This window comes from Leucopleurus acutus (assembly GCF_964270905.1).
Source record: "Leucopleurus acutus genome assembly, chromosome: 13".
In the NCBI taxonomy this organism is placed as follows: domain Eukaryota; kingdom Metazoa; phylum Chordata; class Mammalia; order Artiodactyla; family Delphinidae; genus Leucopleurus; species Leucopleurus acutus.
This window is the reverse complement of record NC_139155.1, coordinates 64,574,439-64,831,826: the sequence shown is the minus strand read 5'-3', so window position 1 is coordinate 64,831,826 and position 257,388 is coordinate 64,574,439. Positions and strand designations below refer to the sequence as shown.

General features: G+C 49.5%; 8 protein-coding genes and 2 pseudogenes across 11 annotated transcripts in view; 7 read left to right on the top strand and 3 right to left on the bottom strand.

Moving 5' to 3' along the window:
- Positions 1-361, top strand: part of PRAME (PRAME nuclear receptor transcriptional regulator) — a gene marked incomplete at both ends in the record, with an annotated part of 1,107 nt that extends 746 nt beyond the window's left edge. Inside the window, one exon of the mRNA XM_082853733.1 lies at positions 4-361. Coding sequence (XP_082709859.1) covers positions 4-361 — 358 coding nt within the window. The remainder of the gene's footprint in view (positions 1-3) is intronic.
- Positions 362-28,860: 28,499 nt separating this feature from the next.
- On the top strand, positions 28,861-46,839 carry TOP3B (DNA topoisomerase III beta). The gene is made up of 18 exons (XM_082852632.1): positions 28,861-28,915; positions 32,942-33,119; positions 34,174-34,305; positions 35,352-35,458; positions 35,999-36,073; positions 37,194-37,390; positions 37,777-37,933; positions 38,665-38,778; positions 40,175-40,265; positions 40,969-41,123; positions 41,228-41,333; positions 42,003-42,149; positions 42,231-42,404; positions 43,828-43,956; positions 44,355-44,504; positions 44,853-44,953; positions 45,457-45,658; positions 46,306-46,839. The coding sequence occupies exons 2-18, from the start codon at positions 33,050-33,052 to the stop codon at positions 46,782-46,784; spliced, it is 2,586 nt and encodes an 861-aa protein (XP_082708758.1). The 5' UTR covers positions 28,861-28,915; positions 32,942-33,049; the 3' UTR covers positions 46,785-46,839.
- A 7,415-nt stretch (positions 46,840-54,254) lies between these two features.
- On the top strand, positions 54,255-69,811 carry PPM1F (protein phosphatase, Mg2+/Mn2+ dependent 1F). The gene is made up of 7 exons (XM_082853558.1): positions 54,255-54,460; positions 59,474-59,595; positions 62,870-63,072; positions 63,596-63,784; positions 65,810-65,953; positions 67,902-67,995; positions 69,168-69,811. Exons 1-7 carry the CDS (start codon positions 54,264-54,266, stop codon positions 69,473-69,475), a joined length of 1,257 nt encoding a protein of 418 aa, XP_082709684.1. The 5' UTR covers positions 54,255-54,263; the 3' UTR covers positions 69,476-69,811.
- Positions 69,812-92,037: 22,226 nt separating this feature from the next.
- On the top strand, positions 92,038-187,725 carry MAPK1 (mitogen-activated protein kinase 1). Of its 2 annotated transcripts, none has more exons than XM_082852835.1 (9): positions 92,038-92,321; positions 145,909-146,091; positions 147,822-148,011; positions 160,397-160,513; positions 166,829-166,943; positions 167,211-167,342; positions 177,539-177,648; positions 179,456-179,581; positions 184,049-187,725. In XM_082852835.1, the coding sequence occupies exons 1-8, from the start codon at positions 92,206-92,208 to the stop codon at positions 179,570-179,572; spliced, it is 1,080 nt and encodes a 359-aa protein (XP_082708961.1). In that variant the 5' UTR covers positions 92,038-92,205; the 3' UTR covers positions 179,573-179,581; positions 184,049-187,725. The 2 variants fall into 2 exon arrangements, with proteins under 2 accessions (XP_082708961.1, XP_082708962.1); XM_082852836.1 differs by lacking the exon at positions 184,049-187,725 and adding an exon at positions 181,213-181,488.
- Positions 96,172-97,266, top strand: LOC309970871 (large ribosomal subunit protein eL39-like; annotated as a pseudogene). Its single transcript has one exon. The product of its transcript is annotated as a large ribosomal subunit protein eL39-like (transcript).
- LOC309970210 (small ribosomal subunit protein eS27-like) lies at positions 129,424-129,671 on the bottom strand (annotated as a pseudogene). The gene has a single exon. The product of its transcript is annotated as a small ribosomal subunit protein eS27-like (transcript).
- Positions 152,623-153,818, top strand: LOC309970551 (non-histone chromosomal protein HMG-14-like). The gene has a single exon (XM_082852991.1). It carries the CDS (start codon positions 152,701-152,703, stop codon positions 153,004-153,006), a length of 306 nt encoding a protein of 101 aa, XP_082709117.1. The 5' UTR covers positions 152,623-152,700; the 3' UTR covers positions 153,007-153,818.
- A 26,206-nt stretch (positions 187,726-213,931) lies between the features above and the next one.
- On the top strand, positions 213,932-216,742 carry YPEL1 (yippee like 1; the record flags this gene model as incomplete). Its single annotated transcript, XM_082852790.1, has 4 exons — positions 213,932-214,048; positions 215,349-215,392; positions 215,744-215,852; positions 216,552-216,742. 4 exons carry the CDS (start codon positions 213,932-213,934, stop codon positions 216,639-216,641), a joined length of 360 nt encoding a protein of 119 aa, XP_082708916.1. The 3' UTR covers positions 216,642-216,742.
- A 3,624-nt stretch (positions 216,743-220,366) lies between these two features.
- PPIL2 (peptidylprolyl isomerase like 2) lies at positions 220,367-243,339 on the bottom strand. Its single transcript, XM_082852533.1, has 20 exons — positions 243,288-243,339; positions 241,481-241,530; positions 239,837-239,882; positions 238,056-238,118; positions 237,104-237,155; positions 234,455-234,506; positions 231,140-231,231; positions 230,499-230,588; positions 229,599-229,674; positions 228,740-228,900; positions 227,667-227,742; positions 227,117-227,223; positions 226,871-226,960; positions 226,636-226,669; positions 225,983-226,100; positions 221,793-221,849; positions 221,119-221,191; positions 220,948-221,010; positions 220,720-220,859; positions 220,367-220,557 (listed from the first exon to the last, which is right to left on the bottom strand). The coding sequence occupies exons 1-20, from the start codon at positions 243,317-243,319 to the stop codon at positions 220,461-220,463; spliced, it is 1,569 nt and encodes a 522-aa protein (XP_082708659.1). The 5' UTR covers positions 243,320-243,339; the 3' UTR covers positions 220,367-220,460.
- A 1,584-nt stretch (positions 243,340-244,923) lies between these two features.
- LOC309970971 (uncharacterized protein) lies at positions 244,924-250,919 on the bottom strand (the record flags this gene model as incomplete). The annotated part of the gene is given in 6 exon segments (XM_082853732.1): positions 244,924-245,098; positions 247,849-248,126; positions 248,839-249,035; positions 250,413-250,445; positions 250,448-250,535; positions 250,698-250,919. Coding segments are annotated over 6 exon segments (993 nt in total).
- Between the last annotated feature and the right edge of the window lie 6,469 nt (positions 250,920-257,388).

The window sequence follows — 257,388 nt, the reverse complement described above, 5'->3', positions numbered from 1 at the left end:
CCCCTCGTACATACTGCAGAGAGTCAAGAAGAGCCATGGCTGTCTGCGCCTCTGCTGCCAGACACTTGTCATTAACCAGGTGCCATTCCGCAGCCTCGTGGAGATCCTGGGGATGCTGGAGCTGGAGGCCATCCAAGAGGTGAGGCTCCATCACAGGAGCAGGTTCTGCCTCCAGTCAGACCTAATCTGGTTTTTCACCCAGGTCGGGCAGATGAGCAACCTGGGCAACCTCATCATGAGCCCCATCCCCTGGGAGTTCCCTGCTTATGGCTTCTCCCTGCTCAGCCCGCTGGGCCACCTCCCGAAGCTCCACCTCATCTTTGGTTGTCTCTCAGACCAGCTACAGAAGATGCCCAGGTGAGTGCGTGGAGAGTCCCTCTGAAGGTACAAAGGTCACGGTCCCTGGACACTTACTCCTCTGAGTGTTTCTGTCAGAGCAGAGGCAAGCCTGGACTTCCCCTTCCACAAGTTCCTGCAGAGGCACCGATGGACAGACTCCAAGGCCAGTGTCCTGGGCCAGCTAGTGGCTGTTGGCTGTTGTAGAAGAGAAAGATATATGTCTGAAATTGGCATCTCTCCACTCATTCATTTGTTCATTCATTCATTCAAGCACTTGGTCCATGACATACATAGACCTAAGAATGGATATAAAACCCTGAGAAGAATCCCACTACTGGGCATATACCCTGAGAAAACCATAATTCAAAAAGAGTCATGTACCACAATGTTCATTGAAGCTCTATTTACAATAGCCAGGACATGGAACCAACCTAAGTGTCCATCGACAGATGAATGGATAAAGAAGATGTGGTGCATATATACAATGGAATATTACTCAGCCATAAAAAGACCTGAAATTGAGTTATTTGTAGTGAGGTAGATGGACCTAGAGTCTGTCATATAGAGTGAAGTAAGTCAGAAAGAGAAAAATAATTACCGTATGCTAACATATATATCTGGAATCTAAAAAAAAAAAAATTGGTTCTGAAGAACCTAGGGACAGGACAGGAATATAAACTATGAACTTTCTCACTTTTTATATGTTAATATTAACATATATACATGTATATGTATATATATATGAACTTTAAGTAGAATTGAATTGTGACTCAAGACTTAATTCTTTAAGGCTTAAATCACCATTTTTGGGTCTAAAAATAAAGTTAAACTTTTGTTTTGACAAGTCAAAAAAAAAACCCTGAGAAGGGTCACACAGGTGCTCATGTTCCAGGAACTTATAGGAGCTTTCACAGAGAAGGGTGAATAAGGGTGTGAAGTTGTGCGGGTGGTATGTGAGGGAGATAGGTGCTCCCACGCCTTCTAAGCCCAGCTGATTTGGTCAGTGATGCCTCAGTTATGTCTCACAGACCTTTCTGCGGCATTCCCTGGAACAGGGAGCTGTCCTGGGACCTGGTCTTTGAGTGAAAAGAAACACGGGGAACTACCTTCCCAAACCTTACACCCAGTAGAAACCTAGCCCTTACCATGGAAGGAGCCATTTCTGAATTTCATTAATTCCTACAACAACTCATGCAGCATGAGTGATGCTTGTGTTTACACAGTTTGTTAGGAAGCCTGAGGCTAAGAGGTCAGTGTGCCCGACACCACGCTCTAAACATGGAAGAGGTCCTGATGGGAATGGTGAAATGATTGTCTCTGAGCTCTGTTCTTCACCAGTGCAGAAGACTGGCGCTCAACACTGGCATCTAGACTGAGGTAGGGGCAGTGCAGATTTCTCAGGCCAGATTTCTGGAGAGAGCTGGGGCTCATTCATGAAATCAACAGGCACTGGTCAAAAATCTATACTGTGCAAGTGTTCTAATGCTGAGGATAAAAAGACAACCTCTCCCAGCACTTGTCCCTCTGGTCTGTTTACCAAATTTCCCTTTCATTTGCTTCACTGTCCGCACTTCGAACAACAAGCAATGGGGTGAGTTTCTTAAAATAGTCGTTTATAAAGTGGGATCATTGAAATGATAATCAAGGAATAGAGAAGTAAGGTGCTCCACACAGAGTTTTCATTCGCTTGTTTGTTTAACAAATAGTGACGTCCTGCTTGGTACAAAAACTTGTCTCACTGGGGCATACAAAGGTAAACATTCATGATGTCTGCTTTCAAAGAACTTAACTTTGAAAGAGGGATGGGGACCACGAAACAAGTTAACAAACCAATCAGAAAGCTGATTTCAAAGGACTCCATGAGAACAACAGAATACCAATATGATGGGAGTTACTGGAGTTGGAGGTGGGTGGCTGTGAGGTAATAGGAAATATATATAGTCATCCCTCAGTATCTGATGAGAACTGGTTCCAGGACCCCCCCAGCTCAAATACCAAACTCCGTGGATGCTCAAGTCCTTTATGTAAAATGGCAGAGTATTTGCATATAACCTCTGCACATCCTCCTGTATACTTTAAATCATCTCTAGATTACTGATAATAATGTAAATGCCATGTAAATAGTTGTTATACTGTATTTAGGGAATAACGACAAGAAAAGTCTGTACATGTTCAGTATAGAGGCAGCCATCCAATGGTTGCATTTGTTGGCAACAACGTAACATTTTCTTTGTTTCAACACTTACAGATTGCTTTCATTTAATGACCTGAAAGAGAAATACATGGATTAAAACGCAGAATATTTAAAATACAAGAACATGTAGAAAATAAACAAGAAATGTAAATTCATTCTTTCTCTCACCCACGGTGTTAACACTCACCAAAACCCTGGTTCTTCTCTCTTGATATCCTTCATATGATGATGATGATGATGATGATGATGATGGTACGACTACCTGACGACTATTATATGATGATGATCCTCAGATGATGGTGATGATAATGACCCTCAGATGATGAGGAGGGAGGAGGAGGATGACAACGGTGATGATTGATATATGGTGCCTACAGTGCCCATGTGGTGAGGCAATGAAATGTGTGGCACTGTAGGTAAGCAGTGAGGATGTCTCACCACTAACTTGGACCTTTTCACAGGACATCAGAGGATCATCTATGTCAGAAGAACCAGATTTCAATTGCAGACATTGATGCTCCGGTGGAGGTTCAATAATACTAATATCAGGATCTGTGGAGTCTGAGGGCTGAGGATCTTCAAGCAAAGGTGGAGGCTTCACAATTGCAGATGCTTTAGTTAGAAGCATTGTTATAGGAAGTTGTTAATTCTTTTTCTTTGCATCATCAAACAAATCTTGCAGTGGTTATAGGCATGTTGCTATCCCTTGAAAGACACGGAGACTTCATTCCATCAAGGGACACTGCTCGAGGATCATATTCACTTGTGCCCGTTGGAAAAACTGCAGCAGATTTTTCAAGTGTCCAAGGTGATGGCTCTGCCTCCTCTAATCTTCTGCATCATCATCATCTATATGGGATTTTAGCAGATCTTCGCGTTCCTTGTTGGTAAGGGTTTCTCTGTGCTCTTCCACATGTTCCTCAACATTGTCCTTGGTCGTGTCAGAGAAGCCTCCCCTACCAACTTCCCTTGCACCATTCAAGGTATGCTTGACTTCTGTTTCAGTAATGGGGAATCCCCTGAGATGGTTGACTTACCTTTCTCCATCATGGATCGCAACATGCATTGGCTGTCTTAGCCTTCAAGACGTCTGCAGCCTCTGCAGTAAGCACAGTTGTGGAGCTCTTCCATAAATCCATGATGCTGCAGGACGTCCTTGGTGGTCCAGTGGGTAAGACTCTGCTCCCAATGCAGGGGGCCTGGGTACAATCCCTGGTCGGGGAACTAGATCCTGCATGCATGCTGCAACTAAGAAGCCCGCGTGCCACAAGGGAGATCCCATGTGCCGCAACTAAGACCCGGCGCAGCCTAAATAAATAAATACTAAAATAAAAAATCCATGGTGCTGCAGTCCGAGTTTGCGTCAAGGGCAGCACAAATGCTGCCAGACGTGAGGTGGGTGTAAGTCACCTTAATGCGCTTGACGAGGCCTTGATCAAGTGGCTGCAGCAGTGACAGTGTTACGAGTTGAGAATGTCACTTCTGCGTTCTCTTCGGTGAAGCAGAGAGATTAGGGATGACAAGGGGAGCATCGTCAATCATGAGGAGGACCTTGTAGGGCAGCCTCTTCTCTTCTAGGTATTTCTTCACTTCAGGAATGAAGCACTGGTGGAACCATTCCAAGAATAGGATGGCCATCACCCAAGCCTTCTTGTGTTGCCAAAACACAGGCATGCGATTTTTGTTTTTGTTCTTAAGGGCCTGGGGATTGTTTGCTCAGTAGATGAGGTCTGGCTTGATCATGTGACCTGCTGCCTTGCCACACAGCACCAGAGTAAGGCAGTCTTTCCAGACCTTGAACCACGGGGCTGCTCGGCACTCTTATGGCTGTAGGTATGCTTGGACATCTTCTTCCAGAACAAGCCCATTTCATCAAAACTGAAGACTTGCTCTGGGAGGTAACCTTTCTCTTCTACAAGTTTCTGGAGTTCTGGGAAGGATGAGGCCACCTCATGAGGCTGTAGCACTTTAGACAGCCAGCTAGCCAGCTAGCCAGCTAGCCACCCTTACTAGCTTCAGAATCCATCCTCTCACTCTGCCCAGGCCCCTCACAGCAGCACTCAAGGAGGCTGAGTGCTTTTCCATGCATCGTTTTGCCATCAACAGGGACATGCTTCTGTGACATGACTTCTAGCTACACACTTAATGCTTTCTCAGTCCTTGCAAGCACTTTATCACGAACCAGTGAGACTGTTTTTGCTATTGTAGAGGCAGCACTAACACTTCCATGGATTTCAGCTTCCTCCTGCTTTACCATGAGAACGCTCGGTTTGTTCCTACTGACTTCACAGCCCACTTTGACAAGTGCTTGACATGCCACTTTTCAAAAGATCTAAGATTTTCATTTTCTCTTTGAGACATGGCACTTTACTCTCCCCCTTAACCTTTTTTTTTTTTTTTTTTGCGGTACGCGGGCCTCTCACTGTTGTGGTCTCTCCCATTGCAAAGCACAGGCTCCGGACACGCAAGCTCAGCGGCTATGGCTCACGGGCCCAGCCGCTCTGCGGCATGTGGGATCTTCCTGGACCAGGGCACGAACCTGTGTCCCCTGCATCGGCAGGCGGACTCTCAACCACTGCGCCACCAGGGAAGCCCTCCCCCCTTAACCTTTGAGGGATTGCTGTGGCCAGTTAATTGCTCTTTAGAAGCCTTTTTTTTTCTTTTTTCCCACAGAAACAAAGGGTGCACACAGCACAGGTAGTGAACAAATCAGACAGTGAGGTGAACAACTCTCAGAAAAGGAGAGACTGAGGATCTATGAAACGGTGGGAGGCTACAGCAGGCTGTGCCTAACGTCTCTTCATTTGTGTGGATTCAGCATAGTGCTCAGTGCACAAATTCAAGTTTGTCTTTTTGGAACTTTCTGGAACTTTTTCCCCGGATATTTTCAATCCAAGGTTGATTGAATCCACGGATGCAGAACCCACAGATACGGAGGGCCAACTTTATTGGTCTCTGCCCCCAGTTCCTGGCATAGAACTCCTAAAACCCTTGTAATTTCCTACATGGTAAGAACCCAACGAGCATCCCTTGTTCTAATGAGGCAGCTCTAGGTGACTCCTAGACGGAGGCTGATCACCAGAAAGTCCAAGCCATGACTGGAAGCTTGGAATTTTCAGCCCCACCCTTCATCCTCCAGAGAGGGGAGAGGGGCTAGAAACAGAGTTAATAATTGATTATGCCAACATAAGGAAGCCTCCGTAATATCCCAATAGTAGAAGGTTCGGAGAGCTTCCGGGCGAACACATCCATATACTGGGTGGGTGAGGCGCCCCAACTCCACGAGGACAGAAGTTCTCGCGCTCGGCACCCTCCCAGACCTCGCCTGTGTATCTCTTCATCTGGCTGTTTATCTGTGTTCTTTTATCATATCCTTCAGTGAACTGGTACATGTAAGTAAGTGTTTCCCTGAGTTTTGTAAGCTGCTTTAGCAAATAAATCAAACCTGAGGAGGGGGCGTGTGGGAACCTCTGGTTTGTAGCCAAATGAGACAAGTTGTGGGTAACCTGGACACCCACTACTTGCTATTGGCATTTGAAGTAGCATGGGGGTAGTCTCTTGAGGGATCGAGCCCCAACCTGTGGGATCTGACACTCCCCACGTAGACAGTGTTAGAATTGAATTAACTTGTATGTCACCCAGCTGGTGTCAGAAACTTGCTTCTCCATGTGGGGAAAAATCCCCACACATCTAGTGACCAGAAGTGTCAAAAGTGAAGTGTTTTGTGTGAGTAGTAAAGGAGACACAGGACAAAGACTGACAGTACTGTTTTTTTTCCTTTACAGTGGCCACTCTAGTCAAGGGGGAAAGGAGATGGTCAGGAAATCAAGGGTTCTCTGTGAACGTTACCAATGACTGACAGGTGAGTGTTGAGAAGCAGCCAGACATAAGGAGAGGCCTCCCAGGCAGAGAAATGAGACATACAGTGAAGAGGAATGAGGGAGACGGAGGTGAAGGATGTGTCAAACCCTTTGGTGGTGAAAATGGAGAATCATTTTGCATGGAGTGGCCCTTTGCATAGAGTTACCTGGAGGAAAAGCACCTGGGATAGAACAAAGGTGATTAAGATAAAGGGCAAGGTAATTAAGTAGAATTGTTCTAATTACTTTTTTATGTTGTTGTTGTTGTTTGGCTTCCGCCCTGTGGCTTGTGGGATCTTAGTTCCCTAACCAGGGATCAAACCCGTGCCCCCTGCAGTGGAAGCTCGGAGTCCTAACCACTGGACTGCCATTGAAGTTCTGCTAATTACTATTTAAAATTGAAGTATAGTTGATTTACAATGTTACGTTAGTTTTGTTCTAATTATTTTTGCTTCATAATAAATTCTGATACCTAAATGCCTGTCTCTTTCCCAGCCTGCCTCCTATCCTGCACTACTTCCCGAGAACTACCTTTGCTGTTCTGGACCCATTACACTCACTTCCATTATATCTAATAATCTGTAGATACTCTTGTGTTTTCTCTATCATCTATAATAACAGCAGTTTTATTTACTCATTTCTAATCCTATGTCTATTAATTTTCATTCCTTATCACCCAGGCTAGGATCTCTAGTACAGTGTTGACTACAGCAGTTAAGAATGGGTGTCCTTGTCTCGTTCCTGATCTTGTAAGATATGCCTCCAACATATGCGCATTTAGACTGATGCCTCTTTATTCAGGATGATGTTTCAGTTTGTCCCACATCTACTGTTTTGTTTTGTTTTTTCCTAGATAGTCTCTAAATGTTTAGTAGAATTCCCCTATGAAACTATCTGGACTTAGTGCTTCCTGCAGGATAGCTCCTGATAACTTTCTCTATTCCTTCTATAGAAATTAGTCTAAGTGTACATGCCAATTTTCAACTGCACAGAGGGTCTGTACACCTAACCCCCACGTTGTTCAAGGGTTACCTGTATTAACCTACTGCTTTCTGGCCCAGTAAGTAGTCGGCATTTGCTGCCCTATTGGTATATAATTCAGGACTAAGGAGGTCAGTTTCTTACATCAGGAGCCCATGGGTGGCTTATGGCCATCATAGGTGGTCCAGAAACTCCAGGAGGCATGAGAGGAAGTTGCCAAAGCCTCTACAGTGAAGGAGTCTCTGAAAGCTCTAATAGGATTGCCTGTTGATTTCAATTTAGAGGGTTCTAGAGCCTTTTTTTGGAGGGGTCCCCATTCAGTGTAGGCTGATTGCAGGCAACAGCATCAGTCCCAAAAGGACTAAGAGATCTTGTACCTGTGTGAACATTGTGGATGCTAAGAAGGTCAACAGCTGTTTCTTGACATGTCAGGGAAGGAGCAGCCCTCAGTTTGCCAAATAATCTTCAGGATTTTAACTGAGGTGGTGCGGCTTTGCATTATGTGTGGGACAGTGACCCATCCTCCTCCTGTGAGCCCTTTTGTGTCATGTCTCCTTAATGAGTGTGTCAAATGAATCTCCCTAGAGGAGGATATCATCAATATAGTGTCATACCTGTGCTTCTGGAGAAAGTTCTGCCAGAACATCCTGTAGCCAATGACCCAGAAGCCATGGCTCAGGATGCAGGCGGGTGTGGCTAGTTGTTGGCAGGGATGTGGAGAGAGAGGGTAGACACATGGTCACTGGGCTCGGCTAGGCTGCATCTGCTCTAGGGTCTGAGCTGGAGGGGCTCACTCATGCTGGGGTGCAGCCCCCAGGTCTCTGAGGACTGTCCCTACCCACACGGCAAGAGAGAAGCAAAGGAGGTTGAGCAGGCTGTGGGGCTGGGCTACCCAGGGCCTTTCTTCCCCTTCACTGACCCACGCAGGAGGGGCTGCTCCTATAAACTTGTCCCCGCCCAGCGCCTTCTCCAGCCCCTCCCTGAGCACTGCTTCAGGCCTAAGCTGAGGGCCTGTGGGGAGGGCTGTGTATGCCATTAATTATTTAAGAAAAATTTTAAGAGCACAAATAAATGACCACTTATGACACCATTACCAAGGAAATTCTGTGCTTCAGTGGATTTTCTTCCATTCATTTTCCTGAACCCATTATGTACCACTAATTGTAAATTATTTCTCGAACATAAAAATAACATGGTCTCCTATAGGGCAAAGGAATGGGTGAAGACCAGAGGAGACCCTATCAGCTCCAGTTAGCTAAGCGGGGGGTGTGAAAACACCAGAAAAACCACCGTCAGTTACTCCCCATTCCAATAAATAGTTATCCAGGTCTGATGGTCACCTTTCGCTTCTCAGGAGAAGCAACATTATGGGGAGATTCTCAGATGTAACTACGCAGCTGTGTGGGTTGGGAGGTAGAAGGATAGGAAAGCAGCTTCCCCGAGATCAGCCTCCACATTCTCAACTCAGCACAAGCCAGGCTGAAGGCAGCTGCCCTGTTCTGTACCCGAATACACCTGGTTCCGAGTGTGGATTGGGCATAGTTTGTCTGAAGGCAATGAAACTCCAGCAGTTCCCTACCTCTTCTGTCCTCTAACGGGCAAGCTAGTGACAGTGTTGAACTTTAACTGAGTGTGTGCTCCCAGAAAACAGCCATGGTTAGGAAATCCTTTTGTTTTCTGAAAACCTGTGTTCTAGGAAACAGCTTACCTCAAAGAATTACCCTTCTCCATATGACTATGATAAGACTCACTGTCCACTCTCTCATGACTCCCTTGTTTACCTGTTCCAAGGCCCTAATCCAATATGACTAGTGTCTTTATAAAAAGAGGAGATTAGGACACAGAGGAAAGCCATGTGAGGACACAGTAAGAAGTTGGCCACCTAAAGCCAAAAGAGATGTCTCAGAAGTAACAAACGCTGATCTTAGACTTCTAGCCTCCAGAACCGTGAGAAAACAAATTTCTGTTTTTTGAGCCACCTAGTCTGTAGTATTTTGTATTATGTATGGCAGCCCTAGAAAGCTAATGCAAACGCCTTCAAAAAAATGAATGAATCAACTAGAGAATTTAAATTCATGCCAGGCAAGTTTTACTGAGTACAGCTTTCTGATTCTCCAATACTCAGTTTAGCAAAGTTGTATAATTCAAATGATCACATGCTTACAAAAATGTGAAAGATTAAAAGATGCAAAATATGAATAATCATAATGACTAGGACTTATTGTGGTCTTACCGCACACCAGGCATTATGGTAGAGCTCTCCGTGAAATTTTTGTTTACTCCTCCTAACAACTTCATGATCAACGTACTACTACTGCACCCATTTTATAAATGAGAGTAGGTAATTTAGTCAGATAACTTAGGGAGTGAGTTTTCAACCCAGGCCACCTGACTTCATGCAGAACCCCCACTCATAGCCACTGTGTTTCTTTGTCATTCTTGGGAAATCTCAGTTGTTTAGCTCGCGCTGCCAATACCTGAAGCAAGTCAAGGGAAAGTTTCCCTCACAAAGCAAGAGCATATATCCCTTTCCCTCTTTCTCCAGTGCAGCATTAGGAATTAGGAATTTAAGTTCTCAAAACCACTGCTGAATGAGGCTGAATTGGCAATAAACAACTTTAGGATGTGTTGTGGTCTGAACACGGGTTGGAAAAGAATTTCCAGACACGAGGCAGAACGTAAAGAAGATAGGATTTATTAGAGGTAAGGGTCACTGCCAGAACAGCAGGCCTACTTCCTAGTAGTCTGGGAGAGTCGAGCCTGAACATGTGCTATTGATCAGTTTTTATAGCCAGAAAACAAAGGAATGGTCCGAGGTGAAAATTTCGTTTACTGATTTGTTGAGGCACATATACCTTCCTTCTATAGGGTGGAAGTGGGACAGGGCAGATTCCTTTCCTTGTTTGGGACAGGTCCTGTTGCCCAGGTAGGCGTCGCCCAGATGGGCTCAGGAATTTCATAACCATCATGGTGGGGGGAGGGTAATTGATTAAGAGTCCGGTAGGGGGTGTAACACTGAAACTTTTTCAGGCAGGGTCATCCTTTGCCCTTGAAGCACCATTGTCCTTGGAGCACCACAGGATGGTCTTTTATCCAGGTGCCACCAGGCTCCTCCCTAGGGGAACTCCCTAAAGCTCAATCAACCACTTAAAGTAGAGCATGCGTTCGTGCCACATCTTGTGTGGAGCTAGGTGTCACTTTACCTGGTATCCTATGGAAAGCTGGCCTCTGTTACCATATGGGGTAGCTGTCATTTGCCAATTCCATATTGTCCATATCCTAAGGTTATTAATCTAACTCAAACTGTTTATTCCAAAACCTCATCCATTTAACCAGAATTGTACACAAAACATAAAACATCTGGGCTGATCTGCTTTACTTCTTTTTTTTTTTTAATATGTATTTATTTATTTTTGTTTTTGGCTGCATCCGGTCTTAGTTGCAGCACATAGGCTACTCTTGGTTGCAGTGCACAGGCTTCTCATGACGGTGGCTTCTCTTTTTGTGGAGCACAGGCTCTAGGTGCGTGGGCTTCAGTAGTTGTGGCACGTAGGCTCAGTAGTTGTGGTTCGCAGGCTCTAGGGCGCAGGCTCAGTAGTTGTGGCACGCGGGCTTAGTTGCTCTGCGGCATGTGGGATCTTCCTGATAGGGACAGAGTAAAGGAACAAAGTAGGTGATTAAATCCCACTAGCGATTGTGAGTAGAAAAAATATGGAAGACCCCTGTAAGTTAATGATTACTCAAGAAAGCAGGTTTACTTAACGAAGGTTTACAAAGCAAAGCAGGCTTGCCTAGCAACAAAACCATGCAACAGAAGCACAAGACATGCCCCCAAACAATAAAACAATGGTGGCATGAGACCCACATCCTGCCTAGTGAGCTCAGTAAGTCAATGATCCATAGGCATGCTCTCTCCACACATAAAAAACAATTTATGGAAAGGTGCTCATTGTACAGAGATCTGAAATAAATTTTACAGTCCTGGCTTGACCATGTAGGGACAAAAAAACTCCCCTGCCGAACCTGGAGGAGTAGCTGATGATGGAAGCATGACGTCTTCTCAAGAATGAAGAAGAAAGTGGTCGTTCAGCCCCCACACTTTTCCTTTGATTATAAAACCATAACCCTCTAAGTTCTCGGGGTACGGCACCCTCTCACCTGCCCACTTGTAAACCTCACAAGCGTCCTATTCTAGTAAACCACTTCTTATCTATCACTTTGCGTCTTGCTGGATTCTTTCTGCCCTCAGACATAAAGGACTGGCTCTTCAGAGCCCCCCGAAACCACACCTATCTGTTTCATTCCCGGACCAGGGATCAAACCCGTGTCCCCTGCACTGGCAGGCGGATTCTTAAACACTGCACTACCAGGGAAATCCTGTGGGTGTATCTTGTACAAATACAAAGACAGAAATATAAATCTTGAGCTGTGGAGGAAAGCCTGGGCTGGGTAAGCTTCTTGGAAATCCTCAGGTCATGGAAGGTCATGGAAACTGTTTCTGCCTTTCTGGGTGCTGAAACTGTGCTTTGATTTTTCCTTTGTTTCTTTTTTTTCTTTTTATCATTCACATTTTTTAAAAATAGATCTTTATTAGAGTATAATTGCTTCACAATACCATGTTAGTTTCTGTTGCACAACAGAGCAAATCAGCCATATGCATACACATGTCCCCGTATCGCCTCCCTCTTGAGCCTTCCTCCCATACTCCCTCTCCCACCCCTCTAGGTCATCGCAAAGCACCGAGCTGATCTCCCTGTGCTATGCTGCTACTTCCCACCAGCCAACTGTTTTACATTCGGTAGTGTATATGTGTCGATGCTACTCTCACTTTGCCCCAACTTTGCCCTCCCACCCCATGTCATCAAGTCCATTCTTTATGTCTATCTCTTTATTCTTGCCCTGCAACTAGGTTCATCAGTACCTTTTTTTTTTTTTTTAGATTCCATATATATGCATTAGCATACGGTATTTGTTTTTCTCTTTCTGACTTGCTTCACTCTACGACAGACTCTATGTCCATCCACCTCATTACAAATAACTGAATTTTGTTTCTTTTTATGGCTGAGTAATATTCCACTGTATATATGCACCACAACTTCTTTATCCATTCATCTGTTGATGGACATTTAGGTTGGTTCTGTGTCCTGGCTATTGTAAATAGTGCTGCAGTGAACATTGTGGTGCATGTCTCTTTTTGAATTACGGTTTTCTCAGGCCCAGTAGTGGGATTGCTGGGTAATATGGTAGTTCTATTTTTAGTTTTTTAAAGAACCTCCATACTGTTTTCCATAGGGGTTGTATCAATTTACATTCCCACCAACAGTGCAGGAGGGTTCCCTTTTCACCACACCCTTTCCAGCATTTATTGTTTCTAAGTTTTTTGATAATGGCCATTCTGACCGGCGTGAGGTGATACATCATTGTAGTTTTGATTTGCATTTCTCTAATAATTAGTGATGTTGAGTATCATTTCATGTGCCTCTTGGCCACCTGTATGTCTTTCTTGGGAAAATGTCTAAGTCTTCTGCCCATTTTTTAACTGGATTGTTTGTTTGGTTTTTATTTATTTATGCTTTAAACATCTTTATTGGAGTATAATTGCTTTACAATGGTGTGCTAGTTTCTGCTTTATAACAAAGTGAATCAGTTATACATATACATATATCCCCATATCTCTTCCCTCTTGCATCTCCCTCCCTCCCACCCTCCCTATCCCAACCCTCTAGGTGGTCACAAAGCACCAAGCTGATCTCCCTGTGCTATGCGGCTACTTCCCACTAGCTATCTATTTTACGTTTAGTAGTATATATATGTCCATGCCACTCTCTCACTTTGTCCCAGCTTACCCTCCCCCTCCCCATATCCTCAAGTCCATTCTCTAGTAAGTCTGCATCTTTATTCCCATCTTGCCCCTAGGTTCTTCATGACCTTTTTTTTTTTTTAGATTCCATATATATGTGTTAGCATACGGTACTTGTTTTTCTCTTTCTGACTTACTTCACTCTGTATGACAGTCTCTAGGTCCATCCACCTCACTACAAATAACTCAGTTTCATTCCTTTTTATGGCTGAGTAATATTCCATTGTATATATGTGCCACATCTTCTTTATCCATTCATCTGTTGATGGACACTTTGGTTGCTTCCATGTCCAGGCTATTGTAAATAGAGCTTCAATGAACATTTTGGTACATGACTCATTTTGAATTATGGCTTTCTCAGGGTGTATGCCCAGTGGGGGATTGCTGGGTCGTATGGTAGTTCTATTTTTAGTGTTTTTGGGGTTTTTTTGTTGTTGTTTTTTTTTTGCGGTACGCGGACCTCTCACTGTTGTGGCCTCTCCCGTTGTGGAGCACGGGCTCCAGACGCGCAGGCTCAGCGGCCATGGCTCACGGGCCTAGCCACTCCATGGCATGTGAGATCTTGTGGTACTGGGGCACGAACCCGTGTCCCCTGCATCAGCAGGCAGACTCTCAACCACTGCGCCACCAGGGAAGCCCCTATTTTTAGTTTTTTAAGGAACGTCCATAGTGTTTTCCATAGTGGCTGTATCGGTTTACATTCCCACCAACAGTGCAAAAGGGTTCCCTTTTCTCCACACCCTCTCCAGCATTTATTGTTTGTAGATTTTTTTATGATGGCCATTCTGACTGGTGTGAGATGATATCTCATTGTAGTTTTGATTTGCATTTCTCTAATGATTAATGATGTTGAGCATTCTTTCATGTGTCTGTTGGCAATCTATATATCTTTGGAGAAATGTCTATTTAGGTCTTCTGCCCATTTTTGGATTGGGTTGTTTGTTTTTTTAATGTTGAGCTGCTTGTAAATTTTGGAGATTAATGCTTTGTCAGTTGCTTCATTTGCAAATATTTTCTCCCATTCTGAGGGTTGTCTTTTCGTCCTGTTTATGGTTTCCTTTGCTGTGCAAAAGCTTTTAATTTTCATTAGGTCCCATTTGTTTATTTTTGTTTTTATTTCCATTTCTCTAGGAGGTGGGTCAAAAAGGATCTTGGTGTGATTTATGTCATAGAGTGTTCTGCCTATGTTTTCCTCTAAGAGTTTGATGGTGTCTAGCCTTACATTTAGGTCTTTAATCCATTTTGAGTTTATTTTTGTGTATGGTGTTAGGGAGTGTTCTAATTTCATTCTTTTGCATGTAGCTGTCCAGTTTTCCCATCACCACTTATTGAAGAGGCTGCCTTTTCTCCACTGCATATTCTTGCCTCCTTTATCAAAGATAAGGTGACCATATGTGTGTGGGTTTATCTCTGGGCTTTCTATCCTGTTCCATTGATCTATATTTCTGTTTCTGTGCCAGTACCATACTGTCTTGATTACTGTAGCTTTGTAGTATAGTCTGAAGTCAGGGAGCCTGATTCCTCCAGCTCCGTTTTTCTTTCTCAAGATTGCTTTGGCTATTCGGGGTCTTTTGTGTTTTCATACAAATTGTGAAATTTTTTGTTCTAGTTCTGTGAAAAATGCCTGTGGTAGTTTGATAGGGATTGCATTGAATCTGTAGATTGCTTTGGGTAGTAGAGTCATTTTCACAATGTTGATTCTTCCAATCCAAGAACATGGTATATCTCTCCATCTATTTATATCATCTTTAATTTCTTTCATCAGTATCTTATAATTTTCTGCATACAGGTCTTTTGTCTCCTTAGGTAGGTTTATTCCTAGATATTTTATTCTTTTTGTTGCAATGGTAAATGGGAGTGTTTTCTTAATTTCTCTTTCAGATTTTTCATCTTTAGTGTATAGGAATGCAAGAGATTTCTGTGCATTAATTTTGTATCCTGCTACTTTACCAAACTCATTGATTAGCTCTAGTAGTTTTCTGGTAGCATCTTTAGGGTTCTCTATGTGTAGTATCATGTCATCTGCAAACAGTGACAGCTTTACTTCTTCTTTTCCAATTTGGATTCCTTTTATTTCTTTTTCTTCTCTGATTGCTGTGGCTAAAACTTCCAAAACTATGTTGAATATTAGTGATGAGAGTGGGCAACTTTGTCTTTTTCCTGATCTTAGTGGAAATGGTTTCAGTTTTTCACCATTGAGGACGACGTTGGCTGTGGGTTTGTCATATATGGCCTTTATTATGTTGAGGAAAGTTCCCTCTATGCCTACATTCTGGAGGGTTTTTATTATAAATCGGTGTTGAATTTTGTTGAAAGCTTTCTCTGCATCTATTGAGATGATCGTAATCATATGGTTTTTGTTCTTCAGTTTGTTAATATGGTGTATCACATTGATTGATTTGCGTATATTGAAGAATCCTTGCATTCCTGGGATAAGCCCCACTTGATCATAGTGTATGATCCTTTTAATGTGCTGTTGGATTCTGTTTGCTAGTATTTTGTTGAGGATTTTTGCATCTATGTTCATCAGTGATATTGGCCTGTAGTTTTCTTTCTTTGTGACATCTTTGTCTGGTTTTGGTATCAGAGTGATGGTGACCTTGTAGAATGAGTTTGGGAGTGTTCCTCCCTCTGCTATATTTTGGAAGAGTTTGAAAAGGATAGGTGTTAGCTCTTCTCTAAATGTTTGATAGAATTTGCCTGTGAAGCCATCTGATCCTGGGCTTTTGTTTGTTGGAAGATTTTTAATCACAGTTTCAATTTCAGTCCTTATGATTGGTCTGTTCATAGTTCTATTTCTTCCTGGTTCAGTCTCAGAATGTTGTGCATTTCTAAGAATTTGTCTGTTTCTTCCAGGTTGTCCATTTTATTGGCATACAGTTGCTTGTAGTAATCTCTCATGATCTTTTGTATTTCTGCAGTGTCAGTTGCTATTTCTCCTTTTTCATTTCTAATTCTATTGATTTGAGTATTCTCCCTTTTTTTCTTGATAAGTCTGGCTAATGGTTTATCAACTTTGTTTATCTTCTCAAAGAACCAGCTTTTAGTTTTATTGATCTTTGCTATCGTTTCCTTCGTTTCTTTTTCATTTATTTCTGATCTGATTTTTATAATTTCTTTCCTTCTGCTAACTTTGGGGGTTTTTTTGTTCTTCTTTCTCTAATTGATTTAAGTGTAAGGTTAGGTTGTTTATTTGAGATGTTTCTTGTTTCTTAAGGTAGGATTGTATTGCTATAAACTTCCGTCTTAGAACTGCTTTTGCTGCATCCCATAGGTTTTGAGTCATCGTGTTTTCATTGTCATTTGTTTCTAGGTATTTTTTGATTTCCTCTTTAATTTCTTCAGTGATCTCTTGGTTATTAAGTAGTGTGTTGTTTAGCCTCCATGTGTTTGTATTTCTTACAGATTTTTTCCTGTAATTGATAGCCAGTCTCATAGCATTGTGGCTGGAAAAGATACTTGAAACGATTTCAATTTTTTTAAATTTACCAAGGCTTGACTTGTGACCCAATATATGATCTATCATGGAGAATGTTCCACGAGCACTTGAGAAGAATGTGTATTCTGTTGTTTTTGGATGGAATGTCCTATAAATATCAATTAAGTCCATCTTGTTTAATGTATCATTTAAAGCTTGTGTTTCCTTATTTATTTTCATTTTGGATGATCTGTCCATTGGTGAAAGTGGGATGTTAAAGCCCCCTACTATGATTGTGTTACTGTCGATTTCCCCTTTTATGGCTGTTAGTATTTGCCTTATGTTTTGAGGTGCTCCTATGTTGGGTGCATAAATACTTACAATTGTTATATCTTCTTCTTGGATTGATCCCTTGATCATTATGTAGAGTCCTTCTTTGTCTCTTGTAATAGCCTTTGTTTTAAAGTCTACTTTGTCTGATATGAGAATTGCTACTCCAGCTTTCTTTTGATTTCCATTTGCATGGAATATCTTTTTCCATCCCCTCACTTTCAGTCTGTATGTGTCCCTAGGTCTGAAGTGGATCTCGTAGACAGCATATGTACGGGTCTTGTTTTTGTATCTATTCAGACAATCTATGTCTTTTGGTTCGAGCATTTAATCCATTTACATTTAAGGTAATTATCGATATGTATGTTCCTATTACCATTTTCTTAATTGTTTTGGGTTTATTATTGTAGGTCTTTTCCTTCTCTTGTGTTTCCTGCCTAGGGAAGTTCCTTTAGCATTTGTTGTAAAGCTGGTTTGGTGGTGCTGAATTCTCTTAGCTTTTGCTTGTCTGTAAAGGTTTTAATTTCTCCATCAAATCTGAGTGAGATCCTTGCTGTGTAGAGTAATCTTGGTTGTAGGTTTTTCTCCTTCATCACTTTAAATAAGTCCTGCCACTCCCTTCTGGCTTGCAGAGTTTCTGCTGAAAGATCAGCTGTTAACCTTATGGGGATTCCCTTATGTGTTATTTGTTGTTTTTCCCTTGCTTCTTTTAATATTTGTTCTTTGTATGTAATTTTTGATAGCTTGATTAATATGTGTCCTGGCATGTTTCTCCTTGGATTTATCCTGTATGGGACTCTGTATGCTTCCTGGACTTAATTAACTGTTTCCTTTCACATATTAGGGAAGTTTTCAACTATAATCTCTTCAAATATTTTCTCAGTCCCTTTCTTTTTCTCTTCTTCTTCTGGGACCCCTATAATTCGAATGTTGGTGCATTTAATGTTGTCCCAGAGGTCTCTGAGACTGTCCTCAACTCTCTTCATTCTTTTTTCTTTATTCTGCTCTGCAGTAGTTATTTCCACTATTTTATCTTCCAGGTCACTTATCTGTTCTTCTGCCTCAGTTATTCTGCTATTGATCCCTTCTATAGAATTTTTAATTTCATTTATTGTGTTGTTCATCACTGTTTGTTTGCTCTTTAGTTCTTCTAGGTCCTTATTAAACGTTTCTTGTATTTTCTCCATTCTATTTCCAAGATTTTGGATCATCTTTACTATCATCATTCTGAATTCTTTTTCAGGTAGACTGCCTATTTCCTCTTCATTTGTTAGGTCTGGTGGGGTTTTGCCTTGCTCCTTCATCTGCTGTGTATTTCTCTGTCTTCTCATTTTGCTTTACTTACTGTGTTTGGGGTCTCCTTTTCACAGGCTGCAGGTTTGTAGTTCCCGTTGTTTTTGGTGTCTGTCCCCAGTGGCTAAGGTTGGTTCAGTGGGTTCTGTAGGCCTCCTGGTGGAGGGGACTAGTGCCTGTGTTCTGGAGGATGAGGCTGGATCTTGTCTTTCTGGTGGGCAGGTCCACGTCTGGTGGTGTGTTTTGGGGTGTCTGTGGCCTTATTATGATTTTAGGCAGCCTCTGTGCTAATGGATGGGGTTTTGTTCCTGTACTGCTAGTTGTTTGGCATAGGGTGTCCAGCACTGTAGCTTGCTGGTCGTTGAGTAGAGCTGGGTCTTGGCACTGAGAAGGAGATCTCTGGGAGATTTTCGCCGTTTGATATTACATGGAGCTGGGAGGTCTCTTGTGGACCAGTGTCCAGAACTTGGCTCTCCCACCTCAGTGGCACAGCCCTGACGCCTGGCTGGAGCAACAAGAGCCTGTCCTCCACATGGCTCAGAATAAAAGGGAGGAAAAAAAGAAAGAAAGAAAGAAGAAGATAAAATAAAATATAATATAATATAATAAAGTAAAATAAAATAAAGTTATTAAAATAAAAAATAATTATTAAGAAAAAAAATTTTTAAGTTAAAAAAAAATAGGACAGACAGAACCCTAGGACAAATGGTAAAAGCACAGACAAAATCACACACAGAAGCATACACATACGCACTCACAAAAAGAGAAAAAGGGAAAAAAATATATATATATCTCGTTGCTCCCAAAGTCCACCTCCTCAATTTGGGATGATTCGTTGTCTATTCAGGTATTCCACAGATGCAGGTACATCAAGTTGATTGTGGAGATTTAATCCGCTGCTCCTGAGGCTGCTGGGAGAGATTTCCCTTTCTCTTCTTTGTTCGCAGAGCTCCGTGGGTTCAGCTTTGGATTTGGACCCGCCTCTGCGTGTACATCGCCTGAGGGCGTCTGTTCTTCGCTCGGACAGGACGGGGTTAAAGGAGCAGCTGATTCGGGGGCTCTGGCTCGCTCAGGCCGTGGGGGAGGGAGGGGTCGGGATGCGGGCGAGCCTGCGGTGGCAGAGGCCCGCGTGGTGTTGCACCAGGCTGAGGCGCGCCGTGCGTTCTCCTGAGGAAGTTGTCCCTGGATCACGGGACTCTGGCAGTGGCAGGCTGCACAGGCTCCTGGGAGGAGAGGTGTGGATCGTGACCTGTGCTTGCACACAGGCTTCTTGGTGGCTGCAGTAGCAGCCTTAGCGTCTCATGCCTGTCTCTGGGGTCCGCGCTGATAGCCGCGGCTTGCTCCCATCTCTGGAGCTCCTTTAAGCAGCGCTCTGAATCCCCTCTCCTCGCGCACCAGGAAACAAAGAGGCAAGAAAAAGCCTCTTGCCTCTTCGGCAGCTCCAGACTTTTTCCCGGACTCCCTCCAGGCTAGCTGTGGCGCACTAGCCCCCTTCAGGCTGTGTTCACACAGCCAACCCCAGTCCTCTCCCTGCGATCCAACCAAAGCCGGAGCCTCAGCTCCCAGCCCCCACCCGCCCCGGCAGGTGAGCAGACAAGCCTCTCGGGCTGGTGAGTGCTGGTAGGCACCGATCCTCTGTGCCAGAATCTCTCCGCTTTGCCCTACGCACCCCTGTGGCTGCGCTCTCCTCCGCTCCAAAGCTTCCCCCCTTCACCACCCGCAGTCTCCGCCTGAGAAGGGGTTTCCTAGTGTGTGGAAAACTTTCCTCCTTCACAGCTCCCTCCCACTGGTGCAGGTCCCGTCCCTATTCTTTTGTCTTTGTTTTTTCTTTTGCCCTACCCAGGTACGTGGGGAGTTTCTTGCCTTTTGGGAGGTCTGAGGTCTTCTGCCAGCGTTCAGTAGGTGTTCTGTAGGAGTTGTTCCACATGTAGATGTATTTCTGATGTATTTGTGGGGGTGAGGGTGATCTCCGTGTCTTACTCTTCTGCCATCTTGAAGCTCTCTGGTTTTTTTTTGATATTGAGCTCCATGAGCTGTTTATATATTTTGGAGATTAATCCTTTGTTTATTGTTTCACTTGCAAATATTTGCTCCCATTCTGAAGGCTGTCTTTTTGTCTTGTTTATGGTTTCCTTTGCAAAAGCTTTTAATTAAGTCCCATTTGTTCATTTTTGCTTTTATTTCTCTTACTCTAGGAGGTGGGTCAAAAAGATCTTGCTGCAGTTTCTGTCAAAGAGTGTTTTTCCTATGTTTTCCTCTAAAAGTTTTATAGTATCTGGTCTTACATTTAAGTCTTTAATCCATTTGGAGTTTATTTTTGTGTTTGGTGTTATGTAGTGTCCTAATTTCATTCTTTTACATGTAGCTTTTTGTTTTCCCAGCACCACTTATTGAAGAGGCTGTCTTTTCTCCATTGTATGTTCCTGCCTCCTTTGTCATAAATTAGGTGCCCATATGTGAGTGGGTTTATCTCTGGGCATTCTATCCTGTACCATTGATCTATGTTTCTGTTTTTGTGCCAGTACCGTACTGTCTTGATTGCTGTAGCTTTGTGGTATACTTTGAAGTTGGGGAGCCTGATTCCTCCGACTCCATTTTTGTTTCTCAAGATTGCTTTGGCTATTCGGGGTCTTTTGTGTTTCCATACAAATTGAAAGATTTTTTGTTCTAATTCTATGAAGAATGCCATTGGTAGTTTGATAGGGATTGCATTGAATCTGTAGATTGCTTTGGGTAGTATAGTCATTTCACAATATTGATTCTTCCAATCCAAGAACATGGTATATTTCTCCATCTGTTTATGTCATCTTTGATTTCTTTCATCAGTGTTTTATAATTTTATGAGTACAAGTCTTTCGCCTCCTTAAGCAGGTTTATTCCTGGGTATTTTATTCTTTTTGTTGTAATGGTAAATGGGAGTGTTTTCTTAATTTCTCTTTCTGATTTTTTGTTGTTGGTGTATAGGAATGCCAGAGATTTCTGTGCATTAATTTTGTATCCTGCAACCTTACCAAATTCATTGATTAGTTCTAGGAGTTTTCTGGTGGCATCTTTAGGATTTTCTACATACAGTGTCATGTCATCAGCAAACATTTACTTCCTCCCAATTTGTATTCCTTTTATTTCTTTTTCTTCTCTGATTGCTGTGGCTAGGACTTCCAAAACTATGTTGAATAAGAGTGGCGAGGGCTTCCCTGGTGGCGCAGTGGTTGAGAGTCTGCCTGCTGATGCAGGGGACACGGGTTCGTGCCCCGGTCCAGGAGGATCCCACGTGCCGCGGAGTGGCTGGGCCCATGAGCCATGGCTGCTGAGCCTGCGCGTCCGGAGCCTGTGCTCTGAAATGGGAGAGGCCACACAGTGAGAGGCCCGCGTACCACAAAAAAAAAAAAAAGTGGCGAGAGTGGACATCCTTGTCTTGTTCCTGATATTAGTGGAAATGCTTTCAGTTTTTCACCATTGAGTATGATGCTTGCTGTGGGTTTGTCATATATGGCCTTTATTATGTTGAGGTAGGTTCCTTCCATGCCCATTTTCTGGAGAGTTTTTATCATAAGTGGGTATTGAATTTTGTCAAAAGCTTTTTCTGCATCTATTGAGATGATCATATGGTTTTTATTCCTTAATTGTTAATGTGGCGTATCACATTGATTGATTTGCATATGTTGAAGAATCCTTGCATCCCTGGGATAAATCCAGTTGATCATGGTATATGATCCTTTTAATGTGCTTTTGGATTCTGTTTGCTAGTATTTTGTTCAGGATTTTTGCATCTATGTTCATCAGTGATATTGGTCTATAATTTTCTTTTTTTGTGGTATCTTTTTCTGGTTTTGGTATCAGGGTGATGGTGGCTTCATAGCATGAATTTGGGAGTGTTTCTCTCTCTGCAATTTTTTGGAAGAATTTGAGAAGGATCAGTGTTAGCTCTTCTCTAAATGTTTTGTATAATTCGCCTGTGATGCCATCTGGTCCTGGACTTTTGTTTGTTGGAAGATTTTTAATTACAGTTTCAATTTCATTACTTGTGATAGGTCTGTTTATATTTTTTAATTCTTCCTGGTTCAGTCTTGGAAAATTGTACCTTTCCAAGAATTCATCCCTTTCTTCGTGGTTGTCCATTTTATTGGCACACATTTGTTTGTAGTAGTCTCTTATAATCCTTTGTATTTCTGCAGTGTCAGTTGTGATTTCTCCTTTTTCATTTCTAATTCTATTGATTTGCGTCCTCTCCCTTTTTTTCTTGATGAGTCTGGCTAAGTGTTTATCAATTTTGTTTATCTTCTCAAAGAACCAGCTTTTAGATTTATTGATCTTTGCTATTGTTTTCTTCGTTTCTATTTCATTTACTTCTGCTCTGATCTTTATGATTTCTTTCCTTCTACTGACTTTGGGTTTTCTTTGTTCTTCTTTCTCTAGTTGTTTTAAGTGTAGGGTTAGATTGTTTATTTGAGATTTTTCTTGTTTCTTGAGGTGAGACTGAATTGCTATAAACTTACCTATTAGAAATGCTTTTGCTGCATCCCATAGTTTATGGGTCATCATGTTTTCATTGTCATTTTTTTGTATGTATTTTTTAAGTTCTTCTTTGATTTCTTCAGTGATCTCTTGGTTATTTAGTAGCACACTGTTTAGCCTTCATTTATTTGTGTTCTTTACAGTTTTTTTTCCTGTAATTGATTTCCAGTCTCATAGCATTGTGGTCAGAAAAGAAGCTTGATACAATTTCAATTTTCTTAAGTTTTCCAAGGCTTGATTTGTGACCCAAGATGTGATCTATCCTGGAGAATGTTCCGTGAGCACTTGAAGAAGTGTATTCTGCCATTTTGGGGTGGAATGTTCTACAAATATCCATTAGATCTATCTGGTCTATTGAGTCATTTAAAGCTTGTGTTTCCTTATTTATTTTCTGTTTGGATGATCTGTCCATTGGTGTAAGTGGGGTGTTAAAGTCCCCTACTATTATTGTGTTACTGTCGATTTCTCCTTTCATGGTTGTTAGCATTTGCCTATGTATTGAGGTGTCCCTATGTTGCGTGCATAAACATTTATAATTGTTATATCTTCTTCTTGGATTGATCCTTTGATCATTATGTAGTGTCCCTCATCTCTCTTAACAGTCTTTATTTTAAAGTCTATTTTATCTGATATGAATATTGCTACTCCAACTTTCTTTTGGTTTCCATTTGCATGTAATATCTTTTTCCATCCCTTCACTTTCAGTCTGTATGTGTCCCTAGGTCTGAAGTGGGTCTCTTGTAGACAGCATATATATGGGTCTTGTTTTTGTATCCATTCAGCCAGTCTGTGTCTTTTGGCTGGGGCATTTAATCCATTTACATTCAAGGTTATTATCAATATGTATGTTCCTATTACCATTTTCTTTATTGTTTTGGGTTTGTTTTTGTGGGTCTTCTTCTCTTGTGTTTCCTGCTTAGAGAAGTTCCTTTAGCATTTGTTGTAAAGCTGGTTTGGTGGTGCTGAACTCTCTTAGCTTTTGTTTGTCTGAAAAGCTTTTGATTTCTCCATCGAATGTGAATGGGATCCTTGCTGGGTAGAGTAATCTTGGTTGTAGATTTTTCTCTTTCATCACTTTAAGTATATCCTGCCACTCCCTTCTGGCCTGCAGAGTTTCCACTGAAAAATCAGCTGATAACCTTATGGGGATTCCTTTGTATGTTAATTTTTGTTTTTCCCTTGCTGCTTTTAATATTTTTTCTTTGAATTTAATTTTTGTTAGTTTGATTACTATGTGTCTTGGTGTGTTTTTCCTAGGGTTCATCCTGTATGGGACTCTCTGTGCTTCCTAGACTTGGGTGACTATTTCCTTTCCCATGTTTGGGAAGTTTTCAGCTATAATCTCTTCAAATATTTTTTCAGACCATTTCTTTTTCTCTTCTTCTTCTGGGACCCCTATAATTCGAATGTTGGTGCGTTTAGTGTTATACCAGAGGTCTCTGAGATTGTCTTCAATTCTTTTCATTCTCTTTTCTTTATTCTGCTCCTCGGCAGTCATTTCCACCATTTTGTTTTCCAGCTCACTTATTTGTTCTTCTGCCTCAGTTATTCTGTTATTGATTCCTTCTAGTGTATTTTTCAGTTCAGTTATTGTGTTGTTCATCTCTGTTTGTTTGTTCTTTAGTTCTTCTAGATCTTTGTTATTTCTTGTATTTTCTCAATCTGTGCTTCCATTCTATTTCCGAGATTCTAGATCATCTTTACTATCATTACTCTGAATTCTTTTTCAGGTAGATTGCCTATTTCCTCTTCATTTATTTGGTCTTGTAGGTTTTTACCTTGCTCCTTCATCTGTGACATATTTTTTTGCCATATCTTTTTCTTTTTTTTTTTAATGAGTGATATTGTGTTCCTGCTTTACTGGTTGTTTGGCCTGATGCTTCCAACACTGGAGTTTGTAGGCTATTGGGTAGAGCTGGGTCTTGGTGCTGAGAGGAGGACCTCCATGAGACCTCACTCCAGTTAATAGTCCCTGGGGTCCGGGGTTCTCTGTTAGTCCAGTGGTTTGGACTTGGGGCTCCCACCACAGGAGCTTTGGCCTGACCCCCGGCTCGGGAACCAAGATCCCAAAAGCCGCATGGGGTGGCAACAAAACAAAACAAAACAAAACAAAGTAAAAAATAAAATAAGACTAGGAAACTAACAGATATGTTAAAAAGAACGTAAAAATAAAAATAGAGGTGAATCAACAACTGGAAGGTACATCAGTACCACAATAGTAAAAAAGAGGAGGAGGGAAAAGGAAAAAAAAAAAAGAAAGGGGGGGCGGAAAGGCCTTGGCTGTGGAGGGCGGGGCCTAAGCAAGGGCGAGGTTTGGGCGGTTGGCAGAGCCAATGCTCAGGACCCACAGGGCTGGAAAAGGCCCTGGGAGCTGTGGGGGGTGGGGCTTAGGCTCAAGGAACAGAAGGGGCCCAGGCGTGCCCCCCAACCCTGGTCTCAGAGGGCAGAGGACCTCACCTGGGAGCCCAGCAGGCTTCCTGGACTCCAGTGGGAGGGACAAATGCCCTCCTCTACTCTCCTGCTCCTCTGGTCTGGGGTCTGGGAGGGCCCCTCCTGCCTGCCTCTCCTGATCTCCCTGGCCTCAGGGGTGCTGATCCTGCCTGGCCTTCACTTTTCCTCCCCCCTCAGCCCCCCTACATCCTACTGGTTCACTCTGGGGTTCTTCCCGTCTCCTTGGGCGTCAGAGTCCCCCACCAGCAGCTGGCAGGTGCCCTAGTTGTGGGGAGACGCTAACTCCGCATCTTCCCACACTGCCATCCTGACTCTGCCTTCCCTTTATTTCTGATAAAATAATTTGTCTCTCTGTTCTTTTGGGTGTGGAATCCGTGTCCTCCCTCCCCCACCCCCTGCATCATCAGGGAGCCTGAGATATTGGCAGACAAGAAACCTGGGGGCTGGTTGATCAGGCCCCAGGGACAGCCCCACCAGGCCCCTGCTGCCCCAGGGCATGGGCCTGGATTCTACCACTGCTCTGCCCCAGGCCCATGCCACCCCATAGAATAACACCCACTGACATCCTCAGAAGGAAATGGACAGTTGGGTTGGAAATGGGAAACGATGGAGAACAACCCAGTCCAGGGGAGGGTGAGACTTAAAGGAATAACATTAATAAATTTACGCCCATAAAATTGACCACAAAGATGAAATAGACAAATTCCTTGGAAATCAGTTTCCCAAAAGAAACAGAAGAATACATAGTAAATCTAAAATGTCCTATATCTGCTAAAGAAACAATGTCTGGGACTTTCCTGGTGTCACAGTGGTTAAGAATTTGCCTGCCAATACAGGGGACATGGGTTCCAGCCCTGGTCTGGGAAGATCCCATATGCTGCGGCACAACTAAGCTCATGGGCCACAATTACTGAGCCTGGGCTCTAGAGCCTGCTAGCCACAACTACTGAGCCCGTGTACCACAACTACTGAAGCCTGAGCACCTAGAGCCTGTGCTCCACAACAAGAGAAGTCACCGCAATGAGAAGCCCATGCATCACAACAAAGATTAGCCCCCGCCGGCCGCAACTAGGGAAAGCACGCATGCAGCAACGAAGACTCAATGCAGCCAAAAATAAGTAAGTAAATAAATAAATGAAAAATATTTTTTAAAAAAAGAAACAGAATCTCTAAATTTTTCAGTTTTCCCCCCAAGAAAGCCCCATGTCTAGATGGCTTCCCTATGAATTTCCCTAAGCATTTAAAGCCCTAGCACTAGCCCTACTGAGGCCCCACTGCTCGAGGTGAGCAGCCCGGCTCACCTGCTCCCCCCAGTGAAGAGGGGAGGTCCTCTCTGTGCAGATCAGCTCCCCTCCTTAGCGCCGGGCCCACCCTCCCTGCGTTCTGTCAAGATGGCCCCGCGAAGGGTGGCCTGGGCAGGCACTGGAAGGCAGCGCTGGGCCCCTGGGGCACTGAGCACCTGGAGGCAGGAGTTGGTGCCCCTGTGCAACGGCCTCTGCATCTCTCAGGGACGTGCCCACAGCGCCCCCTTATGCTTACGAAAAGGTATTACATGGCAAATTCAACCCTTAACAGGAGCGTTTAGGAGAGAGTACCTGTTAGAAATGTTCCTTGTTGGAGAGATAAACTAGGAGTTTGGGATTAACATATATACACTACTATATATAAAATAGATAAATGACAAGGACCTACTGCATAGCACAGGGAACTATATTCAGTATCTTGTAATAACCTAAAATGGAAAAGAATCTGAAAACGAATATATATAGGTCCAGCCAAACTGACTTCCAAGTATAAAAGTCACAGTGGTTTATGGTATATCAATATGCCATAGTTAGCCACAAAGGCAGACATGCACGTGGAGCTGACATAAGTAAGATCTGAGTACAAGAAACAGGAAAATGCCTTCTGGGATTCAGCTGCCTAGTTTTGAAACTTGGCTCTGTCATTTACACCTGTGTGACCTGTTTCCTCATAAAATCAAGATAATAACAATATCTCGTCCCTAATGTTGCAATGAGAATCAAATGCGTTAAAAATAGAGATGTGCCTAGAACAGAGTAAGCATGGGGTGGTGTTGACTTTTCTTTTTTTTTTTTTACCGCGCTGTGATCCTAGTTCCCCCACCAGGGATCAAACCTGCGCTGCCCACGTTGGAAGCACAGAGTCTTAACTACTGGACTGCCAGGGAAGTCCTGGTGTAGACTATTAACAGAACTATGAAGATCATGGTCCAGCCTGTGCCCAATCAGAGAGAATAGAGACCCAGGAGCTCTCAGCCATATCATCCACCAAACCCAGCACCCATGCATAAGTAAGGAGGGTCTAAGGGTCCCTCTGACTCTGAGTCATTTGTCCACGTAAATGTCACCCGGACAGCCTGACGGCAGCTCCCTGGGAGGTCTGTGGGGAAGACTCAGCTGCAGGGCTGCCCAGGCACAGAGCACAGGCCAGCTGCAGTTTCTCAGCGCTGATGGAGACCCTCAGGCTTCCAGAGCCGACCACTCAGCCGACCACTCGGCCCTAGCACGCGGGGGCCACACAGCCCCCTGTGGGTCCAGGCCTCAAGTCCTTCCCCCTGCTCTGCAGAATGAACCCCTGCGCTGGGTTAAATGATGGAGCTCTGGTTTTGCCTCTCTGCCAGCTGGTGGCACCCGGGATCCAACATTAGCCCTGGACTCCTTAAGTGGGGGCTGTGTGGAGACAGACTGTAAGGTGGCAGGGTGGGGGCCAGGAGAGAGATGGATCAGGATGATGGCAGCCAAGGCAGGGATGATTGATAGGATCTCAAATATATTTTGAACATAGTGATAGATAACGGGTGAGAAAAAGAGAGGAATCCAGGATGCCTGCAGGCACTGGGCTTGAGCAACCAGGACGATGGAGTTGCCATTTTGGAGATGGAGAACCTGCCAAGGAATGGGTTTGCACCAGGAGTTCTTTTTTGAAAGTGAAATCTCACTGTGACTCAATTTTTTGGCATTTCTCAATCTTAATTTGACTGTAGAATTTTCCTTTTTCCAGACTGTAAGGGCTAGTCTTCCAATAAAGGCAAGTTGGGGGAAATGTCTAAGGTAGCAAAGGAATTGTGTGCACGGTATTATTTAAAAGATATTAAAATAAAGCCACGAAAATTATTTTTAACCTTCCATAAACCTATTGCTGTAACACAAAAAATTACTTTTATTTTCCAATTCATCTTCCAGATATGTTTTACATAGTTCATTCACTCATTCCACAAATGTTTATAGCATTGAAAGAAGCCTGCTATACACGCATCTGTAGTTTTTAGTTTTTAGTTTAATTATTAGCAGTATATATGTTTTCAGGCTTAACATCCAGTTTTCATCTTTGTAGGTAATTATTATTGCCTCCCCGCGGCGAGGAAGAACGGGGTGGAGGGCTTGGGGACCCCGGCCAGGGTGGGGTTTGGGGACCTCTGCGGACCCAGGCCGGGAGGGCTCGGGTGGGGTTTGGGGACCCGTGTGGACCCCGCGTGCTAGGGCCGACTGGAGGACGTGCCCCGGAACGCGCGAGGCTCGGAACCTGTGGACGCGGGCGTGCGGCGCCGGAGGGCAGAGGGGGACGCCGTCCGCAGACGGACCCGGAAGCAGGTCGCCTCCGGCCGCCGGGAGCAGGAGGCGGAGCGGAGCGGAACGGAACCCGGGACGCGGGTGAGCGACGAACGGCGAGCAGCGGGCGGAGGGCGGCTCGGGTTGTGGGCCGAGCCCCGCCGCTGGGAGCTGGTCCCCGCCGGGCTCTGCATTCTCGGCGCCTCCTACCGGGCCAGTGGGTTCGGGGAGTGACCGGAGGGAGCAGGCGCTGCGGCTGGAGCCCCTCCGCGCCGAGTCCCCCGCAGCCCCCCAAGGCGGGGTCCGCGTCGCAGGCGGGGACAGAGGCCGCGCCGCGTCGGGCAGGGTCGGGGTCCAGGCGTCGCCCGCCGCCCCCCGCCCGGTCCGGTCTGGAGGGCGCCGGGCTGTGTTTCTCTGAGTAGTTGGTGTAGACGCGGGGGGTGGGGTGCAGAGGGCACTTTTGTGGACAAATTAGCTGGAATCCTGGGAAGTATTTTCTCACAGTGGCCTCGTCTTCCTTCTTTGTCGCTCAGCCTGTGAGAGCAGGACGTGAGAAAGTCACCCCAACGCGGGCTTAGTGACCAGCGAGCCATAGAGTCCCTAGAGACTTGCCAAAGATCACTGGCACTAGTCTGTATTGTTCTGAACCTCAGTCTACTCATAGTTTAAAAAGTTACAGCATAGGCTTCGTAGGGTTGCTAGAAAGATTAAACAAAGTAGCGTTTACAGCTGTAGCGTGCCTGCAAGAGAGGAGCTTAAGAAAGGGTTCTTTCCCTGACTCCATATAGGTGTTTGCTAAAGTCACTAAGGTGGGAAATCCTAGGCCTGTAAATGCCGTGCGGACCACTGCTAGGCCTCCACTCCCAAGCTGAATCCACCTGTGCATAAGACACTGACATGGAAGGACTTTATCCACTGTGTCTCCCAAGGACACATACCATTGTGGTATTGCTGGTGAGTTGACAGGCTAACCTCTACTCTCCTTGACTTTCAGTCCTCTTAATTACAGCCCTAATTTGGGGTGTTTGCTGTCAACATCCTCTTAGCACTTGCTAATCTCCCTTTTTGAAATAAGGGGACAAACTTCAGGCTCAGAGCTTTGGCAGGCAACAAGATCAAACTTGACAGACCATGTAGGTTACTGGAAAGAATCTAGTTCTGGTTATTGATTATAGGCTTTCAGCTCCTAAGAGGCTATGAAATTTCCCTTTTTTATATATTTAAGCTTTTTCTTCAAGGCAGAAACTTAAGTGAATAATAATGTTGGTAAGGCAGAGGTATTAAGATGATGTATAAATGAAGTTTGCAAGCCACTGCTCTCAGCTTCTGTTCTCATTGGCTTCCATTTTGAAATTGGAGATGTGCCTTAATGGAAAAATAGGGAGGCCCCAAGATTATCACAGGCAGTTAATCAGTTAAGACTGCCAAAATCTTTTAAAAGGTGGAACCTGGTGCAGTTTAAAAAGAAAAAAGAAAAAAAAAAAAACGTACCTGGCTGGAAGTAAGGAAGCATGAGTTTCAGCCCCAACTTGGTAAATTTCCCAGCTTACCTTTGGCAAATCGCTTTCTCTGGGTCTTAGTTTGTTCTCTCTTGTGATGGTTGTACTGGATCATCACCAAGACTCCTTCCCCCAGGATTCCATGATTCCATGATTCCATGATTCCATATCCTTAAAGAAAGTGATTTTTTCCCCCTAATAAAGCAGTGGTACTCAGGAGGTTACAAAGTACTCATGCAGTAGTGGAGTATAAACTGTTAAACCAGAAGCCCTGTTTCTTTAGAGCCAGAGCTGCTGGAGACAGGCCACATATCAACTGTGGAATAGCAACTACACAGTGACAGGTGGACAGGTGCTCTGAAATTGGGACTGATGCTGATGTGACTTTTGTGACTGTCCAATTGTATCCCTTGTCCTGGATAAATGAGGTAATCCCTTTGAAGATGCTAGGGCAAAATGTTTGTCTCTAAAGGGATCTTTACAGAAGAATATGTTAATTATTTACTGGAAGAGTATTTAGGATCCTTAGGTATGAAGGGGAGTAGTGAAGATGTAAAACTTCCAGAAACACCATGGAAAAAAGAACACTGAGGGGCTTCCCTGGTGGCGCAGTGGTTAGGAATCCACCTGCCAATGCAGGGGATACCGGTTCGAGCCCTGGTCCAGGAAGTTCCCACATGCCATGGAGCAACTAAGCCCAAGCGCCGCAACTACTGAGCCTGCGCTCTAGAGCCCGCGAGCCACAACTGCTGATGCCCGCGCACCTAGAGTCCATGCTCCATGACAGAAGCCACCGCAGTGAGAAGCCCACGCACCGCAACAAAGAGTAGCCCCCACTCACTGCAACTAGAGAAAGCCTGCACGCAGCAACGAAGACCCAACGCAGCCAAAAATAAATTTTTTTAAAAAAAGAAAAAAGAACATTGGATAGGTGAAATGTTTGCAATACTCTCACAGATTTAAAGTCGGTTTTTCAATTTTAGACATCAAAGAAAGTATTTTTATTATTCACTTTGCAGTTAAAATTGCTCTTTTATTTATTCAGTCAGTATTTGCTCATCGTCTGTTACTTGTCATTAGAGTAACAGCCCTGTCCTCTTGGAGTTTACGTACGTTCTAGGAACTGTGAGACGAAAAAATAAATGCGTAGCCGGAGAGGCTCTCGGGTATAGTGGTCGGTGCTGTAGGGAAGCAAAGCAGGGCTGCCGCCCCCCCCAGGATGCTCACAGAGGCTGGACAGGATGAGGACTGCGCATGTGTGTTTAAGTCCTGCCGCTTGATCTCTGGTCTTCCCGACCCTACAATTCCTGCCGTGGGGCAGCACAGCACCTCCACCGAGGGCACTGGCAGGACAATTACACCATAATTGCTGGCTGCTCTTGTGACGCAGAAGTGAGAAAACCTAAGGGAACGTTTTAGGATAAGTCCTTCCTACTTTGGAAGGGATGAGAAACTCCCTTTGCTGCCAGTTCCCTTCTGGCCTCTGGCTTCTGTGGGTGAGGGAAGGGGAGTCCCTGGGCCGCCTTGAAACTCTGCCCCTGGACACTGCACAGCTCATGCCTGCCCTGTGCCACCCCTGCTCTGCCCCTCGTGGCACAGGGCGACACACTGAGCGTGCAGTGGGTGCTCTGTAAATCATGTGGGATCCCTGAGCTCGTCCCTGGATGTGGGGCTGCTATGGCCACACGCTCGTAGTTTTGAGAGATGTCATCAAGTCGCTCCGGTCAAATTCCACCAGCCACATCCGGGTCTGCCTGCCCCCCAGCCCCATCACCTGCGGCCCTTGCTGGTGACATAAGTACAGGCCTGTTCTAGCTGTACTTTGCTTTGGGGAATGTTTTGGACATCAGGTCATACCGTAAAGGGCTAATTTCCTCATTTTCTAAACGACTCCTAAAATAAGACAGCAACCCTCTTGGAAAAAATGGGTACAACTATGAATAAACAGCTCACAGAAAAGGATCCATCCTGTCTTTCCCTAAAAGAGGGAGAATCCTTTAAAGAAGAGTTAGTGCCTGAGCCGGGCCTTTGACAGTAGAGCTGCCTTCCCCAGGATCCGTGGAACATTCCAGGCAAACAGATGTATTTTTTTCTTTAGAGGACAATGTCCAATTTAACCAGCCAGACCCTGGCCTGCAAAGTGAGAGGTGGGGCAGGGCAAGTGGGGAGGTAGGTCAGGGCCTTTTGCGAAGGGTCTCTCGAGCTCTGCTGGGGGCTGGATCTCCTGGCCAGTGGGTCTCAGCCCGGTCGGGAGTCAGGAGGACATGGGTGCCCAGCCTGGGCATCTGCATTGGGTAAAGTGCCCAGGGCACCCTCATGCTCAGCCCAGGTGAGGATGCCGTCTCAGCCCTGGGGGTACACGACGGCTCCTCGGGAGGGGGGCCAGGCCCAAAGGCCCCCAGGGCTTCCTAGCGTGGATCCGGGGACAAAATCAGCCTGGGGTCATGGGGCCACCTCATCTTTTCAAGCAAAGCCGTGGTCCCGATCCGGTTCAGTTGCCCTAGGCAGTTGTCTGTCAGGTGCCTTCAGGTTTCCCTGAGTTTCTTTTTCTTGCCTTGGGTTTGTTTTGTTCTTTAAAGTGAGAGGTTCCACTGGAAGCATCGTTGTTTTCTGCATGTCTTTTCTCTAGGAGTTGGCATGGCAGCAGCGTGACGCTGCCCTAGGTCAGTGTGTGAGCTGTTTCACTGCCATTTCCCTGAGAGCAGAGTGAGGCAGGGTGCTGGCAGCCTGAGACAAGATGAAGACGGTGCTCATGGTGGCTGAGAAGCCGTCCTTGGCCCAGTCCATCGCCAGAATCCTCTCTCGAGGTAGGAGGGCAACCCCGGCGCGCTCAACGGCTTTGATCTGTGAGCGTGGGCGTTCCTGCTCTGCAGGTCAATCCTTTCTTCTTCCTAAGCAACCCCAGCCCCCTGGAGTCAAGTCTGTTCAGGACAGCAGGTGTGGATGAAGCCCTCGGTCACTTAGTCACTTAGTCCCTGTGGGGTGGGATTACTGCCATGCTGAGCGTGAGCCGGGGCTCCCACAAGGTGCAGGCGCAGCTGGCAGCACATGGCAGGCAGGCCACTGGACGAGTGCTGTGCCAGGCAGGGTGGTCGGTCACGAGCAGCAGAAACAAGCCCTGCTAACTTGAGCAGAAAGAGTCCACTGGAAGGACCCCACCCGGCCTAGTCTGCTGAGGCCATGCCGTGGGCATCAGCACCACCGCCCTGTGGACGCCCCGCTGCAGCTGCACCCACGCCCCTCACGCCACTTGATGGTGCCATGAGGCTGAGCCGTGCCCCTGAGACCGCAGGGCACTGGGAAATAGAACACCTGCCCTTGCCTCACCCTAGCCCCTGGGTGGTTGGTGGGTGCTGGGGACCCAGAGATGGCAGGCGTCCACCTTGACCTCCCCTCAGTCCAGCGGCTGAAGGAAGAGGAGACCCCAGGGCAGCAGGCTGAGAAGTCATCTGAAGGGGAGGGGAGACCCCAGAAGTGCCCGGTCCCCAGAGGCCAAGAAAGTTCAGGGAAAGGGCCATTGTTTGGGAGTGGAGAGGTCACCCTGAAGTTCGATAGTTAGGGGGTCTTTCGGGAACCTCTGAGTAGGGTTTAAAAGGGGCAGAAACCAGATTCAGGAGTGAATACAGAAATGCAGAGAACGACCCAAGAGTGTCTGCTCTTGAGCGTCCAGAGGGGGCGCTCTCGGCCCCCACACACAGCCAGCTCTGCGTGTTTCCCCTGAGAGCCACTAGATCTCTCAGCACCCGGTGACTGCTGCTGCCTGAGGAATGTTGTCACTGACCACTGTGGGGAGGGGACCCCGGCCCTCCAAGAGGCAGCGTCAGGGCCCCGGGTCCCCGCATGGCTGTGCTTCTCCTGCAGGGAGCATGTCCTCACGCAAAGGGCTGAACGGGACATGCTCAGTGCACGAGTACACCGGGACCTTCACTGGCCAGCTGGTCCGCTTCAAGATGACGTCCGTCTGTGGTCATGTGATGACCCTGGACTTCCTGGGTGAGCCCCTGCCCCCCTGCCCACCTTCCATTGCACTGAGGAGCCCTGCCTGGTGCTGCCCAGGGTCCAGTTGGAGCCCAGGGCAGGCTCCGGGCAGAGAGGTTTGTCCAGAACCCATGAGTCCTGAGGCCAGCAGACTGGAGAGCTGACTTGGGGTCCCTGTCCCAGTGGTGCCCCTTGGTCACTGTGTGCCCTGCACCTTCCTGTGCAGAGTGGAGGCAGTGGTCCCCACCTGAGCAGGGACCTGGCCCGTGTAGGCATTCCACAGAGGGCTGCTGCCCCTCCAAGTATGACCTTTGTCCCACAGTCAGTCAGTGGTGATTGGAAGGCCAGCATCAGTGACCCAGTGGGGCTGGGTGCAGGGTCGCAGTTGATGTGGGTCCGACCTAGGCTCTGACCCTCGCTGCACCGGAGCTGGGCCTCCGTGCACTTCTGCTTCTTGTGTGTGAAGGGTCTGAGATCAGTGCCGTCACCTCCCAGGACTGTTTGAGGCCCCAGTGGGGCGGGAGGTGCAGCACTGAGCGCGGGCCGCTCACAGCAGAGCCTCGGCAGTTCTTGCTCCCCTTGCAGCAGGGCATTCGGACCCTGAAGTCAGGGAGCTGGGGCTTGAACTTGGCTGTGTCTGACCAGCAAGGCCTAGAAGGAAGCCTACAGGCTGGGCGTGTGAGGCCGAACGCCAAGTAGAGAAGTGTGGGGGATGTGCTGGATGGGGGGCCTGAGGACACTGAGGCCCCCCGGGATCCGCTGAGCACCTATCGGGGGCCGGCAAAGTGCTGGGCGGGGAGAGGGTACAGAAACCTGCTGGAGGAGGAGACAGGGCATGAGTGGCAGTGAGACCACCAGGAGCGGTGCCCCCAGCCACAGAGAACATCCGGGAGCAGCTCCCACGCGCGGCTCAAGTGTGTTGTCGGCTCACAGCTCAGGCGAAGGGAGGCCCTGCTCTGGGCAAAGGGTTCTCCGAGCCTCCCCCTCCCCACCCTCCTCCTGGGGTCCAAGTCCCAGGAAGCGTGAAGTGTGATTCGGACGTCCAATGCCTGTGTTTGTAGGAAAGTACAACAAGTGGGACAAGGTGGACCCCGCCGAGCTGTTCAGCCAGGCCCCAACGGAGAAGAAGGAGGCCAACCCCAAGCTGAACATGGTGAAGTTCCTGCAGGTGCGTCCTGAGCGTGAGGGAGCACCCTCAGCCCGCCCCCCCACCCCCGCCAGGTGCCCTTAGGCCCACTCCTCCCCCACAGTCAGCCTGGGCTCCCTGGCACCCGGGGCAACATCCTGCTTTTAAAATAGTTTGGTGGTGGTGATTTCCTAATTTTAAAACAAATGCATACATGTGATGAAAATTAGAAAATACAAGTAAGTAAAAAAAAAAATTAATTATAATCTCACTATCCAAGACAACTACTGTTAATACTTAGTTATTTCATTTTAGCTTTTTTTTAAATGCAGTTTTGGAGGTTAAGATCACGTGGCATTTATAACTTTTTTGTCCAAAAAACAGCAGTTCTGAACTAAATTCTTTGCTGAGAGGCTAAGCCAGCCTGACTGTAGCCAGCTCCTTGGCTCAGCCTGGGCCCTGCCCCGGGCTCCAGGGCTCAGGGTGATCGGGGGCCGGGCTCTGCTCCGCCAGCCGGGCGGGGGCACCATTGGCAGGCACTGGGGGCCGAGGCAGGTGTGATTCCCCATGTGCTGTGCTCAGGTGGAGGGCAAAGGCTGTGACTACATCGTACTGTGGCTGGACTGCGACAAGGAGGGAGAGAACATCTGCTTCGAGGTGAGGGGGCTGGGGGTGCATACATCGGCCTTCCCGCCGCTGTCATGCCACTCCTGGCACTGATGCTGCCAGGGTAACCATGGCACTGGCTTAAATTCTGGTGATTCTGTAGATATTTTAAGATGCATGGGCTCTGCCCAGGGGAGGGAGTGTCCCTTTGCCTGAAGGGCACATTGTGAGGAAGCTGCGGCAGGATTTCCTAGATGGAGGACTGCCTGGAGGAGAGGGTGGGTTCTGAGCATCGCACCCTCCCAGCGCCATGCAGGGACCTTCAGCCAGTGCTGCTTGACACCCTTTCACATACCTCCTTCTCCCCCCGCCCCCCAAGCTGTGCCCTCCCGCCTCCCGTCTCCGCCAGCCCCCAGGCGCCCCCCCTCAGACTGGAATCAGGTGGCAGCTCCCAGGCCTGCCTCCCGCAGGAGCCCCTCAGGCTGGAACACCCCAGCTCTCACCTGGGACCTGGCACCTCAGGAAACTGTTCCCAGACACCCCTCTCCCGACGCCTCCCCTGCAGGGCTGCTTCTCCCCAGGGACCTTTGCGTCTGGGGTGGAGAATGTTGGCAGCTCACAGGCTTTCTCCCCTCAGAAACGGAGCCACTCCCTCCCCATAAGGAAGCTGCATGGCCAGGCTCCAGCGGCGACTCCCCTCCCGCTGCACGGCCTTCACTAACTCTTAGTGAGTCTGGGCTCCAGGCCCCCCAGGTCCCCCACCCTGCTCTAGTCCTGAGATGCACCAGCCCCCACTCCTATCCACTGCGTTTTCTTCTTCTTTTCCCTTCTCTGTCTTTCCTCCAGTCTCTGGAAAGTCTCCCAAATCCCCTCGGCCCTCCCAGCACTCCCTCCTCTAGAAGGTGGGAAAGTGGGTGGATCGGGGTGGACTTGGAGGCTGGGGTCCCTTGTGTCCCCTGCAGTAGTGCCTCCTAGTTTGGGTGTGGAAACCACTGTAGGAAGAGAGGGGGCGGCAGTAGGAAGGGGGTTTGAACACAGCAGTGGACAGAAGGAAAGGAAGCGCATGGCAGGAGGCCCGTGGAGACTGAGGCTCCAGGAGGAGGGGGCAGTGGAGGGGGCCTGGCACCCAGGTGAGGTGAGGTGTGGGCGTTACAGCCGGCCGCCTCCCCAGGTCCTGGATGCGGTGCTGCCTGTCATGAATCAGGCCCACAGTGGCGAGAAGACAGTGTTCCGGGCCCGGTTCAGCTCCATCACAGACACAGACATCTGCACTGCCATGGTCCGCCTGGGTGAGCCCGACCACAACGAGGCACTCTCAGTGGATGCGCGGCAGGAGCTGGACCTGCGCATCGGCTGCGCCTTCACCAGGTGCTGCCCGCCCCCTGGCCAGGCCACTGCCTCGCCTGGCTCCCGGCCTCCCCACAGGCCTGGTCGGCGACAGGAGATTGTCAGCATTTTTAAATCCCCAAGAAAACTGTCTCTTTAGCTGACGCAGACCACAGAGGTCCCCTCTCGACAAGCAGGGTGGGCAGGTCTTGAGGGGGTGGAGGGGCACGGAATAAAATAGGGCTTCCGGCCAGGGTGAACAGAGCCTCTGCTCTTCCCTTTCCATCTTTTGAGCAGGGAGCAGTTGCCTTGGTCTCCTCCCATACCCGCCAGCCAGCCTCCTGCCCGACTCCCACGGGCAGCTAACGATGGTATTTGAGTGAATGTGTGACCAAAATGTCCTCCTCTCCCCCCAACCCCCTTTATAGGTTTCAGACTAAATACTTCCAGGGGAAATACGGCAACCTAGACAGCTCGCTCATCTCCTTCGGGCCATGCCAGACCCCCACGCTGGGCTTCTGTGTGGAGAGACATGATAAAATCCAGTCCTTCAAACCGGAGACCTACTGGGTGCTGCAGGCCAAGGTTCACTTCCTTTTCCTGTTCATGCTGGGTCTTTCCGGGTTTGGGTATGGATTCTGAGAGCCTCCATCATCATTGTCATAGTCCCCAGGCCAAGGGCACAGCTGTGGGTGGCTGTCCCACCAGGAAGTGGTTGCAGGTGCCCAGGGAAGGGCCCCCAGCCTTCGTGGAGGCCGCAGGACAAGGCCAGGCCTGGACGCTCTGGCAGCTCAGGGTGAGGTCACCCGCCAGGCCCACAGTTGGGGTGGTCAGGTCCAAGGACTGGACTGAGGGCCACGAGCTGCTGACTTTCGAGCTTCTAAGAAGTCTTGGAACCCCTGCTCCAAGTAAAAAGGAAGGTTTTTGTAAGATTTAGAGCATAATACAGAGCTGCTTCAGTCAACACAGGGCTGGGGTCTCCTAGGTGGGGCCACATCTAGTGCCACCGGGGCTTAGGGGATGAGAGGTGGGGGCCCCGGCGCTCCCTAAGGACACCTCAGCCTCGGCTTGGGGCTCCCCTCGTGAGGCCGTCTGGCTAATCTCAGCAAGGAGGCCTCGTGTCAGAGCAGCCTCCACTTGGGGAGGGGCTGGGCCTCAACCTGCACACCTGCGGCTGTTCACCTGAACAGGTACAGCCGAGAGACTTCAGAGGCAGGGCCCAGGCGAGGACCAGCTCTGTCTGCCCCGATTCTCCCTGCTGGCACTGGCTCACCTGGATGCTTTCTCTCCCGGGCTCTCCTGTTCCCCTCCTGCAGGTGGATGCCGATAAGGACCGATCCCTCCTTTTGGACTGGGACCGAGTGCGTGTGTTCGACCGGGAGATCGCACAGATGTTCCTGAACATGACCAAGCTGGAGAAGGAGGCCCAGGTGGGCTGCTCCACCCACATCAGTCCCATCTGCCTTGGGGGGGCCTCAGAAGACTCTGCTGACCTAGGCTTATATCTTTCTCTGCCTTTCTGGAACACAGACACTTTTTAGACAGAAGAATGGTTACTCACGACACGCTCCCACTAAGAAACTCCTTCCCAGGCCGTAGCTGCCGTGCACCACGTGCCTGCTCTGAGCCCTCCATGTGCCCTGTGGGCATTACCTCCTTTGGGAGCATTCCACCCATATGTCCCTTTTCTGTGACACCTCAGGCTAGCAACTAGAGGCCCCTACGCACATCAAGAACCCGCCCAGGTCCCACAGCCAGCACGGGCGTCTCTGGGTCATCAGCTTTCGTGGCCTTCACGTGCTACGTTTCTTACTCAGGTTTTCACGAATTGGAAAGCATGGGCTGCGTGGCTGTTAGGAAGAGGTTGATGCCACCTGGCAACTGGCTGGCCGCATGGGTGGGGGCATGTCTGCGGCTGTGGCAGCTTATGCCTTGCAGTCATGACGGCCCCCGTGTCACTGAGGCTCGCCTGGCCTCCTTCAGCCGCCTTCTCTCGTCCTTCCTGAACCTTCCTGGGCATCCCCTTGCTGAGGGCAGTTGACTCAGGCCCCAGAGCTTCACCTAAAGCTGCCCCGTGCTTCTGCCCGCAGTGGCCACCCCGTCTGAGTGCCCCCTCCCCCTGCCCGGGATCCAAGCTGCCCCTGCTGCACAGACACCACTTGGCCTCAGTGTTAGCCCCACATCTGTCCGGAATTCAGGGGGCACGGCCCTGGCCAGGTCCACGTGAGGTTGGCAGGGGTGAGGGGTGGCGGTTGAGAGGTTTGGATTGTTTTTGCCACAGACAAAGTGGTCACTCTTCTGACAGCTGCTCAGCCCAGAGGCTGACGGTTGGTTACTCACCACCGTTTTCCTTAAAGTGCATGGTATTCACCAAGTTCCAAAGTGGTTACCTACTTTTAGAAGTTAGGAGATTTCACATAAAAAATCCCAATTTCCAGCTTCTCCTGTCAAATTGGCAGGTGTAGCAACACTAGTGGGTGTAGTGAGGGGTAAACAGCTGCCCCTGTGACAAGCCCTCACCCCACGGCCCCCTGGGCCCCCCGCCAGCCCCGCAGCCTGGCAGACGCTGGCTCCTGTTGGGTTTCAAATATGCAGCCCTTTCTCCTGACTCTTCCCCCTTTTCTCCAGGTTTTCTGTTTCCCTGGAAAAGAATTTTCTTTCATTTTTCCTTCCTGGGCCTGAACAAATGTTCATTCAAGTCCTGAGTCCGCTGTGAAGAGAACTGGAGAAGCTGGGAGGGTAAAAGAGTCTAGACCCTTGGCCACATGTCCTGAGTCTGTCATGGCGTCTCCCTGCACCCATGCGTGAATCTATTCTGTCCCCCAGGTGGAGGCCATGAGCAGGAAGGAGAAGGCCAAGCAGAGGCCACTGGCCCTGAACACCGTGGAGATGCTGCGTGTGGCCAGCTCTTCCCTGGGTGAGTGTGGACGTTGCCTCAAAGCCCCCAGGAGACTTCTTGAGGCAGGCACGTGGCGTCTTGACAGTAGCGATTGTGATGATGGCTGCTACCTGAGGGGGACAGCTGCAGTGGCATCCCTGGTGCAGGGAGAGAGGCCAGGTGTGGGCGGGGCACTCGACAGGTGTGACAGCTGTGACATGGCCCTGAGCCTCGTTTCTACCATAGCGAGAAGGTTGTGCTAGAAGGTTGGTCTGGAGCTGGCAGCCTCCAGGCATTGGTGGCCCCTCTGCAGCCTCAGGAAACCGTGGGCACCATCCTCTCAGGGCAGCACCTCCAGGGATGCTCGAGGGGCAGCGATGACATGGAGTGACCGCTCGCTGAGGCCAGCTTCTGCAGGTTGGGGAGGAGCAGGAGCATGAACCCCATCAGTGCCCTGCAGCGCTGTGAGCGCGGATGCGCCTGGGGGCTCAGGACGGAGGGCGCATGTGGACCATAGGGCATGGGTGTGACCCCAGGCCGAGTAGGACACAGGCGCTCTGAAGGCCACGTTCAGCAGTATGGCTGCCAGCGTCTCGAGGATGACCCCTGCTGTCCCTGCCCTGGTGGGGGAGCTTGGCCTTGGATCAGGCCGTGTGGCCCCCACCTCCCAGGAGCCTGGGCACCTGGCCCAGGGGTGCCTGCTCTCCTGGCGTCCGGGCTGCTGAGCCTGCATGTCCGGCAGGGATGGGCCCACAGCACGCCATGCAGACAGCAGAGCGGCTCTACACGCAGGGCTACATCAGCTACCCGCGCACCGAGACCACCCACTACCCCGAGAGCTTCGACCTGAAGGGGCCTCTGCGGCAACAGGCCAACCACCCCTACTGGGCTGACATGGTGAGGCCAGGACCCCACGGGCCAGGCCAGGATGGGCAGCCACTCCTTCCGTGTGGGTTGGCAGCCTTGCTCAGCTCATGCCTTGCTCCGGGCTTTCCTCTCAGGTGAAGCGGTTGTTAGCGGAAGGTATCAACCGCCCACGGAAAGGCCACGATGCTGGCGACCATCCCCCCATTACCCCCATGAAGTCTGCCACGGAGGCTGAATTAGGTATGGGGGCTCCCCTCAGAAGTTTGCGCATGCACGAACACACGCGTGCACGTGCGTGCGCTTCAAGCTTCCCAGGAGGGCCGGGTGAGGAGCTTTGGCTACATGGCACCTTTGGACGGGGTCAGGCCCCATCAGCAGTGTGGGCCCCCACTGGCCCCGGCTGCAGTGAAGGGGCCACCTGAAGGTTGTGCTCTGTCGCCATGGATGGGACAGGAGTGAAGTGGTGGCGGCAGGTGTGTGATGTGCGGGCAGGCGCTGGAGCAGGCCAGGCAGGAGACCACAGATGGAGTGGGATGAGACCGGGGCAGGGTGACAGGCTCAACCATGGAGTGTCCTTACTTCCCACCCTCGAGGCCCTGCTGGTGGCCTGCGTGCTGGGAGAAGGCAGGAGAGGGAGACAAGAGCCCCTGTGCGCAGCCCCAGTCTGAAGCGATGGTGGCAGGTCACTTATGGGGTAGGTTGGGCCCTGAAGCGCAGTCCCATCCAGAAGCAGAGCCTGAAAGAGCCACCGAGGCCTGGAGATGCTTGCAGTCCTTCTTGTGTGTCCCCTCCCCCTTGGAGGGCTTAGAGCAGGCCAGCCCTGGCGCCCACACCCTGCTGCTGCTGGAGCACGAGTGCTGGGGCTGCTTGGAGCCAGAGCCCGGCACTGAGCAGCCGCGCCTTTTGCAGGCGGCGAGGCCTGGCGGCTGTACGAGTACATCACCAGGCACTTCATCGCCACAGTCAGCCATGACTGCAAGTACCTGCAGAGCACCATCTCCTTCCGGATCGGGCCTGAGCACTTCACCTGCACAGGCAAGACCGTCATCTCCCCAGGTAGGTGGAGCCAGGCGGGTGCCTCTCCCACCTCTGCGGCCATGGCCACCGGCCCTGAGTGTTGGCGCCCGGTCTCCACAGGTTTCACAGAGATCATGCCTTGGCAGAGTGTGCCCCTGGAGGAGAGCCTGCCCACCTGCCAGAGGGGCGACACCTTCGCCGTGGCTGAGGTCAAGATGCTGGAGAAGCAGACGAGCCCCCCTGACTACCTGACGGAGGCTGAGCTCATCACGCTCATGGAGAAGCACGGCATCGGTGCGTCTGGGCCCAGGGCTCCCATCCCAGGGCTGGGGCCCAGTGTGGCCAGCTGAGCCTGCAGGGTGGCCACGGGCAGGCCCTCGCCAGGGCCTCCACCTCAGGACCTGGCCTTGCCTATAAAGGCCAACACGCACCCTTACAGGTACTAACTACCACCCCCAGAGCTGAGTGTTGGCCCAGGTTGCCAGTGACTCACCCACAGGGAGGACACAAAACTCAGAACAAATTCACAAGGCGACAGGAAAGCCAAGTTCCCACGGCACTGCTTCCCTGCGAGGGGAGTGGACATGCCCCACCCGGGGAGCTTTGAGCTCAAAAGTGGGGTCGCTGATGCACATGTCTCACGGGCGAGGGTCTCTCCCAGTCCCCAGGCCCAGGGCTGTGGCCTGAGGCCTCACACCCCGGGGGATGGCCTTGTGCCAGTGCCGCCTCCCCAGGTGGTGCTTGCTCCGAGGGGCTCTGCCTGTTCCCTGATGGGCTGCCCAGCTCACCGGGCCCCTCACGGTTGACAGGCTCTGGAGGGCTGTAGGACAACCAGGCCACGGTATCTGGACTCTGTTCCATCACTAACAGTCTCGCGGGTGCCTTGCCAGGGAGCCTCTTACCTGTGCCTGGGGTCCTGGTGACAGTGGTGGCCTTACCAGGAGAGCTGGGCTGCTGCTTCCAGGGGCCTGGGTGCCTGCAGTGGGTCCTGGTGGTCCTCAGCCTGCTGCGGGTGTGGGCGCCGCTCACCCAGCACCCTCTGCCGCTTCTCGTTGACGGGACGTCCGTGGCTTCTCGTGGCCACACACTAGACAGTGTCACGGACCTCCTGACAGCGGTTAAGGGCGGCCCTGTTGACCAGGGGCCTCGGGGCTGTGGCCCGAGTGCAGGAGGTGCCGCGGGAGTGTACGGTGCAGCACTGCAGAGCCACATGGGGCTCAGAGCCTGGCCCACCTCATCCCGCCAGCCATGGACCTCGGGGAGCAGTAAAGGCAGCATCTGGCAGTGCCAGACAACCTAGATGTCTTTGGGGCAGGTGCACCCTGCAGCTGGGAGCCTGCCCTGGGGGCTGATCACGAGGGACCGGGAGCCAGCAAGTGGGCAAACCCGGGCAGGTTTTGGAGGGACAATTTGTCAGGGAGGCTCCTCTGCATTTGGGGGGCTGGGACCTTGGTTCTGGAAAGGTGTGGGTGCCACAGGGTCAAGACAGGGAGAGGCCAAGGAGGGCACGTTTCCAGATGTGAGGGGCAGACCAAGCTCTGTGACTTTGGTGGAGTTCCTTAGTCTCTCTGAGCTGGGAACATCGACGCTGGGTTCACAGGACAGCCCAGAAAAGGCCTGTGGTGTGGTGCCCAGGGGCAGGGCTGAGAACCGGGGGCCACAAGGCAGGCGGGGGTGAAGGGGGAGCCAAGTCTGACAGGGCCCTGCTGTGTCTCAGGGACGGATGCCAGCATCCCCGTACACATCAACAACATCTGCCAGCGTAACTACGTGGTCGTGGAGAGTGGGCGCCGACTCAAGCCCACCAACCTTGGTATTGTACTGGTGCACGGCTATTACAAGATTGGTGAGTCCAGCTGCCAGGCGCCTCCCCTCACAGACCCGGCCCTGCAGTGAGCCCGCAACTCCCACCACAAGGAGGCCGCTCCGGCCACTCCTAGGACCTGCCGTAGCAGGGCTGATGGACACGTGGGTGTGTGTCAGGGTCCAAAAGGGGGGACGTGGGCTCTTCCCTGCAGACTGGGCCCTGGGGTCCTTGCTGCAGTGCCGTCTGTCTGTCCTGAGGAGTCCTGAGGGGCCCATGGGAGATGGAGTACAGACCCCACCCAAGCAGCTTCATCCTGTCACGCTGTCCTGGAGACGGGGTGTCCTGGCCACTCTACACGGGATGCCGGGGGAGATCACAGGTGGGGGCAGCCCTGGCCCCGTGGCATGAGGGCTCACAGTGCGTCCCCTACTCCGCAGATGCGGAGCTAGTGCTCCCCACCATTCGCAGTGCAGTAGAGAAGCAGCTGAACCTGATCGCCCAGGGTAAAGCCGACTACCGCCAGGTCCTGGGCCACACCCTGGACGTCTTCAAGAGGAAGTTCCACTACTTCGTGGACTCCATTGCGGGTGAGGCCCGCCTCTCCCCTGCTCGCCGGCCAGAGGACCCTGGTCAGGGCTGCCGCCTCCAGCAGCGATACCAGCTCCCAGATCCAGGCTCTGGGCTCCAGGCCATTGTCGGGATTACAGAGCGAGTGCAGTGACAGCACATGCAGCACACTCGGCTCGTGTGACAAACAGGGCTGCCGCTTGCCGCGCAGTTACTGACGCAAAGACCCCCACCCTCAGGGGTGGCCGTATTTACCCTCAGACTCTTGGCCCCGTGCGGTAGCTCCCTCAAGCCTGCCCGGTATACCGGCTGTCGTGGAGGTGGGCACCCCGGGGTCGGGGTGTGAGTCCCGCCCTGCTCACTTTCAGGCATGGATGAGCTGATGGAGGTGTCCTTCTCGCCCCTGGCGGCCACCGGCAAGCCCCTTTCCCGCTGTGGGAAGTGCCACCGGTTCATGAAGTACATCCAGGTAGGGGGGGAGGGGCCGGGACACACGGGGCAGGTGTGCACAGATGGGCGGTCTTGCCACCCCGCGGGCCTTGCTCCAGCTGCTTTCACACGGAGTGACGTGGGGGGCCTGGGCAGCTTTGCCAACAAACCCCCACCGCTGCCCCCAGCAGCACGTAAGCCATTAGGCCACTGAAACACGCACTGTCCATGTTCTCTTGACAACATGTTCCTTGCTGTCACGGATACTTGCTGTGCAGGGATTTTAGCACCTTTGTGTACGTGTGGAGCAAGTGTTCTGAGATTCAGTGACCAGGGATCCTTGCCTGAGAGGTCCTGGTGATACTCCATGCTATGTGCTACCTACACGTTATGCGTTAGCATCACGCACTGTGTTACGTTATAGGTGTTACACGTTATGTTTTACATGTTCCGTAGCCTATGTCTCGGGGAGAATGAGGGTGGGCAGGAGGGTCAGCAGCCCCAGCAAACCTGTGACCACCCCCCCCCCCGACTTTGCCACAGGCCAAGCCAAGCCGCCTGCACTGCTCCCACTGCGATGAGACCTACACCCTCCCCCAGAATGGCACCATCAAGCTCTACAAGGAGCTCCGGTGCCCGCTGGACGACTTCGAGCTGGTTCTGTGGTCATCAGGCTCGCGGGGCAAGAGCTACCCGCTGTGCCCATATTGCTCCAACCACCCACCCTTCCGAGACATGAAGAAAGGTGAGCTGTTCCCTCCCTAGCCAGCTCGCCTGTCCCCCGGGCGCCTGTGGTCCCTCCTTAGCACCAGCCCTGCTCATGCCACACTGGACTCTGAAGGGACCCCGCGCCTACCATTCCTGAGTTCCCTGCACAGGGCCCCAAGGACCCAGGTGTGCTCGGGCACTGCTCAGGGCCCAGCCGGCCAGTCTGCCGCTTTCTGCCTAGTCGCGATTGGATGGTTGACCGTAGTCAGATCACTTGTGATCTGGGCAGTGGGCGTGCTCCTGGGCTGGGGGGAGTGAGAGGATGCAGTGGGAGGGGGCTGCCCCCAGCAAGGGGTGAGCCCTCAGTCACCACCTTTCTCAGGGAGACCCATCCCTGCCCTCCAGCAGCTTACAGGGCAGCAGATGGCCCCACCTGGGCCACGGGGAGCAAAGTAAAGGGGGGGTGGACTTGGCTGGAGGCCGTCCGGAAGCTGTCTGGAAACCTCAGAGTAGGGGGACGTCAAAGGTCAAGGAGGTCTCAGAGAAGTAGAGCCCAGGGCCGGCATGCACAGGGCGAGAGGAGTGCAATCTGCTGGGATGAGGGTTGGGGTGGAGGTCCCGAGGGTGGGTGGGCGGGCAGGTGGGTGTGCATAATGGTACACCCCCCCGCACCCCCCCCCCCAGGCACAGGCTGCAACGAGTGCACACACCCCACCTGCCAGCACTCACTGAGCATGCTGGGCATTGGCCAGTGCGTGGAGTGCGAGAGCGGTGTGCTGGTGCTCGACCCCACCTCAGGCCCCAAGTGGCGGGTGGCCTGCAACAGGTGCAATGTGGTGGCGCACTGCTTCGAGAATGCCCACCGCGTGCGTGTGTCTGCCGACACCTGCGGCACCTGCGAGGCCGCACTGCTGGACGTCGACTTCAACAAGGCCAGGTCCCCACTGCCGGGTGACGGCACGCAGCACACGGGCTGCGTCTTCTGCGACCCTGTCTTCCAGGAGCTGGTGGAGCTGAAGCACGCAGCCTCCTGCCACCCCATGCACCGCGGGCCTGGGAGGAGGCAGGGCCGGGGCCGGGGCCGGGGCCGGAGGCCAGCGGGGAAGCCAGGCACCAGGAGACCCAAGGACAAGATGTCGGCCCTGGCCGCCTACTTCGTGTGACGGCCCTGCCCAGGCTCTGCATGGCGTCCTCTGGGTTACAGAAATCATTAAACACATTGTCTTCTCCAGAACGAGCAGCTTGCGGGACCTTGCCTGCTGTCAGAGGGTTGTGCCCGTCCCCCATTGGCCCTCCGGCCCCGTCCGCTCGCCTGTCCCTCATCCTGCACACGCCCCCTTAGTGTCCGCTCTGCCCGCATCCTGCAGGGAGGCCACCACACACGGAACGGGGAGCAGACCCAGTCCGAGACTCCTGTCACGTTCTAGTGCATGTGAGACACGGCACAGTAACTGTGTGCATGCCTTGGGGGTAGCCCAGGTGCCTGGAAGGCAGGAAGCCACCAGCTGCCCACCACCAGCTGTTCTAGGTGGGAGGAGGCGGCTGGGAGAAGCTTCCCTGGATGTTGGCCCTCACTCCCACCCACTGCCCCGGGCCAGACCCCTGCTCCCCACTTGGCGTCTGGGAGCGGGTCTGAGCGTGGGGCCTACACCCTCAGGGCCCATTCCCATTTCAGTTCTCAAACACCCGTCCTTTCAAACAGAGGCAGGCAGCAGTTTACATGAGGGAATCGCCCACGTGCCAGGTGGAGAAAGTACCCCACAAGCCACACCGCCCTGCGGGCCGCCTGCCACCTGCCCCCTTCCCAAGCCTGCTCTACCCGAGGGGCACTTACATCAGGCCTCCACACTTTGGGATTTCACCCCCTGCCCAGGCTCCACCGCAAGAAGAGGCTCCATGAAACACCTCTCGGAGCCTGTGCAAGGGGCAGTCAGAACCATGCTGCCCACACACGGACCACTACCTCAGTTGTAGATTTACCCTAGAGGCTGGAACTCAGGGGCTGGGTGGGCTGGGTGTTGTGGGGAGGCTCCTTTCCCAAGGGCAGGAGCGGAGCTGGGAGCTGAGGCGGAATGGAATGTAGTGGGGAGGGATTGACGGAAGCCACAGGGCACGAGTTGGCTCACCGGCATGTCCTTGGCCCAGCACCCGCCAATAGGAGGCAAACTCCTGGCCAAGCGGCAGTGTCTCGCTTCCCCGTCATCTCCCAGCACCAGCCTTGAATGGAATCAGTGCTCCGAGGAGTCTAGTGTGGGCCCTGCTGAGGAAGCCCATGGGTGTGTCAGCATTCATGGGCTTTGCAATGTGGAGTCCTGTCCCAGGACTGCCTCACCCACACTGTGGTTCTCAGACTTCACCCTTTACTCATTCTGATGCAAGTGGTCCTGGGCACACAGAAACCCTGAGGCGGGGTCGCACAACAGCACTAGGAGATAGGTTGGTTGCTATTGTCCCCGTTTTTCTGGTAAAGAAACGGCACAGGGCATCTAAGGAACATGTTCAAGGTCACAGGTCCTAAGAAGTAGCCACGGGCCTTGCTGGGGTCACCATGGTGATGGACAGGTTATAGGGTCTAGGAAGGTGTGAGGAGGAGAATGGGATGAGCAGCACCCGCTCCACCCTGCTTCCTCTGCCCAGGCACCCCCTACCTTCCACACCCACCCCCTCCCCAGACGGTGTCCTTTCATATCTGCCAACTGCTTGTTCTCCAGACCCTCCTGTTAGTGAACCTTAGTTCCTGGGATGGACAAAAGCCATGTGTGGGCCTGGAGGTCAGGTGGGCAGGGCCCCAGTGGGGCTTCTGAGAGCTCTTCCTCCATTAAAAGTTTAAATTATGCTTTACAATTGCATTGATATAAAGATGAATATATTAATATTATATACTAAGACATTTTCTTTGATCTAAAAGTTCATTTATCTTTTCTGGCATTAAAACATTTTCTGGGAATTCCCTAGCGGTCCAGTGGTTAGGACTCTGTGCCTCCACTGCAGGGGGCATGGATTTGATCCCTGATTGGGGGACTAAGATCTCACAAGCCACGTGGTGCAGCCAAAAACTATATTTTTTTTCCCTGGGCTTCTAAGGTGGCAGAAAAATGACCCCCAAAGATGTCCAGGTCCTTGTCCCTGGAACTGTGCTGTTAGATGACGTGGTGGAGGGGAGTCAGGGCTGCAGGTGGGATTAAGGTTGCTCATCTGACTTTAAAACAGATTATCCTGGGTCATCTGGGTGGCCCAAGGTCATCACAAGGGTCTTTTCGGTTCTGGCTTTGAAGGTGGGAGGGGCCATGAGCCAAGGGGCGGGGCAGTTAGAAGCTGAAAAAGGAGGGAGAACCTTCTCCCCTAGAGCTCCCAGAAAGGAAGGCACCCTAATGACCCTTGAACTAGCCCATTGAGACCTTACTGGCTTCTGATCTTCAGACCTGTAGATATTAAATGTGTGTGTTTGTGGCCATTGGAAGCTAACCGTCCCTAAAAGTGTCGTGGGCCCTGGGCAGTGTGGGCTCGCATCCCTGTTCTGCTGCTAACCGTCTGTTGACTGCGCAAGTTGCTTAATTTCTGGGCACCGCCCCATCTACACAGCCACCACAGGTAGAGACCTGATGCAATGGCCGGGATGCAGGCCGCAGGTGCGCTCGCCCTGAGGGTGGGGCCGCCGGCGCGCGCAGCGGGCCGCCAGGAGGCAGCAGAGGCCGGCCCCCTCCCGCCTGGGCCCGACTGCGCCTGCGCGGCGTCCGCGGTGGCCGGACGGGAAGTGGGCGGGGTCGGCTGGGAGCGGCTAGAGGGCGCCGGGCGGCCGAGTGGCAGGTGAGGACCGTGGGGACCCGGGGTGCAGCGGGGCGCGGGCGGGGTGCTGACGCGCCCGGGGAGGCTCCGGCGGCGGCGCCAGGGGTGCAGGGGCGGGTTGGGGAGATGGGGGGGCCGAGATGGGGAACCGCGAGGGCCTGGGAGCCGAGTGGGGGCTGAAGAGCAGGGGCAGCAGCCGGGACCCGGGGAGCCCGGGGCGGGCTTCGGGGCTGCGCGCCCAGGGTGCAGCGGTGGGGGTTGGGCCCGCGGGGGTGTGGCCGAGCCGGGGGGCCGAGGGCCGTGAAGGAGGATGGGGTGCTGAGGGTTGACGTGCCCCCAATGCTTGGGTTTTCTCCTTCCCCTCCGCCCGCATGGGAGCATCTGGCCGGGCCCCTGCCCAGACCCCTACCCCAGAAGCCCCCGCACCTTTGCCGGACTGCAGCTCTGCCCCAGCACCTCCACCCCTGGCCTGCCCCCACCCGGCCCTCCCCCAAGCGTATTTAAGGTGTTTTAGTTAAAGCCAGTGCTTGGGCTACAGCAGCTTTAGCGAGACGCGTATGAGATTGAACCTCCGGTAGGGAGGCCATAGCTCCAGCAGTGCAGCTGTGTGACTTCAGGCAAGCCCCTTAGCCTCTCTGTGCAACAGGGAGATATGGCAGCTGATTGTAGGGATTTTAGTGCAGGGCTTAACATAGTGGGGCCTAGTCAATGGTGATGGACGCCTCCCCGCAGCCTTCCACTCAGCTGGACACATGTCTTGAGTGACATGTCCTGAGTGACACATCCTAATGACATTCCCTGGCGCGAGTTCTGTGGGTGAGCTGTGCTCCCACCATGGGAGATAGAACATGAAGCTCACTGCTGGCTTTTGTGCCACATCCGGCCTATTGTCACAGTTCACTCTTCCTCCTGCAACTGAGCTGGAAATGACAAAGGCGTGGGAAGACCCCACCTGATTCCGGCTTTGCCATTTCCTGCTTGTGTGGCCTCAGGTTGCTGACCTTCCCTGAGTCTGTTCCTTCATTGCAACCTGGCTGAGTCCAACAGCGTGTACTCAGCATAGTTGTGAGAGGTAAACAGGATGCAGGCCACTCTGCAAACCTCCACATGTTCATTCCTAGAATTCCTTTGTGATATGGCCTGAAGCCAGCCCTGTCCTTAGGACCTGTTCGCTGCCCACCACCTTTAGTAGAGTGTCTTAACTTCCTCTTTCAAGGGGCCAGGCCTCAGGCTGCACCTCCCAGCCCACACCATCCGCTGCGGGGTGTTGGGAGGAGGCCGACACCTTCCCCCTGCCCACATGTGCCAGCAGCCGTGCACAAAGGGGCCTTGCACGGAGGGCCGTGGTACAGCCGAGAGACCGGGTGTGGGAGTACAGTTTATGATCTTGTGAGAAGTCAAGCCTGTAAAAAGTGACATTTGCATGACAATGTGAACGTGCTTAATGCAGCAGAACTGTACACTTAAAAGGGTAGAATGATAAATTGTATGTTATGTATAGTTTACCATAAGTGTTTTAAAAAGAAAAAAATACATATGTGGGAAAATATCTGGAAGGGTTTCTGCCATACTCTTCCCAGTGTTTGTTTATGAACGAAGGAATAAGGCTCTCTACTTGCAGAAAAATGTTTGCTGAAAAATGTTTGCAGAAAAACGTTTAACTGTGAATACTTTTGTAACAGTGATGCAGTTTCCCTTCCTAAAGATTGCTGTTTCTCTCTTCACTCCTGTTCTGAAATCAAACAGGACTTGACAAGTATCTTGTCCATACTGCCGAGAAAAACACAGTTGTACAAACACACGTTGGTTAAGCTTAGAAGTCAAAACGGTTAAACTGGAGGATAATAAATATTTTAAACGGAAAAAAAAGAAAAATGGGCTTTTACAAGTCAGATGCAAGCAGAAGTGCTATAGAGCCGTGAAGACGGCTGTGCCCCAGCCATGGGGATTTCAGCAGAGGCAGGGCCGGGGATTTCAGCAGAGGCAGGGCGGGAGCTCTCAGGGCTGCACCTGGGCGATGGGCGCAGAAATGAAAGAGGGGCCTGGGAGCGGCCAGCCCCAGGGTCGGCGGCCCATGAGGGGTGGGCGGGGTTCTGTCCAGTTAGCAGCCAGCCGGGCTCCGCAGTCCCACCTTGGCCTGACTGGGACCCTGGCTGGGTAACTTGGCCCTTTCGCTGATGCCTCGCCTGAAAGGTGAGGGTAATAACACGCGGTATGGGGGGGGGGGGTGCAAGAAGAGGTGGCAGCAGAAGTGCGCTCAGAGGGTGGCGGCCCTGCAGTCCCCTGGCGGGTATTAGCTGCAGCACCGTTATTCCTGCTGATGAGCAGTGCAGAGGGGCTTCGTTCCAGGAGCTGGAGGACCTGGCCTCAGGCCACATTTGGCCAGACCGGTGGAGCAGGTGGCAGTGGGGGCTGGCGGCCCAGTGTCCCTCCCACGCCCCCCCTCCAGGTCCTCATTCAGGAGTCTCCCCCCCACCCCCGCCCCAGCCTGTCACCAGCTCCCTGGTCAGGACCCCCACACCAGGCCCAGCCCCGCCGCATCCCCCCATCTCACTGCCTGCCTGCTGGCCTCCATCCTTCTTGACCGGCTCCTCAGTTGGTCCTGGGAGAGCTCAGGGCTATGGTCCTGCCCTTGCCCCTCCTGACCCTCCCAGGGCTGCCTCTGGGCCCCTTTGGGCAGGAATTTCTCCCACCCGCTGTCATCTCGGCCCCAGGCTCATATCAGCTGGGGTAGGTCACAGATCCAGGAACTGGTTGAGAAGAAGATGGCAAGGAAGGAAGTTACTCTTGTCCCTTACCCCAGTGTCCCGGCTCATTTCCTGGCCCTTTGTTCTGCCAGGCTATGCGAAAACGAGCCTGGTAGGTCCTGGTGATGCCCACCTGTCTAGCAAAGGCAGGGCTGGGCCAGGCCATGAGAGTAGCAGCCCTCACCCCTCAGGTACACAGTCATGCCTGGGCATGGGGCGGTGGGCACAGGGGCACAGCGGAGACGAGGCCTTGGTGCTGCAGAGGGGAGGGGCTCCCAACCCACAGAGAAACAGATTCGGGGGACTGGGGTCCAGGCCCAAGGAACAGCATCCCAAGGCTGGGAGGCAAGAAGGAGGCCCCTGCATCCCCCCAAAAACCCACCACCATCAGCGAGGTTGAAGGTGAAGGGCCTGAATTCGGTGCTTTGCTTTCGGCTGTGGGCCCTCCCATGCGCCCTGGGAGGTCAGTGAGCACCATTTGACCCTAATCACGTATCTAATGAGCGTGCTTTGGGCCACCAGCAATTTCAGGGCCTCGTATTTGTTTGGACTCAGAATTGCAGGGGAGCTGGGGCCAGTGTTGCCTGGGGCAGCTCTGCGTCACTCACATTTCTCTCCTCTATGCAACAGGCCAGAGCATTTCACAGGCAGAAGAGGCAGCTTGGCCTCTTTCCCTGCCGAAGGGTGTCTGAGCTTCCTGGGAAGTTCACGCCACCTTCCTGTTGTTTATCGTTGGCTCAGGCCCGCCTGGCTGCCTCCTCCCTGCCTTACCACCCCCACAGCGCCCGGCCCAGCCCCCCATCTCACAGTCTCGGACCCGTGTGTTTATAACGCAGTGTCTAGCTTGCTCTCACCTGATTGTTCTTTATCTTACGTCCTTCATTTGTTTCCCTGTTTGTTTTTTGCGGCCTGGAGCTGTGTTGTGTCACTCACTTGTGAGCAGACAGGAGGGATGGCCATGAGTGGGAGCCTGTCCCCAGAACCTTCCATCACAAGCGCCCCAGTTTCTGTGTTATTCATGTGTGTCTACTTCAAGAAATTAACTTCCAATTCTCCTCGCTGACAGATGAGAGAGGTTTTGTGTTTGTTTCTTTCTTTCTTTGGCCGTGCCACGTGGCTTGTGGGATCTTAGTTCCCCGACCAGGGGTCGAACCCAGGCCCCAGCAGTGAAAGCGCCGACTCCTAACCACTGGACCTCCAGGGAATTCCCTGTTTCTTAATTCTTCACCCTTTGCCGTCCAGACCCTCCACTGATGACACATCTTACTTCCCCTTCCCCCTCACCCCCATGCCTGCTTGTCTGCTGTGTCCTGTCTCTGTTCTTCCAGGAGACTTGTGCTGAGTTAGGAGCTCTGATCCTCAGTGGGCAGTGAGCCCCCTGTATCCCCCATCCTCCAGCCCATTTGAAGCCCAGGACGGTCGGGGTGTTTGTGGACATGGACAAACCTTTTAAGCCTCAGGAGGCCTGGGACTCCTCCTGAGAGGACTTAATAAGGCTTGACCATGTCCCAAAGGCCCTGACTCTCCTGGGTTAACCCTCTGCTTCCCTCCTGCCCACACGCCCTCTGTACGATGGCCCTGCCACCGTGCCGTCAGGTAGCCCTGCCCCGCTCTGGGCATGACTTCCAGGCTCCCAGGCCCAGTGGCATCACCTCCTCACCTTCCTGCTGCCCAGGTCCAGGGTCAGATGGAACCCCTGCTCTGGCCGTGTCCACCTGCCTCCATGGCCTGGCCCTGGGTCCCTCTCCTGCCTGCCTCTGGCCACACCGGCCGTCCTCTGCCAGGAACATGCCTTCCTCCTCCTTCAGGACATCCCTCTGCCCCGGGCTCTGTCTCCTGAAGCCACTTCTCTGGGCTCCCCCAGGTCCCCTCTCAGGGTTGTCCCTCCCACGTGGGCCCCGGAACTGTGTGTGAGGCCCGGGGCCCCGCCTTTCTGCCTGGAGCCCCGAACTTGGTGCGGCGCCTGCCCCTCAATGCTTCAAGGGGAACAAAGAAAGTGAGGCACTCAGCACTGTAGGGCGCCAATCGACTGTATTCTTGCCAACCCTCACGTCTCTCCCCAGAATGAAGACCAGTGACCCAGCAGCAGCCCCCCAGGATGCTCTGGGCATGGCCTCGGGAACCCCACAGCAGAACAGCCAGAAGGCAGAGGAGACCCCCAGCTTCCTGGACGAGCTCCTCCGCGACTTCCCAGCCCCGCTGGGCCCAGAGAGCCCTTTGCCATGGAAGATCCCAGGGACGATGCTGAGCCAGGAGGAGGTGGAAGGCGAGCTGGCTGAGCTGGCCATGGGCTTCCTGAGCAGCAGGTGAGCGGTGTGGGTGCCGGGACAGGGGCCCAGGATGGAAGGGGGAGGGGAGCACAGGGCACGACCCTCACCCTGGCTGCCTTCACCCCCTGCCTTCCGCTCCTGCTGACTACATTCTGCGCAGAACTCCCCTGCCAGCCCCGTGGGTTTCCCAGGGCTGCCACCGCCAAGCACCACAGACCACGCAGCTTAGAGCAACAGAAGTGCCCCGTCTCATTGTCCTGGGGGCCGGAAGTCAGGGCCGCTCCAGGCCTTCCTCTTAGCTTCTGGTGTCACCTGGTCCTGAATGTGCCCTGACCTGTAGACACATCACCCCAGACTGGCTGTTGTTGTCACCAGGCGTCCTCCTTGTCTGTCTGTGTCTCTCGTCTTCTTGTAAGGACACCAGTCCTGTTGGATTAGGGGCCCTGCTCCTGTGTGACCTCATCTTATACCTGCCAAGACCCTAATCCCAAACAAGGTCACGTCCTGAGCCACTGGATTAGGACTTCAGCGGACCTTTCCGGGGGACACAGTTCAACCCCTGATGGATGCTAGCAGTAGGTCCCATTTCTATCCTGTCTCGCAGTCAGGGAGGCAGAGGCTAAGAGACTGGCCTGAGGCCTGGCTGTCCCCTGGCCACCAAGACCTGAGAGGTGGTGGCACTGTCCCCGTTTCACAGGCCGTGAAGACAAGGTTCAGAGAGGGACACAACCAGCTTGGCAGGTGTCGGGGGAGACGTGCGCCACCGGCAGCCACAAGGGAGGCTCATGGGTGAGGGCTGGTGGGTCACTCGTCCCCTGTGAACCTCATCCCTCCCCAGGGGCCGCACCCACCAGTGCTAGTCACTGGGTTACCCCTTGTGCTGGGACACGCCCCAGCCTCTGCGGTGGCGTTCCGTGTCCCCAAGTGCTCTTTCTTCGTGGCAGGTCAGCCCCACCCTCTCGCACCCCTGGGGCACCTGCTTGGTGGGACCCGAGGCCCCATAACAGTCAGAGATAGGAACGTAAAGGCTACGGGCCCACTCCAGGGCCACGTCCATGGAGCTCGGGGGAAATGCCAGTGACCTGTCCCTCGGTGTGGTGTGTGCAGAGGGCGATGCGGGCTGCTTTGTTTTGCTTTGGGAAAATATTTCAGAGGCAGGTGCCGTAAAGCAGATCAGTGGAGCCAAGCGGGCCTGGGGCCTGACGAGGCCACATTGGCGGTCTGGGTGCTGGATGTGGGAGAGATGAGGGGCTGGGAGTGCAGAGGAGGGAGGGCCTGGCACCCACCAGGCACCACAGTGGCACTTGGGGGACAGAAGGAACATTGAGGGGCCCTGAATCCCCAGCAGCCACTGGGCAGGGCTGGTGCCCCTGCCAGGCATGAGGAGGGCGAGAGGACCTTCTTGCGGGCAGGTCCTTGGGGGGTGAGTTTAGTTATGGGGGAGGGCGGGTGCCTCAAGTTTCCGCCTCAAGTGGGGGGGAACTCTCAAGGTGGAGCGGGGCCCCTCAAGGCCGAGCAGCGGGCGAGGCTGGGGGAGTGGGGAGAGCGCCAGGCCCTGAGCACAGGGGGTGAATGAGCTCCCGTTAATTAGCAGATGACATAGCAGGCCTGAGACCATTGGTGATCGGTGAGAGGCCAGGGTTCACAGCCCCAGAGCCTGAGGCTGGCAGGGGTGATGCAGGTGGGCTCCCATGGCCCCTATAGGCCCCCCATGAATCCACCTTGAAGGATTTTTTTTTTCTTTTGGTTCCGCCACACGGCTTGCGGGATCTTAGCTCCCTGACCAGGAATCGAACCTGGGCCCTTGGCAGTGCAAGCGCAGTCTTAACTAGCCAGGGAATTCCCAAACTTGAAGGAATTTTAAAGTCTCATATTTTCCAGCCATTTTAATGGATTTATTTTTGTCCTTCCCTAGTATTTCTTTACTGTGTAGACACAGATGTCACACGTGTCACACGTCTACACACGTCTGGCGGTCGGGGCCCCTACCCGCATGTCCCAGCAGCTCGTGTGCAGGCTCTTGGCTATCCAGGCCCGAGTGTGTTGGTCCGCGGGGTTTTTCAGGTTGTAAATAGGATCCTGCGTGAGACTGTCCAGGAGTTAGATCACGAGGTCGGGACTGCGGTGATTTACCTCCAGTCCTCCCCTTGTGGTCAGCGGTCACCTCTCAGGTCCCTAAGTGGTGCGTCCCTGACACTGTGGCCACTGATGTGCGTTTTCATTTCTGCTTCTAGACTGGTGCCTCCTTGGAAACCCCGAGGTGGCCAGATAAGAGCGGTTCTTTTTTCTTGGGTACCTGGTCCTGGTCTCCGAGGCATCGCTGTCATCTTTAGGGGCCTCGGGGCACCAGGCAGGACCCCTAGATGAGACGGGAGGGCGGCCAGGAAGCCAGGCTGGGGCCCACATCCAGGCATTGTCCTCTCCCCATGGCCGGAAGCTGCCTCACTGCCCCCAGCGCCGGGAGCAGAGGTGCACTTCTCCCCGCCCTGAAAAAGGAAAGCCCAGAGGCTGGCAGGAAATCCCCACACAGCAGAGGAACACACTTCTCATGCCTTGGCTGGTTGTTTTTCTTTTTTTTTTTTTAATTAATTAATTTATTTTTATTTTTGACTGTTTTGGGTCTTCGTTGCTGCGCGCGGGCTTTCTCTAGTTCCGGCAAGCAGGGGCTACTCTTTGTTGTGGTGCTGGGGCTTCTCATTGTGGTAGCTTCTCTTGTTGCGGAGCATGGGCTCTAGGCACATGGGCTTCAGTAGTTGTGGCACGTGGGCTCAGTAGTTGTGACTCGCAGGCTCTAGAGCACAGGCTCAGTAGTTGTGGCGCACGGGCTTAGTTGCTCTGCGGCATGTGGGATCTTCCCAGGCCAGGGCTCGAACCTGTGTACCCTGCATTGGCAGGTGGATTCTTAACCACTGTGCCACCAGGGAAGTCCATGGCTGGTTGTTTTTTAAAGGCAGGTCCAGAGGCTGCTCCCCTGAGTCACTATCTCATTTTAAAAAATGACAAATTCATCCCAGGAGATCCCTAAGGCCATCTGTAGACACACACCGGGACGCCCAGAGGGATGTGCCCACCCACCTGGCCCAGACTTCGGGGACAGTTCAGGATGCAGGATGAGTCCTAGAGGCTGCAGGGACAGCTGGGGGATGGAGCCACCCCTTATACTCGGGGAGCCAGGGGGCTCTGTGGCTGGAGCGGGCCCCCGAGGCTGGGGGCTAGGCGGGCAGGCCCTGGGGCCTGTGGAAAGAATTTCCTATAGTGCTTCCCACTGGCCTCGGTCTCTCCACCCCCCGACCTCCCGGAGCTGCCTAGTGTCCCTCTTGTCCCGTACTGGAGGCTTCCCATCCCCCTTGTTTGCTTTCCCGCTCCTGCCTGCACTGACCCTCAGCTCTGCTCTGCGCAGCCTGTCTGACCTTGGTAGCAGCCAGCGAGGTCTTGCTTCCCAGACTCGGCCCCAGGTGGCACCCCTGGGGTCACCCCACTTCTCCAGCTGCTCCGGCTGCTCTCTGCCCCACCCCTTTCATCCACCCAGACCACGTGCCCACTGGCCACAGGCCTCTTGACCTCACTGGAACCTGAGACTCACTGTGGACCCGCCCCGTCCCCTGCCCAATGCCTGCTCTGTCCCCTCCCATCCACTGCCAGGCCCACCCTCCAAGATGAGGCCAGGAAGTCTAAAAAAGCCCAATTGCAAGACGGGAATAAAGACGCAGACCTACTAGAGAATGGACTTGAGGACACGGGGAGAGGGAAGGCTAAGCTGGGACAAAGTGAGAGACTGGCATGGACATATATACACTACCAAATGTAAAATAGATAGCTAGTGGGAAGCAGCCGCATAGCACAGGGAGATCAGCTCGGTGCTTTGTGACCACCTAGAGGGGTGGGATAGGGAGGGTGGGAGGGAGGGAGACGCAAGAGGGAAGAGATGGGGATATACGTATATGTATAGCTGATTCACTTTGTTATAAAGCAGAAGCTGACACACCATTGTAAAGCAATTATACTCCAATAAAGATGTTAAAAAAATTGCAGTGTATGCAAAGTGCAATAAAGCAAAGCACAATAATCAAAGTGCAAAAAAAATTATATAAAATTTAAAAATAAAATAAAAATTAAAAAGCCCAATTGGATTATATCATGTCTCTCTTAAAGCCACACCAAGGTCATGCTGCCTCCCCAGGTTCCCCTTCACCAGCTGTCCCAACAGCCTGCCTTGCCCAGGGACACCCTGGGCTGCACACAGCCTGATCTTCCAGACACTGCCCATGGGTCCCACGCTCCCTGGATTCCTTTCCTGGGGCGTACGTGACAAAGCGCCACGGGCTGGGCAGCTTAAACAACAGAACCGTATTGTCTCAGGATTCTGGAGGCTGGAGGTCCCAGAGCAGGATGTCGGCTGGGCTGGTCCCTCTGGCGGTTGCTGGCAGTCCTCGGCTATAGGCTCAGCTCACCAGTCTTCACCTTCACAGAGCATCTCCCTGTGGGTCTCTGTCTGAATTTCCCCTTTCGATAAGGACACCAGCATTACTGCATTAGGGGCCCAGCCTACTCCAGTGGGACCTCATTTTAACTCATTGTATCTGCAGCGACCCCATTTCCAAGTAAGGTCACATTCTGAAGCACTGGGGGTTAGAACTGTAACATACACATTTTGGGAGACACAGTTCAACTTATAGGACTCCCCAACCCCCAAGGGTCCCCAGCTGGTACTGGGGACCAGGAGCTGGTATAAGGCTGGACGTCGGGCAGTTTGGCCTGGCCACTGTGACCAGCAGAGAGGCAGCTCGTACGTCTGTGACTCCCCCTCCCCACCAGCCCCAGTGAGGGCCCCATAAATGGTACTGCGTGGATGGCCGTCCAGCTGCACGAGGACCAGAAGCCGACCTGCCTGTCGTGGGTGCACGTGGAGTGTGAGCGGTCACCGCTACCTCTGGAAGGGCCTCCGGGAGCAGAAAGGGGCTGGGGGTCTCTGCCTGGAGTGTGGGGCAGGCTCTGGGGTGCTGGCTCCTGCTGAGGAGCCAGCCCCTCACTCCGGGTTTGTGCCCCCAGGAGCGCTCCGCCACCACTTGCTGCCTGCCTGGCCCACGAGGCAGTTGCCCAGCTGCTGCAGACGGACCTTTCTGAGTTCAGGAAGTTGCCGGAGCAGGAGGAAGAGGAGGCCCCTGTGACCCGTGAGTCTCCCTCTTGGGGCCCTGGGCTTATTGGGCAACACTCTCCAGCCAGATGGGGGCCAGGCTGCAGGGGAGTGTCAGGGCTCACCTGGCCCCCCTTTTCTTTCCCGTTTTTCTGGCGGACAGGGAGGTTGTGGGCAGCGCCGGGCTCGTGTGCTTACGACAGGGTGTCAGAGACCAGTCGCAGGGAGAGACCTCCCCAGCATGGAGCCAGCGGGGTGAGCGCCAGGAGACAAACAGCCCTGTCCCGGGTCACACAGGAGGAGCCCGAGGTGCCAATGGGCCCCACCCACACTCTCTTCCACTTCAGCGGGTGACAAGTGGGTGTTGATGCGAGAGCTGGTCCCGGGGTCCAGTGGTAGAAAACCCAGAGCTCGGGCCGTGTCTCAGCTGATCCAGGTTGGGACCCTTGTCAGGTGGAGACTTGAGGGTCCCTGAGAGCCTGGGGAGGCGCCACAGAGGCCTGCGTCCTGTTCCTGGGACAGCAGTCAGCGGCCAAAGGAGCCCAGGATGGGAATGAGCCTCGGATCAGGCAGGGCCCTTGTTTTGCAGGCCTTTCTGTCCCTTTCTTAGTAGTTCCTTCCAACTGTATTCCACCCAAAAGTCGGTTCACGTTGGACCAGAACTGCAGAGAGCAAGAGCCTGTGGGCCAGGCCCTGGCAGAGTGTTGTGTGAGCCCCGCCTGAGCAGGGTCTCAGTTCCTCCACACCTGCTGGAGAAGGTGCGGGGCTGTGGGCCAGTCGGGATGCAGAGAAGCAGGGTGGGTCCTGGGGTCCAGCCCTGGGGTGGGCAGGGGGGTGCGGGGCAGTTGGAGCCTCAGCAGATTTCCCCTCCTTTGCCATTTCCTATTGGACAGTGTTGCTTTATTATTGTTTGTTTTTTAATTGAGACATAATTGACTTGTAACTGTAACTTAAGTGCACAATGTGTCGATTCGGTCCTTTTATGCATTGCAGGTGGTTACCTGACACCTCCACCACTCACATAATTACTATCCAGCTATGTCCCTTTAAACTCGGCATTAATGCCACATGGAGGGCAGAGCCAGGAGGGGGGGGACACACGTGACCTCGCCCCCCACCCTGTTCTCTGGCTCCCCGCCCGGCTGCGTTCCAGCCCAGCCCAGCTCCGAATTCCTGCCCTGAGGCTGTGCGGGTGATAGACCGCCTTTGTCCTGTGCAGAGCCTGCTGCCCGCGCGGCCCACAAAGGGGCGCCCCGCCAGCTCCGCCCACGTCCAGCGGGAAGTCAGCGCCACCTGCTGGCGGGAAGGAACTGCGCAGCTGACACCCTAGAGCCAGGCCTGGGGGCCCTGCGGGCTGGGGAAGGGGAAGGACATCTCGGCCGGCCCTGCCCTCCAAGCAGGCCTGGGCCCGCCGCCCTTAACAGCTCACCCCTGTCATGGGAGTAGAACACAGTCAAATCAGTCTATCGAAGCCATTCTTGCAAAACTGGCATCACTCGAGTGTTACAATAATCACTGCGCTGGGACTTCCCTTGTGGTCCAGTGGTAAAGAATCTGCCTTCCAATGTAGGGGACGCAGGTTCGATCCCTGGTCGGGGAACTAAGATCCCACATGCCGCGGGGCAACTAAGCCCGTGCGCCACAACTACTGAGTTCATGCGCCTCAGTGAGAGAGCCCGCGTGCCACAAACTACAGAACCCACACGCCCTGGAGCCCATGCACCACAACTAGAGAGAAAACCTACACACCACAACTAGAGAGAAGCCTGCGCACCACAACAGAAGACCCTGCATGCCGCAACTAAGACCCAACACAGATAAAAATTAATTAATTTTTTTAAAAAAGAATCAACTCCTGAGGGCGGAGGTATGACTGAGACCTCTGTGTGGCCGGGCAGGTGGAGCCTCCAGCCGCCCCGTCCTGCCCCAGCAAGCAGTTCCCTTGAGCGGCCTCGGCCTCGGGAGTCTGTGGGCCAAGGTCCTCCTTCCTGCCCTCAAGGGGAGGGGATTAGGCCCCATTCTCGAATGGAGAAGTAGCAAAGCATTTATGGACGAATTTTAAAACCAGCTCCTGGTTGTAGTGGAATATGGGAAAAGCACAAAAAAGTGTCTTTAAGGAAAAGCCTCAGCCGCGGAGCCAGCCCTGCGGATGCCCACTGCTGACCTTATGGGGTTTATGCCTTTCTCGCCTCTTCTGGGCCCAAGCGGGTCGAAGGCTTTTCACGTTCTCATGATCAAACCATGTGTGTAATTTCCTCTCTTTCTTTTTTTTTCACATTTTTTCTTAATATCATTTTTTTTTAATGTCGTGACATGAGCATCTCATATGCTTGCAAAGTCTATTTCTGTTTCACCCTTTAACTTTTTAAAATTAAACTCAGGTAACAATAGCCTCGCGTGCGGTTGTGAGAAATAACAGTGAGGGACCCCCTGCATCTTTATCCTGTTTCCCTCAATGGTAACATCTCGAAAACTAGTGAAATATCACGACTAGGATCATGACGTAATCTCATCCCACAAGGATGTCGTGTTACCTTTATGGCTACCGTAATATGCCCTCCCCACCCTAACCCCTGACAGCCACCCATCTCTATAATCTTGTCGTTTCAAGTACGCATATAAATGGAATCACATGGGATTGGCTTTTTTCACTGAGTGTGGTTCCCTGAGATTTGCCCAGGTCTCTGTGTGTCAGTAGCTCTTTCCTTCCTTCCTGTGAGCACTGTTCGGGGTGCGACGTTTGGGAGTTTATCGTTCACCTGTTAAAGGGTGTCTAGGCTGATTCCAGCTTTTAGCTGTTGCAGATAACACTTCTGGGACCACCGGGCACATGTCTCATGTGAACTAGGCTCCATTTCTCTGGGATTTGAGCCCCAGGGTGCAATTGCTGGGCCGAATGGCAGTTACTTGTTTAGTTGCGAAAAATAGCAGCTTAATTAGTCGCCGGGAGAACAGACCATAATTTACTCTGTTGTTGGATGTATATTATTTCTAATTAATGCACAATTATAAATGATTCTGTACTTGTTCTTAAATTATCTTTGCATATCCAGCTCTTTCCTTGGGGTGGGCTCCCGTGAGGGGCGTGGCCTCGCCATGTTGAGGTGGGGAGGTGCTCCTTGTGTGTGTTGCCAAACCAGACACTTCTCATGCTGATGACACAGGCTGTTTGCGCGGTTTCTTAGGCTGCTGTGCTCAGGAGGCCCTGGGCGGCGACGGGCTACAGGGGCCACGGGAAGGGGGTGGAGAGTGGGGAGCCCCCGAGGGCCTGCGGTGGCGCTTCCCTAACAGCCCCCTTTCCTACGCCTCAGTGCTGGATGCTGCGGGCCTGGCGCGGAGCCTCTTTGACCGGCTCTGGGAAGTGTGCAGCCAGTGGCAGAAGCAGGTGCCCGTGGCTGCCCGGGTCCCGCAGCGGCAGTGGCTGGTCTCTGTGCACGCCATCCGCAACGCCCGCCGCAGGATGGAGGACCGGCACGTGTGCCTCCCTGCCTTCAACCTGCTCTTTGGCCTATCGGTGAGTGCTCTGCCTGGGCAGGGAGGGCCGGGCGGGAAGTGGGAGGTTGCAAGGGCGGGGGAGGACCCTGGGTACCGAGCAGGGCTGCCGGCTGGAGCCGAGACAGGAGGGATGGCCACGGCTTCCGTCAGGGGGCCAGGTCCCAGCACTCCTGGGCCTGGGCAGCCCCCAGCCCCTGGCTTTCCCGGCTGAGGGGCTAAGGAACGGGAGGCCCCAGCACCACATGCACTTGGACCCCTGCTTGCTGAGCCTGCTCTCCCCACCCACTGGGAGCCACCTGGCGCCTCTCCCCTCATCCCATGCTCCCCCCAGCTGGGCCCAGAGCAGAAGTTGAGGCTCCCGAGGGTCATCCTCTCCCAGACCCCCCAACGTAGCCTGTCTAGTGGTGGAAACCGTGCTGTCCCGCCACACCCTGTCCCAGAAGTGCCCATCTCCACCCTCAGACCAGAGTCTCTGGCTAGGTTGAAGCCTCAATCAGGCCCAGGGCTGTCAGGACTGTGACCCCCACCACGCTCCCCACCAGGACTCTGTGGACCGTGCCTACTTTGCCGTGTTCGATGGTCACGGAGGGGTGGACGCCGCGAGGTACGCATCTGTGCACGTGCACGCTGTCGCTGCCCACCGACCAGAGCTGCCCACTGACCCCGCGGGGGCCCTGCAAGCAGCCTTCCGCTGCACCGATGAGATGTTCCTTTGGAAAGCCAGGCGAGAGGTGAGAACCATGGTGGGGCCAGAGGGGCGGCCAGGCCTCACAGAGGGAAGGAAGCCGAAGTGGCTGGTGCTGGCAGAAGGCCCTTGCTCAGCCCTGCTGGCAGTCGTGTCCTTTCACTTGTGCCTGGAAGGGGGCTTGAATAGAAGCAGTGTGAGGCTGCCCCCACTCCAGCAGAGGGTGTGAGGGCCTCACAGGGAAGGGCAGCTTGTCTTAAAATGCACTCAGGATTTCCTCCTAATCAGGTACAGTGGGATGACAGATGCAGAGGCATCTGCCTTGTGGTTCCCAAGAGGAGACGCCACCCCACGCAGGGCCACGTGGGGAGCACCAGGGTCAGCCAGGAGGCCGAGAGAGAGGAAAGCGTGGCCCCAAGGCTTCAAGGTGACCTCCGTAGGCAGGCACGTCACAAGCTGAGGACCAGATAGTTTGAATAAGCCTGACAGGCTCTGGGCTACGGGGTGGTCCCCAGCCATCCAGGCCAGGGAGCTGTTGGCCTGGCAAGGGACCCTGGCTGAGGACATGGGCTCAGACCACCTGGCTTGTGCAGAAAAGGCACAGTCCCTGGGGAGACATTTGCTTTCTTTAGGAATTAGCCCTGGGAGGGGTACTTTCTTCAGGATTCAGAAGGCCCTTGATTTGTCTAAACATCGTAAAGTACAGAAAACAAAACACAGCACTGATACAGGCAGACCTCAGATCTTGCAGGTTTGGTTCCAGACCACCTCTGTAACATGCATATTGGGATAAAACGAGTCACATGAATGTTTTGGTTTCCCAGTGCAGATAAAAGCTATGTTTACACTGTACCCTCATCTATAAGCGTGCAGCAGAATTACGTCTAAAACAACACAGGTACCATAAAGAACACCTTATTGCTAAAAAGTGTTAGCCATCATCTGAGCCTTCGAGTTGTGATCTTTTTGCAGTAGGAACATCAAAGATGACTGATCACAGATCACCATGACAGAGAATAATAATAATGAAAAAGTTTGAAATATCGCAGGAGTTACCAAAATGTGGCACAGAGACAGGAAGTGAGCAAATGCTGTTGGAAAAATGGTGACAATAAACTTGCTCGAGGCAGGGTTGCCACAAACCTTCAATTTGTGAAAAACGCACCATTGGCGAAGGGCAATAACGGGAAGCAGCAACACGTGGTCCACCTGAGGCTCCCCACCCCCCAAACACCTCCCCCCGGGCAGGTCTCCCTAGGCTGCTGGTGTCGGCAGTTACCGCTATGGGGCGTTTGTTTCTGAAAGAAGAAAGGACGCATCCGGTCCCTCTGTGACCTTACTGCCCACTGAACCTCACCTTGGAACCTCGGGGGTCCTCCTAGCAGGGTGGATACTAAGATCGTGTCCCTTTCTGAGATCGAGAAACAGGCCCAGAGAGCTCAGTCCTGGCCCCGTCGACAAGGCTGAGGAGGAGACGTGGTGGGGGCAGGAGGCACTGTCATCAGATGCTCTGAGCACAGACCTCACCAGAATCAGCAAGGCTGGATTTGAATCTAAACAGAAAACCTTCCAGGTCTAAGACTGTGAGGTGGGAGCCCCGCCGGGGGCTCAGGGCTGCTGCTCTAGTCAAGAAAGGAGTCTCTTAAGCAGAGCTGTTTAGTTTAGGCTCTGTTATTAAAAACACCTTTGCCGATACATAATTAACATGTAAGAGACTCCACTTGTCCAAAGAGTACCATCTGGTGGGTTTTGGCATGTCTATGCCCGTGTGCCCCTCACCATGGTAACAGAGGTACTCATCACCCCCAAAGTTTCTTCTATCTTTGGTCATCCCCGCCCCTGCCCCCCAGCTCCCCAGACACCCACCTGTCTGCTTTCTGACACCGTGAAATGGCAGAGTCTGCTCTGCTGACTTGATGTAAATGCCCCTTTCCTGCTGCCTGGTCCCTGCGTGCATTGGTCTGTTCCTGTTTCCCGCTGAGCCCTGTTCCGGGGTTGGTGTCTGGCCAGCGTGGGGCGTGTGCCTGTGGCGGCCTCGCCGTCCTCACCCACGTGCACCCTCTCCCTGCAGCGGCTGCAGAGCGGCACTACAGGGGTGTGCGCGCTCATCGCCGGGAACACCCTGCACGTGGCCTGGCTCGGGGACTCCCAGGTGGTCCTGGTGCAGCAGGGGCAGGTGGTGAAGCTGATGGAGCCACACAGACCTGAGCGGCAGGTAAGGGGCCCCCGGGCAGGCAGGTGATCAGGGGGACTAGGACGTAAAGGGGCCCTGGACCATCTTCCCAGGAAACTCCTGGTGCTCCTCCAGGGGAGGGCTCCCTGCCTGACTCAAGTGGCTGGGGGTCCCGGGACGTAAAGCTTGGGGCTTTAGCTGCCAGGAATCCTGCGCGAGCCCTTCCTGTCACAGCAACATGGAGCCCAGAGCTGCGGGGGAGAGCTGGTCCCTCTGCCCAGCAGACGGCGCAGTAAGTGGAGTTAATGGGCAGGGTCCTCTCCTGCACACAGGTGGGGAGTGGTCAGCCACCTGGGCTGTGGGGGAGGAGGGCTTCAGGGAGGAGGTGACGCTGAGTCGGAGCTGGAAGGGACCAGACTTGGGGCTGAGAGCTGCAGGGCATGGACAAGCTGTTGGGAGATGCGGAAATGAGAGGGAAGGAGGCAGAGCCGGATGCCAAGGCAGGTGTGGGCCCGGTAGGCCAGGCCTGGGGTCCAGGAGAGAGCAAGTTAAGCCAGGACCGGCCGCTGAGGCACTCAACGGCTGCTGCTCCTGGGGCAGGAGGCACTTTGGAAGGAATCTGGTGGCTTCTGGAATGATCGGACCAGCGGAGGGCAAGCTGAGGCCTGGGTCACAAAGATGCCACTGTAGTCGCCAGCCAGCTGTGGGGAGGAACTGCCTGTCAAGTCAGGAGGGAGAAGAGGGAGGCCAGGCTTTGGGATGGGGAGCCAGAGAGGCCTCGGGCCTCTGAGAGGGTGGTGATGCCTTTGGTCTGAGGGCCGGGGAACTCGGGGTGGGATGTTCCCTGGGAGTGCGGGGGCTGTTGGGACACCCCGTGAAGACTGGAGGGGCTGGGGATATGGGCCCGGGGGCCACGCGTGGAGCTGCAGGGTCTGCAGTGGGGAGGGTGTGGCAGGAGGTTGAGCGAGTCCCATCAGAGATAGGGGGGAAGCAGGAGAGCGCAGCCCTGTGGCAGCGAGCATAGGAGGAACGGCCACCTGCCTGGGCGCACACAGGTGAGCCACTCAGCCCCTCAGCCCTGGGCGAGTGGGCAGGAGGTGGGGCCGGTGAGAGGAAGCAGTGGGCAGGGAGCCTTGGTGAGCCAAGCTGCTGGGAACCCACCCACGGGCCACCAGCTCTGGGCTTGCCCTTGGGGAGGCTGTTTCGGGCAGGTGGGAAGGATGAGGTGAGAGGGCAGCCGAGGCGGTGGGTGTCCCAGGAGACAAGAGGTGAAGATAGGGGTGCCCCGGGCCCCAGGATGCCCCAGCCTTGTACCAGGTGAGGTAACAGAGGTGGGAGCCACAGGGGAGGGCATGGGGCAATGGGGTTTTGCTCCAGCACAGACGCTGTGTTACCGCCCTTCAGGCAGCAGGCTCACATCTGGGAAACCTCTCCTTCAGGGGAGTTTATAGGACCGAAACGGCTTTTAGGACTCATGGCTAGACTAGGCCTCTGTGCTGTCCTCTTAACGCCTGGAGCACCGTCGTCCTTTGTGGAGCCGGACAGCGCCTGGATGGGGGTAGGGGTGGGGTGAGAAGGACAAGAATGCAGGGGCACAGGGCTCGTCCAGGGCCTGGCTCAGGTTTCATCTAGCTCTGCAGAGTGGCCGCAGGTACACATGCTTGGTCCATTGAGGGAGGCACAGCATCCCCACCTGGACCCCGGGGCTCTGGCTCTTCCTGCTGCCGTGAGCATTTCCTGGACCCCAAAAGGCTGCTCGGGGACTGGCCGTCCGTCTTCATTGGCACCATCACCTGCTTAGCCATTCCTGCATCTTTGGGATGATTTAGGTTGTTCATCATTTCTCACTGCCTCACTAAGGCTTCCCTTGGGCGTTGTTCAGAGCCGCGGCTCCCAGTGCTGCCTTGGAACCAGCTGGTCTCCCCTTGGGCAGCGCGGGCACGCCATCGGCACACGCGGCCTACCCGGCCCACCCTGGCTGTCTCCGCAGGACGAGAAGGACCGCATCGAGGCACTGGGTGGCTTCGTGTCCCACATGGACTGCTGGAGGGTCAACGGGACCCTGGCTGTCTCCAGAGCCATCGGTAAGGAGGTGAGGGGTTTGGGAGGGGGCCCCAGGGCCTGGGAATGTGCTCACCGGGTGGTCTGGGAATGCAGCCTCACCTGCTCATCAGTCAGATTGCAAAAGGCTTCTGGTGAATCCAGAGCACTGGTGTAGCCACCTTGGAAACTTGCATCCTGCACAGATAATTGCAGCTTGTTTTGTTCATTAAAACAGTTTCTCAGAAAGATCTAGGAGGAAACCCTTGGCAGTTACTGTATGTGCTAAAGGTAATTTTTAATAGACAGTCTATAAATGAGGCTCACCCTCCCCTACCCACCTTTCACGCTGATGATTCTTTTTTCTACCTTAAAAAAAAAGTGAGAAAAACGGCACCCCTCCCCCCCCCCCCCCCCCCCCCCGTCTTCTCCTGTGGCTGCCAGGCCTTGGTCTGGGGCTCAGACCTCCCTCCAGGGCTGAGAAATCGCTCCCTTCCTGCTCCCCCACCACACCCTGAGACGTGGCCCTGGCCCCTCCAAGCCTCCTGAAACGTTTGTGCTTCTTGACACACACGGTGCCTTCCTTACAGCTGGACCCCAGGAGGCGGCCCACATGGAGGCCAGGAGGGGGGGCAGGCTCCTTCCAAGGGGACCGGGACTGGAGAGGGGACCACTGGGCAGCTCCATGTCAGGGAGCAACGTGTCTGGCTCGTGCCCTGGGGAGAAGTGAATGTCAGGCCACAGCGGGGGAGGACCAGCGGGAAGCCCTCAGGGGAGGCCTGAGCAGGAGAGAAGCCCGGGGCAGGATCCGGCGGAGGCTGTGCCCTGTTCTCTCCTGCGATAGGGGATGGGAGAGGGTGCATGGGAGGCAGAGCCAGCATCCCGACTCGGCCTAGGTGCCCGTTGGGTGCGCAGGGAGCCGCAGGGGCTGGAGAGGGCCAGGGCCACACCCGGACAGCATCCTCGGCCTGTGTCCCCTCTGAAGTGAGACAGCTCTTGTAGGCAGCTGCCCTTGGCCCTGCTGGGTTCTGACTCTGCCCGCAGGGACACAGGGCAAGTCTGTCGCATCGCCCTGCTCTGTTCCTTTGGGGCACTTGGCACCCTGCGAAGCTACCTTTTCACCCTGTGTTGGAGGCGGGGTGGCTACAGGCAGGCCGGGGCCTGGGGAGGGGACAGCTGCAGGGGCATGGCCCTCACGATTCTCTCCCGCGCCCAGGGGACGTCTTCCAGAAGCCCTACGTGTCTGGGGAGGCGGACACGGCCTCGCGGGCGCTGACGGGCTCCGAGGACTACCTGCTGCTGGCCTGCGATGGCTTCTTCGACGTGGTCCCCCACCAGGAGGTGGCCGGCCTCGTGCGGAGCCACCTGGTTGGGCAGCAGGGCAGTGGGCTGCGCGTGGCTGAGGAGCTGGTGGCTGCCGCCCGGGAGCGGGGCTCCCACGACAACATCACGGTCATGGTGGTCTTCCTCCGGGAACCCCGAGACCTGCTGGAGCCAGAGACCGATGCTGTGCCGAGAAGCTAGGAGGTCCGGGCCCCCCGTCCCCGTGATCCTCCCCCGCGGATGCCTTAGGACACGGCAGGAGGTGGGCAGGTGACGCCACTCACGGCCTCTGGCCCTGCTTGCATCACCCCATCCTGGTGGCTGCCAGGGGCATCGCCTGCTCACAGCAGACGGGGTGACAGTGGGATGGCAGGATGTCCAAAGGAAGTCCAGGAAGGAGACCTCACGGAGGAGAAGGGGCCCAGGAAGTGGACAGGCTCTGGGCCCCATCGGGCAGGGGTGGGACCAGAGGCTAAGGCGGCGGCCACAGCCAAACCAAAGACACTGGGCATGCTTGCAGGGTAGCAGGACTCTGTGTGTGGGACCTTCGGGCAGAACCGGGAGCCACAGACATTTTCCAGTGCCTGGGTGTCCAGCAAAGTTTTCCCATCCACCCCTCACTGCCCGTCACTGGGAGGACTTGTATGGACCAATGTTCCTGTCTGGTCCTGGTGCCCAGCAGGTCCTGGCCGAGCCAAGTGGCTTCCCAAGTGGGGAGGGTGGCCTCATGGGGAAGGGGGAGGCGCCAGGGGTCTGATCTGCGGTGCCCACTAGTGACCTCCCTGGTTCCCGCTCGCCCCTCATGCACCAGGGAGGGAACACTCAGACAAAGACACGTGTGTCTTGTTTGTGGTTTTTTTTTTTTCCAGGGAAAAGTCTAATTCAGAAGCAGTATTTCAGGTTTTGTCCTTGTTCTGTCAGTGCCAATAGGACCCGTTGTGTCATATAACTTAAGCAGAGCTCAGCACTTATTTTATTCCTTAGAAAACTTAAGAATTGCTTTTTTTTTTGAGAAACTTCTTTTGCAGTATTACTGGATTTTTTCCCCCCTAGATCAGGATTGAAACACACTTTTCCAGGTGGTGTAAATAAGCCATTCAAGTGCCTTAAACAGCTCTAGGCAAGGCTGGAACTGCCGGGCCTGTGACGGGTTCTGATAGCACGTTTCAGTTTTTTCAAAAGCAGGATTTGTTTTTTCAGAATGGTATAATTCTGGCCAGAATTCTTCCCGGAAGAGTTCTTTCTGCCTTTGTGATGCGCCGAGGCTGGGCCTTGGGGCTCCAGAGTCGGGGTGACTGTGGCCCTGCCTCTCACATCTCTTGACTGGACCCCAGGCTGAGGGACTGAGCTCCGCCAGTGGGCAGGTCCTTGCTGCTGTTTGGAATGTTCCAGAGGTCTTGTGTGTTGGTAGTTGAATTGGTTTCAACAGGAAACACACCGAAGGGGCTCTGCAAGGCCGAGGCAGCCTGAGGGTCTCCGGCTGTGTTTGGAGGCAGGGGGGATGCCACGGGGAGTCTGTCCTGCTCTGCCTGTGGGTGGCGGCCTCTGCTGCCTTGCTTTGGCCGCAGCCCACCTGCCTGCTGGCTCCCATTGAGTGGGTGTAGGGTTGGAAGTGCAGGGCAGGGCAGGGGCTCCAGGCAGAGGTCGGGGCCCAGGGAGAGGGGTACTTGGTGGGAGGACCTGGGCTCCCTGTGGTGGGCAGGCTGCCACAGGCAGAGGCTGGCAGGTCTGGGAAGGGCAGTGGGTGGCTTAGCTGAGGCTTTAGAGGATGTCACTGAGGGGGCTTGGTGCCGGGTCCCTGAGGCTGCAGGGTCCCATGGAGGCGGTCAGAGTCCACCTGCAGTAGGAGGGCCCAGGAAACGCTGTGCAGGGCGCACCGTGATCCCGGCTGCACTGAGGGAGCCTCTGCCCCCCTCACCCAGGGAAGGGAGGGCGGTGAGAGCCCCTCCTAAGGCCAGTCCCCAGGAAGCAGCGGGACGCCACCTGCAGGCTCAGCGTCGTCCCCTCCTTCCCAGCAGGGATGAAGCGGCTGAGACCACGTGCTCAGGGGCTCCTGGTAGAAAGCAACTTTAGCATGGTCACAATTCAGAGAGCAGCTTTGGTGGCCCAGTGAGCAGGTGTTGCTCTGTCTAACCTGAATGCCCCACCTTCTGGGAGCCAGAGGCCCCCTCGTTGGCCCCTCCCAGGACAGGGATCAGCCAGCCCTCAGGTTGGGGTGGGGGCCCGAGGGAGCCCTGCCTCGTGCAACACCTGGGCACTGAGCCATCCTCCCCTCTGGACTGGGCACTTTCAACCTCTGCGAGTCCTGGCCCACTTCCTCTTCAGGTCACAGTCCCAAGAGGGCCACTAGCCAGGGACACTGATCTGGAAACCTCCGTTGCCTCCTCAAGCCTCAGCTTTGTCACTCGGTCATTATCTTTGTGCGTCCCTGGGCCTCAGTGTCCCCTCTGTACTGAGTCTGTTGCACTGAGTCTGTGCAGCCGCCACTGGAATTCTGGAGGTGCTGGGCAAACTGGGGCGTCTTGGGGCGATGCTGCCAGGGCTAAGGGCCCCTCCCCCCACCAGCAGGGAGGGGTGATTAAGTATTATTAGTATCTATTCTTAACAGTAAGTGGGCTGGGGAAGAATCAAGCTACTGATGCCAGCGCCTTCCTTATATGGAAAACAAAAGCCAGAGCTATTGAGCCCTGCCTTCACAGGTGGGGCGGCTCCCAGGCAGCAGGGGTGGGGGAGGCCCAGGAGACAGGCCAGCGCCAGTGCTGAAATCCCAGGGGGAAACACGGCCTCCCTGACCCAGCCCACCCTCAGCATCCAGGACTAGGAACTGGTGTGTTTCAAGGGGGAAGAGCAACCGGGGGCAGGCCTCACAGGAGAAGCACAGGCTGTCTGTCTGGGGTCCTGGGTCACCTTCTAGTGACCCCTGTCCTCCTTGGGCCATCATGCGGCCCCACCATTGCCCCTTCCCCTGCAGCTAGAGTTCCACCGTGGACTCAGGTGTCCTGGCCACGTCTGCAGTATTCAGAGGGTGGGGGTATAGCTGCGCTGCTCCTGGGCCTGGCCCCAGCCCGAGCCAAATGGAGACCAAGTGGGCCTTTGCAGAATGAGCACTTGGGTTTGATTCTGGCGGCAGCCCCAAGCGGGCAGTCCCGGAGGCCTGCACTCTTCCCCAAGGCTCCACAGCTTTGCTAAATGCACCTGCAGCCTTGCCGAGGGTTTATCCATGCGCATCTTGGTGCGCTTCCTGGAAGTGGTGTTCTGTGCGAGGAGGTCTTGTTCCTAGACAGGGTGGCTGTTTCCCCATCCAAGGGACAAGTCCCAGGGGCCTCTGTGCTCGTGTCAATAAACCACAAGCTCTGAATCCCACCCCCGAGTCCCGAGTCTTGCCTTCTTCTCTGACCTCCTCGCTCCTGGTCCCTGGCGACCAGGGTGTGTTTGGAAGCTGCTGGGGGGTCATCTGCCAATCTTGCAAAGTGAGCAGGTGATTCGGGAGAGTGCTGCTGGCCTGCAGCCCCTCTAGCCCACCAGCCAGCCTGGTTCCCGTCCCTGGGAGCCTGCCAGCACTAGCAGCAGGAAAGCTGTTCACTGCGAGCCTCTTCCAGGGGTGACAAGAGGGGGGTCAGGGGACTTCCCTGGTGGTCCAGTGGTTAAGAATCCACCTTCCAACGCAGGGGACGTGGGTTCAATCCCTGGTTGGGAAAATAAGACCCCACGTGCCGTGGGGCAACTAAGCCTACGCACTGTAGAGCCCGCGTACCACAACTAGAGAGAAGCCCGCGTGCTGCAACTAAGACCTGACGCAGCCAAAAATAAATACTTCTTTTTAGAAAAGTGGCGGGGGGGGGGGTCTGGCCCCTGGGGAGCCTGCAGGAGTCCTCAGTGGCCCAGGGACTCTGAGGATGGAGACCCTCCCCATCACACTCAGACAGGAGGTCCCATGTGCTCTGGCCGAGCTCAGATCTCAAGGGAACGTGGGAAACATCAAAAATGCCTGCACGCGGGGACTGCTGAGCCACGGTGCCGAAATGCTGCCTGAACTCCCCAAGACAGGGGCAGGAGGTGGTGCTGGTGCTTTCAGGGGAGTTGGGCCAGCCAGCCAGGATGGCTTTGACACTGCCACCTCCAGCCCTGGCCCCGTGCTGAGCCTTTGTCCCCTGCTCGCTCGCCTGCGCCTGCGCGCCCCCTCCCGCCTACCGCCTTCCATGTTGCTCCCAAATCACCCCTGAGGGCTTTCAGTGCCCCTCTGGCCCCAGGTGGCTTGGAGCAGTGGTCTCCCACCCTCCGGCCACGCAGCAAGGGAGGCAGCTTTATCTAGCTCCAGCCTGCCACCACGGGAGGCTGGGGCTCCCAACCAGGCCCTGGGCCCCCCCAGCCCCACCTACTCACCCGTCGCTCTCCCCCTGCCTGCCCCCTCTGCCTCCTCCAAAGCTCCCAGCAGAATCTGCCCGGCAGAACCTCATTCTTAAGTGTGTGCTGTCTTGATTGTTCCCTAATGAGCTGCCCACGTGCTGCAGGCAGATAGTGGCACCCCCCACACTCACGGTCACACAGCTTGGAGCCTGCGGGGGGGGCTGAGTGGCCCCTGGGGCAGCTGGGCCTTATTCACCTGCTGGACCTGGACCAGGACCAGGCCAGCGTGATGGCAGCTGGGAGTGGGGGCTGCAGCAGGGGACAGACCTGCACCCAGAGGCCAAGTCCGGCACAGACAGCCGAGGGCACAGGGTATGCCTTGGTGGGGCTGGGGGTGGGAGGGGACTGGGTCTCGTGCCCACCAGGTGGGCGTTCTAGCCTGGGGGAGCCACCGACAGCCAGCAGAGCCGGGGAGACAGGCAGGAAGCCAGCTGGGAGGGCTGATGACTAGCCGGCCCCCCAGTTCCCTTCAGAGTGTCCCGGGGCTCCTAGCTGCCCACCCTGGTTCTGGACCAGTCAAGGACAGACCCTCCACCGGCCCCACCCAGGAAGCTGCACTTCATCCTGGGTCTGCTTCTGGGGACTTGAGCCTGGACATCTGGGCGCCCAAGGCCAAGGGGTGTGTGCAGCCTCCTCAGAGCAGCCTCCTCACTCCAGCCCCGGCAGAGGGTACCCCCAGGTGGTCTGAGACCACCTCCTCAGACCACTGTCTCCACCACTCCTTATGGCTGTGGCTGGGGAGACCACCTCCTCCTCCTCCCTTTTCTCCCCCTCGCCTCCCCCTCCTTTCTTAAATTATAAAAGTAATATGACTACGGACAAAACCTGGAAAAGAGAAGAGGAAAAACAAGATTTGATTTTGGGTGTGGAACAAAATAGCCAAGTTAACTGTTTAGAAACAAAACAAAACAAAAGCCTCGGGCTTCCCTGGTGGCGCAGTGGTTGAGAGTCCGCCTGCCGATGCAGGGGACACGGGTTCGTGCCCCGGTCTGGGAAGATCCCACGTGCCGCGGAGTCTGCGTGTTTGGAGCCTGTGCTCCACAATGGGAGAGGCCACAACAGTGAGAGGCCCGCGTACCGCAAAAAAAACACAAAAAAACAAAAGCCTCTAGAAGTGAAAGACATGTTTTTGCCTAGAAAGAAACAATATAAAGTTGCTGAAGATGAAAAAGATTAAATATAAGAGCCATAGGGACTTCCCTGGTGGCGAAGTGGTTAAGAATCCGCCTGCCAATGCAGGGGACACGGGTTTGAGCCCTGGTCCGGGAAGATCCCACATGTCATGGAGCAACTAAGCCCATGCGCCACAGCTACTGAGCCTGCACTCTCGAGCCTGCAAGCCACAATACTGAGCCCACGCGCCGCAGCTACTGAAGCCCATGCGCCTAGAGCCCATGCTCTGCAACAAGAGAAACCACTGCAATGAGAAGCCCATGCACTGCAACAAAGAGTAGCCCAGCTTGCCACAACTAGAGAAAGCCCGCGCACAGCAACGTAGATCCAACGTAGCCAAAAATAAATACATAAAAATAAAAGAGCCATAAATTTGAGCCTGAACTGCATGTACATGTTTCATTGGCAAAAACGGGCAGCAACTTGGTCCATTTAAGGCCTGTTGGTGTCGTCATGTTCTGCGTGAATTCAGGCCTCACAGATGAAGCTGGTTCTCAGCAGCTGCCTTTCCCGTCCAGCCTGGGTGGCCTCGCCAGGAGCCGTCCCTTGTCACGACTGCCTCTCCCAGCTTGGGCAGTTCTTCCATCAGGTGTTTGACATAAACACCAAGAAGCAATGTCATAGATCGGATGTAACTGATAATAATCAGTTACATCGTGCATCTCCCGACACATTAGTTCGTCTTGCTTGTCTTTTCTGAAAATGGGACTGTGCTGGCTGCATTCTTCTCCATGCCTTGTCACTCAGCGTCCTGTTTCTCAGATTCATCCATGTGGTGTGAGTTTCTGGCTTTTTGCAGAAACGGAGCTGCTGTGCACATTCTCAACTAGTGTCCTAGTGCCCATATGCCAGGAGTGTCATGTGGACACTTCTGACCCAACATTTCCGAAACCCACTGCCCTTCCCCCCAGCTCCACCTCGGTTCAGGGATTGTGTCACCATCCTCCACACTGGTCCCCAGAACCTGAGAGTGGCCTCTGCCCACCCTCATCTCCAGGTGCTTCCTAGCCCCCTGAAGGAGGTCCATTGGACCTATTGTCCACATGGGGACACTGCTGAGAGCAAACGAGTGACTATTAATGACAGTTGGGACAACAGCAAACAACAGAATGTCTGATCACTGTGCATGGGAGGCGTGGACAGTGACTAGTGGGTGACCAGGGTCCTCACTGCCACTGTAGCCAGATATGGAACATAGCCTAGAGCTCCACCAGTTGTAGTCATTCACAGAGTGGACTCTTGGTGTTTGAAAATACTGTTCCCAAATAATTTTAGTAAGATGAAATAGGGGGGCAAAAAGGAAATCTAAATAATTAGAAAAATGTAAAGATTAGGGCAAAAACTTAGGTGATGTTAAATGGCAAAAGCAAAATACAAAGTGTATTGAAAGCATGTATCTGATCACCTACGTAAATGGACAAATGTACAAGGAGACATATCCAGTCTCCACACAGAGGAAAGGCTGACAGGACTCACACTATGATTGCAATCGTGATTACCTACCTCTAGGTAGTCAGATTTCTATTTTGGCTTTTATGTTACTATTTTTGTAATATTTTCCAAATGTTTGATAAGTATGTTTTACTTTTAAAATCAAAGCGGTCGGGGGGAGCTTTAACGCTATTTAAAGAGACAGAAACGGTTCATTCCTTCACAATTGCTTGCTGGTCTAGACTTGGGGTGGAGAACAGGACGCAGGCCCCGCCTGGGCAGGCTCTGCTGTGGGCAGGGGCCCGAGGACCAAGCAGGTGGGCGAATGCCAGGAGGCCTGGCTATTTGGCGACACCTCCCCATCTGAGGAGGCAGGCTCAGGGAGCTCTGGAGACGGGGCAGTGGGATAGTCGTGAGCTCGGGAACAAGGGCCTGGTGGCCAGTGACATTCTGAGTGCGCCTGGAGGCTGCTAGGCCATGTAATTGGCACTGAGCCTGTGGCTAAGACCTGAGACAGACACACAAACTCACGCGTGGGTCAGAGCAAGGGGTAGGGGCCATGGTAGAAGCGCTTAACCACATGCAAAGAGAAAAGGGAAGAACAGCATTCAGGGTGGAAGGAAGAGTAAGCCTGCGGCCAGCCCGGGGAGGAAGAGTTTGCTGCCCCTGTGTTCTCTTGTGGTTTAGACACTACGTCTCCAGCAGCCCCCCTCAACAGGGCCTATGCACCTGTGCCTCTGATGCCCTGGTAGCTCCTCGGCCTCCTCCTACCAGCGCCACGACACTCAGAGAACACCAGGCCCCACTGCAGAGAAGCCTGGGGCAGTCCACTAGGGATTCCAAGATTGGGCAGTGCTAATCTGTGGTCCTAGAAGCCAAAACGGCTGGTTGCCTCTAGGTGGAGGATTGGCCGGAAAGGGGCCCCAGGAGAGGTTCTAGGTGATGGAAATAGTCTCCATTTTTATTTGGGTCTTGGTGACACAGATGAACACTTTTGTCCAAATTCAATAGACCATGTACTTAAGATCAGGACAGTTTGCTGTATGTAAATTACACCTGGATACAAAATAAAAAGGCTCAGGCCAGACTCTGGGTAACCCAGGCAGCGTGCTTGGGGGAGTCATGGAAGGTGGGAGGGAAGGCCTACCGGGGGAGGTGCCAGGCAGCAGGGCTATGGACGGAGCTCCAAGACGGCCACACGAGCAGGTGGACAGTGACAGTCAAAAGGCCAGTGGCCCAGGGTGCCGCGGTGGTTAGACCATGGCCATGCTGAGGGACGACCACTGGGCCCAGAGAGCCAGCCACAAGGGAACCTGGGTGAACCCTCCAGGAGTTGGGGAGAGTCAGCACTTACTGTGCACCTACTGTGTGCCAGACCCTGGGCTGGAGAGGCGCGGCTCACTGAGTTACGCTGCGGCCCTGAAGGTCACTTGATCCCTGAGCAGAGGAGGAGCCCGAGGCTTAGGGCTGCAGCTGGCGTGAGGCAGAGCCCAGGCCGCCTTCTTCCAGAGTCAGAACTGAGCTTCCCACCTCTGGTCGCACGGGCTGTGGCTGGGACCCTACGGGACAGAGAGCTGCCTGGCTGCCCGCGGGGCTGGGTGAGAACAGAGTCAGCCTGTTAGAAACCAGAACTGTGTGCGCCGGCAATTAGTCCTAAGCATGCTGTGCTGAAGTCTCAGGTCTCAAGAACTTTTAGAAGGGCAAACACAGGTGGAAAAGGTGGAGCACGTGGGGCCTGGGGTGGTGGGTGAGGGCCAGGGGCCTGGGATGCCGCACTGGGGTTTGTCTCGTGTCCTTCGTCAATGACAAGCCCCCTATAGTCTCTGCAACTGCATTCGCGTTGTGAAGAGCCCTCCGCGGTGGGCGGTGCTGCCTGGAAGGGGGCGTGACCGCTTCGCCCACTGGCCAAGGGACACAAGTGTTTGCCCCGCGTGTGCATGGAGGCTCCCGCGGCAGGGGAATCTGAGCTCCGCTCTGCACGCAGGGAGCCAGCGAATAAACCCTCTTCTTCCCCCTCCAGGCTCCTGCCAGCCTCCCCTTGCCAAGCCCGGTCCAAAGCTGCCAGCGGATGCAGCGCGGGGTTTTGAGGCAGCCGGTGGCTGGGAAGGGCATCATCACACATGACTGTCACCTTTGAAAACGGGATCTGGAGGTAAAAGGCTAAGTTATGGTACATTTTTATAATGGATTCCGATGTGTCTGGTTAGAAGATTGTGGTAGATTTATTAGGAAAAAAGCAATGAAAATATATAAAACTATCCCATTCGAATGTTTATTTATTTAACATTTTTAATTATGTAAATATGCAAGTATGTTCTTAAAAGCACAGGAAAGAAGGGCAGGTACCTCTTGGAGGTGGAGTGGAGGGGCTTCTCTGCTCTGGCCCTCATGCCTTATTTTACAGGCTTTGCATGGTTTGAACTCGCAAAAATGAGCATGAATTTTTATTTTTATTTTTTCCACCTGCGGGGCATGTGGCATCTTAGTTACCTGGACCATGGATCGAACCCATGCCCCTTGCAGTGGAGGCATGGAGTCTTAACCACTAGACGGCCAGGGAAGTCTGAAATATTTTTATAATTTAAAAAATTCATGGGCTTCCCTGGTGGCGCAGTGGTTGAGAGTCCACCTGCCGATGCAGGGGACACGGGTTCGTGACCTGGTCCGGGAAGATCCCACATGCTGCGGAGCGGCTGGGCCCGTGAGCCATGGCCGCTGAGCCTGCGCGTCTGGAGACTATGCTCCATGACAGGAGAGGCCACAACAGTGAGAGGCCCGCATACCACACACACACACACACACACACACACACACACACACATTCATAAAATTGAAACGAAAGAAACCGTTTTGGAAGCCAGGAGTGAAGGGGCTGAGGAAGAAGCTGAGGCAGGGATAGTTGGGAGGGCTACTTGCCACAGAGAAGCAGGGCAGGCAGTGGGGAGGGAGTGGAGGGCTGGATTGCAAAGTGTTCAAGACCCTCCTGCTCCATTTTCCTCTCCTGCCTTTCCTCCCCTTGGAGGTGGCAGCATGACTGGAAGCCAAGGAGGCAGCTGGCGTGGTCGGAAAATCAGTTACGTGCAAGGGGATTGAGCAAATGTATGGGTGCCAGGTTTTTCTCACTGTTGAGAAGAGAATTGCAAATATGGAAAGGGGGGAGGCTGGAAAGAGCCCTGAGCAATTGGAGATGTCAGTGTGAAATATATATGTTTATGTACATATTTATATGTATATGTATATATTCACACACACACACACACACACACACACACGTGCGTATATTTTTTTCCCTAGCTCTCTCCAGTGAGAGCACCTAGAAACAATGTCATCCCATTAGCAACAAGCACACCAGACACCCAGATCTTGGTTTCTAAACACCATCCTACACCAAAAAGAATTAGGGCTCCTTGAAGAAATGGCTGATTCCAGGGCTGGGCCGCCTGGAAAGTAACAAAGTTCAAAGAATGATGGTGACATGTCACAGGATATAGGGGTCAACTGGAGGAGCTCCTACTGACCAAATCTGGGGCAACTGGAAATCAAAATAAAATAAAATAACTAAATTACACAGGAATCCATGAGTCCATTTTGAAAAGGAAAAAGAAAAGCTCTTCCTTACAGTACAAAGCCAACTAATGGAATTCCTAGCTGTGCCGTAAGGCAAGAAAAAGATGTAAAAATAATACAGATCAGAAAGAAAGAAAGAAACTGTTTCTCTTTGCAGATGATGTGATTATCTATGTAGAAAGTTCCCGAAAATCTATCCTCCTAAAAACCCTGTTAAAACTAACCAGTTAGTTTAGCAAGGTTGCAGGATACAAGTTCAATACAGGAAAATCAATAACGTTTCTACTGATTTTGGAAACAGAAACTTTTTTTAAAAACTACCGTCTAGGGACTTCCCTGGCAGGCCAGTGCTTAAGACTCTGCACTTCCACTGCACGGGGTGCAGGTTCCATCCCTGGTCCAGGAACTAAGATCCCGCATGACGAGCAGTTCGGCAAAAAAAAACAAACAAAAACAAAACAAAAAGGTAAGAGCAAAAATTTTTTTTAAGTAAAAATAAAAATTAATAAAACTACTGGGCTTCCCTGGTGGCGCAGTGGTTGAGAGTCCGCCTGCCGATGCAGGGGACACGGGTTCGTGCCCTGGTCCGGGAAGATCCCACATGCCGCAGAGCGGCTGGGACCGTGAGCCATGGCCGCTGAGCCTGCGTGTCCAGAGCCTGTGCTCCGCAGCGGGAGAGGCCACAACAGTGAGAGGCCCGCGTACTGCAAAAAAAAACAAACAAAAAACCCCACTACCATTTACAATAGCTCCAAAACACATGAAATACTTGCTATAAATCTAACAAAATATGAACAGGAACTCTATGCTGAAAACTACAAAATTCTGATGAAATAAATCAGAGAAGATCTAAATACATAGAGAGACAGGCTACGCGCATGGTTTGGAATAGTCAAAATAGTAGAGATGCCAATTCTCCCCAAACTGATCTACAACTTCAATGTTATTACAATAAAAATTCCAGTGGCCGAATTTTTTAAATAGATATAGACAAGCTGACTGTAAAATTTACATGGGAAGTCAAAGGAACTAAAACCATTCAAACAATTTAGAAAAATATGAATAAAGTTGGAGAACTCACAGAACCTGATTTAAGACTTACTCTATAGTTGCAGTAATCAAGACAGTCTGGTACTGCCACAAGGGTAGACAGATCAATGGAACTGGAAAAAATCCAGAAATCAGCTTTCACAAATGTAGCTAACTGATTTTTTGGTGATAAAATATACCTAACATAAAATTTGCCACTCTAACCATTTTTTTTTAATAAATTTATTTATTTGTGGCTGCATTGGGTCTTCGTTGCAGTGTGCGGGCTTCTCATTGCTGTGGCTTCTCTTGTTGCAGAGCACAGGCTCTAGGCACGCGGTCTTCAGTAGTTGTGGCTCGCGGGCTCTACAGCTCAGGCTCAGTAGTTGTGGTGCACGGGCTTAGTTGTTCCAAGGCATGTGGGATCTTCCCGGACCAGGGCTCGAGCCCATGTCCCCTGCATTGGCAGGCAGATTCTCAACCACTGCGCCACCAGGGAAGCCCTATTTATTTCTTATTATTTTTGGGCACGTAGCTTGTGGGATTTTAGTTCCCTGTTCAGGGATCAAACCCGAGCCCTGGCAGTGAAAGCACTGAGTCCTAACCACTGGACCGCCAGGGAATTCCCTTGAGCATCTTTTAATGTGCTTATTTGCCATTTGTGTATCTTCTTTGGAGAAATGTCTATTCAAGTCCTTTTCTCCTTTTTTAATTGGGTTGTCTTTTTGTTGTTGAGTTGTAGGAGTTTTTTATTTTTAATTGAAGTATAATTGACATACATTACATTAGTTTCAGGAGTACTACATAAAGATTCAATATTTGTATTCATTGCAAATTGATCACCATGATAAATCTTAACATCCGTCACCATACCCACTTACAGTTTTTTTTTCTCGTGATGAGAACTTTTAAGATTTACGCTCTTAGCAAGTTCAAATATGCAATACAGTATTATTAACTATAATCACCATACTGTACATTACATCCCCATGACTTATTTATTTTATAACTGGATGTTTGTACATTTAAAAACATCTAGAATGAATTTTTATTTTTTTCTTCCAACTTTATTGAGATATAATTGACATACAGCACTGTGTAAGTTTAAGGTGTACATCGTAATGATCTGACTTACACACATCATGGAATGATTGTCACAGTAATGTTAGTGAACATCCATCATCTCATATAGATACAAAATTAAAGAAATAGAAAAAATTTTTTCCTTGTAATGAGAACTCTTAGGATTTACTCTCTTATCAACTTTCATATATAACATGCAACAGTGTTAATCCTATTTATTATGTTGTACATTACACCCCAGTACTTATTCATCCTATAACTGGAAGTTTGTACCTTTTGACTGCCTTCATCCAATTCCCCTCCCCTCCCCCCACCTCTTGTAACCACAAATCTGATCTTTTTTTCTATGAGTTTGTTTGAAGTGTAATTGACCTACAACACTATGTTAATTCCTGGTTCACAACGTATAGATCCTATATTTCCATACATTTAAAAATGATCACCTCGGGGCTTCCCTGGTGGCGCAGTGGTTGGAGGTCCGCCTGCTGATGCTTTTTTTTTTTTTTTTTTTGCGGTACGCGGGCCTCTCTCACTGTCGTGGCCTCTCCTGTTGCGGAGCACAGGCTCCGGACACGCAGGCTCAGCGGCCATGGCTCACGGGCCCAGCCGCTCCGCGGCATGTGGGATCTTCCCAGACCGGGGCACAAACCCGTGTCCCCTGCATCGGCAGGCGGACTCTCAACCACTGCACCACCAGGGAAGCCCGCAACTGATTTTTGTGTGTCGATTTTATATCCTGTAACTTTATTCAATTCGTTTATTAGTTCTAACAGTATTTTGTATAATCTTTAGGGTCTTGTACATACAAAATCATGTCGTGTGCAAACATAGGTAATTTTACCTTCCTTTTCAATTCAGATGACTTTTATTTCTTTTTCTTGCCTAATTTCTCTGGCTAGAACTTCTAATAATATGTTGAGTAGAAGTGTTGAAAGCACACATCTTGGTATTGTTCTTGATTTTAGAGACAGAGCTCTTCTTTTTCAATGTAGACATTTACAGCTATAAATTTCCCTCTGAGCACTGTTTTCACTGAACATCTTAAATGTTGGTATATTGTGTTTTCATTTTCATTCATCTCAAGGTATTGTCTTACTCCCTTTGTGATTTATTCTTTGACCCATTGGTTGCTTAAGAGTATATGTTGTTGAATTTTCACATATTTGTGAGTTCTTCAGCTTTCCTTCTGTTATCCATTTCTAGTTTCAATCCATCATGATTGAAAAGAATATTCTGAATGATTTCAACCTTTTAAAATTTATTAAGACTTGTTTGGCAGCCTAACATATGATCTGTGCAGGAGAATGTTCCATGAGCACTTGAGAATAATGTGTATTCTGCTGCTGTTGTGTGGTGTTCTGTTTATGTCAGGTCTAACTGGTTTATAATGTTGTTCAAGTTCTCTATTTCCTTATTGTTCTTCAATCTGGTTGTCCTATCCATTATTGAATGTGGGTATTGAAGTATCCAGCTATTATTGTGGTACTGTCCATTTCTCCCTTCAGTTCTGTCCATCTTGATTTATTTAATCTTTTGTCAATATATAATGACCTTCTTTGTCTCTTGTAATCTTTTTTTAAATTTATTTTTATTTATTTATTATTTTTGGCAGCGTTGGGTCTTCGTTGCAGTGTGCGGGCTTTCTCTAGTTGCAGTGAGCAGGGGCTACTCTTCATTGTGGTGCGTGGGCTTCTCATTGCGGTAGCTTCTCTTGTTGCGGAGCACGGGCTCTAGGCATGCGGGCTTCAGTAGTTGTGGCTTGCAGGCTCTAGAGTGCAGGCTCAGTAGTTGTGGCACACGGGCTTAGTTGCTCCATGGCATGTGGGATCTTCCCGGACCAGGGCTCAAACCCATGTCCTCTGCATTGGCAGGCGGATTCATAACCACTCCGCCACCAGGGAAGCCCTCGTGTCATCTTTTTTAATTGAAATTCTGTTTGTCTGACAATAATATAGTGACCTCAGCTCTTTTGTTTATTATTTGCAAAGAATACCTTTTTCCATTCTTTTATCAATACTCTCAAGCTCTTTGTGTTTTTATATCTAATGTGAACCTCTGGTAGACCTCATAAAGATAAGGTCCTGTATTTTTATCCATTCTGCCAGTCTCTGTCTTTTAATATGAGAGTTTAGTCCATTTATTTTATTATTTTTTTTTTTTTGGCCGTGTCACACTGCTTAGTTCCCCACCCAGGGATTGAACCTGGGCCCTCAGCAGTGAAATCTCTGAGTCCTATCCAGTGGACCACCAGGGAATTCCCTAATGTAATTAGTAGTAAAGAAGGATTTATTTTATTTATCAATTTTAGACAATATTTATTTCTTATTCTGGCAGTGAGGAATTAGCTCTTCTGTGATACTGTAACCCCCACTTTTCTCCTTTCATCCTCACAATATATTTTTCCACTGTGTATAGTTAAATCAATAGTTAGTGTTTACATTATTGACCAAGTGAGTAAACTTTGTTCACTCAAGCTGTAAATTATTATTACATTTTCTTTTTCTTACAAGTTTATTTTATCTGGAGTTAATAATTATTTCTTTCTTCAATTTTTTTAGTTTTCTAAGTACCTAGAGCTGTTCTCTTCCAAAGGTTCCAAACACATAGCAATAATTTTTCCAAATATTCAACCCATAACTGATCAATTCCATCTTTTTCTTGGAGACGTAATCCCACAGACCTCTGTCTTTCTGCTCCACTTTGGACTGGTTGCTCACTAAACCTGGTACACAAATGTTGTCCTGGAACTTCCTTTTGCCAGTCAAGAAAGATTATTTTTGTCATTTAGCTATTTGTTTTCTGTGTGTCTTTTGTGTTTTTTGTTCTTCAATCTCCCCATTACTGCCTCTTTTTTAAAAAATTTAGTTGATTTTTTTGGTAGCATACCACTTTAACTCCCTTCCCCTTTCCTTTTCTGTATATTTTTATTTTCTTAGTAATTACCTTGGGAATCACAATTAACATCTTAAATTTATAACAATTATAAAATAAATATAACACATAAACAATTTCAATTAAGTAACAATTTTAAAAAAAATTATTGGACTTCCCTGGTGGCCCAATGGTCAAGACTCTGTGCTTCCACTGCAGGGGGCATGGGTTCATGCCCTGATTGGGGAACTTCCACATACCGTGCAGCACGGCCAGAAAGAAAGAAAAAATATTTTTAAATTATAATATAAAACACTGTGAATTATACTAACTTATTTTCAATATTAAATTATATTACATCTCCATCCTTCCTCTTCTGGCCTCCATGATTTATGAGGAGAAATCAGCTATTCATCTTATCGAGAATCTCTTGTACATACTGAGTCACTTCTCTCTGGCTGATTAAAACAATTTTTTTTGTCTTTGGGTTTCCACAATTTGAACATAATGGATCTCCTCTGGATAATGACTAGACGGGGTGGGCATGTGACCCAGTCTGCCATGAGGCAGGAAGCGAGGCTGCTGTGTGTGTGGTTGTCTCCTCACTCCTAAGAAGGGGACTCACCAGGGGAGACCATCCTTTCTGCCTTTGAATAGTGTGGCGCCATGTATAGTCTGGAACTGCTGCAGCCACCTCCCTACCTGCCTGAGCATGATGCCAATGCACAGAATAGGCTACAAGGGCAGAGAAGGGGAGCAGAAGCTGTACTTGTGGGATTCTTGTTAGATGAGAAAGAGTCCATACTGTTTATACCAGTTTGGTTTGGCAGGACCACCACTTCGTGCCTAGGATGTAGCAATTAAGGAGGCGCTTGCTGTCAGATGCTGATGCTGCACTGTGTGACCCCGAAAGTGAGTGTTTCCTTAAATGTTTCACCCTAAGTGTCTCACTCATCTCTTCCTGGTCCTGACCCTATGTGATTCAAAGTTTTCTGAACCTACAGCTGAAAGGTTCTAACTGACAAGCAGAGGACACTGAAATGTAAGGAATGGACAGGTAAGAGGAACTCAGAAAAGGAGATGAATAACAGCTGCTCTGTTTGGGCCAGCGTGCTGTTATATCATAATGGTGCCAGCGGCCAGCCCAGCCTTCAGCCTAATACTAAAATTGCCCTCCAAATTTTCAGTCGTAGCCATCTTATTGTCATGATTTTCTACAGTATGTTACTGCATCTGACCTGAACCATATATGCTTCTTTGAATTTATTAAAATGTTTTATGGTCCAGTGTAGGATACTTTTTATATTTTATGTAGGTGTAGAACTCAGTATGTGTTTTTATGCCTTATTATTCTGCTGTTCAACTCATCTTTATTCTTATTTTTGTTTATTTTATACATCACAGTCTGATAGTGGTGTATAATATATTTTACTATAACTGTGTTTCTATTAGTTGTATTGTATTTCTAAAGACCGTTTCCTGGTTTGTGTTGCTGTATAATTTGGTGCATTTGGTTTCACAATGACTTTTTATTCTGTGTATTTTTTGCACATCTTTTCTAACAACATTACATATTCAGAGTTTGTCCTTTGATCTGATCTGAGATTTTCATATTTTTATATAGGAATTTTAGCTATTTATGTGTTTCTTATTTATTTACATTTCCCTTATTTGCTACACTTAGTTTCACTTTCCATCGTCTAATTTTCTTGTATTTTGATGTTTTTTAATGATTCCTTGCCATTTCTTTTTTATTTACCACGTGAAGAAAGTGTCTAGCATACTTCTGGTTACATACTCTTGATTTTTGCTGTATGAATTACCTTCTTCCTTTTATCTCTTGTAATAATTTACAAGGTAGACATACAGCTTTTTACACTGAAAAAATATCTGAAATTATATATATATTTTTTGATGTGGACCATTTTTAAAGTCTTTATTGAATTTGTTACAGTATTGCTTCTGTTTTATGTTTTGGTTTTTTGGCCGTGAGGCATATGGGATCTTAGCTCCTCGACCAGGGATCGAACCCGCACCCCCTGCCTTGGAAGGTGAAGTCTTAACCACTGGACCGGCAGGGAAGTTCTATAATTTTTTTAAAATAACCTTTTTCCTAATTTTATGTAAAACAAAGACTTAGTACCTTGCTCTTTCTACCCTCTTTCTTCCTGTCTGATTGCATTAGTCTGAGGTTAAAACCCCCTATTTTATTTTATTTTAATTTTTATTTTATTTATTTTTTTTCTTTTGCGGTACGCAGGCCTCTCACTGCTGTGGCCTCTCCCGTTGCGGAGCACGGGCTCTGGACGCACAGGCTCAGCGGCCATGGCTCACGGGCCCAGTCACTCCGCGGCATGTGGGATCTTCCCGGACCGGGGCACGAACCCGCGCCCCCTGCATCGGCAGGCGGACTCTCAACCACTGCACCACCAGGGAAGCCCAAACCCCCTATTTTAAAAAATCGCTCTTTCTCAGTTTTTTTCCTTTTGCATTTTTTTGTTTCTATAGCAACAACAATTATTTCAACTTATCAGCATCGGTCTCTACTGAGTGTTTTTATTCAGTTATCGCTCTATCTTTAGCTAGTTTCAAGGCTCATTGCCAGTTCTTTTCTCTTGTTTCATCATTCATGAGTTTCTGATTCATGTCCCGGTGATTTATTGTATGACTCTGAGCAATTTTTGCAAAAAAGGGAGTTAGTTGGGTCGTGTATTAGTCACAAACTCTTGTGGTTTCAAGTGACAGAATCCAAATTCAAATTGATTTCAGTTAAAAAAAAAAGAGAATACATTGTCTCATGAACCTGTAAAGTCCAGGCTCAACTGAATACAGCCTCGAACTCTGTCATCAGAAAACTGTCTCCATCTCTGGACCCTGCTTTCCCCATCTCAGCTTCATTCTCCGAGGGCAGTTCTCACATGGTGGCATGTCTGGCCCCAGACTCGTACTCCCTGCCCTGGCACCCAGGCAGAAGGAGAGCACTCCTTTCCCAATTGTTTCTGCAGAAGTCTGGGCTGAGGGATTTCCCTGGCGGTCCAGTGGGTAAGACTCCATGCTCCCAATGCAGGGGGCCCGGGTTTGATCCCTAATCAGGGAACTGGATCCTGCATGCCGCAACTAAGAGCCTGCATGCTGCAACTAAGAGTCAGCATGCCACAACTAAAGTTCCCGCACATGGCAGCAAAGATCCCGCCTGCCACAACTAAGACCCGGCGCAGTCAAATAAATAAATATATATTTTTAAAAGTCTGGGCTGGGCTTCCCTGGTGGCGCAGTGGTTAAGAATCCGCCTGCCAGTGCAGGGGACATGGGTTCGAGTCCTGATCCGGGAAGATCCCACATGCCGCGGAACAACTAAGCCCGTGAGCCACAACTACTGAGCCTGTGCTCTAGAGCCCGTGAGCCACAACTACTGAGCCCGCATGTTGCAACTACTGAAGCCCATGAGCCCGTGCTCCGCAACAAGAGGAGCCACCACAATGAGAAGCCTGTGCACCGCAATGCAGAGCACCCCCAGCTTGCTGCAACTAGAGAAAGCCTGCGTGCAGCAACAGAGACCCAACACAGCCATAAATAAATAAATAAATAAATAAATAAATAAATAAAAGTCTGGGCTGAGTGTCAATGGCCTGGATCAGGTCTCATACCTATCCTTTAAACCAACGTCTACGACTCTGATTGTGGAGCCCTGGATCACATTCTTACTCTTGACTTGGGGGTGGGGCCAGCCCTGCAAACCACATAAGGGTGTAAAAGGGACAGTTCACCAAAAAAAAAACCGGATTGTTGCTACCAGAAGGAGAAGGGGTCAATGCTGGGTAGGCAAAAAATAACAGATATCCATTGTTTTCTAAGATTCTAGATCTGTGAACTGTCACCACTCTAGAGAGACAATAAGGAAGACATCCAGGTGGCCAGCTGGCCATCTAAGCAGGGTCTTAGGCTTAGATAGTGGTTTAGCATGGTCTCACAGTGTTCCAGTGCCTCGTTCTCAGGTTCTCAGGTCTGTGCTTCTGGAAATCTGTTGTTGTCAGTCTAGCTAGATGATTGTCCCCTATGGGCCTGTCTCACGCCAGCCTGACTCAGCAGAGACAGATGTATATCTAAATCCCATCTTAGAGGGAACAGTAATTGCCAAAGGACCTAAACAGGGCTGTCTCCTGGTCATGTGGTTTTCCCTGTCAAAACATGTGGTTTTCCCTGTCAAAAACCACAAATGAAGCCAAACTCTAATCATAAGGTAGCTTAGTGACCACAGAACCAATCGAGAAGTTCTCTGGAGAAAGGTTATTGGCCAGATGCATCATGCCATGATAATATGGTGACTTTAAATGTCCATAAACACTGGAAGAATGAAAAGAGGACATATTACAAGGCTGAAAGGTAGGAAAGAACTGAGAGCTGCCTGGTCTGGCTGGAGCACAGGGGAGGGCAGGTGAGGACGGCAGGTAATGTTGTGTGTCAATTATACCTCAACTTAAAAAAAGCGAATAAAACAGTGCTTTTCAAAGTTTAATATCCATATGAACCACTGGGGAATCTTATTAAAATACAGACCCTGAATCAGTGGTCTGGGGCGGGGCCTGAGATGCTGCCTTCCAAACAAATCCCCACATGATGCTGATGCTGCTGGTCTGGAGACCACACTTTGAGCAGCAACAATTTCCAAAATATTAAGAAATAGAATTTATAGGTGTTTGTGATGGGTTGGATGGGAAGAGGGGTTGGGAGCAAGGAAAAATGCATTGTTAAGGACCATCCCCAAACTTCCAGCTTGAGTATCTGGGTGGTGATGCAATCCACGAGTACAAGACGAGGAACAGGTTTGCGTGGGGTCGATAATAATGAGATAACATTTATTGGGTATATATTATGTGCCAGGTTCTTTACATATGCTGTCTTATTTATTCTGTACAATAGGGAGGTAGGTGCTATTATGATTTCCTTTTTTTTTTTTTGCTGTACGCGGGCCTCTCACTGTTGTGGCCTCTCCCGTTGCAGAGCACAGGCTCCAGATGCGCAGGCTCAGCGGCCATGGCTCACGGGCCCAGCCGCTCCATGGCATGGCATCTTCCCGGACCGGGGCACGAACCCATGTCCCCTGCATTGGCAGGCGGGCTCTCAACCACTGCGCCACCAGGGAAGCCCCCCTATTGTGATCTTTAAGAGTGAGGAAACTGAGGCCAAGGTCATACAGGTAGTAAGTGGAAGAGCCAAGATTCATACTCTTTCTGGTAGTCTGAGGGCAGAACTCCTGCAGTTAACCATTGGCAGTTTGGAAATGTGAAGTTGAAGCCCCTGTAGGATGTCACAAGATGTCCGGGTGGACAAGCTGACCACATATTCTGACAGTTAAAGACCTGGGAGGAAGTGAGGCATCAGTGGGAATTAAACCATGTAAGAACGGCGACAACCTACCCTCTCAGAGTGCTGCCAATCTTGTTCCATTTTCCTTTGGCATTTAATTATTACAGAGGAGGACTCTGAAGAAAACCACCTTTTAGCTTCTTAAATAAATAATCTTTCTTTTTTTTTTTCTGATTGGATACTGTGTTCTTTATCCCTGAAATTTAAGAACTTTTCCAGGTTATGTCTTGAAGTTGGTTTCTGCTTATTAATTTTTCTGGATTCAGAGAACTCACTCAATTTTCCACTTCTACCTCAGATCTTTTTAGACCTAAGGCAAGTTTTCCTTTACTATAATTTAAGTTATTGTCTCTAATTGATTTGCTCTGTCTTCTTTGGGGGGTGCCTATAGTTTGACTCTCCGTGGTATTCTCCTGTACATTTTTTTCTCTCTTAAAGAATTTCATCGCTGACTTTTTCTTCTATACTGCTGATTTGCTCTTCTACATTGTTAAGTCTGCTTTTTAGTGCTCCAACCATTGCTTTTACTTTGGCTATCATGATTTTAATTTCATGGAACTCTCCATTTATCTTGGCCTGTTCTTTAAAAGATGCAATGTCCTCTTTTAGTTGAGAGTAAGAATTAGGTGTTTTCTGGAACTGGGCTCTGCTTCATGGACTAAATACATTGCAAAGGAGTAATTTTTGGCTCTAGCACTTTATTTTTCTCATATGCCACATATTTCTTTCCCCAGAGGGTTAAATTTTTTTTTTTTTCCTTATTCACCTTTGATATTGTCTAGTTGATCTTTGTTGTTGATGCCTGGACGTCCAGGCTTACAAGATCACAATGTTGGACAATCAGGATGCAGGGTTCCCCACCCTTACTCCCCATCCAGAGATGGCCCGGGTGTCGGTTCAGAAGCAGTGGTTAGATCATCTTCTGTCTCATTGTTAGCTATTCTTGGCATTCACTTGCTTCAAGATTCCGACTTTTATTTTTCAACCTCTGGTGTCTGTGACTATTTCTGAGGCTCAGGGTGTTTGTCTCATATTCTCTAGATCTTGATGCTTTGGACTTCAGTGTTTCTATCTTTGCGTTTCTATTTCAGTATGTCCTATGTCTGAGACGCTGTCCATCTATACCAATCTGAGTCTCAGTCTCTGAATCTCAATGTTTTTCTCAGTGTCTCAGCCCCGTACTCCCGAACCCCTTACTGATCTTTATATTTCATCATAGCACTTATCACAACTCGAGTCTCCCTCCCTCCCTTCCTCGCGACCCATCCATCCATCGATCCACATCTCCTTCTGCTGGAATGTAACTCGTGGCAGAGTGGACGCACAGGATCAGGGTAACTTGTTGAACGAGCCTCTGTCTGATCAGCGGGTCCCGTCCTGGCCTCTCGTCTCGGCCTCCACCTCTAGGTTTCACACTTTCTCAGGATGCAAATGTCTTTCTCGGTCTCGGTCACCCTTCCAGTTTCTGTCCGTGTGTAGAGGCCTCTAAGTCCGTGTGGGCCGCGGACTCGCACAGGCATGGCCAGGGCGCGCGGCAAGGTATGGTGGAGGTTCCTTTCCTAGGCCCCGCAGGCCCACTGGCTCAGCCTCCGCATCCCCTGCGCCTAGGGGTCCGCCTCCCACGAGCGCACGTGACCGCGTCCCGCAGAGGCGCCGCAGTGCCCCGCCCCGAGCGCGCGGCTTCCGCCGGCCGCGCAGCCCCGCCCCCGTGCGCGGGGACCCAATCCGCGCGCACGTCTCCCGGCCCCTCCCGACGCCCTCATCGGCGCGCGCCCCTCCCTCCGCCTGCCGGCCCGCCCGTCAGTCAGTCAGGCAGGCAGTCGGTCCGAGCGGCTGGCTGCTCCTCGGCTCTCTCGAGCGGCGGCCTCCCTCTTCCCTCCCGGCCAGCGGCGGCGGCGGCTGCAGCGGCGGCGGCGCGGTCCCCCGGGAGGCGCGGCGTGGGCCGAGCGGCGGCCGCGGAGCGTCGAGCCCAGCGCGGCGGCTGCGGCGGCCCGGCAGCCAACATGGCGGCGGCGGCGGCGGGCGCGGGCCCCGAGATGGTCCGCGGGCAGGTGTTCGACGTGGGGCCGCGCTACACGAACCTCTCTTACATCGGCGAGGGCGCCTACGGCATGGTGTGGTGAGTGTCCGCGCCCCGCAGCTCGGCCGCCCCCGCCTGGGCCTGGCGGACGCAGCCGCGGTCTCGCCCGGGCTTCGGCCCGGCCCCGGCCCCCGACCTCGGCCTCCACCTGGGCTGCGCCGTCGTCCGCGAGCTGGGGGCCTCGGGCTGGGCCGGGCCGTCGGGCCTGGGCGTTGCTCCTCGCTGGGCCCGAGGGGCGGAGGCTGGGGCCGGGACCCCGGGACCGGCAGCGAGGCGCCCCCGCCCCCAGTGTGCGCACAGCGCGGCCTCGAATTCCTTCGGATGCTCGTCGCGGCGTGTGTGCACAGCTCCGAAATAATCATATGATTTTCCTCCCCTCGCCTGCGTTTTCCGCGAACGGCTTTCGTTAAGTGCCTTCCGTGGTGCCAGGCGGGCTCTCTCCTACGCAGGCTTTCTAAAAGGCGTTAGTGGCACCAGTGTTCGTTGTGGAATATTTCAATCTTGAAGTCTTCAAAGGGTTTTTAATACCGTACTGCTAGCGTTTCAGGAAGGATAAGCCAGTATTGCTTTTTTGGTTTATTAAGGAGTCATTTGGAGTTGGGCCTAATTTGACTTGTTTTTCTCTTGCCCCGCGTGGGCTCTCTTACCAGCATAAAGGCATCCAGACGTTTTAGCACAATTACTGTGAACTTTCCCTGTTAATGCTTTAGTGGTCAGTATGTGTGTAGCTCTAATGGAGTTCTTGCAGAATCACATTCAGGCTCTCGTCTCGATCCAGCTCACCGAAACGTTTGTGGAATCGGGGTGACAGTCTTGTTTTTCATTAGAACCACCTAGCTGTCGTGTTTTGTGCTGGTGAAGACCTGTGCAAGTGTAGACTCCCTTACACCGAAATTTTCTCGTGAGTGTGTCTTTTCTGTTGAACGAAGGAAGCGAACTAATATTTATTGAACACTTCGTGGCAGGTACTGTGCTAGGTCCATTATCTCATTTGAACAAACAGCTGGAGGGAGGGGAACGCGGTGATGTCTTTCAGATGAGAAAGTATTTCGAGGTGAAACCAGTTCCTAAGGTCATACAACTAAAGAGGCATACTTGAGATTGTGGACTGAGATCCTGTTTCAGTTGCTGCAGCTCTTTTCATTACACCCCACTTTCCTTAAATAGTGTTATTAATCATATTAGAATTTTAGGATGTTTTACTCTTAGCATTTCTATTTCAGAAATGTATTCAAATTTGAATGATCATCATTTTAGAAATACCATAGAGGGCATGTTTTGCCAAGTGTTAGTTAAAATTATTTTTTAAAAAAAGACTTTAATTGAATCTTGAATATTTTCATACTCTTAGGAGCAAAATGTTTCACAGTGCACAACTGTGAAAATTAACATGAACTCAGAGGCTTAGGAGCCAAAAGAGAAATTAAATTAGGTCAGACCTAAAAGAAATAAGGTCCTAGAATGTAACGGAGAGAAAGAACTGCCCGCAGCATCACTTCTGTTGCACCTGCTGGTAAGTATCCCAGTAAACATGTCTCTTTATGAGAGGTTCAGAATTGCCCATCACGTCTTTCAGTCCTTTAAAATATGTACTAAAAAAAACTAGTTTTATGACATTTCAGTTGAAAGTTTTTTTTATTTCTTTTTAATCTGAAGCTGATTTAGATAATTTTCTGGTAATTTTCTGTCACTGCTGTAGGCTTATTTGACCTTCTCAGTCTCTGTCAGGTGAAATATCAAGTCCTCTTACTATGATGTTCTTTTCTTAAGTAAGATCCAAGTACAAATATTATTGGAATTAGAATCTGGGTCCAAATTATAGCTTTTTATCTTCAGGTTGATGATATTTATTTAATATAAGAATTTAATCTACGTCGTATGCTATTAGCATTTAGTAAATGTTGGTTAACAATGCTGAGTTTATGGAGGATTTCTTGATTGAAATGTTAATATTTGAATAGTGACATTTTTAAAAAATTAATGCTTCCAGAAGGATTTAAGGATTTTCAGGAAAAGAGGTTTTTCTTTTTTAATTTCCTGAATCAATTCATTAGGAATTTGCCTTTTTCTTGCAGAGTCCTTTCCTAATCATCAAGTGGAGGATATAAAGATGAAAAGTGGAGTTTGAATTGGGTCTTTAGGAGTGAGTGTGATTTTGATAGAAAGATAATAGGTGAAAGTGACAGTTTGAGCTGTGGAATCTAATCCTGGAAAAGTATTTAGGTGACAAACTTGTAGAGGACTCTAAAGGCAAAACTGAATTTGTTTGTATATTTGTGCAGTGGAGATGCATGAATGTTTTTGAGAAGAGGCAGGCACATGGTCAGTTTTGGAATTTGGTGGGAGGATAGACCAACACTGGTGGAAATGACAGGAAAAAGAACAGGTGGGGAATCACCTAGGCTGTTGTAACCTTCTAGAGGTGAAGTAATATAGTGGGCATGGAAAATAGCAGATGGAGATGAGAGCCCTTATAAAGATAGAATCAGTAACAGGGGCTCTTGTCAGAAGAGTGATGGACTTCTAATCATGGCAAGTGTGGGATGAAGCAGAGGATGATGAGTGAGGTCTTAATGGGTAAGAGGTGAGAGAGGTGGGATTTGGATTTGAGAGGGAGTTCCAGGCTTGATGATATGGCATGGACATGGCTGTTAATTCCAAGGCTTCTAGCGTGGGAGCCTGGGAGGATGGTGGTGCTGTTATGAGAGAAGGAATACCATATAGGCAGAGGAGGTTTGCTGAGGAGAAATAGTGAGTTCTGGTTTGGACTTGTTAAGTTTGTGATGCCTTTAGGCCATTTAAGCTATATCCAGAAGGCATCTTGAAAATAAGAGGGAAGTAAAATCTGGAGATGAAAATTTGTGTAAGTGATAGTCTTGGGTGGAGGAGCACAGATTCTTTTTTTTTAATTAATTAATTTTTGGCTGTGTTGGGTCTTCGTTGCTGCGTGCAGGCTTTCTGTAGTTGCAGCGAGCTGGGGCTACTGTTCGTTGCGGTGCACGGGCTTCTCATTGCAGTGGCTTCTCTTGTTGCGGAGCACGGGCTCTAGGCACACTGGCTTGAGTAGTTGCGGTGCATGGGCTTAGTTGCTCTGTGGCATGTGGGATCTTCCCAGACCAGGGTTCAAACCCGTGTCCCCTGCGTTGGCAGGCGGATTCTTAACCACTGTGCCACCAGGGAAGTCCAGAGGACAGATTCGTATTTGAGGTCATTGGTTAGGTGAAATTGCATGCATATGTTCTGTATGTTTACCTTTTTAGTGAAACAATCCACAGCATTCATTAGATTTTCAAAGGGTCCATTATCCCAGAAAGGTTAAGAACCAGTGAGACAGAAGAGAAAGACCAAAGAGGTAGCTCTGGCAAACAAGTGCTTTTAATAGATGAGCAGAGGAAGAGGAAGCTCTGGACTGGTGAGATGTATAAGAATCAGGAAAAAAAAAATAGTATGAAAGAGGAGAAATTGAAGCTCTTTGCTTGGTCATCTAATTAAGGTAAGTATTTTGGATAAGTTCAGTTTGAAACACTTTCTAAAATGTGACTGAGAGGTCGTGGGGTCATCTCCATAGAGACACTAATTGAAGCCTTGAGAGTGGACAAGATGAGAAAAATGTGAGAGCTGAGCCAAAGGAATGCCTGACTTTAGGTGTCAATAGAGGGCAAGTTACAGAAGAGGACAGAGGAAATGTGGTCGGAGACCAGAGAACCAGAGTTCACACTATCAAAGGAGCCAAGGGAGGTCGTGGTCATTAGGGATTGGTTTAAATACTGTAGAGAGCACCGTGCAGCTGGAAGAGCAGCTGTTAGATTTGTTAACTTTCAACTCTTCTAACAGATGGGCTCTCTTCTCTTCTCTGCCATTCTGTGTGTGGTTGAGTTTGCTCCTCACCATGCCTTCTCACAAGACTTCAGGATCAAGCGATTCTTGGTCAAGAAACAAAAGCAGAATCATCCCATTCACCAGTGGATTCCAGTGAAAACTGGTAATAAAATCAGATACAGCTCCAAGAGAAGACATTGGAGAAGAACCAAGCTGGGTCTATAAGGAGCCTTGCATATGAGGTGGCACACATATTTATGCTGCATCTTAACCATGTCACTCTGAGAACATCACTACTGTCTGAACAGCTGGATGTGTTTTATTGCGAAAATGATTTTTCTCTTTGTGTGTTTGTGCACTAGTGCTTTGGCTCAGTAATAAATATGTGAGACCTTAAAAAAAAACAAAAAACCAGATGGTTCCTACTAAAATTTCATTGTGATCACATTCCTGATGGTATAATATCCTGTCCTGTGAAGTTTTTTTGTCGTTATGGCAGACTAATAGAACTTTTGTTACGTTTTGTTTTTTAAACATACATACATTAATTAATTAACATACATTAATTAATCCTCACACTGTCAAGGTGGTTACTTTAAGTAAGTGGGAATTTGAGACACAGAAGGGTTAACTTGCCCATGGACACCCAGCTCGCAAGTGATAGAGTATCCTAATCTGGTTCCTGAGTGATACTCAACCAAAGACCAAGTTGAGAAAATACATGTTTTCAGTAACAGAAAATATCTGTTGTCTGCTTTTTGCTTGTATCATGTTTTGTTTTTTTTTTAATTAAAAAAATTTTTTTAAGTTTATTTTTTGGCTGCCTTGGGTCTTCGTTGCTGCACGCGGGGGCTACTCTTTGTTGCAGTGTGCGGGCTTCTGATTACAGTGGCTTCTCTTGTTGCGGAGCACGGGCCCTAGGCGCGTGGGCTTCAGTAGTTGTGGCTCACGGGCTTTCTAGAGTGCATACTCAGTAGTTGTGGAGCACGGGCTTAGTTGCTCTGCAGCATGTGGGATCTTCCTGGACTAGGGCTCGAACCCATGTCCACTGCATTGACAGGCGGATTCTTAACCACTGTGCCACCAGGGAAGCCCTGTGTCACGTTTCAGCTTTTTTTTTGTTGTTTTTTTTTTACATTTTAGCCTTTTAAAAAACCTTTCAGGGCTTCCCTGGTGGCACAGTGGTTGAGAGTCTGCCTGCCGATGCAGGGGACACGGGTTCATGCCCCGGTCCGGGAGGATCCCACATGCCACGGAGCGGCTGGGCCCGTGAGCCATGGCCGATGGGCCTGCGCGTCTGGAGCCTGTGCTCTGCAATGGGAGAGGCCACAGCAGTGAGAGACCCACGTACCGCCAAAAAACCAAAAACCTTTCATACGAGGTTATTCACTCAGAAAACTTTAACTGAGCACTTGTTATATGCTAGGATGCACATGGTCCCAGCCTTTTAGTACCCCTTAGTCCAGATAGTGGAATGGAGTTGGGCAGTAATGCAAAGAATGTACCAGTGTCATACAGAAGGGACGTGTGCAGTATTGTGAGGAAAAAAGAAGGCCTGAGTGACGGGGCTGTCTTTGTATGGCTTCACAAATTTTTGAGCTGGATGTTGATATGTGACTGGAAGTTTGCCTTGAGAAGTGCATTCTAGTTAGAGGAAGACATACATGCAAAGGCACAGAAGTATGAAAACAGCACATCAGGTCAGGAAAACCAGGAGTTGTTTGGGAAGCTAGGGGTATGGGTTGAGTGCCTTCGGAAGAAAGCTGGAGTTGAGACAGTTGGGATGGGCCTGGCCAGATTCTGAAGGACATTGTTTACTGAGTTTAGACTTGATTTTTTAGGTGAAAGTCATTAGAGGATGCCCTTTTTCTGCCAGTTCCTCATCACATTTTGTGTTCCCTTCCTTGTCTCTCTTATGCTCTCTACCTGCTTGTGCTTATTTTCTCTTCTTTCTTCTTATCTAGGGGTATTCAGTGGGTGTGATTTTTACCCCCTCTCCAGTGGCATTTTGAAATGTATGTGGGTTAGGTTTTGTGTTTTGGTTGTTAAATTGATTGGGGAGTGTTATTGGCCTTCGGTGTGTGTATGGTCAAGGCAGATGTGCTGAACAACCTGCAGCTCACGGTGTAGTCCTGCACTGGAGGACCACCCTGCTAAGAGGCCAGCAGTATTTCCCTCCAACCCATCCCCAAGAAACACTGGGCCCTGTTCAAGTCCTGTCTTCCTCTAAGGTTCATCTCCTCTGTAAACTTGTGCTTATTACTCTCTGCTGTAGTGCTCCCTCCTGCCCTCCCTGGAACTCTGCTGGGGGTATTTGTACCACCTGTTTGAAAGGCAGGGCCAGCAGTAGTATATATCATCTATAAAGGCTCGAGACCTGGAAATGCATCTGGATTCAGATTCATAGTTTTGCTTGTTAACTGTTAATTTAACTTTTAATAAAAATGTCTCTTCTATGCTTTTTGGAGCTCAAAGATGTGAGGAGACCAGCTTAGATGAGCAGCAGAATATCCAGAGTTTCTGAACGGTTTTGAGTGCAGGTAAAACTCAAACAAAATTAAATTTATATTAATAACAGCCTGGTGGTTAGCTCTAAATGATAGGCCATTCCCATGAATTTAATGGGAATGCTCTCAATTCTCAAGTATTTATAAAAAGAGTCTCATGAAAAGCATCCAAGTTGAGTTTTCCCAGGAATCATCTATAATTTATTCCTCATCTCACATTAACATATCTACTAAGTAAAAAACAACTGATTCCCCAACAAACATCTAGAGCTACCTCACCATCATGCATCCAGCCTGTTCCACCTGCCCACCTGCCTAACCCTGAAATGCTTTTTCTCCCCGTTTGCTTCTCTTGGGGCTCCCATACATTGGAAAGTCAACAGGATAGACATTCTCCAAGATTTCTCTCAGATGCTGAGTCTTAGGGCAGGCTCTGGGTTCTGAACCCATCCACAGCTAGTAGGAGCTGGGAAGTGGAGTGTATGTATGGGTGGGGTCTGCATGGGATATGCCATGACCAACTGACTAACATTAGTTGATCTTGAGCAACTTTCTCTCCCTTTTTTTAAATTAATTAATTTATGGCTTCGTTGGGTCTTTGTTGCTGCACGCAAGCTTTCTCTAGTTGTGGTGAGTGGGGGCTACTCTTTGTTGTGGTGTGTGGGCTTCTCATTGTGGTGGCTTCTCTTGTTGCGGAGCACGGGCTCTAGGAGCACAGTCTTCAGTAGTTGTGGTGCGCAGGCTCAGTAGTTGTGGCTCGTGGTCTCTAGAGTGCAGGCATAGTAGTTGTGACGCAAAGGCTTAGTTGCTCCGCGATATGTGGGATCTTCCTGGACCAGGGATCCAACCTGTGTCCCTTGCATTGGCAGGTGGATTCTTTTTTTCTTTTTTCTTTTTTTTTTGCGGTATGCAGGCGTCTCACTGCTGTGGCCTCTCCCATTGCAGAGCACAGGCTCTGGACGCACAGGCTCAGTGGCCATGGCTCACGGGCCCAGCCGCTCCACGGCATGTGGGATCTTCCTGGACCGGGGCACAAACCCGTGTCCTCTGCATTGGCAGGCGGACTCTCAACCACTGCGCCACCAGGGAAGCCCCTGGCAGGTGGATTCTTAACCACTGCACCACCAGGGAAGTCTCCTCTCCCATTCTTTGATTTAACAGAGCATCTCCTGTGCCTACCCTGGTCCATGTTCCTGCCCTCCCTCAGGAATGTTGCAGTGCATTGTTGGAGACAGACTGATAAGGAAATAAATTACTGTGTCGTGTGGTAAAAACACTGTTCTGAGATCATTCTGGACAGAGCAGCTAACTCCACTTGGGCTTCCCAGTTACTAATTAAATCAACAAATAGTGTATGTGTACACCAGGCACGCACTGGTTGTTTCACTACATTGGTAAACGAAACATCTAGCCCTCATGGTCTATGGGTGCCTGGCTGAATGGGAGTGGCTTGAAGAGAGGATTAGAAAGGTTTGGTCAGGCCTTGGCTTTAGGTTCCTTCTAAGGAGTTTCCTTTTGGGAATTCCCTGGCAGTCCAGTGGTTAGGACTCCACGCTTCCATTATAGGGGACATGGGTTCGATCCCTGGTCAGGGAACTAAGATCCCACAACCCGCATGGTGTGGCCTAAATAGATAAATAAATAGTTTCCTTTTACTTCTTTTTTTTTATAGTACTTATCATAGACATGTCTAAGATACTTTTTTCAGTTTATTGATAAATCATTTAAGCCCAGAATTAAAGCCTTGAGGAAAATTATTTTCTGTACTATAAAGTTAAAGAACTTTCTAATACTGTTGTTCCAGAGTAATAGTTTACCTCAAGTGATTAGGTTATTCACGTGTGTTTGGCTAAGAGAGAGTTTTTAACTGAGTGGCTGGAAGGAATGTTCTTTGTTTTTCTTTTTTTAAAAATAAATTTATTTATTTTTGGCTGCATTGGGTCTTCATTGCTCCACGTGGGCTTTCTCTAGTTGTGGTGAACTGGGGCTACTCTTTGTTGTGGTGCGTTGGCTTCTCGTTGCGGTGGCTTCTCTTGTTGCGGAGCACGGGCTCTTGGCACGCGGGCTTCAGTAGTTGTGGCACGTGGGCTCAGTAGTTATTGCTCGCGGGCTCTAGGGCACAGGCTCAGTAGCTGTGGCGCATGGGCTTAGTTGCTCTGTGGCATGTGGGATCTTACTGGACCAGGTCTCGAACCCGTGTCCCCTGCATTGGCAGACGGATTCTTAACCACTGCGCCACCAGCGAAGTCCTTAGACCAAATGTTAATGTTGCCACATTGTCATTGGGAATATTGGGAACACTGTCATTGGGGAATGTATAGTGAAAAATGTAGAGTTTCAGAGATAGGGAAATTCTTAAATAGAACTGATTAAAAGTAATTCTGGGGAAAAAGTAAGTACAGTCTTATTTATAGAACAAATAGTTTTAGCTGCATAGCTAAGGAAAATAAGCAAAACCATTACATTTCTCCAATTAATACCTAAATTGCCACTGATCACAGGTTAGGCTTGCTAAGTAGAGAGTAAAACCTACAGAATGTACCTTGGTCACAAGGATTTATCTTGAGTCAGTAGCTAAGTTCAGGGTACTGTTACTTATTGCTTCAGTAGATATGTAAAAATGTTTAGTTTGGGGCTTATTTGAGATTTCCTTCCATTTTCAGTGTATCAGTGCTGAACCCATCCTCAAACTTGTATTTCCCTCATTACATCATCTTTCTGTTTCATGGTTGAAACAGATACCTTTTTTTTTTTTTAAAGGATCAATATAGTCCTTTCCCATGAGTTAATTTTTACCTCAGGACTATATAGACATATAAAAATATTTGATGTTATGTTTCAGACCAGTGAGAAACCATTTGATAGGAATGCTAAGTAATCCATTATCTATTACCATTTCCAGGTATGTTCATTGAGCCATTCTACCTGTTGTGTGTTTTGCTGTTTTCAAGCATCCTTTCAGGACAACTCTGATCCCTTAATTCAAGTGATGGTAAAAGTGGTATTCCTTAAGAGTGTTGTAAATTATTTCTTTCGTCCAAAGAGCTGGAAAGAAAAGACTTTTTTTTTTTTTTTTTGCGGTATGCGGGCCTCTCACTGTTGTGGCCTCTCCCGTTGCAGAGCTCCGGACACGCAGGCTCAGCAGCCATGGCTCTCGGGCCTAGCTGCTCCACGGCATGTGGGATCTTCCCGGACCAGGGCACGAACCCGTGTCCCCTGCATTGGCAGGCGGACTCTCAACCACTGCGCCACCAGGGAAGCCCGAAAAGACATTTTTGATTCTTTGTCCACTCTGACATAACTGTTGGAAAGAGCCATTTGTTTCCTGCCACAGAGAAAGTATAAGACAGAAATTAGTCATAAGAGGGCTAAAGTTTTATAGAAACTTTAGGAATGCTTCTGGATACCCCAGCAGGCAGAATGTAGCATTCAAGAACTGGTAGATGTTTATCTAGCATCCTAGAATGTAGTGCTTAACTATAAAAATGTAAATTGGAAAATATTTTGGCCTTATGTGGTTTTTGGCTTTAGCAGGAAAGCCTCTAGTGTTTCCCTATTAAGATGCTGGCATTAGGCTGAGGTGTATTTTATTTATTATATTTACAGAAATATCCATCACTTCTATTTTGGTTTTTTTTAACATAAATAAGTGAATTTTCTCAAATGTCTTTTCTGCCTTAATGGAGGTGATCATATGGTTTTTCTCTCTTTAGCATTGAGGATCATACTAATGGATTTCCTTATATTGAATCTTCCTTGCGTTCTTAGAGTAAATCCTAGTTGGTTATGTTGTATTTTTCTTTTCAATTTTATTTTATTTATATTTTATACAGCAGGTTCTTATTAGTTGTATATTTTATACATATTAGTGTATATATGTCAATTCCAGTCTCCCAATTCATCCCACAACCACCACCACCCCCTCACCACTTTCCCCCTTGGTGTCTATATGTTTGCTCTCTACATCTGTGTCTCTGTTTCTGCCCTACAAACTGGTTCATCTGTACCATTTTTCTAGGTTCCACATGTGTGCGTTAATATACGATATTTGTTTTTCTCTTTCTGACTTACTTAACTCTGTATGACAGTCTCTAGATCCATCCACATCACTACAAATGACCCAATTTCGTCCCTTTTTATGGCTGAGTAATATTCCATTGCGTGTATATGCCACATCTTCTTTATCCATTCATCTGTCGATGGGCATTTAAGTTGTTTCCATCACATGGCTCTTGTAAATAGTGCTGCAATGAACATTGGGGTGCATGTTTTTGAATTAAGGTTTTTTTGAATTATGGTTTTCTCTGGGTATATGCCCAATAGTGGGATTGCTGGGTCATATAGTAATTCTATTTTTAGTTTTTTAAGGAACCTCCATACTGTTCTCCATAGTGGCTATATGAATTTACATTCCCACCAGCAGTGCTAGAGGGTTCCCTTTTTTCCATACCCTCTCCAGCATTTGTTGCTTGTAGATTTTCTGATGATGCCTATTCTAACTGGTGTGAGGTGATACACTTCATTGTAGTTTTGATTTGCATTTCACTAATCAGTGATGTTGAGCAGCTTTTCATGTGCTTCTTGGCCATCTGTATGTCTTCTTTGGAGAAATGTCTATTTAGGTCTTCTGCCTTTTTTTTTTTTTTTTTTTTTTTGCGGTACGCGGGCCTCTCACTGTTGTGGCCTCTCTGGTTGCGGAGCACAGGCTCCGGACACGCAGGCTCAGTGGCCATGGCTCACGGGCCCAGCCGCTCCACGGCATGTGGGATCCTCCCAGACCGGGGCACAAACCCGTGTCCCCTGCATCGGCAGGCGGACTCTCAACCACTGCACCACCAGGGAAGCCCCCTTCTGCCTATTTTGTGATTGGGTTGTTTGTTTTTTTAATATTGAGCTCCATGAACTGTTTATATATTTTGTAGATTAATCCTTTGTCCATTGATTGCTTGCAAATATTACCTCCCATTCTGAGCGTTGTCTTTTCGTCTTGTTTGTAGTTTCCTTTGCTTTGCAAAAGCTTTTAAGTTTCATTAGGTCCCATTTGTTTATTTTGGGTTTTATTTCCATCACTGTAGGAGGTGGATCGAAAACGATCTTGCTGCTGTGATTTATGTGAAAGAGTGTTTTTCCTATGTTTTCCCCTAAGAGTTTTATAGTGTCCGGTCTTAAATTTAGGTCTCTAATCCATTTTGAGTTTATTTTTGTGTATGGTGTTAGGGAGTGTTCTAATTTCATTCTTTTACATGTAGCTCTCCAGTTTTCCCTGCACCACTTATTGAAGAGACTGTCTTTTCTCCATTGCATATTCTTGCCTCCTTTGTCATAGATTAGTTGACCAGAGGTGTGTGGGTTTATCTCTGGGCTTTCTATCCTGTTCTATTGATCCATATTTCTGTTTTTGTCCAGTACCACACTGTCTTGATTACTGTAGCTTTGTAATATAGTCTGAAGTCAGGGTCCTCCAGGTCCGTTTTTTCCCCTCAAGACTGCTTTGGCTATTGGGGGTCTTTTGTGTTTGCCATACAAATTTTAAAGGCTTTCAGTTCTGTAAAAAATGCCACTGGTAATTTGATCAGGATTGCACTGAATCTGTAGAGTGCTTTGAGTAGTATAGTCATCTTCACAATATTGATTCTTCCAATCCAAGAACATGGTATATGTCTCTATCTGTTTGTCATCTTTGATTTCTTTCAACAGTGTTTTATAGTTTTCTGAGTACAGGTCTTTTATTTCCGTGGGTAGGTTTATTCCTAGGTATTTTATTTGGTTTGTTGCAATGGTGAATGCAATTGTTTCCTTAATTTCTCTTTCTGATCTTTTGTTGTTAGTGTATAGGAATGCAAGAGATTTGTGTGCATTAGTTTTGTATTCGCCAACTTTACCAAATTCATTGATTAGCTCTAGTAGTTTTCTGGTGGCATCTTTAGGATCTTACGATGCTTTGTATTTGTGCAGTATCCGTTATAACTTCTCCTTTTTCATTTCTGATTTTATTGATTTGAGTCCTCTCTCTCTCTTTCTTGATGAGTCTGGCTAATGGTTTATTAATTTTGTTTATCTTCTCAAAGAACCAGCTTTTAGTTTTATTGATCTTTGCTATTGTTTTCTTCGTTTCTGTTCCATTTATTTCTGCTCTGATCATTATGATTTCTTTCCTTCTACTAATTTTGGGTTTTGTTTGTTCTCCTTTCTCTAATTCCTTTAGGTGTAAGGTTAGATTATTTTTTTGAGATTTTTCTTGTTTCTTGAGGTAGACTTGTATTGCTGTAAATCTCCCTCTTAGAACTGCTTTTTCTGCATCCCATAGGTTTTGGATCGTTGTGTTTTCATTGTCATTTGTCTCTAGGTATTTTTTGATTTCCTCTTTGATTTCTTCAGTGATCTCTTGGTTATTTAGTAATGTATTGTTTAGCCTCCATGTGTTTGAGTTTTTTACCTTTTTTACCCTGTAATTGATTTCTAACCTTCCAGCATTGTGGTCGGAAAAGATGCTTGTTATGATTTCAGTTTTCTTAAATTTACCGCGGCCTGATTTGTGATCCAAGATATGATCTATCCTGGAGAATGTTCTGTGTGCACTTGAGAAGAAAATGTAATCTGTTTTTGGATGGAATGTCCTATAAATATCAATTAAATCTATCTGGTCTGTTGTGTCATTTGAAGCTTGTGTTTCCGTATTAATTTTCTGTCTGGATGATCTGTCCATTGGTGTAAGTGAGGTGTTAAAGTCCTGCATTATTATTGTGTTACTGTCGATTTTCTGTTTTATAGCTCTTAGCAGTTGCCTTATGTATTGAGGTGTTTCTGTGTTGGGTGCATATATATTTATAATTGTTATATCTTCTTGGATTGACCCCTTGATCATTATGTCGTGTCCCTCCTTGTGTCTTGTAACGTTCTTTATTTTAAAGTCTGTTTTATCTGATAATGAGTATTGCTACTCCAGATTTCTTTTGATTTCCATTTGCATGGAATATCTTTTTCCATCCCCTCACTTTCAGTCTGTATGTGTCCCTAGGTCTGAAGTGGGTCTCTTGTAGACAGCATATATATGGGTCTTGTTTTTGTATCCATTCAGCGAGCCTGTGTCTTTTGGCTAGAACATTTAATCCATTCTCGTTTAAGTTAATTATTGATTTGTATGTTCCTAATACCATTTTCTTAATTGTTATGGGTTTGTTTTTGTAGGGCCTTTTCTTCTCTTGTGTTTCCCACTTAGAGAAGTTCCTTTAGCTTTCGTTGTAGAGCTGGTTTGGTGGTGCTGAATTCTCTTAGCTTTTGCTTGTCTGTAAAGCTTTTGATTTCTCCATCGAATGTGAATGAGATCCTTGCTGGGTAGAGTAATCTTGGTTGTAGGTTCTTCCCTTTCATCACTTTAAGTATATCATGCCACTCCCTTCTGGCTTGTAGAATTTCTGCTGAGAAATCAGCTGTTAACCTATGGAAGTTCCCTTGTATGTTATTTGTAATTTTTCCCTTGTTGTTTTCAATGATTTTTCTTTGTCTTTAATTTTTGTCAGTTTGACTACTATGTGTCTCAGCGTGATTCACCTTGGGTTTATCCCGCCTGGGACTCTCTGCGCTTCTTGGACTTGGGTGGCTATTTCCTTTCCCATGTTAGGGAAGTTTTCGACTATAATCTCTTCAGATATTTTCTTGGATCCTTTCTCTCTCTCTTCTCCTTCTGGGACCCCTATATTGCGAATGTTGTTCTGTTTACTGTTGTCCCAGAGGTCTCTTAAGGTGTCTTCATTTCTTTTCATTCGTTTTTTTCTTTATTCTGTTATTCTGTCTTCCAGGGCACTTATCTGTTCTTCTGCCTCAGTTATTCTGCTGTTGATTTCTTCTAGTGGTATTTTTCACTTCAGTTATTGTATTGTTCATCTCTGTTTGTTCTTTAATTTTTCTAGGTGTTTGTTCTTTAATTCTTCTAGGTCTTTGTTAAACGTGTCTTGCAACTTCTTGATCTTTGCTTCCATTCTTTTTCCAAGGTACTGGATCATCTTCACTATCATTATTCTGAATTCTTTTTCTGGAAGGTTGCCTGTCTCCACTTCATTAAGTTGTTTTTCTGAGGTTTTATCTTGTTCCTTCATATGGTACAAAGTCCTCTGCCTTTTCATTTTGTCTGTCTTTCTGTGAATGTGGTTTTCCTTCCACAGGCTGCAGGATTGTAGTTCTTCTTGCTTCTGGGGTCTGCCGTCTGGTGGATGAGGCTATCTAAGAGGCTTGTGCAAGCTTCCTGATGGGAGGGACTGGTGGTGGGTAGAGCTGGGTGTTGCTCTGGTGGGCAGAGCTCAGTAAAACTTTAATCCACTTGTCTGCTGATGGGTGGGGCTGGGTTCCCTCCCTGTTGGTTGTTTGGCCTGAGGCGACCCAGCACTGGAGCCTAATGGCTCTTCGGTGGGGCTAATGGCGACTCTGGGAGGGCTCACACCAAGGAGCACTTCCCAGAACTTCTGCTGCCAGTGTCCTTGTCCCCACGGTGAGCCACAGCCGTCCCCCGCCTCTGCAGGAGACCCTCCAACACTAGCAGGTAGGTCTGGTTCAGTCTCCTATGGTGTCACTGCTTCCCCTGGGTCCCGAAGCACACACTACTTTGTGTGTGCACTCCAAGAGTGGAGTCTCTGTTTCCCCCAGTCCTGTCAAAGTCCTGCAATCAAATCCCACTAGCCTTCAAAGTCTGATTCTCTAGGAATTCCGCCTCCCATTGACGGACCCGCAGGTTGGGAAGCCCGGACATGTGGCTCAGAACCTTCACTCCAGTGGGTGGACTTCTGTGGTATAAGTGTTCTCCAGTTTGTGAGTCACCCACCCAGCAGTTACAGGATTTGATTTTATTGTGATTGCGCACCTCTTACTGTCTCATTGCGGCTTCTCCTTTGTCTCTGGATATGGGGTATCTTTTTTGGTGAATTCCAATGTCTTCCTGTCAACGACTGTCCCGCAGCTAGTTGTGATTCTGGTGCTCGCAAGAGAGAGTGAGTGCACAGCCTTCTACTCCAACATTTTGAACCAATCCTGTATTCTTTTTTATATGTGCTGTTTAAAGAATAAGTTAAATATACGTAATCATTGCGCAAATTTGAAAATAGAACACTGTCAGGACCTTAGAAATGTCTTATCAAATCCCCTTCTAGAGTTGACCACTATCCTTAATTTTGGTGATAATTGTTCTTTTCTGCCTCTCCCCCTTTTTATTTTTTACTTATTAAGATTTTTTTTTAATTTTTTACTTTTATTGAAGTATAATATACATACAGAAATGTGCGCATATCATAAGATTACAGGTTGATAAATTTTCACAAACTAAGCACACCCATATAACTAACCAGTGTTCAGATAAACAGAACCCCAGCGCCTCAGAAGCTCCGCTTGGACTCCTTCCAGTTGCCATTCTCCAGGGGGAAGCTCTATCCTGATGTGTAACAGCATGGATTCATTTTGTTTTGTACTTCCCATGAATGGAGTCGTATAATATGTTTGTTCTCATTGGTAGCTGGCTTCTTTTATTCAGCATCATGTTTGTGTGGTTGTGGATTATTCATTCTCATTGCAGTATTGGTATTCCATGGTGTGACTATACCATAATTTATTTATCTGTCCTACTGTGAATATGCATTTGGGTTGTTTCCAGTTTTTGGGCATTATTATTAGCGCTACTATGACCATTTTAGTGCATGTGTTTTAGTGAACATGTGTGCAAATTTCTGTTGGGTGTATACCTAGGAGCAGAGTGGCTGCATCACAGGGTATGCATACATTCTACGTTAGTGGATGTTGCCAAGACATTTTCTGAAGTGGTTAAATTGTGTTCATGCCCACTATCTGTGTATTAGAGTTCAGACTGCTCCGTATTCTGATCAACACATCATATTTTCTATCTTAGTTTTAGCCATTCTGGGGGGGCATGAAGTGGTATTTGTTGTGGGTTGGGTGTTGTTTGCATTTTCCTGATTATTTTAGCTCTGTTTTATATTAGCCTTTTGGCTATCTTGTGAAGTGTTCAGGTTGTTTGCAATTCTTTTCTAATGAGATTTTGGCCTTTTATTAAATAATAGGAGTTCTTTCTAGATACTGGACATGAGTCTTTTTTTAGGTTTATGTGTTGCAAATACCTTCTCCACTTTGGGAGTTACCTTTTCATGCTCTTAAGGGAGTCTCTTTGATTCTGTGTCACAGATTTCAGTTCTCTGGTGAACGTCATCATTTTCTCAACTGCTTTCTGCTGGCTACACTGGCAGGGTTCAGAAGGGCTGTTGGTGGGAGGAAGCTCCAGGGAAGCAGTAAGGAGCAGGCCTCTGGCCTGTATTGTGCCTGCATTGTGTCTGGTGCAGTTGTGCATGTTGTGAGATCACAGTTGGGAAGGTTAGAGGAGGTCTTTTCCCTTAGCTCAAGGGAAGGAAAGTAAGGGCACTAGAAGAACAGACATCACTGGAGAAACCATGGCAGACTGAGGGTATGTGACAGGTTTTTTTGCCAGGTGGCCTTAGCTTCTGAGTCAAGTAGGAGGTTAGGTCGGACATCTGCCAAGAGTGCATTGCCTGGAGGATCGAAGGCTTGGAAAGCATGGCGAAAGTTTGGGACAGCTCTCGTGTGCTTGAAAGTCAACCAGAGATGAAGCAAAGGACTGACCCAACTCCTTGAGAGTGAGGACTCTGTTCACTGCTGTCACCACAGTACCTAGTACACACATTGCACGTAGTAGGTGCTCAGAAAATATTTGTCAAATCAGCCAGGTGGAATAGTACCAGTGATGGTATACTGAGGTTGAGCTAGCTAGCTGAGGCTGCTAGCTCTGTGCTGTCCTCACATTTCCATTTACTTCCCTATATTATTTGAATACCTCAATGAAAGAAGAAATAAAGTTCCTCGTGCCCCTTAGGCCTCTTTAAGAGCAGCAGGAACATATCTCTTTTATCAATTAGAAACTGCATTTAAAAATCTCATCTCTGGCACTAATAGCTGGGTGATTGACAGCATGTCATTTAACCTGTCAGAGTCTCATTTCACTCTTTGGTGAAACGGGGATCATGCCTTTTGGGTGCTGAAATGACTACATCAACTAAACCACTGTAATCCTGATCCATCTCAATATGGGTTTAGAAGATAAAGCATTGAAATGAATGACTTGGGTGCAGGCTGAACACTTATGTAAGTAGGTAACTTGTGGAGCTTGTTTTGGGGTTTTAAAATTATTTTTTAATTGCAGTAAAATGCATGACAGAATTTACCATCTTAACCATTTTTGAGTGTACAGTTCAGTAAAGTATATTCACTTTGCTGTATAACAGATCTGTAGAACTTTTTTATCTTGCAAAACTGAAACTACCCATTAACAGCTGTTCATTCTCCCCTCTCCTCAGCCCCTTTCAACAACCATTCTGCCTTCTCTGTGAATTTGACTACTCTAAGTACCTCATATAAGTGAGCATTAATGTCCTCAAGGTTCATTCGTATTGTTGCAAATGGCACGATTTTCTTTGTTATCCATTCATCCATTAATGAACAATTGAGTGGCTTTCACCTCTTGGCTGTTGTGAATAATGCTGCTATGAATGTAGATGTACAAATATCTCTAACACTCTGCTTTCAATTCTTTGGCTATATACCCAGAAGTGGAATGGTAATTCTGTACTTAATTTTTGGGAGAACTACCGTACTTTTTTTTTTTTTTTAATTATTTATTTTTTGGCTGCACCAGGTTTTAGTTGTGGCATGTGGACTTCTTAGTTGTGGTGTGTAAACTCTTAATTGTAGCATGCATGCAAGATCTAGTTCCCCGAACAGGGATCAAACCTGGGTCCCCTGCATTGGGAGCATGGAGTCTTACCCACTGGACCAGCAGGGAAGTGTCCCCTACCATATTGTTGTTTTTTTGGGGGGGGGGCTGCATTGGGTCTTTGTTGCTGCATGTGGGCTTCCTCTAGTTGTGGAGAGCGGGGGCTACTCTTCGTTGTGGTGCGCGTGCTTCTTATTGAGGTGGCTTCCATTGTTGTGGAGCATGGGCTCTAGGTGCACAGGCTTCAGTAGTTGTGGTGCACAGGCTTAGTTGCTCCATGGCATGTGGAATCTTCCCGGGCCAGGGCTCGAACCTGTGTCCCCTGCATTGGCAGGTGGATTCTTAACCACTGAGCCACCAGGGAAGCCCTACCATTACTGTTTTTTAAAGCAGCTGTACCATTTTACATTCCCACCAACAGTGCACAGGGGTTCCAGTTTCTCCACATCCTCACCAGTACTGCTTTTCTGTTTTTTGATAGTTACCATCCTAATGTGTGTGAGGTGGAGAGTTTGTTTTGATGGGTCCTGTGCTCTGTGTGTTTGGTGTGCTGTCTGTCAGCACTAAATATTTGGAAGCTAAAGTGGGAGTGACTCTCAGCAAATATTGTGTTAAGCACTTGCTGGGATAAAAATATGAATAAAACACAACCCTTACCTCAGAGGAGCCTTTAGTAAATACAGTAGGGCGCTTACAACTTAGAAGTCTGTGTGTATATACACGTGTGTATGTATTTTCTCTTTGTTCCTAGACAATTATAGAAGTACTTCTTAAATCACATGGTCGTCTAGTATCACCATTGTTAATGAATTAATGATGCCAAACATTGAAAGTTAAAGAACATTTATTTATTTATAAATTTTGTTTATTTATTTATTTATGGCTGTGCTTGGTCTTCATTGCTGCACGCGGGCTTTCTCTAGTTGCAGCGAGCAGGGACTAGTCTTCATTGCAGTGTGCGGGCTTCTCCTTGCACTGGCTTCTCTTGTTGTGGAGCACGGGCTCTAGGCGCATGGGCTCAGTAGTTGTGGCTCACGGGCTTAGTTGCTCTGTGGCATGTGGGATCTTCCTGGACCAGGGCTTGAACCCATGTTCCCTGCATTGGCTGGCGGATTCTTAACCATTGGACCACCAGGGAAGTCCCTTATTTTATTTTGTTGCCACACTGCGCAGCTTCTGGGATCTTAGTTCCCCAACCAGGGATTGAACCCAGGCCCTCTGCAGTGAAAGTACAGAGTCCCAACTACTGGACCACCAGGGAATTCCCTATTTATTTATTTTTTAAATTGAAGTTTAGTTGATTTACAATGTTTGTTAGTTTCAGGTGTAGAAGAACACTTTATTTTTATTTCGTAGGTTTTCAGTGGAATTTTATAAGTCTTCAAGATGAGTTTTCCAATTAGACTAGACTTCATAAGTACTCTGATACCCATAATCCCGCAGGTGACTTTAGGAGACTCCTCCGTTTTCCTCAGCCCTGGGATGGGGCCTCCAGCGTCTGTCTGTTAGTTGTACTTATCTCAGGTGGCCTCCAAGATGAGGCTTACGGCCTCCCTGAGGGGAGAAGTTGGGCATTGCCCTCAAGTTCTCCATTATCCCTTAATGGAGCCAAGTGAGAGTCCCCAAAGGATAGTGTGTGCTGAGAAGGTGGGGAGAGCCCAGCCTGCTTCACCTGTGGGGAGTGGCCGGGGGGGCGGCAGGGATGAGAGGTACTTTCTCCGTTAAGTGGTCTCAGAATTTTCTGCATAGAAAGCATTCTTCTTTGTTCCTGGAGTTAGTATGAATTGTATTTTTTTTTAATGGTTTTAATGCATATGATGAAACTACCTAATTGCTTTTATGGTGGTCGAGTTTTTTATGAGAGGCCTTAGTTGAAGAAAAGCACTAATTATGGGTTATTATTCCTAATAGCAGTAATAAATAGTACTTTATCTTTAAAAATATTTCATTGAAATATACATTTAGCCAGGTACACAAATCTTTAATTGTTCAGCCCAGTGAGTTTTCACAGACTGAACACACCTGGGTAATTAGTACCCAGATCAAGAAGCAGAAGTGATAGGCATTCCAGAAGCCTGCTGTGTTCTTCCTTTTAGTCACTACCCACCCCTCACCCACCAGAATAGCCATTATCCTGACTTCTAACATGTTTGCCTGGCTTTGTATTTTATATAAATGGAATCATAAAGTATGTATTCTTTTGTGTGTGGTTTGTTTCACTCAACAGTTGTGAGAATCATATTGTGTGTATTTGTGGTTTAAAATTACTTTTTAAAGTATCCTACTTAACAACCTAGGAAAGGACTTTACCCATGGCTTTGCCATGCTCTTGATGCTCCAGTTCTGGAAGGAAGATGTTTTTAGGTGGTCTTCACATTCTCTTCATTCCTTTTCTAGACCAAATGACACCTACAGAGTTTTCTGTAATCTTGTTTTTCCTCATTTCATTTGTTGTAGTACTAATCTATTGCTGTGTAATAAATGCCCTACAACTTCGTGACTTAAAACATCAATAAACATTTGTTTTCTCACACTTTCTGTGAGTTAGGAATTGAGTGGGCCTAGCTGGGCAGTTCTGGCTCAGGGCCTCATGAGGTTGCAGCCAAGATTTCAGCTGGGTCTGGGGTATCTATCTGCTTCCTAGCTCACCCAGCTGACACACTGGCGCTGGTTGGTTGTGGTGGGGAGATGGGGGGTTAGGGCTCAAGTTTCTCCCAGTGGAGCCCTCTGCATAGGCTGCTTGAGTATCCTCACTACATCGTGGCTGGCTGTGCTCTTCCCAGAGAGCACCTTTTTATGACCTAGCCTCAGAAGACATACAGCATCACTTCCACCCCATTTTACTTGTAAAGCAAGTCACTAAGTCTGGCCTATATTCCAGGGGGAGGAGAATTAGGCTTTTGGAGGTTAGGGAAGTCATCTGCTATATAGACTCATCTAGTGGAACTGTAGCTAACACAGCTATATTTGGCTTTTAAACTCTCTAAAATAGAATAGAGGTTTTAATGAGATAGTTGGAAACTTAATGTCCCCTACCTTGAGTGGATACCACGTAAGCTGATCGCTATAGTGTAAGGTGGAGCTCAATGTTAAGTGTTACTATCTTCTGTAACCATTTTACTGCAGTGTCCATTTCACATAAATATCACCTGTTCTTAAAAATGTGCTAATAATTCTTAGGGTTTTGACTCTTTACTGTATGAATTTATACAACTAAGCTTTAAAACTATAATACTTTTTTGTATAAAATACATAACATTTTAATACATTCTGACTAGATCTCCAAGGCTCAGCAGAGGTATAAAATGACACAGTTCAAGTAAATTATCAGGTATATCAGAAGTACAAATTTAAGGGGCTTAGTTGAAATATAGTGATCCTCAGAGGGCTGCTTGGTGACCCCTGTGCTCTGCCTCTGACAGGAGAGCTCTGCCTTGCCCTTTGCTGCAGCAAGTTCTCTGCAACTTCTGCCTCTCTTGTCTCATCTCCAAATAACGGTCTGTACCCCCTCACACTGGCAACCCCTGAGTTCTTACTTCAGCAGAGCCAAGAAGGGAGGGGCCACGACCACTGGAATTGGTTCTAAGGGTTGGAACTCATCCCTCGGTCAGATATGTACAGGTCCACAGTCCACTTATGAGTGGGATTAGTGCTGTTTATAAAAGAGACCCCACAGAGCTTCCTGGTCCCTTCTACCATGTGAGGGTACAGTGGGAACTCTGCAAACCAGGAAGAGGACCCTCACCCAACCATGCTGGCACTCTGTTCTCAGACTTACAGCCTCCAGAACTGTGAGAAATAAATTTCTGTAGTTTATAAGCTACCCAGTCTGTGTCTTTTTGGTTTTTTTAGCAGCCCAAATGTAAGACAATCCCTGTGTTTTCTTTAAAGAATTTTATAGTTTTACCTCTCACATTTAGGTCTTTGATCCATTTAGAGTTACTTTTTGTATATGGTATGGGGTAAGGGTCCAACTTCATACTTTTGCATGTGGCTATCCAGTTGTCCCAGTGTCATTTGTTTTTTTTTGTTTGTTTTTCGCGGTACGCGGGCCTCTCACCGCTGTGGCCTCTCCCGTTGCGGAGCACAGGCTCCGGACGCGCAGGCCCAGCGGCCATGGCTCATGGGCCCAGCCGCTCCACGGCATGTGGGATCCTCCCACACCGGGGCACGAACCCGTGTCCCCTGCATCGGGAGGCGGACTCTCAACCACTGCGCCACCAGGGAAGCCCCAGTGTCATTTGTTGAAAAGACTGTCCTTTCCCCACTAAGTGGTCTTGGCACCCTTGTGGAGTATCAGTTTACCATAGACAAATGAGTTTATTTCCAGACTCTCCTCCATTCTGTTTGTTTATCCTTGTGCCAGTACTACACTGTCTTGATTACTTTCTTGATTACTTGCTTTGCAATAAGTTTTTTTTTTTTTTTTTTGTGGTACGCTGGCCTCTCACTGTTGTGGCCTCTCCCGTTGTGGAGCACAGGCTCCGGACGCGCAGGCTCGGCGGCCATGGCTCACAGGCCCAGCCGCTCCGCGGCATGTGGGATCCTCCCGGACCAGGGCACGAACCCGTGTCCCCTGTATCGGCAGGAGGACTCTCAACCATTGCGCCTCCAGGGAAGCCTTGCAATTAGTTTTTAAATTGGGCAGTGTGAGTCCTGTCACTTTGTCCTTCTTTTACAAGATTATTTTGGTTATTCTGGTTCCCTTGAGTTTCCATATGAATTTTAGGATCAGCTTGTTAACTTCTACAAAGAAAAGGCTGGTATTGTGATAGAGATAGTGTTGAATCTTTAGATCAACTTTGGGTATACTGCCATCTTAACAATATTTTGTCTCCTGATCCATGAACATGGGATGTTTTTCCATCTATTTAATTCTTTCAGCAAAGTTTTATAGTTTTAAGAGCATAAGTTTTACCTCTCTTTTGTTAGGTTTATTCCTAAGTATTTTGTTTTGATGGTATTGTGAATGGAAGTGTTTTCTTGATTTCATTTTTGTTTTTTAAAAATAGATTTATTTATGTATTTATTTTTGGCTGCATTGGGTCTTCGTTGCTGTGTGCAGGATTTCTCTAGTTGCAGTGAGCGGGGGCTGCTCTTCGTTGCGGTGCGCGGGCTTCTCATTGCGGTGGCCTCTCGTTGCAGAACATGGGCTCTAGGCGCGAGGGCTTCAGTAGTTGTGGTGCTCGGTCTCACTAGTCGTGGCTCGCGGGCTCTAGAGTGCAGGCTAACTGGTTGTGGCGTATGGGCTTAGTTGCTCCACGGCATGTGGGATCTTCCCAGACCAGGGCTCGAACCCATGTCCCCTGCATTGGCAGGCGGATTCTTAGCCACTGTGCCACGAGGGAAGTCCTTTTCACTATTTTTAAATGATGCAGCTGTACACATTTTAGCACAAACAGGACCCCACCCCCACCCCCTCTGAGTAACTTTCTTAGAACCTATTCCCCGAAAATGATTGACCAGGTCAAAGATAGGACTTCTGCAGATTGCTCTCCAGAAATAGCATTTGAATTTGTGCTGTCCCTGTTAATCTTCCCCCCCCCCCCCCACCCAGGCACCTGTCCCTGTTAATCTTTAAAAGTCCCTCTTTGCTCTGTGTCCCCCACCCCAGCCCCGGTTCCCTCTTGCTGTGACAACATGGTATTATTCTTTTATTTATATGTAATTGAATAGAAATGAGATAAACCTTTTAGGTGCCTTGTTTTTGGTTATTTGTGAGGCCAAACTTTTTTCTAAGTTTTACTCACTTATCTGATGTTTGAACTGTATTCAAGTTATGGAACCGTTTATGCACTAGAAGCTAAGCATTAATGTTCTGAAAGCCTTTAAATTTTTTTCTGAAAGCTTTAAAAATATTTGTATAATCAAATTCATCAACTAATTGTTTGCTGTGTTCTTTTATTGCTTCAGAATTGGTGAAATACATGAAGGCCTTTAACCGTTAGTCTTTTAAGCTGTGTGGAAATAATTGCAGAGAAGAATGCTGCATTTATATGCTTTATGTATTTTATTCCATATTAAGAGTATAATTTTAGCAGTATTAGACACCTTGTCTAATTTCACATGAGTTTTCATATTAAACTTAGAGGTGTTTACCTGTGTCTTTCTGGAATCTGTTTGTTCCATTGGTCTAGTTTATTATTTTTAACCATAACCTGGTATTATAAGGCTTTTTACTCTTGTTTTGCCCAGATGTCTGCTCTTTAACTTCTTAGCAGGGCTTCTACCTTGAATCCTTGTCAGTTTTCATACTCTGGTGGAGTGGGTTGGCCAAGATAAAACGTATATATCATCAGGATGCCTTTTCTCTCCCTCTTCCCCACTCCCAGAACTCAGAGCCAGTTTTTCTCCTTGCTCTTGTGCCTGGTCTTGGTTGCTGGTAGCTCTCCAGAGTGAAGAGATTTTTCAGGTTGAACTCTGGGCCACGCTGTGCGGCTCTCGGGATAGGGATTGAACCCAGGCCCTAGTCAGTGAAAGCGCCCCCCTGGACCGCCAGGGAATTCGTTGAACTCTTTAAGTGTTAGCCCCTGATATACCGATCTGAAAAAAGAATTTTTTCTTTTTTTAATGAGACCATACTTTTTTTTGAGGGGCGGTGATATCTAATTCCAGAACGTTTTTATCACCCCAAAAGGAAACCCTGCACCTAGCAGTCACTCCCCATATTTTCCCCAGTAATCAGCCCCTGTGCAGAAAGCCTCCTGCCAATGTGGAGCTGGGGGAAGGGGTGCCCTTTTACATTCCGGCTTCTTTTCACATGCATTTTACATTTTACTATTTTGTTAAGTTGTCAAGATTTACTTTTCAGAGTCATTAGTTGCTATTTGGCATTGGCTCTGTAAAATGAACTTGGCGAATAACGACCTTCACTTATTTTACTTCTCATAGTTGGGCCTGGGTGTGCATCATTTTCTCATCTCTTTCTGCATTCTGAGATCTTCGTTTTTCCTCCTTTTGCCACTGGTTATTCTTCCTTTTTGAGCCTCTTCCTCTTGGATTTAACCCTGATTGGTAGGCACACTATTCTTTTATTCTTGCCAATGATATCTTTTTTGTTTTTAATTCAAAAAATATTATTTGATTATTTTCTCTCTGATTTTTATTTATTTATTTTCTAATTTTATTGTCTCTCTGATCTTAAACAGTTAATCTTAACTCTTTTTGTGGGCCTCTGTTATTGTAGCTTAATTCTTTTATTTTTATTTTTTGACCGTGCTGTGCGGCTTGCAGGGTCTTAGTTCCCTGATCAGGGATCAAATCTGTGCCCCCTGCAGTGGAAGCACAGAGTCCTAACCCCTGGACCGCCAGGAAAGTCCCTAATTCTTTTTTTTTTTTTTTTTTTGTGGTACGCGGGCCTCTCACTGCTGTGGCCTTTCCCGTTGCAGAGCACAGGCTCCGGACGCGCAGGCTCACGGGCCCAGCCACTCCGCGGCATGTGGGATCTTCCCAGACCGGGGCACGAACCCGTGTCCCCTGCATCGGCAGGCGGACTCTCAACCACTGCACCACCAGGGAAGCAAGCCCCTTAATTCTTTTTTAATCTGTTTTCCAGCTCTGATGGTATCATCTGCACTCTCTTCTGTCTATTTAACTGATTTCTGTTATTGTTACCTTATAAATTATTATTTTTTAATTTACATTCTGCTTGACTTATTCTTTTTTTTTTTTAAATCCTGATTCTGCTATTTGCAGAATTCTTTTTTTATTTTAAATTCTTTTGTAATATGTCACGGTTCTGCAGAATATATTCTGGTCTGTTTTTATTTAGCATTCCCCTTGTGTGTAACACTTTAAATGTGTTTATGAGTCCCATTCTGTCTTTATCTCCATTCTTAGAGATGACTCTGCTAAGCCTGCTCCTTTTCTCCTGGACCTTTATTGTTTGTGCTTAGTGGCCACTCCTGCTCCTGGTTGCCCTTTAAAATTTGCTTGCTGTGTTCCTTCAATTGAGTCTTATCTTTGTTCTTTGTTTATAACATGTTTATTTTGTTGAGTTTTGAAGGAGGCGGCATTCTGTACCACTTCTCACTTAGTGCTTCCCAAAGTTCTGTTGTGTAAGACTTTCTGGGCACATTTTTACATAATGGAAAGAACACAGAATTCAGAGGAAGGACCAAGTGTTAATCCTAGCCCTCGCATTGGGTAGCTTTGGCTAAGATATTTAGACTATATGGTAGGACTTAATTCTTTTAAAGTTTTATGTAGTTGTTGTGTTCTTAAAAATGAGCATAATTTTTATATCTAATGGGAATATAAGGAAAATTAAAATAATACAGTGTACAGTGATGAACTGAAAATTGATATAATTAGTAACTGATTTATTTTAAAATGATAATGAAATAATTAAAACATGAGATTGTTGGGCTTCCCTGGTGGTGCAGTGGTTAAGAGTCTGCCTGCCGATGCAGAGGACACGGGTTCGTGCCCCGGTCTGGGAGGATCCCACATGCCGCGGAGCAGCTGGGCCCGTGAGCCATGGCCGCTGAGCCTGTGCATCCGGAGCCTGTGCTCTGCAACGGGAGAGGCCACAACAGTGAGAGGCCCGCATACCGCCAAAAAAAAAAAAAAAAAAAAAAGAGATTGTTGGGCTGGAACTCTGATAAAATTGTTGTCATGTAGGTGGCAGTGGTATTGTTTGCATTTGTATTGAATTTATGAAGTGAGTTCGCAGATACTTATTCTTCCAAATAAGCCTGTATATGAGAGATAAGTATTCTTTCCATTTTATGGGGGAGATATTGAGGTTCAGCAAGGTTAAGAGAATTGCCCATGGTTACAAGCACAGAGTTGTGACAGTGCAAGAACTTGAATTCAGATTCAGGACTTCCAAGACCCGGGCTTTTGTAACTTGACCCAAAATAAAACTTGACTAGTTTTAAGGTTGTTTCTTCAGATACTTGACAGTCTGTCACATGGGTAGATTTTTCGGAGTACAGGCCCTAGTTTCAGCAGTTGTCCTGGAGATCAGCTGTCACTCTGAGTGTGCAGAGGATCAGTGTTGGGAGTTACCTGGGGGCAGCCACTGTCTCTGGCAGTGTTCCTCTCTGTATGGATCTTTGATTGTGTCTGGCAACAGATATATTTATTGGTCGAGGGCAAAAGTGAAGAGATAATATGGGGAGAAAAGAAAAGAAACTGATTTCAGAAATAAGATTTCCACAGTAACTTGAGCAATGAAACATTTGAGAAATTCTTGGTTGTGCTGACCAGGATCCTACGGAATTCTTGTCGGTCTCTGTTGTAGTTTCTTAGGACAGGGCGGAAAGTAAGCTCATCACACGAGATGAATTGTGCCAAAGCACAGCAGTAGAGGGCTGCCGCTCGCTCAGGCAAAACAGCGCCGTCTGTCTTGCTGTGGTAACTTTTATTAAAGCATTATCTAGATTTACACTTTAAGACTTGTTTTCTTAACATTTCAGAAGTGCCAAAGCAGCATCCTATGTTTTTATTAATTATACGAGCAGTAATTGGCTTTCGTGAGCACCTGCCGTGCTTCCTCCTTGAGCGCAAGAACAGCACAAAGTTCCCACCATTATTTTGATTATACTGAAGTAGCACAAGGACATTTCCTTGTGTTCCCACCACTCTGATTATACTGAGGACATCTCATGGATCAGTGCCCAAAGCACTCAGTGCTTCTTTTGCAGGCCCCCGGTTTGCCGGGGCGGGGAGGGGGCGGCGCTCGAAGCATTCAGACCTGTTCACAACTCTGGCTTATTCGCATGCCCCCGGTTTGCCGGGGTGGGGGGGGGGGCTCAAAGCAATCAGGACTGTTTGCAGTTCTGGCTTATTCGCCAGCCCCCAGTTTGCTGGGGGTGGGCTCATGGGTCACGTCTCCTTTCCATGTCCTCAGTTATCCCACTACAGTCTCTGAAGTCTTTGGGGATCCTTTGTGTACACTCTCAGATTATTGAAACACAGGGACTCAGGCCAGGACCTGAGGGAAGGAGGACTCAATTGAGGAATTGGGAAATTATCAAGAATCATGGCAGTGGCTCCATCATTCTCTCTTTTCACATTCTTCTCATTCTCTGTTCTCTTTTTAAAATCTTTGTTACACACATGCACACACAAATATACATATATGCATATAATTTTAACAAAAGGATGTAATTTTTTAACTTTTTATTTTGAGATAATTTTAGACTTAGAAAAAAGGTGCATAAATAGTCCAGAGAGTTCCCATGTAACCACCTTTTCCTAATGTGAACATGGTGTATGTCTGTAGGAATGTCATCAAAACCAAGAAATTAAAACTGGTACAATACTAGATGCAGACCTTATTCACAGTTCCCATTTTCCCCCAATGTCATTTTTTCTTCCAGGTTCTCATTTTGCATTTAATTGTTGTGTCTCCTTAGTCTCTTCCAACTGTGACATTTCTTCAGCCTTCCTCTGTCTTTCATAACCGTGACACTTTTAATGAGTACTGGATTGTTGTTTTTGTAAATTTATTTATTGTATTTATTTATTTTTGGCTGTGTTGGGTCTTTGTTGCTGTGCGCGGGCTTTCTCTAGTTGTGGTGAGTGGGAGCTACTCTTGGTCGCGGTGTGCGGGCTTCTCATTGCGGTGGCTTCTCTTGTTGCAGAGTATGGGCTCTAGGCGTGTGGGCTTCAGTAGTTATGGCACGCAGACCTCAGTAGTTGTGGCGCTCAGGCTTAGTTGCTCCACGGCATGTAGGATCTTCCCGGACCAAGGCTTGAACCTGTGTCCCCTGCATTGGCAGGTGGATTCTTAACCACTGCATCACCAGGGAAGCCCTGGACTGTTATTTTTGTAGGCTGTCCCTCAGTTTGTGTTTATCTGATGGTTTTTCATGAATGGAATGAGATTATGCAGTTTTAACAGAAGTGATGTGCCTTTCTTGATACATCACATCAGAGAGTTGGTGTTGTGGAGATATTTTATCCTTAGGGATGTTAACTTTAATCACCTGGTTAAGATGGGGTCCATCTATTTACCCCTTTGTAATTAATAAATATCTTAGAGGATGTACTTTGAGACTAAGCAGATGCCCTGTTTCTTCTCAGATTTCTACTCACTAGATTAAGCATCCATCCATGAACCTTTTTCTGAAAAAATTATTGTGGTATTTACCTAATGACAGTTTTTCTATTTTCCTCATTCCATCTGATTGGAGTGCCTCTGTGAGAAAGAGCTGTTCCTTCTCCCCACTGATTTATTCACTTACTTATTTGTGTCAGTATGAACTCATGGGTATTTGTTCTATTCTGTAGGTTTGTAATCCAGCATTGTCATTTTTTATTTCAAATTGTTGCAACTTCGACCTTTGTTTGCTCCTTCAGAGTGACTGCTTTCAACAAACCCCACCCTTGTTTGAGTACCTTTTAAGGGCAAAGTGTGCTCGTTGCTACTGGGGTGTAGTTGCTTCTAAGTCTTCTCAGTGAACAGAGCTGGGAAAATAGATGTGTGTACACCAACCCACACATACACACATCTGTATTTCTCTGTCTGTGTATATGTTAAAAACTATGAGTTCATACTGATGTCCCTGATTCCAATCCAACACCATGTGGTTTATTTTAGCCTTTCCTCTTGCTTGTATTCTTTCCCCAGCCTGGCTCTCATTATCTTCCATTTTGTTTGCTTATTTGTTCAGTCCCATTCTATTTATACATAAAGTAGATGCAGAATTGCTAACCCATATCCTTGTGAGAAACATGTTCACTAATTAGATTACAGGATTTGTGTTCAGCCCTTTCCTGCTTTAGCTTTACAGCATCCAGTTAAAATACTGTTTTCTAAAGTTGCTTAGGCTGGTTTCTAGTTCCTCATGCCCTTCAGTGTGGTTATGTCATTCATTTGTAATACAGTTAGGTTCATTTGTTACTGTTGGTGTTCCATTTGGGGTTCTTCCCGTATCCTCATTATTGTTTCTTTAGTTTTTTGAATATGTGATATGACTGTGACTCTCGGAGTAAGAGCTACACACAAGGTATACTCAAGGAACAGTCCCTCCCTTCTCATCCCTACCACCCTGTTCCTATCCTCCCCTTCACCACTTTCCCACTCATCCCCTGTATACAGCCGATCTCTTTAGTTCTGGGTTTATCCTTTCTATATTTCTGCTATACAGATAAGCAGATACATTTATGTTTTTTTATAACCCTTCTTTCTTATATGAAGGGTAGCATAGTATAAATCTCTTTTATACTTTGCTTTTTTACTTAATATTGTATCTTGGAACCACTCCGTGTTAGTTTGTAGATCTTTTTCATTCCTTTTTTACAGCTGCATAGTACTCCACCATGTGAGCGTATCATAGTTCATTCAGCCTTTCTCCAGTGTATGGGTATTTAGGTTGCTGCTAGTATTTTGCGGTTACAAATAATGTTGAGGTGAATTACCTTGTGCTTATGTATTTTCATATCACTGGAGATGTATGTTTAGGGTAGAATCCTAGGAGCGGGATTGCTGAATCAAAAGATAGGTGCAGATGTTTGATTTTGGTAAGGACTGTCCTACCAACCTGTCCAGAAGGGTTTATAACCTGTCTTCCCACCAGCAGTGTTTGAGAGTTAATTGCGTATATTTTATGATGCATACATATGAATGATTATCAGATTTTGTTCAGGGTCTTCCTTTCCTTATCTACTTCCTCTTCTATCATGATGGGTTGGGGAAAGAAAAAAACTCCAACTGTAGAAGGTTTTTTATTGGAAAGAAGTAAAATTAGTTTTCCAGCTCTGACTGGAGATTTTTTTACTGGTATTTTAGAGTTATAATTGTATGTTACAGTTTTCTACTTTACCTAGTTTAGCATCTGTTGTGTAACATCTCACTGTCTGCTTAGTTGTGTGGGCAGTTCTTTTCAGTTTAGATAATAATGCTGTTTGCTTCCAGTTTAAACACTTTTCCGTCTTCCATAGGTCTGGGCGGGTGTTAATATTTCTGACATTGGGGCAGTTCGTGAGAAACTTGCATTTCTTGACTGACCTAAAGTTTCCATGATGGGGATGATCATCCGAGCCTTTCTTTCTCTGACTTGACTCATTGGGGTACAGTTTACAAAGGTGAGCAAGGGTGGCCTTACGAAGTAGATCATCCTCTTTCGGACTGTAGCTCCCTTTCCTCCTGCTCCTTCTCCCCTGTACCCCCACTTGAGATCCTCACCTTTATGGTTTCCTAATCTCCTAGTCCCGTCTGGCCTGGGTCTGGATCTGTCTGCTAACCTCTCCTCTCTTCTCTTGACGACTCCACTCCCATTTTACGAGAACCCAACTGTTTATTTTGTCTGATCTTGCAGGCTGATGGTATATGCTAAAGAAAATTACTGAATTGTCACGATCGACACTACTAAAAATCTCTGGATTCTCATTCCTGCTGGTCTCCAGCATATCTTGTTACTTGTCCCCATTCAGACCCTGATCTCACCTCCCTCCCCTCATGTTTGGTTTGCCTTTTCATCTCCTGCCTTCAGGTCTGCTCTCCCACACCTCATTTACAGGACATATTTGCCTCTTGTTTCAGAGGAGACAGGTTTTAGGTTTTGGCTTATCCTGATGAAGAAGATCTAAATAGCCAGAACCTTCAAAATGGATAGGCTCCCTTGGGAAGCAGAATGCTTTCTGTATCGTGGTCAGTACGATGATTTTTGTTTTTGTCCTCATTGTCTGCCATCCTCAGCTTCTTTACAGTTGCCCCGTCAGAATCATGAGCCAAACCTTGGTTCATCACCAGCAAAAGGGCATAGCCAGTGGAGGACTACTGACCCTCGCATGGTGTAGTGGCTGAGAAACAGGGGTTTTGGAGGTCAGCACGCCTGGGATTAAATCCCAGTTCTGTTGGCTGCTGGTTGTGTAATCAGAGACAAGTTACTTGACTCCTCCCTTCTGCCATAGTTTCTTCACCTGTAAAGTAGGGGCTGTGCTTTACCGCCATAGGGTTATGGTGAAGACAGCAAGTAAAGGTTTTTCTGAAGCTCTCAGCACTGTGCTGAGGGCTCAGTAAGCGGTGGTCATTATGGTTACTGAGGTCCTCTCTCAGTGTCTCACTCAACTTCAGGGCCAGAGGTGCGCAGAGCTGCCTGGGCGGCTACCCGGAATGCATAGCACTGGAGGAGACTCGATGCTCTTAGTCTTGGTTCAATACGTCTGGCTGTTCTCAGAGCTCACCGCGAGCCAGCCCGACCTGGACCGTCCTAGAATTCTTGGCCAGTGAAGGCAGAAGAGAATATCTGAGGAGGAAGGAAATGTAGGGGGATGATCCACAAGTGAGTAGTAGCCCATCTGCTTCATCAGGGTCTCTCTCATGACAAGTTCAGAGCATAGGTGAACTCCAAAGTTCATTTCTAAAGAGTACTGCTTGGATTAGAGTACTGATTGGATCTGTTGCAGAGTACTAACTCTGACTTTGTGCTACTCTAGTGTGCTTCAAATAACAGAGTTTATGGTTGTGGGGTTTTAGGATGATGATAGTCACGGTACTAAATTCTGATGGGGTATCTTAGATCTAGTAATAGAGACGCATTTTTCCTATTAATCGGAGAGAAATGTTTTTCATACTTTTTCCTTTAATAATTTGTGTACTTGAGCCCACCAAAAATTTGTAGAACCTTTACTGAGTATAAGTCACTACAAGTCTTCATCTTTCTATGGCTATATCTATGCATATATATGTATGTATGTACATTCAGTCATATAATTGGGTGTGGGTTTTTTTCCAGTCTCTTGTATACATATAAAAAATTTTTAAAGAAGTTTTGCACTTATGTTTGGAAGAAGCCTGAACACAGAATAATGGTATCTTCTTTTTGTAACTTGGCCAACACTGTCAGGGCAGACATACAGGGCATAGCCAAGCTAGGACTAAAACTCAGATCTCCTGATTTGAAGTCTAGTTTTTTTTTTCTGATGTTACTTTCTTTTTATGGTTTCATTGGATAAATTAATAAAAAATAATAAAGTAATTAAAAATGACTTCCACTTTTTTGGGGATGGTCTAATATCTTTCAGGCTTTTCATCTGCTGTTTTTGCAATCTTCATAACCCCATAGGCTTTCTTCATTTTTGAGTCAAGCAAATGGTTGCTCAGAGGTGTTGGGTAGTTCAGTGATGTCTCAGCTAGTAAGGGAATGGTCCAGAATTGGAACTCACCTGACTCTTTGGCCCCTGTTCTATTACTGAAGAGATTTAAAAATGCATATGTAGACAACCAAATTTGTTCAAGCTTTGGGCTGTATGGAGCACCTTTCCAAGAGAGGGTGCACATGTGTTCATGACATCAGATTTTAAGTTGCAATATCTGAAGTATTATTGGAGCACTCAGTCTTAAAATAATGTAAAATTATGATGGTTTTACAGCTAAAATGACTTTAGCTTTTATTTGCTCACTGAATGGTTCGCACACTCTAAAGAAACCTTTGCACTGGCTTTCTTGGTTAGTAAATTATGAGAGAATCAGGCTAAAGGAACGAATACGTTTTCTTTTAAAGCAGTCATTTGTATTATGTACCTACTTACTTTTGGAACATTAATTTGGATCAGTCTAACTTAGCATCTGAAGACAAGTTAATTTTTATCTGTGAAACAAAGTACTGTGGTTTTGTGTTCAGATAATTAAAGTGCACCGAAATGGGTAGCTTAGAGAACAGCTTAATAGCTTTCTCTAAAAATAACCCATTAACAGTTGATAGCATTTTAGTTGCTTAACAACGTGTACAGTATGTGGTGCTAATGCATGAGGAGATAGCTCCTTCATTAGACAAACTTTATTATCCACAAATATTATTGAGCCTCTGCTATGAAATGACTGTAATGACAGGGGGCTGGGGAGGATGGGGAGAAAGCCTGAACGTACCAGAAATGTTATATTTACGCCAAAGCCTCAGAAATGACTGTGGAAGCCTGGGCATTTATTCTAATGATGTTGCCATTGCTCAAAACCTGTTTGTAACACTTCCTATGAAATTGTCCTCAGTATGAGCATATGAACCATGAGAGAAAATCAGCCCCACAGTTTTGTAGCACAGCTCAATTTTTAAAAATCACCTTTTGAGGTATAATTTTTTTCTTTTTCTTTGCGCTACACGGGCCTCTCACTGTTGTGGCCTCTCCCTTTGTGGAGCACAGGCTCCGGACGCGCAGGCTCAGCGGCCATGGCTCATGGGCCCAGCCGCTCCGCGGCATGTGGGATCTTCCCGGATCGGGGCACGAACCTACGTCCCCTGCATCTGCAGGCAGACTCTCAACCACTGCGCCACCAGGGAAGCCCTGAGGTATAATTTATATACAACAAAATGGACCTTTTCTTTGTGCAAAGTTCAGTTGAGTCTTGGCAAATATATACCCTGTGTAACCGCCACCACAGTGGAGATATGGAACATTACATAACCCCAGGAAGAAGTACCCTTGTGCCGTTTGCTGTCAGTCTTCAGCTCAGGCAACCATGGATCAGTTTTCTATCACTGTAGATCAGCCTCAGCTTACCTAGCGTTTCAGATAAATGGAATTTAGAAGTCTTCGCTCTTTTTTGCCTGGCTTTTTCACTTAGCATAGGGTTTTCCAGGTTCATCCTTGTTGTCGCATGTAGTCATTTCCCTTTTGTTGCTCAGTGCTCTTCCATTGCACGGTGACACACAGTTTGTTTACTCTTTCCTTGTTGATGACTATTTGGGTTGTTCCAAGTTCGTGACTGTTATGAATAAAGCTCCTACAAACATCTGTATACAAGTCTCTATGGATGTATATTTTCTTTATTTTTTAATTGAAGTAATTTGACATACAATATTTTATTAGTTTCATGTGTACCACATAGTGGTTTGACATTTGTATACATTGTGAAATGATCACCACAATAAGCACAGTTACCATCTGTCACCATACAAAGTCAATACAGTATCATTGACTGTATTCCCTATGTTGTACGTTGCATCCCCGTGACTTAATTATTTTATACCTGTAAGTTTGTACCTCTTGACCCCCTTTACCTGTTTCCCCCCACTCCCTACCCCCTACCCCTCTGGCAGCCACCTGGGTTTTGTTTTGTTTGTTTTGTTTTTTAGATTCCATGTATAAGTGACATCATGTGGTATTTGTCTTTCTCTGTCTTGACTTATTTCACTTAGTGTAATGCCCTCAAGGTCCGTCCATGTTGTGGCAGATTTCTTTCATTTTTACAGCTGACTGGTATTCCATTGTACACGTATACTACGTCTTCTTTATCCATTCATCCATTAGTGGACACCTAGGTTGTGTCCGTATCTTGGCTATTGTCATAGACATATATTTTCATTTCTCTTGAGTAAATAATTAGGAGTGGAACTGCTGGGTTGTATGGTGAGTGTGCATTTAATTTTTCAGAAACCACCAAGCCTTTTCATAGTGATTGTACCATTTTGTAGTTCCACCTGCAGGGTATGAGAGTTCTAGCTTTTCTACAACCTCATCAGCACTTGGTATGGTCATTCTTTTTCATTTTAGCCATTCTAATGGGTATGTTATGTGGTTTTAATTTACATTTCCCTTATGACATCATTCATCTTTATGTGTGTGTATTGTCACACAAAAAGTGTCTGTTCTTTTGCCTATTTAAAATTTTGGGTTGTTTGTCTTATTTTGAAGTTGTAAGTTCTTTATATACTCTAAATACAAGTCCTACATGTTGCAAATTTTTTCTCCCATATGCACAGCTCATTTTTGACCTTGACAGTATTATCTGGCCTGTTCACCCACCTTGCTCACTAGATCCCAGTCAGCACCTTTCCTTTTCAATCTCAGTAACTCCTCCTGTCTCCACTGTCGTCATCTTGTACATTCCAGAGGCTTTACCACTGCCCTTAGAGGTGTGCTGCTTTTTCTTTTTGTGAGTATTTTACTGAGTTGAGAGTGCTGCTGGTTCACAGTGCCCTTGAGTCTGGGACGCCGAATGTTCTGCAGTGGGCGGCATGATTTCGTACAATGAACTGACTGGCTTAAAATGCCAGTTATGTGCTTGTTGCTTAGTCCAAGCCACTACCATCTCTTACTGGTGCTATTGCAATGTTTCAAATGGTTTCTTTTTTCACTCTTTCCTTTTTACAATTTATTCTTCATATCACAGCTGGAGAGAGCATTTACAAATATAAATTGGGTACTTTTAGTCCTTCCTTAAAGTGGAAGTGCACTTAAGATGAGTCTTAAACCCTTAGCACAACTTCCAGGTCACAGCCTCATCCTGAGCCATGTGCTCTTGGCTTGGTATGTGCCCGCCACCAGTAGCCTTCTTTGGGGTCCACAGATTCACCTGCCTAACCTCTCTCTGTTCAGTAGAACACTTGCCTTCTCAGCTACCCGTCACCTGGCTAATTCCAGCCTGTCCTTCAGGTCTCTGTTTTAAATGCCACTTCCTTAGAGAGGAAGAGCCTTCCCTGAGCCCCTAATTTAAACCAAGTTCTCTAGTTATCCATGATGATGTTAATTATAGCATTTGCATTTTTTCTTAGTATCTATCATAATTTATCTATTTTTAATATATGTCTCCTTACCCCACCCCCCCTTTTCTTCCTTTGGCCTTGCCACGCATCTTGTGGGATCTTAGTTCCCTGACGAGGAATTGAACCTGTGCCCCCTGCTGCACTAGACCACCAGGGAAGTCCCCTAATACATGTCTCTTTATATTTCCCCCATGTTGTATAAAGTTTATGAGAGTAAGGAATTTTCTGTTTTCGCTGTAGTATCTATAGCACTTAACAATGTAGACGATTAATGAATACCTGATAAAATTGATTTTAACATTTGAATGGTTTTAAGTTTATTCATCGTGCCTCCTTCAAGATCCCAACTGACATTTTTTCTCTTGAGTACAAACTTCTATGTACTAGTTTTCTGTCTCTGCCATTTGCACTGAATCTGTAAATTGCCCTGATAATAAGAGTTCTTAATCTTTTTTGTGTCATGGATCTTTTAGGTAGTCAGTGAAACCTGTGGCTCCTTCTCAGATTAGTGGGTTGTTTTTTGGTTTGGTTTGGTTTTTTTAATCCAAAATATGTTTATTGGGATCGTTTCCCATTCATCTTGATTCAGGGTGCTTTTAGTGCTGCTTCCAACTAAAGGAGCATCCTTCTGTAAGCCTTGCTTTTTCCTCCTGTAGGCTGGCAGAGGACATTAGAGCAGCCAACACACAAAACTACTGTTTGTGCCTGGCTAGAGATGGTGGTGGTTTTATAGCATCCTGGGCATTTCACATCCATGAAGTAGGAGGTGGGGCTCTGCAGCAGGTGCTTCTTGTTGTGTGTCCTGTTCTGGCGAGGGATGCAGGAGATCCTTTGTGAGAGGCATGTTCTCCTGAGGAGGTCCTCACTGCCAGATCAGATTAGTGGTCTTAAATGAATAGAATAAATTATGTAAGGTTACCAAGGAAATCGGTTATGTTGAAGTACTGGTTTTTTTTAATATTAAGAAAATACATCTTTAATGTGTGTGCTTCTTTATTAATGCCTTAAATAGCAAGATCAAGCAGCAGATGTGACAACTACTGTAATTTCAAAGTAGTGAGACATACAAATATTTCGAGAATTACAACTGTAGGCTTTTTACTGGTCTTAATAGTTCTCTGTTTAGCCTCCTTCAGTCTCTGGAAATACCTGTATTTCTGATAGTGTCACTCCCGTGGCTGGAGAATTCTTTCTGTTATCAGAATAAAGTACAGATTTGGGAATTGTCTTTACTAAAGGAATTTAGAGCCTGAACCAAGATGGCGGAGTAGAAGGACGTGCTCTCACTCCCTCTTGTCAGAACACCAGAATCACAACTAGCTGCGGGACAGTCATCGACAGGAAGACACTGGAACTCACCAAAAAAGATACCCCGCATCGAAAGACAAAGAAGAAGCCACGGTGAGACGGTAGGAGGGGCACAATCACAGTAAAATCAAATCCCATAACTGCTGGGTCGGTGACTCACAGACCAGAGAACACTTATACCACAGAAGTCCACCCACTGGAGTGAGGGTTCTGAGCCCCACGTCAGGCTTCCCAACCTGGGGATCTGGCAACGGGAGGAGGAATTCCTAGAGAATCAGACTTTGAAGGCTAGGGGGATTTGATTGCAGGACTTCGACAGGACTGGGGGAAACAGAGACTCCACTCTTGGAGGGCACACACAAAGTAGTGTGTGCATTGGGACCCAGGGGAAGGAGTGACCCAAGGGAAGACTGAACCAGACCTACCTGCTAGTGTTGGAGGGTCTCCTGCAGAGGTGGGGGGTGGCTGTGGCTCACTGTGGGGACAAGGACACTGACAGCAGAAGTTCTGGGAAGCACTTCTTGGCGTGAGCCCTCTCAGAGTCAGCCATTAGCCCCACCAACGAGGCCAGGTAGGCTCCAGTGTTGGGTTCCCTCAGGCCAAACAACCAACAGGGAGGGAACCCAGCCCCAACCAACCAGTCAGTCAAGCAGATTAAAGTTTTACTGAGCTCTGCCTACCAGAGCAACAGTCAGCTCTACCCACCACCAGTCCCTCCCATCAGGAAACTTGCACAAGCCTCTTAGATAGCCTCATCCACCAGAAGGCAGACAGCAGAAGCAAGAAGAACTACAATCCTGCAGCCTGTAGAACAAAAACCACATTCACAGAAAGATAGACAAGATGAAATGGCAGGGGATGATGTACCAGATGAAGGAACAAGATAAAACCCCAGAAAAACAACTAAATAAAGTGGAGACAGGCAACCTTCCAGAAAAATAATTCAGAATAACGATAGTGAAGATGATCCAGGACCTGGGAAAAAGAATGGAGGCAAAGATTGAGAAGATGCAAGAAATGTTTAACAAAGACCTAGAAGAATTAAAGAACAAACAAACAGAGATGAACAATACAATAACTGAAATGAAAACTACACTAGAAGGAATCAATAGCAGAACAACTGAGGCGGAAGAACAGATAAGTGACCTGGAAGACAGAATGGTGGAATTCACTGCTGCGGAACAGGATAGAGAAAAAAGAATGAAAAGAAATGAAGACACAGCCTAAGAGACCTCTGGGACAACATTAAACACAACAACATTCGCATTATGGGATCCCAGAAAGAGAAGAGAGAGAGAAAGGACCAGAGAAAATATTTGAGGAGATTATAGTCGAAAACTTCCCTAACATGGGAAAGGAAGTAGCCACCCAAGTCCAGGAAGCGCAGAGAGTCCCATACAGGATAAACCCAAGGAGAAACACGCCGAGACACATGGTAATCAAATTGGCAAAAATTAAAGACAAAGAAAAATTATTGAAAGCAGCAAGGGAAAAACGACAAATAACATACAAGGGAACGCCCATAAGATTAACAGCTGATTTCTCAGCAGAAACTCTACAAGCCAGAAGGGAGTGGCATGATAACTTAAAGTGATGAAAGGGAAGAACCTACAACCAAGATTACTCTACCCAGCAAGGATCTCATTCACATTTGATGGAGAAATCAAAAGCTTTACAGACAAGCAAAAGCTAAGAGAACTCAGCACCACCAAACCAGCTCTACAACGAAAGCTAAAGGAACTTCTCTAAGTGGGAAACACAAGAGAAGAAAAGGCCCTACAAAACCAAACCCAAAACAATTAAGAAAATGGTCATAGGAACATACATATCGATAATTACCTTAAACATGAATGGATTAAATGCTGCAACCAAAAGACACAGGCTTGCTGAATGGATACAAAAACAAGACCCATCTATATGCTGTCTACAAGAGACCCACTTCAGACCTAGGGACACATAGAGACTGAAAGTGAGGGGGTGGAAAAAGGTATTCCATGCAAATGGAAATCAAAAGAAATCTGTAGTAGCAATACTCAATATCAGATAAAATACACTTTAAAATAAAGAATGGTACAAGAGACAAGGAGGGACACTACATAATGATCAAGGGGTCAATCCAAGAAGATATAACAATTACAAATATATGTTTACCTAACATAGGAGGACCTCAGTACATAAAGCAACTACTAACAGCTATAAAAGGAAATCAACAGTAACACAATTAATAGTGGGGGACTTTAACACGTCACTTACACCAATGGACAGATCATCCAGACACAAAAGAAATAAGGAAACACAAGCTTTAATTTAAATGACACAAGAGACCAGATAGATTTAATTGATAATTATAAGACATTCCATCCCAAAACAGTAGATTACACTTTCTTCTCAAGTGCGCACAGAACATTCTCCGGGATAGATCACATCTTGGTCACAAATCAAGCCTCAGTAAATTTAAGAAAATTGAAATCGTATCAAGCATCTTTTCTGACCACAACACTATGAGATTAGAAATGAATTACAGGGGAAAAAACATAAAAAACACAAACACATGGAGGCTAAACAATACGTTACTAAATAACCAAGAGATCACTGAAGAAATCAAAGAGGAAATCAAAAAATACCTAGAAGTCTTCCCTGGTGGCGCAGTGGTTGAGAGTCCGCCTGACGATGCAGGGAACGCGGGTTCGTGCCCTGGTCTGGGAGGATCCCACGTGCCGCGGAGCGGCTGAACACGTGGGCCATGGCCGCTGAGCCTGCGCATCCAGAGCCTGTGCTCCGCAACAGGAGGGGCCACAGCGGTGAGAGGCCTGCGTACCGCAAAAGAAAACAACGAAAAACAAAAAAACCTAGAGACAAATGACAATGAAAACACAATGATCCAAAACGTATGGGATGTGGCAAAAGCAGTCATAAGAGGGAAGTTTATAGCTATACAAGCCTACCTCAATAAACAAGAAAAATCTCAAATAAACAATCTAACCTTACACCTAAAGGAACTAGAGAAAGAAGAACAAACAAAACCCAAAGTTAGCAGAAGGAAAGAAATCATAAAGATCAGAGAAGAAATAAATAGAAACAAAGAAAACAATAGCAAAGATCAATAAAACTAAAAGCTGGTCCTTTGAGAAGATAAAATTGATAAACCATTAGCCAGACTCATCAAGAAAAAGAGGGAGAGGACTCAAATCAATAAAATTAGAAATGAAAAAGGAGAAGTTACAACGGACACCGCAGAAATACAAAGCATCCTAAGAGACTACTACAAGCAACTCTATGCCAATAAAATGGACAACCTGGAAGAAATGGACAAATTCTTAGAAAGGTATAACCTTCCAAGACTGAACCAGGAAGAAATAGAAAATATGAACAGACCAATCACAAGTAATGAAATTGAAACCGTGATTAAAAATCTTCCAACAGGGGCTTCCCTGGTGGCGCAGTGGTTGAGAGTCTGCCTGCCAATGCAGGGGACACGGGTTCGTGCCCCAGTCCGGGAAGATCCCACATGCCGTGCAGCGGCTGGGCCCGTGAGCCATGGCCGCTGAGCCTGTGCGTCCGGAGCCTGTGCTCCACAACGGGAGAGGCCACAACGGTGAGAGGCCCGCGTACCACCAAAAAAAAAAAAAAAAAAAAAAAAATCTTCCAACAAATGAAAGTCCAGGACCAGATGGCTCCACAGGTGAATTCTATCAAACGTTTAGAGAAGAGCTAACCCATCCTTCTCAAACTCTTCCAAAACACTGCAGAGGAAGGAACACTCCCAAACTCATTCTATGAAGACACCATCACCCTGATAACCAAAACCAGACAAAGATACTACAAAAAAAGAAAATTACAGACCAATATCACTGATGAATATAGATGCAAAAATCCTCAACAAAATACTAGCAAACAGAATCCAACAGCACATTAAAAGGATCGTACACCATGATCAAGTGGGATTTATCCCAGGGATGCAAGGATTCTTCAGTATATGCAAATCAATCAATGTGATACACTACATGAACAAATTGAAGAAGAAAAACCATATAATCATCCCAATAGATGCAGAAAAAACTTCTGACAAAATTCAACACCAATTTATGCTAAAAAACCCTCCAGAAAGTGGGCATAGAGGGAACCTACCTCAACATAATAAAGGCCATATACGACAAACCCACAGCAAACATCATTCTCAGTGGTGAAAAACTGAAAGCATTTCCTCTAAGATCAGGAATGAGACAAGGATATCCACTCTCATCACTATTATTCAACATAGTTCTGGAAGTCCTAGCCATGGCAATCAGAGAAGAAAAATAAAAGGAATACAAATTGGAAAAGAAGAAGTAAAACTGTCGCTGTTTGCAGATGACATGATACTACGCATAGAGAATCCTAAAGATGCCACCAGAAAACTACTAGAGCTAATCAATGAATTTGGTAAAGTTGCAGGATACAAAATTAATGCACAGAAATCTCTTGTATTCCTATATACGAATGATGAAATATCTGAAAGAGAAATTAAGGAGACACTCCCAGTTACCATTGCAAAAAAAAGAATAAAATACTTAGGAATAAACCTACCTAGGGAGACAAAAGACCTGTGTGCAGAAAACTATAAGACACTGATGAAAGAAATTAAAGATGATACCAACAGATGGAGAGATATACCATGTTCTTGGGTTGGAAGAATCAATATTGTGAAGATGACTATACTACCCAAAGCTATCTACAGTCAATGCAATCCCTGTCAAATTACCCATGGCATTTTTTACGGAACTAGAACAAAAAATCTTAAAATTTGTATGGCGACACAAAAGACCTCGAATAGCCAAAACAGTCTTGAGGGAAAAAAACGGAGCTGGAGGAATCAGAGTCCCTGACTTCAGACTATACTACAAAGCTGCAGTCATCAAGACAATATGGTACTGGTACAAAAACAGAAACACAGATCAATGGAACAAGATAGAAAGCCTAGAAATACACCCATGCACCTCTGGTCAACTAATCTATGACAAAGGAGGCAAGGATATACAATGGAGAAAAGACAGTCTCTTCAATAAGTGGTGCTGGCAAAACATGTAAAAAAATGAAATCAGAACACTTCCTAACGCCATACACAAAAATAAACTCAAAATGGATTTGAGACCTAAATGTAAGACAGGACACTGTAAAACTCTTGGAGGAAAACATAGAAAGAACACTCTTTGACATAAATCACAGCAAGATCTTTTTTGATCCACCTCCTAGAGTAATGGAAATAAAAACAAAAATAAACAAATGGGACCTAATGAAACTTCAGAGTTTTTTGCACGGCAAAGGAAACCATAAACAAGATGAAAAGACAACCCTCAGAATGGGAGAAAATATTTGCAAATGAATCAATGGACAGAGGATTAATCTCCAAAATATATAAACAGCTCATGCAGCTCAATATTAAGAAAACAAACAGCCCAATCCAAAAATGGGCAGAAGACCTAAATAGACATTTCTCCAAAGAAAACATACAGATGGCCAAGAAGCACATGAAAAGCTGCTCAGCGTCACTAATTATTAGAGAAATGCAAATCAAAACTACAATGAGGGATCACCTCACACCAGTTAGAATGGGCATCATCAGAAAATCTACAAACAACAAATGCTGGAGAGGAGGTGGAGAAAAGGGAACCCTCCTGCACTGTTGGTGGGAATGTAAATTGATACAGCCACTATGGAGAACAGTATGGAGGTTCCTTAAAAAACTAAAAATAGAATTACCATATGATCCAGCAATCCCACTACTGGGCATATACCCAGAGAAAACCATAATTCAAAAAGACACATGCACCCCAATGTTCATTGCAGCACTATTTACAATAGCCAGGTCATGGAAGCAACCTAAATGCCCATCGACAGACGAATGGATAAAGAAGATGTGGTACATATATACAGTGGAATATTACTCAGCTATAAAAAGGAACGAAGTTGGGTCATTTGTTGAGACGTGGATGGATCTAGAGACTGTCATACAGAGTGAAGTAAGTCAGAAGGAGAAAAACAAATATCGTATATTAACGCGTATATGTGGAATCTAGAAAAATGGTACAGGTGAACCGGTTTGCAGAGCAGAAATTGAGACACAGACGTAGAGAACAAACGTATGGACACCAAGGGGGGAAAGCTGCGGGGGTGGGGGTGGTGAGATGAATTGGGCGATTGGGATTGACATGTATACACTGATGTGTTTTATAAAATTGGTGACTAATAACCTGCTGTATAAAAAAATAAATAAAATTTTAAAATTAAAAAAAAAAAGAATAAAGTACAGGTTTCTCAGCTTTCTTTGTGTGATGTTACCTTTTGCTTTTCGCCCAGATGAGCTCTAAACTCCAGCTGTACTGGACAACTTCGCACTTGTACCCAGCCTTCCATGCTTTAGTTCCTGTGGCTACTTCCTTCTGCAAGCCTTTCCTCATAGACTGCCTATTAAACCCTGCTGTGCTTTTTAACCCACCTTAAATAAATACCACCTTCTGAAAGAGGTTCACAGATATTAACATAGAGCAATGTCTGACACATAGTAAACACTCAATAAGTTGTAGATATTATTAAATAAGAATTGTTCATAAGATTTCTTTTTATTATCACCACCCAACTGTAAGTATCTTGAGTAATGTCCATATAAGAAACAAGACAGCACAATATATCAGTAATTGTGAGTAAACATGATGTAAAGTGAAAATATGCCTCATATGTAATATACATCAAAAATAAAAGTCTTGACCTGGGGGAAACAAGACTTGAAAGTGCTGCATCAACCCTGTTAACTGTTGTTGCTGTTTGCACTGTAGTAAGTATGACTTTGAGAGGAGGAGGTGTGATCAGGAGTCGAGGGTGTGAAGAATTGGCAGTACAAGCCAGCCCTGTGGGTGGCTCCTCACACCCCACAGCCTTGGAGTGTGTGTGAGAATGCAGTAGCCGAATTGGAAGTGGGCACCACCAGCACTGGAGAGTAGTGACCATGCTGAGCACCCTGCCATCAGGGCCATGGACAGACCCAGATATACCTAGAAAAAAAGCAGGAAAGTTCAGGATGACGGGAGAAGGTCCATTTTATGAGACACGATCAGAGAACTTCTAACAGTGAAAGGAACTATACCACAAAAGTAAAGCTATTCAAATGAATAAAGTCTTAGGAATAAAGGGTCTTTCCTAAACTCTAATAACGAAATAACTAGAAATCCTGAAATTTTGGAATAATGCTTTTTTAAAGAATAAAGGGTACAGCTTTCATGGAGCAATTTGGAGCAGGCCTTTTTTTTCCTTCACATGCAAGACTGCTGTCATTCCAGCTGGCAAACGTAGTAGATTTGAAATGACTCCTCTGTTTCTCAGAGTCCATAATATATCAGATTATTTCTGTATGTCCAAGTGGGAATCCGAAAATAATTCTTTTATAATCTCAGAGCTTAATACCATAGGTATCTGAATGCAGCTTCTCTCAGCTAATACTTGGGCATCAGCATAAGTTTTCACTCTGTTGTAATGACAGTCTCAGCTACTAAGTGGTGCCTGTTGCTAAGTTGGAAACCAGTGTAGAGAGAGCACTTGTATGTTTCTTTTTTCCTTGACATTTAGCACTTCTCTAGAAATATTTACTTTCCCTCGGATTTTGTACATGTGAAGTTGTTAGACTCCAATTAAATGTATGTTAATCTCCTTGACCTTGTCCCACAGCTCGCTGGTGCTCTCTTTCCCCCGATGTCTCCATTGCATTACATTTTGGCTAGATTCTACTGCTGTGTCTTCTAGGTCACCAGGTTTTTCTTCAGTGTATAATCTCTTGCTAATTTCAACCATTGTATTTTTTTCATCTCTAGAAGTTCATTTTGAGTCTTTCTTATACCTTCCACTTCTCTCTTTATATTGTGCTCTACGTTCACGAACATATGGAGTATATTTATACCAGTACACATGATTGTCTACTAATTCTATCATCTCTACTTCCTAGGTATGTTTTTTTATTGGCTTTTCTCTTCATTATAGATTGTATTTTCCTGCTTTTTTGTTTTGTGGCTGTTGTTTTTACTGATTTACAGTATTTCAGATGTACAGCAAAGTGATTCATTATATTCAGTATTTATGTTTTTTTCAGATTCTTTTCCATTATAGGTTATTGCAAGGTATTGAATAGTTCCTGGGGATTTTTTATTTTTGGGGGGGGGGTTTGGATGTTGATTGGATGCAAGACACTGGATTTTACATTGAGTGCTAGGGCTTTTTTTGGTATTTCTTTAAATACTTTGGGACTTTTTTTCTGGGATGCAGTTAATTTACTTGGAACACTTTGATCCCTTGAAAACTCTCTTTTAAGCATTTTAGCTCTCTTTTAAGCATTTAGTCCAGAATAGCCTTTAGTCAAAGGCTAATTTAGCCCCAGTACTGAGTCAACACCTTTCTGAGGACTCAGTTTTTTGTCCTGGTGTGAGGAGGTCTTTACTGGAAAAGTGGTAGAAGAGGAACTGTTCCCAGCCTTGTTCCACATGGATTAGTCCCATCTGCTCCTCTCTGGTGGCTCCTTCCCCAGCCTTGGAATTTGATTATGCACAAGCTCTGATCATTATCAGCTGGACACTCAGAGGGAACCCTCTGTGGATCTCCCCAACCTTCTCTGAAGTTCTCCTCTCCTGTACTCAGCCGCAGAAATTCTGAGTTGGACTCTCCAGATCTTGAATTCTGTCTCAACTCAGGGAGACTACCAGGCTCCATTTGGGTTTCCCTTCTGTTTACTGAAACCTGGAAACTCCAGGCAGTAAGCTGGGGCAGTCACAGGACTCAGCTTGCTGGCCTGTGTTGCCTGTTGCTGGGTGTCAGAAAACTGTTATTTCATAAATACTGTCTGGTTTTTTAAGTTAAGAAGCAAAAGCCTGTGAAGGTATTTAGAACTTTAGGAACTCATTTAAAAACTCAAGTTATTTCCTTCAAGCTGCCTTATCTTATATTACCCACCCCTCACTGGTTATTTTTTTCTCCCAACAGAATAGACAGAAATAGTAAGACAAAATACAATTTAAATTACGTTTTAAATCGCTCATGGTCCCATCATCCTAGCTTGTTCTGTATATTGCCTCTTCTAGATAAATATTTCTAAGCTGCAGTCTGTTGGTTTATTTTGAATCTCACCTTTAGTTAATACGATCTTCATACTTAGTTTAATGGCTGCATAGTGAGCTGTTATATAAATATTCCATAATGTATTAATCCTTATGTTTGGCAATACAGGTTTTGTTCTTTTAGGTAGTTTTGCAGTAAATACCTTCAAATATCATCCCTATTCTTAAGGATGCTCAAAGGGAGAAAGGCAGGTGGGATGATGTTCTATTTATTTCAATCTGCAATGAGATTTAGCCTATATTGGGTATTTAGTAAATGTTTGTCAAATGATTGAGGTGAAACATAACTTAAAGTTCAGTTAGGTAAAGTTTTCAGTTACCTTTTTAGGAATATTTTTGTTCCATTGGGCATTCATTTTTATTTTTATGGGGGGTTAAAGTAGATAATTATGAAATGTTTATGTTTCCTTCTACTTATTAAATTAAGCCCATATTTTCTACATGTTAATTATAATTATGTCATCAATTTTGTAGGTATAATTTAGTGGAAGACCTTCAGATAAACTTTTATGTTGGAATAATTTTAGGTTTACAGAAAAGTTGCCAGGATAGTGCAGAGGGTTCCCGTAAGCCCCCACCCAGTTTCTGTTTCCCTTGATATTAACATCTTACATTACTGTATGCGCTTATCAAAACTGAGAAACCAGCATTGGTATAAAGAAATTTCAGACTTTATTTGGAATTTGCTTTTCCACTGATTTCCTTTTTCTGTTCCAGGATCCAATCCAGGATACTACATGCATTTAGTTGTTATGTCTGCCTGTCTCTCTGTGACTGTTTTCTCACTTTTCTTTTCATGACTTAAAGAGTACTCGTCAAGTATTTTGTAGAATATCCCTCAACTTGGGTTTGTCTGATGTTCTTCTCACTATTAGCCTGGGGTTACAGGTTTGGGAAAAGAATATCACAGAGATGAGCTGCTTTTCTCGCCTCATCCTATCAGGGAGTCACAGTGTCCACATGACGTCACTGGTAGTGGTAACTGATCGCCTGGTGGAGGTGGTATCTGTCAGGCTTCTCCACTGTAAAGTTACTGTCCTTCCCTCTTCACATTCTGTTCTTTTGTTTTTGTTTTTGTTTCTTGCGGTACGCAGGCCTCTCACTGTTGTGGCCTCTCCCGTTGCGGAGCACAGGCTCCAGACACGCAGGCTCAGCGGCCATGGCTCACGGGCCCAGCCACTCCGCGGCATGTGGGATCTTCCTGGACCAGGGCACGAACCCGTGTCCCCTGCATCGGCAGGTGGACTCTCAACCACTGCGCCACCAGGGAAGCCCACATTCTGTTCTTTTGAAGCAAGTCTCTAAGTTCAGCCTGCCCGCAAGGTGTGGGGGCTGGGAGAGATTGAGTCCCACCTCCTGGAGGGGAGAGGATCTACACATATTACTCTAAGTTCTTCTGTTAGGAGGATTTGTCTCTTCTCCACTGTTTGTTTCTCCCCTGTGAATTTGGTTACAGCTGCTAGAAAGAAGACATAAGTGATTTAGAACGTATAGTTCTGCCATTGAGGAATATAGCCTAATTGAATGGAGAGCATTTGAACAGGACCAAGCTAGGAAACATGAGGTTTATGAAGTAGGCACTACTTCTTGAGTTGCCTGTGGCCACTTTCTCCAAAGCTGTGGCTCCACCATCGTTCCAAGTTGGCTAAGACGGCTCCTGCCTGGTGCACTCCCCTCCCCATTCCATTCCTTCAATAAACTACTACCTGAGGGAACTTCATAAAAATATCGCCATGCTTAAAATCCCTGCCTAACATCTTTTGGTGCCTCCCAGGGTAAAATTGTAGATATTTAAGCATGGCCTGGTTCCTGCTTATGCCTCCAGCTTCAACCCCATCCGTGTCCCCTTGGGTCCCACTCTCTTGCCACAGGTTCCCGCAGGCCTCTGTAGCTTTGCATGCACCTCTGCTTTGCCTGAAGTGTGTGCTGCCTTCTCACACCTGCCTAGTTTTGGGGAGTCTTCTTTTCACCCCACCTGGTCCGCCAGCCTTTGACCCACCCACTGCTTTCATAACAGCCTGTGCCTTTTGGTTGTTCCCTTGGATTTGCCAGTCATTCTCCTCCTCGCCTTCTTTAAAAGTAGTCACCTGTGCTGCTTCCACTCCTGTCCCCACTCCCCTCCACTTACTGCCACCCAGGGTACCACACATCAGCTGATTGCAGATTCATTGAATGCTTTCCAATTGTTGTGAAGCATTCCTGTTTGGAACTCTTTATAATCTTGGCTTCTGAAACACCAGTCTCTCCTGGTGCTTATAGGTGCTTCCTCACTCTCTAGCTGGTTCCTCCTCCTCTGTCTGCTCCTGAGTTCTGTCATCAGACCTGTTTTCTCCACTTATCTCTCCTCAGTAGTTCAACCCTCTGTGGCTTCCATTAAAAATTCCCATATCTTACTCCTAACCTTGTTCTCTCTCTTTAATGCTGCTAGAAGCGCAGAGCCATCCGAATCACCTGCAAGCCTCCTCAGATCTTTAAATCAGGAAGTACAAGACTGTCATTGTCTTCCCCTACCCCCATCTTCATTTTGTGCCTCCCAAACCCAGGCCTGACCCTCATGTTTTGTTTGCAAGACCTGGGTCAGGAATACAAATGGAGCATCACATACCATATAAATCAAACTAAGAAACAAGAAATGTATTCTCCCCCACCCCCACCCCCGAGACATAAAATTTCTTAAAAACCTGGAAGATCAGGTTCAAATTGAAAAATCTTGGGCTTTTTAGAGTTGGGTGTCAGCAGTTCGAGGAGAGCAGGCCTCCAGCATAGCCCTCTTCTCTTCCCAGCCAGTGCTGTGCCCCCCCAACCCCCATGAGCTGGAGCTTGTGGACCCCCAGCCCAACAGTTCACGCACCGTGTATACCCTGCAGATAGCTCCCCTTGGCCACCGCTTGTGGTACACACCCTGGAGGAGCATTCTGCTCGCTGCCTTGGGATTCTGGGGCTCCTGATGGCACATTCCCCGGACCCAATAATCACCACTGGGTGAGGAGGTGCCTGGTTGGGTGAGGACCAGCTGTCCCCGTAGATGGCTTGATTCTTTTCGTCTCCACATGTTGCCTCTCGCCTTCTCTGTGCCCTTGCTCCTCTTTCGAAAGCCTGCTCATCTTTCAGGGTATGGTTTCTCCAGGCCTCATCTTCTTTTAATCCTCTCTTTGTTGCCCTTATTTGGACTTAATCTACCCAGCTTCTCCTTGGGTTTCAGAAGTGCTTTACTGTGATAAAAGCAGTGCATGCTGTCTGTTCCTGTCTCCTTCCCTCACTAAATTGCCAGTTTTTTAAGAGCAGGATCGCTGATTGGCTTTGCCCCCAGTACTAACACGAAGTCTCAGAAGTGGGAAGTACTTGACAAGTGTGGCTTGAATCCACCGCAGCTCTGGCGTCACCCTCCTGTTGTTGTGGTAACCCTGTCAAAACAGGAAATGAGGTTAGTTTAGCATGACTTGTTCATAATTGACTCATGCTGGTTCCCTTTTCTTCCCTAAGTGATCACAAAACATCTGTTAAATAATCTACTCCAGAATTTTGTGGGCTTCTACTTCCACATTAACTGGTCAAATATAGTTCTGGAATCTCTGTTCCCACCCACCCTGGCCCTGGAATTCACCATGCATTTGGAGAGCCCTGGCTCCTTTTTTAAATTGCTCTCTTAAGAATTGCTTGATGAACAATATACCAGTGTACAGTTTAAGTTTTGACATATTATACACCCATTAAGCTATCAAAACAATTAGATAATGAACATTCATCGCCTCCAAAAGTTATCTAGCTTCCATTTCCATTTGTGTAATCCCTCCCGCCCAGCAGCCCCAGGTAAACCCTTCTGACGTGCTTTGTGTCCTCATAGACTAGTTTGCATTTTATATAAGTAGAGGTACTTTTCTTTTGGTCTGGCTTCACTCAGCATAATTATTTTGAGATTCATCTGTGTTGTATATATCAACAGTTTGTTTCCTTTTATTGCTGAATAGTAGGAATCTACCGTTTTAAGAATTGAATGTGCTCACCTATGGGCTTGACCTCCCATTCCCCACCATTTATGTATCTCAGGATAGAATTCATCTGGGACTTGAAGCTGCATTTATGTAAAATGATTGGGTGCTCTCAATAGCTTGAGCTCCTCAAGGGCACAGTAATAGTATAATCTTTGTATCCTGTTAATATAACCAAATGGCTGGATAAAAGTTCCCTCCTTTACTTAGGGGTGTGTGTGTGTGTCTGTGTGTGTGTCTGTCTGTCTGCACCTCTCTCTCTGTTTTATTTATTTATTTACTTTAAATTTATTATTTATTTTTGGTTGCATTGGGTCTTTGTTGCTGTGCGCAGGCTTTCTCTAGTTTCAGTGAGTGGGGGCTACTCTTCGTTGTGGTGCGTGGGCTTCTCATTGCAGTGGCTTCACTTGTTGTGGAGCACGGGCTCTAGGTGCGCGGGCTTCAGTAGTTGTGGCACGCAGGCTCAGTAGTTGTGACTTGTGGGCTCTAGAGCGCAGGCTCAGTAGTTGTGGTGCACGGGCTTAGTTGCTCCGCAGCATGTGAGATCTTCCAGGACCAGGGCTCAAACCCGTGTCCCCTGCATTGGCAGGCGGGTTCTTAACCACTGCGCCACCAGGGACACCCTCTCTCTGTTTTAAATAACATACCCAGTTCCAATTTCATCACTGAGTGTCAGTCGGTACTGTTGGAGGGGCACATTGACCATAAGCCCCTCTCCCTAAGCAGTCTTATTCTCAAAGGCAAGTTTATGCCCGTGTTTGTTTGACTACCATGCTTCAGTAAAACTGGATATTTATTTATTTATTTTTAATTTTTAAATATTTATTTATTTATTTTTGGCTGCGTTGGGTCTTGTTGCTGCGTGCGGGCCTTCTCTAGTTGCGGCAAGCGGGGGCTAGTCTTCTGTTGCAGCGCGCCGGCTTCTCATTGCGGTGGCTTCTCTTGTTGCGGAGCATGGGCTCTAGGCGTGTGGGCTTCAGGAGTTACGGCATGGGGACTTAGTAGCTGTGGCTCATGGGCTCTAGAGCGCAGGGTCAGTAGTTGTGGTGCACGGGCTTAGTTGCTCCACGGCATGTGGGATCTTCCTGGACCAGGGCTTGAACCCGTTTCCCCTGCATTGGCAGGCGGATTCTTAACCACTGCGCCACCAGGGAAGCCCTGGTTATTTATAATGTTGAGTGTAAACCAGTATTTTATAACTATTTTAACCTGTGTTCTCTTTTGTTGAACTCAGGCTCTAAAATCTGAATTACCAAAAAAGTTTTGATTTCTAATAGTATTTACTCCCAGTGTTGAATAAGCTTGGTTGAACGACATATCCCTTTGCCTGTCTACCTAAAAATCAGTGGTTTGGGCCTTCTTGCAGCAAACCAATGCAAAATAAGATTTGAGTAGCTATTCTTTTATTTAAGGAAATAGACGTCATTTCAAAGTGTTGGGGTACCCGAGTGCAATGTATAAATGGTGTGAGAAAACTGAAGCTGAGTGAGACAAGGTCCCTCCTACAGCATAGTTTTGTGGTAGAGTCAGACAGATGCATCAGTAATTCTCAGTATAAGTAGACTGATAGATATCATTGTAGAAGCACAAACTTGAGAATAAACTTATTTTACTGTTTCCTGTTTCTAGCACTTACCCAGAGGAGACCAGAAGTAATGTCTTACTGCCCGTCCGTGTTCTTTCATTGCTTCGGTCAGTGGACCAGATGTTGATACTTGTTAATATGAAAAGCTCTTACAGAAAAGATTCAATAGAATATTGTTCATAAAGATAGTAGTAATATTCAAGATTCAAATTCATCATAAAATTGAAGATAAAATTATTATTGCTTCTGCTTGGAATTCTATTAAGTCAGACCTTCAGGACAACTTGGAAAGAACTGGGCCCTATGTTATGGCTGTGAAGGTATTTTTTGAACAATACTTTTTAGGTTTTGTTATAAGACTACCCAAACATCTTGATTAAATTTCTTGTGGAGGGGGGAGGAAGAAATAGTCATGTCATTTTGCACGTAAGACAAAGTTGTTGCAAGCAATCAATGCATCCTCCTGCCCCACCTTTTAATTGAAGTATAGTTGACTTACAATATTAGTTTCAGATATACGGCATAGTGATTTAGTATTTTTACAGATTATGCTCCATTAGGAGTTATTACAAGATAATGGCTGTAAGTCCCTGTGCTATGCAGTATATCCTTATTGCTCTCTTGGGTGCATTTTTGTTCGAGTTGAAGATGTGGTTGATGGTCAATTTATTGTTTCTGCTGAGTCAGTGGAATCTAATCCAACAGTAGGAAGTTGTTTTGGAGGCAGAAATGATTGCTCTCACCAGAATGCAGTTGCTGTTAAAAACAGTGGGAAAATGGCTTATGTGTGTCATACGCCCATGTTCCTGGATCTATGAAAATGGGCATCTGTACAGTTCCCAGGGCCAGGCCCTCTGTTAGTTTTGAGATTCTGTGTGTGCTGCGTTTTGCCAGCCGCATCCTCCCTAGTTTAAGGCCTTTGTGGATTATACACATGCTTCCTTCACGTGTATGAAACAAGTATTTGCCCAGAGTGCTAAACATTTAATACTTTACCGCCTTGTTCTGAGAACTGTTTTTAACGCCATCTCCCCTCCTCCCCTCCTTTTTTATTTATTTTTTTAGCTCTGCTTATGATAATGTCAACAAAGTTCGAGTAGCTATCAAGAAAATCAGCCCTTTTGAGCACCAGACCTACTGCCAGAGAACCCTGAGGGAGATAAAAATCTTACTGCGCTTCAGACATGAGAACATCATTGGAATCAATGATATTATTCGAGCACCAACCATCGAGCAGATGAAAGATGTGTATCCTTTTCAGGCAGCTGCTCCACTGCTCCGTCACCTGGTTGAGTAATGTAACTGGACGTGTCTGCACTTATAGGGGTGGAGGAAAAGTAATAAAGCACATTTAAGGGGAAACTGTACTTTGCTTGTCATTTACTGTAATACTGGCATCATTTACATTTTTTCTCTGATTCATTTTTTCATTTGTCAGTAACTGATTTTAGTATCTTTTTGGCAAATCCAATATTTTCTGTCAGTTTCAGTAAAGATTTCCTTTAAGTGTATAGTGGAAAATTTTGGAGAACACCTTTTCCAGTCACGTGTTTGCCACTCAAGGTATGGTTTGTTATGATGGTGAAAAGGAAAGAGCAGTCGACTGTGGAAGAGGGTGCCCTGTACAGCACCTGGTCAGGTCCAGACTGTCCTGATCTTAGCGCCATTTCACATCTGGGTCCAGTTTTCTCATTTTTAAAACTGGCGTGCTCGCCCTCATGATCTACAAGGCTGGCTCAGCTCTGAAGTTGTGTGATTAACTATGACAAACATTTAGAAATCTGGACTAAGCAGGTAAAGGCTTGGGTAAAGGAGGCTGCCTGGGTAAAGACTGTGTTTGAAAGGTACAAGTGTGAAGTGTGCTGAGGAGGACCTGATGGGAGAAGGTTCCGGTTCTGGCCGCAGCAATGTTCCCACCAGTTTGCCCACTTTGCATTCTGCCCCTCCAGGGAGAGGCAGCTCACTATCTCCAGGCAGCCTTTCCATTTTTATTTTATTTTTATTTTTATTTTTATTTTTTAGCCTTTCCATTTTTAGACAGCTCTGTCACTAAGTTCTGATGATATTTTAAGTGAAATGCCTCCTCCTGCCATCTGTTGTCCTGCTTTACCTTTTGCCTTGAAAATCACATCTCTGTCAGATGACAAGTTTTCCAGTCCTGTTTCCTTCAAATTCTGTACCATGTCTCATCTAGCATGAATCTGTAGATGTGTAATATTTACACAGAAATGAATAAAAGAAATGCAAAAACACTAATGAAATAATATCGTGGTGAAGTTAAAACCTAGCCGCTTTTATAATTTATTTTCTGTGGGAATGAATGAAGTTAGCCATAACTAAAGTTTTATATGCTGAGATACACGGATAGGCAGGAAAACAAGAGGAGCTCAACCAGAACAGGCCCCTTCCTAGCACAACTTCCAACAGTCTTACATACTTATTTATACTCTTAACCTTAATTGAAGAGTGAAGCAAATAGACTGAGGGTTGAGTTTAGGAGCAAATGTGTTCTAGGCCTGTGTTTCCAAAAGTTCTATGGTTGATTTTTGTCGAGAAGGAGGGGGACAAGAAGGGAGGTAAAAGAACAGTGACGTTTTGAGTTGTTGCTAGGCCAGAGAGGAGGGAGTGCCTGGTGTTGGCCCCCACCCTCCCCCAGCCCTTTCCAACAACCCCAGAGGGCATCTGTTGATGGTGGACAGCTTGGAGACCAGGACTCATCCACACCACCTGCGTCAGGTCTCCGCTAGCGCATCACTGCGCATATCAGGCAGGCGTGGTGCCTGCTGTCTCACAGGACCTAAGAAGGAGTTCACGACTTTCCGATTCCTTCTGTTGAGGTGTACCAAGTTTTCCTCAGGTTCTCATTTCCCTCCCGAGCCTCATGATGTAATAATGGACCCTTTGGCTTCGTTTTGTTTTCAGTGCTTTGCTAAGTGTGACCAGCTATTTTGGTGTGTTACCTTAACCTTTCCAAACAGATATATAGTACAGGACCTCATGGAAACAGATCTCTACAAGCTCTTGAAGACGCAACACCTCAGCAACGACCATATCTGCTATTTTCTTTACCAGATCCTCAGAGGGTTAAAATATATCCATTCAGCTAACGTGCTGCACCGTGACCTCAAACCTTCCAACCTGCTGCTCAACACCACCTGCGATCTCAAGGTCAGCTTGGTTATTTACTCTTAGGGTGATATCTGTTGAAAAACTCATGTTACTGGGGCATGTTTATATTTATTGTTATTCAGATTTTAAATTACACCAGAAATACATGAAAACATTTATGGCAAAAAAAAATGCAAGGAAAGGGTGCTAGTTCTATTTTTCTTCTCCATCCCATTGCTCCTCCTTCTCCAGAGGTAACCACTATAACAAATTGGTGTATTTTCATCCAGAGTTTTTTCTATGCTCTTACATACACATGTACTTTTTAACTTATATATGTAAATAGGATTATGTGTACATTAAAAGATCTATTTCATTGGTCACCTTTTTCTTCGATAAATTTTATACAGTAAACAGAAAACAGCAGAAAAGTTGACCTTAATGATTTCGATTCCTAAATAATGCATTCCCAATAAATAGGAAAACCCTAGATCCTTTATAGTCCTTAGAGTTCTCTTAAAAATGGACAGCATTGGGCTTCCCTGGTGGCGCAGTGGTCGAGAGTCCACCTGCCAATACAGGGGACACGGATTCGTGCCCCAGTCCGGGAAGATCCCACATGCCGCAGAGTGGCTAGGCCCATGAGCCATGGCCGCTGAGCCTGCACGTCCGGAGCCTGTGCTCCGCAATGGGAGAGGCCACAACAGTGAGAGGCCCTCGTACTGCAAAAAAAAAAAAAAAAAAAAAGGCAGCATTTATATATATTTCTATTTTAATACGTGGCAGAGCTAAATAAGGAGGGAGGTCTACAGCTGTCTCCGGTATGATGAAGGGAATGTGGATTCAGTCTAGTAAAAATGCATGTGAATTTAAGACCTAGATGAATGAAATGACATCCCATGTTCATGGATTGGAAGGCTTAATATTGTTAAGATGGCAGTACTTCCCAGTTTGATCTACAGGTTTAATGCAGTCCGTATCAGAGTCCCAGGTGGCTTTTTTTGCAGAAATGGGCAGGCTGATCCTGAAATGCATATAGAAATTCAAGAGACCCAGAATAGCCAAAACAATCTTATGAAAGAGCAAAGTTAGAGGACTCACACTTCCTGATTTTAAAACTTATTACAAAACTATAGTAATCAAGACATTGTGATACTGGCTAGGAGTAGGCATATAGCTCACTGGAGTAGAATTGAGTCAATAAATAAACCCGTATGTTTATGTTTTTTCATTCATTCATTTATTTATTTTCAGCTGCATTTGGTCTTTTTTTTTTTTCCCAATATGCGGGCCTCTCACCATTGTGGCCTCTCCCGTTGCGGAGCACAGGCTCCGGGCACGCAGGCTCAGCGGCCATGGCTCAAGGGCCCAGCCGCTCCGCGGCATGTGGGATCTTCCCGGACCGGGGCACGAACCCATGTCCCCTGCATCGGCAGGCGGACTCTCAACCACTGTGCCACGAGGGAAGCCCTGCGTTTGGTCTTTGTTGCTGCGTACAGGCTTTCTGTAGTTGTGGCAAGTGGGAGCTGCTCTTCATTGCGGTGCACAGGCTTCTCATTGCAGTGGCTTGTCTTGTTGCGGAGCACAGGCTCTAGGTGCACGGGCTTCAGTAGTTGTGGCATGCGTGCTCCGTAGTTGTGGCTTGAGGGCTCTAGAGCACAGGCTGAGTAGTTGTAGCACACAGGCTTAGTTGCTTCGCAGCATGTGGGATCTTCCCAGACCAGGGCTCAAACTTGTGTCCTCTGCATTGGCAGGCGGATTCTTAACCACTGCGCCACCAGGGAAGCCCCAACCCATATGTTTATGATCAACTGATTTTTGACAAGAGTGCCAGGATCATTCACTGGGGAAAGAATAGTCTTCACCAAATGGTGCTGGGACAATTGGATAACCACATGCAAAAAAAAATGAGTTTGGGCCCCTCCCTGCCTGTACTATGTACAAAAATTAACTCAAAATGGATTAGAGATCTAAGTTTAAAGGCTGAAACTAGAATGCACTTAAAAAACACAGGAGTAGGGGCTTCCCTGGTGGCGCAGTGGTTGGGGGTCCGCCTGCCGATGCAGGGGATGTGGGTTCGTTCCCCGGTCCGGGAGGACCCCACGTGCTGCGGAGCGGCTGGGCCTGTGGGCCATGGCCGCTGGGCCTGCGCATCCGGAGCCTGTGCTCCACGGCAGGAGATGCCACAGCGGTGAGAGGCCCGCGTACCGCAAAAAAAACCACAAAAAACACAGGAGTAAATTCTTGCAAACTTGTGTTAGGCAGACTTCTTAGACATGACACCAAAAACACAAGCAACAACATTTTTTTTTTATAATGGATTTCAGGGAGTTCCCTGGTGGCCTAGTGGTTAGGACTCAGTGCTTTCACTGCTGTGGCCTGAGTTCAATCCCTGGTCGGGAACTGAGATCCTGTAAGCTGCGTGGCGTGGCGTGGCGTGGCATAGCCAAAAAAAAAAAAATTTCATCAAGATGAGAAGCATGCACTACAAAGTAAATCATCAAGAGAGTGAAAAGACAACCCCCAGAATGAGAGAAAATATTTGTAAATCATATATGTGATAAGAGATTTATAACTAGAATATATGAAAAACTCTTACAGCTTAACAACTAAAAGATAAATGGCACAATTTAAAAGTGGGCAAAGAATCTGAAAAGACCAAGGATCTAAAGAAGGTATACAAACAACCAATAAGTACATGAAAAGATGCTTGACATCATTAGTCAGTGGGGAAATGCAAATCAAAACCACAGTGAGATACCACTTCACACACACTACGATGATATAATCAGATGATAAGTGTCAGCAAGAATTCGGCCCCAGGGCTTCCCTGGTGGCGCAGTGGTTGAGAGTCCGCCTGCCAATGCAGGGGACGCGGGTTCGTGCCCCGGTCTGGGAAGATCCCACATGCCGCGGAGCGGCTGGGCCCGTGAGCCATGGCCGCTGAGCCTGCACGTCCGGAGCCTGTGCTCCGCAACGGGAGAGAACACAACAGTGAGAGGCCCGCGTACAGAAAAAAAAAAAAAAAAAAAAAAAGAATTCGGCCCCAGGTGTATACCTGAGTGGAATGAAAACATGCATCCGCACACAGACAGATATAGAAGTATTCATAGTGGCGTAATAGCCCAAAGGCGGAAATAATTCAGATGTCCAAATGACGATGGATAAATAGAATGTGGTGGATCCATACAGTGTAATAAAAAGGAATGAAGTACTGATATGTGCTACAATATGGATGCATCTTTTATTTTTAAAGGATTTTAATGAGTTATTTATGTTTTATTTTTGGCTGCATTGGGTCTTCATTGCTGCATGTGGGCTTTCTCTAGTTGCGGCTAGTGGGGGCGACTCTTTGTTGTGGTGCGCGGGCTTCTCATTGTGGTGGCTTCTCTTGTTGTGGAGCACGCATGGGCTCTAGGCACACAGGCTTCAGTAGTTGTGGCACATGGGCTTAGTCGTTGTGGCTCGTGGGCTCTACAGCGCAGGCTCAGTAGTTGTGGCACACGGGCTTAGTAGCTCCACGGCATGTGGGATCTTCCCGGACCAAGGCTCGAACCCATTTTCCCTGCATTGGCAGGTGGATTCTTAACAACTGTGCCAACAGGGAAGCCCAATGTGGATGCATCTTGCAGACATTATTAAGTATGTGAGGGAAAGAAACCAGTCATAAAAGATCACGTATTGTAGAATAGATGTGTCTGTAGAGATGGAAGGTAGATGAGCAGTTGCTGTGGACTGGTGGGATTGGAGAGGCATTGGGAGAGACTGCTGATGGGCACAAGGTTTCTTTTTGAGGTTATAAAAATGTTCTAAACTTGGATAGTGGTATTGGTCATATAGCTCTGTGATATAATACCAAAAACCATTGAACTGCACACTTTAAACGGGAGAATTGTGTAGTATGTGAATTATATCTCAATAAATTTGTTTGAAAAGTACATATAGATGAATAGCAGTGATCATTTTGTGGACCTCACTTCCACAGACGTTCCTATGGGAAGCTGTGTAAGGTATACCTGGCAAGGGAGGTGAGTGTCTGTCCCTGCAGTCTGAAAACTGATAGGTCCGGGGTCTGATAAGCAATAGATGATTGCAGTACTGTCTGCTGTAACACACACAAAGGAGAGAGGTGAGTTGGTTCTGGCCAAGCTGTGAGGCATCAGGAAGGAAGATTGTCGTGCTGTCCCTCTCAGCATGTCAGGCTTGCAGTGGGCGAGTGGCTGTGTTGGGAGCAGGCAGAAGGAACAACAGAAATATAGTAAGAATAAGAAGTAAGGGACGAGTGCACCAACACTGAGGCCTGCGCTGTGTGGCTGCAGCTTTGGTGATCACTGAAGTGTTGATCATGAAGAGCCTTCTGGAACTATCTAAAAAGGCAGTGGGTCCTGTCATCAGGCAGTCATCTTATCCGCTGTCGTTGGGTGTTTAAAGCAGGATGGCAGATGTCCTGTGAGACGTTGTGGAGGACAGCTTCCTGCATCAGATATGACTCGGTTGGACTCTGTCACCTCTTAGGATCCTTCTGAGTTAAATTCATGTACTTCCTACATAGGGTGTAGCCAGATCCCTGTGCATGGATCTGTGCAAATGAGAGCCAGGTTGGCAAACAAGGAATGGCCGTACTTTGTCGGCTCTTAGTGATTTTCTTGAAAAATTACAGTGAAGAGCGGCCAGGCAGCCCAGCTTCGTGAAGGCGCTCGGCGCGCCGCGGCCCCCAGGCACCCGGCACGCGCCCGCCCCACCACCACTATGCCCAAGAGGAAGGTCACCTCCGCCGAGGGGGCGGCGAAGGAGGAGCCCAAGAGGAGATCGGCGAGGTTGTCAGCTAAACTGGCTCCTGCAAAAGTGGAAACGAAGCCAAAAAAGGCGGCAGGAAAGGATAAATCTTCTGACAAAAAAGTGCAAAGTAAAGGGAAAAGGGGAGCGAAGGGAAAACAGCCTGAAGTGGCTAACCAAGAGACTAAAGAAGACTTACCTGCAGAAAATGGAGAAACTAAAAATGAGGAGAGCCCAGCTTCTGATGAAGCAGGAGAGAAAGAAGCCAAGTCTGATTAATATCACACACCTGGTCCTATCAGTGGTCCGTTTCCCTTCTTGTACAATCCAGAGGAATATTTTTATCAACTATTCTGTAAATGCAAGTTTTTTAGTAGCTCTAGAAACATTTTTAAAAAGGAAGGAATCCCACCTCATCCCATTTTTTAAGTGTAAATGCTTTTTTTTCAGAGGTGAGATCATTTGCTGGTTGTTTATTTTTTGGTACAACCAGAAAATAGTGGGATATTAAATATGGGAGGCTTTGATTGTCTTGGGTGTCAGCTTAACATTCCACAGATGGAGGGTAGCTTTTATATCCTATAATACAAAGCATACTAAATGGCAGTTTGGAGTCAGTTGTCCATTTAATGTCTTAAACACTTTAAATTACTTCTCTTCCCACATTGTTTTTGGTAGAATTGTTTCCTAAAGCAAACCACTCACCCCTTGATCTTGGCTCTCCTGGGCAGAATTTTGTGCACTCTGTAACATCTTTGGTCATGGTAGTCCAGTTCTTCTAGTAACTGTTAATGTGCTGTGACGATTGACAATTTGAGTATGTAGTGTATATGTCATTAAATTGTGAATTAGTGGGACTTACGATGTAACAGCATATCAATATTTGAAGATATTGGTACTTGATATCCTTTGAAGGAAAATTTGCCCCCAAATTTTAAGCTGGAAAGTCACTGGAATAACTGTTCAGAAAAGAATCACAACTACATGCTCTTTTAGGTTTTTGGTACATATGTTGAGAATTGTGTACAAATTGAAATGTCTGTGTACTGATCCTCAAAACAGCCAATAAAATCTCAATTATGAAAGAATTTCTTGAAGCACATGAAAAAAAATTACAGTGAATATTTTTATGTCTCCTAGTGCTTTTTTTTCTTTCTGTTTCTTATCACAGTCCTTTTATGGCAGATTGCTTTTGTTTGTTTTTGGAGAGCCATTGTTAATATTTTAAGTATGTAATATTTCTGGGAAAAGATGACTTCTACTTTGACTTGAAAATGCTCGTCCTTAAGAAGAAGCACAGAACTAGACTACTTTGTCTGTTGTCTCTTCACTGTTTGTGGACTTGTCTTTACCTCGGGCCATTTTATTCACTGCTCACCAAAATGGACACCCACACTGATATATATGTCTTGTTGGCCGTCTGCACAATCCAGGCATTGTTTTCAAAACGCAATTTTAACACACACTCAGAAACACAATAGGATGTTTTAGATATTTACAGCAGTGAAATTCACCCACATTTCAAAATGTCCATGTGGGGTGTACATCATCCACATGGGCATGAATATTCAGGAGAGACTCTTATTCCAGAGATGAGTGTGGTATGTCACCGAGTCACCAATTTGCCGTGGGAGCGTGTCCAACAGCCAGGGCACGTGCACATGGGAGGGTGGAGCTCTGGACTCACTGAATGCCCATCACATCCTCAGACCTTGCGGTGACCGTGATGCTGTCCCACGAGCCCTGTACCTAGAAAGTTTGTGACCAGTGGCCTTACTGACTTGTTATTTGGTCCTTTTTGAATTTTCAAGTAGGTAATGATGTCACATTTTCCATTAGCTTCTGTGTTACTAAGTATTTTCTAGTCTTGAGCCCTCAGGATATCAACTCTTCTCAGTGTCTTAGACCTTTAGTTTTTGGCTCTATAAACATGCTTTGTACTTGTTACCTGAAGCCCAGAGACCCAGCAGACACCAGCCTCTCAGGGCCCTCCTGAGACCCTCTCCTTGTAGGCTTCCTCTTTATTTCTGAGGGCCGCAGAAAAGCAAGGGCTGTAGACCCTATTTCGAGATTCTGCTCACATATTTTTAATGAAACTGCCAGGGGAGTGTGGTCTCCAGCAGTCCGTGTCCTCGCTGTTTGCGTACTGAGCCCCCAGCAGCCCCAGGAGGAGTTCCAGGCTGCTAGGCTCACAGCACATGTGGTTCTGGGTGTGCATGGGAAGGAGGACTTTGAAAGGTACAAAATGAAACGTCTTTGGGGCTGGCTTTTGTTTTATGAGAATTTGAATTTGCTCAACCCAAAAAGTAGCCAAGTAGGAGTGATAGGTCATTTTATATTTCTTGTACTGTATCCTGGTTGTCTACCTTCCTTCTTATGGAATTGTAATGAATTTTATTACTTTTTTATTTTGAAGCCTTGACAGTTTTTTGGTTAATGCTGTATTAACTTTCAGTGTTGTAGTGTTAAAGGAACTTTAAAGAATCCCATGAGCTTTCCATTGATGACCATGAGTGGAGTTGTGAAATCTTTTTTTTTTTTTAATATTTATTTATTTGGCTGCGCCAGGTCTTAGTTGCAGCACACGAGATCTTTGTCGTGTGCAGGATCTTTAGTTGCAGCATGTGGGATCTAGTTCCTGGACCAGGGATCGAACCCAGGCCCCCTGCATTGGGTGCGTGGAGTCTTAGGCACTGGACCACCAGGGGATTCCCAAGTTGTGCAATCTTGTAGAGGTCTAAACCCTACATCACCCTCTTTATTTTTTAAATTATAATCAAAAATTTTGAGAACCTGCTGGTTCTGTGCCTTATACTAGGAGTGGAGGATACAAGTAATGAAACACGATCCTCCTTATACTAGCTCACTATTCTGAAAATTGGTAACTAAAGGGAAAAAAGGATTAAACATTTTCCCTGTTTTTCTAGTGAGATCTGGGCATCAGGGTAAGAAAATAGCCCCAGTTGATGAATGATGGCTCTTCCTTAAAATAAATGCCAGCTAATAAATGCACAAGGAATAATAAAATTAGAGAAGTCGCCATTTTGCAGCCTCCAGTGACGTAATTGATTTGTGCCATATAATCCCTGGACCCTCTGCTCAGACTCCAGTCCCCTGGGTGGGCTGCCACCACCTCCCCATGTGGACTCCCTGTTCACCTCACACCTAGACCGTGTCCTGATCTGAAGCCCTCTCTCAAGCCCACCGGGCTGCTGCGGTTCCTCCCAGCCCACAGTGACCCTCAGGCCACAGGACCCCTTCTGATGGCTTCCAGACAGGAGGAGCGACTGCCGCTTTAGTTCTTGTTTAAAGAAGGAGCTGTACTGCAGCGTTCCGCATGGAGAAGGAATGCTGCTAATTCTAAAACTTGGGCTTCCCTGGTGGCACAGTGGTTGAGAGTCTGCCTGCTGATGCAGGGGACATGAGTTCGTGCCCCGGTCTGGGAAGATCCCACATGCCGCGGAACGGCTGGGCCCGTGAGCTGTGGCCACTGAGCCTGCGCATCTGGAGCCTGTGCTCCGCAACGGGAGAGGCCACCACAGTGAGAGGCCCGTGTACCGCAAAAAATAAAATAACTCGAAAACTTTTCCTTCTTCATCTTGCCACTCTGAACAATGGCAGGTTTTTTTTAAACATTATTAAGTATTAATGTAAGATTTTACATTAATGGTAATGCTGTACCCTGGTTTTTACTTTTAAGAGATAATCAGTAGTTCAGATACTGTGAGAAGTGGTTAGTACTAGAGTCTCTTGCCAGTTAATCCACCTGAGTTGCTATGCTTTCTATAAACATTTGAAATAAGGCATTTATTCACCTGATGTTGAGAGCCCACTCCACTTAGGGATAAAAAGTTAGTTGAGTATTGCCTTTTTCTAGGGACTTATATTCCAGCTGTGGGGATGGGCATATATCCAGCTAACTGTCATGGATTGTGGGTATGTGCTTACATATAATACATGTCAAGCAAAGTATTACCAGAGTTCAGAAAAGTGAGCTGTTCGTGGGATTGGTGTTGGTTCCTGGGAAACCTCTCACAAGAGGTCACTTTCATGCTGGTATTTAGGGTCAGGCAATGGTGAGCATCAGGTCCTCAACTGAGAGGGCATCACGGAGTCAGGAAGGGCATGGAACTGTTGGTAGGAGCAGATGTGGCACAGAGATAGATGGTGGTGGGAGACACCCGAGCAGACAGTGTGTGGAGGGTCTTTGCTTAAAGAATTTGGGCTTTATTTACTAGGCAGAGGGGATTGGTTAAAAGATTTTTGAGCCAGAAAGGTGATCTATGTTTCAGAAATAACACTCAGGCAGGAATTTCAAGGAGGAATCAGATTGCAGTCAGGTAAAGTGAGTCTCCCTAATTCCAGACAGACTAAGGCCCTTTCAGTTGAGATGTTGGAGGGGCAGCCAGTTGAAGAGCCACTTGGGGAGGTTTCAGCTGTGGGGCCACCCTTCCCTCACACACCCCCAGGCAGTTGCTCTGGTTTCCCAAGGTCTTCCTGTGGCTGGCATCTCTTCAGTGTTCCAGTGTCACTGCACGTGGGTCCTCCTCAGAGAGGGCTGCTCCGTCTTAATACGCACGCTGTCCGGCACCACTGTGTTAGCTGTGTCTTGCTCTATAACAATCACCTCAAAATGTAGTGGCCTTCCAAAGAAGAAGAAATTGAGGATAAAAAGACCAAGTGAAGGCAGAACACAGAGGGTTTTTTGGGCGGTGAAACTATTTCTGTATGACAGTGTACTGGTGGATACATGTCATTACACACTTGTCAAAACTCATAGAATGTACAACACCACGAGTGAACCTGAAGGTAAACTGTGGACTTCAGGTGATAATGATGTGTCAGTGTAGGTTCCTCGACTGTAACAGACGTCCCGCTCTGGTGCAGGATGTTGATAGTAGGGGAGGCTCTGCCTGGCGGGGGAGGCAGGTGTACATGGGGAACTCTTTGTACTTTCTGCTGAATACTGCTGTGAACCCAAAATGGCCCTAGAAAAAGAAAATCTGTTATTAAAAAAAAAAAACGTAGTGGGCTTAAATAACAAGAATCATGTTTGAGCTCATAGTTTCTGCAGGTGAGGAGTTCAGTCAGGGTGCAGTGGTGGGCAGTGACTGGTCTCTGCTCCAGCCTCTGGGCCTCAGCTAGAAGATATGTGGGTGGAGCCTCAAGTCATCTCCCACAGGGCCTGGCGGTTGATGCCAAGGAACGGCCACGTGTAGCCCACGTGGCCTGGTGTCCTCACAACGTGGGCAGAGGGTTCCAAGTACCCCAGTGGAGAGAGCCAGGTAGAAGCCACATTGCATTTTATGATTTTGCCTCGGAAGTCTCACAGCATCACTTCCACTATATTCTGTTGGTTTAGGCAGTTACAAAGGTTTGGCCAGATTCAAGAGAAGGGAAGATAGATCCTGCCCTCTTGATAAAAATTCAGCCAAAGATCTTGAAACAGGAGCGTGGGTAAGGGTTGTATTGATGATCCTCTTTAGAAAAATCCAGTCTGCCACAGCTGTGTTTAAAGTTGCTCACACCACTTATCCTGTCTTTGTAGATGTTTAAGAATCTCATCAAGCCTCCCAAAGTGCGGCTTCTGTTACTTTGTCCACGCTCCCAGAGGTGTGTGGAGACGTCAGCCTCGGTACTTGGCCTCACTGAGCTGGGAATTTCCTGTATGCTGTTTTTTTTTTAATCTGGGATTTGTTTTGTGGTTCCACTGACCCACAAAAAGCTGTGGATGAAGTCTGGACCCATCCACGCTGTGTGGGGCTGAGTGTAGTAGAGGGCAGTGAAAGATCTGGGAATCCTGGTTAGGGGCTTGCGGTGCATTTACTCTGCTGCTGAGATGCAGTATTTCTCCTCTGAGCACCTGACTCAGAATATGGCTTCAAGTGTCCATTTACATGCAGAAGGCAGACCAAGTGCTGAGCTTTGATTGAACTTGAATCAGAGGATGAGGTGTTAGCCCTGAAAAAAGAGAAACTGTGGGCTGTATTGAAAGTTGAAGCCACAGGGAATTGACGTGAATTGGTTGTAGTCCAGCGTGGCAAATGGTGACTTCTGGATGGCTTAGAGGACCCACCTTTGCATGTAAGGAGAAATCGCTCCTCTCTTGCTTCCTGAGCTGGAATCACGCCTGCAGGGATTGTACTGCTAGTGAACTGAGTATTCCTGCAGTTTGTTTCATGGGACTTGGTAGAATAGGCTCTAAGGAAACAAATAGGGTGCAGGTATGTCGAAAGCCTCAAGATCAGTCAAGCTAAGGTTAGAGCTTACCACGGTCCCCCTGTAAAACTTATGGCCCTCCATCAGCCCGATCCTCTGACGGGCCCGGGACTGTCGAGGGTGCGACGGCATCAGCAAGCTGGCCGGCTCGAGAGGTGAGGCTGGTGCTGGGGGGCACGGGGTGGTGATGAAGGCCAAGAGGGGACTGTCAGCTGCAAGAGGGTCCAGACAGCCTCACCATGCAGCTCTGTTAGGGTGCGCTTAGAGCGTAGCCTGTGGAAGAGCAACTGGGGAAGCAAATGTGGCATTGGCTCCTTTTGAAGATGCAGTGACAGTATGTCAAAAGACAGAAATTGGGCAACACAGATACGTCACTTCTCTTGAATGCTGCGGTCGAAGCAAGCAGCAGGGCCTGTGGGGTCAGAGGTGCCACATGGGGATGCCAGTGTCCAAGGCTAGAGGGAGACACTGGTGAAGTGGATGGGAGCATTCAGAATCTTTCTGAATTGTCGAGAACTTCAACTATGGGATATCTGAGCAGAGGTTGATGTCCATTTACGTCTCATGAGTATCTCTGAGGTGTGTCCCTTCCTCCTTATCCTATTTTTATGGCCTGAGCTCAGACCCTTTTCACTTCTTAGGTGAATTAAAGCAATAAGCCCCCAAAGTGATCTCTGTCTTCCAGGCTGCCTTCTGCTAGACTCTGGCCTGTCTTTGTTAACATCTCTCTCTCTTTCTCAGGTTAGTTCCCCAGGAGCTAGGAATTAAAATATCCTGCAATTGTACGAGATTAAATATGTTATAGTTACTTTCCTTATACATTGGAGCTGGAGTAGCACCAAAGCATTGAATGGTGAAAGGCCAGCAAGTACTTTTGTGAGTCAGGAGAAATTAGAAGCTGGGTGTTTGTTTTTTTAAAAAAGATTCATCTTCAATATGTGAAATATCTTTTAAAGGTTTGGGAGTGGGTTTGGCTACGTGGAGGGGGAAGGAGGTAGGAAGAGCAAGTGGAGGACCAGCAGGAGGTCAGGTCTGCGGGGAGAGGAGCTGATCCCATGGTGATCACCCCCAAGCGTCAGCAGCAGAGGTCTGGTCTCCTAGTCTCTAGTGGGTAGCCTTATTTTCTGAGCAGAACAGTTTTTGTCAAGTGGCCTAAGCAAGGTTGCTGTGGGATAAGCAGATAATGAGAGGTGAGGATACTATCCTCTGAAGATGTGTTCTGTTCAAGGCTCCTCCAGCCTGTTCCTGTCTGATGCGCGGCAGCTGCCTTTCAGATTGTGGTGAGGATTAGGTAAGAGTGAGTGTGTAGAATTCCAAGAAGCATCTGCCACATAGGAATGGTAGCAGTTACTTGTCATCATTACTGCTGTTGTCTTTTTTGTGTTTATGATGTTTTGATGTTAAATTGGCTAGAATCTCTAAGAACGTGTCCTGTTATTTTCTCTCTTAGATCTGTGACTTTGGCTTGGCCCGTGTTGCAGATCCGGACCATGATCACACAGGGTTCCTGACGGAGTACGTTGCCACACGTTGGTACAGGGCTCCGGAAATTATGTTGAATTCCAAGGTAAGGACCAAGTTTGCATAAAAAGAAAACCAAGAGGCAAAAGAACTTTGGACGTGAGTTGCAGTAAGCCTCCCACTCAGTAAGTCTCTTTCAGCCTGGGTTGAGGCCTAGCCTGTCTGGTCAGAACCAAGGTATGTCTTTGTCTCCCATTCAACACTGAACTTCTGGGCCCTTGGCTGGGGTAGTGCTGATGTGTTACAGAGTTGGAGGGCCCGCCTCCCTAGTCACTGGTACAATGAATGTTCTGTGTCCCACCCCCTGGTCAGCTCTCCTGCAGTCCTACCTGGGGCAGCTTTCACTCCTGTGGCTGCCACTGCCAGGGTCAGGCTGGCACTGTGTCAGAGATGAGCTCTGTATACGGTGTGTGTTTCTGTGAATGTGGACCAGAGCTTTTCTGTAAAGGTCAGACGTACCTGATAATGAAGAATGCCTCTTTAGCAAAATTATAGTATAATTGGAAGAAAACATTGGTGTGGAAAAAATTGGAGCTGCTATAATTCTTTCAAAATTATGTGATGGTCCTGCTTCCAAATGGTAGTCCCTGCATCTGGATCAAAAGCACACTTCTAACAAGGTCTTTGTCTGGGTCATAAGGAATGATTGAAAAACTTATAAAAGCAAGAGAAAGTGAAGTACAACATCCTTGTTAGGTATATGAGCAACAGTGGCAAACAGTGAGGGCTGCTGTGGGGATTCAGTTCTGTTTTTTATTTGTTTTATCTTTTGGGCATGCCACACGGCATATGGAATGTTAGTTCCCTGACCAGGGGTCAAACCCGTGCCCCCTGCATTGACAGCACAGAGTCTTAACCACTGGACCACCAGGGAGGTCCTGGAGTTTCAGTATTTTTAATATATCATTTGAAAATAGTATTTGAATAAGGTGTCACATTTGAGAAGTTAAGTGCACCTGACATCTAATATCTAATCCTGTATCTCATATCTCAAGACAGATTCTTGATCTCAGTTCTATCTTCCATAATGTAACATTAATATACATGAAGAAAAGCTATAAAAATAGGGACTTCCCTGGTGGCTCAGTGGTTAAGACTCCACACTCCCAATGCAGGGGGCCTGGGTTTGATCCCTGGTCCAGGAACTAGATCCCTCATGCATGCCGCAACTAAGAGTTTGCATGCCACAACTAAGGAGCAGGCAAGCCACAACTAAGGAGCAGGCAAGTCCCAACTAAGGAGCCCGCCTGCCTCAACTAAGACCCAGTGCAACCAAAAAAAAAAAAAAGAAAGAAAGAAAACTATAAACACAAACTTTGGACCCCGTGTTCAGGTGTAGGAACCAGAAATCATCCTGAGAGGCTTCTTGGGAATGAAAAGAACAGGTGTAATTAGCCCATAGGCTGCATTCTCTTCCTCCATCCTTTACGAGTCAAAGGGCTTGGGATGTAGGTTGCTTTTGTGAGGAAACGGAATTTGTTTAAAGCAGTTAGTTATTCTTGATATCATACCTGTGTTTAGTTTAGCTATGGAAATAAAATTTCATTAAAATAAATTCCGTTGTAAAGAAGGATTTGGTGTAACAGATGTTTCAAAGGAGAAAATGTTGTGTTGATTCTCTCATAATTCTGTACAACAATCCCACACAACGGGTTCTTGCTGTGGATAGATGGGCCACGTGACAGCCTGTCCACGCCAGAGGTGCCCATGTGTGCAGCAGTGCCTGCCACCTAGAAGGAAAGCTGTCCTTTGCGTCCTGGGGCCTTGTGGTCTTACAGCATCCGTCCCCATTTGAGCCGCTCCCCTGTCTTCACTTCTTGGCCACCCTCCAGGGGGAAGTAGCCAGGAGGGTGGCCTCTGTTTTTGCAGAGTTAACTATAGTCAAAACTGAGTTTGAATCCTTTTTTTATTTATAGCACCTCTAGCCTGAGAATGTTACTTCTAGCAATGTATTCAGGATTTTCTTTTTTATTGATTTAGAACATTTTCACACCCACAGAAGAGAGTCCAGTGAACACCCATATTCCCCTTACAGCACCAGCTGTTGACATCCTCTGCCTCCCTCTCTCTCCCGTCTCTTCTCTCTCTTCCCTTGTGTCAAACCCTCTGACACTTCACCAACATAAACCAGCACTGCACACCTCGACTGATGCTAGGAGTTCACTAATACTCCCGAAAAGGTGGTGTGCTTCCCCACAGCCGCGGTACCATGCGAGTGCCTGTGACGGCCGGCACTCATTCAGTGCCATCCCAGTTGTGTGTGTCTCCCCCATCTGGGACAGTCCTCCTGCCTTCCTGGCTTCTCCATGACACAGAATACTTGGCAGAGCACAGAGGTGGTGTTGTGCCCAGCGGGTCTCTTTCTGAATTCTTGGGACTGGCTCCTCCTGATTAGGTTTAGGTCACACTTTTCGGGCACAAACCCCACAGAGTCTTGGAAGCCATGTGTGTGGCCCCTCTGTTTCCTGGCAGCCTCTCCCCCAGGGGTGCGCCCTTGAGGACCATTGTCTCCATTGCAAAAGGTGATTTTCTAAATTGATTGTTTCTTTTACATCGATGAGTTGGCATTCATCTGTGAAGAAGAGGTTTCCCCCTTTTCTCTTTCTCTTCCTCTGACCCCTGTCTTTGTTTTGAAAACATGATTGTGGACTCATGGTGGCTGTGGGGGTTTTTTGTTTGTTTGCTGTCCATTATCTTTTTTTTTAATATACTCATTTTCCCAGCTTTGGCCAGCTAGAGCGCTCTGTGTGTGTGTATTTGTAACATTTCGTTTTGATAGAATTTTCAATTCGCAGAAACATTGCAAGAAAAGAAAAGGCAGGGGTTCTCAAACATTCCGTTCTCAAGACTCCTTCAGTGCCTGAATGTCTAAAAATTTATCCAAGACCCCAAGCAGGTTTTGTTTATGTGGGTTTTATTTATCAATATTTACTATATAGAAATTAAAACTGAAACTTTTCTTTTTTTTTGACTGCGTTGGGTCTGTTGCAGGCTTTCTTTAGTGGCGATCAGGGGCTACTCTTCATTGTGGTGCACGGGATTCTCATTGCAGTGGCTTCTCTTGTTGTGGAGAACAGGCTCTAGGGCACATGGGCTCAGTAGTTGCAGCTTCCCAGACCAGGGCTCGAACCCATGTACCCTGCATTGGCAGGCGGATTCTTAACTGCTGAGCCACCAGTTTGGAGCCCCCAAACTGAAACTTTTTAAAGTATTTATTAATTTTTAAATTTATTTTAAAATAAATGTTAAAAAGTTAGATAGTTCTCATTTTAAAAATGTTTATTTTCCACAACAAAAACATTTTAGTGAGAAGAGTGGTGTTCTCATCTTTGCAAATCTGTTCAGCGTCTGGCTTGATTTGAACACTGCTGGATTCTCACCTGGTTCTGCATTCAGTCTGTCAAATATGTTGTTTTGGTGAAGTTAGCAAAGAGTTAGTGAAGAGTCTTCGCTCGAAGCTCGGAAAGAGAGCGTTAGTAGTCTTTTCAGCTACTCTTGGCTCATCATTGATACCACACCAAAACCCAGCAGAGGAAAGGCTAATTGCCACGTGAAATCTGAAACCATGGCATCCATTGCTCTTCCTGACACCGACACCCATGTGTAATTCTGTAACACTGAGCGTTAGGGAAGCACGGTTCACTGTTGTCACATTTCACGTATAATATCCTGTAATGTCATGTAACCTCTAGAAAAATCTCCTGTACACATGTGAGAGAATGAGTGAAGAGGAAAACAGAATCACAGTCGTATTATAGCAGAGGGAAGCCGCCTCACAGAGCTGATGGCTGGAACTGTCCACCCTTCACCTCAGATGCACACTCACCAGCTCTTTATGTTTTGTCCCATTTGCTTTTTCATTCTCTCTCTGTGTGCCTGTTTTTGTGAGTCATTTGAGAATGGATTATAGATGTGCACCTTTAGCACTAAGCATTTCACCGTGTGTGTCCTTAGAACAGTAGTTCGAATGTTCCCTGAGGACATTTGGTTGTGTTTAGAGACATTTTTGGTTCTCACAACTAGTAGGGGAGGTGCTGCCGGCATCGAGCAGTGAGAGGCCAGAGCAGTGGTGAGCACCCTGAGGTGCGCAAGCTGGCCCTCCAGCAAAGACTTGTCCAGCCCAGAGCGGCAGCAGTGGAGGTGAGAAAGAAGGGTGTTCTCTCCCATGACCATAGTACAGTAATCAAAAGTGGGAAAATTAACAGTGATCCAATAGTAATGCCCTGTTTATATTCAGATTTTGGATATTGTCCCAATAATAACCTTTATAGCTTTTCTCAATATGTGTGCAAGGCTCACACGTTGCATTGTTGCTTTAGTCGCCTTTAATCTGAAATAGTTCCTCAGCCTTTCTTGACCTTGATGTTTTTGAAGGGTGCGGGTCAGCTACTTGTAGCACGTGCCTCAGTTTTGTGTCATGCATTTGGGGCGTGAATACCACAGAAAGAGTGTTTTCTTCTCAGCGCATCATCTGTCACATCAGGAGGCACACCTGGTTTGTGTCAGTATCGGTGAAGTTCATGTTGATCTTTTGGTTAAGATGGCGTCCTCCAGGTCTCCACCATCATTATGGTTATAGTTACTGTTAACTATAGTAATAGTAATTACCACGTTGGACTTCCCTGGTGGCGCAGTGGTTAAGAATCCGCCTGCCAATGCAGGGGATACAGCTTTGAGCCCTGGTCTGGGAAGATCCCACATGCCGCGGAGCAACTAAGCCTGTGCGCCACAACCACTGAGCCTGCACTCTAGAGTCCGTGTGCCTAGAGCCTGTGCTCCGCAACAAAAGAAGCCATTGCAATGAGAAACCCGCACATGGCAACAAAGAGTAGCCCCCACTCGCTGCAACTAGAGAAAGCCTGCATGCAGCAACAAACACCCAACGCAGCCATAAATAAATGAATGAATGAATGAATCTACTAGGAAATTGTGGGAAGATACTCTAAATCTCTGTAATTTATTGATGAGAATTGTTTTGAAATTCAACCCATTTTATCAGAGCTGTAGATCTGATCATTAATTCTTTGATTTTCAAAAAATACTTTGCTGTGTTTCCATAAACTTTAATATTTGGATAAATTTTTTTCCCTCTAGCTTTTCTCCACATTTCTTCTTCTATTTATCACTATGCCTAAGCATTCTCCATAAAACTCAACTTATATAGTAACATCTTTTTTTTTTTACTGTTGTATGATAATTCTTCCATGTCTTTTCACTGAACTCCTTTAAAAGAAAAAATATACCTGAAAAATCAATAGAAAAAGGAGATAAGCAATAGGGATCAGTGAGACATGATGGAGCCAGCACGTGCTTCTTTTCGGCAGAGATCATGGGTAATTGTTGTGTTTTGTTTTTAATGATTTTCAAAATGGATAAAGATATTCTGGAAATGTAGCAATGCCCCCCCACCTTTATAATTAATTTATTTGTTTTTTATTTTTATTTTTTGGCTGCTTTGGGCCTTCTTTGCTGCGCGCGGGCTTTCTGTAGTTGCAGCAAGTGGGGGCTACTCTTTGTTGCGGTGCACAGGCTTCTCATTGTGGTGGCTTCTCTTGTTGCGGAGCATGGGCTCTAGGCGCCCGGGCTTCAGTAGTTGTGGCTTGCGGGCTCTAGAGTGCAGGCTCAGTAGTTGTGGCACACGGGCTTAGTTGATCTGTGGCATGTGGGATCTTCCCGGACCAGGGCTCAAACACGTGTCCCCTGCATTGGCAGGCGGATTCTTAACCACTGCACCACCAGGGAAGTCCAGGTTTCCAAAATGAGTAAGTGGGCCACAAATGTCCTAAAGCAATCAGTGGTGGTTTCTATTTTTTTCTTTTTCCAGCTTCAGCTTACAAGGATTCTGATTCTTTCTCTCAAATCATTTGAAAAAAAGAAATGAAGTAGGGCTTCCCTGGTGGCGCAGTGGTTGAGAGTCCGCCTGCCGATGCAGGGGACACGGGTTCATGCCCCGGTCCGGGAAGATCCCACATGCCGCGGAGCGGCTGGGCCCGTGAGCCATGGCCGCTGAGCCTGCACGTCCGGAGCCTGCGCTCCACAACGGGAGAGGCCACAACAGTGAGAGGCCCGCGTACCGCAAAAAAAAAAAAAAAAAAAAAAAAGATATGAAGTATACTGCAGAAATTCTAACTTAACAAGTTAATCAACTTTGAAGAGAGAAATAAAATCAAGCAATCTGGGTTGTTTAGTGTCTTATAAGAAAGTCAAATGATATTTGTCTCTCCATGGTCCCTTATTTCTGAATTATAGAGCCAGAGGAGAAGCTGACACTCCAGCAGCCCTGTGCCTGTCATGCAGAAAGGTCTCGTTGTGTCATGGAACAGCAGAGGTCATTCTCCATCTTTTCTCCTTTCCACTGCAGGGCTACACCAAGTCCATTGATATTTGGTCTGTAGGCTGCATCCTGGCAGAGATGCTCTCCAACAGGCCCATCTTCCCGGGGAAGCATTACCTCGACCAACTGAACCACATTCTGGGTAAGGTTCGTGAGCATTCTGGGGACCCACTGTGTACATCAGAGTACCCTCAGGAAATTAAGAAGAGTTCCAGCAACTCTTCAACCTGTGATGGACGTGAGCTTTTTTTAAATCTTCCTTGATTTAAAACATTAAGGACTTTGTAAAAAGCATTGGGAGGTAGTGAGAAGACATTGAATGTCAGTGCCCATTCTGCCCCACTGCTGATGGTATGCAGTTGGTTTACCTTGGTCTTGATAATTAACAGCTGATTATTTTATCTGATAGGTATTCTTGGATCCCCATCCCAGGAAGACCTGAACTGTATAATAAATTTAAAAGCTAGGAACTATTTGCTTTCTCTTCCGCACAAAAATAAGGTGCCATGGAACAGGCTGTTCCCAAATGCTGACTCCAAAGGTAAATGTGATTTCATTGATTATTTTTCTTAGGCTTAGCTTTTATTTGTTTCTTTGTCTTATTCATTAAAGCAGTAGGTCACTAGTCTGTGGCTGTTGGATAATGCCTTATTTGGTGCTCACTCTTCATTGCTTTCTTCCCTCTTATTTAGGAGCGGTAGCCATAGGGTAAGGGAGTCTGGAGGTGACTGTTTAGTTTTCCACGTTTTAGTTTCTTTGCTACTTTTTAACTTTGATTAAGTTCAATTTTTTTAAGGTCATCTTGTCATTTGATCATTTTGAAAGTCAGGTTTATCACAGAATAATTCACATAGAGTAAAATTCACCCTTTTTAGTTGTGCAAGTCTTTGAATTTTAACAAACGTATGCAGTCCTGTAACTTCACCACAGTCAAGTTTTGGAGCATTCCCATTGTCCCGAAAAGTTGCTTTGTGCCCCTTCGTAGTCAGTTCCCTCGCCTAGTCCCTGGCAATCAACATCTGATCTGGTTCCTGTCCCTATGGCTTTACCTTTTCCAGAATGTCATAGAATTGCAATTATGTAATATGTAGCCTTTTATGTCTGGATTCTTCCACTCAGCAGAATGCATTTCAGATTTAGATTTATCTGTACTGGTGCCTATGGCAGTCTCCTCAACAAATGATGCTGGAACAATTAGACATTTGTGTGCAAAAAATAAGTAACATGGACCTAAATAGAAGGAGTAAAGCTATTAAGCTTTGAGAAAAAACCAGGATAGAATCTTCATGGCCTTAGGTTGGGTGAAGATATCTTAGATATGTTCCAAGAGCATGTTCCATAACAGAGAAAGGTCATACATTCGATTTTAGTCTTTGATATCTTTTTTGTTTTGTTTTTTTTTGTTTGTTTGTTTGTTTTGCGGTACGCGGGCCTCTCACTGCTGTGGCCTCTCCCGTTGCGGAGCACAGGCTCCGGACGTGCAGGCCCAGTGGCCATGGCTCACGGGCCCAGCCGCTCTACGGCATGTGGGATCTTCCCGGACCGGGGCACGAACCCGTGTCCCCTGCGTCAGCAGGCGGACTCTCAACCACTGTGCCACCAGGGAAGCCCCTTTATAAAATTTATTTTATTTTATTTTTTGCAGTATGCGGGCCTCTCACTGTTGTGGCCTCTCCCGTTGCAGAGCGCAGGCCCAGCGGCCATGGCTCACGGGCCCAGCCGCTCCGCGGCATGTGGGATCTTCCCGGACCCGGGCACGAACCCATGTCCCCTGCATTGGCAGGCGGACTCTCAACCACTGCGCCACCAGGGAAGCCCCAGTCTTTGATATCTTATAAGTTAATTTTGTTTAATAATTATATTATCCTTCATTCCTGCTTAACATGTACCTGTTAAATATATTAGGCAGCTATTTTTTTTACCTTTATGCTGTCATAAAAGTGTCGTAGGCAGAATAATGACCCCATGCCCAAAGATGTCTGTGTCCTAATTCCCGGAAACTGAATCCATGTTAGGTTACATGACAGAGAGGAGTAAGATTACTCATCAGCTAACTTTAAGGTGGGGAGATTAGCATGGGTTGTCCAGGTGAGCCTGTTGTCATCACAGGAGTCCTTAGAGTGGAAGGAAGAGGTCAGAGGAGGGAACCCAAGAACAGCTTGCTGACATGTTGGTGCAGTGATATTACAATATTTACATCCAGTCTGCTGTTGACTGAATTTTAGCTTTTTCTAATATGTGTGTATGCATATGTATGTGTGTGTGTGTACATATGTGTGTATTTTTTAATGTTAACAACGATTTACTTAGATGTTAAATTTGTTTTATTTGTTGGCCTGAGGCAAGTTTCAGAAACACTTGGTTTAAAATTGAATTTCTTTTGGATATAAGAGGAACTGTCTTTTAAACTCTCTGATATAAAGGGAGTGTATGATTATGGTAGACAGTTTGGACGTATAGAAAAAATAAGTCAGAGAATAAGAAATAGTCTTAATTATCAGAATCCCAAAATAACCTTTAATGTTTGCTCTACCAAAGTGTGCACAGCTTCTACCTATTTAGTTATAGTTATATAATGTATTCTAGTTGCAGAATTTTCAAAATTAGAATTTCCCATGCCTTGCACATGTTACTGATTAGATTGGCTTGTGTGCTGTATCGTCCATCCCAAGCATGTTACCTAGATCTGATTTCCTGAGTTGCCTTTTTTAAGAGGTGTGTACATAACAAAACTGTATAATTAAGACCTTACAAGAAACAGAACTCCTGTTTGTTTCCTCATTCTTTTCTCTAATTAGTCATAATTTGCATCAAATTATTTGAGGGTTTTTTTAGCTTATTTTCCTTAGGTTAAGGTCATGAACTTTGAGATTGGTTCATTCAGGTAATAATTAACCCCACTAAAATCCAGTTAAATTTGAATTGTAGGTATTGGGTGAATATAATGAAAAAGCGGGGAAGAACTATACATAGAATCAAGTGGAAAGATGGAGTTTAGTGCTGAAATGGGCATAAAATATCATGTGTCCAGAGCACAGGCTTTACAGCCAGACCTCCCTGGTTCAGTCCACAGCCCAGCTGCTTACCAGCTGAGCATCCTTTGGACAAACTACTTAACCTCTCTGGGCCTCTGTTTTCCCATTTATAAAATATTAGTACCTGCATCACAGGGTTGTGTGAATGTCTATACTACTGGTTTTGGTAGGACTAGGTTCTGAGATCTCAAGACAAAGTTTTTCATTTATATATCTTGGGTCCTTTCTATGTCTCTGTAATAAAGAATGGGTACATAACGTTCCCTTGTGGGTGGCCTGTAGTGTCTTTCACAACCTCATGTTGGACATTGACATTCACATCAGTTATCTGTTGCTGTGCAACAAACCCCTCCACAACCCCGGGCCTTCAGATCACCCCATATGATGCTGCACACCTGAAACTTAGAAACAGTTCAGTCAAACCAAACCAAACCAAAACTAGGTTAATGTGGCACCTTGTGAAATAAGATATAGAAGAGGATCTTACTAAAATTGACCCTTATTACCAAAAATTTTAAAAACCCGACCAGCACATATTTGTTCCAAAGCCCACGGGGCTTGGTGCAGCTGGGCGGGTCTGCTCGGCTCGCCTCATGCTGCATGGCCTAAGGGTGCCTCACAGCACCTAGCACCCCGTTGGCTCTCGTCCTGCAGTGAACCAGACTGGGTTTCTCATGCTGGCAACAGCATTCCAAAAGAACCAGAGCAGGAGCTGCAAGGTCTCTCCTGGCTGGGTCTCAGAAATGGACATTTCTGCCACAGTCCGAGCACATCACAAGGTCAGGCCCGACTCAAGAGGGGGAGAAATGAATCCACCCCTTCATGGGAGGAGCTGCAAAGAAATGGGGGCCATATTTATATGCCACCAGGTTGCTTCTAGTTTCTTAGTACAGCATTGGTAAATGTATTCATTTAATAAATAGATGGGTGTCTGTTCTAAGGCCCTGGACATAGAACAGCAATAAGACAGATTTAAGAACCTGCATGCAGGTAGCTAATAGTCTAGATTTGCATGAAAATAACAGGAAGAAATGAATGGAAGTCCTCGGGGATCTCAAGAAATTAAAACTTTCAAGCTGAAACACTGGCGCTTTCAAGTCTGGCCAATAGTATTGGGTTGGCCAAAATGTTTGTTCACATTTTTCCATAAGATCTTATGGGAAAACCCAAGTGAACTCAAATAGTTCACAGAAAAGGAAATGTAAATGTCTCTTAAATATAGGAAAAGGGACTCATTGTTATTTATTATATGAGATATGAACATTGAAAGGTCAGTAATTCCATTTTTTTCCCACTCATCACAGTAGCAAGAATCACAGAGTTTGATAACCCACTGTGTGGTCAAGGCAGGGGATCTTCTCAGAGGCAGCTGGTGGAGTGTGAATCTGTGGAGTCTCTCTGAAAGGCAGCTTGGCAATTCTGTCACATGTCTTTTGTTCCAGCAATTCTGGGTATTGCACTTTTGGGTTTGCCAACCAAATGGGGGGGAAGTGACATTTTAATTTGTTTTTCTTTAATTAAGAGTGAGGTTGAATATTTTTTCACATGTTTGTTGGAAATTTCTGACTGCTGAGTCCCTTGAACCAGTAGTAGTGTAGATTTTTCTTCAAAGGAATCTAGCTTAGGATTCTCTCCAGAATTACTCCTGTGAGGGGGAAGAAATGATTATTCTTCAGCAGATGGTACTGGGCTAGTTGAATAGCTGTTTGGAAGAAAACCAATTTAAATCACTATTCACACATCAAAGTGAATTCTAAAACAATTGATGATCAAATACTTTTAAAAAAATCATACTATTAAAAACTAGCGATATTTAGAGCATTCAGTATTTTTCTGATCTCTGCGTGGGGGAAGAATATCTTCCTAAGCTTTAAAAACAAACCAAGGTGGCGCAGTGGATAAGAATCTGCCTGCCCAGTGCAGGGGACGCGGGTTCAATCCCTGGTCCGGGAAGATCCCACATGCCGCGGAGCAATTAAGCCTGTGTGCTACAACTACTGAGGCTGCACTCTAGAACCTGCATGCTGCAACTACTGAAGCCCAGGCACCTAGAACCCGTGTTCCGCAGCAAGAGAAGCCACCGCAAGGAGAAGCCTGTGCACCGCAATGAAGAGTAACCCCACACTCGCCACAACTAGAGAAAGCCTGTGCGCGGCAACGAAGACCCAACGCAACCAAAAATCAATTAATTAATTAAAAAAAAAAAGACAAACATAAATGAAAGGTAGTAGATTTAAAAGTTTAAAATTTAAACTAGATTAGACCAGGTGTGGACAAATAGGTATAATTTGTTCTAGATTGAATAACATCTAAGGAATCCCTGTCCTGTTTTGTTGATGGCCACACACATGGTGGTTAGGTCCTGTGCTCTGCAATTGGCCTCCTGAGTGCAGACTTGTGACCTCACTTTTTCACATTTTCCTCATCTCAAAATTGGGGCAAGTTTTACCTACCTCATAGGATAATTGGGAAGGTTGAGAGCTAAGAATATTAGGCAGGGTTAAGAGCAGTAGTTCTTAATGTTAGACTTCTCGTTAATGTTATTAGTGTTTAAAGAGCAGAGAGAACTCTAAGACATCAGTGGATAAAATACATGAGCAAAGGACAAGAACACACAACTTCCACGAAGAGGTACTGAGCCGAGGGTCACTGTGGGAGGAGCCAGTCGGGAGTTAGCAGTTGCGAGTTTAGTCTGGGCCGTGTTAAATTGTTAGAAACGGCTTCCCTGGTGGCACAGTGGTTAAGAATCTGCCTGCCAATGCAGGAGACACGAGTTCGAGCCCTGCTCTGGGAAGATCCCACATGCCGCGGAGCAGCTACGCCTGTGCGTCAAAACTACTGAGCCTATGCTCTAGAGCCTGCGAGCCACAACTACTGAGCCTGCATGCCACAACTACTGAAGCCCACAGGCCTAGAGCCTGTGCTCCACAACAAGAGAAGCCACCACAGTGAGAAGCCCACACGGAACAATGAAGACCCAACGCAGCCAAGAATAAATAAATAAATTCTTAAAAAAATTGTTAGAAACAACCTCAGCGCTAACTGTTCATTGTTCATGGATCAGAGTCAACTGATACATCTACTCAAAGGAATATTATATCAAGTCCCTAAAAGTGATTTTTACAAAGTTTTTGTAGCATGGGAAAATACTAATGAGCAGTGTTGACTGAGGAGATAACACAGCCTTTGTTATGTATAATATGATCTCAACTGTGTGAAAGAAGATGCACAGGGAAATTCTACAAAACGTGTCCAGAGATGAGCAGTGGTTCCCACTGAGCAATGGGGCTGTGGGCGTGGGGTGAGTCGTCACAGACTGGAGGGTCGGCTCTTTGAGGCCTTCTCTGTCCACTTCATGAGAACCCACTGGGACTGGCCTTGGCCTGAAGAAGGACTTCACCGGCTCTCGGAACCGTCAGGCCCAGCCGGGCTTTGATTCCAGGCGTAGCTCCTTTGACCACAATCTGGACTTTGTCATTCAGCGTTGCCTTCCTCTGTTCCATCTTTCTTGTTAACCAGCCTCTTTTCTCATGGTGACATGATGGCCACCAGCATCTCCAGGCTCAACGCTGACCTGTTTCCTGATAGTTTTAGCCCAAGTGTGGGGCTGACACTCACTGCCTCTGTGTCCACACCCTTGACAGTCACTGTGGCCAAGAGAACCTGGTGAATGTGGCCGAGCTCCCACGGGCAATCCTGAGAGCTCCCCCATGGCAAGTGCAGCTCCGTGTGGTTAGAGGGCAGGTGCGCAAAGCCAGCAGACGGCTGTCAGCGCGTAAAGAAAGATGAGGAATTCTGTTCTCTTGGTCCCACTTTTGTTTTTCGTTTTTTAGTTTTTGGGGGTTTTTTTTGGCCATGCCATGCAGCATGCGGGATTTTAGTTCCCCGACCAGGGGTCAAACTGGTATCTCCTGCAGTGGAAGAGCGGAGTATTAACCACTGGACTGCCAGGGAATTCCCCTATTTTTTGAAATTTTAAAAAATGCCGTTTTTGTGAGAAGTCTGTGTCCATTTCCCAGATAACCTGGTATTTGAAAAGCCTCCAGACTTTATTACTGCTTCTGTAAATGCATATACATATGTATGTTCTCAATGGGATAAGCTGTATTCTATTTCATTACCTACAGAGAGTCTCTGTATACAGAGAGTGAGAGTCCTGAGCTGACAGTAGATTTAGGAGTTTTTTAGCAGATGGCATTTGAAATCCTGGAAGAGGCTGGGGAGGTGAAGAGTGAGATGTGTAAGGAACTGGACAAGAATCTTCGCTGGGCAGTGCGGGAGGGATGAGGATTCTCGCAACCTGTAGAGGAGATGGACACAGATAATGCCTTGTGAGAATGTGGCCGAGTTCAGCACCTCCACATGGCATAGAGGCCTCCAGTTCAGGTCATGGGTGACCACATAAGAGGAGTGGGAACATGGAGACAGAAAGGACTGGGCCAGGTGAGGGCAGCAGGGAGGATCGGCTTTGGGTGGGGAGAGGGTCTCCTCTTTGAACAGAAGGATGCATGTGGATCTGGTGGAGGAATGCCCAGGAAGGTCACCCCTGGGGATCTTGATTTTCTCAGAAAGTTGTGCTGAGAGGAATGAGGGCCGGTGGGCAGGAAGGGCATGATCCACCCATGTGAGTAGAGAAGGACTGACCAGGGCTTTCCCCGAGCTCTTGGGGACCATGATAAGATTAAAGATCTTGAGTTTTTGTGGCTCAGCAGTTCTTGGTAGTATGCTCCTTAGACCTCTAAGGTCCCCAAGATCCTTCCAGGGGGTTGGTGAGGTGAAAACTCCTTTCATGATGACACTGAGGCATCCTGCACCCTGTCCCTTGTGCTGCCATCTGTGCTCAGTGCAGGGCGAGGCGGCAGTGCCAGCCTCCCAGCTAAAACCAGGGCAGCTGCGTGTGAGGTGCCTTTGGTGAAGCAGCACAGAGAAGTCGCTTTGTTGTGTCCTGTCCTTTGTGCCAGTCTTTTTAGTGCTCCATGTGACAGCGCGGGATAAGTGCACGCAGAACACATCTGCCACGTACTGAGTGCAGTGGTTTCCTCAAAGGATGGTGCTGTGCAGTTGTTTGAATTGTGAGTTGAATTCGCTGCTTTTTAATAATTGATCCTCAGTAGTTTTCAAGAGTAGGGCTCTGAGATCAGAAAGTTTGAGAAGCACTGTTGCGGTGGCACAGTCTGCACAGGTGGGCTTTTTCTCTGCCTCTGCTCAGAAATTCGAGCTGAGGATGGAAGTGACAGATGGCAACCTTAATCTGGGATCAGAGTGTTGCTGGGTAGGTGAGATGGCCCCAAAGCAGTGCTGCCAGCCAGGTGACCCGCCCCAGGACCTGGAAGGAGAAGTGACTGATGAGCCGGAAGGGTGGGGTCATGTTGCTGCACACCCGCTGGAGTTAGAGGGGAGGTGTGGGCTCATGGCCGCCACCAGGGAGAGTCAGGATCGTGGTCAGATGTCATCCTGGCCTTGAAGGGGCTTCAGTCTTTCAGGGGAAATAAAATCTGCATCCTATGCACAGCCAGTGTGATTCATACGTCGGAGTGGTGCCAGTGGGATGCTGAGCACGTGGGAGGAGGGAGGCCGGGCTCTCTGACTGTGGGAGCAGCACCTGCCAGCTGCTTCCCATCTCCTTCCCATCTCCCCCCCTCCCCTCCTATAGCTGCAAGCAGTGCAGAAATAGCGCTGCAGTCAAAAGAGGCTGGAGAGCCAGTCAGTTTTCAAGTAGCAAAAAAAAAATTTTAAAAGCTCTTTTCTTTTGAAAGTGTTGCCTAGGATTGAACTTGAAGGAACTGAAAGGTCTGTTTTAGGAGTGTGTCAGCTGCAGAGCATCCAGTTGCCTTGGAGTGCATCCCTCCTTAATATCAACAAGACTTGGAATTTAAAAATAATGCTGTTAGACTCTTGACTGTGTCTGGGCCCTCGGCTTCTCCTGACATGGATGGAGGTTATCTGATCTCAAGGCATTCCTTGGGGAAATGTCTGTGAGCTCTAGGGGAGGGGGGCGGGAGCGGGAATTGAGGTCGGTTTTAGTATCTGTGTTAGGTATGGTAGGGCTCTGAGGCCCAGCAGGTGTGTTCGCCCATCTACCAGTTTGAAAATGTACTATTTGTAGAAATTCATTATGTGGGCTTTAAAAAAAAACGTACTGTTTTTCACACTTCACTTTATGGACATGAAAAAAGTCCTTTGTTGTGTGGAATTTCTTATGTCCATCACACAGTGTACCACATCGATGATCTCCTGATTGAAGGTGAGTAGGGGTGGTGTGCAGGGATGTGCACGTGGGGGCCACAACTTCGGGCAGTGGGGCACTCCACCCACTCGCTCTCTCCTGGCAACTTCCTGGCCAGCCGCCAGCTGCTCTCCATCGGGGAGCACATTTCCTAGTGACTACAGTGATTTTCCATCACCGTTCTTTATCCTAGAGCTTAGAGTCGGGTGCTCATTTGCAGATGGACGAGGTTGATAACCTAATAAGAAACTATCACCGTGAGTAACAAGGCTTCATTAAGTAGATGCCAGTGCTTTTGTTTTTGTTAGTGTCAATACATTTTCTAAAAATGTGTGTTCTTAATAATTACCTGGTAGTTTTTTTTTGCGGTACGCGGACCTCTCACTGTTGCGGCCTCTCCCGTTGCGGAGCACAGGCTCCGGACACGCAGGCTCAGCGGCCATGGCTCACGGGCCCAGCCGCTCCGCGGCATGTGGGATCCTCCCAGAGCGGGGCACGAACCCGTGTCCCCTGCATTGGCAGGCAGACTCTCAACCACTGCACCACCACGGAAGCCCTACCTAGTAGTTTTTAGATTTATTTCTTGGAGCCCTTGGATTTCTCAGGGGTGTCTCAGGGCCGTGAGCACCACTGGTCTGAGCATTGTTAAATAAAAGGAGATAGTTTTAAAAGAAGCCCTCTTTGTTACCTCTTTACCAGAACAGTGATGTCTTCTCTAGCATGTATTCTCCCTCATTGAAACCTACTTCTGACACTAAATACAGGAAGTATTTTGTCACATGACCCTTAACCCTGGTCCCAGCCAGTATCAGCCGTGCCCCTTGGCTGTCCTCACGGCCTGAGGTGGTGCCTAGATACTCTGCAGAGGCCCCAGGGCAGGCTGCTCATTGGCCACCGCCTCCGGCTTGTTCCTGTTGGCCCTGCACTTGCTGCCTTGCTGCATTGTCGACATGAAAGAGGTGGTCAGGGCTGAACTGCCGGCCAGGTCGAGAGAATACTTGTAGTTTGGGGCCTTGGAGAAAGACGCCAGGCTGCAGAGCAGGCCAGGGGGCCTGTGCTTTACACATGACTCTCAGCCAGGACCTGGAAGGAGGAGGCTGAAACCACATGGGAGGCAGTGACCATTGCAGAAGTGACTTTGGAGTTGACTTAAGAGCAGTACATACATAAAACCTCTGCTTTTGACCCTGCGAGCAGAGCCGTGATTTAGGACAAGGCCAGGTTTTGGGGGCAGACTTGGGCTTGAATCCTGGCCACTATGTGGAGCCTTTGCTGAGCATATCACCTTCCTGAGTCTGGGTCTCTACTAACAGGTGCTCAGACTCAAGCTCAGAGATGGAACAGGCACCCCTGGGTGGTGGGGGCTCCTTTAGCTCGGTTGTCTTGTGGGTCAGTGGACTTAAACAGGAAGACGAGAGAGTATTTCATTGACTTTCTCTTTGGCTTCTCACCTCTTCAAAACCTTTCTCTTTGTAGCTCTGGATTTACTGGACAAGATGTTGACGTTCAACCCTCATAAGAGGATTGAGGTGGAACAGGCTCTGGCCCACCCGTACCTGGAGCAGTACTATGACCCAAGTGACGAGGTGAGAGCCTGCACCCGCCCGGCTGAGTGGCCCTACCATCATGTGCCTGAGACTAGTGCTGTCCCCATAGCCTGAAACCCCTTCCTTTAGGTCCCCTGCACCGGGTGGGGCCGGGGAAATGGAAGGGGAGGGGAGCACAGGCAGGAAAGGGATCCCAGGACTGTGGTCATGGCCTGTGGCAGGAAGAGACATGGAACTGCAGGGCCCACCCTGAGGGTGGAGGGGAGGAGGGGACAGGTCAGCCAGGACAGTCCCCCCAGAGCTTGGTGACTTCGTGTCTGCCTCCATGTGTGCCTCCCTAGAGACACGAGAGCCTGTCGTGATGAGGAATGCTGGTCGCAGAGGTGCGTGTGCGAGTCTCCAGTGCACACTGGGCATGCAGGTGAAGGTGCTGCATGTTGGGCATCTTCTGTCCAAAAGTCCCCATTCCTTGGCTCTTTGGTTCCTCTGGGGACTCACTTTTAACTTTGTTCTCTGGAGGATAATGAAGGAAAGTGCAGTAGGAACCAGAAATGTGGATCTTTCTAGTTGAGGTTCAAATGCATAGACAGTAAGCCTTCACACTCCTGTTTTTTAAAAAGGGAGAACCAAGAGGAATGTGTTAAAGGGGAAATGGAAGAGGAAAGGAAGAACTAACTACAAAAGTGAAAAGCAGTTACATGAAAAAAAGAAAGAGGAAATCAAACATATATCAGTCAGCTTCCCCTTACACAGCCTTTCCCGGAAACAGTTGACGCGACCTCCGTGGTACATAACAGAGGAGCAGCTGAAAACATGGGACCTGGGGCTCTTACTGCCCTGTGAGCTGGCGGTTTCCTAAGCCCCACGTCCTACTTTCAGGCTGGGGTGGTACCCCACACCCAAAGGGGGCCAGGCGGATTAGAAGGGTGGCATGTGTAGGGTCCCGTACGTCGAGCCCTCCTTCAGGGAGAGGAGCTGCTTGTTTTTCTCTTTTCCCCCTTTCAAGAGGCCAGGGCCTAGCGCAGAGTTTGGGGTGCACGTTTCCTTCTCCTTAATACATGGTGTGAGGGTGACATGGATAAGGTCTGGGATGCCTGGTAACAGCTGTATCGTCATCAGGTTCTGTAACATTGCATTCGTTTGGAAGGGGGTGCTTACAAATCAAAATATTAACTGACTACATCTTTTGTCGTTGAGTATGCATGGAGGTTTTTTGATATGAATAGACAGTATTAGATTTCTGGTTATTTATAGAGAAAGTATACTAAAGAAAAGCAAAAACTTGCAGAAAAATACAAGAAAGATCACTTTGTAGTCTTGTTATGCGGTTATCATTATTAAAATTTTGGAGTGTTTCCTTCTCAGTCTTATATTTCTATATCTAAATTTTAAAAATAGAGTTCATTCTGTTTAACACAAATATGGGCATTTTGCCATGATTTTCACCTTCCTTGCGGCTTCACTTTTTAATGGCTCCATATTACTTCTTCATATAAAGATACCGTAATGTATGTAATCAAATGCATTTATTCAAGTATTAAGGGTCTTGATTGTATACACATACTACCACCAGCAGCAGCCCTCCTATCACAGCAGATTCCTGTGGCTGCCATGTGCATGCAGTGCCTGAAGACATTGGAGAATCATGTGGGGACGCTCCCTCTCACTGGCTCAGGGCTCTCGGGAGGTGCACTTCCGTGACTGGGGTGCAGCACAGGGCTGCTCATAACAGGTGCCAGTCCTGCCATCTCAGTTCCAAAGCCTGAGCTATGGTCTTTCTGTGGAGCAGTGAATGACTGCCTCAGCCGCAACCACTTTTGTCTAAACGTTCTATTTTCTTTTCAAGCCCATCGCCGAAGCACCATTCAAGTTTGACATGGAATTGGATGACTTGCCCAAGGAAAAGCTCAAAGAACTCATTTTTGAAGAGACCGCTAGATTCCAGCCAGGATACAGATCTTAAATTTCTCAGGTACCTGGAGCTTTAACCATATAGTAAATCCTAGCAGAGGAGACAGGTAAAAAGTGTTCAAAAAGAGGAAACACAGATCTCAATTTTAGAGAATATACGGAACGGGAGAGAGAGTGGGGCTTGTTGTGTTAGAACTCTGTAGAAATGAGCAGTGAGATAAAGAATTATGACCAAGGGTTGAGGCACCTGCTGGGGAAATGCTTTGGACAGACCAGCCCGGGGCAGCTGGATGGCCTGGCAGTGGGGTCTGCAGACAGGTGACCGAGGGGGATCCAGGCAGGGTTATGAAGTGGGGGATTCTGCAGCAGTGGGCATTGGGGATTCTCAGCTGGATCTTACGTCCATTCTCTCCTGCCTGGGCCTTTTTATTTATTTTCACATACTGGGGTCAGGCTGAGGGTTGGTCTGAGATTGCCTGTGTTGGGCAGCGTCCAGGCTTGAGATCAGAAGCTGCTTGAGCTATTTCACACAGAGGGTGTGTGATCAGTCAGGAGGCTGTGGAAGGGCTGGAGAGCAAGAGCGGGGCGGTGGGGCTTCCTGCAGACGGGGGTCTGCAGGGGCTGAGGGGAAGCGATGTGAGCCAGCATCTGTCTGGTCAGCAGGCCCGGAGGGTGCTGGGCCCCTGCCAGAACTGCAGCTGTTAGAGCATCACCATTGCTGAGGAGGGTCAGGAGCCCGACTGCCACTGACCCAGGGACCTCAGGGGCCTGAGTCACCACCACCCTCCAGTACCTCTGAAACCCAGGACCACCCCTCCCGAAGAGCCATGTGTCACTAGAGGCAGAAGAAGGAAGGCTTTTCCTCTCAGTGCCTGCCACTGGCAGTCCCACCAGAAGCAGCTGCCAAGGACAGGCAGCGGTGCTAAGGCAGGGTCCCAGCCCCGGAGCTCAGATCAGGGGATAGGGAAGGGCGGAAGGGGGGCTACAAGCAGATGTGATCAGCCCACCTACTCACAGAGCCACCAGGGCTGGACCAGGGCAGAGGAGAGGGTGGGAGAGGAGCTTCCAGACCTGGGGCTCAGACTGGGGTGTGGTCGGGAGAAGCAGTGACTGCAGGGGAGTGAGGGGAGCAGAGCCTAAAAGACCCCGATTCCCTAACCAAGCAAGGGAGGGGAACTGGCAGGCCCTTGCTGGGACACACTGGAGGCCAGACTCCAAGCCCGAGCACATGTGCCCCTAGCAGCCAACCTTCAGGAAGTGTCTGAGCAGGAAGGGGAGATGCCGCAGGGGACAGGGAGGCCAGTCCAGTGGGGTTGGAAGCGTTCATCCGTCCACACTTCACATGAGGACAATCTCTTGAAGAATTTGTTGCACACAAGGCACTGTGCGGTCATTCACCGACAGAAGGAAAGCGGCCCCTGGGACCCAGCCGTTTTCACCCCTTCCTGGCCTCTCTGCCTGCATTCACAGTGGGGGGGATTGTCTCTGCCAGGGGCCTGCTCTTCCGTCCCCGTGTCCATGCCAGGTCAGCCTGGCTGCGTTGGGTGAATAAGCTTTTGGCTGGCTCTTTACAAATTAGGCCACTGACCCCTGGCCTGGAAGGTCGAGCTGAGCAACTTTCTGTATGGTCCCTTCCATGGGTTGCTTTCCTGTGTGTTCATGGCCCCTGATTTCCCTGCCTTCTGGTTTCAGGGCATACATGCTGTGTGCTCACCCCAGTGAGCAGAACAGACAGGACTGAACGTGGCCCCCGAGGAGCACGTGGCCTGAGAGGGGAGAAAGACACAGACCATCATGCACATCTTTGGTGTAGAACATCTGGGGCTGATGGAGCTATCAGTTTGTCATTGTTCATTTAATCCCTGTCACGTACTTCTTAGTGCCGGGTAGGCGGGTAGGAGGGAACGGATGGGTAAGACCCAGGCTTTGCTTTCTAGCAGCCTGATGGCAGGACCCGGGGAGTCAGGCCCAGCATTGTGGTGCTGCACCAGGGGAGGGTTCGACCCCAAAGATGAAGAGCGCCGGGAGGGGGCGCCCCACTGGTGGGGAGGGGCCCGCCTCTCCTCACAGGTGGTCTCAGGTCCTGAAGTGTCAGGGCATCTGACACTGGGCAGTCTGGGTGGCGGGACCTCAGCAGGGACTTGTGGAGTGGCTGGTCAGGCAGCAGGCACAGGGGAACGTGACAGTGACCAGGGTCCTGGGCCGCAGGACAAGGCTGCTGACTGGATGCCTACTGGAGGCCATTAGCACACGGGGACCAAGCCCACCCGGGGCCCACCCCAGCTCTGAGTATCCAGGGTTGGGGCCTGTCACCAGTGGAGGCGGTGGCAGGGGGGTTGCTCTGTGTTTAGTTCACTTCCTCCAGGCACACAGAAGGCACAGAATGTGCTTGTAGCCTGATTTTTTTCCCAAACGTTTTTTAAATGACAATTTTTACCTATTCTGAGAAGTTGAGGGTTTTACAGTAGACACCCATATTCCCATCACCCCGATCCTATGATTAACGTTTTATTATACTTTCTTTGCCTTTTCACGTATCTGTCCATGCATTCCTCCATCTGCCCATCAATCCATCTTGTTTTTTTCTGTGCATTTCAAAGGAAATTTCCAACATCTAGACTGACTTATAATTTAGTCATCTAGGATAGAAGAGTGAGTGCAGAGGAGGGTGGGTTGGGGGCGTTGTTAAGCTCTGGGCCAGGTTCTTTCACAGACATTGCCTTTTGATGATCACAGCAGCGTTTTCTGAAGTCAGCACACAGCCCAGGTCTACGATTGACGAAACTGAAGGAGTGTGTTTAAGCATTTTGCTCAAGATTATACATCGGTGGCAAAACTAGGCAGAGAGTCCAGGTCCTTTAGACTCAGAAATCTTTTTTCACCTAGATTTGCTCCCCAAGGAGGTGGAGGGACCGTGGGTGTGAGTTCCCAGTCTGCAGCGAGGGCAGAACTGCACAGAGGAGAGCCTGGAGGTGTTGGTGCTGTGACACACGGGGCCGCCGGGGAAACGTACTCATACAGCTGTGGGGGCTTTGCTGGAGGGGACAGCAGGGACCGCTCCAGAGGAGACCCTAGGTGTCCCCTGCTCGCTGATGTTCTTAGTGGCGGCTCTGAGTGATTGTAAAGGGTCAAAGTATGTTCATTATATTTTGTTTAAGGGGCTCTATTTTAGAAATGTTTTCACTGGAAAGGTAAAAAGGTATAAGTGGTTAATACATTGTGACAAGTCTCCGATTCCTCCAGCCTTGGGTCTCAGCCTCATCCTTACAGACCATCTCCTTACCTGCTTCCCTGAGAAGCTGGGGAAGAGGAGGTGGTGCCTGCCTTTCTTCCTCCTTCTCCAGCCCGTCGCTGGACTTTCTCGGGGAGGGGGGGACTGATTACTAGGGGCATTAATCTGTTGTTTCTCTTTGGTTTCATTAAAGATAAAAGCATTTAGGGCAGTTTTAGTTTTCTGCCAGCTGCTAGGTGTGGCTGCAGTTCATGGTGGCACGCCTCTAGGGGGAGGTCACGTCTTGTCCCCCGAGCTCGTCTCCCCAAGCAGCAGACAAGGACTATCCACCTGGCAGTGCCTGTGAGCCAGGTGACACCTGCCGGTGGGCGTTTAACAGGCCACGTCTCCAGGGGAAGGAAGGTCTGCTTAGCTCGCATCCTGACACACTTGATTACCCTCACGCTGTCTCCACGCGGCTTCGTCGTGAGACAGAGAACGTGCGCTTCTCCTCCCCAGGATGGTCCTCGGGGTGGAGGGAATTCCCACGTTCACCCACGCCCCACCCCCAGCCGTCTGTGCTCACAGCCAAGAACTGCTAGTCTGGAAACAGGTGGAGTGGATTTAACCCAGAATATAATTTCCTCAAGTAAAATAGAGATGTTAGGAGAGTGATGGGGGACCTCAGGGGCCTCCTGAGGGATCCTCGAACATCTGCAGGGCCAGGGGGGCCTGGCGGGACAGCAGCCATTGGGTCCCCTCCTGCACTTCCAGGGTCCAGGCCCACCAGCTTCACGCTTCCTACCAGCACTTGGTTGTGCTTGTTGTGCTTAGTCACAGAAAACTTGAGCATTAAAAAAAAAAAACTTTCTGCCTCCTGTGTGGTTGATTCTGACCTACCTGCTCATCCAGAGAGAGAGACGTGCTGAGAATAGGAGGCAGAAGCGTTTTCCACTTCACACATGTGTTTACAAAGATTCTCAGACTCTGGTTTGGACCGTTGGTTAATGGCATCTGGGGAATACTGACGCCGGCCTGGCTGTGAGCGAGCGTGCGTGTCTCCCCCTGAGTATTCTGGAAACATCCTCTGTGAAACGTCTGAGAGAAGAGGTGCCCGGGGATGGGGGCGTGGAGGCAAGCCCACCCTTGAGGAGCCTCGGGTGTGACTCGTGCCACGTGGTTCTGAGGGAGATGACCTTTTCTGCAGGAGTGTTTTTCCTTTGCTTTTTCACTCTTCCGTTTTCCTAGCACTGCTGCTGCTGCTTTTCCCACGTGGTTCACCCTTAGCTTACAGTCGGTCTGTCTGTTTCCCAACAGGACACGGGCTCCGAGGACGGGCCACACGCAGGCATCGCTGTTCTTCCTCCCAGCTCCTGACCCCGGGCCCGTCTCCAGCCTGTCTCGGCGTGTCCACCTGACTCCTTTGAGCCATTCGGAGGGGCAGTTTCTGGTAGTTGTGGCTTTTATGCTTTCAAAGAATTCCTTCAGTCCAGAGAACTGTTCCTGGCACCCCCGTGTGTGTCGCCCTCCGGTGACCTGTGGCAGTACGTACTTCAGGGCACCTACTGCTCACCTTGCTTTAGTCACTAATCGCTTTCTGGTTTGAAAGATGCAGTGGTTCCACCCTCCCTAGTCCTCCCTCCCGATGCCCTGCTGACCCCGCCCTCACCGTCGGTCACTGCGTCTCACCTTCCGGGAGGGTGGCCGCTCCTCGGGCACTTTAAGGCAGTGACGGCCCCTCTTTGCACTCCTCTCCCACCCTGCCGGGGCCCCTGCAGCTCGTGCTCCCGCCCCTGGACCCTGTGGGTGCTCGTCAGCACCTCTCCTTGTGTCATATTAATCTCTAGCAGATGTAAGGTATATGTACTGCTTGCCCAACTTTTAGAAAATTCAGCCCTTTTTCTAAATAAAAGGAAGAAATCCTGCATCGGGCAGTTCCACCTGTACCATTTACAGGGGCACAGCACTTGCCAAAATGTGTTATATACAGTTCTGGGTGTTTGCAAGACTTATGCAAAAAGACGTAAAGTGGCAGCTTCTCTCGGGATTTGGTGAGAGGTGCGCGAGGTCATGCAGGCTGCCCAGGTGGTGTGGGGCTGAGCTCCACGCCCAGTGGGCACAGGTGCCACGGGCGCTGTAGCCACGCTCGATGCCTGAGGGTCTAGCGGAGAGGAACACTGCGTCTTTCAATGAGAAAGTGTACACTTCCTTTTCCTCCTACAGCATGTCAGCATCTCAAGTTCATTTTCAACCTACGATATAACAGTTTGTAATAAAGCCTCTGTGAGCTCACGACTGGAGCACTGTTCTTTCGTCAAGTGCTCGCTCACGTCTCTGATGTCACCGAGCTCAGGCCGTCAGGAGCAGCTAGCACTAGGTCCTGCGTGCGAGGAGCCCTAGCCCCTGCCCTCCTGAGCCCTCTAGTGTTTGTTCCCGCCGCCGCACCGTGTGGTGTGGACTCGGTGTTCTGTCCCCGTGCGGTGCCTCCTCTTGACTCCCCCACTGCTCTGTGTGGTGAGAAATCTGCCTTGTTCAGTAATTACTGTACCCTCGCATGACTGTTACAGCTTTCTGTGCGGAGATGACTGTCCAAGTGCCACATGCCTATGATTGAAACAAAAAATCTATTGTTACCTCTGAGTTGTGTTCCACGGAAAATGCTATCCAGCAGATCACTTAGGAAAAATAATTCTATTTTTAGCTTTTCATTTCTCAGCTGTCCTTTTTTTCTTGTTTGATTTTTGACAGCAATGGAGAATGGGTTATATAAAGACTGCCTGCTAATATGAACAGCAATGCACTTGTAATTCATGGAAATAAATGTACATCTTCTATCTTCATATTCATGTTAAGATTCGGTGTTGATTTCCTCTGGATTAGCGGGTCCAAATGGACAGTCAGGCTCAGTCTGTGCTTTAGAACAGAAAGGCTTGCAGGCCTCCCCTTCCCACCAGGCACTGCCCGAACACTTTGCTTTACGTCAGGTGATATAGAAAGCATTTCTGGAGGGTTCTTTTTTCCTTCCACACAGCAGAGAATCAATTCTGACATGTTCGTTTCTTCAGATCATAGGTCTACAGTGTTCTGTCAGGCTCTGATGAAGCAGCCCAAATGTCTCAGGTTGGATTCTCTGATTCTTTCTAAAGAGGGCCGGCCTGTGTCCCAGTTGAGTGCTGGAAAGGGCTCCACCCCCCACCCCCCACCCCCCAGCCCAGCGTGCTGGTGCTCACACCTCACGGGCCAGAGCAGGTGGCTGACTCATCCTCAGAAATCAAAACTACGTCTAGGTTTTTGCCCTGAGATACGTGATTTTCACCTCCATGCACAGAGCTGCCTTGTGAAGGTCCACACAGCATTGAAAAGATACAGAGATTTGACTGTTCCTCGATACATTTTTAAAGGAGCATTGATAGTTTTATTGCTCTTGTTTCTTTGTACTTTTTAAATGGAATGTTAGCAGTATTATGAGGTTAACCTGCAGTCCTCTAACTAGAAAGAAAGCCATAGCCTTGGTTACTAATCCCTGGGGACTCTAGGCTCTTTTTCCCTCCCCCTCACTGGTACCATGGAGTCAGATGGGCATGAAACCACTAACTGCATCCTAGAGTCCCTGTAGCCACAGGTTGTGTGCTTTTTACTAATCATGCTAAACTTGGTTTAACAGGTCAGGAATTGTCTTAACCAAGGTACGTGTGAAAAGTACTAGCTGTTAGGTGTGAAAGACTCATCATTTGGATATTTCATCTCTAAAAATGTACAGGTTAGGTCATCTAAATTCATGCTGGTGATCCCGAATGCCTCCATTACTGCTCCACGCAGATAAGTTTCAGACTGATGGCTTTTTTGGTGTCTAAAATGTAAGCAAAAAATTCCTGTCGAAACATTCCAGTCCTTTCACTTAGTATGAAACAAAATACCTAGCAAGCCAGCAGGATGGACTTGAGAGAACTCAGGAGGACCGTGCAGACACAGCCTTCAAAGCTGGTAGAGACACGCAGACCGTGGACATGAGGGTAGAAGATCACTGCATTGGTGTGCGGTGTGTTCACGTGACTCCTGCTACTGCATGCACAGCGACAGGTGTGGCGGGGCCACAGTAGTCGGTGGCTGTCCCTGAGGCAGACAGGTGTACTGCCTACGACAAGCCGAGCACCAGTCATGCGCAGACCATTCAGAGGAGACTGACCTTTATTTGCTTACGTGTTAATACAGATTTTAAATTGGTAATTTTTCTATAGTATGGTAATAGTATGTTAATACACATACATATGCACACATGCTTTGGGTCCTTCCATAATACTTTTATATTTGTAAATCAATGTTTTGGAGCAATCCCAAGTTTAAGGGAAATATTTTTGTAAATGTAGTGGTTTTGAAAATCTGAGCAGTCCTTTTGCTTATGTTTTAAAGCATTTGTGCTTTAAAATTGTTGTGCTGGTGTTTGAAATATGATCCTCCTAGTACAGGTGAGAGGCGTGTCCCAGCAGAGGAAGCGCCGTCTTCCTCACTGCAGCCAGCTTGGCATCGTGGGTCAGAGACGGGAAATCCAGAGGGATGCTGTAGGCTTGCACCAGCTTCCCTGAAGCTCGTGGCCTTTTCTGTGCTGTTTATCCGTGTAGAGCACTCAAGATCTGAAACTGCTTTGTTACCTGCTTTGTACTGTTGGTGCCTTCTTGGTATTGTACCCCAAAACTCTGCATAGATTATTTAGTATAATGGTAAGTTAAAAACAAATGTTAAAGGAAGATTTTATTAAGAATCTGAATGTTTATTCATTATATTGTTACAACTTAACATTTATTTGTGGTATTTGTGATTTGGTTAATCTGTATAAAAATTGTAAGTAGAAAGGTTTATATTTCATCTTAATTCTTTTGATGTTGTAAACGTACTTTTTAAAAGATGGATTATTTGACTGTTTATGGCACCTAACTTGTAAAAAAACAAAAACTACAAAAAAATTAGAATCATTAAATTGTGTCTGTGTTACCAAAATAACATAGTACTGTGCATGTCTAGTTTAACTGGAATTTCATACATGAAGATATGGAGTCACCTGGTCCTTTATTGCATTTCCCAAGCAAGTGCGTCTTCTGGTTTGACTTTGCTCGTAGAACATGGCGGTAGTACCGTCAGCTGGTGCTCTGGAGGCACTGGAATCCTAGTCTGTCCAGAGTGGTCTTCAGACCTTTGGCCGTAGGGGGAGAAGGCATTGCCACACGCATCTCCTCTCATCTCCCTGAACTTAAGTGACCCCCGCTGCTGGGCAGGTGTCACTGGCCGCCTCTTTTCAGACCAAGAAATCATGACCACGGGAGGGACTGTTGGACATTTGGTTCCTGTCACTGTTGGGCATCGTGCAGTGGCTTATTTACGAGAAAAGATACCAGCAGTGTCCACGGTGAGACAGCAGGAGCTCGGCTCTGGGCCTCGGACCCACAGCTGCACCGTGGAGCCGGCACACTCGCCTTGAGCACGGTGAAGGTTATATACAGATACTTCAAGTGCCTAGCGTAGTACCTCCAAGTAAGCGGTAAATCTTCCTAAATGTTTTTTTATTTCTTTAAGTTTTGTTGTGAGGCAGCATGACAGTGTCTGCTAAGCAAACTATTTTCTGTTCATCTGAGAGGAAAACTGCCCCAAACGTTCTTCAGGCAAATGAGTGGATCCCACCTGAACTGGGAGTTGCTGAGGGGTGTTTGAAGCACTGGTATTGCATTTGCTTTCCCTGGAGAGGTGAACACGCTTTGCTGTTGTCCCAATCCTTTAGACGATTCAAATGATCCTCCTGTTAATGGACACAGGAGTCTGATAACCCTACACGTTCCCCATTTTAATCGTGAGCCCCGGCCTTAGCAGCAGTGCAGCCATTCTGGTTGGCACTGTAGATGGCATCTCGGCTGGCCCAGTTCACTGTGTTCAGTCAGAACCAGAGTGTCCAGGGCTGACCGTGACTGCAGAGCAGGTGGAGATGGGAGGGAGGGGGAGAGGAGCTGGGGTGTCTGCAGAGGAGTAGCCGAACGAGGCCTGGTGTCATGGGGGCTTGGCCACCTGCAGGGCTGAGGCTGGGGGTGTGGGTCCAGGCAGACCCAGGCCATGGGGGCGCTTTCTTTGAGTCCAGCGTCAAGGATGGCTGAGGACAAAGCTCATCTTCTAGAAGGGGTGGCAGTGCTCACGACATGTCTGTCCAGGTGAAATGGGAATGGTGTCGTGAGGAGGAGGAGGAGATCCGAGGAGGCCTGCAGTGGAGCTGACCTGAGGGGGCCACGTCATCAGCGGTGACCCACGGCTGGACGATACGGGGCCTGGGAGAGACGGCTGAGTGACAGCCACGGCCACCAAGGCTGCACAGGCACCTGCCACTGCTGAGCATGCGTGGCGGGAGGTACAGGAAGGTAGGAGGGGATCTGATGCTGTCATACCCGGGTCCTGTGCAAATGAGGCTCCTGGGGCTCGCCAGGTCACCCTCGGGGGGTGACAACAGTGAGGGGAGGGGAGAGACCCATCACCTTGAGCTGTGACCACCCCTGGAAGACTCCGGTCACGCAGACCTCCTGCCGGCCTCAAGGCTGATCTGCTCGCAGTGGACTGGGTGCCAGGCCCTGCCTGCCGGGAAATCCGTGAAGTTGCCGGCCTGTGAGGGAAGGGGGACCTCTCAGCCAGAAGAGGCCCAGAGGACCGGAGTCTACCAGCTGTGCGATAATGACCATGTCTGCGCAGGTCCACAAAGATGTGTGGATTTAAAATCTGAATGATGACAACAGGAATGTGAAAATGAGTCATTTTTATCAGAAAGCAAAGTTTTGTCTTTTTCTGAGCAGATCAGAGAGACCCTGTGGGTCATCCTCACTCCCTTCATGAGGGCCTTGAAAGCCACCCCAGTGCTGTGGACACAGAAAATAGGCAAGAGCCTCTTCATTTCAAAATTAAGGCATCTTTAATCACTAATGTCTGGACAAGTTATTTCCTTTTTTCTCCTTCTCCTTCATCCTGTTTCCTAAATAATTTCTTTCTAAAATTGGGAGTCTAAGGAATTCTATATATAACAATGTGCATTCACATGTTGGGTGTCGACATGCTTTCCCCCAGACCAACCAGAAGCAGGTACTGGGGTCCTGACTCGGCCTGTGCTGAGCTGGGTCCAAGGACGGCCTCCAGCTCTTTTCTGCTGTGGCCGCAGGCTTGGGAAAGAGGTGTCGGGGGGTGAAGGTATTAGGTAAGGGGAGCACCGAATTGGGTGGGAGTTGGAGAGGATTACGCTTGAAATTCTTGGCCAGAGGGGCAGGGGAGCCGCCGCCCCTTTTTCAGTAAGACCAGAAGGTAACAAGTCTGGTATCAGTTGTGGAAATACTGGGAGGACCAGAAAGGGTGCAGCGGGGCTGGGAAGTGGAGCTGTGGCCTGGGGCACCGGGGCCAAAGCTTTCAGGTCCGAGCGCTGGCGGGTGGTTGGGGGGTCTGCTCAGCCTGGCGGTGTGGGCACACAAGCCGGCTGTCCGTCCCCAGTGGGTCACCAGGCTGACCCTAAGGCCAGAATTGGGCAGGAACCAGTGGCCACATCGCCACTCCCAGAAATCTATGCCCACTTTTTACTTTTCTCAAAGCCCAAATGAGTGCTCTTACTCCACACTGAAGTGTTCCCATTCCGTGAGTGTGGGGAGCTGGCCAGCTCTGTAGGCTGGAGCGTGTGGGGTTCCTGAGGTTGAATCAAGCACCCAGGGAGCAGGAGAACACGGGTGCATGACCACAGCGATAGACCCACCATGGGGACCAGTGGGAATAGCACCAGGGAGCCAGAGCTGATTTCTTCTGAAGAACTGGGGTTTCTTAGATTGCTTTTGAAAGTCTTTGCTGCACTTACACATCCGTTTTTCAAATTTTCAAGTATTTTTTATCACCAGTGCCCTTTCATGAAGTGAACTCAAAATTCACCTGCTCTGAATAAGCAGGGGTGGGGCAGCCCAGCACCCCTACCTGTCTCCATCCCACAGAGCATGATGTTTCTTCCCGAGAAGAACCAAAAGATGATCATTTCAGAAGCCATAGAGAGAAGAGCAGATGCCACAAAAAGGCAGCAATTGAAGAAACAAGGCCACAGAGGACACCACGTCCACAGTGGACCAGGGAGGGCCGGCAGTGTGGGGGTTACCTGCGGGAGCGCCTCACCGGTGGATTAGCTGGGGTCAGCCTCCTGATTTAAAAGTGCAGGAAACAAGCTCGGCCTGGTGCTCTGTGATGGCCTGGTTGGGTGGGATGGTGGGGGAGGTCCAAGAGGGAGGGAATGTGTGTATGCGTGTGGCTGATTCACTTCGCTGTGTGGCAGAAACAAACAGCATTGTAAAGCAATCGTATTCTAATAAAAACAAAATATATTTTAAAAAGGGCAGGAAACATTAAGACCACTGAGAAGTACAAATAGAGAGTGGGGGGATAGATGATAACGAAGAAGAGCTTGTAAGGATGGAGAATGAAGTGTCCAGTGTTGATGCAGCGTCTGGCAAGGGCATGTCTGCAGAGGCAGCTGCGTCGTCTGTGAACATGCTGGTTCAGAAGGAAACGCTGGGCCAAGCAGGTTGCAAGGAGGAGGAAGTGACCGTCAGAGGAGGCCTCCCCTGGCCAGGAGGTACGGGGGGCTCAGGACGGGCGGGGGGTGTGTGCTGCCACCAGGGTACATTCCCTGAAAAGACAAGTAGCAGACAGAGCATGTGGGTGAAGTCAGGAGGACGAAAAAGGCAGATGATGGATGTTATGATGGCCGAGCAAACAGGATGCCTAGTCTGCTCTCTCCCAGACAGAGGCTGGGCACGGGGCCCCTCCCTGACCGCCCACCGGGTCGTGGGATGGCCCGGCCGCTCCACAGGGAACAAGGTCTTAGAATAGCCTGGAGCCTAAGAGTTTTGGAGGGAGTCACAGGCTCATCTCGCCCTTTTTCAGATGTGGTGGCTTAGACTGGCCTGGCCAGAGACACATAGCTGGGTGACTGTGGGGTCTGACCCCATCCCCCACGGTGGCCAGTGAGGGCGCCGACCTGGAATGACCTGTAATGTGCATTCTCTAGTTTCCCACACTGGCTGCTGCAGGTGCGGGTATTCAGCCCACCCACCCACCGCTTGATTTAAAATCGTGCGGCCATCAGGGTAGGATGCCCCTCGTGGGTTCAGAGGACGCAGGTCCACGGGCAGCAGGGGCTCCAAAAGGCAGGCAGACTCACCCCTAGTCCCCTGAGCTCCCGCTATGTGGCCGCTGAGCCGTTGGCCAGGCCCACTTTGGTCCCTGCTGGGGGGAGGGGCGCAGCCTGGCGGGGGAGGGGTGGGAAGAGATGGAAGCCTAAGCCTGACCCTGTAGCTGGGGTACTTCAGGCCCTTGGGGTCTCCACTGGTGAAATTGGGATGGTGGCTCCCAGGACTCAGGAGGACGGGTGTGTCCTGCATCTGCAGTGGGTTCCACACCGGTGCTTCCCTCCCCCCCCCCACGCCTTCCTTGTCATTTGTGTTTTGCTGCTTGGCTTTGCCTGTTGTTTTTCCTTGAAGTAACAGGTGTACATTTCTGGTTCTGGAAGCAGTATCAGGCCCCCAAGGGAGCTTGCCCCCATCCCTCTGGTCCTCGACACCACATCCCCACCTCTATCCACTTGGACAGCAGCCACAAGCCTCGGGGATGAGATCCCCAGGTCACGGTGATCTACTCAAAACCTCTCCCCTCCTGTGGAGGGTCTGCCTTGCTGCCCACCTACTGCTCCAGCCCCATGACCCCACGCCCTTCCTGGTTCTTCCCTCCAAGCCCACCCACTGTCCTGGCTCCAGTGTCACAACAAACTGGAGGCTGGAGACCACAGGCAGGGAGCAGAGAGCTGAGGCCCCCCCAGGATGGAGGCCAAGCCCCCCTTCGCGACAGCCCTGCCACTGGAACTGAAGAAGAACTAAAGAATTGCACACCTTGACCAGCATCTCCACTTTCCCCCCACCCCCTAGCCCCTGGTAACCATTCTATTCTAGTTCATGACAGCTCATCGTTTTCATCACTGAATAAGAGTTCACTGTATGGGGCTTCCCTGGTGGCGCAGTGGTTGAGAGTTCGCCTGCCGATGCAGGGGACACGGGTTCATACCCCGGTCCGGGAAGATCCCACATGCCATGGAGCGGCTGGGCCCGTGAGCCATGGCCGCTGAGCCTGCACGTCCGGAGCCTGTGCTCCGCAACGGGAGAGGCCACAACGGTGAGAGGCCCGCGTACTGCAAAACAAACAGAAAAAGTTCACTGTATGGATGGACCACAGTTTGTTTATCCATCTACCCACAGAAGGACATCTTGGTTGCTTCCAGTTTGGGGCAATAAGAAAGTTGCTATAAACACTTGTGTGCAGGTTTCTGTGTGGACATAGGTTTTCAAGTCATTCAGGTAAATACCAAGGACCACAACTGCACCAGGCACAGGTTTAAGGAAGAAATTATATGGATTCTCTAAAGTTTATTCCAGAAAATAGAAGCAGAGGGAACACACCTAACTCATTCTATGAGGCCATCATTACCTTAATACCAAAACCAGATAAAGACATTACAAGAAAGGAAACTACAAACCAGTATCTTTTATGAATGTAGATGCAGAAGTGCTCAACCAAACACTAGAAAATGGAATCCAATAATGTATAAAAAGAATTATATGCCATGACCAAATGGATTTATTCCAGGCATGCAAGGCTTGTTCAATTCTTGGAAATCAGTTGACGTGAGCCATCACATCAACAAGCTAAAGAAAACTCACATGAGCACATCAGTAAATGCAGAAAAAACATTTGACAAAATGCAACACCCACTCATCATTAAAATTCAGCAAATTAGGAACAGAGGGGAACTTGCTCAACTTGTTAAAAAGCATCTATAAGAAACCTACAGGTCACATAATAGTGAGAAACTGCATGCTTTCCTCCCCAAGATGAGGAACACGGTGAGGATGTCTCCTCTCACCACTCCTGTTAAAACATTGTACTGAAAGAGAAAAAAAAAAAACAAAACCTTGTTTCTTGTACCAGTGAAATTATCCTTCAAAAATGGAGAAATAGGGACTTCCCTGGCAGTCCAGCGGTTAAGACTCCACACTTCCCCTGCAGGGGGCACAGGTTTGATCCCTGGTCAGGGAACTAGAATCCCGCATGCTGTGCGGTGTGGCCAAAAAAAAAAAAAGAAAGACTTTCTTAGACAAAAACTAAAGGAGTTTATTGCTGGTAGATCTGCTTTGCAAAAAACGTTTAAGAATTCTTCAGAGAAAAGGAAAATGATACAGATCAGAAATTTAGATCCATATAAGCATTTAAAATATTACAGTCCTCTCCTTGCTTGTGTGACTTCTGACAAGAAGTCGGCTGTGATTCCTATCCTTGTTTCTCTATAGTTAAGAGAGTTTGTTTGTTTGTTGTTTGTTTTATTCTGGCTTCTTTCAAGATACCCTCTTGGTCTTTGGTTTTCTGCAGCTTGGATATGATATACGTGCATGGAGATTTTTGGGTATTTATCCCATTCAGTGTTGTCTGAGATTCCTGGAATCACGATTTGTTTTGTCATTAATTTTGGAATATTCTCAGCCATTATTACTTTAACCATTTCTTCTGCCCACCTTTCCTTCTTTAATTCCCATTGTGTACATGTTATACCTTTTACAGTTGTCCCACAGTTCTTGAACATTCTGGTTTGTTTTTTTTTTTTTTTCATTCTTTTTTCTCTGTGTTTTAGTTTGAGAAGTTTCTAGTGGCATATCTTCAAGCTCACTGACGCTTTCCTCAGTGGCATCCAATCTACATATGAGCCCATGAAAGGCGTTCTCCATTTCTGTTAGGTTTTTTTCCCTAGAATTTTCTTTTGATTCTTTCTTAGCATTTCCATCTCTCTGCTTCCATTACTCATCTGTTTCTGCATGTTGTCCATGTTTTCCATTAGAGCCCTTAGCATATTAATTGTAAGTGTTTTAAATTCCCAGTCCAGTAATTCCAAAATCTCATGTCTAGGTCTGGTTCTGATGCTTCCTTTGCTCTTCAGACTGTGTTTTTCCTTTTCTCTCAGCACATGGGTAACTTTCTGTTGAAAGTCAGACACAATCTATTGGGTAATAGAAATGGGGTAGACCGGCCTTTAGTGTGAGGTTTTTGTTTTTCTGGCTAGAGGTAAGGCTCTGCTTACTGTTTGTTCAGCTGTAGGTGTCAGAGGCTGAAATGTGCTCCAGTATCCCTGCTTTGTTTCCCCTGTTGTCCCTGGGTTTCCCTAGAGACTCCTCCTTCTTAGGTGGAATCTGAGCCTTGCAGTTCTTTCAGCGGTAATTCTCTGCAGTATACAGGAGCCCTGTTGATCAGTCAGAAGAAACGGATGGAGAGGAAGCATTTTCTGATCATATGATTAGGTCTCAGTCTCCTAGTGGGCCTGTGACCCTCACAAGTGCTTCTCGGGGCTTTTTGGCCCCCTTAAGTAAGACAGGCTAGGGAGGTGATTTAGGTCTACCCTTCCCCTGTGTTGGATGAAGCTCTGAGAAAGTCCTCTCCCTTCCTTGCTAGCTGACCTTCCTTGTGGAGAACAATCTGGGCATGTTTCCCGATGGTAATTTCCCCCGTCCCTAGTCATGCACAGGGGATTTTGCTTCAGTCTTTACCGTGAGAACCTGGTGGGGTTCCTTGGAGGTAAAACTTGTGAAAGTGTGGGGCCCTCTTAGACTGGGTCCCTGTGACTTTTTAACTTTCAAGCCAGTCCACTCAGCCTCCAGCATTTCTTCGATGGTAACATCTTTGATGTTACCATTTATGGGGTCATTTGAGTGTTCCTGCCAGTTCCTGGCCCCGTGGCTTTTGTTGCTGGTAAGCTGTGATTCTCTCTTCCAGTTTGTGGGGTTGGGGTTGTCCTGTGACAACCATCTGATGGATCTAGAAGTCACAGTTTATTCAGCTTTTTTCTTGTTGTGAGGGCAGGTGATGACTTCCAAGCTCTTTACATGTTGAAGCTAAAACTGGAAGTTAGTTTTGCACTTGCTGCCCTTCCTAACAAAGGCATCTAGAAGGGCAAGGAGTTGGCGCAGCAGATGTAGCTGTAGAAAACTGTTAAGTCCAGTGTCTTGGACAAACTGGAGGATTGGAGAAAAACATGTCCACATCTGATTTCAACACAGACCCATAAGGACAACAGTGCAGGAGACACCACGGGAGCCAGGGGCACATCTGCCATGGGGACCCAACAAGAAAAGTCTATTTTCCAAAACATAAAAGAAGCTCAAAAATACAAACACCTTGCCTCATTCCCAGCTGATAGGCGATCAAAGAACATTGTCTGCTTACAAGAGGAAAAGTACCCAGTGTCATTAGTAAATAGGGAAATGCAAATGAAAATAAAGACACAGTGCCGTTTTGTGCACACCCTACTTTCTGGGGGTTTTGTTGTTGGTGGTTTGTTTTTTGTTCTTTTAAGCAAAGGTGAAATTATAAAAGCCGAACATTGTGAGGTTGTAAGGCATTGCTAACAGTGCTGTAAATGAATATGTCCGGCAGAGTGACAGGAACAAATCAGAAGATGTGTTTTGACTCAGTAATTCCTTTACTGGGATTTTTTTCCCAGACAGTAATTCTAGGGAGAACGGCCACGTGTACAGAGGTGTTTGTCCAGCATTATTTGTAAGAGCAGAAAGAAGGTCAGTAGCCTGCATGCCCAGCATTAGGGAATGATCTAGGGGACTTAGCGAGTGGACACAGTGGTGACAGAGTCCGCGTGTCCTCACTCACCTCCCCTTCCCCGACATGCAAAGCCAAGCCTCACTGGGGAATCAGGTAGCTTTCTGTCCACTCCTCTGGAGTGACTTTGCCTCTTCTCTCATCCACTTGCCAGGAAGTTCCTGGAAAGCATGCTGCGTGGTTTGCTCGTTTGGGTATGGCCGTCGCCTCTCTCAGACTCTGGTACAGAGAAAGTAAAGTCTCTACTGAAGCCTGATGCTCAAAATAATGGGCTGTGGACCAGCAGCATCACTGTCACCTGGAGCCCATTCAAAAGCAGAATCTCTGCTATAAGGTGGCAAACTTGACGGTATGTTTATTTTCCCACAATTAAACATTAAAATGCAGAATCTCAGGCCCCACCTCAGACATACTGCATTTCGGCAAACGTTTTAACAAATTCCCAGGTGATTTGTTTAAATTTTGAAAGTCTCTGTCCATTGATTATACAGTTATTCTCAAAATATAAATTTCCATCGTTAGTTACAATTTCTCGTTAAAACGCAGCCTTGATTTTTCTCCCTCACTGCGAGAGGCTGGTTTTAACTTCTCTCGGACCCCTTCATTTGGACCAAGAATGGAGAAATCACAGCAGCAGCTGACAGGCTCCAAGGACAGCAGGATGCCATGGCAACAGCTTCCATCGGTAATTTAATTTCATCTCTGCTTTTACATCTTTCTTTCATCAGTCCTGAAGCTGGGAAATTTTTTTAATTTGGAAGGAACGTAAGATGGCTTGTGGTTGCTATGCCGACAGCAGCTACTTCCTGATGGGCTGGAATATCACACAGGAAACCAGCAGCGACGCATAGATTTTAGACCTCAAGGGGCTACAGCGAACCTTCGTCCCCTCTCTTGGCTGAGGGCTCCAGGCCCCACAGCCACACACTAGCCTGCCTTGAATTCCCTACGCAGGCTGCTTGGCCAGGCCACCCAGGGGTCTTAGGCAGACAGGGATGGAAGGCAGCTGGGGGGACCCTGTTGGAGAATTGCTTTTGGTCTTTGTCTACCCTAAAACCCAGTGTATTTGCTTGCTGGGGCCGCGATAACAAAGCACCACAGACTGGGCAGCTTAAACAGCAGGATTTATATCTCATGGTCTGGAGGCTGGGAGTCTCAGATCAGGGTGTCCGCCAGTTAGGTTTCTCCTGAGGCCTCTCTCCTTGGCTTGTAGACAGTCATCTTCTCCCTGTGTCCCTGTATGATCACCCTCTGTGTCTCCATCTTCTTATCTTATAAGGACATCAGTCAGACTAGATTAGGGCCCACCATAATGGCCTCATTTTAATCTAATCACCTTTAAAGACCCCCATCTCCAAGTACAGTCACATCTAGGGGGACACAGTTCAGCCCGTTGACACCCACCTGACTGTGTCCTCGCGGAGGCTGCCTGCACCCCTGCCTCTGGGACACAGCTGAGAAGGAACCAAGCCCCTGCCCTCCGTGGCTGGTGTCCTGGTGAGGGGAGGGGGCAAGAAACCAAACCAAGAAGACGCTTGCTGGGGGGTGTTAAGGAGGGAAAACAAGTCCAGGGGATGTGAGGGGGTGAGTGGTGGGCATGGTTGGCCCCCGAGCTTGGAGGGCATGGGGACACATTTGAGAAGAATCCCGGGAATGAGGGGCCTTTGGGAGAGGGGATGGCAGGTGCGGAGTCCCAGAGACGAGACGGAGCGGAATGGCAGGAGGCGCTGTGTCTGGAGGCGGTGAGCAAGGGAGGGCTTCCTGGGAAAGAACTTACCATCGCCCCTTGCTTCTGGGAGGTGGTCTCTCAGCCCTCACAAGAGCCGTCCATTTGCCTGGGGGACTGGAGCCTGAGATCAGTAAGTCATGCCTGTGTGATGGAGCCCCAGGAAGAACTCTGCCCTGAGCCTGTGAAGGCCGAGTTTAATCTGGATCCTTTCTCTGCTGTAAACTGAAACCATGAGTGTGTAACACTTTCCACGAGTCCTTCTCTGAGACGGTCAAACCTGAGGGTCATCTTGGAGACCCCAAGCCTGCAGTTGGTGTCGGAAGTCCTCTCCCAACGTCCAGCTGCCTCAAAGCTTGAGGGGACAGAAGCGGGAAGTTAGGGGAGCTGGGGACCAGCCATGGCACGTGGGGCATTGGAGGGACTCTGGCTTTTAGTCTGTGCAAAGCAGAAAGCTCCTGGGAGCTTTCAGAGGTGGCGGATCTGGTTGTTGTTTTAAAAGCATCTGTCCACAGAGAACACAGTTAAGGAGGCAAAGCCTGCAGCTCAGGGCCACGTGGGCTGGGGCAAGGATCTAGACGAGAGGAGTGTGGTGTGGCCCTGGGCGTGGGGGCGGCTGTGGGGTGTGATGGGGAGAGAGGAGGTGAGGGGCTGGGGGTTCTGGCTGGTGCTGGGAGGGGGCAGCGCCTTCTGCCGAGGTGAGGAAGAAGGCAGCTTGATGGAGGGTGTGCAGAGCTTGAGGTCTCATGGACCTCTGAGGGGGATGCAGTCGGCAGCTGGACGTGAGCCTGGAGTGCGGGGCTCAAGGGAGTTGTCTGTGCTGGGAGCTGTTGGGGCCCCAGCCTCAGGAGGGTGGGAGAGCCGGTGACGCGGGGCCAGAGAGGAGGAGAGAGCAGAGCCCGGGACCAGAGTGAGAAAGCGGTTAAAGAAGGTGACCAGCTGAGTGAAATGCTGCTCGGACTGTCCTGTCAGATGTGGCTAGGATCAGACCCGAGGTTTGGTGGGGAGGGTGGGATGGGAATCTGAGAGTGGGAGGAGCCGGGCTGGCTCTGCAGGGTTGCGGTGAAGCATGGTGACAGCGGAGAGGGGTGTGGAGATGACAGCAGGTCCCATAATCTGCTGGGACCACCCAGGGAAGAGGGGACCGAGGATACAGTAGAAAGGGTGTGTGCACTGGTGGACCACATGGACTGGTGGTGGCAGGTGGGCAGGGAGACGGCTGGGAGCAGGACACAGCAGAGGGGGAGGAGCAGAAGGAGGGAGGAGTGCCATCCAGGAAGGGGGCTTAGACGGACACAAGAGGTGTGGCAGGTAGGGTAGCCAGGAGGAGGGCACTGCCCCGGAACCCAGTCTCCCCGAGCCACGCAGAGTCCCATCCACCCGGGACAGGGTCTTCCCAGAAAGTTTGTGGTGTGAGAAGGGGGCCGAGGCAGGAGGTGAGACATGGGGGGGGGGGGGGACAGTGAGTATGGCCCTGAGTGTGGTGACGGCGGCTGTGGTGGGGACGCCAGCAGGAGGGGGCCAGGGAGCAGAGTGGTGTCCCAGAGCGGGCTGCCCGTAACTGAGGGTATGGAGGGTGGTGACCAGGCAGTGGGTGGCAGCCTGCTGGCTGTGGCGGATGGAGGGCTTGTGAAATTGTGTAGGGAGTCATATGCAGGCTGTGGTTAAGTAAAATAAAACAGGAGAGTATAGAAAATAATAGGGCCTTGCACAAGGATGCAGATTAGATCATGAAACTTGTCCTATACATGTGGGTGCTGGATCATAATGTAGAATGTGTTTTGTACTATTTTTTACTATAGTAAAGCACAATAACGTAACATTTGCCATTTTAACCATTCTTAAGTTTGTAATGCAGTGGTGTTAAGTGCATGCACATTCTTAAGTGCAACCATCCCCCCGATTTTTCATCATCCGAAACAGAAATTTTGTACCCATAACATGTAAATTTTACTGTGGTCATAGTTAAAAACATTTGAAAGGCACTGGTCAGTGGCCAGCGAGGGGGTTCGTGTCTGGGGTCGCACAAAGGGCAAGATCCTTGCAGGAGAGGGCCAGTGAGCTGACAGGCCAGGGCACTGTGGCTGCACTCACTTCCATTCTAAGGGAAAGCTGTGTCTCCAAGAAGGAAGCCAGGAAATGCAAAGAACTACAGCGAATCTCGTGCTAAATTTTTCAAAGAATGAAGGGGTTTGAAGAAATAGTGCAAAACTAATCGAAGTGCCCAACTACCACTCATAGCTAGATATTTAGGTTAATATTGAGCAGCCAGGAAAAATGTTAAAAAACCTGCAATAAAAAAAAAAACCCTGCAATAACAGAAAAAAAGCAGGATACAAAATTATAAAACTTTGGCTCACATCAAAATTAGGATTTTTTTTTCAGCAGAGGACTGGCTGAGAAAAAATATTTGCAATAGCAAAAACAACCAAAGCTTAATAGTTTAGACAATCAAAGGAATCTTGAAAATTCACAAGAAAAAAGAAACGCAGTTGGAGATGGAAGGAGACCTGAAAGGCTCAATAGTTCATGAAAAGGTGCAAGAACCGTCTTCAAGTCACTTAGCAGCGGGCTCTGTGGAAGCCGGGAGCTGGGGACGTGGCCGGGAGAACGGCCGCGCTCCAACAGCAGATGGGACTCACCCAGAGGCACCGAGAGCTGTGCGGATACATTGCATCGCAGGAAGGAAACAAGATCAAGGGCGCTACCATGTATAGAAAGGGTATCTACGCTGTGACCCAAACGGGGTGGGCTGATGCTGATGCTGGGATTTAAACATCAATCTACGGAGAAAGGCCGGGGGACCCACACAATGAACACAGGGGAGGCCTGCGGGGCGGAGTGCGGACGCGGGGCGGGGCGGGCTGTCCGGGGCTTCCCCACGGGCCACGTGTGCATCCAAGGCGCTCAGGTTCAGCAGCTTGGAGCGGCCGGGATGGGGGCGGGGTGGCGACGCGGAGGACCCGCCCTCGGGACGGGGTCGTCGAGGGGTCCGGCCAGGAAGCCCGGCCCGCGCCCCCTCCCCAAGCCCCCGGGGCTGTGAGCCGGCGTGGCCTCGGCCGACCCACGTGTGCCGGGAAGAGCAGGTGACCGCCAGCTTCCCGGACTCGTGATTCCGACCGCCACATAAACCGCTGGCCGAGATCTCAGCCCTGGACAACCCGCGCCTGCGCGCCGCGCTCCTCTTTTTGAGCCCGCCCCGCCCTAGCCCCGCCCGACACCCGCCCCTCGCGGCCCCGCCCCCGCTGCCCTCAACTCTCACTGGCGGGCTCCGAGGCCGCGCTCGGCGGGCCGGCCAATGGGAGCGCGACGCTCCCCCCCACCGCGGCACGTGCGCCCTGCCCTGCCCAGCCGAGGGCGAGCCGGCCGAGCTGTGGGCGGGGGCGCGCGGGACGGGGGCGCGCCGTCGGGGCGGGGCGAGGGGCGGGGCGAGGGGCGGGGCGCGCGGCGTGTCCGGGGGTAGGGGCGCGCGCTGATTGGTCGGCGCCGCGCTCCCAGGCCGTTAACGGCGGCGCGGCGGGGCAGCGGCTTCAAAACAAAGGGCAGGCGGCCCGGGGGCGGCGGCGGCGGACATGTCTCGCGCGCAGCTGGAGAGGCAACGGCCGCAGCGCGTCCCGGGCCGCGCCGGGGCCGCCGGAGAGCCGCGCCCGCGCTGAGCGAGGCCGGGCCGATGGGCGCTGCGGGCTGGGGCGCGGACCGGCGGGCGGCGGTGAGTAGGGCGGGCCCGGCGGGCGCACCGGGCGGTGTCGGCCGTGGGGCGGGGGGCGCGCTGCGGCGAGACCACCTGCGTTCGGCGCGGACCGCGACTCCGGGTCAGGACCGTTTCCCCGGTTCTCCCTCCTCCCGCCCCTCCCCACCCCGCCCTGGAGAAGGCTCGGGAGGAGCCGCCCGCCTGACGGTAACAGGCTTTTCCCCTAAAAGAAAGGTCGCGCCTGGGGAGGGAAATGAGGACAAAAGGGGCCTCCCAGCGTGTTCACGGAAGGGGGGCGTTTCAAGTTGCCCACGTGAAGGGCGAGGCCGAAATGCCTCGCTCCGCATTCGTTCCCCACTTGTGGCACCGACTGAGTTTCACGGGCGCAGAGCCTGCAGGAGCCTGACTCCTCTCCCGGGCGGGGCCGGTCTCCAACGGGCATCGCCGGGAGTCCAGGTTACGTGTCAAGTTCTGCGTGGGTAAGGGCTGCAGTTCCGTCTTAGATGGACCACGGTGTGGACGACGTTGGCGTCCCCACCCCAAGCTGCTTCTGTGCAGTTGCATTTTTCTTCTGTATGAAATATACATACCTCAACCTGTTGTTTCCTTGCTAAGAATGTTATTCTTTCCACCCATAACCCTCAATCTCTTGAACTCCTACCCAGGCCTCCTTCCTCCGGGGATGGCCTTCAGGTGCGTGCCTGAGCAAGCTGCTGCTCTCCCTGCACCTGTGCCTGCTGCGGCCTCCGCTCTGCTCCAAGAGATGGAACACACGTTGGTTGAGCCCCTGCTCCTCCGCGACAGCTGTGCTTAATCCCGGTGTTGAGTGTTGCGATCCTGCCCGGGTCCCCCCGACCCTCGCCGTGGGACCTGGTCTGAGGGGAGCTAACTCAGGCTCTGGGAGCCCCTCCCGCTGCCTCCCCTTGCATCTCAGGGGCTAGAGTGTCTTCTGCGTTTGGGAGCCCCTCAGCCAGGACCAGGGGGACCCCATCTTAGCACAGCTGTAGCACAAGTCTTGGCGTGTAGTGGGCACTTTAAAAAAGTAACTGAATGATCTTAATCACCAATCTGATTAATCGTTTTTCTGATTTTATTTTTTTTTAATTTTATTTATTTTAGGCTGCATTGGGTCTTTGTTGCTGCGCGCGGGCTTTCTCTAGCTGTGGCGAGTGGGGGCTACTCTTTGTTGTGGTGCGCGGGCTTCTCGCAGTGGCTTGTTGCGGAGCCCGGTCTAGGTGTTCAGGCTTCAGTAGTTGTGGCACACGGGCTCAGTAGTTGTGGCTCTTGGGCTCTAGAGCGCAGGCTCAGTAGTTGTGGCGCACGGGCTTAGTTGCTCCATGGCATGTGGGATCTTCCCGGACCAGGGCTCAAACCCGTGTCCCCTGCATTGGCAGGCGGATTCTTAACCACTGCAGTCTCAGGGAAGTCCCCGTCTTTCTGATTTTAAATCAACTTCTTTATTTTGGAAACTTAGATTTACACAAAAGTTGCAAGGATAGTACAGACAGTCCCAACATGCCCCGCACTCCGTGTCCCCGGTGTTACCACCCCATGTTGCCATGGTATGTTTGCCAAAATTAAAAACTGTTAGAGGTATATGCCTTTGACTAAACTCCAGACATTACTTTTTCCATTTTTGAAGCACTAAAGTTTATAAAGCTCTTTATGTTGAGAGCCTTTGACCCCTACCTGCCTTCACCAGGTTCCGCCAGGATCCTCTCAAGGGGCGGGGGTGGCCGGTACAGAGGGCAAGGACTTTCCATGCAGTGTCTTTTTCTCCCTGGTAGGCTGATGAGTGGAACATAGTTTCAAATATGAAGAAGCAGTAGAAGTTCCCTGCTTAAAACCTTCTCATCTCTGACACTTTATTTGCAAGTCACTTGCTTTTAACTTCTTAGAAAGTAGTTAGATCTGCTAATCAGCAAAACCTGCAGGGAGTGGGAATTGTGAGCAGAGAGTTGAGTGAGGGGAGGATGGAGAAAGTTCTGAACCACCAGGTCACTGGAGGCTGAGGGTTCCGGGGAGGGCAGTGTGAGTTGAATTCAGGAAAGAAGTCGAGAGAATGAGGTCCAGTCAGCTGCCGGCGACATCACTCCCGTGATAGTGGCACCGGCACTGCTGAAAGCCTGTCGCCGGTGATGGAGCCAAGCCACGTAGTAGTCCATACCTGGGAAGCCTGAGAACCAGGACCAGGGTTCCCCATGGGGTTTGTGAGGCGTTGAGACAGCTTGCCAACCCTCAGCTACTGCAACAGCAACCTGACACCTGGTGTGATTCTTGGGTCCTCCGTGGGACTCACGATTCACCCCCATTTTACAGACTGGGTACCAGCTCAGCTTGAGGCCCCACAGGCTCTGCGTGTGTGGCTTGGTTGGGTCGAGCCCCCTCAGCAGCCTGACTCCCGCAGCCACACGGGTCCCAAACCCCCAGCACCGGCCCCATTCTGGCTTCTCTCTGCCACTGTTTTTTTCCTTCCCTTCCCCAGCACAGAGATGCTTAATTATGTTTCAATTAGCATGTGCTTAATAAAATGGCGTAAGATTCCCAGGCTCTTTCCTCCCACTTCCAGCTGAAGACAGGGCAGCCCTCCCTCTGTCATGCCTGCATCTTCCCTTCTTAGCGAGGAAAAAGGCAACCTCTGCTAGGAGGCATCCCAGGGCCACGGCTGGGAAACTTAGTTAGTGGGAGAAATTAAAAAGAATGTATCACAGGTTCTTAGAAAAGAAAGGCTCAGTGCCAGCGCCCTCCTCAGCAGTCTGGTGGGAGGAGGTGGAGGCAGGCCACGCTGGGGGAATGAGGAGGCTGGTTACGGGGGGACGTGGGGGCAGCTGGTGGGGCATGAGGGCAGAGGGGGCTTCATCTGAGGGCGCAGGAGGCGGCCGGGAGAACTGAAGGAGTCTTCTCGCCCCTCCCAGCGGGTCCAGGAGTCCAGGAAGGCTGCGGTTCCAGGGACGTGGAAAAAAGCTTTTCACCCTGTAATTTAAGTAGGAAGTCCATGTGTGCGAAGGGAAGCTGGTACTGCCCGAAGCAAATTGTACACGTGCTGTTGCTCTTTGATGGACACCTTCCATGCCCCCCCCAACGCCTGTGGGCCCATGTGCTGTGTGTGTGTGTTTGTGATCAGTACCTACAGTTGGTATCAAAATCAAAAGTTACAAAAAAGTAGATGGTGAGAAGGAAGTGGCTGAGGCCCCACCTTAGAAACAGTTCCGATAAGTCCATCAGTGCGTTTGGCCAGTCTCTCTTGGTGAGACGGGAGATGGTTTCTAATCTCTCGTTATTACAGGCAATGTTGTAACAGCCTTTTCCGGGTTACTTTGCGGAATGCCAGCGATGGACCCTGGGCCTGGGGCCTGCGCCTGGGAGCGCCAGTGGGTGCTGCCAGATGGAAGTGATGTCCCAGGTGCCTTCGCCAGTGGGGTTGTCAACTTTTTAAAATTTTTGCCAATCTGCTAGGTTGTAAGACAGGTACAGTGTGCCTTTGGTTTGCATCCGTTTGTGATGTTCACACCTGCTCACGTGTCTACAGACACGTGTTTACAGGGGTCCAGGGTGTAGATTCTCAGCTTTGAATCCAGCTGCACAGCTTGCTTACTAGCTCTCGGGGTGTCCGTTTCCCTGTCTGAACGGTGGGACTAATCAGACCACTCGTGTCTTAGGGCTGCTGTTAATTCATGGGATTCTCATAGACCAGCAGCAGCCTGGGCCACAAGGCTCTTGGGCACCTCGTGATGGTGCTGGATGGGCTGCTCTCTCCTTGCTGGATGGGACAGGCGCGTGGGCAGCACCTTGGCCTTCTGAGCTGTGTTCTTCCCCACTGTTGCCAGCGCTGGAGCTTGTGCACCAGCCCCAGGGAGACCCGCTTCCCTGCCCGCCTGTGCCTCCGTCCCTCCCCGCAGCCAGATGGGCGAGGCAGGGCTGGGAGGACAAGTGAACCCATATGGGGACGAGAAGGGCCGGGAGCCCACGCCCTCCCGGGAGTGTCAGCTGCTTGCTTGGGTGCTGGTTCTCAGGGTTTGTCTTTGGAAGCGTGGTAACAGCACCATATGGACATGGGCCTGATTTACGCTGTCTTAAAATAAATATCCATGCTTATTTTAGGAGAGAAACTTCTGGAATCCAGAATGTTGTTTTTGGCCTAAGAACTTACCCCACACTAACATCTTTGTGGGGTGGTGGCTGCTCCCCAAACCCCGGGGACACAGCGGCTGCAGTAGAAGTGAGGCACGTGATGCATTGCACCTCAGGTACAAAGGTGGGTCCTGACTTGTCAGCAGGTGTGGTTGGAAGAGCCCATCTGTGTACTGGTGGCTGGAGAACTTGGCCAGGATTTCCCTGCCTCGGGGACATCCAGCCTGAAAGCCTAGTTAAATCACGACATGCTTGTCTGTGACTGAGATCCAGCCAGGTTGAGCCGCTGCTCCGCTAGGACCCCTGGGAGGGCGGTGGCAGGGGCGGAGGGCAGGACACAGAGGGCGGGATGCCAGGGTGGGAGGCACACCCAGCCTTTGAAGGGTGACTGTGGGTGCTGAGGATGGACCAGGCTCCACAAAGGTGACAGGAGCCCGAGAGTGGGGCTGCTCTGAGGGAAGGGGCGTTCAGGTAGGCCCCCGGCATGTGGGGGGCATTCACGGCATGGAGAAATTCAAAGAAACAGAAACACTTGGCAAGTTGCCACTTTATTTTATTTGCGGGATCTTAGTTCCCCAACCAGGGACTAAACCCAGGCCGCCTGCAGTGGGGGACGGAGTCCTAACTTCTGGACTGCCGGGGACGTCCTAAGTTGCCCCTTTAAATAAGAGTCGCCCCATCAGAGGCCACTCTGATTTAGAAACGAGGGGTGTCCTGCTTTCTAATTATGAGTCAGAGTGGTGTCATTTGTCTAAAGGATGGGCTAAGTGAAGGCCGTTTCTTTAGTCTCTGTTCAGGTCACTGGGAGCCGTGCTTCTGCCACTAACGGGGCCCAGGACTCTGAAGGCCTGAACCACCAGGGATAAGAGAGGAGTTTATTCATTTAAGGGTCCTTTAAATACAAAGAGAAAAACTCAGGTGAAGATACTGAAACAGACAACATGTGTTCAGTCAGCACTGCAGTCAGAACAAGCGCTTTCTGTCCTTGCTAAGGCTGGTTTTTCTGTCCTGAGCCAGGATACCCCAGCCTTGGTGAGTCTGAATGACCCTGAAATGACCGCTCCCAGGCCGGCTCGGGCGCAGCACGAGCTTCCCTCTGGCTGCTTCTGGCCTCTGACGTGATGGAGTTCAGGACACGCCACCCCAACGTGTGACACCTAGGCTTCCTGAGTATCTTAAGCTTGAAGGAGTTTGAGAAAACAGCAGAAGCGGCGTGGTCAGAGTGACCTTCTTCCCTGAACCCGGCCATGAAACTCCCCTTTGAGAGGGCCCCCTCCCTGCACCAGGAAGAGGGAAGGCAGGGAATTGGGGCCGAGAAATCTGTATAAACAAACCTTGTCTTGTCTTCCTAGTTACTCCTTCACCGTGGACCACCCCAGCCCAAACCCCTCCAGCCTCATCAGTTCTTCACAAACTTATTGATTCCTTGTCTAAAAGGTATAAAAGCTTCCTGCTCCTGTTACTGTTAGTTTCATTTTCAGACCCAGCCAGGGACCCTAAGAGGGTCAAGGAAAACTTTCCCTCCCCTGCAGACACTTGTAAGATAAGTTCTAGACTCAAAGCTCTCTCTGTCTCGCTGACTCCCTGGCTCATTTGCACACACACATACACCCTCCTGGATTGTGATTTAAATTGCATTTAACAATTACTTTGGGGACGGTTCATATATTTACAGTATCTTCCAGTCCTGGTCATGATTTAGCTCTCCATTGCTTTAGGTTTTTATTATACCCCTCAGAGTTTTCTAATGTTCTCTGTAAAGGTGTTTCCGGTCTTTGAATGTGCTCTTAGATACTTTATTGTTACCCTGTTGTATGAGAGTATGTTTTCCCTTATAAGCCTTTTCTTGATTTACCAGCTGGCTGGGACTTCTGGTACCGTTGAATGGAAGTGGCAGTGTAGAGAGCATCCTGGTTTATTCTTGATGTCAAAGATAATGTTTTCTAAGTTTTACCATTAAGCATGAGGTTTGCTGTGAGTGGTTTTGGGATTTTTTTATTTGTTTGGTAGATGCCTCGTAAAAGGTAAGGAAGTTCTCTTACAATCTTAGTTTGTGTGGAATGTTTTTTAAATTGTGAATGGATGTTAAATTTTTGTTGAATGCTTTTTTTTTTGCATCTATTGAGATAAACAGAACAATTGGTGGTAAATTTTTCTGATATTAAATGATCTTGCATTCCTGTGATAAAATCACCTTAATTATATTGTACCATCCTTTAAAATACTGCTAGACCCTGTTTGGTCATATTAGGATGTTTGCATCTTGGTTTCTTTGAAGAAACTTACAGTGAATTCCCTTTTTTTTTTTTCCTGCACCGCGGGTCTTTCAGGATCTGTTCCCTGACCAGGGGTTGAACCGGGGCCACAGCAGTGAAAGCCCAGAATCCTAACCACTAGGTCACCAGGGAACTCCCCTGAATTCCATTCTTGTACTGCCCTGACCCAGGTTTGGTGTCAGTTTATGAATTCCATTCTTGTACTGCCCTGACCCAGGTTTGGTGTCAGTTTAAGCTACATCAGGTGGTTGGAGAGTGCTTCCCCTTTCTCTTTCCTGAAAGAGTTTGTGTTGGATTGGAATGAATTCTTCCTTGAAGTATGGTGGAACTCTTCAGGGAAGCTCCTTGCCTGTAGGTGTGTTTGATTTGCATTGATATGTGTGCATATTGGGGGAGGAGACTTTTAACCAGTGATTTGATTTCCTTGATGTTTATAGGATTATTCAGGTTTTCTATTTCTTCTTGAATCATATATATTTTTTTATTTTTAATTTTTATTTTTCTTTTTTTGCGGGATGCGGGCCTCTCACTGTTGTGGCCTCGCCCGTTGCAGAGCAAAGCCTCCGGAAGCGCAGGCTCAGCAGCCATGGCTCACGGGCCCAGCCGCTCCGCGACATGTGGGATCTTCCTGGGGCGCGAACCCGTGTCCCCTGCATCGGCAGGCGGACTCTCAACCACTGCGCCACCAGGGAAGCCCTTGAATCATATTTTTAACTTAATGTTTTCCAGTAATTTATCTGTGTGGTTTACATTTTCCAATATATTGACTTAAATTGACCGCAGCACCTCTTCCCCATGAGACTTGCCCCCAGAAGCCATTTCTGATGGCTGGCTCTGCTGTCAGAGGTCATTAGTCTTTTCCGAGAATGCACATTTGCCTTGGTGATCCCCCCTAGTGGATCCAAGTTTTCCTTTTCTGTTTCAATATTTTTTTCCTATTTCTTTCCCTCCTTACATTTTTTGGGGGTTGTTTTCCTGTTGCTTCTCAAACTTCTTAAAGACGGGTGTTTAGCTCATTAATTCCACCTGCTTATTTTCTAATAAGAGTCTACATTCCCCTTTAAGTTCTGGTAAGTACCTATTTTGTTATTGTTTAGTTCAAAATATTTTCTAATTTCCATTATTCTTAGACGCATGGGTATATAGAAGTACATTTCCTAAATTATAAACATATGAGGATTTTTCTTTTTTTTTTTTTTTTTTTTTGCGGTACGCGGGCCTCTCACTGTTGTAGCCTCTCCCGTTGCAGAGCACAGGCTCCGGACGCGCAGGCTCAGCGGCCATGGCTCACGGGCCCAGCTGCTCCGCGGCGTGTGGGATCTTCCCGGACCGGGGCACGAACCCGTGTCCCCTGCATCGGCAGGCGGACTCTCAACCACTGTGCCACCAGGGAAGCCCGAGGGTTTTTCTAGTTATACTTTATTATTGATTTCTAATTTAATTGTATTGTGGTCATCAGAGAATATACTGTGGTTTCAGTCATTGAATTTGTTGAGATGTGCTGTGTGGTCAACTTTTGTAAATGTGTGCAGTAAATGAGTCTGTGGTTCTTAGATACAGTTTTCTACATGTATTTTAATTCCAGTTTCTTCATCACAATGTGCAAATCCTGTATATCTGCCCTCGTTTGTGTTGTTCTACCAGTTAGTGAAAGATGCAGTAAAATATATACTATATTTTATACAAATATATACTATGTATTTATATATACTAAATATACTATAAATATATAAATTACTATGTAAACTATTTATATACTACAATTACTAGTCCTATTTTGATTATAAATTTATCTCAAGGTTTTTTCAATTTTTGACTTACATATTTTGAGACTGTGTTATTAGGTAACAAGATTTACGCTTGCTATTTATCTCCCTGCTGTTTTATCTCATAAAGTTTTTCGATTAAATATTACTGTGTAGGGACTTCCCTGGTGGCACAGTGGTTAAGAATCCACCTGCCAATGCAGGGGACATGGGTTCGATCCCTGGTCCAGGAAGATCCCACATACCCCAGAGCAATTAAGCCCATATGCCACAACTACTGAAGCCTGTGTGCCATGACTACTGAAGCCTGTACACCTAGAGCCCATGCTCTGCAACAAGAGAAGCCACTGCAGTGAGAAGCCCGCACACCACAACGAAGAGTAGCCGCTGCTCGTGGCAACTAGAGAAAGCCTGCGCGCAGCAACAGAGACCCAATACAGCCAAAAATAATTTTAAAAAATTTTAAAATGTTACTATATAAGCAAAATATGAATATATTTAATATAGTTTTTACTTTATTATTATTTTTCAATATTTGTTTTTAGTTTGGCTGCGCTGGGTCTTTGTTGTGGCATGCGGGCTTCTTAGTTGCGGCATGCAGGATCTAGTTCCCTGACCAGGAATCGAACCCGGGCCCCCTGCATTGGGAGTGCGGAGTCTTACCCACTGTACCACCAGGGAAGTCCCTTTACTTTATTATTTAAATATCTTTTTCTATCCTTTTGCTACTTTAACTTCTTTTTTTTGTTAATTTTTATTGAAATATAGTTGATCTACAATGTTGTGTTAGTTTCAAGTATACAGCAGAATGATTCAGTTATACATATATACATATACTCATTCTTTTTCAGATATTTTTCCCTATATGGGAAAGATTACAGAATATTTAGTAGAGTTCTCTGTGCTATACAGCAGGTTCTTGTTGGTTATCTATTTATATATAGTAGATGTGTGTAAATTAATCCCAAGCTCCTAATTTATCCCTCCCCCCCGCAACCCCCTGCCCTACCTTTCCCCTTTGGGAACCATAAGTTCGTTTTCTAAGTCTGTGAGTCTGCTTCTGTTTTGTAAATTAGTTCATTTGTATCAGTTTTTAGATTGTACCTGTAAGTGGTATCATATAATAGTTATCTTTCTCTGTCTGACTTAACTTCACTTAGTATGATCATCTCTAAGTCAGTCCATGTGGCTGCAAGTGGCATTATTTCATTCTTTTTTATGGCTGAGTAATATTCCATTGTAGAAATATACCACATCTTCTTTATCCATTTATCTGTCGATGGACACTTAGGTTGCTTCTGTATCTTGTCTATTGTAAATAGTGCTGCAATGAACATTGGGGTGCATGTATCTCTTCAAAGTATGATTTTCTTCGGATATTTGCCCAGGAGTGGGATTGTTGGATCATATGGTAGCTCTGTTTTTAGTTTTTAAGAAACCTTCATACCGTTCACAATAGTGGCTGCACCAATTTGCATTCCCACCGACAGTGTAGAAGGGCTCCCTTTTCTCCACATCCTCACCAACATTTGTTATTTGTGTTCTTTTTGATGATAGCCATTCTGACAGGTGTGAGGTGATATCTCATTGTGGTTTTGATTTGCATTTTTCTATTTTAACTTCTTTGTGTGAATCACATACATACAAGATATCCATAAAACAAATATACTGTTAGCAAATAATTATGATTCATAGGTCTGTGTTGCCACCACCCAGGTTCTTTCTAGCCATATCTTTTTATCCTTTCTGCATCCTTGTTTCAGGTGTGTGTCTCATAAGTAGCATCTAGATAAAGTTTGTTTTCTGTCTAGTTGAAACCTTCAACTCTAACATTTAGTTCATTTATATTTAATATATGCATTGAAATATTTGGGTTTAAATCTTCCTTCTGTCGTTGTGCTTCCTGTTCTTCCCATGGTGTTTTTCCTCCCTTCCTCACCTCCCTTTACAGGTTTGGAAGTTATACACTTGCTCTTTGTTCTTGCAGAAGTTTCATCAGAAATTACAACATTTATCCTTAATGTACCAGAATCTACATTTAATCCATACGTGGGTCTTCTTTTTTGGACAGTACCCAGACTCTGGGAGTCATTGGTCTGCGCCTTCACCCTGGCTTCTCCTACTCACATATCATGAGCGGATCTCTTCAAAGTTCTGTGAGACGCTGCTGCTCTGCCCACCTGCACATTGACCATTTTCTTTACTCACCATTCTGCCTTCTTTTAGAGTCTGAAGTTTAGACTTTAGTGGGGGTTTTTTGTTTTGTTTTTCTGTCTGAATCATATCCTTGGATTTCCTTTAGAGATATTTTGCAGAAGTCAAACTTTTTAGTTGTCTGCAAATGTCATTTCCTGAATTCTTTTTATCTATCTATCTATCTATTTATTTATTTATGGCTGTGTTGGGTCTTCGTTGCTGCGCGCAGGCTTTCTCTAGTTGCGTCAAGCAGGGGCTGCTCTTCATTCCAGTGTGTGGGCTTCTCACTGAGGTGGCTTCTCTTGTTGTGGAGCACGGACTCTAGGTGCATGGGCTTCAGTAGTTGTGGCTCGCGGGCTCTAGACCGCAGGCTCAGTAGTTGTGGTGCACAGGCCTAGTTGCTCTGCGGCATGTGGGATCTTCCCGGACCAGGGCTTGAACCCGTGTCCCCTGCATTGGCAGGCGGATTCTTAACCACTGCACCACCAGGGAAGCCCCCATTTCCTGAATTCTTGAAGGATATTTTCACTGCATGTAGAATTCTGGGAAAGCAGTTATTATCTTTCAGGACTTTACAGGTACCTTCCCCTACTGCCTTCTGGGTTCCACTGTTTTACTTGGGAAGTTGCTGTTGAAAAGTAATTTTCCCTTCCTTTCTGGATGCTTCTAAGACTTTTTTTCTTTTTTCTTTGGTATTCTGCAGTTTCACTATTATGTGATCAGGTGTGGCTTTTTTATTTATCTTGCTTGGGATTGTTGGACTTGTCTGTGGATTGGTGTCTTTCTTCAGTTCTGGAATCACCTCCTCATCTCCTCACATAGTGCCTCTGCCCCATTTTCCTCTCACTTTACCTTCTGTAAATCCACACACATCTGTGCTTTTGCTGTCAGATCCAAGAAGTCACTGCCAAATCCAACATCATGAAGATTATTCCCTACATTTTCTTCTAAGGGTCTTATAGTTTTTACATTTAGTTCCTTGATCCAATTTGAGTGCATTTTTGTATATGGTGTGAGGCAGGGGTCCAACTTCATTCTTTCACATGTCAATATCTTGTTTTCCCACACCATTTGTTGAAAAGACTGTTCTTTCCACATTGAATGGTTGTGACACCCTTGTTGAAAATCACTTGACTTTATATGTGAGGGTTTACTTCTGGACTGACACATAATTTCTCAGAGATTAATACTGGATCCATCACACACGTATATTCATAAATGTCATGGTGCTCTGAGTCGCCAGTTCCATTGTTTGGGACAAGATGTATGCAGTGCTGCTGGCCTCACTCAGATGGGAGTCATGTTGGCTGCTGTTTCACATTTTCTGAAGCCACACAATATAAGATGTATTTGGGCAAAAGTTTTCTCAAATTATTTATGTGTAAAACTAGTTCACCTGCCACTTCCAACTAAATTTAGAATGGCTAAGCCATGATTAGCTATTAGTGTTTTATGTACTCATATTACTATTGAAGTATTAGATCTTTAACGTCTAGGCCTGCACTTCCCTTCTTCTCTCTGTGACCCTCTGCTCTGTGTTGACTTGTTGACAGGTTGTGGCGTTTTTCTCTCACCCCAGCTGTGTGGACAGAGCCACACGCCCTCCGAACAACAACGGCTCTTGCGTGCATGTTCCAGTGTTTCTTCTGTCAGAGAGCCCAGCAGAGCTGCAGCTCCTCCCGTGCCAGCCCTGAGCTGAGCCAGGAGTGCCCAGCGGAGATGGTGAAAATGACAAGGTCCAAAACTTTCCAAGCGTATCTGCCAAACTGCCACCGAACGTACAGTTGTGTCCACTGCAGGGCCCACCTGGCCAATCACGATGAGCTGATCTCCAAGGCAAGTGTCTGGTCAAGAACTCGGTAGGCTGTCCTCAGCCATGATCACTGAGCCTAAGTGTAGACAAATACTGAACCACCCTATGGCCTCCTGGGCTTGCTGGGCCGAGAATGTCTGGAGCCCTGTGGATGGCACTGAGGGAAATTGTGTGTGTGAGTGAGGGCAGCTACATCGTGGTCTTGGCCGAGTGGTGGGTTTTGGGGGCCAGGCCACGGGCCTCTGAAGATCCCACAGTAAGATGAGTCAGTGACTTGTAAGAGCAGTTAAATTCATGTAAAGCCGGGGGACGTGGACAGTACAAAGGAAGCCTGGAAAATCTGTGGAAATAGTTTCATAATAAGGGAATTAAGAAAATTTTAAAACTCAGAATGGTTAAGAAGAGAAGAGGCTGCCTTGGGGGCAATTGGATCTTTCAGGAAAGAGCCTGGGAGGGAAGCTCTGCCAGGGCCACGGCGCTGTGGGGGCCACGAGCAGCCCCCTGGGGGTGAAGAGGGCAGGACCTGCCTCATTGCCTTGAACTCTTGACTAGCAGTTTGTCCTGTTTATAACCAACCACTTGGGAACATTTAAAACAGTCCCTCGGGAGACAGTGATTGTCCTCCCTCCCCGTGCTTGTGGGTCACGACCCCCACCCATCCTCTAAGTCTGCCTCCCTGGGCAGGAGCCTTCTGCTCCTTTGAAAACAAAGTCATCAAGAAGTTTCTGGAATCCATGCTTAGGCCTCTTGTTTCAGGCAGTTAGAACATCATCTCTGTACTTGTGATAAGGAAGTGACAGGGTCCTTTTTTCGGGGGGAGACACGTGCGGCTTGCAGGATCTTAGTTCCCTGACCAGGGATGGAACCCGTGCCCCGTGTAGTGGAAGTGCAGAGTCCTAACCACTGGACCACCAGGGAAGTCCTGGGTCCATCATCTTAAGGGAAAGCCATCAGATAAGGTGGTGTCTGTGCCATCACTGCTTCTGTGGCCCCTCTGTGCATTCAGAAGTTTCAGTGGAAGGGCAGCCCCTCAGCACCAGCTTCGGAGGGAGAGCTGCTCCGGGGCCTCCAGATCGGCCGTGTAGCTCAGGCACTGCTCTGGCCACACGGTGGGGGGAGTGGGTTGTTAGTGTCGAAAAGGAATTTGAGGTGCTTCTTTCAAAGGACCCCAAAGCCAGTAGTAAGCTGTTCTTTAAAATAATCAAGCACAGAGGCCCTCTGGGTGGAGCCGCCCCGACGTGGCCTCGCGTTCCAGCTGGTGATGAATGGCGTCACTTCCATCTGACCACGACAAAGCCTTTAACCCCTCTTTCTTCTTTGCAGTCCTTTCAGGGAAGTCAGGGACGAGCCTACCTCTTCAACTCAGTGTGAGTATCGCTGCCTTGGCCTCGCCAGTGCCGTGTCTGCCACCAGGCCCCGCGTGCTGCTTCTGAGAGCCTGCCAGTGCTCGCTGCCATCGAGGGCTCAGAAAAGCAGATGCTTTTTTCCCAGGCTGGGTGTGGTTTGTTTCCCACTGGGGTAGATCTTGATTTCCACCGAGACAGCAGGACTGTGGGCCCCTCCCCACAGCCTGTCCCATCCTGGATTCTCGGGGGAGGCAAGAAGTTGTTCAAAGGTGGGGGGAGTCAGGAAGGACACCCTGTATCCTGGGAACAGGTGGTGGGGGCAGAACTGTGGGCCCGGGGCCCCATGAGGGTCCCAGCGCCTCCTCCCCACAGGGTGAACGTGGGCTGCGGCCCTGCGGAGGAGCGGGTCCTTCTCACCGGCCTGCATGCCGTGGCGGACATCTACTGTGAGAACTGCAAGACCACACTCGGGTGGAAATACGTGAGTGACCGCGGGTCCGCTGTAATAAAGAACACATTCCCTGTGGAAACAAAACATGCCAGGAAGCGGGATAGGTGCTGCCAGTCAAGGAACATGTTTAAAAACCACACCTTTTAGAGTCCATGGACTGGGGGAGGGAGGGATGGTCACCAGCCAGGTGGGAGGTGGGGGACTGGACATGACCCTGCAGTTGTGCTCACAGCAGACCCCTCGGGGCCCACCCCCAGGACCCGCCTGGGCCCTGGGCCCTGGTCCTGTCCCACACACCACCCACCCCCAGACTCCAGCACGGGGTGGGGGCTGTGTCTGAGCCACTGCATCCCTCGCCCCCGAGAAGGGCCTTCCCCTGTCCACCATCTGTGACCCTGAGGACTTCACTCCCCTGTATCTGGAGTCCCGGGAGGGAGGCCTTTGCTTGGCTTCCCTTCCCAAACTGTCCTGCATGTGGTCGGTGCTCAGTAACAAACTTGAATCAGTAGTTCCCGACAAGTTTCACCATCATTCTGCGAGTCCAGGCCAGACCTGCCCTGCTCCTGAGGGCTGGTCACCCAGATAGCCACCCCTCCCCCGCCCTGGACCACACAGCGCAAGGGGCATCTGGGGAGACGTGATACTGCAGTTATTTTCTTTGCAAAGTGTAAAATGAAGTTGAAAAACAAAACCGATTCTGTCCTGAAACCTTGTCTCTCTCTTTTCAAGGAACACGCCTTTGAGAGCAGTCAGAAATACAAGGAAGGAAAATTTATCATTGAGCTTGCTCACATGATCAAAGACAATGGCTGGGAGTAAAGTGAAAACTTCCTGTTCTCTTTTGAATACGATTTTGTGAAAAAGACGGTAAAAGTAATGGAAACATAGGCACATCTGATGGCAGTGTTTCTTGAACTCGAGCCTCACAGGCGGCCTCTCCAGGCCAATCCCCTGGGTAAGGCGTCCCTCTGATCTGTGTCTTCTTCAATAACGGTTATTTCTGAAAAGTTTCAATGCCCTTTTTCTAATTTCTCAAGATGTAGAGAAAAGACCTAACCAACTGGTGACTTATCCATCCAGCTAACACCTTCTTTAACCAATGCCTTTAAGATAGTATGGCTGTGCTCTTTCGTGTTTGATAGAAAACCAGACCGAAGCCCCAAAGCCCACAGGGAGGTCTCTTCGGAGAGCCAGGTTCCCCTCTTGTTTGGAGAGAAGGTATGGTAACTTCTCCCCGATTCGCGGAACAACAACGTTGGTTATTCTTCTTGCAGATGAGCTGTGAGGGCAGTGCTTACTTAGGAATCTCTCAGAAATCTATGAATCTATGCACCAAGGGTGTTTTTAGCCTTGTTCAAAAAGAGGCCACCAGTAATAACATTTTAGATAAGCTATAGAGAAATGCGTCTAATGTAACATGTTTATTTAAGCCAGTAGCTTCCTTATCTCACAGGCGAGTGAACGAGTCGTTAGCAGAGACGGTCTTGGACCAGTGTGCAGGCCCAGGCCCAGGCCCATGGGGGCTCCAGGTCGGGCACTGGGCGGCTGGTCCATGGAGTTAAGAGTGGAACGGGCTGGACCAAGGGAAATCGGGTTTCCTTTTCTACTCTGATGTACTTGAAAAAAAAGAATTATTTTTTGCATATTTGAAAGAGGCCAGAGCAGGCTAAGCTTCCAAATTTAACATTTGCCAGATAGTTTTAAAATTTTGGAAAAGGTTACAGTTGGAAGACAGGTTTAAACTTTGCAGTGAAGATGTTTGGTTTGCTCAACAGGTCCCCGTGCCTCCCTGGTTCTGTCCTGTGGGCCGACACAGGCAAGGCCCAGCAGCCGGCCTCCCGAGTCCTGCGTTTCTGCCACAGGTTCAAGTTCCGACTTACTGTGCCTATGCACGGAGTGGGCACCACCCACAGGTTTTGGCCGCTTTGCAGAGAATGGAGGCCAAAAGGCATTCCCACAACAGTTTTCGTTTTCAGTGTTCTACCTGGCTCTGGCCAGTGGGCCCAGCCTGCCACTGGGCGTCTGGGGGCCATCAGTGTGGTCACCGGGTCATGAGACTCACGGGACCCCAGTGCTGAGGGTCAGAGAGAGGGCTGAGGGCGGGGGGAAGAGAGGAGGGTACAGGCCGGCTCCCAAACTCCTTCAGACGAGGTTAGTCCTATGGCCACAAGCGTGAGCTGGCTGGGGACAGAGAGGGACTGGCTGCCAGTTGGTGGGTGGCCCTCCCCTGACCCCCAGCCACTCACCTGGGCTTCCCTTTGACACCATCTCTGCCTGGACCTGCAGCCTGGATCGTGGGGAGTGCGCTGCCTGCCGGGTCGTCCATGAGGGTGACCAGCGGGCCTGAATGCATCTCAAGTTGCCAAGGGAAGTGCTTGGCACAGCGCAGACCTCCACTGCAGGCACTCTGCCGCCTCCCAAGCTGGGCCCTGGGCCTGGTCCTCAGTGCCCCGTGAAGGCCCAGCCAGCACCTTCCCTGAGACGTGAGTACAAATCCCTGAGACCCCACCTGAGCCAGCAGCTCCTCAGCCGGGCCTCCTCCCCAAGCTTCAGCCTGTGGCCCAGCTGCTTCTCCAAAAGATGCTTCCTGACGCTGAGGAACCTCCTAAAATTCCTTTGTATACACTCAACTTATATTTAGAGGTTTTGTATGTTCTGGGCACAGTTACTGCTCCTCTGCTCTGAGCACTTTGGTTTTGTGCCGTCTCTGTGGTGGCATCGAAGTGTTTTTACCAGTGGTCCATGATGACTTTTGTATTTTTGTAGCTGACACCAACAAAGACTCTTAACACTTTTCTTGTTAGTCTTCTGCAAAATCCGAGCTCCTTTTGAAACCAAATGAACTGACCGTGAGCAGCTTCGAGGACGGACACTCACGAGACCACAACCAGATGTGCTGGTCAAGTGCTGGGATGCGCCACCCTTTTAAATTCCTAAACAGTAAATATCACCCTGTGACTTTTATTTATTTAAGATATTTTTTTTCCTTGCGAAGAGTGGGAGGTGATGCCAGGATTATAAATGCATTTAAGTTAAACTATGTAATGTCTTCTGCACAGTACCTATACAGTATTTTTATACCTTAATGCTTATTCTTGATGGCATCTGTCAGATATTAGGAGGGATCAGAAATGGGAGTTGTTTAAAAAGTCGTTTAATTTACCTGATAACCTCACCAGGGAATTAACAAAATCTGAATGTTTTTAATGTCTAGAAAACTACAATTTAAGCTCAAAACGACCTACAGAAATGTAAACCCTCATTTGTCAAAGACTCTGGGCAGGCCTGTCCTTCACTGTGGGTGGCACCGCGGGGCTGCAGCCCAGGGTGGCTGGCCTTCCCTCAGGGCAGTTGGGCATGGCTGCCAGACAGATGGATGGACAGAAGCCCAGGCCAGCCCGAAGGTTTGCCCCTCAAGCAGGACTGCCAAGCTCACATGCACAGGCTTCCTCTGGCCCCACGTCCGGCTCTCCGTCCTCTGTCTGTGAGGTTTAAAAATAAAGCTTCCAACATCCAATGTCTCCTAGTTAGCGGCATCACGGGTCTCGTGACCTGACGGGGTAGCCAAGGAGCTGCTGAGGGTGGAGCCCCCAATCTGGGGGTCCAGGCGCCCTAGGCAAGCGTCCCTGTGTGGCCCACAAGGGCACTTAGGCTGGCCGTCACCAGGCCCGGCCACCTCCTCCCCGTGACCCCAGCTCCCGGAGACAGCACGGGCATGTAAGCCCCTCAATGGAGAGGGTTGGGAAGACGTGAGGGACAGCAGCCTGGCCCAAGGCATCGGGGGAATGGAAAGGTCACCGTCGAGCCCAGGTCCCAGCTGATGGTCATGGGCAGGGGCCTCGGAGGACGGGCTGCACGGTGGGTCTGTGTGCAGGGAAGGCGCCGCCATCCGTGGGGACCTGCACATGAGGCTCAGAGGAGGCAGGTGAGACAGGCCCAGGGCTCAGAAGCAGAGACGCGGAAAGAGCCACAGTACCTTCTAGAAGTAAGAGCTTTTGGCACTCACTGACGTGAGGTTTCGGGTGAGGCAGGAAAGGAGAGAAACGGGACCAGAGCCCAAGGGGGTGGTGGCCTTGCTGACCCGAGGACACAAGTGCTGAGTAGGGGAGGGCAGTGATGACCCTGTTGGCCTTGCAGAGGGAGTAGACGGGTCCTGGGAGGAGGCAGCTGTCCCTCAGCTTCCATGGGAGCTTCTGGAAGCCGAGGGAGCAGCGTCACAGTCAGGAGGACTGTGGGATGGAGGGCGCGGAAAGGGCAGGCTTTGAAGATCTTCAGTAGGAAGAGACACCACCGAGCAGGTCCCCAGGTCGTGTGTGAGCACAAGGCCAGGCCCTGAGGCTGGAGAGGAGTTGGCAGGGGCTGGGGGGAGACAGACACCAGCTCCCAGGACCTCTGCTCACCCTTTGCCAGGAACAGCGGGAGCCAGCTGGCTTCACCCTCCTGACTGAGGCAGAGGAGCAGACGTGGAGACAGGGCCAGGCCGTCCTACCCAGGGAGAGAAGAGGTGGCCCGTGGACTCCCAAGGCCAGGAAAGAGGACCCAGGCCAATAGACCAGAGCTTTATTGAGTTGCAGCTCAAAGGGCAGACAACTCGGGACACAGTCCAAGTCCCTACCAGAATCCAGAGCAGCCAGCCTGCTACCACGAGCTGAAGTCCCCAAAACCTCGGCTGGGCTTTTTCTTGGCCACGGGGACAGCTGCACTGGTGGAGGGCTCTTCCTCTGCTACCCGTTTCCTGGGGAGAGAAGCAGCAGACGAGAGCTGCCATGTGGGTACCAGGCCCCGACCCCCCTTCCTTCACCCTGCACCAAGGCGCCCCCAGCAGCCAGCTCATGCTGGTGCCCCCGGCTGCCCACCCCCCGGCGGTAAGTGCAGGGAGAGCACCGTGGAGACTCACGTGACCACCGGGCTGATGTACTTGCCCACTCCCTGGCGGTACGTCTGGGGGCCCTGGCTCCCCTGCTGGGGCTGGCTGGTCTTGGCTGTGCTCTCCAGGGCCGCTGCCTCCAGCCGCGTCTTCTTCCGCTCCTCAGCGATCTGTGGCAGGCAGGGGAGTGTCTGGCCTGGAGCCCTTGGGCCGGGTGGGGCTCCTGGGGACGGAACGGGCCCCGAGTGCCCCCCTCACCTTGGCGTCGGCTTCCTCGTAGGGGTCCACAAACACTGTGGTGGAGTCCATGCGAATCTCCTCCTGGTGGGGGCGGGAGGGGGTGAGCAGAGCCGGCGCATGCCCCCAGCCCGCCTAGGGCCTGCCCAGTGCCAAGCCTGAGGAGCAGCCCCCATGCTCCCGGGCACATACCTTAGGGCGGTCAGTTTTGGGGTCACTCTCCACATTCTCCATGGCCGTCAGTGTGTCAAAGCCTCCAACAACCCTGCAGCAGAGCGATGGGGCACCTGAGAATGTGCCCAGGGCAGGGCACCCCCAAAGGCCATGTTCCTGTGCAGGCCAGGGGCACAGAGTAGCTCCAGAAGGAGCCAGTAGGACCCAGAGATGAGGGGCGGGGTCCCCGGGCCCGGCTGGTGGCCAAGTCCAGCTGCCTGCCAGCTCTGTCAACAAGATTGATCGGGACCCGTCCACGCTCATAATGCCTGTAGCTGATTTTGTGCTACGACCAGAGACGGGGTGTGACAGAGACCATGAAGCCACAGAGCTGGAAATACCATCTGGGCCTTCACAGGATGGGTACCGAGCTCCAGACAGGAGATGGGGAGAGAGACAGGATGTGGCCCAGCTTTAAGATTCGGGACCATTCAAGGGAGAGCCTGAGGGTGCAGGCAGGGCGCTGGGTAGGCCACTGGGACGGGTCTCAGGTCCAGAGGGCCCAACTCCCTGCCCGCCCCCATCCCCCGCCAGAGAAGCCCCAAGCCCTCACTTGTGCAGAGACACAGATGGGGCAAGTGGGAGCAGGCCCAGCCCAGGGGAAGGTAGCCGCCCACCCCCGACACACACAGACCTCATGTGCAGCTCCTTACCGCCCGAAGATGGTGTGCTTCCTGTCCAGGTAAGCGCAGGAGCGGAAGGTGATGAAGCTGGGGAAAGAGGGATGGTCAGGGAGAGCCTGCACCTCCCCACCTGCCTGCCTCGGCCCCCTACCAGGCCGTGCAGGAAGGGGCAGGGGCTCTGCCTCCAGGCCTGACCGCCGCCAACCTCCTACTGGGCCGACGCTGTGCCCACAGCCCGTCCCATCAAGAGACTGACTACAGGACCACAGACTGTAGCCCGGAAGAAAGGAGGCAACAAGCAAGAAGGGGTCCAGACACAGACACACGTGGGAAAGGGACACAAGGGCCAACCTCAAAAATCTTCATGTTTAATTTGGTATAAAAAGGGGCAAATTAGGGGGCTTCCCTGGTGATGCAGTGGTTGAGAATCCATCTGCCAATGCAGGGGACACGGGTTCAAGCCCTGGTCCGGGAGGATCCCACATGCCATGGAGCAACTAAGCCCATGCGCCACAACTACTGAGCCTGCGCTCTAGAGCCCAGAAGCCACAGCTACTGAAGTCCACGTGCCACAACTACTGAAGCCCACGCGCCTAGAGCCCGTGCTCCGCAACAAGAGAAGCCACCGCACCACAACAGAGTAGCCCCTGCTCGCCGCAACTAGAGAGAAAGCCCGCATGCAGCAACGAAGACCCAACACAGCCAAAAATAAATAAATTAATTTTTTAAAAAAGGCAAATTAAACTCCCCAAGGACACGGATGTGAGAGCTGGCGGGTTGACTGGGGGGGGGGGGGAGCGCTAACCAGTAACTTCAGACATTAGACGGATGTACTTCGTGGCCACAAGGAAAACGTCTAAGTTCCAAACCAGGAGAGAGCGAAAAGAAGGAAACAAAAAGAAATAGAAGAAAAGACTAAGTAGAAAACAAATTAAGATCACCAGAAGCAGCACAGTGACTAGAAAGTTAAATACACTTAGGACTGTCAGGCTGAATTAAAATAAACCAAGATCTAGGTGTGTGCTGTGTAAGATACTGCTTTAAGACTTCAAGAATCTACAAGGCTAAAAGCAGAAGGATGGAAGCAGACAGAAGGGATACAGGCAGGAAGTGTGGCGATGGTCGCAACATGGAGCAGTCCCCAGAGAAGTGCAGCAATGCCCCCACATCCCCACAGCCCGTGCGGGACCGAGCTCCATCAACACGCGTCAGCAGCTGCCCAGGGAGCGCACGCCTTCCAAGCCCATCGGGCTGCCAGACGTCAAAAATCGCGGAATTGTGCATCCCTGACCTCCGGCCGCCAGGCAGGTCTCCTATTCTCACTTCTAACACAGTTAAAGAAACTCAAGAGAGAATGGAATAAACCTAAAGTAACAGGAGGAAAACAGAAAAACAACAAAAGGGAGACCAAGACATAACAGAAAGGAAATAAAGTCTAAAATTAGCTCTTTGAAAAGACAAAACACCCGATAATATTAGAAATAAAAAGAGAAAACCGCCACCAATCCAGCAGCGGTTTTACTGGCTATTTAAGCAGAGTTGGAAATAATAATAAAAGGTGACACCACCGGCCCTGCCAACAGCACGCAGAGCACCCACCCAGCCCCATGGGGCTAAGAAACCTGCCACATAGCCCTGCCAGGATGAGAGAGACGGAACCACCAGCCACCAGCAAGCAGTGGGCGGGGGACGCACAGGCCGATAAGAAAGGAGAGAACAGAAACCAGGAAGAAGCAATTCGAAGTAGAAACTGAAAATAACTACAGAGAAAGTGAGAGCAGACAACCCTTGTAAGCCCTGAGGAAGAACGGACACAGATGTGGTCAGGGATGGGGAGAGAGGGGGATGCATGGACACAGGCTGAGAATCCAGAGATGGGTGAGTCCCATTCCAGCAAAATGTGAATCAGTGCTTGGCCGGAGCAGCAAAGCCCACCTAAGGGTCAGCAGGACGCTCTGCGGCCGTCCCTGCCCAGCGAGGTCACAACAGCTGCCTCACCTCCAAAGCTGGTCAGCTGTCCCCCAAGAAGGTGCCGGCCACCTCGCCCCATGGGCAGCTCCCGTGGTACTCGGATCCCCATCAAACCTGCACAGATGACCAAGGCCGGCCCCCATGTGGAGGGAGCAGCAGTCTACAATCTTGGCCAGGACAGACACACGGACACAGCAGAAAGGCTGGGCCACAGCCTCCGGGAGAAAAACAGCATATGTTACAGTGACAGACGCTACAGGAAAGCATCTGCAAACTCAGCAACCTCGCTTGAAAAAGTAGGCCCAACAGCAAACCTGATCGGGTGACGCAACAGAGCCCATGTCCTCCCACACACAGCCTGATGGTGAGGGGACCTTGTTTGCACCAGGAAGGAGAGGACATCCCCTCAAGCTGATAACGTGAATGTCTACGAAGCCTAAGACAGTTTCAGTAAACTACTGGAAATATAAGAGAATTTGATAAAGTGCCTAAATAATAGTTTTTCTCTACATGAAAAATAACCACCCAGAATTAGGGGAAAAAAAAATCTGTTTACAAAAATATCACAAACTACAAAATCCTTAAGGAATTGCTTTATCCAGGAAGGCAAAGGACCCATGTGAAGAAACTGTAAAATCGCATTAGAAGATAGAAGACATCCAAGGAGAAGTCAAGGCACATCCTTAGATGGAAACTACCCCACGCACGTCCGTTGTTCCAAAGCACACGTCACAAAAAATTTTTTTTAATTAAATAAATAAATAAAACACACGTCACATCGCTCCAATTAAAATAAAATCCAGATTAGAGAATAAGCAATCAAAGCCAAAGCAACGTGCAAACAAATAGTGAGGGTGGACCTCCTGGAACTCACTGCAGAGCCCAGTGCGGAGCTGGCGTGAGCAGGTTAAGTGTAACGTTGGCGGAAGGAACAACAAACAGAGTGAGAGCCAATTCCCACAGGAAGGTGCCGAGTGCCGGGGCACGAGGAGGACGACCCGAGGCCCTCATGGCTGGCGGGAAGTGCCTTCTCTGTGGGAAGCTCTCTCAGGGGCTCCGCTGGAGGATGAGCAGGGAAATCACTGGGAACAAGTCACCTAAGACAGGGGACCACCCATCAGGCAGGAGGGCGTGTTCCGCCCTTCGGGGGCCCCTCCCCACTCCACCAGTGCCCGCAATGGCCGAGGGGCCAACTAGCTACCTGACAGACTGTGACGGGCATCCTGACTGTTCAGTTGCCAGCAAGGCTGCCATCCACCTGGGGAGGGGACTGCTCTGAGTGACACCAGCACAACTGGGAGGAAACAAACGCTGTGCCCACGTCACACACAATCACCACGGACAAGTGAGATCCCAAAACCAAAGCCTTCCACAACTTCCCCGAGACACACGCACGATGGCACTGGGGACTCCTTAAGCACAAGTGGAAATGCCACAGGAGAGATGTAAAAACATGTGCCACCTTTCCCCGAAATTTTTAAAGTCTGGGAAAATATCTGGAACACAGGTAAAAAATTAAGGATTTTTAAGAATCATGAATCAAGAAATGTAGATGAACTCATAAAGCTCCTAGAGAAGGCTGAGCGGGAGAGAAACACTCCACCTGGGGCCCCATTCCACCAAGCCAGGCGGCTCTGCAGGTGAAGCCAGCAAAGGTGCATGCGAGCCGCCACCCAAACCGTCCTCAACGCGCCATCAGTGGCCATGTGGCCCAAACCAACCTCCGCAGGCAGCGTGTGGCTCCTGGGAAAACACTCTCCTCTGAGGCCCTGCAGCTCCCCTGCGCCGCCCCCCACCTTCCACTGACACTTGGACACAGGCCCCCACCCCCCAGACACTTGGACACAGGCCGCCCAAGCCTGTACATCTAGCCTGTTCTCACCCTCTCAGCACCAAAACTTAGACCTACTAGGACCAAGGTGGGTGACCCGGGCATCTAACGCCAAAACACTCACAGCAGAATTCCCGACCCCTCACTGGGTCTCTGCCCCCCGGCCAGGCATCCACACCCACACCCACATCTGGTGCCGCCCTGGCCTGTCGCAGGCACCACCACGAGGCGTGGGGTTGCCGGCTGACTCGTTTTACGTGCAGGTGCACAGGCCCAGCGCTCAGGCAGGTCTGCGCGTGTCCCCACACTTTCTGGATTGGATTCGGGGTCGGGGGCACAATATGTAGGGCGAGGCTGACGGAGAACCTGCAGGAGCCACCCCCTCCCCGGGCCCCTCCCATGACCGCCATTGACTCACAACTGAGACTTGTTGGTGTTGGGCCCCGAGTTGGCCATGCTGAGGACACCGCGGCCCGTGTGCGAGAGGTTGGGCCGGAACTCATCTCGGAAGGGCTTTCCCCAGTACGACTCCCCCCCTGGAGGAGGAGGGGGCACTTGGCAGCAAGAATGACCAGGTCCCAGCTGAGCGCAGCTCTTGGGATGCGGCCCAGCTCAAAAACCCGTGCGCAATCCCTGGGGTCCTCATCACCAACCCCCCCCCCCCCGCAGGACACCCCCGCAGCCCCAGGGCCCTCAGAGCCCCTGGTTAGGGCCCGGCCCACAGAACAGGGAGTAAAGTGCCAAGGAGACGGGTGGTTCCTGCTCACACCACACAGGGTGAGGGATGAGCTGGCCCAAGCAGCTGGCAGGCTAAGGGGGGCTTTGGAGGGGCAGCGTCCAGGGTGGGGCCCAACCTCCACCCACTGTAGGCCCCCTTGGTCTGTGGACAGAGGGGGTGCCCCTGGAGGCCCAGTGGGAGGTAACATGCCCCCAACCCTTCATCTGTGGCTGAGGCCTCACAACCACCTTGGAATGAGGAAACAGCACGTGGGGCTATCAGAGTCCCCACGCCCCTGCCCTCAGAGACTGTGGCGCAGCCAGAGTTCCCAGGGGCCCAGCACGAGCACCTACCTGTGCCTGTGCCCGTGGGGTCACCCCCCTGTATCTGCAGGAAGAACCAGCCAGTGAGAAGCCGTGCCCATGAGCCTCAGCCCCCCTGCCCCCCGTCCCCCAGCTGCTCCTGGTGAGAAGGGGCCCTCCTGGTTCACCCCCGGGAGGCCTGGTGTGGCCAGCTGGCCCCTGGGCACACGTGGGTCACTGCAGGACTCCGCACGTGGGCACTGGGAGGCTGGCGCACAGCACTCACCACGAAGTTTCGGATGGACCTGTGGAAGAGGGTGCCATCGTAGTACTGCTTCTTACAAAGCTTGATGAAGTTCTCACAGGTTTTTGGCGTCTACAAAAAAGGCAAGGTGCTCCGCTGAGGCACATGGCGGCCAGGGAAGGGTACCGAGGACCCCCAGGGCCCTTGGGCAGTGGAAGGCGCCCCGACAGTGAGGAAGGACTTGCAAGGCCCAGCAGCCAGGCACTCGCAGGCGGCCACCTCACCCACCAGGTCGCAGTGCAGCTCCAGGTTGAGGTCACCCAAGTTGGTGTGCAGCCGCACGTAGCCCTTCTTCTTCACGAACTGGTAGCGCAGCACGTCCTCATCAATGGCGGCTGCAAGCAAAGGCCTGAGCTGCCTGCCTGCCTGCCTGCCTGCCCGCGGCCCGGAGCCCCCAGGGGCATCGGGGAGGGTGGGGCAGCGGGGCCTGACGGCTCCTCGATGTAGGGAGGGGAGGGCTGGGGGGAGGGGGGCCTGACCAGCCAAGAACAGGAGAGGAAGGGGGCTTGGGGGCAACGCCAAGGTGGGACTTGGGCTGGAGCCTGAGGTGGGGTGGCCCCAGCATGGGGAGGGCCTCCCATCACCAGGGAGCCCCCTGGACAGCCGCCCCTATCCCAAGCACAAGCCCACTTTCAAAAGGGGCCGTGCCTGGCCACTCCTGAGTTGCCCACGAGCCCACAAAGCCCAGGCGCGACAGAGCAGCGCTGAGAAGGGCATGGACGAGGGCACCCCACCCTTGGCCGCTGTTAACGCTGGTGGTGGAGACAAAGGCCACTACCTGCTTCATGCGTGGTCTCGGGAACCATGGCAGTGGAGGTGAAGGAGGCGCTGACCTTCCCGGTGGAATAGTGGGCCTGCCAAGAAACCACGGTGGCTCCTCAGCCCGAGGCCACCCCGCTGCTCAGGCCCTGCTTGGTGCCTCTCCTCCAGGAAGGTGTCCCTGACCACCACCCACAGGCACCTGCAGGGGTCTACCAAGGGGGACAGGACAGCCCAGCCCACACTGGCCTCTCCCCAAGGGCCCAGGGAGCAGGGGCACAGTGAGCCAGCAGCCCATGGGTCTCAACTGGGCTGAAGGCCTGGCTGCCAAAGCTCTCACGTTAAGTGAAACCCAGAAAAACACACCAGGCAGAGCCTGGGCATCTCTGGGGTTCAGAGCACCAAGAACTGGAGCTTCTTTTTAAATGTGTTAAGTCCCTACGGGAAAAAATAAGCCTCAATAAACGATTTTTTTCCTTCTAAACAGAAGGACAAAAAAGTTTCTTCCCATGAGAAAGAAATACACCAAAATTCTAAGAACCATCGTGTTAGAGCTGGGATTAGATCATAAACAACAAACCTTCTTCTTTTAGCACGCTTAGTTTTCTGGACAGTTCTTTAGGGGGGCACCTCAGAGGTCCCCCCTCCCAGGGTCCCCCAGCCCCAGCTCACCAGGTCCTGCCTGAATAGAGGAAGGGGGGCTTGACAAGCCAGGGTGCAAATCCTGGTGCCCTCACTGCCAACTGGGGGTCCCAGGACCAACCGTGGGCTGTGTCGGACGAGAAGGTAAGGACGGGTGCCAGGTACCCCCAGTACCACTGGCTCCCTCCCCCCAGCAGCTTGGCACCCCTGAGGTTGCTCTGGGCACCGAGTAACCAGCTTCGCAGGGCAGTGACTCTGCCCATACCCCAGGCAGCTGTGGGGCGAGGAACCACTGAAGCTACCGGGCAGCTGTCCACCTAGCACATGTGCTCCGGGCCGGCCACACCTGTCCGTGGCCCCAGGTTTGCCGGGCCAGCCTCAGTGCAGCCCCATCCCCAGGAGTGCCCCAAGGGGCAAAGAGGGCAGCGGCAAGGCCTGCTGCCTACTCACAGCGTTCAACCTGTCCACCTTTGTCTTCTCGGGGACCTTCATGGTGGCCGCCAGCATCTCGTCCCCTTTGAACTCCTTGTAGAGCTCCTGTAGCGTCTCTCGGGTCTCCGTGTTCGTGTTTTTCAAATAATAAGATGGGTCCTGCTTGGCCTTTTCTTCATCTACAAAACAACACAGTCGCCCTGAGCAGCCGAGACCCAGCAGCATCCCCAGATGTTGTGACGGGGACAGGAGGCCAGAGCCACTGAGCCCCGGCCGGGAAACGAGTCTGAAGTGACCAGAGCTTCTGTCACAATCACAGCCTCCTGGTCACAACAACCCAGGGAGGACCCAGTGGGGGAAGAAAGAGTGAGGCCACTGCCCTGTCCCCAGACCGGCCCCAGCCCCAGGGGTCACAACCTCGCATCACAGGACCCCTGGCCACGAGAAGTCACCACCCTTCATGGGACCTCCATACCCACCCAGCGGCCGGCACGAATGGCCCATCCCTGTGGTGGGACACAATCTCTGAGGAGAAGGCCCATCCAGGCCCCCGAACACATGGGAAAGAAAGCAGCTCTGAGAGACCTAGAGCCAAGTCCTGACGGGGCGGGGGTGGCAGGGAGATGGCCAGGCCGGGCACCATGGTGATGGCCCGGCTGGCACCGACATGTCTGGCCCCCGATGGCAGGCATGGGCCAGGGTGGTCTGCCAACCCCAGCACAGAACAATGGAGCGTGGGCTCAGGAAATGCAAGATCTGTGAAAACCTGGGTGAGACTCCCAGACACTCAAGCCCCAGGGAGGTAGGGGCTTCACCCAGGAGCACAGGCTCTTCTACCTAAGTCCCTGGCACCCAGGCCAGCCCTGGCCATACATACCTGGGTCTATTATTTTCATGTTATTCTTAACATGAAAGAAGTTGGAGACATTGAATTTGTCCAAACTGGTGGGGTCCTATGGCAAAAAGAACACATGTGGCAGTGAGCCTGGCACCACAGCCAGACCCATCCTGGGCCGTGTGGCTGCTGGGCAGCAAAGGACGGGTGGACCGGCAGAGGGACCAGGCTGGAGGGGAGAGGCTGGGGGCTGCATGGGCACTGCAGGTCAGCAGGGACTATGCCCTGTGCAGGGTGACGAGCAGGGGTGGGGCAGGGACAGTGGCACAGATGGTGGCTCAGCCAGCTGCATCCCCTTCTCCCCGCACACAGCCGAGCACCCTTGGCTGTTAGCGCGGGACGTGGGGTGCCCTCCAGGCCTCCTGCAGGCCGCCCCCCTTCAGCCCGGCTGCCAGACTGACCCCACGGTCTGCCCTGGGGACAGCGAGCCCATCACTGGGGAGAGCCATGCACCGGCCTCTGATTAGAACGGGATGAGCCACACAGGAGGATCTAGACACCCTGATTTTCTAGGACCGGGTTCTCATGAACTCACTCGGGGCTCTGACACCTACAGGCACACCCTACACTCGCCCCTGGGTCCTGAGCACACCAGCCGCAGCCCTCAGGCCTGCAACGGGGCTGCTGGGACATGGAGGTGGCTCTGGGGGCAGAGACGAGGGCCCTGACATGGCAGGGGCGGCCTCGGAGGGGAGCAGTGAGCCCCGGACTGAGCAGGCTGCCTGTGTGGAGGTCCAGGGTGACTGAGGGCAGGGAGGGTGGGAGGGGCTCTGCCAACGGCCGGGACAGCTACACAGGCAGGGGGCTGCGAGACCACTGAGGCAGGAGGAGCCAAGGTCCTGGGCGGGTGGTCCCCGGGCAGGCAGGGAAGGGGACACCCACCTGTAGGGTGATGATGTCCTGCCGGGAGAAGGGCTCGTCGGTCAGCAGGTCTCGGAAGTTCTTGGCCTTGATGTTTAGCTGCTCCACCGCCTAAAGCCAGGAGAAAGTCCGCTGTCACGTTGCCTGCCCCCCGACCTGGCAGCCCAGAGCCCACCCAGAGGTAGGGAAAGGACCAAGTGGGGGGGACAAGTATGTGCCACCAAGGGGCGGGGCTTCCTGCGTCCCAGACAGGTTGCTGTTGTCACACATCTGTCTCCCAATGAGCCACCCGAATCCATGACCCCAGAGCCCCGCGGGGCCAACCTCCATGGATGGGCATGAAAAAGGCTTAGGGAGGGTTTCCCGCATCATGGGGCCACAGCCCTGCCATCTGCACCCAGCCCAAAGCAGGCCCAGAGCAGGACGGGTGTGGAAATCGGGACCCCCCCCCCACAACATGTGATCCCCTGGGGCGGCACTAGGAACTGAGGTCCCTCCAAGGTCTTTGCCGATGCCTGTGGGGGGCACCAGGGAACAAGGACCTGCTCAGTGGGCAGAACTGCCCCGGTCCAGTCTGGAGGACACAAGCAGGCCCTGCCATCTCCTGGATGCGCCAGTGGCTCTCACCCCATGAGCCGGCCTGGGGCTCCCCAAGGACCCACCTCGTGGGCGTAGACGTTGCCAGTGGTCCTGATGGCCACGATGTGGCTGTTGTTGGTGAAGACGGTGAACAGCACAGGGCAGTGGTACTTCCCTGGAGAGGAGGCACACACCCAAGGTCAGAGAGCCAAGGTCAGAGAGCGGGAGAGGCGGAACCCTGCGTCAGCACAACTAGGGCGACCCAAGGGACAGCCCACAGCTCAAGCTCCTCCTCCAAGAGCATGAATTCCCATTCATCCCGCAAGACCCAACCCCTGCAGGGTCTTCCTCAGCAAAGTCGGCCTTGTCAGCCCCCAGCCCACCTGGCCTCCCTCTCCACCTCGGGCATCCGTCACCCTTGCCCACCCACCAGTAGCCCATCCTTCAGACCCTGCCTCGTCCCCGTACCTCCTGCGTCCCTCGCCTGGGTTACTGCAACCAGCCCCGGCTGCCCTCCGTGCCCTGCCCCACCCCACCAACACCCGCCTACAGCCAGGGAGCCTGTTCAAGTCCCAGCAAGAACACTGCAGAAAGGGGAACACTTAGAGATGAAAGACCTTGAGTTGTATGGACTCTAAAAATCCTGATTTCAAAACTACAAAAAATAATTATGAGAGCATTCTGGAAACTTGACCACTGGCTGGACAGTCAATGATACTACGGCATTCCTACTAACTTTTTAGACGTGACAACGGTATTGTGGTTATTATTTCTTAAATCTTTAGCTTTTAGAGATGCACACTGAAGTACTTAAGCACAAGATAGTATGATGTCAAGGATCTGCTTAAAATCACCTGAGTAGGTGCAGAATGCGAGCATAAGTAAAATCAGACACGTTGACAATGGATGGGAGCTGAAGCTGGGGATGGATATGGGGGAGTCACACAGTAATTCTACTTTCTTTTTTTTTGGCCACACCACGGGATCCTAGTTCCCAGACCAGAGATCAAACCTGGGCCCCCCACAGTGGAAGTGCAGAGTCCCAACCACTGGACTGCCAGGGAAGTCCTGAATTCTCTCTACTTTCACATCCCTGAAAATGTCAACTTGGGACTTCCCTGGTGGCACAGTGGTTAAGAATCCGCCTGCCAATGCAGGGGACACAGGTTCGAGCTCTGGTCCAGGAAGATCCCACATGCTGTGAAGCAACTAAGCCCGTGTGCCACAACTAGTGAGCCTGTGCTCTAGAGCCTGTGAGCCACAACTACTGAGCCCACATGCCGCAACTACTGAAGCCCACACACCTAGAGCCCATGCTCTGCAACAGGAGAAGCCACCGCAATGAGAAGCACGCCCACCGCAATGAAGAGTAGCCCCTGCTTGCTGCAACTAGAGAAAGCCCACATGCAGCAATGAAGACCCAATGCAGCCAAGAATAAATTAATTAACAAAAAAAATAGAAAGAAAATAAATGATGCTGTCTTTAAAAAAAAAAAGAGGACTTCCCTGGTGGCACAGTGGTTAAGAATCTACCTGCCAATGCAGGGGACATGGGTTCAATCCCTGGTCTAGGAAGATCCCACATGCCACGGAGCAACTAAGCCCGTGTGCCACAACTGCTGAGCCTGCGCTCTAGAGCCCGCAAGCCACAACTACTAATCCTGCATGCCACAACTACTGAAGCCCACGCGCCTAGAGCCCATGTTCTGCAACAAGAAAAGCCTGAACACTGCAACGAAGAGTGGCCCCTGCTCGCCGCAACTAGAGAAAGCCCACGCGCAGCAACGAAGACCCAACGCAGCCAAAAATAAATTAATTAAAAAAAAATTTCAATTAAAAGACAAAACAAAGCCAAAAAAAGGCAATCTCTAGATCAAAGTTAGTAAATTTTTTTTTTTTAGTAAAAATTTTAAAAAAGGCAAAGTTAGGTCAGATCTTTCTTGCTGTAATCTCTGAGTTCTCCCGTGGCCACCCGAGCCCCACATGACTGCTCTGCACCCCATCCCACCTGACTCTGGACCACAGACCCTGCTTCCTGCTCCGCTCACCCTGATGCAGCAACACTGGACTCCTGGCTGTGCCTCGGGGCCTTTGCACAGGCTGAGCCCGTTGCCTGGAATGGTCTCTCCACATCCCCACAGGGCTCCCCTCCCCTGCCCTTCCTCCCCCTCCCCCCAGATTTATACTCAAACCCTGTCAGCGAGTCGTCCTGTGACCCTCTCTCACCCTGCTTTACCTCTGACGTGTTACATGCAGCACCTGACGCACTACAGTGATCTCATTTCCAATTTCCTCCCTCCCTTTTGTTCCGGGAGAGACCCGGCCTGTCTTGGTCTTCACACACAGCAGGCGCTCAGTAAACACTTGTGAAGGAGACACACCGAGGGCCTCCCCGAATCACCCGCTCTCAGAGCAGGGAGCCACATGGCACCCAGGGACCATCCATGGGGTGCTGTGCTCCTGGTCACCAAGGCCCGCTTGCTCGTTCACTGCCATCTGGCACCTGCTGGGAGCCAGGCCAGCCTCAGCTGCTCCAGCATCTCCCGGAACACACCCGCCCAGTGAGCCCCGACACCGACCTCAACCACAGCACCCGCACGCGCCCAGGGCACGGCGCCAGGCCCACAGAAAACCGAGAACAAGGTGGGTGTCCACGGAGGTCGCCTTGGCGCAGGCGTCTGGCCAATGAGAACAATGGAGGGTGTGGAGGAGTGCAGAGCAGGACCCCAGGCCTGGACTGGGGCTTTATGACCAGTGCCAAGTGGAAACCAGCCCAAGAGCCACCTGGCAAATCCGTCAGACCCCCCACACCCACTGCCCGGCCGCCTGCCCTGGGCCGCAGCCTGAGCAGCTTGTCTCCAGCGATGACTGGACCAGAGCCACAGCCAGGCAGGGCCTGTCTCCCGTGGGGCCCAGCTGGACCCATAAAGGCCACCGGAGGCCCACACGGCCCAAGTGCCCTTGTGGGAAGAAGTGCCCCAAGCCGGAGGTTTCACCCCCACCCCAGCTTTAAACTATCTGGACCTGGGCTTCCCTGGTGGCGCAGTGGTTGAGAGTCCGCCTGCCGATGCAGGGGACACGGGTTCGTGCCCCGGTCCGGGAAGATCCCACGTGCCGCGGAGCAGCTGGGCCCGTGAGTCATGGCCGCTGAGCCTACGCGTCCGGAGCCTACGCGTCGGGAGCCTGTGCTCCACAACGGGAGAGGCCACAACAATGAGAGGCCCGCATACCGCAAAAAAAACACAACAACTATCTGGACCTTTAAGAAAAAATTATTAGCCTTTGAGAAATCAAAAGCAAGCCTCCAGCCTGATCAGAAAGGAACAAAAACTTGGTGAGAGGCGGGGGCCTCGGGTCCTGCGGGCCAATCCTAAAACTGACTGTAAAGGATTACTCACCTTCACTGTTCTTTGCAAAGTTCAGCTTGATCAGGGACCTCCCGTCCAGTTTCTGAAAAAAGCGTAATTAATAATAACAAGTAACTCACATGAAAAAGGGCAGAGGCATCTGTACAAACTTTTTGGCCAAATCAATATCTCCTCAGCTGGGCAGTGGGGACCCAGGCATTTGCCCTGCTGTTCTGCTGTGTGACGACCCAAGAAACACCAGGCACTACAACGTGGGGGAAGAGGAGTCAATACACGCAAATGCCAAGAGGGGATGGGACGGGATCCTTTCTCAAAACTTCTGGACTTCGTCTGCGGCTCACCTCTTCTCCAGGAACCTGGACAATAAAGCAAAGTCCAGCAGCTGGAGGAAAGCTGCCCAGTGGGGAGGCCTCTGTCAGAGGAAGCGAGGGGGCAGCAGGGAGACCCTGGATGGGGAGGCACAGGCCCTGCAGCAACCAAGGGCCAGCTCCAAGGGCCACGCGGAAGAGACGCCGGGCATCCTTCCGCCAGGGCCGAACCCAGTTCTGCCCCACGTCCTCCCTCCCCTGGCACAGTCCCTGCACCCAGCCCAGTGCCCACTCCCTGAGTCACCTCGGCCCTGCCTTCGTTAGCCAACCACCCCCACACACACACCTATGGACAGATGGTGGGTGCCCGCCCCAGGCACAGCCAACCCAGGGAGACCCACACGCAGCACCCTCCTCCCGGGGTCCCAGGAGGCGACAGGAGCTCACAGCAGCTGACACCACAGGGACGGTCCTCAGGGCCGCGGCGACTCTGGGCACAGGCCGGGAGGGGCACGGGCCCCACTTGAGGATGCACCACAGACTCCCTGACAGGACACCCGCAGCAGAGGTGATGGCTGGGGGCAGGCGATTGGCATGCTGTGGGGCTGGGGAGCACCCGGGGAGCGGCTGGCCACAGTAACCGAGGAGACCGAGGACAGGGGGGCCAGAGGTGGATCGGGAAACACGGGGGGCTGGGGGGCGATGGCAAAGCGCAGCCCCCACCGACAGAGGAGCGAGCCCCAGCCTCGACACAGCCGCAGCCTGATCCCAGGGGAGGCGGTGCATCCCGAAAACAAGGCTACCGCCCAGGGCCCCAGAGTACACATCCACCTCCAGAACACAGGTAACAAGCGCACAGCTGAGCAAAGACTGAACCCACGACACTTCACACGTCCGAGGCTGGTGACCAGGACCCTGCTCACACCCCTCTTCCACCTCCCTCCCTCCCCCTAGCCTCACCGCACCCGGGTCCTCTTGGGCCTCCCCAAAGACGATGACAATGACAGCCTCCACTCTCCACAGGGCCCCCAGGGTCTGTCACAGAGCTGACCAGGCCTCATCCCGGCAGACAGGGCTCTGACTACCACCCAGCCCAGCTCCCAGCTCCGCAGTGCCAGTCACCACACTGCCCGCCACTCCCCCAATGCAGGCTGGACTTCTATCAGGCTGACACCCTGGGGGAGCCAACCTGGCTTCCAGGGTCTGCAGAAGGCCCTGCCCTCCCTGCTCGCCCACCTCTAGCCCCTGCACTGCACCTCCTCAGCCTGCACCCTAGCCCAGGCTCACCCAGCACCTCTTGCCCAGAAAGTACACGGCCCCTGCTGCCTCCCTGCTTCCACCCTCACTTCCCGGAGGTCTGGTCCCGACACAGCAGCCAGAGCCAGGCATCCAAACAGGCCAGATCACAGCTCGCTATGGCTTAACCCATCTGGCCTCCAGCCCATCCAGAACGAAGCCAGGCTCCCTCCAGGGCTGGCAAGACCCCCCCGATGTAACTCAGACTATCTGCCACCATCTCCCCTCGTCCCCAGGTCACAGCTTCCATAGCACTGCTCCACAGACGTCCCCAGGTCCCCCATCCTCCTCTGGTGAGCATCCCGTCCCACTCTGCTCACAGCGCCAGGCCCCATGCTGCACGGCTAACCCCTTTCTGTGAGTGAATGGGTGCAACCGAATAAATGTGGCAGAGGGAAGGCAAGCTGAGAAGTGAACAGAGAGCAGCAGGAGGAACGGAAAGTGGGCGCCCTGGGGCTTTACAACAAGGCATGCGGAGGGGCGGGGGGTGTCCAGCAGGGAAGTATGCTGGAACTCGACTCCAGATTCTCTCCTGCACCTGTACGTGTGACACATCAACAGCTGCTTAACCTAACTCTCCACAGAGTACACGTCACAGAACGCTGGTGCCCACAAGTTACATCACCCAAAGAGACAGGTGACTCCTAGAGCTGCCGAGGGTCTAGGACACGCATCTCCCCTGACACGCCGCTGATGAGAGCTTGGAACAGTGCGACTCCTCCAGGGGGCAACTTGCCAGGAGCTACCAAGCCGAAAACGCAGCCCCCAGCGTCCAGCAGTCCCAGGGGTACACCGCATGTGTGACCACCATCTGCAACAGCAGAACTCCAAATGCCCCCCTGAACTGTGCCACCACAGGAGGGCGCACGGACGCACTGACACCTCGGGGGGTGGAAGCAAGGGGCAGTGGGGTCACCAATCAACTGCGTCCATGACCGAGGTAAGACAGATGCCTGCACACGTGCACACAAGTGGGGAACACTCCAGAAAGGACCGGTGTGGGTCCTCCACCACGTTCCTGTACCTGACACCTGGTGTTCACCGGCATCACCAAAGCTCCTGCACAGCCACCTACCTCTCCGTTGCTGGGGTTGGTCCCATACTTCTTAAGCCAAGGGACAATGTTCCTGAAGGGAAGAGGACAGTGCGCGTCAGCGGGAGGGCGGGTGCAGCCTGGCGACAGGGCCACAGTGCAGGGCGTCTGCCTCCAGGGGGAGCTGGGAAGGGGCTACACTCCACTTCACTTTTTGCCTCATCAGAGGAAACGGGGGAATATTTCTGGCTACATGGGCTTCAAAGTATGTTCAGGGTTTTTACTCTAGTTATGCATAAACATGGATAAATGACATTAACAGAAAAAGACGTACATACAATGAGATACTGGGCCAGAATCAAAAATCACACTTCCAGAGAATTCTGAATGACATAGGGGAAAAAAGCTCTCATTTGAGTGAAAAATGGATCCTGAACTATCTTCTACAGTATGATCTCAAACAGGTTACCACAAATACACTCCCAGAAGAAGAGCACTACAGATATTGACAGTGCTTTCCCTGGACAATGCAATTATGGCCAATTTTCCCTTTTCCTTTGCAGTATTTTGCAGATCTTCTAAACTGAATCTGAACTATGAGACAATGACAGAAGCTGGCTCACATTGGGACATAAAACTGAGCATAAAGCTTCAAAGGACAGGACTAGGAAATTATGCGCCTCAACTATGGCTCTGCCTTCATGAAGTGAAAGCTACTCCGCTCATTAACACTCTAACAGGTACAGCGTGCGAATTAGAGCACTAGGGACCCCCACACGGGGAGAGGCCAACGCCCCTCCAGGCAGAGGTCACAGCAGCACTGCCACCCCATGCCTGAGGCCCATCCAGGGCTCCCAAGGCTGCTGGGACCTCGGTGTGTCCAGGCTCAGCACTGCCTGGAGCCCAAACACTCCAGCTGGCCCCACAGCCCCTTCCTGAGTGGGTGTCAACAATCTCACCACATCTGTTAGTCAGAAGTCAAGGGAAAACTCACAGCAAGTCAAAGACGACGCCTTCGGGGGTGCAGACCGGGTAGACAAAGGGCTGTAGAGAGAGACTGAGGAAGGACAGGGTCACTGCTGAGCACTGCCCCCTCCCATCGCAGGAGACTCTGGGGGCGCGGGGTTACCATGGTCTGGAGGAGCCCTGCCTGCTCCTGGCTACACAGCAGGCTCCGTTCCCGCCATGTTTCCAAGGAGTGGGTAAGTGACTCAGACAAGACCTGACGCCCGGGAGCCCTGGGTAAGTTCCAGTGCAGGGATATGGGTGTCGAAGGCCACTTCCTGCCTCGTGGAGGGTCTGCTTAGGAAAAGCAGAGCCCACAGGTGGAGGAGGATGGTATCCAGTGGACTTCCTTGAGCCAATAACCTTTTCTTCTGGCATGGGGTCTCCATCACTAGTCATCAAGAGCCCTGGCTGACCTGGCTTGTTTGTATATCAGTCACCTATGAGTTCGGTCAGCACAGGTCAGGCACCAGAACCTGGACAGCCTGGCAGCATTGGGGTCACCTCCCCGAATGCTGCCCCAGGGAGCCCTTGTGGAGAGTCCTCACCACCGCCCCCTCTGGCCCAACCTTCTACTCTAACCCAGTAGTACTGCTGGGGACTGACCAGAGCAGGACCCAACAACAAGGCAAGCTCCAAACAGCAAGACAGTGAACATGCATCTTCTCCTAACAGGGCCTGAAGGGCACATTCTCAAAGCACGTATTACCCAGAACCCAAGGTAGTTACAAAATGGGCGAGACACAGAGCAGAGACCTCTTGGAAGAACTGGGAACCAAAGATTTCCATCGAACCAATTTACAAGACTACATTTCCAGGAGGCTGATGACAAAACTGGTGGCGGTGGTGAGAAATGCAGCTGATGATGTCTGGGCCTCACTTGTTCATACTTCCTGAGCCAAGCGAAACAGGTGAAGCCCTCACTCACCATGTGGGGAGCCTCCTGGAAACCCTGGGCAGATTCAGCGGCTGCACCCCCAGCCTCCCCTGCCCCCTCACTGCCCTGTGGTATTGGCTGACCTGCCTCACCACAGTTGTGGGATCACCAGGAGAGCTTGGTCAGCTCTCAAGGCTCACCCTGACCTATGGTATCAGAACTTTGGTCGGAGGGAGAGGAGGGCAAGATGGGGAGAATGCTGTGTAGACACGTGTGTCCAGGACAGAGCTGACCACTGCTCAAACCTGGGGAAACTCAAGCCCATGGGGACCACCAGACCTGCCCACTCCCCCAAGCCCCAATGTGTTGGGGTTCATTAGTCTAACAAGGGTGGGAAGAGACATCCAAGTGGCTGTGCAGCTGGGTCCTTCCCCGCCCCCACAGTGACCTGCATTCTCAGGGAAGGGGGAGGGGCCACAGTATCAGGACTCTCTGGGCTGCTGTTACTACTCAGACTCTGGACCAAAAGGAAAGCATGAAAGCCCTGGGCTCAGAGTCAGACCACTTCCTAGATGGGATACCTGGGAGAGGGAGCTCACTCTTCGAAGCACTGATTCTCTCAACTATAAGGCAGGCTTGATGACAGAGCCTACCTGCCTCTGTAGGTAAGAACAAGGTTAAAAGACAATGCACATAAATGGAGACACAGAACAAGCAGAAAACCATCATCATTTCTTTCCATTGCTGGGTCCCTTCTTCCAGTCCACAGAAGATCTGGGTGGGAGAACGCAGACAGAAGCTACACCTGCATCTCCAGGGATCAGATTCACTATCAAACAGTTGAGTACCCGAGAACAATCACGAGGGAAAGGTTAAACTCTCCAAACTCTTACCTGCAGTGGTCAAAAGGTAGACGACGAAAATCTGTTTGTGTGATATCTGTGTAAAATGAAAATAAAGGACAGAAAACTTACTCTGTAAAAAATTTCACATATGTGCTCTATCAACAAGTCAACTACGTTTTAAGAAAAAGTGCATGTAAGTCACGGGGATGAAATGCACGGCATGGGGACTGTAGTCAATGATATCTTAAAAATTGTGTGGGGGGCTTCCCTGGTGGCTCAGTGGTTAAGAATCTACCTACCAATGCAGGGGAAACGGTTTGAGGCCTTGTCCAGGAAGATCCCACATGCCGCGGAGCAATGAAGCCCGTGCATCACAACTACTGAGCCTGCGCTCTACAGCCCGCGAGCCACAATTACTGAGCCCGTGTGCCACAACTACTGAAGCCCGTGCGCCTAGAGTCCATGCTCCTCAACAACAGAAGCCACTGCAATGAGAAGCCCACGCACTGAAACAAAGAATAGCCCCTGCTCGCCGCAACTAGAAAAAGCCCACGTGCAGCAACGAAGACCCAACACAGTCAAAAATAAATAAAATAAATAAATTTTAATAAATAAATAATAATAATAATTGTGTGTAGTGACAGACGGTAACTAGACCTATTTTGGGTTTTGTTTTGCAATGCACAGAAATATCAGACCACTGCATTGTGCACCTGGAAGTCACTCAGTGTTACAGGTCAACAATACATCAATAAAAAAATAAAAATCTGTTAAGATTAAAAAAAAAAAAGAAAAAACAAAAGAAAACGCTGATGTAAATTACCCAGTGCAAAAATTGCTGTGTACTAATACCTTTCTCTAGACAGAATCAAAACGTGGGGTACATCAAGAAAGAGCTTAGAGGAAAAAGTACATACCGCAGGTGGGTTTCTGCCACAACCCTAACTAACACCCCTGCTGTGGGGCTCCCTCTTGGCTTTGCTTTCCAAGAGGCTGGGCCAGTTTTGCTTCCACCAGTGACCATGACAGTGCTCTTTTGACTGCAGCCTTGATAGCTTTAGGTATTATTGCTCTTTGCATTCTTCTTTTTTTTAATTTATTTATTTTTGGCTGCATTGGGTCTTTGTTGCTGCACGTGGGCTTTCTCTAGTTGCAGTGAGCAGGGGCTACTCTTTGTTGCAGTAAGCAGGCTTCTCATAGCGGTGGCTTGTCTTTGTTGCAGAGCACAGGCTCTAGGCACGTGGGCTTCAACAGTTGTGACATGTGGGGGCTCAGCAGTTGCGGCTCGTGGGCTCTAGAGCACAGGCTCAGTAGTTGTGGCACACAGGCTTAGTTGCTCCACGGCATGTGGGATCTTCCTGGACCAGGGCTCGAACCCATGTCCCTTGCATTGGCAGGCGGATTCTTAACCACTGTGCCACCAAGGAAGTCCCCGTTCTTTGTATTCTTTATTAACTTGACAGAGAAAATATTATTGTAACCTATGTTAAAAAAATCACCAATATTAAACATTTTCTCCTATGTTTAGTGTATTTCCTCTTTTGTGAACTGTGTCCTCAACCCATTTGTCTACTATAGTTTCCATGTTCTTATTAACTGTTCATTTTTACACTTACTGCATTGTGAAGACATCATTCCTTAATTATACCCACACACACACACCAAAAGGAACAGAAGGATTTCATGCCTTACCTGGTTTCTTGCCACCATAGAAGTGAGTGTATTCAGCACAGGTAATGTACCTGGAGAGAGAGATAATCTTACTACCACCTCTTTATAAAAAGAATAGTCTCTGGAAGTAAGAAGTTGATAACCGAAATCATTTCACTCATTTGGAAAATGCTTTTTTAACACGTACTATTTGTCAGGCACATAGTGAAAAAACAAGAGAACAAGGGGATACACAAACTAGTAAGCAAACCCAAACGGTCCTGCTCCAAAGGGCAGGGTTAACAATGAGAAGCAGCTGGCCACACGAAGACCTGGGGAGAGAGCTTTCCGGGGCAGAGGGACCAAGCCGACTAATCACGTATAAAAGCCCTGAGGCAAGGGCTTCCCTGGTGGCGCAGTGGTTGAGAGTCCGCCTGCCGATGCAGGGGACACGGGTTCGTGCCCCGGTCCGGGGGGATCCCACATGCCGCGGAGCGGCTGGGCCCGTGGGCCACGGCCTCTGAGCCTGCGCGTCCGGAGCCTGTGCTCCGCAACGGGAGGGGCCGCAGCAGTGAGAGGCCCGCGTACCGCAAAAAAAAAAAAAAAAAAAAAAAAAAAAAAAAACCCTGAGGCAAGAAAAGCTAGTGTGTTCCCAAAGAAGGGCAAAGCCACTGAAAAAGAGTGCACATGGGGGCACGGGGCCACTGATCATGGAAACGCAGGTGGTGGTCGTATCACAAAGGGCCTCAGGGGCCGTGGGAGGACTCTGGATTTGCTTCAGGCGGGATGAAAGGACCCTGATCCAGCATAAGTCCTCAAAGCATGACTCTGGCTACTGTGTGCAGAGAGTCAAGCAATAGGCAGCAGAAAACCAATCTGAGGGCGACTACAAAGGTTCAAGAAGGAGCTGGCATCAACTTCACCTGTGGGAGGACTGGTGGACGAGTGCGAAGCGGTCAATTCCTGGAAGAGCCAGCAGGACGTACTGATGGACAGGAGGCAGAGGGAGCTAAGGGAAACTCCCAGGCTTCTGACCCCCAGCGAGGAGAGAGCGGTGTGACCACTGAGATGGGAAAATGGGGGAGGAACAGGCTCAAGTGCTGAAAATCAAGAGTTGCTTCCCCGTGGGGCACACTGAATTCGAGAAGCCCATCGGATCTCCAACTGGAGGTGTCCTAAGCAAGACTGGAGAGATCCCACCGGGCAGGATGTAAATGGAGAGGAAGCCTGGGGGAGGAGACGTAGGAGGTCCGGAACGGGGGGAGGAGGATCCAGCAGAAGAGACCAACAAAGAAAGACCCCTGAGGTAGCCTGAAAACAAAGAGTGTGGTGTCCCAGGCACCGTACAAGGGCTTCAGAGGGAGAGAGGCGGTCAGCCGCGTCCTACGCTGCTGAGAAGCCCAACAAAACGAGGACTGAGAACGGACTGACCCCCGGATGGAGTCACACGGAAGTTACAGGATCACAAGAGCAGTGCAGCGGGCAGAGCCCGACTGGAGTGGTTTCAAAGGGAAAGCAGAAAACAGCCGATCGACACAGATGTTCCTCTTCTTGTCATAAAAAAAATCAAAGAAACTCGGTGGCAGCTGGTGGTGCCAGGTGGGTTTGTTTTAATTGGAAGGTGCTGTAGCCCGTGAGCAGGCTGGGGAGCGAGAACCGCGCCCGGGGAAAGCCGGCGGGGTCAGAGCTGGCGAGCGGAGGGGCCGAGGGAACAGGACCCCGAGAGACCCGCGCCTGAGGGAGCCGCCCCGCCGGGGGACGGCGGAGGCTCCCGGGGAAGTGACGTCGAGAGGGACTCGGCACGGCGCAGAGTGTGGACAGGCCCGCTCCCGGCGGCGGCTCAACTTACATCTTGTCCTTCTGGTGCTGTCGCTTCCCCATGGCGGCGGCGGCGGCGACGGCAGGACCAGCGACCGAGGGAAAACAACGGCACACAACTCACACCGCGCCCTCTCGGCCGAGCTCCGTAACTACTTCCGGGTATCTCGGACCCGCCCCGGAAGTGGGCGGTGGGCACGCCGGGAATTGTGGTTCCTGGTGCCCAGGCGCATGGCCGGCCGGCGCAGGCGGCTCCCTGGGTCCCTGGGCTGAGCTCGCGGTTGGCTCGGCCACGTCGGGGCTGAGCTGCTTCCGCCTCGAAACCCCGTCTTCCCGGGGGCCTCTAGCTGGACCGCCTCACCCAACCGGCCCCGGCTCAACGCCATCCCCGCCCAAACCCGCCCTGGATTCTCAGGTCTTAGGCCTGGAGCCCCAAGAACCCCCAGCCTCGGCCCCATCACCGCTCCCCGCCAGGCCGAAACCTCCAAAGCGACGTACACATTCCCTGCCTGCCCACTTACCGCCCATTTTGTCCCCACCGCCTGCAGGCCTCTCTCCTGGGCGGCCCAGGGGCCGGTGGCCATGAAGCCTGAAGGTCTAAAGCCCTGATGATCCCTTCGGTCTCTTCTGACTGACCCTTCCTTCGGCTGGACCACCACGTTTGTATGCCCCGGCCGAGCCCTGGACCTCCCTCTACACTCAAGCACTGGGTGACCTTGCCCAGGCTCATGGCTTTAAACACCTGTATCCCTTGTCTCCGAACACGAAATGGCCAGCACTTCTGCCTTCTGACCTCTACCTGGGCACCGACTGAACTCAAATTTAACATGTCTGGTAAAAGCATAATTCTCCACCCCCATCTACCCCTAGTGTCCACTCTCCTCAAGGTACCACTGTCCACCCAGTCACCCCATACACCTCGATCTCAGCTCCCACAAGGGCTTATCACAATTTGTAATCTTGTGCTAATTTATCTATGTACTGGCTTACCACACACACATGGATGGGACATAAGCTCCTTAAGGGCCAGGACCCCAACTGCTTGGTCTATTATCTCCAGTAGCAAGCAAGGTGCAGGGCATCCACAGGGCTCAACCGATATCTGCTAATGGCCAGCATCATTGGGCACTTTGTGAGGACTCATGTCTCACATGCAGGTTTGATTCTAAAGTCAGCGTGGGAGGTAATCAGAGTCACGTGTCTTTGAAACTCTTTAGGGAGGTGCCAAATTGGAAACTGACACGCCAGCTCATTTTCCTCCCAGGAGGGAACAGACCACTGTTTCTAAACTTGCACCCAGATAAGCCTTGTGTTTAGGAGCCAGGTGTAGCAAAAACTGGTAGTCTTGCAACTCAGTGGGGTCAAGTGAGGCACAACGGGGCCACAGAGTTACTGCAGGGAGGGGCAACACACTCCCCGCACTCAACACTCTTTCAAAGTGCACAGGACTGAGTTCCCAGGTTAGGTGCAAGTGAGGGGACTTCACTGACCTGACCACCTACTGTGTGCAGTCTCAGGCCAAAGAGCCTCAGGCTTGCGCTACCCTGACCACCTCTTGGGGTTGCAGAGAGCCCGTGGGACTGCACGGCCCCTGGGTAGCGTGGCACGAGGAAGGAACCACCAGGGGAACTTTATTCATTCTCCTGCCGTGGTCTGTACAGAAGAGGTTATGGGTCCCTCTGGTGGGGCGTGGACTCTGCGCTGCCAGGGTCATTCTCTGATTCATCTTTGGGTCTGGGCACAGGCTGGAACTTGAGCAGGACAGGCGGGGTGAAGATGGAGGCCTTCACAGATGGGGATAGCATCTCCTCGGTGCTGGCAGAACCACTACAGGCTGAGGGCCTGTTCAGGAAACACGCAAGACATGGGTCCATGAGGGGGACACGGCACACAGGGCCATCAGAGGAACACACAACAAAACCCAGGCTGTGGGATGGCTCTGGATACATTATTGCTGCTGGAAATCCCTCCCATGGATGTTTGCTCAAGGCTGTTCATTGCAGCAATGTTTGTGATTGTGTAAACCTGGAGACAATCCAAACGTCCATCAGGGAACAGCTAAAAAAACCATGGTACAGGCATGCAGTGGACTATTCCACAGCTGTTTAAGGAACAAAGTTGGTCTGTACATCCCAGCAAGTAAAGACACCCCAATGGTACAGTAATGGAAAGAACAAGTAGCTGAGAAGTACGTGCAGTATGATCCTGATTTGATTTAAAAAATTAACCAATGTATTGGGACTCATATTTCATGTATTCATTTCTATATTGTGACCTTTTTTCCATAGAGTATGTTATGCTTTTGTAAACTTTTAGAAGACAATTTAAAATAACCCATTTTGGGGGATAGTGCCAAGACAGCACAGCTCACTCAGAAAGCAATACATAACAGGAGGCTAAACATTGTCCCCATTAATGAAATATTTCAACAAGCAAGGGTAGTTGAATAAATGATGCTCCGTCCACACAATGGGGTGGGTATTCTGCATCTATGATTACTGGTGAATTTCTAGGTATTTTTAATGACAGGGAAGCAACATGTTCCAGAACTGGCTGCAAAACTGCTCACAGGACGCTCCTGATTACGTGACAAACTACTACCTGTGCACGTACACTCGTGTCCATGGGGAACACCTACAGCGAAACAGGGATATGTGCCAACAGTGGTTATTTCTGACTTTGGGAGTGAGAGTGATTGGTGTCTTTTTTGGGTAGTTTTCAAACTGTCTACAGTAACTAGATCCTGTTTCAGAATCTGAAAAATGGTAGTGCTTTTGAAAACTGTTCCTACCCTTTCCCTTGTAATTTCACTTCTGGAAATTCATCTTGAGATTCAGGGACAGATTAGCACATAAAGATAGTGATGCCAGGGAATTCCCTGGCGGTCCAGTGGTTAGGACCCCACATCTCACCGCCAAGGGCCCAGGCTCAATCCCTGGTCAGGGAACTAAGACCCCACAAGCCGCGCAGCAGGTGCAAGAAGGGCATGTTGACCTTCACCCGTTTTCTCTGGAAGTGGGAGATAACATATTTATGCCCACCCACCACACGCATAGACACACACGCATGCACACACACACGCTGAGTGAGGGTACCGCACATGCTGGACGTCTGTCACACGGCCAAGGAAGCTGACCAATTTATGGTATGGTTTCATTTATATAAAATGTCCAGAACTGACAAACCTATAGTGACAGAAAGTAGGTTAGTGGCTGCCTAGGGCTGAGGGAGAGGGAGGGCCAAATAGGCAGAGGACTTTCAGGGCAGGGAAACTATTCCATACAACACTGTAATAGTGGACACATGTCATTATACATTTGTCCAAAACCATAAGATGTACGTCACCAGGAGTGACCCTAATGTGAACCACGGACTTTACATAATGACACGTCAATGTAGGTCAGAGTTTGTATTAAAGGTCCCACTCTCTGGCAGATGTTGATCGCGGGGGAGGCTGTGTGGGGAGGGCAGAGGGATATGGAACTCTCTGTACTTTCAGCTCAGTTTTACTGTAAACCCTAAACTACTCTAAAAAATGAAATCTATTTGAAAATTTTAAAAAGAATGAGTACTGCTACAACATGGATGAACTGCAAAAACATTAACCAACTGAAAGGAGCCAGATACAAAGACCACATATCTTACAATACCATTTATAGCAAACGTCCAGAACAAGCAAATCTATAGACAGAAAGTGCTGAAGAGGGGCGAGTGGAAGAGTGAGGGCTATGGGTTTCTGGGGTGAGGAAAGTGTGCTAAAATTAATTGTGGTGATGCATTCATAACTGTGAATATACCAAAGACCATAGAATTGTGTGTTTATTTATTTATTTATTTAATCATTTTTGGCCACACCGTGCAGCTTGCGGGATCTTAGTTCCCCAACCAGGGATGGAACCTCGGCCCCCTGCAGTGGAAGCACGGAGTCCTAACCACTGGACTGCCAAGGAAATCCCAGGAATTGTATATGTTAAATGGGTGAATTATACCATGTGAATAATACCTCAATAAAGCTGTTTTAAAAAAAAGTCATCTGATGCAATGAAGCAGCCAATCCAAACACTCAATGATGTGGGAAATACTTGACAAAAACGGTAATAAAAAACCCATATGCAGGGGCTTCCCTGGTGGCGCAGTGGTTGAGAGTCCACCTGCTGATACAGGGGACGCGGGTTCGTGCCCCGGTCCGGGAAGATCCCACATGCCGCGGAGCGGCTGGGCCCGTGAGCCATGGCTGCTGAGCCTGTGCATCCGGAGACTGTGCTCCGCAACGGGAGAGGCCACAACAGTGAGAGGCCCGCGGACCGCAATAAAAAAAAACCCCATATTCAGTAAATCCCTGCTTTGCAAAACACACATGTAGATAAAGCACGGGGCTGCCCACAGCTGATTGAATCGTTCCCTTCTGTTGGCCTCTGGGCTGTTTGTTTCTGGTTTCCCACCAGCACAAACACTAGGAAGGGGAAGCAACTTTCCAGCACGCCTGACGACATTAGGGTCCATCCTGGAAGTGGGAGCGACCATCACACTGAATATCCTTCCAGCCTTCATGCACGCTGCTCAGAGGCCAGACGGTTCGGGGGCACACTTACCAGGGGAAGCCAGGGCAGTGGAGCTTGTGCGCATTGTTCCTGGCCAAGTACGAGAAGTGAAAGCCTCCAGGATTGAGGACCAAGGGGGTCAGATCGACTACGCGGCTGCAAGACAGGGCGGGGCAGGGGACACACTCAGCTCTGGGCTCCTCCAGGGCAGGGGGTGCCTCCCCAGCCTCGGGGGGTACGGGGGCTCCGTACACAGGCAGATCTCTGAGCCCCAACTCCTCCCCAGGACCAAGAGGGGAAGGACCACTCAGGATTGTGGGATGGATCCACTACGAGAGGGGAGGGAATCACAGCCCAGCTGGCACACAGCAGGCTCCCCCAAACCCTCCCGTCTCATTTGCCTCGGGCCCAGGATAAATCCTCCCACCTCTTCGGGTTTGATGACAGGCCAGTCCAGTTCAATTTTGCTTCAGACCTCGAAACTTCCAATTACTCCATCTTCAGCAAACAAAAGAAACTTTAGGACAAGGGTGGGATCCTCATCGTGAAGAGAAACACCTTCTCCAAGAACTATGAGAACGATGTGCCTTCCAGTCAATCAGCAAACACATCAGGCTCATCCTCGGTGCCACCTGGAGCTTGGTGTTAGGGGGATGGGGCCCGGCGTGCGGGCTGGGAGCCAACAGAGAAGATCCCAGCCCCGCCTGGGGGACAGGTGACGGATAAGCGGGAGTTAGGAAGGGTAGGCAAGTCGGAAGAGCACTGCAGAGGCACTTAGAGGGTGGCCTGGAGAATGACACCCACGGGGAGAGGCAGGCTTCAGGCGTCCCCTGGAAGCCCCGGGATTGCACTGAGTGCACTGAGGGCAGGCAAGCGGAGCCCTGTGCCTCCCCCAGCCCAACTCTGCGAGCAGAGCAGCCCCCTTTCATCTATCTACTGCTGCCTGCAGAGGAAGTTCTGGGAACCACTGCTGTGGGCCCGGGCATCGCTGGGGTGCTTCTGAGCAGAGGGTTAGAGGCTGCCCCTCCCAGGGCCACTGACCGATGTGCTGGGCAGCGGAGGGAAGGGGCCAAAGACCCTTGGCAGAGTGTAGACAGAGGTTGATGGGGCCACCATGGAGGCCATGGTGGTGGCAGGCAGTGGCAGCAGAGTTGGTGGCAGGCACGGGGAGGTCGACCGGTCCCACAAGAGGATGGGTTCTGGTTTCTTCGGTTTTCGCTTGCTTCTTTTCTTGGCATCTGGGACAGAAGGTGTCGGTGATCACCTATCCCAAGGCCCGAACAGGTTGGGGGGGCGCCAAACACAGGCCCTCCAACAAGGAGGGAGGCAGGCCCACAAAGGGCACCACTACTGACAGGCACGAACACACGCCACCTCACTGGCCCCAAAACCGCCCCACAGGGAAACGGTACTTTTGTCTCTATCTTACGAGTGAAGTGGGAAGCTCGAACTATACAAGGCCCATGCAGGGGCCACGCCAGGCTGTCTGCCTTCCAGGACAGAATTTCACAGGAAGTGATGGAGTGTCACCGCCAAGGAGGGCTGGGCTTGGCCCGAGCAGGTTGGCCTGCCACCCACTCTCCCAGGCATGGCACAAAGCCCTGGAGCCTGCCAGCACCCCAGTGGGTTGTCCAGTCCCCAGACAGTGATCCCACCGAATACACGCAGCCCCGGGTCATCCTGGGGGTGCGCAAAGGGTGCATGGGGAGGAAGTCTTGCAGAGGTGGGCTTGGGGAGGAACCTAAGGCCTGCACCTCCTCTCTCCTGTTCTGATGAGTCTGGGTCTTTCTACTGTTCAAAGCTGGGTCCCACCAGCAAAGTAGGAGGTAACAAGCCCCTCCTGCAGCCTCTCAGACGGCTCATCTAGAGTGAGATAAGCACTGCCAGGGAGCACTGGCTGGAGGCTGAGCACCAGCCCTGAGTCTCAGTCCAGCTCCACCACACCTGTGTGGCCTACACAGGCCGGACAACCTCCCCGGGCCTCCATTTCCTCTTCTGTAAAACAGGGATAAATAACACCACACCAGCATCTTGGGAGACCGCGGTAAGAGCTACACATGCTGTGGGTCCAGCTGTTGGATGAAACGGTGCTGTGGGACCCCCCCCAGATGAGCTGGGCCCCCCGATGTGAGGCGAGACAAAGAAGCCCAACACCACCATCCATCCCTGAACACGGACACTCCCAAGGACCAAATCCAAACCTCATCAAGGCTTTAGAACGACTATCCAAGAAATAACAGGCAGAGGGGGAAGAGCAAACACACCAGTGGACCCAGACAACAGATACAAACCCATCGAGTGGGTCCCCCAAAGGACAACACAGTTCTTTAGTCCATAGCATCGGGGAAAAGTGAGGGCATCCCGCGTCAAAAGGAACTTCAAAAGACGAGGCCAGAATCCCCACCTGCCACCCTGTGTGGCCACTAATGAGGTCACCTCTCACTTCACTCTCCCAGGGCCCGGGGTGTACACGAATTTGCCTCCCACCCAAACAGTATGCGGGCCTTGCCGAGTCCTGATTGACAGACCAAGCGTAGATAGCCTTCTGTGGACCACCGGGGAGATGTGAGTCAGGTCAACCAGGCCGCTCGAGCCCAGCGCGGATGGAGCCTCACCCTGGGAGTATAAGTGCACGCGGTGGATGCGCTCTTGAGCTGCTCCAGGCGCTGGTGCATCTCCAGGGCGCCCATGCTGTTGCAACAGTTCAGCTCCCCCTGGACGGCACACGAAACCTTGGCCTGCGACGACAGCGGGAGAGGAAGGGAGGAGGAAGCTGGACGGGTGAGCCGCCTAGCCGGGGCCGCCTCCTTAAAGTCCCCTACCAGCAGCTCAAGCAGGGCGGACACCGGCGCCCCGCCCCCACCTCGGAACCCCGGAGCCCCGCCCTCCCGGGCCCGCACCCAGAGGAAGGACAGGAGCCCACGCCGCTCGCACTCTGCCTGCTTGCCCTTGCGCACCACCCTCTCATCCAGCGCCGGGTTGCGGTCGAGGCTAAGGAAGAGGAGGCGCAGCGCGCTCTCAGTGTAGGTCGCCGCTTGCCTCTCGAAGTCCTCCTCGGGGATGAGCTGGCAGAAGGTCACACTCTGCGGGAACTCGCTGTCGAACTCGTCCAGAACTTCCATTCTCGAGGGCTTCGGCTGCCCGGCTGCCTGGGGGCGGAGCGGCCGTCGGGGCGGGGCCCCGGACGCGCCCACTCCACCGGCCCCAGGAGGGGAGGAGGGAGACCCCCCCCCCCGAGGGCCAGAGCTCGGGTCACTATCCAGGCGGGGCCACCGGGGTCCGGGCGCGCCCATCCTCCCGCCCAGGTCAGGGAGAGGAGGGGTCGGCCCCAGAGGGCCAGGCCCGGGGACGCACCGTGGTCCCCTTTCCGCCCCGCCGCGCCTACGCAGGATCCCTCCGCGCGCGCCACCGCACGGACAGCTCGGGGCAGTCTCGGGAGACCGCGGGCCAATCCGCGCGAGACAGCCGCACGTGACAATGCCCGCCGCTCTGCGCATGCGCCTTCACGCTTCGACGGGGCGGACGGCGGGACGCAGCTACCCCTGGCGGAGGCCCATACCCCGGGGTCCCGCCCGTGGCCAAGCCAATTCTCACAACTTCTTTGAGGCGCTCGGCCCCCGGCCGGACTCCAGTACCTCCCATCTTGGCTGCTCCCCTCCTCCTCACCGTCTGTAGACAAGGCCCCAAGAGTTCTTTCTGCCCCCAACTCCTCTAGCCCCGGACTTTTCACGCTCTTCTGACTTCCTCTCCCGCTTCTATCCCGTCTCCTCTCCTCATGAGGGTCCTGTCTTTACCATACCTTCTTGGACATCTTACCCACTTCTTAGTCCCAACCCAGAACTGACTTTAACCCCAAGTCCCTTGAGTTACAGACCCACATCTAAGTGTCCCCAGGGGACGTTTCCTGGGCATCTCACGCTCAGCACATCCGAATTGGCATGCAGCTTCTTCCCTTCCACCCAGAAATCTGCTTCTCTTTTCCCTCTCCTACTTGGTCAGTGGCCGACCCCACCATCCACCCCTGCTGCTGATGAGGGGGTGTGCCCTGGACTGCTTAGTTCAGGTCCCCTCCTAACCCAGCCCCCTCTCCATCAGCCCTGTGATCCATGGAGTGCACCTGAGATTTTTTCACTTCCTACCACCAAACGGCCAGCCCCAGCTCTCCCCAACACAAGAGGTGGCATTCACTTCCTCTTGCTTTGATGTCACAGATCAAGATGGACACAACCAAAAAAAAAAAAAAAAAAAAGATGGACACAACCAAGGAGGGAGAAGGTATGGCCTGTGCATCTCGCCTACAGGTGCAGGCAGACTCAGATACACCTGCATCCAAATCTCTGCCACCATTCTGCCACCTGCCCCGGGCAGGTGGCCCCGGATGTGAGGCGGGGCCCATATGACTTACAAAATCAGATTTGACTTTAAAATACATAGTAGGTGCCTTTTTAAAAACAGGACAAGCATCCTCTGAGAGGTCGGGCAGACCCCTGATTAACACCCCCATCATGTTATGCTTATAATACTTTACACTTTTTCTGTTTATTTGGATTTTTAAAGTGTATTGTGCCAGGTACTGCCAAACTACATGCTCCCTGCCTTCAGGGGCTCCCCGTTTAAAGAGGGCTTCAGCCACAGGGAGAAAAATGTGATCTAACATGCTCTGGTGGAGGAACATTGGATGTCTTGGAGTCCAGGGAAGTCTTCCCATAGGAGGGGACATTTGAGCAGTGCCCTGAGTTCACAAGCCTCTCCCAGCAAGGGCAGGAGACAGCTGCATGGGGGTCTTTGGCCAATGGGTACATAATCTGCACGAGAGCAAGAGGTGGCCACCTCCAGCCATGGGCCTAAGTCAGGTGACCTTGGGATGGAGGAACCCCAAGGGGTCAGGCCTAGGAGACAGAGGAGCATGTGTCATTTCCCCTCATCCTCCCCGGATGCCAGGGCTTCTACGCCCAGGGTGGGGGTGAAGCCAGGGTCCCTCTGTGCTCAACCATTGGTGAGGGGTACTCCCAAATGCCCATCCGGAGACCTGGGCCTCCTCTCAAGGAGACAGGCTTGAGTGGCTGTCACTGGGCACATCAAAATCTTTTGTGTCTGGTCCTGATGCTGAAGGTGACCCTGCAAGCACGCCTGGGGCCAGGCTTCTTGGCAGTTGGGCTCCACTCCCCCCGATTCCAGCTGTGAGGGTGGGCATGCCAGGCACCTCACAGTCTCTCCTGCAGGCTCAGGGCAGCACATGTCCCTGTAAGAGAACAAGTGGGCATGGTTGGAGGACGTGAGCTGCAGGCTTTGTATCCCGAGTCCACTGTCCGCCCAGCTAGTACTGCTCCTGCTGAGAACCCAGGAGAACATTCTCTCCAGAGCTTGGCCCTCCCCAGGCCTTACAGGAAGGCTGGGCCCAGGGCACCTCCACGGAGTCAAGGTTGTTGAGCTGGCTCTGAGCCAGGCCCGGGCAAACCCTCCGTGCAAAGCAATGGGCCTCTTTCTCCACAGGGCCCTGACCAAACCTCAAGCCCACAGGCTTACCTGGGAGCTGGTTGTAAAGATCCTCTTCAAACCATAGCTTTTCTGAGTCGGAGGCCTCTGCCCCTTCCCCCTGTCCAGCCATGACCCAGATGGACAGGTTGGCGGAGGACCCCCCAGCTCTGCCCTCACCTGATCCTCCGATGGAGAGTCCAGACCAGCTCCGCACCTGCGCCTTACTGCTGGTTAGTGGAGTGAGGCGGCAAGACTCCCCCCCCCACCTCCCAGGCACTGTGGGTGGTGGGCTGGGCCTGACCGATGCCCTTTCATCATTGCACTGCTTCCCAGTGGCCCACAGTAGTGCAACAGGGAAAGAGTGTCAGGCAGGCCTGCCAGTGCCTCTCCCAGTGGTAGGTGGGGATCTGAGACCTGGAATGCAGGCCCACTGGGGCCTGGGGCGGGGCCTCTGCCTGGGGAAAGGGTGCCCTCTGACCCCAGAGGCCCAGGCCTGGCCAGGATCTCAAGTTTCCATGGAGAAGGGATAGGAGCTGGGCAAGGGGGAGGGGAGGGCCTGCAGGTCCAGGGGCCAGGCCTGGGGAGGGAAAGTAGCAGTATGGGGGAAGGGGTCCCCAAGGCTGGTCCCCGATGCTTTGACAATATCATTGCACTGCTCCTCAAAGCACAGTAGTGCAACCTCGTCAGAGCACCTGCGGCCAGCAGGGGGGAGCCCCATCACCCCCAATACACGCAGAGCGGGAAGCCCAACCGTAGGTGGGTGGGGCTAGGGCCCCATTCCTAGACAGCAGGGCGGGGAGGGGATTTCAGCGGGGCTGCGGTCCTCGGAGTCCTCAGGACCCCAGAGGGGCCGGACCCTCCCCAGCACCCTCCAGATTGCCATGGGGTTGCGACCCCAGACTGAGCGGGGCAGCTCCACACCCTGAACGGGAGCGCGCCCGGGAAAGGGCGCACACACAAAGGAGAGGGGCCCGCGCTTCAACGCGGTCCGAAACCCACTCGCGCCTGGGGCGGGAGTGGATATAGCCCGACGACCCTGCGCCCTCCCACGGCCTGAGGCTCCGGGAGAAGAAGGGTGGTCCCGCTCCGGGCCGACGCGCCCCTGCCGGCCCCCATCCTTGGCCTCTGGCTCTTGGCCCCCAAGTTGGGCTCCGCATTCTGTCCCAACAGATTCCCTGCCCGGCGGCCCAGAGCGGAGAAGAGGAATGGGGGCTTCCCGCCCCTCTGAGGTCCCCTGCCCGGAGGGGGCGCCCGGGGTCTGGGCTGCGCCCCTCCACACCGCCCGCCGGGTAGGGCCGCCCTGCCCGCGCCCCCACCTCGGACCCAGCTACTCACGCGGCGGGACGCCCTTTCCGTCCCGGGCCGGGGCAGGACTCGGGAGGTTGCGGGGACAGGTCCCGGCGGCCGTCAGCCCGCGCTGCCCCCCAGGACCACCCCGCACCTCGTGGCGCCCTCCCGCCGCCGGCTCCATCTTTAACTCGCTGACAGGCGGCGGCCCAGCCCCCGGCTCCTTAGCATAGCGCCGCGCTCATTGGCCGGCGCCGGCGGGGGCTTCGCCTTCTGCACGCCCATTGGCTGAGGCCGGAGAGATTTCAAAATAGCCTGCGGGCCCGGATTGGCCCGGCGCGGGCAGAGGCTGAGGCTCCGCGGTTTTAACAATGAGTTCTACAAACACTTTCTCCCCATTCATAACTTATCAAAGGGAACTTTGCCCGCCTTTTCGCAGCTCTAGTCTCGGTGAGTTTTCTCGCCGCGCGGGCGAGCGCTCTTGGTAGCCCAGTCGGGGGCGCCGGCCGCGCGGCCAAGCCCGCTGGGGAGGGGGCTACGACTGGAGGAAAATGTCCGGACCCGCGGTCAAGCCTGCACCAACCGGGCCGCAGGTTGCCCCGTTTTGCAAACTGAAATTGCTCCCTGTGCCTCTCGGATGGCATGTTCGGCTGCGGTGGGCTTCCTGGCTGGGATAGCCACCTCCCCACCCAAACCCCACCGCATCGCCCGACTTGACCCAAATGAGATTTGTCTGAAGCCCAAGGGTGGGCCTGGGCTGCGGGACCTGGTCTTGGAGCCCCTGGAGGCTTGTGGATCTGTGGGAGGCACAGGGAAGGGGGCGTCGCTTGGGTCCCTGCGTGACTGCGGATAAGCATTCATTAAATGCTTTCGCGGAGCTGATGACCCGGAAGGATGTACGCGGCCCGCCTGGCCCTCATAGAGCTGCAGTGTGTGTTGGAGCGGGTGGTGCTTAGGCTACTGTGCATCTGTGTCCCCTCCTCTTTTATTCTCTCAGTCTAGTGGCTGAGAGCAAATGTTTTGGAGGCAGGCAGAGCTGGGTTTGAATCTTTAGCAACCTCGGTTGCCTCCTCTGCAAAATTAAGATAACAGTTGAACGTGCTATGCTTCATAGGGTTGTTGCCAGGAGCAAATGAGATGCTCTGTAAATCGTTGGCCCAGTGCCTGGCACTTAGTTTTCAATAAATGAGAGCTCGGCTGCTGCTGCGGTTTTAATTTTTGGTCTTGTACTGCATTCTGCCTGCAGCCCTCTCACCTGCTCCCACAGCTTTGGCCTTGATTTCCCAAGGATTTTTACATGCTGTGTACTGTTGGAGTCTGCTCTTAATTAACACTCCTCACTTTTGTATGTGTGGTGGTAGGGAGGTAACAGAGGCAGAAGTGGGTTCTTACAGCCCAGAGGGGCCAGGGGTGGATCAGAGGAATGCCCCTTAGATTTGCAGTGTGCGCCACACTTTTGGTGCCCCGCCTACACCCCCTTGGCACTCACCTCTACCAAAAGGATGTTCCCTGCTGGCACCTGCGGCTCTGCCTAAGGTCTTCATTCTGGCTGTAGAATACAGGGCAAGTGGGAAGTGCTGCAGAGTAATCCTCCCACCTGCCCAGCAGCCCTCAGCCAATGAGAGAAGATATGCTGGTTGGATAAGTACCCCCACTTTCTTGCCCCTTGGTTGGGACAACTTTTTTTTTTTTGCGGTACGCGGGCCTCACACTGTTGCGGCCTCTCCCGTTGCGGAGCACAGGCTCCAGACGCGCAGGCTCAGCGGCCATGGCTCACGGGCCCAGCCACTCCGCGGCATGTGGGATCTTCCCGGACCGGGGCACGAACCCATGTCCCCTGCATCGGCGGGCGGACTCTCAACCACTGCGCCACCAGGGAAGCCCGGTTGGGACAACTTTGATGCATGTTCTACATGGAGACCCAGTGCTCCCCGGTGGGATGAAGCCCTAGTTGCCCACAGGGGTGACTTGCTCAGTAATGCAACCTTCACCAGCTGCCTTGCCTGCTCCTCTGAGCTCCACTCCTCTGCCCCAGTGTTTTCTGGGATCACTTCCCAACCATCTGCTTGCACTCCTGTCTCAGGTCAGGTGAGTGATGGGAGAGAAGTGGAGACTTGTAGACGATGCTCAAGAGGTTTGAGCAGAGCAGGACCTCATGGGGGAGGGGGCAGGGGCGTAAAGGGCCTAATTATGACCCTCCTCCCCTCAGGTCTCACAATTGGCTAGAGCTTTTCTCCCACCCCCTAAGGTCAATTGATTTCTCAGAAGTAAGGTGCTCTGCTCACCCTCCTCTAAGACCCTTCCAACCAGTTGCCACCCCCAGCCTCTCCTTCGGCTCTTTCATTCTCCTGCAGGAAAGTGGCAGCTGCCCAAGCCTCTCTGACTGTAATCTCCGCCATAACCTCTAGAGGTCACCCACGCACCAGCAAAATAGCTATTACCTTCCTTTATCAGGGCCCGCCTATTTATTGCTCCTTTCTTTAAATTGCAATGCTTTGCCGGCTCAAATTGTGCCTCTTCTTCCAGGAAGCCTTCTCAGATGTCTGCAGCTGGCAGTTCTCTGTGGTTATCTTCCTTTGCAATATCTTTTGAAGTTTTGTTAGGGCCTCCGGACTTTGAAAGGTTATAGTGGGGCGTGAGATGCCACACGTCTGGGCTGGCTGGGTGTGTGGGGTGCCATCTGCACCGAGAGGGATCCTGCGATGCAAATTTCCAGCAGATGAGCAGAGTCCTGACCCAGTGCTTGGTCAAAGGCAAGTGTCCAGACTGTCACAACTGCCAGTGGAGGGGTGCCAGGAGGAGGGGGTGCACCTCAAGGGATGAGGG

Bases quoted from the DNA above. Each gene is read 5' to 3' on its own strand.
- TOP3B (XM_082852632.1), top strand. From the start codon at position 33,050: ATGAAGACGGTGCTCATGGTGGCTGAGAAGCCGTCCTTGGCCCAGTCC. The intron at 33,120-34,173 runs GTAGGAGGGCAA...CTTCTCCTGCAG, and splicing joins CGCCAGAATCCTCTCTCGAG to GGAGCATGTCCTCACGCAAA. The intron at 37,391-37,776 runs GTGCTGCCCGCC...CCCCCTTTATAG, and splicing joins ATCGGCTGCGCCTTCACCAG to GTTTCAGACTAAATACTTCC.
- PPM1F (XM_082853558.1), top strand. From the start codon at position 54,264: ATGGCCTCGGGAACCCCACAGCAGAACAGCCAGAAGGCAGAGGAGACC. The intron at 54,461-59,473 runs GTGAGCGGTGTG...TTGTGCCCCCAG, and splicing joins ATGGGCTTCCTGAGCAGCAG to GAGCGCTCCGCCACCACTTG. The intron at 67,996-69,167 runs GTAAGGAGGTGA...TCCCGCGCCCAG, and splicing joins GGCTGTCTCCAGAGCCATCG to GGGACGTCTTCCAGAAGCCC.
- MAPK1 (XM_082852835.1), top strand. From the start codon at position 92,206: ATGGCGGCGGCGGCGGCGGGCGCGGGCCCCGAGATGGTCCGCGGGCAG. The intron at 148,012-160,396 runs GTCAGCTTGGTT...TTTCTCTCTTAG, and splicing joins ACACCACCTGCGATCTCAAG to ATCTGTGACTTTGGCTTGGC. The intron at 166,944-167,210 runs GTAAGGTTCGTG...TTTATCTGATAG, and splicing joins CCAACTGAACCACATTCTGG to GTATTCTTGGATCCCCATCC.
- LOC309970551 (XM_082852991.1), top strand. From the start codon at position 152,701: ATGCCCAAGAGGAAGGTCACCTCCGCCGAGGGGGCGGCGAAGGAGGAG.
- PPIL2 (XM_082852533.1), bottom strand. From the start codon at position 243,319: ATGGGGAAGCGACAGCACCAGAAGGACAAGAT. The intron at 234,507-237,103 runs GTAGGTGGCTGT...CGCTTTTTTCAG, and splicing joins CCAACCCCAGCAACGGAGAG to AAACTGGACGGGAGGTCCCT. The intron at 226,670-226,870 runs GTGAGTGCTGTG...TTCTTCCTGCAG, and splicing joins GGTCCATCCGAAACTTCGTG to ATACAGGGGGGTGACCCCAC.